The 244,113-nt window shown below is 51.2% G+C and overlaps 6 protein-coding genes across 12 annotated transcripts; 4 read left to right on the top strand and 2 right to left on the bottom strand.

Annotated features, from left to right (window-relative positions):
* Positions 1 to 1,292: 1,292 nt before the first annotated feature.
* VAV2 (vav guanine nucleotide exchange factor 2) lies at positions 1,293 to 123,971 on the top strand. Its single transcript, XM_005529215.3, has 27 exons — positions 1,293 to 1,898; positions 29,690 to 29,806; positions 76,534 to 76,592; positions 88,905 to 88,973; positions 97,200 to 97,302; positions 99,462 to 99,560; positions 100,925 to 100,993; positions 101,586 to 101,686; positions 104,778 to 104,877; positions 106,116 to 106,211; positions 107,662 to 107,730; positions 109,906 to 109,992; positions 110,797 to 110,882; positions 111,118 to 111,250; positions 112,326 to 112,435; positions 113,149 to 113,250; positions 113,347 to 113,435; positions 114,177 to 114,193; positions 114,524 to 114,545; positions 115,672 to 115,799; positions 115,977 to 116,051; positions 116,599 to 116,651; positions 117,320 to 117,436; positions 117,553 to 117,640; positions 117,730 to 117,853; positions 120,702 to 120,856; positions 121,521 to 123,971. Exons 1-27 carry the CDS (start codon positions 1,695 to 1,697, stop codon positions 121,566 to 121,568), a joined length of 2,520 nt encoding a protein of 839 aa, XP_005529272.1. The 5' UTR covers positions 1,293 to 1,694; the 3' UTR covers positions 121,569 to 123,971.
* Positions 123,972 to 126,854: 2,883 nt separating this feature from the next.
* On the top strand, positions 126,855 to 149,008 carry SARDH (sarcosine dehydrogenase). 2 transcript variants are annotated; one of them, XM_088065742.1, is made up of 22 exons: positions 126,855 to 127,037; positions 127,109 to 127,216; positions 127,862 to 128,159; positions 128,795 to 128,973; positions 129,431 to 129,610; positions 129,953 to 130,076; positions 130,263 to 130,363; positions 131,463 to 131,567; positions 131,953 to 132,082; positions 134,050 to 134,136; positions 134,252 to 134,342; positions 136,075 to 136,216; positions 137,729 to 137,812; positions 138,427 to 138,540; positions 139,050 to 139,188; positions 139,711 to 139,824; positions 141,613 to 141,760; positions 142,240 to 142,333; positions 146,457 to 146,619; positions 146,863 to 147,031; positions 147,490 to 147,625; positions 148,524 to 149,008. In XM_088065742.1, exons 3-22 carry the CDS (start codon positions 127,868 to 127,870, stop codon positions 148,647 to 148,649), a joined length of 2,718 nt encoding a protein of 905 aa, XP_087921868.1. In that variant the 5' UTR covers positions 126,855 to 127,037; positions 127,109 to 127,216; positions 127,862 to 127,867; the 3' UTR covers positions 148,650 to 149,008. The 2 variants fall into 2 exon arrangements, with proteins under 2 accessions (XP_087921868.1, XP_005529273.2); XM_005529216.3 differs by having other exon boundaries at positions 127,112 to 127,216.
* A 1,794-nt stretch (positions 149,009 to 150,802) lies between these two features.
* Positions 150,803 to 164,330, bottom strand: DBH (dopamine beta-hydroxylase). The gene is made up of 12 exons (XM_005529217.2): positions 163,899 to 164,330; positions 161,656 to 161,802; positions 160,113 to 160,370; positions 158,558 to 158,734; positions 157,872 to 157,974; positions 156,505 to 156,671; positions 155,662 to 155,805; positions 155,541 to 155,579; positions 154,726 to 154,785; positions 153,962 to 154,089; positions 153,375 to 153,534; positions 150,803 to 151,004 (listed from the first exon to the last, which is right to left on the bottom strand). Exons 1-12 carry the CDS (start codon positions 164,328 to 164,330, stop codon positions 150,870 to 150,872), a joined length of 1,950 nt encoding a protein of 649 aa, XP_005529274.2. The 3' UTR covers positions 150,803 to 150,869.
* Positions 164,331 to 176,471: 12,141 nt separating this feature from the next.
* Positions 176,472 to 198,588, top strand: FAM163B (family with sequence similarity 163 member B). 2 transcript variants are annotated; one of them, XM_014257970.2, is made up of 3 exons: positions 176,472 to 176,709; positions 195,971 to 196,086; positions 196,168 to 198,588. In XM_014257970.2, exons 2-3 carry the CDS (start codon positions 195,994 to 195,996, stop codon positions 196,735 to 196,737), a joined length of 663 nt encoding a protein of 220 aa, XP_014113445.1. In that variant the 5' UTR covers positions 176,472 to 176,709; positions 195,971 to 195,993; the 3' UTR covers positions 196,738 to 198,588. The 2 variants fall into 2 exon arrangements, with proteins under 2 accessions (XP_014113445.1, XP_087921930.1); XM_088065804.1 differs by lacking the exon at positions 176,472 to 176,709 and adding an exon at positions 180,238 to 180,359.
* Positions 198,589 to 199,182: 594 nt separating this feature from the next.
* ADAMTSL2 (ADAMTS like 2) lies at positions 199,183 to 224,921 on the bottom strand. 5 transcript variants are annotated; one of them, XM_088065911.1, is made up of 19 exons: positions 224,777 to 224,921; positions 223,129 to 223,240; positions 222,142 to 222,284; positions 221,481 to 221,553; positions 221,006 to 221,108; positions 219,279 to 219,424; positions 219,053 to 219,176; positions 218,012 to 218,092; positions 216,704 to 216,879; positions 215,456 to 215,798; positions 214,386 to 214,767; positions 210,864 to 210,964; positions 208,911 to 209,037; positions 206,072 to 206,285; positions 204,285 to 204,440; positions 202,478 to 202,648; positions 202,156 to 202,332; positions 201,155 to 201,299; positions 199,183 to 199,977 (listed from the first exon to the last, which is right to left on the bottom strand). In XM_088065911.1, the coding sequence occupies exons 2-19, from the start codon at positions 223,237 to 223,239 to the stop codon at positions 199,859 to 199,861; spliced, it is 2,892 nt and encodes a 963-aa protein (XP_087922037.1). In that variant the 5' UTR covers position 223,240; positions 224,777 to 224,921; the 3' UTR covers positions 199,183 to 199,858. The 5 variants fall into 5 exon arrangements, with proteins under 5 accessions (XP_087922037.1, XP_014113435.1, XP_014113434.1 ...); XM_014257960.2 differs by having other exon boundaries at positions 215,534 to 215,798; positions 221,481 to 221,556; XM_014257959.2 differs by having other exon boundaries at positions 221,481 to 221,556.
* An 8,432-nt stretch (positions 224,922 to 233,353) lies between these two features.
* On the top strand, positions 233,354 to 241,123 carry MYMK (myomaker, myoblast fusion factor). The gene is made up of 5 exons (XM_005529220.3): positions 233,354 to 233,488; positions 235,808 to 235,922; positions 238,865 to 239,013; positions 239,824 to 239,940; positions 240,977 to 241,123. Exons 1-5 carry the CDS (start codon positions 233,354 to 233,356, stop codon positions 241,121 to 241,123), a joined length of 663 nt encoding a protein of 220 aa, XP_005529277.1.
* The last annotated feature ends 2,990 nt before the right edge of the window (positions 241,124 to 244,113 follow it).

Genomic DNA, 244,113 nt, shown 5'->3' on the forward strand with positions numbered 1-244,113 from the left:
GAACGCTTCGAGAAGAACTAAAAGATCAAGAAAATCGTTCTGAGAAAGCTGCTCCTCAGGGTATGGGGAGTGTGGGCTGAGATGTGAATCCTCCCAGGGCAGGGCTGAGCTGCCCTGATGGTGAGACCGGAGCGTGTGGATGCTGCTCCCTCTTGGATCGCACCGTTCGTACCCTGCCCTGGCCCGGGGGCACAGCCGGGAGCTGCGGACACCCAGCACCTCGGGATGAAAGCATTTCTTCTTTTAACCCCCCACAAACTATCCTTGGAATATTAAACAATTGTTTTCTTCGCACAGATCCTCCCGGCTAGATTGAAAATGAAGGATCATGGCTATAGAGTTGCTCTTTCTCCTTTATCTCCGCTTGGTTCCATTTGGAAGAGATTAGTGTTGCATTTGTTTGACATCCAGGTTAATAGCTTCCCTTCGTCCCAGTCCCGGCTTCCGCTTTTGGCTATCTGGAAAGCCGGGCTGGAAATTAATGGGCAAACTCTGGGGAGAGGATCTCGGAAGAAAACTCGGAACAGATTTAAAAAGAGGCTGTTCTAAGCCGCGCTGATTTGGAAGGAAGCCACCGGTGAAAATTAGAGATTTTTCAAGAGTTTGCTGCCAAGGAGTTAATGCCTGAGAGTCGAGGTTTTTAATAAATACACTGGTAATTAATTATAGGAGTTGTCCTCCCGTTTGAAAGTCAAGGAACACGATCGCTTGTTTGGGTTAAACATCTCGGCTGCAGTATTTGCAGCCCAAACACGGGATGCCGAGTGGGAGCGAGCGCTCAGACAAAGCGGGGTCTGTGTGTGCGCGGCCGGGGGAGGCGGAGGAGCCCCGGCACCGCTCCTGCCGCTGTCCCCGGGGCTGGGGACACCGCGGGGACCCTGCCCAGGACACCCGCTGTGCCAGCCGGGACAGCGAAACATCAGCGGGGCTCTGGGCGGCTTTCCCGGAACAGGGAGAGGAGCGGCAGAGGAGGGAGGGAGCGAGGGATATGACAAGGGAGGGAGGGAGGGGGCGGGGGGGAGGAAGGAAAAAAATAAAAATAAAACCGGGAAAAATAAAAAAAAAGGGGAATTGGAGAGAGGAAAAAAATACTGGGGGAAAAGGAAAAAAAAAAAATGTTGGGGAAAAAGGAAAAAATACTGAGGAAAAAGAAGCGGGCTCCGAGCCAGAGCGTCGCAAAGCGCCCCCCGCCCCCGCTCCCGCAGACAAAGGGGCAGCGGGGCGGGCCGGGGGCGGGCCGGGGGCTGCTCCGCTGCCCGGGGCGGGGAGAAAACTCGCACCCACCGCGGCTCCCCGGCTCGGCCGGGCAGGTGGGGTCTCTCAGCGCTGCAAGTTTCCACAGGGCACCGCGGCGGAATTGCGCGGGGGGCGGCCCCGCCGTCCGTCTGTCCGTCCGTCTGTCCGTCGCTTTGTTCCCGGAGGATGCGGCGCGCCTAACCCCGGCCCAGGCGGTGGGGCCGCGGCGGGGGCAGGGGCAGCCCTCCGCCGGAAAACTCCGCGCCGCCCTCCTTCCTCCTCCTCCTCCTCTTCCTCCTCCTCCTCCCGCTCGCAGCCCCGGCGCGGAGCGATGCTCTCGGGGGCGGCGATGGAGCGGGGCGGCAGCGCGGAGAGCACGGCGGCCCCTCGGGCTGCCCGCGGCCCCTGAGCGCCGGCAGGAGGAAGAGGAAGGCCGGGGCAGCGAGCAGAGCGCGGCCATGGAGGAGTGGAGGCAGTGCGGCCGCTGGCTGATCGACTGCAAAGTTTTGCCCCCGAACCACCGGGTGGTCTGGCCCTCGGCCGTGGTCTTCGACCTGGCGCAGGCGCTGCGGGACGGGGTGCTGCTGTGCCAGCTGCTCCACAACCTGTCCCCCGGCTCCATCGACCTCAAGGACATCAACTTCAGGCCGCAGATGTCCCAGGTAGGACGGGAGCGAGGGATGGAGGGGTGGGGAACCCCCAGGAGCGCCTGGATGCGGCCGTGGCTCTGGCACAAGTTGGTGGGATGCGGGAATGGGATGGGGTGAGATGGAGACCGTCTGTCTCCCACCCCGCAGCTCCTCCCTGCCTTTATCCCCCCGGTTCTCGCCGGTCCAGCGCCGGGGGAGCCTCACGGGAAAGGCTCCGGGGCGGGGAGAGAACACCCCGGCAAGGAGGGAAACATCCCCCTTGTGTTTACAGTCATGGCGAAACAAAAGCAAATAACAGGGCTAAGAGGAGGAGATGGGATTATTCGGGGTTTTCATGGAGGCGCTGCTTCGTCTGAGATGTGCGGGAGGAGCGGGCGCCGGGACGAAACTTTGGCTGGGAAGACTCAAAGCAAAATAAATGAATAAATTTATGAAAACACACGAACCTCCGGTGCTCTGCGAGCCTGCCCCAAAAGCAGCCGGGCAGGGAGCGAGGCCAGGGCAGTGTCCGAGCCCCGGTGCCGCATCTGCGGGGCGGGAGGTGATGGGAGCCTCAGGTCGGGGACTCCAATTGCAGCCGGCTCCCCTTGCCTTGTCCTCTGGGACATTGTGGATCTACTACTTGGCTACTCTAAAAGGCCTCCATCCCTGGAAGTGTTTCCAGTTCCTGGTTGGTTTGGTGGAAGGACGCTTAAACAAACGGAAAAGAACAACAAAAAAAAAAAAAAAAAAAAAAGAAAGAAACAAAAAAAGAAGTAAAATCAGCTCAGGTTGTTTTGGGTCTAAGTGCTCCGCTGGTGTTTTTGCAAGCTGAGCTGTAGGTATTTGCATGGGAATCGGGAAGTGAAATCGATTAGAATCAAACGAAATGGGGGTTTGTGCCCTGCCCGCCGGCAGCCCCTGTGTCGACAAGTTCATTTTAGAGCGCCGGCTTTTATTTTAGAACAACAGGTTCTAGTGGTGGAATCAAAAGGAAACTTTCTGCGTTTAGCTCCGCTGAAGCCTTCAAGGATAAATAACCCCCACTGCCCACAAGAGCTCTGTTTCTGTGCTGAGAGAGCGAATCCCTCTCCCTTTTTCCGCTGGAGTTTCCTTCCAAGGCAATTTTTTTCCCCGGCTGTTTGTCCCCTTCACCCAGCAGGACACAACCGCGTGTGCTGGGGTGGCTGCTGTGCTTGAGGACAGCCAGGAGCCCCCAAATTTGGAGCCCCTCTTCGGGGAGCAAAGGGCACTTTGCTGTGAGGATGTCCTTGATCCTGGCAAAGCACAAGGATGGGAATTCCTGTGGTGAAACCAGCCCAGAGTAAATAACAACACGTCCTGATGCCCCTTTCCAGGCTGGAATAATGCTGTGAGATCTCCTCTTGGCTTTCCAGGCTGTGAACTGATCAAACTGTTTTCTGCTCAGGTTGATGTTTCCAAATACAAACTGCCTTGCAGGAGCTGTGGATGAGGAGGGCTGGAGCTTTCCTAGAATGTGCTGAGAATGGCACACTGGGATTTGGGTTTTGGCTTTTTTTAAGGAAATTCTGTAATCCTACAAAGCTAATTTTGGTGCTGTAGTTGTCCTGTGGGCAGCTCAGAATGGGATTAAAGATGTGGCACTTGGGGATGTGGTTTAGTGGCAGATTTAGCAGTACTGGGTTATTGGTTGGACTTGATCTTAGAGGGCTTTTCCAACCTAAACTCCGGTTCTCTGGGAGCTGTGATCCAGGGAGGATGCCAGGGTGGTTTAGAGAGGAGGCTCTTGCTGTCCTTGCTGCTGTTTGCTGGTCAGAGAGGAGAGTTTACAGCCCTGCTGTCTTTAATAAAATTGCTTTCTGCTTATCCCACCTGGCTGCTTTCACAGGCTTTAGGGGATGTGTGAGGGGACTGATTGCCATGGGTTTGGTGGCACTCTCTGAAAATCAGGTCTGGGGAGAGGGGGGACCAGCACAGAGCTGAGCCCACAGGAGCTGCAGAGCATCACCTGGCATGGGAGTGGATGCTCTGGTGAGGCTCAGCCGCTGCCTCAGCCAGGATGGGACCCAAACCACTCTGGAGCCAGCCTTCATATTTGATGTGCTCTTTTGGTCATTCCTGGGTTTGGGAATTTGGCTTCTTCCCAAATTTTGCTGTGCTGGCAGCCTGGGGAGGTGATGGGGAGGAAGGAGCTGAGCCCAACCACAGAAGGGACAAACACCCCTGGGATGCCCCAGCCCTGCTGTGGCTCTGGGGGAGCAGTTCAGTGTCTCTAGGCCAAATTTCAGAGGAATAATGTAGGAATCCATCTTTGCCAGCCAGCTGTGATGTGCTCAGACATGGGGCAGGGATGCACAAGGAACTTCAGAGGTTGTTTTTGATGATAAATTCACATTTTGCCTGGCTGGCTGGACTGGCTAGCCAGCTGTCTGCCTCACTGGAGAGCTCATGTTGTTATTAATCAGGTGAAATGCCAGGGGACAAGACACTTGTGCTAGACTTGAAACACCCAGTAACGCTCTGCCATCCACCTTTCCTGCTGAATTAAGTGGGGCTGTGCAGGTGTGTAATAAGGAACAGATTTTTGCCCAAGGTGAGCAGCATTTCAAACGCCAGAGGTGAAATCACATCTCTGCAGAGAAGCACTTTAAGATCCAGGCACTCATGTCTTATTTTTTTAATCCCTTTCCATGCTGATTTATTTTTCCTTGCAGCTGTTGGAGGTGTGCTGCAAGGTTGGAGCGTTGGCAGCCCAGGGAGGTTGCAGGGACTGATGCTCCTGCTGTGCAGAGATGGTGTCCCTGTCCTCTTAAAAGCTCCCCCAACCTCATAAAACCTCCCTGTGTTTGTTCAGCAGAGAGGCCAGAGTGGCCTTGCAGCAGTAGTTTAATACATGATGCTTAATTAAATAAATGAGGCAAATCACCCTGTTAGGTTGGGGTCTGAATTTTGCTTTGTTTCCATGTTCAGTTCCAGAGACCCAAATCTGGTGTTTGGTGGTGCCTGGGAGGATGGGATGACCCAAAGAACTTCCAGAGTGGCCAACAAAATAAACAGGAAAAACAATCTTGAATCCCAGCTCTCTTCTGAGAGTTGCTGGACGTGAGTTTTGATGAGCCTGGAGTAAAACTTCATTTCTGCTCATTGCTTTTGCTGCTGAGACTTTTTCTGGAGGGCTGAGAAGTGGCATGAGGGTGATTGCCCTCGGTGCTTATTGATCATGATGTCTGTTTCTGTGATTGGATTTCTGGGGGTGTCACTCAGGGTGATTTTCCAGCCAGCTGGGAGAGTGGGGTGTAAAGGACATTTGAATTTGCAGATGGGAGCAGGGGAGGAGCCCTCTGGTTTGCATTCCCTGAGCCATCCCCAGAACCCCACTGTTCTCCCCATTCCCCTTCCTACCTCCAGTCCTCTGTCACTGTGTGTTACAGCTGCTCTTGTGAGTGAGATTGAGATCTTTAAACTTTGCATTTTCATCAATAATCAGGTTTGAATCGTAATTTTGTTAACTCTCTGGTCAAATACAAATTAAATTACTCTTCACTCATGTTTCAGCATAAAAAAACATAAGTGCAATAAAACACCTGCATGTTTGGGTGAAGTTGATATTTGGTGCTGTGAGTTTTGTGAGGTTTTATTTTTTTTTTTTTTTTTTTTTGCATTTGTCTTAGATAAAATTAATCCTTCCTGACAGGGCCTTGGATGTGTTTGGAGGTTTCTGGGGAAGGCTGCTCCCTCTCAGGAGCAGAGACCTCGTGGGGGCTGCATCAGCTGTACCAGACACCTTTGTAAGTGTGGGATTGATCAGGGATTATCCAGGAAAACGGGGGGATCTGGGAGTTCCTTGCACTGTCCCTCCTCTGGTGGCTGAGCTCAGCTTCGTGGTGATGCTCTGAAGGGTATTTCTGCTCCCAGTCTCTGCAGCTGAAGGAAAATGGGTTAATTCAAGGGAGAACAATTGAGAAATAAGCAATAACCATCCCAAATCCTGCCCCGCTGCTCTGTCCTGGCTGTCTGAGCACCTGCTGCAATCTCTGTGGATTAAGAGAGGTGGAAATTGGTGCCTCTCACCCCTCCTCAAAGGCTAGTCTGGACACTGCCAAAAATCTTCATTATCTTCATTTTCCCTGCTCCAGAACCTCCTGGACTCTGGAGATGAAGCAACCACAGAGTGAACGTGTTGCTGCATGCACAGACGTGAAGTTAGCAGTAATGGCCAGCTCATTAAGGATTCTTATTTTGAAGCATATTGACATCTCTCCAGAGGGAATCCACCCTGCCCTGCAGTGCCTGGAGGTTTGATTTGGGCCCTGGAGGCTGATGAGAGGCAGCAAATGTAATTGGAGTGATGGCTGGGCTGCCCACTGCTCTGCTCTGCTCTTATTAAGGAACCAGGCAGACAAGTGAACCTGACTGCCAGGATTGATGGCTGCGATGCCCCACACTTGACTGAGCTGTCAGATGGCTCCATCCTGTTGTTTTTTCTTCATTTGCCATCCAAATCCTGTTTATTGATGATGTAGGTGCTGCTTTGCTGTGACAACTGGGAGCAGCTGGCTCGGAGCCTTCCCCAGGTACAGGGGAGATGGAGGCAGGCCTAGACAATTTGGTGCAGGGAATTATTCACAAGGCTTTGGGGTTTTTAACTTGCCACTTGAAGGCTTTATAGCTGCAGTGCTTGTAATTACTTCCATATGTCATGATAGTTAAGTATAATTCAGTATTATCAGAGCTGCCTAGGTGGGTGGGTTTTTTGAACAAGGTCTGTGTAGCCACTCTGATTTGCCCTGCTCAGGTCCTCTGGCTTTTTATTTACTCTGTGCTTTTTGAAACTGAGTTCTGTTCCAAAAAGGCTGTAAAAAATGGCCTTGTTACATATCCCTGTTTACTGTGTCTCACTGACTTCCCGTTTGGATGTGCTGAGCCTCTCAAAGGGAAGAAAGGTGCTCTGTGTGTCCTGCCAGGCTCGTGAGCTCCCTGCAAAACAGGAGCTGCTCCCACTCTTCCTGCCCAGCCCCGCTCTGCACGCCAAGCAGAGCCCTAAAACCTTGTGTCAGCAGAGGTGGGACCCTCTCTGTGGCTGCCTGAGGTTGAAGGATCCAACTGAACCTGCAGCTGAAGGCTCATAAATATTCTGCTGGGCCAGGAGAAGCTGAAGAGTGTTGGATGGATGCTGTGGGCTGTGCCAAGCAGCCTGAAAAGCAGTGAAAACTTTTTTTCATTCTTCCCCATGCTGTGGAATGACTGATGAGAGCTGAATACCTGCATTAAACACCTACCAGCAACATGAATCAATAGATGCCTTTAAAAACACAAAGCCAAAAAAAAAAAAAATATAAATAAATAAAAAGAAATGTAATTTTTCAAGCTGGGACTGGGCTTGGAAGCTGCCTGCTCTCCCAGCAGCTTGTTGATGAGCTGGAAAAAATGCCTGGCTGGTCCATCCTGCCCGGTGGTGATCGGGGTGCTCTGCCAGGAGCAGGGGGTGCCTCGGGGCTGGGTCCCTCCAGACAGGAACGGGAGGATTTTTGGCAGTGGCACTGCTCAGCTGCTGTGTCTGGGTCTGAGCAGGGCTCTTGGGTGAGGAATTAGGGAAATTAGGGAATTTGGGGTGGATTGTGTGGGAGGGCTGAGCATCCCCACCTCAGCCTGGTGGGATGGGACCCACCACCCCAACCTGTGGGTGTGGGAGCCCCAGATCCTTTTCCTTCAGCTCATCTGGAGCCAGAAGGGACCTGATTTTTGGCAGGGACAGAAATGTTGCTTCAGACTGACCCGAGGGCAAATTTTTGATCAGTTTCTTTGTTGTTTCTTAAAGAGACAAAGCCTTTTCCCAGCGCTGGAGCTGTTTTCCCTTCTCCACTTGACTCCCTCAAGCTGTGATGAGAAATGGATCAGATGTGCTCATCACAAAAATCCCAAGCTGGGGCTTTTTGGGCCAGAGCTGTGCTGGGAGGATCAGGGTCCCATTGCTTTAGGGTGCAGTGTGAATGGGTGGGTGCAGGGCTCTGGGGTGCCCTTTTTGGGTTGGAGAGGATTGATTTGGGGGTGGTGGAGGCTGGGAAATGCAACAAACTTGGGAAATGCAGTGGCACTGACCACTGGGAACCGAAGACTCTCTCTGCTTTGATTTTTAAAGCATGGATCCACCTTCTTTGAGCTGTGCAACACTTTTTAAGTAAATTTTTACTTCCTCGCACCACTCTCAGCATCAGTTTGCTCCTTTGGACTCCTGGTGATATTAAAACAATCTTGTGGCTGCTCCTCCAGCAGCAGCTTCTCAGAGCTCTGCTCCCACCCCAGGGTGTGCTCTGTGCCCAGCAGGGTCACCCTGTCCTGTCAATGTCCATCTGTCTGCCCAGCTGGCCCTGCAGCATCCTCACACCCCTGGGACTCGTGGCCCTGCTGCCAGCCTGCAGTGTCACCCCCAGCTCTCTCGGGTCAGGATCAGCTCCAGGGATGGAATTTGGGCTCAGGTGACCCCTGTGTCACCCAGGTTCACCTGCTGGTTCTAAAAGTGTCCTGCTGATTCTAAATCTCAATGCTCCTTTCACAGGAGGGGAAGGACCTTCCTTCTCAGGGTAACTCCACCACAGCCTGCCTTTGACAACTTCAAGCTCAGCGTTGATGAAATTACTTTTGTATCTCCCCTTCAAAAAAAGCGCCTGAAGAAAAGTCTGTTTCTAATAAAAGTGACTTTTCCTCCCTGCTTTGTGTTTTCTTTGGTTGTAGCTCAGGGCTGCAACTCTGGTGCAACCATTCTCTGCCCTGCAGCCTCTGGAGCCTCGCAGATGTCCAGGGATGGACAGGCAGGGCTGGGTTCTCCTTCCTGCTTGCTGCAGGTTGTGAGCAGAGTACAGAATTTTGTTTATAACCAATCTGTGCTGCTCTCCAGGTGTCTCAGACCTGGGGTTTGTGACTTTGCAGATGCTGAGCCCTATGAAGTGATTTTTCCCTGCACATTTTGTGCTTCTGGGAGTGTTTGTCTGGGATCCTGGACTAGCCCAGCCCTGGAGTCTAATCTGTGTTAAGGTTTAGCTAAGATGCCCTAACCTGAAAGGCTTTTTTAGGGTTTATGTCTGTGATGGGTGTTTGGACTGAGTCCCCTCCTCCTGTCTCAGAGGGTGTTTGTGCTCTACCCAAAGCCACAAGGGCTCCACTGTAGAAGGGACTGTAAAAATAACAGGTGCAGTTATGATGAATCAGTTTGCTGCCCTGTGGAGGCTCTGAAACAAGATCACTTTTCCTCAGGAAGGTTGCTGCAGAGCAGGAGTTTGGCCATCACCTTTCCCAGCCTTGGCTCACAGGTCCTGCAGAGCAAATTTCTGGGCACCTCTTTGGATCTTTTTGGATCCCTTTTGTGGAGTCCCCAGGCAGTTGTTTCCTCCTGCTGGCAGAGCTGCCAGCCCTTCCTGGCCCAGGACAAAGGATGTGCCTGCCCCTTGTCCCTGCTCTGAGGAGGGAATGTGGAATCTGTTCCTGTTTTGTAAGCCATGGGCCTGCCCTGTCTGGACAGCAGGATCCTCCTCTGCCTCCTTGGAAAGCCACCAGCCTGACTCACATCCTGGCTTGTTCCTCGTGGATCCCGTGAACTCCGCAGTCAGCGGGCTCGGTGGCATTGCCCGTGGTACAGACCCACCAATAAATCAGATTTTATTCACTGTGCTGCCTCTGGGCTTCTCAGGATTGGATTTTCCAGGCTTGCTGGGCGTGGGAAGCATCCCCCATGTCACACAGTGTCCTCTCCCAGCCCCTGCTCCGGGTGCTGGAGCTGGCTTGGCACAGGGAGATGCTGCCAGCTGCCTTTGGGTGTGCTGGGATGTGTGGGGAGGTTGGGAGGGGTTTGTGCCTCTCTGGGCTGTCCTTGGTGCTCCACCAGGGACCATGAGCCTGTGCCTGCCCCCACTGGGCCTTGCTTTGGCCCCCAAACCACCTGGATTTGGTAAATGAGGAGAGGGGGAGGTTAAAAGGTTCCCACAGAGGAAATTTGCTCTTTCTCTTCCAGCATTTGCCTTAACACTGATGGAGGGGGGAGTAAATTGGCTCTTTTGTAGCATTCATATCTTTTGTTGTGTTTTATAGTGGTTTACAGCTAAATGGAACATCTGGTATTTGAAGGGGGCCGAGGAGGGAACAGAGGAGGTTTGTGGTGGGGAGGGGGAGGAGCAGGAGGAGTGATTTGTGTTCAGCACCACAAACACTGAATTATCTGTGAAATCCACGGAACCCGGGGGCACTCAGTGCCTGGAAAACAAATGTACAGCCAGGCTGGGAGCAGGGCACTCCCTGTGCCCCATGGCAAAGCTGTGGCAGCTCCTGCATCCCTGCAGGAAAACCCCATGGCAGGACCTGTCACCGTGTCCCTGCCCAGCACCTGCCCCACAGGGAGATGTTTTCCCTGGTTTTGCTTCCCAGGATGAGCTGTTTGGCTCCTTTGGGTTTCTCATGGAGCACTCAGGTTCGTGCAGGAATCAGGTTTTTCCTAAAGAAGAGCCTTGCTCCTGAGAGGTTGGGCTTTGTGGCAGAAGCAATGAGAATGTGAGAGACATCTGTGATAATGTAAATATAAATATAAATATAAATATAAATATAAATATAAATATAAATATAAATATAAATATAAATATAAATATAAATATAAATATAAATATAAATATGAATATGAATATGAATATAAATAAGAATATAAATATAATAGAAATATAATAGAAATATAAATATAAAACAAATGTAAATATAAATATACATATACATATAAATATAAATATACATATACATATAAATATACATATAAAGGTACATATAAATATACATATAAATATCCATATAAAGGTACATATAAATGTACATATAAATACAAATATATATGTTTTAGATATAAAATATAGGGTAGAGATAGATGTGTAAAATACAGAAGTATATAATGTAAATAAAATTGTATTTCTTTAAGAGCTGGAGTGTGTTAAAGCCTGGAAATCCCAGGCTGAGTGGCATGGCCCCCGGACAGGAAATGTGCACAGCATTGGAACAGGCTTGTGTGCACATCGAGACCCTTTGTGTTTATGGGAAGCACTTTCTCATGTGAGTGATCTTCCAAGAAAATCACTGGTGAGCCTTGGAGAGGGGAGGAGACAAAATAAAAAAAAAAAAAAAAAAAAGAAAAAAAAAAGAGACATTTCCTCCCATAGCTGTGGGAGAATTGTGGCTTTAAACAGAAAATAAACCAGAAAATTTCCTAATAAACCCAGCAGAAGAGTTTATGATTTTTTTTTTTCCCCTTTTTATAGATCAACTTCTATATCTTTATTTTCCTGCTGCTGCTGCAGGGTCTGGGGCTGTTTCCTGGGAGTTTCTGCTGGAGCAGCAGCTGCTCAGCACAGTGTGGCTCTGGGCTCGGCCACTGGCCCTGGGTGGCTGAAGTGGCCCTGGGGCTCCCTTTGGTGCCCCTCTGGCAGAGGATGCTCCATCTGCAGGGTGGAAATGGCTTTGTTCTGCTGGCTGGGCAGAGCCCAGCTGATGGCAGAGCTCAGGATTTTGGGGACAGGGAGTTATTGTGGTGCTGTGGCAGCTTCCAGCTCTGGGTGATGCTTTCAGGACCGGCTGGGTGGCTGCTCCTGGGGAGATAGGGGTGTCCCATGGAAATATTTGAAGTTTTCAAGCTGCAAAATAGACCTAAAAACTTTTTATCCTAAAGGGGTTGGGGGCACAGAGCCAGCCCAGCAGGAACCATCCCAGGAGGAAAGCTGGGGGTGTGGGGCTGCCTCCAAAAAGGTGAATTCTTCAGGGTGAAGCTGCAGGACATGAAAGGTGAGGTTTGCTGACCTGTCCAGACTGGTCTGTGCTGGGAGTGGATGTTCCCAGGGAGGTGTCCCTGCCCCTTCCTGGGACGCACTGAGCATCTCCCAGCTCTTGTTTGTGGAACCCTCTGGGGTTTAAGAGTGGGTATTGCTTGAGCACAAATATTTCTACAGAAAAGTGGAGTTTTTGAAGGGCTTACTGAAATAATTAAAAGCTTAACCTGGGATCTTGCCAGATGTGAATCATCCCTGAGTGGGTTTCCAGGTCACAGGGCAGGCTCCTGTGTGGCATCACAGATTTGTCCCCTCGCTTTAACCCTTCCTCACCCATCAGTTCTGGGTTCTCCAGGGATTGGGATGTTCACACTGATGGAGAGAGGACGCTTCCAAGGGGTTTAATTGCTTTAATTGCTGCTACTCCCCGCAGCTTTGGCCACTTGAAGTGTGATGCAATCAGTGTCTTGCTGGTGAGAACTTCACCTGAGATGCAGAAAACACGGTCAGATCCCCTGAGCAGCCAAACCTGTTCCTTGGGTGAGAGGGTGAGAGGCCAGACAAACCTTTTGCTTCTCCCTGGCTGCATTTTCCACCCTCAGCGTGTTCAGGTGCACGTCACCAAGCTCTCCCCACCAGGACAACACCTAACTACTTTTATTTTCTTAGAGGTGACACAGGTTAGAAGTCAATTTTCCTGCTATTGGCAGCTGGGTTATCTCGGGGAGGGTAATGAGGAGGCTTTAATGAAGCTACAGTATCTGCTTGAGAGTGGGGTTTTAGCCAGGTTGTTGCAAGAAGCATTTCTAATTAGGAGAGATTTAATTCCAGATTTTTGTCATCCCCCCCCCCCCCCTTCCCTCTTAATTATATTTGCTAACGTGTTTAACAGCTTTCCCTTCAGAAAAGAACAATTTATTCAAAGGTCATAAATAGATTCTGGCATTAATTACTCCAGGAGCCACACTAGGCTGCTCTGGAGAAAGCAGCTCCGTGGGGAATGCTAAACCTTTCACAGTTGGATTTATCTGGGGTTGAAATGACTTTGTTTGCACACACCCCCCATCAAAGACACCTCCAAAAAAAAAAAACCCCAAATAACTGATTGTATCCACATTCCTGCCCAGCTGAAAACCCACAGGGGGATCTTGTAGCTGATTTCCCTGAGATTTCGGAACAAGAAAATCACAGCATCCCCCTTGATGTCTTTGAATTTGTTTTGTAAGATTTGGGGTTGTTTTTGTCGATTGGTTTGGGATCCCATCATTGCTGTGGATGCTGGGCTGGAGCAGGGAGAGCAAAGCCTGGCTGGGACCAGTGGCAGAAGGACAGGGCTGAGCTGTTCCCTCCTCATCACCCCCTCCCAAGCTCAGCCCAGCGTAGGTTAATAGTTTTTGTAACCTCCAGATTTTGGAGTGGCTGCAACATCTGTTCCAAGTGATAATAATGCAGTGCTGAGGGGGAATTAGCATACAGCTGCCAGGGTGGGGGAGAGCCTCTATAGAAAAATAAATGAATTTATTGATGGAAGATGAAGCCTCATTGCGTTTTCATAGTTCCTGGTAATTTTGGCAGTGTGGGCAAAATCTGTTCCTTTGCAGTGGGAAAAGGGCTGGGATGTGGGACTCTGATGTGATTTGAGGCTCGAGTATCCTTTGTTTTGTCATTTCACCCAAAGCCAAGAGTAGTTTTTGCTGGCTTCAGGTTCTTTTTGAAGGCTCAGTCTGCCAGATGAGCCCTGTTGCCTGGGTTGGGTGGGTGATGTGAATATTTAACATCTCTGGGAATAACTCTGCTGTCTCGGTGACCTGATCCAGTGGGTGGCATCCCTGCACATTGTGCTCATCAAAGTCTCTTTTTCTTGCACTTTGGCTCTTGCTGTGGTCACCAGGAGCTGCAGGTTGGTGTTGGCACTTCCATGATGTGCTGTTCCCTGTGCTGGTCCCTCTCCATCCTTCATCCTTCATCCTTCATCAGCCTCAGGGATCAGGATCCTGGGCAGGTGTCTGACCCACAGCTCTGCATCACCAGCACTGAGCTTCAATATTTCTATGCCTCTTCCTCCCCTGGTGTTTTTCCTGGGCTCCTGTGATGTGACAGGTTAATTTTTCCTTGAGGGAAGGCAGACAAACAGGCTCTGCTTTCCTTGCTTTGGGGAAGTGCAGAAGAACGTGATTGAAGTGCTCTCTGAAGCCCAGCAGACTTGAAAGCAAATTTAAAATGCCCAGGTTTTAAAATTTACAGACCCAGAATGATGACTGGTGAGATTCTGGATTCCCCTCCTTGTAAAATAATAAAAAAATTAAACTGAAGCCAACCCACATTCAGCTTTGGGCAAGAACTGAGTGCACAGAATTACCTGTTTTATGTGGGGACAAAAACGATCTTAAACACCTGATTTGTCTGGATGTGAATGAAAGGAGTGAGAGTAAAACTTCAAGGGGTGGAAAGCAGCCTCATAAATGCAGAGGGGCAGAGAGGAACTTGCCAAAGATGGGGAGGTGTGTGTGCATGGATGTTGAACCCCCTGAGCCAGGGCAGAGGGAAGAAAAACCCCCTGTAGCCACAGGATTTGCAGGGTCTCTTCACAGGAAAATCTGAGTTTCTGTGAGCAGACGTAGAACTGCTCAAATCTTGTTTTGGTATTCTTTTTTCCCCTCCCTTCTGAGTTAGAGTATTTTTTTGAGAGACAGCTCTTCTAATAACAGTGTCAGGGTGTGAGGATCCCGTGTGACACAGCCAGGAGTGTTGTGGATCCACAGAAACCCGTTATTCAGCCGAGCAGAGCTGTCATCACCTGCCTCTGGTGCTGCTGAGGCAGGAGGAGCTGCTCCCACACAGCACACAAAAAGAGATATTTAACTTGTCTGTGCTTGAGGTGCCTTAATAACTGCTTGGGTTTATCCTTGGCACGTCAGCAGCCAGGCTTTGAGCGCTGAAGGATCAATGTGGAGCTGCTTCTCCCTCCACCCACCGAGGGTTTTACTCAAAAATTGGACAAAAATCCTCCTGGCGCTGGCTGCTCATCCCACCTGCAGCTGGCTCAGGTCTTTGGGTCTCTTCATCTCTTGACATTTCCAGTGTCTGTTCAAATGAAATGGATCTTCAGCCTCTGCTCTCCTCAGCTCTGACATCCTCATGCTCCCTGGAATCCCAGGACTGGGGATGATGGAGGTCAGGGTGCTGTCCCTGGGTGTATTCCTGCTGTCTTTGAGAAAAAAAAAAACTTTTTCTGGGGGAAAAGTAAAACCCAAGCAACTGTTAGATTTTTACAGTTCTGTGAGTTTAAGGCAATGGTGAAATGCCAGCTGTGGGCTGCTTCCACACCCTGCTTCTGTAGGAATCTCCCTTAGCAGTGCATGTGAATGCTCTAAAAAGCCACTTACATGTTACTATTTGCATTACTTTGTGTTATTTGCATTACTTTTTGGATGATTTCTGCATTACTCATGGATTCCCCAGTCCAAGCTCCATTTGGTACAAGGCCCTTTGCAAACAGAGGCCTGGATCTGGGCAAAGGTTATCCAGATAATCTGGGAATGCAGAGCACCTAGATCTCATTCTGCCTGAGGACAACCATTGGGCAGAGTGATTTGTTGTCCCTCTGCCTTGCTGGGGCTTGGGGAATGACAACTGGGCTGGATTTTGTAATCAAACATTTGTTTTTGTCAAAAGGGACTCAGCTGCTGGGTTACTGCTGGGTTATATCTGTCCCTGTGTGTGTGGGGCTGCATGAAGGGGACAGAAGTGTGAGTTCTTCCTCTCCTCCTCCTCCTCCTCCTGGGATGGTGCTGAGTCCCAGGCTCAAGATATGGATCCTTTTCCAGCTCCAGGAAGCTTGGGAGAGCCATGGGACTGCTGTGTCCTCCGCAGAATTCTGTGGATGCTGTCCCTTCCCCAGGCTCCCCCGTGGGCACTCCCAAACCTCATGGCCTCTCATGAAGAGAGGTTCTGGCTGCTGGAAGGGAGCTGAGCTGGATTTCCCAGTCCTCCAAAGGGTTTGGGAGCAGATCTGGGGCTGGTCTGGGGGGTCACACTGAGCTGCTGTGGGACCTTGGAGCTCCTTGTGGAGGAAATGGGCTGGGTGAGGAATGAAGTGGTCCAGGGTAAAGCCTTGCAGCAGGTGCTGTGTGTCTGTCCCTCCTGCCTGGATGCTGACCCACAGGAGCCCTCCTGCTTTCCTGGGAACTGGGGCTGAATGGGAGTGGTGCTGCTCTCAGGCTGTGGGATCTGCCTGGCGTGGGCTGGGGAGGTGGGGAAGGAGGATTCCATCCTGGTGATTGTGTAACTGTGGAGTTCTTCCCTGAGGATTCAGAGCTGTGGTTGACCAGAGTCTGGCTGGGCACGGAGCAGCTGGGAGCTCGTTCCATGTGCTGGAGGAGGGACAAAAGTTCAAAAAGTTGAGTGTCTGAGTGAGACCAACAGCTCGATACCAGGGAAGAGCTGACATGGCTGGAAACCAAAACTGGGGCTGCATTTCAGATCATTGCATCACTTTTACTGGATGCTTCTTGGATTATCCAGTGCAATGTGAAGAAAGTTTCCTGGGATGGAAGGAGATATTTGGGAGTGAAGGAGGACTAAAACCTCCATTAAATCCCTTTGGCCACTGCTGCCAAGCTGGGGAATGATGGCTCAGAAGTGTGAGCACATCCCGGGCTGTGCAGGGCCAGGCTCACAGAGGGGTCAGCTGTGCCCAGAGAACACACTCTGATTTGGGATCTGGGAAGAGCTACCAGGGGCTGGCCTGAGCTGCTCTACCTGTGCCTAGAGGTTCCAAAGGTGGAGGTGGAAAGGCTTTCCATGTTCCTGGGAGGTTCCAACAACCATCCCCAGCAAAGGGAAATGTGCAGTGCGTGGCTCCCGCGCCTCTCCTGGGTTGGGACCCCTTTGCCAGAGCTCCATCACAGAGATGTTGGTCCCTGCTCAGGCCCTGGCCAGGGAATGCTGTTCCTGGTGGAGTGTGCTCCAGGAAAAGCCTCTGCCCCGTGAGTGTAAGCAGAAGTGACGGCTCACAATGACTTTACATGACATGTTATTTTTGCTCCCCTCCCTGAGGCACACAGCAGCTGGAGAGCCTTTCCCCCACAGAGCTGGAGGCAGCACTGCTTTGAATAAGAGCTTTTTGCATTGCAAGCTACACCTTAGGAGAGATATTTTATTTCCCTGGCTGTTTATAGCCCTGTAAAATACTGTGGAGCCTTCATTTTCCCTCTTTGCGTGGTCTCCATTGCATTATGCAGAGGAACAATTTATTCCTAACAGCTCAGCCTAATGCATGCCACAGCCATTTCCACAGGAGCCAGACCTGCCTTAATGTTTGCTGGATGGCTTTTTAAATGCTTCCTAAGCCAGGCTTTTTAATAACTCCTGCTCGGAGCTGAGTGTACATAAGTCTGACAAAAACCTTCGTGCTTGTTCTCACACCTCAGTTCTGTGCTTTAAAAATCCCTCCCCTAGTTCTAGGCTCTGTGTGTGTGTTGGTGGAGGCAGTTGCTAAGAGAATGGATTATTTAAAGCAGAAGGAAGTCATACTTGCAGCTGTACTAAAAATTAACTTCAGTTGGGTGGTACTTAGGAAATTAAAGCAGGGATGGTGGCAAAAAAAAAAAAGGGGGAAATGAAGAGTGTGTGTTTGACTGGGTGTTGATACTGTCTTAACTGTGTCAATGAAGTCACTTTAATTTGTGGGTCAGTGAGCTTTTTTAGGGCTGCTGCCTGGTTAGACTTATTGATCCTCTCCCATTAAGCTCCAAATATTGTCCTTTCCTGTCCAGACAGATCTCAGCCCACTCCAGCAGAGTGGGTGGCTTTGGAAGGAGATGGAGTGGAGCAGCTGAGAAGGAATCAGATGCTGCTGCCAGTTCCCCTCTTCACCCTTCTGGCTGAAATACAGCATTAATAGTCCAGCCCAACACCTCCCTGGGGCCTTATCCGCATCCTCAAATTGTACTAAATTAATTAGCCCGGCACAGCAAAAGCAACCCAACCTTCCCTAACGCTCTGCAAATGCAATTACCCTGGTACCAGGGTTTATTTGAGATATTCCAATTAACAGTCAGCTTTGCTTGTGCACTGTCTGCTGGAGCTGCTCCTGTCTGGCTGGTAAATACCTCATTAAATCCTGTTCCGTGGAATCCCAGACTGGTTTGGGTTGGAAGGGGCCTGGATGCTCATCCAGCTCCATCCCCTGCCCTGGGCAGGGACACCTCGTGCTGGAGCAGCTTGTTGCAGAGGAAATGATGTCCTGGGGAAATAGCTGGGTTTGACAGGACCCAAATCAGTGCAGAAATGGAGGGAAGCAGGGTTGGCTCCCAGAGACCCAACCTGGATTTTCCTATTGTCTCCCAGGGAGATTTTCCAGTGGAGTTTTCCTGCTTAACTGAGTGTAAATCAGCGCAGAATTACACAAGTGTTGGTGCTTGTGATTAATCCACACACAACTTCACATTAAATAATTTACCAAAGCCTATTTTACAAAATATAGCACCCCTCACAAAACATAAAATAATGTTCTTCCTTCTCTTGTCCTGCTTATTTTTAGCACAGAAAAAATAAAGAATTCTCTGCTTGTGTGTGCTTAGCCCCTGTTAGCCTGGCTCAGAAAAGAGGACTTGCTGTACAGAAATATGAAGCCAGATCTGGAAACTGTTCAGTCAAAGCATCCAGGAGATTTTGGGAGGATTTCTAACCCCCTCTAGCATCAAGTGCCAGCTTTGGGCACAGCCCTGATGTGTTACTGTAGTAAATAAGTGTTAGGAGCTGCCAGGAATGGGATGAGGGTGTTAAATTAGAGGGTCCTGTTACCTTGTTATCCTCCCCAAGCATTAATTTATATAAATATCCACAGCCTTGTTTCCCGTAATCGCTGGGATCTGTTCTCACTGGTGGTTTTTATGAGCTGGGGACCTGACCTTTTTAAGCAGCTTTACAAATTAAGTAGCCAGTAGATTAATTTTCTGTAGCCTGTTTTCATCATGCGGAGCAGGAACTGTTCTGCATTGCTGTGGCAGTAAATTTTACCTCTGGAGCTTGGGAAGGGAGTGAAAAAATCTTCCAGATAAGGTAAAATAGTCACATCCTCAAGGAGAGATTGAAATAAATCGGGTCAGAAATGAAGCTCCCCTTATTTTAATTCAGGGGAGGTCAGGGACAGGGAGGTTTGGAGTCTGAGGCCAAAATTTAAGCACTGCTCACTGCAGAAAGATCTTTAATTCATCGTGGTAACAAATCTCTTGATGCTTTAGGAAACTTCCCAGAACCAGACTCAGTTCTGGCTGGAGTCTCTGATTAAATTCCACCCTTGCAAAAAATAACCTGAAATGGGAAGTGATTTCCTTTTTGTTGCCTGTTTTCTTCCTGTGGTGTGGGTCAGGATAATTGAGCTGGGCACGGGCAGGGGGAGGCTCCATGTGCAAAACCACTCATGGGGCTCATTTAGGACAGCCCTGAACTCTGCTGGGGCTCAGAGGATCCTTCCCAGAATTAGGGTTTCCTTTCAAACCCAGTGCCAGGATCAAGGAGTGATGTCTCTTGTGCTTTTCACTGATGTCCCAGTGTGATTGCAGTGATGCTTGAGACTCTCTAGTAAGGAATTAAACCTCTCCCTTTTCTCTGCGAGGGCTGAAAATGCTTAATTGAAATCTTACAGATAAAATATAGCCTCTAATCTTAAAAAAAAAACCCAACCAACCAACATCACAGTAATGCCAGTGGCCTCTTCATCCTCCCCCTGATCAAAGTTCATTCTGATTTTTATCTCGTGCCTACATTAAATATGATGGTTAATCTTCAGATTTCCTGTCTCGGCCTCCCAAGCTTTGTGATACTTACAGTTACTCTTCAGTTAATTAATTTCCTTGCAGTGCTGAAAGGAGAGGAACTGATACCCTGAATGCAAATTGCCCAGGGCAGCACAAGGGCTTTAGGTAGAATGAAAAATGGGTGTTTGTGCCTGTGGTTGTTGGGTTGGTTTTCCTTTCCTGGGATACAGGGATGGATTTGGGCTTGATACATTTGGACAAGGAGGATTTTGGGATGTGCTCTGAAGCTATCTGGAGTTGGTAGAGACTCATGGGGGGCTTCTGCTGATGCCAGGGGAGTTCTGAGTACCCAGCTGTGGATTTATCATTTGAAACCCTGACATTTTCCTATTCCTGGGGTGCAGGAATTTCCTATTCCTGGTGCAGGGCAGGGGATTCATCCCAGCCTCACTTCCAATGTGGGCAATACCAAAAGCCCTTCCTGTTCCCTTCTTCCCAATACTGAAATGCAACAAAACCATTCATTATTTAAAGCTGAGGAGATGAAGAAGCCCCGAGTGACCCCAAGGGCCTCAGGGCCACCTGTCCATCCGCAGCCCCCAGGCTCAGGCAGCCTCCAGATGCTGGCACAGACACCCCAGGCTGCTCTCCCCAGCTGTGCCAGCCTCTCCTTCAGCTCCTGCTGCTGCTGAGAGCTGGAGATTCCGTGCTCAGCTCTTGCCCATCACCCAGGAAGCTCGGAGGAGCTGCTGGGCCGTGCTGCTCCCTCCCCAGGCTCGCAGGTGCTGTGGTACAGCAGAGTTTCTCATGTTGGAGGAGCAATGCCCAGGTTGGTTGGTCCATTTCTGCTGCTTTTTGGGGTGAAGAAGGTGCTGAGCTGCTGGAGCCAGCCCCACCTCTGTCCTGAGGAGGTGATGGCAGCTCACAGCCCTGGTGTGCTGCCACCAGCTCCCAGGGACCTGTTAAAAAGCACATTTTGGGTTCAATCTTGTGAAAATGCAGCTTGTATGGGGCTGCATCTGTTCTCCAGAATGTGAGAAGTGTTCTGGCTTTAATTCCTTCTCTAGGCAGGAGCTGGGGGTGTCTTTCAGCATCATTACCTGGTGCCATTAAGAGAAATGTTCTGAGAATTCATTGTCTGCTTCTAAAAATGCCATCCTGGCCCCTGGGGTGACATTTTGGGGCTGTTTCTCTCCAAACCCACTGGCCTGGTTTTCAGCAGGGCTCTGGGGGTGGCAGCAGCCCAGGAGGTGTCACCAGGAGCAGGTTGTTTCCATCTCCTGCCATGCAGAACCCCTCTGCTGCTCCAGTCATCTGGGAGCTGAACGATCCCCTCCAGCTCTTGTCCCCTGGACAAGGCTCTGCAAATCTCACCACAACAGACATCTGCAGCTTTTCCAGGCTTTTATTTCCTCTGTTACCCATCTCAAAGGTAAAATCTGCAACAAACTTGGTGTTATAAATGCTTTTCTTGGCTGAGCATTTGCTCTGCAGTGGTGATTTCCCTGTGGGTAATGAGCTTGGGCTCCGTGGGATGAATGTGGCAGGAGTTTGTTTGTTCTGCCTCCTGGCAGGTACCCTGGCACTTCTTGCACTGAGGAAAACAACACATTTAGTTGTAATTTTGGAGGCTTTGTGAAAGGGAAATGAGGCTAATTGGAAAGGAGTCACCCCACAGCGTGACTGCACGCAGAAAAATTGCATTTTACCCACGATGGATGAATAATGCCATGGCAGCTGTACAAGCTCTTCCCAGAAAAGTCTTTTGGATGTTGGAAGGTTGCATGCTGTTGGTCTGGTATCAGAAATTTCTGAAATCAGATTTCTTGCGATGTTTCAAGCAAGCAGAGTCTGCAGTGAGGCTGCTGTGTGCTGTGAAATGAAGATGCTCCTCTGTCTAATGACAGCTCAGGGGTGTTTGGGGATCAAAAAAACCACAGATTTCAAGGAAGGGACCATAAAGCTCATCTGAGCCATGGGCAGGGACACCTTCCTCTAGACAAAGTTGCTCCAAGCCCTGTCCAACATAGCCTTGAACATGTCCAGATACCAGTGAAAGGTATCACTTTCACAAAGGTATTAAAATCTACTCATCTGGGACTCCTCTATAACTCACACAGAAAGATTTTTAATTTGGCTTGCATGAGTGATTATTATTTAATTGCATGTCTTGACAATTTTGCATGAATGACACTGGAGTCTCCTGTGGCAGATACCCTCCAATCCCACCCTGCTGTTCACAAAAGTTCCAGAGCTTGGCTCTTCAACCATTTTTTCAGGGCAGCTTGCTTTAAAACTCAAAAATGAGTTGTGGGATCATCTTGAATGAGCCCAGGTTTGCAGGCTGCTGCACCGAACGCTTGACGTGACAAGGCTGCTATTGACTCATCTGAGAGCTGCACCAGAGCTTTTCCCATCACTGTCCTGTCACAAGTTCATCACAGCTCCATTCCCTGCCCCAGCCTGAGGAGCAGGAGGACAAAGGCTGCCTGGAAAGTTCCCTGGAAGCGCAGCATTGCAGTGTAACTCTAGCCGGGCTTACGCAATTCTTCCTTTTCCTCAAGAGCAGCTGAGTGGTCTGGTATAATTTGATTGTCATGGTTCAGGTCAAGTCCTGTCTCAGAGCTTTGGGTTGGCCCAAATGTTTGGAGTTTTCTCTGCAGGAGCCTTCCCACACACAGAGTTATCTCATTTCTTCATTGGCTCTCATCAGGATTTATTTTTCACATGTCCCATCTCTTATCTGTGGTCGTGTTTTCAGAGTGAAGTGTGATCCTGGGTGAGGCAAACACAGACTTCACAGCAACAGTATGAGCTAACACATCTCCTTTTTCATTTTTTTATTTTTTCTTTTTTCCTTTTCTCCCCCTTTTTTGGCTGAATTCCCCTGATGGAGCTGCATTTCTTCCAACAAGAAGAGAAAAAGGCGGGGTTTGAGGAGTGTGGAAGGGAACTCTTCATTCAGGATGCCAATTGTGGGCAGATTGAGCAATGCCTCCAAGCTCTCCTGCTCCCAGGCTTTCTGCAGCCTCAGATTTAATTGCTCAGGAAAGCCCAGCCTGGATTTGTCAGTCTGCTGTGGAGACGGCCAGATCTGGCATTCAGGAGTCTGAGATTCCTGGATTCTGTCAGAAAGCCCAAAAGAATCACCTTGGATGGATTTGGTGCTGATGAACCTTGGAAGTCTCTGAATTTCTCCTCTGGAGCAGGGTGATGATCCTTGGTGGTCGAGCTCCCTGCCTTGCCATCCATCCCCCAGGAGCTGCTGCACACCAAGGCTGTCAGAAAGGGGTGGTGCCCACCTGGTTTTGCCAGAAGCTCTTGTTATTCCTGGGATTGGCTCTTCAGCTCTCTCATAGACAGCCTAAAAGATCCATTTCTAGTGACACTGGGATTTGATTGGGGTTTTCCAGAACCTCAGTGGGAAGGGTTTGGGTCACACAAACCTCAGACCTGTGGCTGGGGGGGTTGGAGCAGTGCTGAACCTGTTGGACCTGCTGGATTTGGGGTGGTTGGGGGAATTTTGGCCCTTGTCAGCACCATGGATGAAACCCTCCCGGACATTGCAATTAAAGGCAGAAAACCTTAATGATTCTGGCTTTCCCAGTGTTTGCAGGCCTGGGAGGGCTCCACAAAGGAGGGAAGTACTGTCAGCAGCAGCATGTCCAGGGTTTTCTTCGGGAAGTTGCAGCTTCCTTCCGCTCATTTAGAGCCCCTGAGTGCCGTGGGGTGACCCTGGGATGGACAGACGGACAGAGCCTGGCATTCCCCCAGGAATGTGGGATCTGCTGGCTCCTGGCATGGGCTCTCAGAGCCTCCTCTGTCACCAGGGAGAGGTTTTGGGCTTTGAGAGGTCATCACAGCTGGTGGGAGCTCACCTCTCAGCACACAAACATCTGGGCTTGCTGTGATGTCTTTTCCCTCCTCCGGACTCACGGATGTCACCGGATCCTTGTCCCCTCCTCCTGCACTGAATTGTCTTGGACTCTCAGCTCCCTGATGGATGGGGGAGGTTTTAGCTACACTTACAGCCTTCTTTTTGCTTTTCCATTTTTTTCCATATGTAATGGGGGCAATGAACCTGGCAGTCTTCATGGGGAGTTCAAGAGTCAGGAAAACTTCCCTTGGATAAAACAGGATGAGCTCTTGGAGCCCTGGGCTTGGCAGGGTGACAGCAGCCCCCTCTGAGTGTCCTCTGCCCCTGGGGCTGAGGTTTGGGACCTCTGGGTATTTAACAGGTTACTCCAGAGTCTCTATTGTTTGTTTTTTTTACTTTAATTTTGTAGTTTTAAATGATTTTTTCATGATCCCATATATATTCTGGTTTCCAGTTCATGAGTTTTATATTGTTAACTGAGAGTCCTGTTCCCTTTGAGAGCCCACAGACCATGATGGGAATTTCCTATGGGGTAACTGGTGGATGTTTGTCCCTCTGAGCCGTGCCAGGGCAATGATCAGTGAAGGTGTGAGGATGAGCAGGACCAGAGCAGGGCTTGGCAGCCTGTCCTGCTCTGCTGCTGGACCCCTGGTGTATTTTCTTGGGCAAGGTGGAAGCTCCTGGTGAGTTTGTGCAGGAATTTTTCATCCCCCCTGAGCTCTGGCTGCTTTTCCTCCCTGGGAAGGACCTTTCCTTGCTTTCCACCAATCCTCCCAGTGCCCTGCCATGGGTGGATGCTAAAAACCATGGTTGCTTTCCCTCAGGTGCTTTCCTAGGGATAAATGGTGCTTGTGAGTGGATGTGAGAAGGAGAAGCTGTGGAGAGGTCAGCCCTCATCAGTGTTTCAGGCTCATTAATCAGCCTCCCTAAGTGGAATTTGCCCAGCCCTGGAGCACTCAGCAATGGGAATGGCTTTGAAAGGGGGTGGGGGAGAAATAATAGTGCTAAACTGTTTGAGAAATAATTTCATTCTCCACTTCTCAATAGATAAATCTGCTGTCCAACAACCTGAAATTTAATCTGTCCATCTGAAGTAATTGATGAGCTGCGACTTGAATCCAAATGTGAAGGAGAATTCTCTGCAGAGGTTTTGTGCTGCCAGAGACAATGGGGCAAAGCTGGGGAGGAACAAAGCTGGGGAGGAACAAAGCTGAGGAGGAACAAAGCCACAGGAGATTTGGTGCTGCTGTGGGGGGAATATGAGCTACACTGGTGCTTTTGAGTGGTTGCTGCTCCCAAAACTGTCCTGGGGAGCCCTGGATGTGGAGGGGAGCTGGATGGGGCAGAGCCATTCAGAGGGATCAGGTACAGGTCACGATTTCCAGTTTTAGATCAGAGAATGGTTTGGGTTTGAAGGGACCTCAAACACCACCTAATCCCAACCCTTGCCATGTGCTGGCTGCAGCCCTGCAGCTCCCACTGGGTACCCTTGGACTTGCTCTCCATTCCTGAAGTTGGAGGAAGCCAAGGGAGTTTTGATGCCCCTCTGCAATATCAGAGCAGCACAGGGGGACTCGGCATGGCTCAGAGACACATCCTTTGGCTCTCTGCAGAGGTTTGTGCCGTGGGACACCTGTTTTCCCCTTGGAAATGATGTGTTTTCTCAAGGAGAGAGCTTCCCTTGCCCGGTTGCAGGGCCTGTGACAAGCAGACACTCCCAGCTCCCCGTTGAGGACTCGCTTCTCGCCCGGTGCTTTCGAGCTGTGCCAGCAGCATTGTGAGAGGAGATCTGGCATCGTGGCCAGGAAGTGCTAAAGAAAGTCCCTTTCCTCATTCATCAGCAGAGTTATCTCCCCCAGCAGAGCTCCAGCATTCCTTGCACGCTGCAAGACACATTTCAAGCCCACGGCTTCGGCCACGCTGGGCACGTGGCCATGTGCCCGGACACCCTGTGTGCCACTGTGTGCTCCCCCACAGCCCAAACCCCTCTCCTAAAGGCCCTTCCCAAAGTGCTGTGAGCTGCTGGATATTCCTGCCCTTCCAGGCAAAATCACCCTCCTCATTTCTTTCCTTTTCTGTGTTTTATGGCATTTTTAAAGCAGTCTCTCGGAGATTCCCAAGCTTTGCATGTCCATCCCAAGTGTGAGGAGCGGGGGCTGCTTTGATGCTCCTCCAGACCCCACCTGGGACCCCTGTTTGGTTGTTGAGCAGCTGCTGATGCATTCTCCAGCTTTTTGTCTGTCTCTGCCACCACCAAGCTTCTCAAGAAAGCAACGGAGTCCCCATTCCTGTGGGATTTGATGGGGTATGGATGTGGCATTTAGGGACATGGCTCAGTGGAGGGCTTGGCAGCGCTGAGTGGATGGTCAGACTCGATCTTAGAGGTCTTTTCCAAACAAAATGGATGTGTTTTTCCATTAACAAAGCAGTTTTGGTGGGTGTCAGAAGCATGTGTGGCCTTCAAGCCTTTAGGGCTGGGACGTGTTTCCAACTCGGGCCAAGGTGCTGGGGTAGTTGGCTCTTTTCTGATGAATTTGCATTGGAAATGGCTCCTGTCTTGTCAGCACAGCTGCTACGGGTTCCCAGTCATTTGGGGACCTCAGGGAGGGGCCTGAAGTGGGGGTGTGAGGGGGAGGAAGGGGCTGAGTCCCCCACACCCTCCCAAAGATTGTTCTCCCACCCCCAGAGCTGGAGTTTCCAATTGCAGGAACATTGGACCTGCCCTTCCTGCCCTGGGGTGGCTGGGCATGTCCCTGCTGAGATCCCAGTGTCCCTGTGCAAAGTGCACTTACCCCAAGTGCCAAATTACCCTTTTTTGACATTGCCTGGAGGCACCTCACCTTTCTGAGCCTGAGTGGCACAAAAACTGGGCAGCACAGCCCTCTGTATGCACTGTGATCATCTGAGGAGTCTCTAAACTCACTGAATCCAGTAAAAGAGAGAAAATCATGAAAACTTTCTTTTAAACAGGGTGTCCCAGAAGCTGCTGAGGAGCTCCCAGCATGTGCCAGGCATTAGGGCTGTTGGCCACCCTGCGTGCAGGAGGGTGGCCCAGGGCTCCCAGTGGGAGTTCAGAGCAGTTTATTCACTTTATGACTCTGCAGAGTGGTTAAAAATAAGTAGAGCTCTTCTGAAACTGGGTGAGTGCAGGTGACGGGGCCCTTCTGCTGCCTCTCTCTAGTGCTGGTTCTTTACAGCCCTCCAAGGGCTGGGGCAGAGCTTCCCTCATCTATTACCTTCAAGGTGTTTGGTTTTACCAGACAAGTTTCTTGCTCTGTTTGGCACAATTCCATCCCAGTTCCAGTCACCTCTTCCCTCTGGCTTTAACTTCCCTCTCTAATGGGCTTTGCAGTGCCCAGGATGTTCTTCCCACCCAAGGATTTGTTCTGTGGCTGTTCCAGAGGCTGGAAATGTTGGTAGCCACAGCATTTTCTGTGGTCTCAGATCTCTACCCAGAGCTGAGCATGGTGTGTGTGCCCAGAAGCCATGGCTGGTGACTCCCAAGGGTTTTTTGGATGCACAAAGATGGAGGGTGGTGGCAGGATTGGGAATTTGTGTTATTTGTGCTCCCTTGCACCAGGGGAGATCTCAGGACCCTGCTCAGCACCAGCCTCGCTCGAAGCAGATAAATGCCACCACTGATTTTGGGCCTGACAGGTGCTGAATGAGCCCCTTGGAGAACAGTGATTTTGCTCTTTTTTTCTCCTGTGAAATGTTTGCTTGTCCAAAGGTGTGATTGACTGGTGAATAAAATGGCCTTGGCACACCCCATATTAAACTGGAGCTAATTTTAACATGTGGCTGTTGAGGTAACAGTCTTGAGCCAAGAATTCATCATCTTCCACCAACAGCGACCTCGAAAACGCCAAAGAAATAAAAAGCACGAGAGGACACTGCAGATTGGCCACAGGAAGAGTGCCAGGAGTGAGCTGTGCCACCAACACCCACTCTGGGAGTCCCCACCTGGACTTGTGGTGCTCGGAGTGAGGAGTGAGGGTGAAAGCCACCTGCAGTTGTCATCCTGAGTGGTGGCTTTTCCTGTGGGCAGCGTGGTGGCCTTGCTCTGCTGCCAGCTCCTCACTGCTGGGGCAGGACTCTGCTTAATTGTGTTCTTTGGGTTTTACCCCAGGCCTTTTTCAGCAGCTTGTTAAACAGATTATGGCTGTTTTTACCTTGATGTTTGTCACCTGCTGGCACTCAGGGCCTGGCTGCTGGTGTGGTGGCTCTTTGCTGATGTCACCTGGAGCTGCAGGAGGGCACTGCCACTGTGGCAGGTGCCTTCTCCTCATTTACCTGCTGTGGTGAGGTGGCTTCCACATCTGAATTGGATGAGCAACATCACTTTTGGCCTTTTGTTCCTTCACTGGCACAGGGTGCCCAGGGAAGCTGTGGCTGCCCCATCCCTGGAAGTGTCCGGGGACAGGGCTTGGAGCAACATGAGATAGTGGAAGGTGTCCCTGCCCATGGCAGGGGGGTGGAAATGGATAATCCTGAATATCCCTTCCCACCCAAAGCATTGTGTGATTCTGATTTGGGGTGAGCAGGGAGAGCTCAGGATGAGAGGCAGTGCTGCAGAAGGGCAGGGCGGTTCTGCAGAGGGAGTTTGCATCTTGCTGTGTGTAATTGTGGCTGTACCCTGTGCCATTAACTTTCAAAATTGGAGGCTTAAAAGGATTTGAAATAAGCACACACTGGAACTTTGTAATCAGTGGGACTGCAGTGCAGCAGCACACACAGCCCGGGGTGCAAATTCTTGCAGAGACTCAGGAGATAAAGTTATGAAATAACCTATGTCAGCAAGAGAGACTGTAAAGCAATTCCAAAAAAAAACCAAAAAAACAACAAAACCCAACCAAAAACCTCCCAGTCTAGACACTTCTATTTACTGCAGTGTTTATATGAGATAGAGGAATGCCCTAGAAAACCAGATTTGTTTTCAGTTTTTGCCTCTGGCACGTGCTTGTCTAATGAGAAGGCTGTGATGCAATGGGACTTTCCTGTGCCACCTCCTGTGCTGGCCCTGTGGCGTGGGGGAGAAGGGTAAAAGGTTATTTCTTGCTTTGTGTAGGTGAACCAGCCTGCTGTTACTGAGGTGGTTTTGCTAATCCATGGCTGGAAAACCTCGTGTCTAATCCCCAGAGCAGCGCTAACGAGCTGTGCCTCGTCTGTGGAGATACCACGGCCCCAAAGACTCTGCTTTGATTCTTTTAATTAAAAGAAAATTAAGCTATTTTCTTTTGCTTTGAACCCTGGGTGAAGTTTGCAAGCGGTGTCTTTATGTGGTGTGTGCTTGATGACAGCTTGGGGAGCCAAGATTGTGCCGTGTGACAAAACCAGGCTGAGGAAATCCACCCAAAGGCAGATTGGCTTCTCTGCCTGTTGATCACATGGGGGTGATTCACCCCCTTAATGGATTGATTTCCTCAGGAGTCCAACATATTTGTTAGGTATTTGTAAGGAATTGCCTGAAAAAAGTGAAGAGTTGCCTGAAGACACAGCGATAAATGGAAGGTGTTTTGCAGCGAGGATGCAGAAAGAAGGGAAGTTAATTGGCTGGCTCAGCAGATGAAGGATGTAGGTGATGCAGCTACAAAAATGAAAGAGATTTTTATTTTTCTCTTCTTTTGCCCCTGTGCTGCCAGGAACTAGACCCTCTGGAGTCCTCAGGCTTCAGAATCCCTGATGATTGTGGATAAACAACCTTTTATTGCTATGGCCAAAGACAGGATTTTTTTAAAGAGAAACTTGATGTTGCCTAGCCAGTCAACCTTGCTGGATGACCAGAGGTTTGGGTTGGAAGGGATATTGTAGCTCATCCAGTCTGACCCCTGGGCAAGGACACCTTCCACTATCCCAGGTTGCTCCATGCCATGTCCAGCCTGGCCTTGGACACTTCCAGGGATCCAGGGGCAGCCACAGCTGCTCTGGGCTGGGCCTCCCAACCCTCACAGGGAACAATTCCTTCCCAATATCCCATCTAACACTGCCCTCTGCCAGTTTGAAGCCATTCCCCCTTGTCCTGTTGCTGTAACTCATGACCCTTCTGTAGGGAACCAAAGGGGATCATGCAGGAAATGGTTAAATGTTCAACACTGGGCTTCTGTGGAATATCAGCTGAAGTTTATATTTGCCTTTGACCTTGAAAGAGAAACGTCCTGGCTTGAGTTTTGCGGCCCTTCTGCGACGTTACCTTGGGAGAAACTTGTTTTTCAAAGGGGCGTTGTGTTCCTGGTGTGCAGCTGAGAACACAGGAGCCCTTGCAGGGCACCCAGACACCCTCAGAAACAACAAATAAACTCCTGCCTGGCTTTGCAGTGCGAGTTTCTCAGTCCCTGCTCACTTGCCTTGCATTAAATCTCAGTTATAATTTGTGCCTGTCTCACTTTTCCCTTTCTCCTTTTTCTCCCCCAGTTTCTGTGTTTGAAGAACATCCGGACCTTCCTAAAAGTGTGTCACGACAAGTTTGGGTTAAGGAACAGTGACCTCTTTGATCCCTTTGACCTCTTTGATGTGCGGGATTTCGGGAAGGTAAGAGTTACTCCTGAGCTCCTGGGAAGGGATGAGTCTGGCACTGGGGTTTGTGCTCCAGGTTTGGGATGAAAATACAAAGGTTTTGTGGTTTCCTGAGCAGACTCTGAGAATTTGGCACCAGTTCCCTTGTGCTTGTGGTGTATTTAGGATTCTGCTGTGTCCTCAGTGTTTTTAGGGGTTGTTTTAGTATATTTGGGGGCTGATTCTGCTGTGCCCTCAGTGAAGGGTGGACCAAGCCTTCAATTTTTTGCTTTAGATTAAAAACTCTCTGGGATCAGTCTCTAAATGATGTGACCCATGTGTTTTTGAGAGGAACCAAACCTTGCACAGGCTCCACACCTCCCTCAGTCCTTCCCCATCCGCCGCCACCTCTGCAGAGTAAAGTAACTCTGCTGAATGATTTTTGTCACGTGGCCAGTGAGTGTCTGTCTGTGGGAGTTCCATGGCAGGGTGAAATGAGTGTCCTGAGCTTCTCAGAAATGTGCTGCTGTAAGTGATGGTTCCACCAAATACCGAACAAGGAAAACTCAGCCTGGCTTTGACGAGTGGCTCTTGTTGTGATCCCCTGGCTTCGACACCAGCTGCATCAGGGCTGATGGATGCAGGGCTCAGGGAAGCCATTACCCAGGACAATTGCTATATGCTTCAGCAGAAAAGGTGATAAAAGATTTATTAAAGCTCTGTATTGTTTTACCTGTTTTGAGCTGCCAGACATAAGCTGCCGGAAGGCATCTTCCCTTCTGATTATCCAAGGAGTAGATTTTCACTGCTGATGGGGATATATTATTTGATATTTATTGCCTAATTTATTTCTGGACCATTATGTGGAATGTGCAATTGCAGTGCCTTGTTTTATGAGATTTTTTTTTTTTTTTGATTTATGGAATACAAGAAGGCAGTTGTTGTTCTGGGAATATGAATGCACAGAAGGAACCTTTTGGGCTGGGGAAGGAACTGCTGCTAATTAAAATGCTGCTTCATCATCACATTGTCTCTTGCTTTGTGCAGTTTCAGATTGCCTCTGATGCCTGTTAATAGGGCCTGGTGTTAAACACTGCCAGAACACATCAGCTGATCAGCACAGTTTGCTTTCCTTCCTGGTCTGCTGAGGGAACAGCTCTTCCCTCCCCCTGTTCACTTTTTGGAGGTGCTTTGTGACTTGGGGAGCTGATTTGCCACTCCCTCTTCCCTCAGGGCAATCTGGTTTTTTTAGGAGACTTGGGAAAGAAACGTGTCATAAACTTCTAAGAGATCCAAATGTATTTTATTGCCTGCATCGTGCTTGTTTTCATGTGCATCGTCATCCTCAACCAACCACAGAAAATGTGGGAAGCGCAGACTCTCTACACGAAAACCTAATTTATTTTTTTTTTATCAGCTTGGTGGAGGTATCAGCTGTCCAGCTCTGCACCACCCTAAATCCCTCTGGAAGCCTGTCAAAACATTGCCATTGTCTTCACCACCTTTCATTCCCACATTATCCTCAGATCTGTGTTCAACAGTGGCAAAGCAAATAAACAGGGAAAAATCTGCTGTTGACCAGAGCTCCTTTTCCGCTTTGAGTCACGGCGAGAGCAGAAGGAGTCTCTAATCCACGTCCCCACTGGCCAAACACAGACTTCACTCACAAAAAATTCTTCCTGGAGCTATTCACTCCTCAGTCCAGTGGTACTTTTTTTGGTTACAGGACACTTACACCATGTAGGAGGCATTTCTGATGGGATAGAGTAACAGCCGAGCGTTTAATTGCAGGGGGGCTTTGGTGGAGTGGTGTTGGGTGTTTCCTTCCTGGATGCCACTGGGAGAATTATTCCTCTCCTCCAAACCAAAAGGCCACTGGGACAGCAATTACCAGCAGCTTTTGGGATTGCTGGAGTGTAATTAGTGAGGAGAAAGGCAGGGACTTGGTGCCAACCTCTGCGTAAAGGGCTTTGAATCTTCGGGGTTTTTTAGTGTTAGAAAACCACTGGTGTTTTAAAAGAGGATGAAAAATAAGATCCCTCAGTCTTGCCTCTCCCAGCTGTCATTTTGAGAGTGATTTCCATGTCTCCATCACTCCTTTTGGCTCCTGAGACTTCTGCAAGGAGGAGCTGCCATGGGAGCAGTGGAGCCTCTTCCAATGGGGCAGCTCTGCCTGGGGGCTCCTCAAGTCCAGGGTTACTCCTGGGTTTGCTTTTTCCTTGAGTTTTAAGCTTGGGACGGTACTTTTTGCTGTCAGCAGGGTGACAGCTGGTGAAATGGGATCGTGAACCATGTGGGCTTCTCCAGCCAGAATCCCAGTGGAGCTGGGAAGCTCCGGCTCTGTGGGATGTTGGGAATGGGCGCGCTCAGGCTCCTGCCAAATGGATGCATCACATTCCCTGTGATCTGCAGAGTCTCCCAGCTCCCCAGGGCAGCCCAAAGGCCACTTCCAATTGCTCATGGCCAGCTGGAATTGCTCACAGCCAGCCCTTTTCCCCCCAAGTCCAGTTGCTAAGCAGTCCTGCTCTGGTGGGGGCTGTGCTGTGTTTGGTGACAGAGTGATCTGAGATGCTGGTGTCTCTATTTCTACCCATGCCCTTTCAAAAAATGTACTTATATTAATTATTTTTGAAAATTTGATCCCTTTAAAGTGGCTCAGAGCTCTCCATAAATCACCAGTGACATCTGCAAAAGTGTTTTCTCCGTGGCTGCAGGATGCAGGAGTAAAACCCCAGTTAATATTGCCTCATCCCTAATTAGGGTGGGATTCTGCAGGCTTGCTGTGCCCAGTCTCTGTTAGTACAGCCTGGCTCTTCAAAAAGAAATAAAATAAAAAGCTGGTGCTCATGTAGTGTGTGTTGTTACACATTTAGTAGTGGTGATGGTATAAAATCAAACTCTTATTGGACTTGCTAATTTATTGGCACCAACTGTAATGACATAAAATGTACATAAATATGGATTAAACTCTTTATTACTCTATTAGTCAGCGTGATGGTAGCCAGGTTCATTAAAAGGAGTTACTCATTTTAAATAACTTGCAGTAATGTACAATTTTTTTTTTTTAAGAAATATAGTTCAAATATTCATAAACCTGTGGAGCGTGCCATTTATTACCCTCCCGCTCCTCTCTGCTCTCCTGACATGGATTTAATCATCCTGAATTCCTTTTGAAGTTCCTGCTCTGTTTGAAAAACCCTTTTTTTTTTTCAAGATAAGGGTCTTCCCTCCCCTGCCCCACAGATATGAAACGATGCTGATCTAAAAATGAAAAAGGGAAGCAATTCACAGGTCAGCTGAAAGAGGAGGAGACTGGTACTGAAATTAAAGTCATGTTTTCCACTCTGGCTCTGGTCCAGAGGATGGGGAGAGAGAGCTGCACCCTCCTCACAGCTGGAGCAGGGTCTGGAGCAGGGTCTGGATCGATTCTTCCTCTCAGCTGAACCCACCCAGATTTTTGCTGGTGTATGGCTGGGGCAGGGCTCAAACGAGGTTCATTTTGTGTAGCTGAAGTGCCAGGGAGGGGATGTGGGTGGTGGGGAGGTGGCCCCGAGCCTGGCACGCTCCAGTGCCTGTGCCAAGAGCTGCCTTGGAATCACTGAAATCACAGTGAAAGCCAAGAGTGTCCTTTGTAAATCTGGGGTAACTGCTTCAAGTATAAAGGTGTCCCCTTCCTCCTGCTGATGGGCTGGTGTGGAAAGCTCTGGGGAAAAGCTCCTGGAAAGCTCTGGGGGGATCCAGGCTGTCCTCACTGGATGCTGTTTGTCCCCAGCACTGTCTGGAGAGTTTTCCAAGTGCAGGATTCCCCCTTGCCATCCTTAGGGATGGGTTGGGATAGCTCTGGAGGGGCTCAGCTGCCACAGTCCCCCCATCCCTTTCTGTCACACTCCACCCTGCTGACAGAGAGTCAGAAAACTCCGTTTTTCTGCTCACTTTCAGACAGGAGGCTGGGGAGCATTGTCTGAATTATTTAAGGGATTCATAACCGAGAGTTGGTTGGTGTTTCTGTTTCTCTGCTGAGAATTCCCCTCCCTCCAGCATCTCCAACGCCATGTAGGAGCCACTAGCCCTGCAGCAGTATTTTTAAGGGTGCTTTTTAACACAGTCTGGGCAGAGAAAGGGAGAGATTTATATGAATTAATATAGAAAGGTGGAAGCTGCAAGGATTCTGAATATATGGCTGCAGTAACACAGCAAACCCAGTGCCAGCTCTGACCTGCTGCTGGTGGGAGCATCTCTTCTCTCATTTTGACTTTCAGGGGTTTTTTCTGACCTCCTGGAGCCAAGAACATATTAAAAGCAGTGTTTTCTCTCTGCATGAAGCAATATCGTCTGGGAGAGAAGAGCAGCACTTGGCAGCCCAGCTGGGTGTCCCATCCCAGCCCTGGCCCTTATTTTCACAAATCCTGGAAGGGAGTTCCCGTGTTGTGTCCTGCTGTGTCAGCTCCTCAGATGGCTCTGTGGCATTGGCTGCTTGCCCAAGGGGATCCTGTGGCAGTGGGAGCATCGCTGTGTCACCAGGGCGGGTGGGGAGGGAAGTGAGGAGAACTCTCCAAAAGAAGGGCGTGGATGTTTTATATTTTATATTTTTTATTTTTTAAATTCCCGAGGGAGCAGTAGAGTAACCGGCCTGCCATGAGATTTTTGTGTCATTGCATGGAAGAAACCCACTTAACTCCTTGCCTGCCCAGTGCTTGCTGACACTTTGTCCCCACCGAAGAAAGAGCCCCCTGTTCCCATACAAGGTTTTTCCCAGAGTCTTTGGGACTGTTCTTCCTGCCTGAGGGAGAATCCCCAGCTCTGGGAAGTGCTGGAGAACACGAGGAAGGCAGCCCTGGATGCCTGTGCAGGGCTATGACTGCAAAAGTTGATGATTAACTCCCCATTGCAGGAGCTGTGGGTGGTGTTCAATGACCTTGCTGGAGTTGTTCTGGAGGTTTGGACATTGGGATGGAAGCTCCAAGTGGCAAAATCAGACTGGAGCAGCACGGCTTGGGTTTGTTCTTCCCTCCCTTTGCCAGCTGGAGGGTTCATTTGGGCTTGGGAGCTCATGGTCTAGAATTGGGGTGCTGCAGGTGCAGTGTCTGCAGAAACCCTGATGCTGGACTTCCCCAAAACACAAGCACAGAATTACAGATTTTTTGGGCCAGTCAAGCCTGAACCAGGAATGCCTTTGGCTGTGCCAGGACTATTCTGGGGTGGTGATTGCTGTGAGGGATGTGGTGCTGCAGCCACACCTCCAGAAATGGACACTTTTAGACTCCAAATCCTGATAATTATTCCCTACTCTGAGTTTAGCCCTGGCAGAAACTGGATTTTGCCACTTGCTGGGGGCAGTTGGTGCTGATGGGGCTGTGCTGGGGTATTTTGGGGTGTTCAGGGCTTCAGAAGCAGCACCACAGCCTCAAATCCTGCTTAGGCAACACACTGTTGATTAAAGCCAGTTAATCTTTCACTGCACCCTGAGGGCAGAACCTCTGTGACGCTCCTGGGCTGTGCCCATGGAGCTGAGCCACCAACCTGTGGTGTCACCTCCAGGGCCCAACACGAGAGTGGTCATGCTGGAGCAGATGGAAATGCCACAATCCAGCAGCTGGTGGTCCTCTGGGATTCCCTGCAGGAACAGCTTTTAGTTGTAGCAAATTCTCTGCTTTTCCCCCTTCCTTTCTCCCCTGCTTAAAGCTCCAGACTGTTTATAGATGTGCAGCTTCTCAATGCAACTGGAAGAGCCAGAAATGTTCATTCTGGGAAGTTTTGCCTTTTTTTTTTTCCCTTTTTTTTTTCCCCCTCACCATTTCTTGGCTGTTTTCCCCAGTATTTTTCCAAGGGGTCACACTAAGGGATGTTATGTTTCACATCAAACAAGTGTGGGCAGGGTCTTTTGCAGCTCTCACAGTCCTGATGGGAGCACTCTGCAGTTGGGCCTGGGGCAGTGATGGAAGTGTTTTGGAATTCAAAGTATTGATCAGGACATGGATGAATGCATATCCTTAATGTGTATGAAATTGATTTCCTTGTACCTTCCTGATTTGTCTGAGTTCTCCTGTTGTTAATTTTAGACAAGATCAGGGAGAGAAGGATATTTTTTTACTTTGGAATAAAAACTGTTGAGTGTTAAAACACCTACCAGTGTGTCTCCAAAAAGTGGGGAGGAGAGATGCCTGGCTTTTATGGGGTGATCCAACAATTTCTGGCTATTGTGTGGTTTCATTTGAGCCTCCTTGATTATGTCATGGGGTTTTTGAGGCTTAATGATGCAGTGAACATCACTGTGGGTGCAAGATGCCGACAGGCAAAGCCTTTTTGTGCCTTGGTGCTGTGAGTGAACCTCTCATCACTTGAGCTTAACTGTTCAGCATCATGTGCTCTGGGAAAGGAAGGAAATCCATCCTGGCTAATATCACTTGAGGGACTCTTGGAATAAAAGGAATTTTTAATTCTGTAACAAGCTCTTCTATTTCTTCATTAAAACCCTCAGCATCTGATGATGAGACTGTCCCAAGCTCAAATAATACAAATAACAATTAACATTTCTAGAAACAAATTAACACATGGGTGTAAATGTGGTTTAGTAAAAAGTGAAATACCAGTCTGAAAGTTCTGGCGTGGCTGAACTCCACAATCCCCAGTGCTTAGAGCACAGCATCTGACCTATGAAATGGGTAGAAAAAGTGAGGGGGAAGAAGCTTCTGTAGGAAACTGTGAATTTTCTTGGGGCAGAGATGAGTTGGTGCGAGTTAATACATTGAAATATCACAGCTGAACACAAACATCCTGATGCCAGGAGGAGCCTCGGCATCCCATGCCCCGTGCCCAGGATATCCCAGGATTTGGGTGCTCTGGGGGAGATGGGCTGTGGCTGGTGAGGCTGGGCCCTGCCATGCTCCTGCCAGATCCATATTTTACCTTAGAAAATCACTCCCTGGAAGGGAAATGTTCATGTTTTGCAGTAAATAAGCAGTGCAGACACAAATGTGTTGAAACCTGTGTCAGCAGAGCGGGGGCTTGGTGAGGTTTGCTGTTTGTACCCTGAATTCTCCTCTGGGTCTCCTGTGCTGGGAGAGACTTCAGGGTGTTGAGAGCGTGCCAGGCAGGGACAGCTTTAGAAACCAGGGATGGTGGGGAGGCTCCTCAGCTCCCTCCCACACTTCTTCATGGGGGAAAGCTAAAGGGGAAAGAAAAAACCATCTTGGACTATTTTGTTCCGCTGGCTGTCAGAATGGGCTGCTTGTTTGTTCTTGGAGGGCTTCCAGATATGGGATTTTTTTTTTTTTTCCTCCTGCTTTTTCCTTCAGAAATTAAATATTTCTTCAAGAACTCCTTGTAGGTTTTGTGATTCCTCCCAGTTGCCCACTGCAGGATGGGTGTGGACACTGGGGTGCACTCACAGGAGGGGTGGAGAGGATGGTGAGGGTAGAAAGGGTGGAAAATTCCAGGAATATCCTGGAGCTGCAGGGTATTGGGGTGGTCTTTCTGTGCACATGAGGAGCCAATTGATAACACAGAATCCCAGGGCTGGTCAGGAGCAATTCACTGTGAGCAGATTTTGAAAAAGTTTCTCCCTAAACATCCCAAGGGAAGCTGGAATGAGCAAGACACCTGCAAGGGTATCTTAAATATCAATTTCCCCTTGTTTTCCAGCTTTTCCTTGCCTGGTTCCAAACCAGGGAAGTGATGCTCCTATCTGGAGCAGGACAACATCCCTGGCTCACCCTTCGTGCTCCACTTAATGAGCCTGAGATGGTGATGCTGCAGAAAATTCACTTGCACCCTCAGTGTTAATGGTGTGTGAGCCAGAGTCCCCCTCTTCCACATCATTCTCTTCCTGCTCGTTAGGGGTTAGAGCCTAATCACTGGAGCAGGACATAATGCAGCCTGGGTCAAGCTAATGATGTGGGCATTGCACTTTGTGGTGTTTGTCAGGAATTCTTATTCCTTCCTCCAGGCCTCTCTCGGTTGTAATTTTAGGAATTTCTGGGCCAGCATGGGCTTGACTGATGTTTGCAGTCACTCCTTGTAATGAGTGAGGCTTGTGTGGGAGCGGCTGAGGGAGCTGTGGTGGGGATTTCACCTCCCTGCCTGACAGATGGTGGGGATTTCACAGCCTGGGACCGAAGCTTTTGGGGAAAAAAGTGGTTAAAAATACCCTGGGAAGGAGCAATGCTCAAATGGGCTGGAAGTAGCGAGGCAGTTGGAGGCAGCGCTGAGCGTTTCCTCCTGGAGTTTCCCATCCTAATCCTGGGGCAAAACTTCATTTTCTGGGCATTATCTTGATGCCAGGCAGTGGTGAGAAGCAGTGGCAGCCCTGTGCCCTGAGCTGCTGCTATCCCACATCTCGTGGCAGCAGGGACACAGCTCCAGGGCTGCTGTGCATTCCTGGGAGATGGGGTGGATGTCACCCCCACACAAGTTCCCATGCAGGTGAACTCCCTTGATTTTGTGCATCTGATTTAAAATGTAATTTAAAATGTGCACATCTGCGCAGGGAAGGGGTAGAAAAGTGGAGCTTTATGGAGTTTCCTCAAGGAAGAAACGCAAAGAGATTTTCTTCCCCTTACACAGACTTTACACAGACCTTTCAGAGTGCACTGAGGATAGAAGTGGGAGGATTTTGAGTGCAGGCTCAGGGTGTGATCTCAGGGGTGTCCCTGTGACAAACTCTGCTCAGGGCACACATCAAAGACAAAACAAGTGGAGATGGTGCTGGGGGACTGATTGAAATAAGTGCTTGGGGAGCCAGGGTGTGAGACAGAGCTCCCCTGCCTGTACCTGAGCCTGATGGAGCACAGCAGCTCTCTGTCGGGAGAGAGAAACTCGCTCTTCCAGGCCAGTGGACTGCAAAGATTACTGAAAATAAATGGAATACGTTTCTTTCATGTGGAAATAGTGCTGCAGTCCCTGTACAGAGAGATTTATCAAAGGGACCTCTGTGCTCCAGCAGTGGGGCTGAGAACACAGCTCGCTGCAGATGTGAGTTGAACTGACTGAGTCCCACTTTCAGCAGCTCTGAGCAACCATTGTGCAGTGTCCTGAACCCCACACACCAGTCCTGCTCCCAGGCTGGCCTCACACAAGGCCAGAACTTGCACAGCAAATAAGTTTTTATTTAAAAATGAATTTTCTGGCCCCTGGAAATCCCCCAGTGAAGCTGGCTGTGTGGGCTCTGCACTGGGAACCCCAGTGTGGGATGCTGGAGGGCAAACAGAGCCATCCAGTTCCCTGGAGAGGATGCTCCAGTGGCCATGGAGGTGTTGGAGATGGATCCACCACTATCTGGGTTTGTCTGGTTTTGTTTCCTTTTTCAGCTGGGATGTTCCATCCTGTTATAACAGAGATGATTTTATGTATATTCAGATGATGCAACAGTTCGGGGTGTTGTGATTTTTGCAGATGTAGATGACAGCTCTTTTGTGAGAATCTGGTATTTTGGGACTGAGTGCTCAATGGGATTGGACTTCTGTGTCTGTTTCTTCATTAAAAGAATAGTGATTTATTCTTCATAAAAGAAATTTATTACGCACTGGGAGTGTCTGGAGCAGGACCTTGAATGTGTTTGCCTGGAACCAGAAAAACATAAAAACCCCGCTGACCTTGATGAGGTACTGAAGGCAGCTGGGTCTGGCTCATCAGCCCCATATTTGATCTCAAAATAAGAAATTTCATTAAAAAGCACTCCCACACAGAAAAATGGAGATCTGGGAAGTGGAGAAGGTCTTGGTTGAGGTCCAGCCTGCAGGGATGCTGTGAAGGACTCTTGCTTTGGGGCCTCACTTGACTCCTGGTGTTTGCTCAGCCCCTTTCCTCTGCCAGCCAAGTCCCCCTGGGAGCTCTGCTGCCTGCCCTCCCCCTCACCCTTCTTTTCTTTTTATTTATTTTTTTTTTCATAATATTGTTCTAATTACTGGAGTGTGAAGAATTGACTCTTAAAATGCCTCTTGGCAAATTCCATTTATGCATTGATGAAATGTCGAGCCTATCCTACGATCGCGACTTCCCCGCCCACCCCAGCCAAACTGGGACGCTTGTTCCACTGGCTGGGGATCCTAAAAGCCAACAGGAGATGGAAAAGGGAAAGGAAAATGAGATTTGGGGGAGGGAAAAGGGTTGACACTGGTTTGCTGGTATCCTGCTGGGCTGTGTTTTCACAGGGCTGTTTCTCCCCGGGGAGCTGCCAGATGTGATTTTTTTGGGGGGGTAAACTGGGACAGGCTGGGAAAGCTGTGGGTGCAAAGCTCTGAGAAGAAACTCAGGAAAGGGGTCTGCAGGAAAGCTGTGGGGCTGAAAACTTTGGGGATGTCCAGCCCTGAACCCTGCAGAGAACAGGGTTTTTTGTAGTAGTTTTTTGTGGACATGTCCTTTGTCTTCTCACCCTTAAGGAAGGGGCATCCTAGCTCTTCTGGACCTTCTGCTCCCTGGCTGGAGCATGGACTTGCAGAGAATTCAGGGGCTGTGGTTTAGGTACTTTCAAAGTGAATTATTTTAAAACCAGCACTATTATAAAGCTGTTTCTGGAGGTTTTGTTTTTTGGTTTTTTTTCAAGTGAGAAAGGAGCACTTGTGCAATACTTCAGGCTTTTCCTGCATTTCCAAGGGCATAAAAACTCAGTTAATGAGTAATTGCAAGGTTTGCAGGACTGAGGCTTAAAGAAAAATGCCAGGGAGGAGGTTTTGTTCATAATGTTGGAGACTGGGCAGCTTTGGACCAGGTCCTGACTCCAGAGCACTTGTGGTGGATCCACCAGGCAGCCTCATGCAGGAAAATTACAGATTGCTCCTGTCTGGGTCCCCCTCACCCCTCAGTTTGCAGGCTGGGAGCTGGAGATGGGAGCAGGGATGGGAGGGAGAGGTGCTTTTCCCTCTGGATGCACAAAGGACAGGGCTGGCCTGAAGCACAGCAGGTTTGTCTCTGTGAAATCTCCTCCTTTAGCAGGAACCCCTGTAGGAATCCTCCTTGAAGGGTGGATTGTGAACTGCAGAGGCATTTGGCTGGATCCCAGTTGATTTTGCTGGATCAATTGCTCTGGCAGGGAGCTCAAACTCATCCCCTTGACTCTGCTCTGTGTGGGACAGGGTCTAGTGGCCAGGGGAGGGGACAATTGTGTGATGCCATCCATATCCTCTGTGCCCCTCACTGGGGGCCCTGGCAGAGGGGTGCACCAGCCTCTGTCTCCCACCAGGTATGTGCTGGGGGCACCTCTCCCACCTCCCCAGCTGATTTGGGACATTAAAGGGTTTCACTGTCCCTTGCAGGAGCACTGGGCACACCCCCTGCCTTGCTCTGGTAGTGGTGGGCTTGGCAGTGCTGAGTTAATGGTTGGGCTGGATGATCTTGGAGGTCTTTTCCAAGCTCAGTGATTCCATGGACCTGTGATTTTAATGTGCCTCTCCTTGCTCAATGGCTCACAGAAGAGCAGTTATCCTTCAGAGATAACTGAACCTTCACCACCTCATCCCCCTGCTCTGGCAGCTCATCAGTTCTCACCTGGATGAGGGGGAGAGTTTAAAAAGCAAGGGAAGGTTCAGAGCAGGAGCCCTGGATGGAGGGAAGGAGAGACTGACCAGGGCAGGGATGTGGCCAGGGATGCTCAGCTTTGGGATTTGTGTTTTCACAGTGCCAGGGACCTTCAAAATGCAGGAAGAAGGCAGTGCTGGAGAACCTGGAAGCAGCTAAAATGGGATGCAGCCACTTGGGCTGGCAGGTGATGCTGGAGAAAGCTTTTTGGAAGCAGAGCTCTGTGCTGGGAGCTGTTCATTCTGTGAAGTCTCATCATCAGCTGCAACAGACACTTCTAAAAGGTCTAAAAGGGGGTAAAATGGCCCAAAACCCCTTTGACTTCAAGCACTTCACTATTCCCAGATGCTTTTCCAGTTCTGCCTTGACACAGCAAGGCTTGTGAGGAGGGAAGAGTCGATGAAAACGAATGGCAGCAAGTTCCTCGTGGTGGGAGAACAAGCAGATCTTTAGATTCTCTGTTCTATTTCTAGGTCAATCAAATCCATTTTTTACCCTGTTCTGCTCTGAAACATAAATGAGTAAATGAGGTAACAAGGGCACACTTAAGGAAAAATGAAGCATGACTATAAATACGAGTGACCCAAGTGGAAGGAAGGTCAGATAAGAGACATTACCCAGTTATGTTCATAAAGGGTGCCAGGCTGGAATTTAGAATCCTGCCTTAGGATTAGGAAAACAGTTGGAGGGCTTGTGGAGAGAGATAAGAGATGCAAGATATGGAGAGGGAAACATTTTCCTTCCCATTGTTTGCAGAAGGTGAAATGAAAGAGGGTTTTTGATACTGATGATTATCTGTGATGTGTGATTATCTTGGAATTTTGGGGAAAAAAAAAACCCAAACATTTAAGGGGGAAAGGAGGGAGCTGAACACTCATGGTGCTTCTGTTTGGGGAAGGCCAGGGCTGTTTGATTTCCTGCTCCTTGGTATGTGCTGAGCAAAGCTGGGCTGAAATGTGTGAGAGTGCATAAAGGTGTAGTTTGGATCCTGAAATTTGGATTTGGGGTGCCAATGCTGGAGCAGAACCTGCCACCCATCACTGGTGGTTTCTGCTTGAGGAATAATGAAAGGAAATGCATGGGGCTGCTTCAGAAAACAGAAATAAGTTGGAGAAAAGAGACAAACGCCCTGCTTGTGGGACTGGGAAGAAGTTTCCTGCAGAGCTGTTGGATGTGCTGGTGTTTTCCAAGGCTTTGCTGCCCTGGCCCCAGCACGTTCCTGCCTTTCACTGTCCCTGTTCCTGCCTGTTCCCCTGCCTGGAGCTCCCCACGTGTTCCTGCCAAGCCTGGAAATGCATCCAAGTGATGGCAGGGAGAAAAGGCAAGACAGAGAAATTCCTCTTTATGGCAGCAACCAAGAGAATGGGGATTTATCTTGGAGATTAACTGGCCTGCTCTTCTCAGTTTGCTTTTCCAGCCACGAAATTCAGTCCTGTGAGCTCAGAGGCTGCTCCACAGATCTGCAGAGGGTGCAGTGATAAAGCTGTTTAAATCCCCTTTTGGATTTGGGAGGGACGGTGGTAATTCCCCTGGAGATGAGGTTTATTTTTCTCCATTAGTACCTGGTTTTGAAGAGTTTCCTTTCTTCTCCTTGCTCAAGGCTGGGCTTTCAGAAAAGCCTTTTCTGGAGGAGACTTAGTGTGTGCACACACCACATGAAGTCAACAAGGGCACAACTTCAAAGTGAAGCATGTGGATAAATATTATCCTGACTTGAGGCTACTATTTATTCTTTTTCTTCCAAAACAAAACAAATTCACACATGCCTTCTCAAGGCTTGGAATTAATGTATTTTAATTTTTTTTTTACCACTGTGTATTCACTCTGCTTTGCTGGGATGATCACACCTCATCTACCTCTCTCAGGTGGGTGAGGTTTACAAACATTTCAGCAGTTTTTGAATATTGAGGGGAAGACAGTGTAGCCAGGGCCAAAAACCTCCACTTTTAGGCTCAAAATTCTCTGTTCCTGTTTGTGTGGTTTCTGTGGGTCACCAAGGTGAGATGGGAGAGCGCAGGGAGATTGGAACCTGAAATTTGGAGGATTGGGAGGTACTTGGCTCAGGGTTCAGCTGACCATGAGTTGTGCCAGTACTGAGTAGGATTTATTCCCTAGAAGTGCCTGCAACAGGCAAATCCCTGCATCCCAGGTGTCCAAAAGGAGCCACTTTCACTGAAAATCAGCCTGGTTAATTCTGCCTCAAGCCTCAGGACCAATTCCTGAGGCTCCAGATGATTCCTGGCTGTGGGATCGCCATCCCAGCTGCGTCTGCTCCAACCCCCTGTGCAGGGGAGAGCCTTCATGCATAGGAAATAATCAAATAAAACCACGCCATCAAATGTTTTATGTATGAGGAGGCATGGGGCTGTCAATAATCTTCCATGTTTTTTAATGCCAGCTCTCTCGGCGTCGCTGCTTGCGGCTGATGACACCAATTAATTTTATTGTTTGGAAATAATCTCGTGTGCCGTGCGATTTGCACGGCCTCAGCCTTATGCTTTCTAATGATTTCTCTATTAATTTCACTGCTGCCAATAAGCTGGAGATGCCTTTCAAGTGGAAAGAGAAACATGACCTAATACCATGGATAAAATATTAGCCAGAGCGAATTAAATCCCTGTTAGCAGTGGTGGGACCCTGGCCTCTAAAGACACAGGAGCTGCTGGAGCATGGCAGAGAGAAAAGAGCTGCACATGCTGCATGTGGATGCATGAGTGTGGAGCAGTGAGCTTTTGAACAGCTTTAAAATTAATGGAGAACCAGTGTTTTTTGTCCCCTCCTGCTCCAGCTGGCTTTTCCCTGGTTAAAAAAGAGCTGACATGGAGAAATTCAATGTCTCGGCCTCCCTGTGGGATGGAAACACTGGGGCTGAGCTTGCCTCTCTGGATGGCAGGTTATGCTTTGCCTTTATTCCTGTTTTTTGGTATGAATTTGGGTATGGTGAACTCCTTGGCAGTGCTGCCTTTGTCACCTCGTATCCACCTGGAAGGATCTGTGGAGGATCTCCCCAAGCTGCAGGACAGTGCCATTAATTTTCCTGGTTTTCAGCATCACAAGCCTCAAACTGTGCTCAAGCCTTGTCTTTTTGTCCACCCACCTAGCAGAAATCCCCATGAACAAGGCTTAACTACAAGATTTCCAGCACAAACTGTGTTTTTTTGACTTTGGTACTGGTTATCTGTGAGTCCTTTGCATCACCTGAGCCCTGAGAAGTGGCCTTGGAGCAACCTGAAATACCAGAAACTGTCCCTGCCCAGGGGATTGGAATGAGATGGGCTTTAAGATCCCTTCCAACCCAAACCATTCCATGATTTTATAGTGAAATTACCATCATTCAGCCTTTGGAAGAACTCTGTATTCATAGTGTTGCTGGGGCTGACTTTCTTCATCCATTTCCTTGTGAGAGGAAAAAAAATATACCTGTAATGGACAAAAACATCACCCCATCAATATTGCCTAAGCGGGGGAAAAAAATCAATTCAATTTACGGCCAAAATATTTATGTGATGATTTATATAAACACCCAGATATTTATTGCTTTAATGTTTTAGTCTCTGTGTGATTTTTTTTTTTGCTTCCTGCATAAATGAGTTGGTAATCAAGGATATGGAGGTGAGGGCTGGGGAGAGATGAGGGGTGAAAATTTGGGCAAGAGCTGGTAGTTTGCAGTGGGGAGGATGGAGCCAGGACAGCAGGATCAGAGCTTTTCTTTCACAAGTTTCTCATTAGATTAAAATCATGAGGCCTTGGGGTTCTGTGCTGGGGTAACCTGTGGGGCATTTCAGTAATTTCATATTTTCCTCCCCCCTCCCCTTATTTTTAATTGTGCAAACAGAATAAACACCAGGTTTTTACACGGGTGAATGGTTGACAGTGTGGGCAGGAAGAAAATAATACAGGAAATTCTGTGTAAAATGGTGTCAGGAGCTGAGGTGGGCCCAGTCTGTGGTGCTGCTGCTGCTCAGGAGGGATTTTTGGCACTGCTGGTTTTGCATTCCCAGTGCCCCTCAGCCACTTCCAAGGACTGGACTCCATTCCAGAGAAATCCTCGAGGCCCATCCTGCTCTGGGAGGTCTCCAGGAGGCTGCTCCATCCCTCAGGATGATAAAATGCAGGGATCAAAGTCTGAGTGTGAGATTTGTGCTGGCCTTGGCTGGCTCAGGGTTGGAGAGGGAAGTCGAGCCCCTCTGGAGGGTGACTGAGCATAAATCCATTCCAGCTCTGCCCTCACAGGGAAGCTCACTGAAACTCTGTCCCTGCCCTTCTGAGTCACAAATTAACTGAAAATTTGATTTCTTTTTTTCCTCTTTGCTCTTTTAAAAATAAAAAAAGCAAAACTGCTCAAAGAATTTGGTTGTCAGCAAAGACAAAAAAAGGAAAAAAAACCCCCACAAAACCCCCCAAAGTGGCACCCACCATCTCTACTGCCAGGGCAGACCCAAACCAGCAGAACAAGTTGGGGTGGCTTTTCCTCACTGTTGCAGGGAGCTCTGGTTCATAATTAATAGTTTTCCAGGCTGATTTGTGCAGGGAGGACAATGAGGACATTGACAGCAGATCCCTGCTGGCCTCCCGGAGCCTGAGCCCTGGGCCTGCTCCAAACCCCTCACACGGCCCAGGCCGGACCGCCCATCCCACCTGGCAAAAAACCCCTTTAGAGAGACAGGATTAAATCACAGAGTGACATTTCCCCCTCCCTGTGATGATTATCTTTGCTTTTCTCTTCCTAATGGACTCTAATCTTCTGATATTATAAGAAGTGGGGAGGAATGGAGCTCTTGGCCTTTTTAAATATGTATGAACTTCTTGGGGAGATGCGAAGCGACGGGGACAGATCGCAGCCGTGTCATTACCCAGGTGTGGGTGTCTCTTTTCCCCCTGTCCCAAGTCCTTATTCACAGGCAAACCATAATGTTTCTGCTCCTTTGCTTATGGATTATTATTATTTTTCAAGAGAAGGCTGCAGATGACAGAGAGCTGATGGTGGAGCCTCTGGCTCATCGGGGTTTTTGGCTGCTGGCAAACCAAGCTGTTTTCTTCTGCTTGGCAGGGTCAGGCTGGGTGGTGACACGGGAAAATTGAGTTTTAATCCTGTGATTTTGGTGATAAACCTGCACATTTTTATTTGTTGTGCTGGTCAGGTTTGGTTTCCGAGAGTTGGGTTTGTTTGTCCCATGCTGTCACTCAGATTTATCCCTCTAGGTGAATGTGGTGGGATTTCTCTGGGGTAAATGACTTTGTGTGTTATTCCTAAATACTGATATAACCCAGGGATATGTGGATTAGCTGTGACAGGATCCGTTCCTCATGCACTCACAACACAACAAAGGAACTTCCTTACTGTCATAGCAATGGTTACAGCAGGGCAAGGGGATTTCTCATCTTACTTAATTCTCCAGACAAACTCTTAATTGAAAAAATTGTGGCTGAAATGCAGCTGATGGTTTTGTTTAAAAAACAAATTATTTGATATTAATTTTTAAAATAATTTTTACACAGTGTGTTCTGTCTTCATTTAAAATTACATTTAATCTGGTGAGCTTTTTATTCTAAGGGCTGGGAAGTGTGTAGGGATACAGCAGGAGCAAACCTTGCTCATGTCCCATTCTCCTTCCTTCCCACTGGGCTGCTGTAGCATCCCCCAAAATGAATAATTCAGCCAGCAGGTACCACTGGGATATCTGAGAAGGTCACATAGATGAGGTGACACCCACTTTTTATCAGCCCTGAAGGTCACATGGAGGTGATGACACCCACCCTTTAACAGTCCTTGGACATCACAGCTGTGAAGGTTATTCCTGAGAGGAAGAGTTAAACCTTGGCATGAGTTTTTTGCTCCATGGGGCCTCTCCATGCAAGTGTTTTGCAAGGTTAGGGCTCCTGGAATTTGGGATGTGCACCACATCTACCAGCATGGATTTGTCACCGTAACACGCCTGGCATGAATTGATTTTTGTTTTTGCAGGACAAGGGAAGCTGATGAGGGTGGGAGAAAGAAGAAGACAGGCTGGGATGGATAGGATTTGCTTTCAGGGAAGGCTCTCCTCACCCAGAGGGTGATGGGGTGAGATGTTCCTGTTTGCACAGGGATTGTGTCTGTTACTATTTGATTTTCTTGGGTTCTTCAGGCTCTGGACCATGGAAAACATGGCAGTCATTGGCTTTCAGCCTCCTCCCCAGGGCAGGGGATCAATACAGCTCAATATGGGGTTCAGCCTGTGGTTTGTGCTTTTTCCAGAAGGACTTGGGGGAGAAAAGATGCCATTTAAAGAAAATTACTGCATTGCCTATCAACTGAAAACAAAAGTCTTTTGTCCTGTCAATCATGAGGAGGCTTTATCTTGTCAATCACGGGAAAAATGCTTTCCTTGCACTTCTGCCAGGCTTTGCACGGAGTGGGTTTTTCCTTCAGTCAAACAAGCAAGTTTTCTTGTTTGGGCACAGTAGCTTCTAATAAAAAAATACATAAAAATTACATAAAAAAGAAATCTTAATGTTTTATCAGCATTTAGACTTGAGAGCAGGTGGTGATGCAGGTCAGAGGGCAGATCTTGGGGCTGCTTCTCCAGACCCTGGGGGCTCAGGAAGGAGGGAAGGGGCTGCAATTTGATCCCAGGAGGAAACTACAGGAACACCCCAGGGTGTTTGCAGAGCCCAGATCGAGGTGCTGTCACTTGAGCAAGACTCACCCTGACTGGTCACACACTGGGCTCTGTGGCTTCTTCTGAATCATCGAGGCTTTTGTTTTGTTCATGAGAGTGAAAGACATTTTCCTTTCCCTTTCCACTTCCTTTCCTTTTTGTACGGTGGTTTTCCTCCTTGTGCTATGCTCCACAGACGGGATTTCCATGTTTTTTTTTCTGGGAATAAATGCACTTCCAGGAACCTGTCTGTCCATCCATCAGTGCACAGCCCGGGTGATGGCAGCAGGGTACCAGACACCTCATCCCTGTGTCTGGGCTTCACAGAGATGCTGCCATGCTGCTCTCTCTTCTCCTGCCACAGAAATGCTCCTGCTCAAGCTGGACACCCAGCTAAACTCCAGGAGTTCAGTTCACATCATGTTGACAGCAGAGCTGGAGCTCCCAACCCCTCTCTGCCACTCACAGGATAACCTAGGATGGAAAAGCTCTGGAGCAGTGCAGGATCCCTGATTCCTCCCCAGCCCTGGGGCTGTGGTGGAGGTCTCCCCACTCATGTCAAGGTTTCAAGAGCTTTAAACCAGTGTTGAGTGGCTGTGTCAAAGCTGGGCTGTTGTTGTGGAGCAGCCACGTGGCTGGGGGTGTGTGGGTGCCTGCCCTGGGCTGGGTGCCATCTGCTCCCTTCCTCCAGGGCTGGCAAAGGCTTTTTCCTGCAGGATAAAAACGGTGTCAGGAACTGGTATCATTGTTCTCCCATTTCCCCTTGCAGCCAGCTAAGGTATAAAGCTGCTAGGTTTGTGAAGCAGCCATGTGGAGTTTCCATCCTCTTGGTCCCTCTGTGAGCAGGACACCCAGATATTGCTGTCACTCCGTGGCAGGGCTTTGATGGGGAGGAGGCTGTGGTGCCTTTGGTGATGGTCCTTTTGAAGCCAAGCTGAAAGTCTTGGTAGACAGGGACATCTCTCTGTAGCAGGGGAGCTGAATTCTCCCTGTTGAGCTTTTACCTGCAAGCTTTTTTCTTTTTGCAGCTCAACTTTGTTTCCACAGCTCCCACTTTGGATGCTGGAGCTGCTGGTTGTGCTTTTTCAGGAGTGGCTCAGTGGGGAGGGCGAGCTCAGGGTACTCCATCCCCATCACCCAGACTGGAAGATGATGGAGCTGATGGATCCAGAGCCAGGGATGCAGTTCATGCTCTGGGAAAACACAGCATGCTGGTGTTGTCCTGCATCCTGAGGTGATGCTCACACTCTGTTCCATTTGCTTTCTCTGCTGGGAGGCTCTTTGGGGTTTTACATCAGATCTGGGTGTTTTACCCTTCTTCTGTTGCTAAAATTATTGATTTCCAGAGCATGGAGTAATCAGGGGTAGCTCCTGGGTGTGCAGGAGCAGAGAGCAGGGACCAGTGCTGGTAAGGACTCACCACCTTCTTTTAAAAAACCTGTCTCATTCCCAGAAATTCTCCAAATTCTCCAACACATCAGTATTTTATAAACCCCAACCCTGGAGAGAGCTGGAGTGTGAGGAATCACTGGGTGGTTTGGAGAGTCCTTCCCTGGCACCCACCTGCTCCCATCCAGCATCCCCCCTCCGTGGACATGGTGTGTCTGTGCCAGACAAGGACAGATGGGACCTGGCACTGCTTTTCACTCCCCTGAATGCAGGAGATCTGTCTTAGCCAGGCTTTTCTTAACAGAAGACAAATAGGAGTCACCCTGGTGGTTTTTCATACCAGTCTTTTGTTTCTTTCCCTTCTGAACTGTAACAAAAGCTTCAGTGCACTGGGACTGGAAATAAGCTTTGCTCTTATTTTCCATGTAACTCACCTCTGGAGCACATGTGTGCCAGCAGCCACATCCAGGAGAATGGCCCCGGGGCTGAATTTGCATTTTTGATACAGAAATTCAAATTACTTCCATACATCAAGTGATTCCAGTGGTCAGAGGATCACTCCTTATCAGGGGCTGTTGGGATCCTTGGCTGCCGAGCCTCACCAGCTGCAGCTGCCAAAATGTTTGGAAACTTGACAGAAATAACCCCAAATAATCCCCAGATGGGATGTCTGCCTCTGGAAGTGGCTGTGTCCTCAGCCACGGAGGGGTTTGATCCCCACATGAGGGGACGTGTGTGAAGCCTCACCTGGGCGCTGCTTTCATCCCTGATTGCACCTTCTTGTGAGTTTATTCAGTTATTGTCAGTGTTTTCTTTGAGTGAAACAATGTCTGAGCTGATTGCTGTCAGCCAGGCTTTGTGTTTGGTTTTTAATCTTTTGTAATAGTAGAAGTGGATGGTTTTACATCCCTCGCTTTTCTTCCTCTAGTATCCCAAAGCTCTTTGTGGGTGGAAATCTCCGTGAAGGAGGCAGTGCCAGGGCTTGGAGAGGCAGGGCCTTGGCACAGCCAGGAGCAAGAGCAACCCAAGCACCAGGAGATGTCTTGAGAAACACCAGGAGATGCTTTGAGGTTTGATTAACAAAGAGTTTTCTCTCTGCCCATGGAGCTGAGGTTTCCAAAGAGGAGCAGATGGCATTGAAAGCATCTTCATGGTGACAGCCAGGCCTTCTGCAGGGCTGGCTGCACACAGGAGGTCACACTTGGATGATTTTCAGGTTTTTGGGCAAGGTCTGCAAGTTGTGTTTCTCAGCTGTGTGTGCTCCTGTTGATACAGAGCACTACAGAGCTTCTTACCCACTGCCCATCCACCCTTTTTGTATTGAAACAGGAGATGTGTTGTGACATCCCCAGTGATGCTCGGTGAGGAGGTGGGTGTGGTGTTTCTCCAGCTGCACTGGGCTGGGAAATGACATTTGCCACCACCAAAGCCCAAACCTCGAGGGAGATGAGGCACTCTTGATGAGGGGAATCTTCAAACTGCAGCAACACAGGGCAGAAAGAGCCAGAGGGAAGAGAGATCCTGCAGGAGATTGCAGTTTGCTGACTGAGCCCATGATGTGTTTGGGACTGGTGGCTCATTGCAGCTGCTGTTCCTTTCCATGTCCAACCCTCTCCTGCCCTCCTGCTTTCCAAGAGCCTTTCCTGCCTCCAGTCACTGGGACACCCATTGCCCACATCCAGAATTGCTGCTCAGCTCATCCCCCTCCAACAATGAGGAGCCCCTGGGCAGCATTTGCTGAGGAGGAGAGGACTGAACATCTTCCCTGGCTTTCTTTGGAGGAGGAAGGTAAAACAGACAAAAAAAACCCCAGAAAATCAGCTCCTTGTTCAAATTCCCTGTTTCCCCTGCCTCGTAACTTGGGTTTTGGTAATTGCTTTAATCTGCACTTGGTGTTTCCTGGCAGGAGAAGGATTTTTCAGTGCCTGTCATTTCTTTGTTACTGGTTGTTTCCAAACTCATTACTCCTGGCATTTATTCACCCAGGCTGGAAGCAGCTTGCACCAGGGGCACAAAATGGGAATTGATTTACAGCGACGGTGTGTGATCTAGAAAACGTAAATTTCTTTTTTTTCCCCTCCTGAGTCTATAAATTAGTTTTGATTCCAATAAGGTTTTCTGCTGTAGTTATAAATCAGATCCCAAGGAGCTGTGTGTGAGTTGGGATATTAAAGCAGCGAAGCAGCAGCCCTGTATCCCAATATTATTGATGCCCAGAGGTTTTGTGGGATAAACTTGGGAAAGGGGCTTTCATCTGAGGAGAAGAGATGCTGAAATACAGATGTATCCTTAATAAATCAATTTAAAAATGGTGTAGGTATAAATTTTTAGGAAGAAAAATTGGTTGTGATTGAAGGAATCAAGCCCCATGCTGAGTTTTTTGGAGAATATTGATGCTTTGGCAGTTCTGAGCTAGCAGGTCCCTCAGAGGCCTTGCCTCAGGAGCTGTGAAACCACTGATGGTTTGGCAAATTTGGTGTTGTTTGGATTTCAGCACCGGTGTGTGAGCAGCTGATGCAGGGGAGAACCCTCAGGGTGCTATTGAGGGGCTGGAGGCAGGATTGGGTGGGGAAATCCACCTTTGATTGGCTTGAGCTGCTGTGAAATCAGAGCAAACTCTGGGGCAAACACCATGGTGGCTCCTCACCAGGTGCTCCCTGGCCTCTGCCAGGTCCTGCTGCGTTGTTTCTCCTTCTGGGGGTGTTCCTGGGGGAATCTCAGGTTCCCCAAAGCTTTTCCTGGCTGAGCTGCCAGCCCTGGCTGCTGGGCTGGGGCAGACAATGACCTTACAGCGAGCGACTCTCATTTCTGCTCAAGCATTCACTGGGAAAAACATTCCTGACCTGACACCAAACCTCACAGGAGGTGACAGCGTGATGTGGTGTCAACCTCATTGGATTTTCCATTTGCACAACCATTAAAAGGCCACCAGCAGCAGAGAAAAACAGCCACCAGTGCAGCTGGGGCTGTGCTGTGCCTGACCTCTGCTGTGGCATCCAGGGCTGGGTGGTCACCTCCCAAACCAGCCAGGTTGTCACCTTGCCCCTTCCTGTGCCATGCCACCCTGCTGGTTTTTATAACCTTGTGTAACTCCCTTGAGCTTCCTGGGGCCAATATTTTGAGCAGGTTGGACAGAAAGGCATTTTGTGTATGTGTGTGGATGTTTGGGTCGTTTTGGGTTCATTTAGCAAATGTTGGTGAGTTCTTTTTCTTTTTTTTTTTTTAAATTTTATTTTATTTTAATTAGGGAGATTTAAAGCTTAGAGCAAATTTGAAGCAGATGGAGCTGGTGACATCACTCTTTGTTTTACTCCTGTTAGTGCAGATTAACTACGTTGGGGTAAATCCTGCAAAAACCTTTCTAGGCTTAAACATTCCCAGTCTCTCCAGCCTTTTCCCATCCCTGCTTTGTCCTCTCTTTGTGCCCCCTTCACTCTTCCCAGGCTGTTTCCAGAGGTGTGTGTTTCCATCAGGTGCTGTTTCCAGAGAAAAATCCCGTAATTTTCCAGCTGTTCCTGGTGCTGGGATGAGCAGCCAGGCTGTGCAGGGAGCTCTGTGGGGTGGTGGCTCCCTTGGGACGAGCCCTCAGGGGTTGGTGCTGGTGCAGGAGTAGAGCCTGAGCGCTTCCAGAGCCTTCCCAAACCCACCCCACCCTGGATCCATGGGGAGTTCTGTGATTTCTGTTTCTTGCACGGGCGTTTGGTCATGGATCCATCCCAGAAGTTGGAGTATCCACACCAGGGAGCCAAGAGCTCAAGCTTGTGCTGTCCTTGCCTGTCACCGCTGTGTCCCTTGGATGCATTCCCTGCCTTCAGCCCTGACTTTCCTCTGTCTTTTCCTTCCATCATTGGCACAGGAATTCCAGGCAGCACTCAGATCTCCATGGCCGTTTCCAATGGCCCATCTGAGGTTGGATGGTTTGAGGTTGTCCCCAAAGCCGTGTCCCCCAGGGCTGGTGGCAGCAGCCCTGGCTGTGCAGGGTGGCTCCTGTGGCCCTTTTCCTGCTGTCCTGGTGCCAGCTCTGCCTCGCACCAGGCGCTGCTCAGCCCCAGCCGGCAGGAATTCCCTTTATCTCCCTGGCAGCAGATGAAAAGCCCTGGCCACAGGATGTGTTTGTGCTGGGAAGGGAGCTGAGTTGTGCTCTGCATCCTCAACTCTGTTTTTTTCTGCATTTCTTTTCCCCCCCTTCGAGTTAAAACACTTTCCATCCCCCCTTTCCCCCTTTCCTTTGGAGATTTATCCTGTTTCTCCAGCAATAACCACCCCTGGGATCCTGGCTCTTGTGCTGGGCTCGGGGTGATGGTAAAGGTTCAACTGCCCAAAGCAAATGCTCCCCAACCTCAGGGACTCAGCACCCCCACAGACCTATACATGCAATACATATGCAATAAATGAACACACTTGCATTTTCCCAGTGGGAATCTGGATGAGGGTGCAGGAGAAAATATCTTTAACCACTTGTGTGTGATTTCAACTTTTATTTTTCCCACCCGGCTTGGGGTACACAGAGCTGGCCACTCTGAAATCACTCACTGCAAACCCACAGCACTGAATATACCAAATATTCCTTAAAAGTATGGCCATGGATAACCCCCATTTCCCCTTTGCACAGAGCTGTATTGGATCTCTGCTTTTCTACCTGCTGTTCAGTGCTCTGGATATGAATACAGCTCAGTTTTTCTTGGCTGCTCCAGGCATGGCTTGGCTTCCTCCCTGCTCCAGGGCTTGTGGCATGACACGTGCAGAGCACAGCTCAGGAATCATCCTGCTGCTTTCTCTCCTGATCCTTGGTTTTGGACCTTGGGTTTTCCATTTGGAGACAGCATCGTTTGCAGGGGTTTTGTGGGGTTTTGTTAATGGCTGGAAGGATTGTGGGGATGTCAGTGCTAAAGGTGTGCAGGGTCCAGGTGGGACCTCATGTTTAGCAGGGTCCCAGAACAGTTTGGGCTGGAGGGGATCTTAAAGCTCATCCAGATCCAACCCCTCCTGCACACCTTCCACTATCCCAGGCTGCTCCAAGCTCTGCCCAGCCTGGCCTTGGACACTTCCAGGGATCCAGGGGCAGCCACAGAATCTCTGGGCACCTGTGCCAGGGGCTGCCCACCCTTCCAGGGCAGAATTTCTCACAGCTGCCAGTGTCTTACTGGTGCCTGGCTGGGAGCAGAGCAGGGGCAGCAGCTCTGGGAGCCAGGCTGGGAATCTCCAGAGGAGCTTGACTCGTTCTGAGCCAGGTAAAATCTTCTTTTCCATCCTTCTCATTGTTATTTTATCATTCCTGTTTAGTTCAGAGGGTCCCTTCTGGCAGTGCTGCTTTCATCCTGCCATCCTTTGGCTCAGGCCAGTGTCCAAGAAGAGTCCATTTATTTCCCTGTTTTACATTTATGTACAGTATAAACCATTGTGTCCCGAGCTGTTTATGGAGCACAGAGGTGCTTCCTCTTCTCATTTCTCATTTTTAATCAATGGTTTTTGCTTACTCACCACCAGCAAAGCCACAGAGGAATAATTTCTTTTCCTTTTCTCCTTTATTAAACTCAAAACCCCTGCTGGAAGTACCAAAACCCAACCAGTTTCTTGGAAAAAAGCCATGGTTTTCCTGCATGGATGCTTTGGAGACAATCAGCTGTGCCATGATTGAGACCAATTAAAATCAAATGGCAGCAGCAAATTGTGTGTCTGGTTGCTGGTGCTGGCTGTGAGCAGGGTGGGGATTGCAGCCTCTGGGTTACTTTGCAGGCAAGCTCAGCCTTGCAGCAGCAGAGCAGGATATTTTAAAATAAAAAGAGCCTTTTCTGCATCCAGCCAGGTGCTTGGAAGTGTCCAGGTGCCTTTTGATTTGGGATTTGGCTCGTGGATTGAAGGACTTTGTGAAAGATTTGCTCTTACTTAATATTGAAGCAGTTGGAGTGGGGTTGTCAGGAGGTGACACAGGGGACAGAAGAGGGTGGCAGTGACTTTATGAGCCTGGCAGGTAACTTGGCATCAGAAAAAAGCTTTGCATCAAAGCTTTTGCTGTCTGACAGTGGCTCCACCTTTGTGTCCAGGAGTTTTTGCACACACCAAGCCTGGAAGCACAGCTTGCTCCAGAGTGGTGAGGTGTTTGCTCAGGGTGGGTAATTAAGGCAATTTTTGCTGTACCTAATTGATGTCAGGAGACTTTGATCGTGCTTGGCATGGTGGCAGTCCCTGGCAGGAATGGGGACATTGCTCTGGCAGTGGATTCACTGCCCAGTGCTTTTTTGGGGGGAAATTCTGACATTTCCATGCTTATCCTGCAGCACCTGCTTGGCAATAAATAAATGAAAACTGGAGTGTTCCTGCTGCTGGTGCCAAGCAGGGCAGGGCAGAGCTGCAGGGAAGGTGCCCAGCCCCAAATCCAGGGCTCCCTGTGGGGCAGCAGAGCCAGGGAGGTGCTGCTGATGCAGCAGAGCCTCTGGTGGGAGTTGGAAGCCTGGAAGTTTCTCCTGCTCCTCACTGTGTGGCAGCTCTTTTGGAGTAGGATGATGCTTGTTGGAGATCCCAGTTCATGCTGCAATTCCCTGGAGTTTCCAGCCTGGAGCCTTCACCCCAGAGCTCTCAATTCCCCCCTCCCTTTGGCACCGGTCATTTGGGGTCACAGCTGCCATGGAGAGAGGATGCCTTTGGAAAGGATGTGGTTCTGCTGTGTTTGCTTGCAAAGTTTCCTGTTTGAGTGTGGTTTCTCTTCCTCTGCTGGTTCTACGAGCATCCAGGGACACAGCCCATTTCCTGCTCCCAGCCCTGGGGGGACACAGTGCCCTGTGGATGTCCCCAGTGTCACCAGCAGGACCTGGAGCTTCAGGATGGCTCTGAAAAATCAGCTCCACCAGTTAGGCTGGCTATTTGATGTCATCTGCTCATATTGGGGTTTAATTTATAAACTCTTCAGGGGTGATGAATCAGTGTTGGGTTTTCTGGAATAAGAACATTTCCCATCACTTCATTCCCTGGGAAAAAAGAGGAGAAAGTGTGTCTATGAATAGCTGCATGAGGAAGGCTGTGCACAATAAAGACATTATGAAAAATATTACACTCATCCATATTGATTTTTGCTTTGTTTGCTGGCTGGTTCCTTTATTACCCTGGCAGAGCCATGAGCAATGTCATCCCAGCTCAGCTAATGAGAAAACATCAGATGCTGCTGTCAGGCTGCCTTGAAAAGCCACTTCCATCATCATTTTAAAAAGAACCATTTGGGATGTCCAGCCTGCTCCAGCATGGGGAAAGGCTGAGAAGGGTCTGCTCTGATTCCTGTCCTGGTTGTGATGAGATGGATGATGTGACATGGAAAATGTGGCACATCCTGGGGACAGGGCTCAACCTGGGGCAACCTCTGCTGTCCTCCAAAATTGGTGCCTTTTGCAGGATGGCTGAGCCCATTTAAAGGGGATTTAACACAATCCTTCCCCAAATTTTGAAGGTCTTCGTTACTCAACGACCTCTCCTTAGGACCCCCAGTAAGGAAATGTTTGCCAGTGCTTCATTTATTTATTAATACATTTATCCCAACAGCCAGGATTGAGCCCCAGGATCTCTGATGGGATGAGACTGGGGCTGTCACAGAGAGTGATCTGTGTGAGGTTTGAATACCACTCATTAATTAGGATTTTCCAGCCCCTTTTCCAGGCTGGAGCAGCAACTCCATTAGCAAAGAGATAAATGCTCCCTGCAGCCAGCTTGGTGTGATCCCAGAAACCTTCCTGGCTCCTTGCTGGAGAGCACGTGCTCAGCTGGGACTGGATTTATGGTAATCATGTATTATTAATCCCAAATAATACATATTCCAACCCTGCCATTGTGCAGGGCAAGGCAGAGTGATTTGAGGGATATCTCCAACCTATAAATCTTAATATTCAAAACACTGACAGCTTTGGTGTGTGTGTTTTGGGGGGCACAAAAGGAACCCTCCTTCTTAGCAGAGAGCAAGGGATGCACCCAAAATTAAATGTTTCACAAACAGCATTTCCCTCACGTGTCCAGAATTGGTTTGTTACAGAAATTCTGGTTTGGTCTAAATATATCTGTTGGAAAAAAAGTGAAAGCTTGCAGTTTGAGAGCATCTTGTTGGATTTGAGGTCATGATATTTCCTTTAAATGATGGTTATGGCCAAGGTAGAACCTGTTACTTAATGTAGATTTCCTCATTTGTTACTGGGATTATTTCTGGCTAGGGAAGAGGAAATAATATTCCCAACCCCACTAGCATTAAATAAAAAATTATGTGTAAATATCTATTAGGAAATCCGGGCAGTGGAACTTTTTAAAGGGGGTGTGCATTGATTTATCTTAATCTTATTACAATAATTGATGTTAAAGGAAAAACCAGCAATGAAAAGCCACGTTCTTTGCCATGGTGGAAATCTTTGTATTTCTCATAATGTCGTATTTCCCCCTAGGACTAAATTACAGCTTGTGCAGCCCTTTTCTTTAACTCAGTAAATAAGATTTAGCTCCTGTGTGCTATCCACCTGTTTCTATGGAAACCAGATTGGAGTGCCAGGCGAGCGGATTCGGCACCGGCCGGAGCGAGGGCGGCTCTGAAACGCACCCCAAGGCCTGGCTGGGCTCCCACTGACACCTGGAGATGCCAAAGGAAGGGGGCACAGCTTGGTGCTGGTGATGCTGAACTTGTTCATGTGATGCCAAACTTGTCTGATCCCCTTAAAACTGATTATTTTATTTTATTTTATTTTATTTTATTTTATTTTATTTTATTTTATTTTATATTTTATTTTATTTTATTTTATTTTATTTTATTTTATTTTATATATTTTTATTTTATTTTATTTTATATTTTATTTTATTTTATATTTTATTTTATTTTATATTTTATTTTATTTTATATTTTATTTTATTTTATTTTTTATTTTATTTTATTTTATTTTTTATTTTATTTTATTTTATTTTATTTTATTTTAATTTTTTATTTTATATTTTATTTTATTTTATTTTTTTTATATTTTATTTTATTTTATTTTATTTTTATTTTATTTTATTTTATTTTATATTTTATATTTTATTTTATTTTATTTTATTTTATTTTATTTTATTTTATTTTATTTTATTTTATTTTATTTTTTGCCTGAAAGGAGGATCTCGCCTGTTTTGGAGGGGGAGAGGAGATGCTTTGTTGGCTGCACACAGGGAGTCCTGATGCTCCCTTTTTATTTTAATTAATAATGGTGTCATTTATTAATTGTCATCATGTGTGGGACATGGAAGGGTGCAGATCTTGGGGGGCTGGTCCAGGGGATATTCCCAGATGCTCCAGTGAGCCCTGGGGTTGGATCCTGGGTGAGATGAACAAGGAGGAGTGGAGCTTGGCTCAGGGTTCCCCTCCAAGAGCAAAGCAAGCCAAGAAGATTTGCTTTTTTTAGTGAAAAAATGATTAAAGCATAATTAATTTCTGAGACTTGGATAATGAAACATTTTTCTCTGCAGGCCTGAGGGCCCAAATTGGAACATTTTTAATGTTATTTTTAACGGTGCTATTTTTTACATGTCTCAACTCTCATTCTCTTCATACTCAAAATGGGAAAAGCCGGGCAGTGGGATTGGTATTAAAATCTCCAGCCTGTTTTTGCCATGTTTGAGCTTAGATAATGCAACAAATCTGAGGTCTGCCCTGGAGACAGGGGTGTGTGGAGGAAACATCAGCTAAACATCATCTGGTTAAAGCCAGATGGCCTCCCTGGTCATCTTTCTCTGATATCAAAGGCAATTTTGCATCATTTTTTAATGTTCTAATGCAAAACTGGGGTGGAAGTTGGTGTTGCCTTACTCAGGGCCTGGACATCCCATGGTCTTTCCAAGATTATTCCACAATCCTTTAGATATTTTTCACATTGTTTTCCAGGCATTTTCCCCCTCTTTTTGCTGTTCTGGGATTTGAGATGTGGGAAGCACAAGCCTGGGTGGAAAACAAACCCAATCTCGCTGGCACTGCGAGATCTTGATGATAATGAACATTAATAGCACATCACAGTGAGAAAATTGGAGCAGACCAAAGGTTTGGCAGGGAGGATCACGAAAAGATTTTTATTGGCAGCTCTTGGGGGATGAAGAGCATCAGCCACCACTTTCTGAGAGCTCAGGAACCCCCCTGCCCTGCTTGGCACTCCCAGGGAAGATGTTCCTTCCTTGTGTGCTGTAATTCCTGCCCTTGACTGGCCATGGAGCTCAAAACCCTGATTTTTTTCTGCACAATGGTGTAGCTGGAGGCTTCTGCCAGGCTCTTGCATTCTGGTTTGAGGGTTTTTGGGATGAAAGATGCTGTGTTCTTCAGCCCAAGTGCCAGCCAGCTGTGTCCAGCTGTGCCAGAGGGGTGTGTGGGGCAGGGGAGATTCTGGGCTGGCTGCAGAGCCTCTCTTTTCATCACCCTTTATTTTTTTGGCATTTCCTTCTTCATTTCCATCATCCAAGTGCCTATTCCTCAGCTAAAACCACCTGGATGAGTGCTGGACCCTCCAAGTCAGAGAACCCCCCCAGCCTGTGACCAGTTCAGATCTTGGTACTTTAATGAATGGGGCAGAAATGAAATCCTGGATCTGGAGGTTTTCCCTTTCTTTCAGCCCCAAACCCTTTTGTAATCTTAATGAAAAAAAACCAAACTTCCATCCCCATCCACCTCTGCTTTATTGGAAGTGCTAAACAGCCATCTTCAGCGACTTTTTCTAATAAAAGGATGTCTGTTAAACAGAGCCCCAGAGAGCTGAGCTGCTTTACAGGGAGCTGTTTGAACTGCTTTCTGTGATGGCTTTTTAATATAGTTTAATACAGTTCTGGCCTTTTTTCTGCATAGTTTTTCCTCATCAAAGCTTATAGTTTCCACTCTGTTGTCTGACTGTCACGCAGCTTTAGAGGGGGTTTGGGAAGGGGAATGGCACATGGAGCAGTGGAGAGCTCCATATTTTACATCCCAAATGCAGATTCACCAGTGACTCATCTGTGTCCGGGTGGGGAAATACTCTGAAGTTAAAATCCCGGTGACAACAGGCGTGGAGCACCCCAGCTGTTCACTTAACAGGTTGCACTGTGTTATTTCTTTATTTGTAATTGTATTTATTTGAAGTTTTTCCTGCAGTGAGGTATCAGTTCCAGCCTGATGGCCCCACACAGCACAGGAGCAGCTCTGGGGACAGATGTGGCCCCAGGCAAACAAAGGCAGGAGCACAGATGTGCTGATAGGGCCAGCAGCCAGAGAGGAGAGACGGGCATTTCCACAGATCTGAATCCTGCATCAGAGCTGGGAGCAGCACTGGGATCTCCAGGATCATCTGGGAGATGCTGTTGGAAACAGCAGGATGTCAGCTTGATTTCTGGGATTCATGGATGGGCCCGGCTGGGCTTCCTCTCCTAATATTTCATTTAAAATTCTCTCCTAAGCTGTGGGATGTGCATTTGTGTTTGGGATGAAACGTGCTGCTTCAAGTGACAGCAGCTGGGACCCCTTGCCAGGGTGTGGGGTGAGGTGAGAGCCCCTGGTTTGTGTTTTGGCACCTTCATCTCTCCCAGAAAAGGTGCTCTGGTTTCTTAGGAAGGGCAGAAGAAGGTTCTTGTGTGGAAAGGAGCAAACCAAAGGCAGGGAAAGGGCCAAGGGCACTTGAGAGCCCTTCTCACAAGGATCCAGAGGAGAGCTGGGACCTGCCCGTGCCCTGGAGCCCATCTGGGAGCCTCTGTCAGCGCAAAAGCTGCAGGAAACACTGTCAGGAGCAAGAGAGGGGCTGGATGTTTAATTGCTTTACATCATTTATGTCATGAAGCAATTGGCTTGACGAGGGGGCAGGGAGGTTGCTCCCAGTAGCTCTACTGGAGTCACTGAGGGGAGGTGACAATGCCATCACCCCCAGCAGGCAGCACACAGTCCCTGAGGGAAATTCCTATCAGAACATCCCGGGGGATCTGCGGGGAAGCAGCTGCAGGGCCAGGAGGGAGTGAAGACATCACTGAGCGCACTCAACAGACCCACAGAAACATTTCCAGCTCTGTGTGTGTCTGATTGCTTCAGATGTGTTCTATCTCATCCACCATGGAAGCTTTTTCTGCTGGAGCTGTGACCCCTGGCTGGGGCTGGGATGAGGAGATGAAAAGATCCTGTGTTTTATAGGAGCAGAATGCAATGCACAGCATGTGCTGGTGCCAGGGCTGGAGGAGAGGCTGCCCATACTGGGGGCAGCCTGGGAGAACTCTGGCTCAAACCAACTCCCACTGGTGTTCAGGTGTGAAGAACAGGGGTGAGAGGCAGCAAGCTGGGATTGTGTTTTTTAATGGAGGTCTTAATAAACACTGAATTATTTTGGTACAGGGCTCATCAGCTGTTATCCAGAGCTTTACAGATATCAGCGCCACCACCTCCTACCCTGCAAACATTTATTGCTGATAACAGTCCACGTCTGCAGCAGAATAAAGAGCTTGATGAAAAATACATCAGTGGAACCTCTGTTAGCAGAGGGCTGCCTCGGTATTCCTGCTGTGATAACCAGCAGGGACATTCCCCTGGGTTTTCCCTGGATGCTGCAGTGATGACAGTTCTGTCTCTCTCTCTCTCTCTTGACTCCCCCCCTCTCATATCCTGGCTCCCTGGGCTGCTGCTGGATCCCAGTGGGGTCTGGAGGCCCAGGACTGGGCAGTCTGGTCAGGAAAAGGCTCCATGCACTGGGTGTACAGTGGGAAAAGAGCAAAACATGGGAGGGGGTCCTGTGTGAATTCACTGGTTCGGTGTGGATTGGACATTTTGGAGGGTCTTTTATTTCCCTGTTGGAGACCATGTGTTCCCCTGTCCAGGATGCTGCTGCTGGGAGAGGAAACTTGGCTCTGGTGTGACTTTCAGGGTGCCCCTGAGCACAGCCAAGGCAAGCCCAGATCCCTGCTCACTTTGTAGGGCAGCACACACCACACCTGGGGTGGTTTCTCCTTTGAGGTGTGACTGGAAGTGGCGTTGGATGAGTGGTGGGAACACGGAATTCCGAGCTGGAGAAGCTGCTCCTCCTCTTTGCACACAATTCCCCAAATCCATGACTGCAGCTCCTCACTGACCAGTCCCACCACTCCAAATCCCATTTCCAGCCAGGGAAAGGGGGAGGAAATTTACTCAGCTGAAGGTTCTCCTCACGGATGTAATTTCCGCATAAATATCCATACATTGTCAAACCACCTCTTTTTTTCCCCCCCTTTTAGCCCCTCAAACATGTGATTTTTATTTCTCCAGATGTAAAGCCGAGCATGTGAATGTTAAATTGTTAAATAAGTCAAACATAATTATTCAAGTACCCGGCGTAATGCGTTTCAGAAGCGCAGGATCTGAAACCCAACACAATGCGCGCGGGCAAACGCTTTTGTGGGGATTGTACTCCTGAGGGGGATGTCATTTTGACAAGAATATATTTTCCCTCTTTCACAGCCTGTCTCGTACTGTCTTGATGCTTTGGTGCAAGTCTCATCCGAGTAGAGTTGATTTTGATGGGGAATTATTCAAACCTTTCAGATCCATCCCTGCAGACTGGTTTGCTCTGCGGGCTGATGAGATGACACTGGTGAGGAGTTGAAATAAAAGGTTTTTTTCTTCTGCAAGGCTTGGGCTGAGCTGGTTATCTCTTGGTAATGTTTTCAAATGCTCTTTTCTGCAGTCCAAGCACATCACCTACATCTGGCCAAAATATGGTCTTAATAGCAGATGGGGGTAAAAATCATTAAAACTCAATTTTCAGGAACTTTTTTCAGCTTTTTTTGGATCCAAAATTGGAAAATATTTTGTTTGTTTGTGGACATACAGGAAACATTTGCTTTTTTCAGTGGACAAAAAACGCTCCTCAGTATTGATCAGAACAGAAAGCCCTTTTTCTTTTCTCTGTCCCACTCCTCAGTTTTGAGATTTACACCAGGCTGAGCTTCTCCTCTGGGAATTCCAGACATTGCTGCAATTAAACACACGAGGTTATTTGAGTGTGGATTTCCATGCCCCACATGGGGCACCTGAGCAGGGGCTCATCCAGACGTGGGATTTTGGGGATTTTGTGCTTTGTAAAACGCCCTGTATAAAATACCTGCTGGTTGTGAAGTCAGTAACTTTATTGTGCTCTTCCTGGCAGTTAGAAAATGCCAAGAGAGCCAGTTAAGAACAAATCACAATTTCCTGTTCCCACAAGTAAATACTTGTCAGTCATTTCCAGGAGTTCCATAGGACAGAAACCAGTTTTACCAGTTTGATTACAAAATCTCTTTGTTCTGGACAAGAGCTCCAGGGAGTTTTCCCTGACCCTCTGGGGCTGACCTGCTCATACCTGAGGTGACAGCAGTTATTTCTCTGATCTCATCCTCACGTTTGCATCGCTGGCCTTTGGGATGCAGTTTTGGGTGTTGGCATTTATTGATAACTCTGCCCTGCTGGCACCAGCAATTCCTGTTCCTTTTTAAACTGTTTTTCCCTTTGTGGCTGCTGGGACCCTCATTCCCTCCTGCACAGGGCGTTGTCAAGGACTCTCATCCATCTTGATGACCTTTATCAACATTGTGTGTTCAAACCTGAGCCCTTAGAACCATCAGGGGGGTGTGGTGATGGGATCCTGTATTAACACATGGATAAATCCCACTTTTTCCCTCCCCCTACAACCCCAGGTTGACCACAGTGCAGGGCCCAGCTGTTCTTTGTCTCCAAAGTCTGGTTAAAGGGCTGGGAGAAGGAGCACGAGGTGGTTCCAGCCACGTTTCCCTTGCTCTGTGTGATGAGGTGTGAGTGTATTTTTGCCATTTTCTCTCCTGTACCAAGGCTGGCGCTTCCCAGCCCACTCAATTCGAGAGTCACGTGTTGGAATTCCTCAAAGCTTCTGCTCTCTGTGTGTTCCAGACGTGCTCAATCTGTTCCTATTAATTTTTAAACGCATTTTTAGTGGCTGATAAACAGCTGGTGACACTTTGGGAGCTGCTGTGACGCTGCACACCGAGCTGGGGGATGCGGGCACACCACCGGGAGCATCGGGACCGTGTTCCCTTGGGATGCAAACACCTTCCATGTGCTGCTTCCCTCCCCTCCCCACTGAGGATGGGCTCTCCAGCTGCCACTTTGCTTTCCCTGCTGTTTTAAACCATCCTGGCTCACTGCAGGTCCTGAGCAGAGCTGAGCTCACACTGACGGATCCAGCTGGGGAGTCTGCCTGAGCATCCTTCACAAAGCTATTTTCACCTTAAATCACTGACAGAAAACATCATGCCCGACTCCTTCTTTTTCTTGGAGACAGACAAGATCTAATCTATGATATTTTTTCCTTTTTTTTTTTTAACAGCTGTATGGATTTGTTAGGCCTGAAGGCACCCTTAGATCATCTTGTCTTTCCCTCTGTGCAGTAGTGACCGTGGAAATCCATCCAGCTTCCCTTTCCACCCTGTCATGTGTGAGCTGTGACACCCTGTCAGGGGAGCCAATATTTTGGATGTTTTTTCAGTGCAGTTCTTTTCTGGGCCTCTTTGCAGTGTGCTGGGAGTGATGTTTCAGTCATCCCCGGAGCAGTAAATGTGCTGTCTGCAGAGACAGAGAAGCGACTAAATTTAACATCCTCAGTCAAATCAAAGCACTTTGAGGGTATATTTATCCTCTGCCACAGGATGAGAGGAAGGGAGGTGGTTTCTGAGTATCTCTGGAAAATGCCTTGTAGGTTCTGCTCTCTCTGCCCCAGGCTCCTGCCTTCCTGCAGGTGGAAATGCATTAATTGATGTCATAGGATTAACAAACAGAAAAAATGTGGCAGTGTCAGAGGTCTCTGTCTGATGTGCCATTCTCTTTGGAAAGCCCAGACCAGGAATTTGCCTGCCCAGGGGTAGAAGGCTGCTCCAGACAGCGAGTTTTGTCTGGAAACCTCTTGCTTCTAGTTAATCATGGATTTGGGAAATTCAGGGCTTTCTATTTTGAGAACTGAATCAGAGAGGAAGCGAGGGTTGTTTCTGTGCTCAGGATATGACTGATGGAAAACCCTTTTCTTATTTCTGAAGCAACATTTATTTCTGGGAGGCATTTCACCAGCAAAGCAGAATCTGTAATAAAATAAAACCTAATCATTTTATCTCCTTCAGGAATGGCAGGGAAGAGGAGGAGCAGCATCCTTGCACACGGATGTCTTGGCTCTGCTGCTGCACTGCACAGTCTTGAGGGGCTTCATTTGTGTCAAACATGGAATAATTGCAAAGAGAAAAGCTTGTGGGTAGTGTTTGTTTGCCTGGTAGAGCTGTCCTTTGCCAGATTCTCCTCCTTTTGAAGCAGTTCTTGGAAAACTGGGCAGGAATTGTGCATTGAGGAAGGATAAAGCACACAAAACAGGAGCTCTGATATTCAACACCGGCCCCTGGTTGTGGCTCTTCTTACAGAATAAGAATTTAAACATTTGTAGGGGTTTTTTTTCCCTCCAAAATGATGCAAACTCACAGAAAAAGGTGACCTGACCTTGCCTAAGAAGTTGGGAATTTCTTCTCTCTGCTCTGAGCTGCTCCTCCCTACCCTCAGTCTTCTGAACATGCTGGTTTAGCTCCTGCTGGCTGCCTGTTTTTCTAGGAATTGGGAATTTAACGCAGTTGTTTCCCAGGAAACCCAGAGGTGACACTTTTGGATTGGCAGGAAGTGACTGAGGTGTCCAGCTGGGTAACACTGATGGAAGGGTCAGGCCAGCAGCAGAATCTCAGCACATCCCTCTGGTTTAGGTTCTCAAGACAGGGAAAATCCGTGGATGGAAACAGTCTGGTGAAAATATATGAGGAATTTCTCCTTACTACAGCTAAAGGTTCAACTACAGCATTCTGCAGCTTTGAATGGGTTATTTTTCTGAGTGAAGAGCAGTGAATTCCTGTGATGGCTTTACATCAATAAGCTGGATAAATTGGGCATTTGTTTCTGATATGAAATCTTCCAGACCCTCTGGACAGGAGGAGGGAGCAGTGGGAATGTTCTCCTGCCTCCATGAGTGGCAGCCTGCATCACTCCTTTCCTTTGAGAAACTTTGGAAGGGACAATTATAGCAGCTAAATTGGCAATACTGGAGGGCTGAAGTTCATGTCAGTTATTTTCCAGACTTGCTGGATGCTTGCAGACATTTGCAGAGTGGTGCAGGAGATGGTAAATGATTCCCTGATTGATTACATGTCTGAATGTGGCTTTGTGGGATTTGGGAGCCTCTTCCAGCTGGGGAGGAAGGGATGAGAATTTAAGTCATAATCTGAACTAAAGTTTCCTGGGTTTAGAAGGGAGAAGTTTGCTTCCTTGTGCCCCACACCTGAACTGGTGAAGGATGCTCAGGGTGATCTTATCAAAGTTTTTTAGTTACTCATGAAACCAGGACCTTGTATTTGCAAACAATCCAGGGTGAAGCTGGAGCTCAGTAGCACCAAGAGATGTCTCAGTTTGAAAAGCAGTTTTGAGGGTGCTGGAGCAGCTCCTGGTGATGTGTTTGTGGTGATTTGGTCGTGTGTTCAAGTGTCCCCAGTGTGTGAAAAATGGATATTTAAGGGGCATGTTAGTGCTGATCTGGGGCAAGGAGGCAGCTCAGACCTGGCTGGCTTTGGGGGAATTCTGTTTGTAATGATAATAAACCCCACAAGGTGCTTCTCCTCCCTTGGAGTCTGGGAGAGGATCAGGTCTAAGGAAATGAACTTCATCCTGCTTTCCTGTGCTTCTCTTCCTGCTGTTCTTGCTGAGTGTTTCTTCTCAATGTCACTCTGTTTTGAGGTGGGAAGGGAGTGCAGGCAGAGGGGAGCTCCAGCCCTCTCCTGGTTGTGTGTTCCCAGAGCTCACAAGCACATCGAGTTCTTCTGCACCATCCTTCTCCTCTGGGCCTTTTTCCCTCCTTTTTTTTTTTTAAACTTCAGGCTGTGAAAGTGAAGATGTTTCATCCAGGTGCGTCTGTGCCTGTTCAGGAAGCTTGGAGCAGCCCCTCCATCTGTGGAGCCAAGTGGGATTCCTGCTGCAAGCCCTGACTCTGTGTAGCTGCAGGGAAAGAAACTTCAATGGGAAAGGTCTCCCATCCCTGCAAACACAGCGGTTCCAGGTTTTGAGCAAATCAAAGTAGCAAATCCCAGGCAAATTCTAAAAGCTGCCTTTTACAGTGCACTTGAAAAACTCCTGTTTGCTTCCTGCCTCTTTTGTGTACGTTGGAATTACAGGAATTTCTTTGAGCTTAAACGAGTTTTTCTCCTGATTTGTAAAACACAGCTGGTCTCAAACAGCTTGTGATGGTTAAGCTGCTGCTGCAGAAGGGCTTTAGGAGGGACTTTGCTTCCCTGAGGCTCCTTGGGGCAGAGCTGATGCTTTGCAGGTAGGATGGGGGGAGTTAAGTAGAGCTTCAGGATGAATCCAGGGCTCAAAGCCTGAGGAATCAATGGAAAAGCTTCCTCTGCCTTCAGGGCTTGGACCACAGCAGCTCTGAAGTGTTAAGCTGCAGGTGCCTCCCTTGAAGTGGGATATTTCCATTCAGTGGGATGGTGACTCCAAATCCAAACCCCTGGGTGTGGCAGGGAGGGACAAACCTGTCCTTGGTCTGTCCATCTGCAGATGGGCTCTGCTCCTGGCCGGGGCATCTCCCATCAGTGCTGCTGCCCTGGGACTGGAAAGGATCTAAACTTCTCTGAAGAAACCTGTGCTGGAGGCTGTGGCCCTGCCAGAAACTGGGGGCTCTGCAAAATGCAGGGCAAAAAAAGCTTTTAAACCCTTTCCTTTGTGTTGTTTTTATATCTGGCTGCATTTTTTTTCCTTTAGCACCTGAGATAATGATGAAGGAAATCAGGCAAGGAGAATTTTAAGCTCTCTCTCTCTCTCTCCAATAGGTAAATTACTCTTTGTGCAAGTGGATTGGTTTCATATGGATGCTTCCAATTTCTCTTGCACATGCAAAATGTTCCTAAACCACTTTTTCTTTTTTGGTGCTCCATATGTTTTGCTCTGACCTCCCAGCTCCCTTTCGGAGCCAAGAAGAAATGGGAACCCAAAGGTATGTGAAAATCTGTGATATTTTCTGCTTACATCCCAGGCCTTGATCGAAAGGGATTAAAGTTAATACAGATTAAAGCCAGTTTCTTGGAAGCAGGTTTGGATATCCATGTTTTGCATCTGACTAGCTGTTTTTTCCATCTGTTTCGACAAATCAAATCAATACTGGGGGAGGAGGGGGGGATGTTTTTGCAGGAGAGCCTCTCCTTGCAGTGTACAAGGAGCCCTTGGAAATTCCCCTTGGCTGGAATTCACTTGGAATACGTCAAGGTAGAGCTGATGAAAGGGCTGGGATGGGGTGGCAGCTTTTTAATATTGAGTCTGGTCATGGAGTGATAAAACCAAAAATTGGTTTGGAAAGGACATTAAAACCCATCTTGTCTCACCCTTGCCATGGGACACCTTCCACTGGTCCAGGGTGCTCCAAGCCTCCTTCAACAATTCCAGGGACGGGGCAGCCCCAGCTGGGTGAGCTGTGCCAGTCCAGTGCAGAATTTCAGGTATGAGGATAGCTCAGGTGAGAGCTGAGAGCAGAGCCATGCTCCTGTCTCACCTTCTACCACCAGGAATTAACGGGAGCTCCTCCTTTTCCATGCTCTGCCTGAGCTGGTTTTTACTTAGGGTACAAATAATCCCTAAGGAACTGCCCCTAACAGGGACTTTTCCCTGGAAAAGTTTGTTAGGGTGGCTCTTTTTGAGTCACAAGGTGAGGGTTTTGCTGAAGTGCCTGACTTCAGGCACCCTGAGTTATGGGCTGGGGTCACAGGAGGATCTGGAGCCCTTTAGCATGAGGAAGGGATGGGGTTGTGGAGCAGCTGACCCACAATTTGGGGAGCAAACTTAATTAAATCTGACTGAATTCAAATGTTTAGCAGGAGCAGCTGGTTACTGGACAAAGTTTAGCCTGTCTTGGTGCTCCCTGTGGTGTAAGACAAATATTGGAGCCATTTCTGGGGTTGTCTGGCCGTCCTGTCCTTTTGAATCAGTGCTGTGGGGCCAGGAGTTCTCTGCAAGACCCTTTCCTGTGAATACTTCTGGTTGTTACCTCCATGAAAAGCACAGATATGATAATTATAACCACCCTGCTTAGCATAGTTTGAGCTCTGAGCCTTTTCTAGGCTCTCCAAAGCCTGCAGAGATCCATCCAGAGCATCATGGCCCAGATTTGGACCATGGAAGCTCAGAGGCACAATGACTTCTGCCCTGAGCTGCTGGAATGATCCTGCTGATGTCCCACACAGGGTACGAGGTGTCTCTGGCAGCTTGGTCCATGCTCAGAGCTTTGCAGACCGCCTGTGTAAGCTTATTTACCAGCATTTGAAGCTAATTAGTGGTTTTAGGGATTTTTTTTGCCTTTTTCCTCCCTTCCTGCCCCTCTTTCCGGGCCAAGTGCCCAGCACAGCTTGGTGGCTTTCAGCAGGGACTTGGTGAGGTCGGAGCCGTCAGCGCCCACGTCCTCCCACGTTTCACACCTTCCCATGCTCCAGCTCCCTCTTCTGCTGCTCAGAGCTCGGCATCCTTCCAGCTTCATTAGGGAACGGCTAATTAGGGGCAGAGGGAAGGAGCTGGACAGAGCAGAGGGGCTGTAGTGGGGTGTGGAGCTTTGTCTGGTGCTGATGGAGCTGTCACAGCCACCCTGGCTGTGCTCACCTGAGTCAAACTCCTGCTGGAGCCGCTTTGTTTGTGGTTTTCCCCCCTGTAATTTGCCAGGGTGGGGGGAAAAGCCCAGTCCCCAGCCTCATAACCCTCCTTTCCAAAAGGACACTCTCCTTTTGTAACCATCAAAAAGCTGTGCAAACGATTCCCCTCCAGTTACACGCTGGATTTTTTTTTCTTAAGAGGCAATTCTGTAATATCTTTAATCTGGAAGGAAGCAGCCAGCCCTCAGATCAGACTTGCAGTGCTCAGGCCTTTCTGGGAATCTTCCTTGTCTCTGGGAATCCACTGGGAGAATGCTGAAATCCCAGCTGCAATAAAAGTGGAGCTCTTACCAGTTTCTTCTCCCTGCTGGCTCCTTCTGCCCAAATAGATTTCATTATTGCTCTGAGCAAAAGGAAAGCTCGTCTGACTTGTGCTTCTCAGGCTTTGCTGAGTGTGTCCTGTCACTGCTGGACACAAAATGAGTCACACAGACACAGTTTGAGGTGTGGTGAAAGAAAGAGCATTCTTTATTTATTCTTTCAGTATCTATAGGTATGACCACGACCAGGGATTGGATAGTGAGGTTAACACCTTCCCAACCCCACTGGCTGTGAGAGACGTCCATCAAAAGGCCTATCTTTAATGGAATGTATAAACACCTATGTTTATAGTTTCTTTGCTGGGAAAGTGGCTAGAGCTTGTAGAAAAAACAATATTGAAGGCCTGATTCTCAGGGTGACCTGTGTCCCTCTCAACCCTCTCTCCCAGTGCCCTGAACACTTCAGCACCCATGGGTGCTGCTGAGCTCTCCCAAGGGCTGAGCTCACCGCTCCAGCTATTCCAGGGCCATCAAATCAATCTCTGTGTTCAGCTGGAGGTTCTTTCCCAGCTCATCTCTCTTGGCTTTGGTGCTGGCTCACTTGAAAAACCACTGGGATTCCCCCCTGAGGCTTTTTAAGTCCCATGGAAGCCAGCTCCTCGCTCCAGTCCCTGCTATCACATAGAGATAATAAAAGTACTGAACGAGGCAGCAGCTCAGCAGCCGTGGCAGAGGAGAGAGCCCATTAAGGAGCAGAACAGCTCTTTATTGCTGTTGTATTAGAGGAACTCAGCAGCATCAAGCAGGCACTGGAGTTTCAGAGCATTAATTCCTGCTTTTGGGAGCTGTGGGAGGCACGGGGAGCCATGGCTGGGCTGGGTTGTGGCTCTTGGTGCTGCTTTGCCTCTTCTCTTGTTGCCTTTGGATCTTCTCTGTGTCACAGGGAAGTGAGGGATCTGCCCTGCCCCTGTTTGCTGTGGGGTGGGGACAGAGGAGCACAGACACCTCTGGACACTCAGACATCGGGGTTTAGGCACGCCAAAGATGTGTGACAGTGTTCCCTTCCTTCCTCAGCTCTTCTGTGATGGGAAAAGACAAATTGGTGTCTTAAATATGGGAGATGGGCTGTGTGCATCTGGATAACTTATGATGGTGTGACAGAGTGCAGAGATTTTCTAGCAGTAGCCATAAATCCACCTGAATTGTTCTTTTCTGCTGCTTGTAAGGGAACAGTGATGGTTTTGCAGTGACTGCTCATTCTTGAAAGGCTTCATGATTTCAGACATGATGCCAGCCCCAAAGAGCCCGAAATAAACCTGTAAAAAACCTACATGAGTGCTGTTCCCACTGGAAATCAGCAGTGGCTTTTCCCAGTGATTTAATATTTGCACCCCCAGCATGTAATGTGGCCAAATCATGGGGTTTAATGCAAAATAGTGAGGGTTTAATAATGTTGTTTTTAGAAGCCCATTCAAACACACTGTATGGCTTAAAGCAGCGCTTTACAGCAAATGGGCTTCACCACCCTGTGGGGCTGGGGAAGAGGAGGAGCTGCCAGAGCTCTGGGACCAGTAATAAAGCAAATGGAAGTGCCAGTGAAGGATTCTTGGTATCTGTTGGAGGAGGGAAGAGGCTTTGCCATACCCACACTTGCCCATCTGTTGCATGGCCCTTGCAGTGAATACAGGGACAGAAGCCCGGACACACCATCACAGGAAAACTTCCCTGGCTTTGATTTGAAATCCTTATCAAATGTGTATCAGCCCAAATCTGCTCAGCTGGCACCTCTCCAGAAGCTGGATGCCAGCAAACAGCATGAGTGGCCCTGGGAGAAGTGTGGCATCCCTGGGCAGGCCAAGTGGAGCCACTGAGGAAATCATCCAGGCAGGCACTGGAAAAGCTCAAACCTGTTGTCCAAACCAATTATTACTGGACAGCCTCATCCTCAGCAGGCAGCTGGGTGGATGTGATCCGGCTTGAGAGGGTGGGTGTAGGAAAATCCGTCTGATAGATCCTTTCATGGGGCTGTGCCCACCCTTGGCATCCCAGGAAAACATTGCACATTGTCTGATTTCCTCCTGCCCAAACAGGCCTGATGCTCTTCTCCGGTACCAGCTTGTAGCAGGAGAGGGAGATTTAAGGAATTCCTCAGCAAATTCCTGGGATGCTGAAGCAGCAGCAGTTCTGTCTGCTCTGTGTCCAGGGAAAAGGGCCCTTGAAAGTTTATGCCCCAGGCAAGAGCACAAATGACTGCTCCAGAGCAAGCAGGTTGTGGTTTGTGTTCCCCTCACACTCTTCTGGTTTTCCAGGGCTGGTCCAGCCAAGGTCCAAACCATGTTGGTTTGGGACAGGGATATGCAAACAGAGAGATGGGAGGCTGGAAGCTGCTGGTGAGAGCTTGGTTTGCAAGCAGCAGGTGGTGCCCAGCCCAGGGGGGTGTGAAGGGGGGTGAAGCTGCTGGGAAGTGCCCAGGTGTGCAGGGAGAAGAGCAAACAGGAGCTGCCCAGCCACGTGCACCAGCAGGAGAAAATTCAGGATTCTCCAGCACCTCAGGCAGGAGGCAGCTGGATCAAATCCTCCTTGCTCTGAGGACTGCTTTTCTTTGAGCATTCCTGTCCCTGGGACTGTTCCCATCAGTGTTTTGGTTGTGGGATGCCGTTATCCAGCTCAGAAATGATATCTCTGTGTTCCTCCCATGCCAAGTGTTCCCCCAGCCCAGCTGGTTTGTTTTTTCAAACCTGAGAGAGTTTATTTGAGAGTTTTTCTGGTTACTCAGAGATACCATCAGTTTGTCTCTGATTTTGGGGTCAAGTTTCTGCCTGAGGCTGGGGATGTTTGGCCTGAGGATTTGTTTTGCCCTTTGTGAGTTTAGGGGCAAAGCAGAAAACGACTCCCTGTAATTCCGGGCTGTGAAAACCCCTCTGCCATGGGATGGGCAGAGGTGGCACAGAGGGGTCTCTGCCCAGAGTTATCAATGTTGGGCAGACCTCCTGATTTGCTTCCAAGCAAATCTGTTTGTTGTGGAAATGCTCAGTGCTGGCTATGAGCCCTCAGCTCATTCCCGCTCCCAGGGTCACTCCTGGAGTGCCCAGAGCTGGAAAGTTCCTCCTCTACAAAGTGTTCTCCAGCCCAGCTGGGTCAGTTTGTTTTTTGAAATAAAAAATAGTTTATTTTAGAGTTTTCTAGATGCTCAGAGATACCATCAGGCATAAACAATGCTGTAGGAAGTAGAAGAGCAGTGAGCATAGTAATTTATTTTCTATTTGGCTTTGGTTTATTTTAAAATCTGTAATTCCTAAAAGAAGGTGTTGGAAGTAAGGAAGAAAAGTGGTGAATTTTTTATGGAAGTGGTGTGGCTATTGTGTTTTTTTTTATTCTTTTCAAAAATCCCATTTCTTTACCCACTTTGTTTTTTTTTCCCAAACTGACCAGTGAGTGTGAGGAACCCACTTTGAGTCTTGATTATTTTATTTTACTTTAACTTTCTTTCTTTTTTCCCATGAAGTGCAGAACTCTGTGCCTTTTTAAACCTGAAATCACATGCAGAGCCCTCTTGCCTCGCTTCATGGTGCTGGTGTTTTGCAGCAGTGATCTCTCTGGTCAGTCAGTGATCAGCTGGGTGGTTGGATTCAACCCCCATAAATACAAGGCACACTGGAATTTCAGGAATGTGAAGGGCATCCCTCACTTGTCATGGCAAAACCACCAGGAATTTACCCACCAACCCTTTGGCAGGTCACTGCTAGAGAAAAGTGTCTGTGCCTCACCTGCATTTGGTACCTTTATATTCCTATTTATATTCCTGCCCTCTTATTGTCAGTGGGATGTTATATATAGCTTTTATGGTAATTTTGTGTGCTGAATGCAGTTTCCAGGGAGGAAATTGCATTGAGGAATGGGTGAAGAGGTAATAATAATAGCAATAATCTGCATAAGCCCCTGTTGTTAAAACCCACAGCCCTACATCTCCTGGAAGAAAAATGCAGAGATAAGAGAATAGTTTTCCAAACATCTTCTAATGACTTGGAGGGTGACTTTTGGCAAGGGATGGAGTGGCAGGACAAGGGGAAATGGCTTTAAACTGAAAGAAATTTGGGCTAGATATTGGGATATTGGGAAGGAATTCGAGGGTGGGGAGGCCCTGGCACGAGGTGCCCAGAGAAGCTGTGGCTGCCCCATCCCTGAAGTGTTCAGGGGCAGGTTGGAATGTCTGTTTTTGTTGTTTTGGTCTATCCTGGTATTCCAGAAGCAGGGAAAAGTCTCAGCTGGGATCAGGGACCCTCGTGCTGCCGTGTGGGTGTGGAACAGATCCTGACCCAACCCCAGAGCCAAAGTCAGGCCTGGGTTTGCCTGCAAATTTTACAGGGGAAAATGAGACATGGTTTAGCAAACACTTAAGGGGTGATTTACTTTTAAGAATGTTGTTTAATCCTGTTGAAATTGAGAGGACTACTTCCCTTCAAATACATGCTTAAGCTCTTCCCTGGCTGGGATCTGTGAGGAGCTGGCCTTGCACTTGGCTTGTCTTGCTCTTAGCAGGAGTTATTGGGAAAAATATTCCCTGATATTGGGACAGTCGCTGTTCAACCTTCTGGAGTCGTGTCAGGGAGGGTTTTTGTGCCTTATCTTTCACACTGGGTGGTTTGGCTTTCTCACCTGAGGGTGGATTTGGGATCCTGGCTGTGCTGGCTCCTCACTGGAAGCAGTGCCCAGGCTTTGATGTGCCAGCATGTGCAGAGCTTGGGGCTGTGCAGCAAAGGACAGAGGGAAGCTTCTTGGTGAGGGGAACCAGGAGCTTCCCTCTTAAATTTCCCTGGAAGTCAAACCCCACAATGGAACTGTCTGATTGATAAACTGGATTTTTACTTCAGAAGGCTAAGAATAGAGCATGGAAGAGACTCAGTCAGCCTAGGACTTCCCTGGCACTATTTTAAGTCCCCTGGAGCAGGGCTGGGGGTGCCAGTGGAGTCTCCAGTCTCTGTGCCCTGTCTGAGCTGGTGTCACAGGTACCAGTGGTGGTGTTTTGTGCCGTGATGAGCCCTGGAGCCTTTCAGGGATGTTCTGTTCCCTGTTTTCCGTGTGGAAATCACCCACTGAACACCAAACTCTGGCAGGTTTTTGGTTGCTGCCCTGGCTTTGGCTCCACATGTGGGACAGCAGCAGCTGACAGCCAGGCTGGAACTCATGGCAGATGAAAAGTGGGAGGGATGAAGGTTGCAAATGTGTGGAGGAAAAGGATGGACTGAGATGAGGCTCTCACTGAAGTCCTGGGATAAAAATGTGGGAGGCAGAGAGGCTCTGAGTTCATCCCAGGAGAAAACAGGGATGTGGTCCCTGGCTGGGTGGTTTGGAGGTGGCTCAGCAAACCAGGGGAGCATCCCAAAGTAAAATTCCTGAATGAAGGGATCTGAGGGGTCCCTGTGGCAGCTCCAAGCAGCATCAACCCCCAGAGGGTTGGGTTTGTCCACCTGGAGCCCACCCTTTATCCATGTCCCACCCCAGTAGATTGGAAACCAGTCCAAAAATAAGAGGTTTGTTTTAATAACTCCAGCTTTGAAATGGTGAATGTGAACAAGAGTAGAACACAGTTTAAATCTACGAGAGACTCAAACCCATTCTTTGTTCCTCTTCACTGAAAATTCCCCTTAGCAATTAAGACTTCCATCAAAAAATGGGAGTTTTTCTGAAAAACCTGGTGGTTTTATTGCTTCTGATTGCAATGCTGATGAGAATATTTTGGTGTTGAATCACTCCTGGCTGTTTTCTGCCAGAAAAGGGAGATGGTCTGCACTCACCTCTGACAAACTGATGATGCATCTTTATTGAATTGCAAGGAGTCAGAGCCATTCAGTCTTGGCAAGTTTGCCTCAATAAGATCATTTTGTGTGAGGAGAGACATGAAAGGAGTTGTAATCCTTTTGTAATAAAATACAAATGAAGAGGGTTTTGTCAGTGCTTCTTAGTGTTGCATAAAACCTGTCAGGGCAGGTCTGGGCTCACTAAATGAGTGTGGGGATGGTGTTTTCTCGGATGAAGCTGTTCAATAATATCTTTATAGCTGAGGGTTAAATGTCTTTTGTGCTCAGTGGTGGAACCTGCAGCAAGGTTTGCACTGGCAGTGTCCTCCCAGCCCTGGTGGTGACACTGTGACACTGAGGGGGGATTGAGCACATCCATTCCAGTGGGGTTCAGCTCCAAGCACCAGGCTGGGGATCCTTGGGCTCCCACCAAACCTTCCTGTGTCATCAGTAAGCACACCAACATCTTCTTCTCTCATTTCCAGGTGATCTCTGCAGTATCCAGGCTCTCCTTCCACAGTATTGCTCAAACCAAAGGAATTAGGTAAGATCCTTTCAATACGATGCTTTAAAATAACATCTCTCCACGTTCCTTGTATTTAATCACATCAGATTCATTAGAAGCTGCCCATGATAGGGTTAAACAGACACCAGGGGCGTCTTTTGGATGTAGGGAGGGTCCTTACAGCTGCTTGGGAATAATTTCAGATGAAATAGTGAAAATACAAGGAGCTGTGTACGCTGTTTGTGCCAGGAAGGGCAGCAGGGTGAGTTTCGGTGTCTCTAGCTGGAGGTTTTGCACAACTTCATGAGGGATCCCAGGAAAGTTAGCAGTGCCCAGGAGCTGTGGCATCACCCCACTGTCCCCACTGTCCCTGTGCAGGGGAGCCCAGGGACCTTTGCCCTTGACAACTGGGAAATGTCCTCCTGGCTTTGTCACAGGCACATCCTTGGTGAGGGTGGGAGGAGTGCCCTGGCACCCAAGGTGTGCTGCCTGCTCCTCCTCTGTTAGCTGAGGGAGCACTGGAGAAGGAATTAAAAGCAGCAGACAGCCCCTATTAAGCAAAGCTGTTATCCTGCTCTTTGTTCAGCTCCCTGCAAAATTGCTTTGCAATTGCTTTCCTTGTTCGAGTGCATTTGGATTATTAATCTGGGAACATCTCATTAGGACCACGGCTATAACAGGGATGAGCTTGCAGCCTAAATTACCTTTTCCTTGTTTTTTTGGGAGGGAAATGTGTGAGTTTTCACCCCCCAACTACAGAACACATTTGATTTTCTCCACAGCATGTGTCCTGCTGCTGTTCTGGGTGGGGATCTGTGGCACATCCCAGGCCAGGCACAGCCAGGATGAAGAGTTTCAGGCTGGATGAGGTCCCTGCCCCACTCCCAGCCCTGCCACCCATCCCCAGCACCCCCTGCCACCACTCCCACTGTTGGAACATATTTTCCCTGCCTTGTCTGCGCTGAGATTGCTGGAGGGGAACAGCTTTTCACGTGTAAAACCAGCTCGGAGCCTTCCCATCTGTTAAACACGAATCTGCCAGATCCCAGCAGGGCTGGGGGGAGATGCAGGGGGCGAGGGTTTGAGGAGGAAAGATTTGTTGTAAGTTAGGGACTGTTTGTTTTGATAATAGCCCTGAGTCCTGGAGGAGCCTGCAGTGATTTTTGTTTTAAGGGAAAAGAACATCCAAGGAGTTTGGAGGCCAGGAGCAGCAGGGGATTTGTGTGCACAAACTGCAGGGCCTTGGTGAGGGCTGGGTTTAAGTCCTGGGGCATCACTGGGAGGGTCCCAGGGTGTCACCCCTGGCAAAGCCTTTCCCAAGGCAGGGAGGGAGGTCCTGGATCCAGCTCAGAGGATGAAGGAGCTGCCATCCCCTGGGAATGCTTTGGTTGAGCCCCTGTTGGTTGTGTTGAGGGCTGGACATAGATGAGATCCAGGGACAAGGGAGGCTTTGCTATTCTTGTGGGTGTGTGGCTTTCTCTCATTCGTTTTACAACTGGCATTTACAGTTCCCACTAAAATCCTTTATCTTGGAAGCCTTTGGCACCATAATTACACAAGAATAGCAGAGAGCTCAGTGAGCCTTTGCTTCTAACCCTGTTTTCCTGTGAATTAACCCTGTTTCTCCTCCAGCTCTGCAGGAACAGAAAGAGCTGTCACTCCTTTAGCTGGCAAATAGAACAGACTAGAAACAAATTCTGTAATTCCAGGAAAATTTCCCTCCTGGGAATGTTCCCTCCCACCTCGCTGTCCCCTACAGCCACAGAGCCCTTCCTTTGTCCATTGCTGCATCTTCTTTCCTTTAAATTAGGTGATCTCTTTCTGCACCATCACAAACCCCTCAGTGACAGAAACTAATCTCAGATGAATTTATCTGAATTAATCTAATCTTGTGGGAACCAGCAGCAGCTCTGGCTCCCTGAAGGGACTGCTCACATCAGCCACCACTGCCTCAGCTCCTTGGGGTCCATGCTCTTCCCTCTCCCAGTGAAGATGCTTCCACTGGAAGTGGGAAAAATCTTGTTGGCTCAGGCACAGTGCTTAAAACCGTGCTAAATACAGTGAAATTCGGATTCTGGGTGGATTGTATGGTCTTCAGCCCCACGGCACAAATGTGGCTCTGCTCCAATCCCTATTTTAGGGTCTGAGAATCAGGATCACGCAAATTAAGAGTGAAATAAATCCCAAAGCCTGTTACTTGTCCTTAAATAAGTTTCATGGTGTGGAGAAAAATAAAAATCAGTCTTGTGTGCTGTTCAGTGAAAAAAATAAATAAATCACTCTTTCTGTCTTAATAATTTCTGGCTACAGGAACCTTGGCAGAGGAACCTTGTTTCCCATAGTACTGCTATCAGGATAGCTCTGTGGAGATGACAGAGTGCTTCTTCCAAGAAACAAGCAGCAAAACCAGGGCAAAAACTCGATCCTGAATGCAGTGTTTGATTTGCAATGTGCCTAATGTGCAGTAGCTGTAGCTGCAGCCCTGATGTGACCATCCTCTGCCTGCCTTGTCCCCATCCCAGGGCTGCTTCTGCCAGCCCTGCAGGAAGTGAGCTCTGTGCTTATGGGATGGGAATTTCTGCTGGGATTTTGATCCCTCTGTTGTCCCAAAGGATTGTGCACAGGGACAAAGAGCTCAGGAGAGATTTATTTAATTGGTTTTGGTTCCCATCCTTCCCTCCGTCTTTTTGGAGGACTGTCAGCACTTCCAGGGAGAAGTTCCACTGTGCTCCATCCCTGGCTGTCCCTGAACAAGGAGCCTTTATTATCCATGCCTGGATTTTCCACTGCAGCCCTAATTCCATTACCCCATTCCCACTCTGACTGGCACTTCCCAGCCAGCCTGGAGGATTCTGTAGCAGTGTGATCTTCGCACAGGGATGTTGTGCAAAGCTTCTCCTGTGCTTTGAAGCAAGAATTTTCATTCCCTTTCTGAGTTTTCTTTCCAAGTTTTCTTGAGCAAACTCAGCTCTCTGGAGGACAGCAAGACTTCTTGTTGCAGGTCCCAACAAACCAGGATTATAATTATTTTCTTAAAGCTTTTTTTTTCTGTTTTCCCTTAAGACTTCGCTGCCACAGCCACGACTGTTCCCTGCTGCCTGTGGCATCCTGGCATCCTCTGGGCTCCATCATCCACCTCGTGCTCCGGGGGCTGGAAGTGAGCTCTGAGCAGAGGAGGGGGCATGTGTTTATTCATCTCCCTGAGATCTGTGTTTGTCCTGGAAGCAGACTTCTGCAGGCAAAGCAGGAGGTTCAGGAATATTGGCCCGTGCTGCCTGCCTGCATTTTTAATGTGTGCACAGCAAAGCCCAGCTGAGAACAGGAAGAGGTTTGCATGTTCAGAGGCCTTTATGGAGGCCCTAAATCTGAGTAAATCCTTTCTATATGAACTGAACCTCTCGATGACTCTCCTCAGAAGGCACCACAGTTGATAAAAGAGCATTAAAAACATTTGCAGATGGGCAGGAAGGTGAATCCTGGTTGTCAGAGGTTTTCTCTCACAGGAGCAGTGGTGATGCTTTGGCTGGGCCATGGAGGGAAGGACACAGGGATGAGTTTTCCCCCTCTTGGGGCCAAGGCAGGACCCCTTTGTGTCACCTGGAAGGAAAACTGACCAGTCCAGATCCAGTGGAAGTGGCTGTCAGGGCTGGGTTGCCCATGGGCACCCTGTGAAATGGCCATCCTGTCTCTGTGTTTTTTGAAACAGGTTTCCCAGAGAAGCTGTGGATGCTCCATCCCTGGAAGTGTTCCAGGCCAGGCTGGATGGGGCTCTGAGCAACCTGGTTTAGTAGAAGTTGGATTAGGGAAATTGGAATGAGATGATCCTTATGGTCCCTTCCAAACCATTCCAGGATTGTGATTTTTTTCCCATCTCCACAGTGCAGACAGAGAGGGGAGAGGAGAAAAGCTCAACCCTGGGATTAGCCTGGGTCAGAGCCACCTCCAGGCACATCCAAGGCAGCCAAACGAGTACCAGCAGTGAGGATTGATCCAGAGGAGAGTTCCCTGCAGCCCCTGCCTGCTGCCAGCCCTCATCCCTGCTCCCCTTTGCCCAGGTGAAGCAAAGGGGCTCAAAATGAGGATTGCAGCATTGTCAGCCCTGGAGTTTCTGCATTTAACAGCTTGCCAGGAATATCAGGATGTGTGTGGGGGAAAGGAGGAGGGATGGGAAGGGAGAGGCAGAGCAGCATTCCTGGCAGGAGGTGCCCAGGGGGCACAGGGAACTGGACCTGCAGCCCCTGCTCTGCAAAACTTGAGTGTCTGTGATCCCAGCGTGTGTCACTGGCTGATCAGGAGATTCCTCAGTGATTCAGCCTGGAGTTCTGTCCAGGTTTCATGACTTTAACCCATTTCCCCACCTGACTGAAGCCCCACTGTGGTGTGGGCTGACCCTTCTGCTTGCAGTGGGGGTGACCCTGTAAGAAGGGTTGGGTGCAAACCCCACTGCTTGCAGAAGATGTGGTGGCACAAGCTGGAGTTGATCAGGATGTTCCCCTCGCTGCCCTGGAGGGAGGTAGGGGAAGATCTTTCACAGAATCACTGGGTTGGAAGAGACCTCCAGGATCAGAGTCCAACCCATGCCCTGACACCTCAACTAAACCATGGTACCATGACTGGAGTGCCACATCCAGTCTTTTTTTAACACATCCAGGGATGGTGACTCCACTGCTTCCCCAGGCAGGCCATTCCAGTAATTTATTATTCATTCAGTGAAAAATTTTTCACTATATCCAACCTGTATTTCCCTTGGCACAGCCTGAGATTGTGTCCTCTCGTTCTGTCAGTGGCTGCCTGGTGAAAGAGAGCAACCCCACCTGCCTACAACCACCTTTCAGGGAGTGATAAGGTCACCTCTGAGTCTCCTTCTCTCCAGGCTGAACAACCCCAGCTCCCTCAGTCGCTCCTCACAGGGGCTTTGTGTTCCAAGCCCCTCACCAGCCTCGTTGCCCTCCTCTAGACCCACTTCTATGGTCTTTGCAAGGATTCTCCAGCGTGCTGGAGGCTTCTTGCAGATCTGATTTGGTTTCTGCTCCCCCCCTGCCCCTGGGGATGGGAGGCAGATCCAGCTGGGTGTGAAAATGGCAAGCAATTAAAGATGCTAACAATTAAGTCCTCAAGTGTCTTGTGGTGAGGAGGTTGTTAGGGCACCTCTTCTCCTGAAGGTTGGTTTTACAAGGACTGTTTTATTCCCTGCCAGCGGCTCTCTGGAATTGCACTGTGCCCGTTACTCTTTTACTGCCGTTGTGTTTTTCCTTGTACACACTTTAAGGGCTGCTGTAAAATGGATGGAGAAGATTGTGGGAGGATCCGTGTCTGGAAATAGCTCCAGCTGCTGTGTAGAGCTCTCCTGGAACTGGGACCAGTCTTGGAACTGGTCACCAGCACAAGCTCAGGGAAGCTCCAAACCTCACAAGCAGGAGGTCAGGTGGAGATTGTTTTGTGTGGAGATTTCATGTGACAACACCAAACCTTCAGGAGTCACCACCAAGCTCCTCCATGTGCTGATAAGCAGAATCCTTGGCTGAAAAGCAGCTCCTTTCCCACTTAAGAAAAAAAAAACAAAAAACAAACGTTCTTAACACATTTATTTTGGCAAGTTTGTATCCTCACAGAGAGCCTGAAAAATATCCCTGACATGTTTTCCTGCAGGGCTGCTTGGTAGGCTGGGGGATGCTGAGGTCACCCCGTCAGCATCTGCTCACAAAGCAAAGGCAGCTCCTCTGTCCCCTCCCCAGCAGCAGCTTTGCATAGTGAAGACACAGCTCTGAGGAGCTCAGCTCTGGGCTCAGCTGGGGCTTGCTGGCCTTTGGGGTCACCTGTGGCAATGGTGCTTCCCTCAGGCTCCTCCTGTGTCCCTTCCCACCCTGGGGGACCTTCCCAGCACCTCTGATTGTCTTCCCAAAATGCAGTTCTTGCCCCAAGGATGTTCCAAGGATGGAGAAGGGCTCCAGGTTCAGCTGGTCCAATAGAGGGGACTGGGGGAAAGGGGCACTGCCATGGGCTGTGCCTGGAGAGGGGCACTGGGATGCTCTGGGACAGCCCAGGTCTGCACCTCACTGGGGAAGGGATTCATTGTGGCCCTCAGAATGGGCTGTTTGGAGCTGGTTTATGCTTCACAGTTGGGCCCCTCTTGGCTGGGATGTGCTGGTGGTGCTTTCCCTGCAGACAGCGGTGCTGGAATCAGGCAGAAAAAGGCAAAATTATGATCTTCATAATTATTTTATTTTTCTTGGCACACATTTCATAGGATGGCAGCTGCTCAGGTACAGCAGAAAAACTCAAGAGTGCTGAAAGATCTTGTGCTGTTTTGCTGCAAGTTAAAAATAGGGATTTCAGGATTTGTGTTTTCCAGTGTGAGGCAGTGGATGTTGTTGGATGATGGGATGCATCCCAGGTCTTTACTGGGACAATCATTCATTCCCTCATGGTTGGTTGTGCTGTTACCCCACAGGATTTGGGTCCTTTTTTTCCCTTTCTTTTCAATAAAGACATTTCTGGATTCCCTTTTTGATTTTACCCATCTGTTCTCATCAATGTGGAGCTGAAGTGAGGAGAAAATCATCCCTCTTGCTCGAGCGAGGCATTGGTACACGCGGAGCTTTTAAAAAGGCGATAATGTGTTGAAACATAAAATTATACGAGCTGTTATTTTCTTGTCTTCTCGTCTCCAGAAATGCTCAGTTCAGATTGGAGCTGAGCATAAAGCAGGGCCTGCAGCTCACCCTTGGGTGCTGTCTGAAAAATCATCATCATCATCATCATCTCTGTGTTGCTGGTGATGTAACTCGCTCTTTCCCTGCTGAATTTCCATCAGAATTCATCTTGCGAGAATTTCTGCGAGTTCCAGACCACAAATAAAAGCAAACTGTAATTTTTCAGAGGACGTGTCTAAAATTTGGTGCCACGTGAGGTGCTTCTTTCCAGAGATGAGTAATGTAACAGAAAAGTGTGATTTAAATTAAATTCAGCAGCTTTTGGTATACTCTGATGTGTCTTGTTCTGCACGGGGAGAATTGAGTCTATTCTGCTTTATATAAATGGATTTTGAGGGCATTAATAGTGTGGTTTTATCTCGCAGCACTTGACCAAGATCATTGCTTGATGCTGCTCCTGTTTCACGGATGGGAACCAAATCTTGGAGATGCTGGAATGAGGACAGGGCTGGAGAGGCAGCTCTCACCTCTGTGCTGGTCCCTGGTCAGCTCACAGCCACCTCCTGGGGAATTCCTGCTGCTTTAATCTGCCTAATTCCATGAAGCCAGTGAGGGAAGCGTTTTCAGTGGTGTGTAAAAGTCTTGGAAGAAGAAATTATTTTCTTTGGGCAGCCCCAGGAGTGCTCAGGGTGGTGGGCCCAGGATTCCAGAACTGATGGCTGACAGGGGGCACAGTCACAGGAATGGGGTGATCCCCAGTGACTCATCCTCCTGGAGAAAAAGAGGACAAAAAATGGAAAGGGGAAGGTTGGAACTACCAAAATGATGTCCTGGGAACAGCCAAAGTCTAAAATGTTGGGACTGAAGCAGCATTAAACCTCAGCAGTGGGACAGAAGGACTTTTCTGGAAGCATAGGAGCTGTGGGGCTGAGAACCCCACTCCCAAACTCCCATGGAAACACAGCCTGGAGCCCAAAACATTGGTGAAATCAGCGTCCTGTGGGTTTCTTTTGCATTGCCATGACTTTTCCTTCAAAACAGGGACATCAGGGGGATCTGGACACCCAGCCAGGGGAGCTGGAAGCCCTGCAGGGTGTAATTTCAGACTGTAGATTCCACACCACGGAAATATTTTTCTGCCAGGAGGGTTCAGCACAGCCCTGTCCATCCCAGCAGAGCTGCAGAAACTCCTTTGCACCAGCTTGAGGCTCTGGTCCTTCCCATTACGGGAGAAATCCCTCACAGAAGGGACGGCAGATGGGAGCAGCTCAGGTTTCCCGGGTGTCACACGCTCCACCTGCTTTTTTAAAACACTCAAGTGTCATCCCTGGTCTTAGGAAAACAGGGGGAGATTATCCTGTTGGTGCTGGGAGGGTGGAATCCCCCTCCAGAAAGGGATAAATCACCTCCTTTAGACTCCTGAGGGTGTTAGCACAAGGCTGGAAAACTTCCTTGCAGATCTGCCTGACAAAGCATCTCCACTGAGAGCAGCCTCAAGTGGGAACAGCTCCTTGGGATGGAGTGCCCTGAGTGGGACATTTCCTCCCTCTCTGCTTCTCACCAGGCTTGCTGTTCCCAGGACTGCTGTTTGACCCCAAGAAATCAGAGTGGAGACTGGAAAAACAGTAAATAAACCGTGCTGGGTCCTCCTTGCTCTGTCCCACGTGGATTTGAGGCCAAGATGATGGTGTACAAAATGATCAGACCGAAGCTGCCTCATCCCTGCTCTCTGCAGAGGTGAAGAGCTGCCTTCAGTTGCTAGGACAAGGCAGCCCAGATGCTGAGATATGCTCATAAATAAATAAAGCTCCCTGTTTAGTGCTGTTAGAATTGCAGCCTACCTGGCTCTTCCCTTTAAATAATTCAGAGGAAGGAGCAGCCAGGGAGCTCTGAGAGATTCCCTGTGCAGGGATGGATGGTGAGGATGTGGTGTGGGAGGGATCATGGGGCAACCTGAGAGCGAGGGAGGGTTTTTTTCTTGCATGAGATGCCTGGTGAAGTATGAACTGATTGTCCCTGTGGGTGATGGGCTGTGGCAGTGGCTGGCTCTGCCTGTGTCCCATTTGCAGGGAGCTCTGTGACATCCAGAAAGCCAAAATGTTTTGTAAATCAAGGGGGTACTTTGCATCACATGTCAAGCAGCATCATGTGCTGGAAGTCCTGCCCTCCAGAGGAGCAGCTCACTCTAAACTCCACAACAAATTGCTTGGTCTTTTCTTCCCTTTTCGGCTCTAAAACAAACACATCACATCGATCCCACTTCCCTTCCCTCCTTTGATCTCTGAAAGCGATGCTGTGGAGTGCTGTGGGGTTTGCTTGTGAAGGAATCTGCTTTGGGAGCTTTATTATCTCTTAAGAGCCTGTTGCAGCTCTGTTTGATGGCACTGGGGGCTTTTGCTTTTCATCTGGGGCTCACAGCAGCCCAGGCACGGCCCTTGAGGATGGACGGATCAGCAGGTGGTTTTACATGGTGGCCAAGGAAAAAAAGCTGGTGCTTAGCTAAAGATATGAAATAAGAGACATTTTCAAATGAATTTTAATAAACCAGGATCTCTGCAGACCTGTTGGGTTTCAGTGGAGTCAAAGTACTCCTTTACTGTTGGGCATTCCCAGCTATACTGAGCTCTTACACATGAAGTTGCAATGTGCCTGGAGGTCTTTAACACTTTTCCAGGGAATTTTTAGATCTTTTGACTGACAACATTTTTACACATTTTAATAAAAAAAAAAAAAAAATCTCAGAGAAAAAAGAAAAATATATATATTTTTTTTTTCAATCAGAGATTGGTCCCAAACCAGTTTTTTTGTTGTTGGGGAGCTCATGGCTGGGGAAGGTGCAGCACCTTCACCCACCTGGATGGAGATGCTGCTCCCTGCATGGCTGGGGCCAAGGGTGTGATACATTCTCGGTGAAACCCCTGTGCTTGTGAGAAAAACTGGGTTAAGAGATCTCCCAGTTGGCTTTTCTTTGTGCTGCCTTGATAGGGATCTGGTGGGGTGGGAGTGAGAGCAGAGCTCTCCACCACATCAAATCCATGTCTGCAGCCAGCTCAGGTGTGTTCAGTGAGAAAAAAATAACCTAAATTGATCTATAAGGGAGCTTAAGTCAAAAGTAAGGAGACATTTGAAATAGTGGCTCTTGGTAGAGCTAAGTTAAATTGTGTTGTTGCACTTAGAACTCCTGGGGAAGAGCAAAGGATGAACAAAGGAAAAACCCAAGGCTTTGTCCCAAAAGCTGCCCTTCAGCTCCAGATTTTGGATGGTTCATTTAGTAACCCTCACCCTGGTGTGACTTCTCCCTCTAATTGCATTCTGTGAGTCCTTATTTAGCCATTAGCTGCTGCTGCAGGGACACAGGTTATTAATTCCTCCCCTGCCCTGACTTTCACTCACCGGTGGTCAAGGTGAAGCTGGGAGGGCCAGGGAGCTGCATCCCCATGAAACTGATTAGAAAATATTTTTCTCCCTTTTCTGCCTCCTTGTCTTGTTGGGTTGTGTCACAAGAGCCAATTACAACTCAAGCCCAGATTTATGGCTAGAGATGTGCCCATGTGATTTTAATATTCTTTATGGCTCTTTTATTCCTTTCTCTCTGGTGTGGTGAGCGCTGGGGAAGGAAATATCCAAGATTAAGAACAGAAGATGCACGTAAAAGAAAGAGGTTGTGCCTTGTGGTGGATTTCTTTTTATTGTTGATGTAACAAGTGATGTTTAAAGTGTTTAAACCTCTGAGTTCTGCCTTCTTGCCAGAGCTTTGCATCCCTTGGCTTTCTCCCTCTCATGTTGCCACTTTGCACATGGAGGTGTGTTGGAGTCAGAGGCACAGAAAATATTACCTTATCTGTGCTGACAGGCTCTGATTGTTAAGAGAACACTGAGTTTAACTTAAAACCACGGGGAAAGCTTCTAGAACTAAGTGGAGAAACTGGGAATGTGAGTGTGTAAGTTAGATAGAATTATATTAAATCACTGGATGGGAAAGAGTTTAGGGTTTAAGCTATATTAGTGAATAAGAGACAACATGGAGGATTTAGGGCATTGTCCTTTTCTCCTTCTCCTTCTCCTTCTCCTTCTCCTTCTTCTTCTGGGGTTTTTGGGTGATATTAAGGGGTTAGATGAAAGAATCCACATTGCAGGACACAGGTGTCAGGTTATGGGGTTATTAATGAAAATAAGTTACTTGGCATTTCATTATTGGATGGGTTGACACTTAAAAGACCTTGAAGAGATACTTCTCCAGCCATTTTGTACCTTGTTACCCTAGTGTTACATAGTTCCTTGTACTCTGTAAATATATAATATAGATAAGGAAAAATAAACATCCTAAGCCCAAATACGCAAACAGCTTCTCTCTCATCAATCTTGGTCCTGGGGAAAAGATCTGAACCACCAGTGTTGCCCCAACAGACGTGGCTGGACACACCTGAGGTGCTCCTTGTTGCAAAGGCAAAGTTGAGATAGCTGGAATTGTGCTGCTCCATGGCTGGGGTCACCATAGCTCTTTCCCCTCCTGGACTCTGCCCAGGGTTTTAATTGAACTCGCTGCAGCTCTCAGCACTATTTCAAAATGCTTGGGCTAGAGCTGTTCACTGAAGGAAGGCTGAGGTGTAGCCCAGGAGAGAAAGCAAATTAATGCCAGTGAAAGGATCCAAAAATACCAAATTTGGGGGCTAAGCAGGCCACATATTAAATCTTCCAGGAGAAGCAATCTATCATGGGCAGGGAGGGCGGGAGGAAAGAGGAAGAAATTGCTCTTGAGGGCAGTTAGAGGTTCACATGGAGCCAGCTTTGCAACTCCACAGCATCCCATCCCTGTGGAGCCCCACCTGCCTTCTCCAGGATGTCCAGGAGGGATGGGCAGAGCTGTCCTGCTGCCACCTCTCCATGTCCCTGGGCTGGGGCTGGAGCAGGGCTGGCTGTGCCCGTGGGGATGCCCAGCCCCAGCAGAGCCACAGCCCAGCCTGGCCCTGTGCCACCAATAATACGTGGGGTTTAATTAAAACAGTATTTTTCATCTCCCCCATAGATTATTTGGTTATTGCTTCAGAATGAGCCAAGGAATTCTTGTATTCCCCCCAGTCCCTTCCTCACTCCTTTAATCTGCTTTCACCCCTCCTTTCTTTCTGCCCTTTTGGTGTCCTTTGCCTCTTCTCCAGGGGTTTAACTTTTTTCAGCTGTCACAGAGTTGTTCAGATGAGGAAGGCTGGGGTTCATAAGGACTCATTAATTCCAGTGGGATTGCTGGGAGGTGCCAGTGGGAAGCAGTGCAGAGTGCCCAGCCCTGCCTGGCTGAGCAGGGAAGGAGCTCACAGGTAGAAAGGCTCCATCACTGCAGGAGGAGATGTTTTTCTATCCCAACAAATCCAGCACCAGGCTGGAATTCAGATTCCTGAGTTGTTTGTGCAGTACCAGCTCAGCAGGAAGGGCTCAGCCACGGGGGCTCTGAGGGGCTGTCAGACCATGCAGCTTCTCATATTGGTGCCCAAGTGCTGCCCTGTGTGCTCAGCCAGCCTCCCCACCTGGATTCTTGTCTTGCCCTGCCAGCTCTGCCCTCGGGAAGCAGCAGAGATCGTGCCATTCCAGAACAAAAATGGATTTACAGTGAATATCTTGTGCTGCTCAGGGCTGGGCTGACTTCAGGGGCTCTGCTGTGAGGGGTGAGGCACCAACATAACCCTGTCATTCCTTTCCTTCCCAGGCCCTTCCCTTCAGAGGAGACCACGGAAAATGATGATGACGTGTACCGGAGCTTGGAGGAGCTGGCGGAGTGAGTGGCCTCACCTTCTCCTGGGAGGGGAAAAGCTGCCGTGGGTTTCCAGCAAAGGCAGATAAAGTTTGACAGCAGGGCTGGGAGAGCCAGGACAGCTGCTTTGATCCTTTGGCCAGGAGATTTTTGTGCTCTGACAAAAGTCCATCTTTTTCTCATGTAAAACCCTGGGAGGTGTCACTTCTAATCAGGTTGAGTTGATGAGTGGCTGGATGGGGGGTGAAAGGGGCCAAGCACAGGGGATCCCCTCCTCCTCCTAAATCCCAAAATCCTGGGACATAATTCATCTTCTGAGGTGATCCAAGCTGGCTCTGGGCATGAGGTGCCCATTGTGAACAGAGCTGCTTCCCCCCATGGCATTTTTTGGGATCTGGCACATGGAGCTGCATCCCCCATGTCTGATTTTGGACCATACCAGCAGGCCCTGGGGCAATCAGAGAACAGTTCGAGTTAAAAAGGACTTTAAAGACCATTTCATTCCACCCCTTTGCAATGTGCAGGGACACTTTTGACTATCCCACGTTGCTCCAAGCCCATCCAAGCTGGCCTTGGACACTTCCAGGATTCTGGCAGCCACGTCCTGCCGTGACACCCACCCTGCTTGTCCGTGGTGGGACGTGGGGTGATGCTGCTGCTGTCTCTGTCTGTGTTTATCTGGTTTTTCTGCCTGTGGTGATGATGGAAAAGGCTTTTAAAATCAACCTTGAACTACAACACACACGGTGAAGTGCAGGCACTATTGGAATTCAATGGCAGCATTCCCATCAATCCAGGGTTTTGCTTATGAAATGCAGTCTGCTACATACAGAGGGATGGACTGCATGAGTGGGTATGTGGCTTTATGCAGTTAAATATTATTGTTCCACAACATAAATAATAAGACTCCTTAATCCAATGAGTTCCTTATGGCTTCAGTTATTACACAAGTAAATCATAAATTACCAGCAGAAGGAATGGAGTACCCTGGAATTCCCTGCTTGCTGTTGGCTCCCAGCAGCTGCAGCTTAATAAAATTTTAACTAAGAAAGGGATCCTTTCAAGAATAGCATTTTTTGTGCCCCCTCTCCAAAAGTTCTCAAAATCCCTTTAGTATTGGGGTTTAAAATTCCTGTTTCTCACACACAGGTGTGGTTTTAATTGGAGAGGGGTTTGTGTGGGGGCTCTCACGAGAGTGCTGGTGAGGATGGCAGTGCTGGCCTAGGCCATCAGAAAACCTGGAGGTTTATTTCAACTGATTTCCCTGTTCCGTCCCAGATATCCAACATTTAACTTTCCCTGTTTTCCCATTCTCTGTAAAATCCTCTTTTTTACACCTGATTTAGGACTGGTGAGGGAAAGGCACGTTGAAATCAGCAGGGATTGCACAAATTCCTCCAGCCAGGCCTGCCCTCCCAGTGCACGGAAACACGGCCTACAAAACGGTGTCAGAATTCACCCATAGCTCTAAAATCCCCCAAAACACCCTGGAGAACCCCTCAGCATGAGTCCTGCTGCTTCTGCTGCCCTTCCTCCCATGGACCAGGGAATTCTGTCTGGAAATGTGCCAGTCCCAGTGGTGTGCCCCGGGCCCTGCTGCCAGGCACTGGCAGCCTGTGGCACTAATGAGAAAGCTCTTTCTTATCTCCTGCCCTCTCCAAACAGCTCAACAAGGGCAGCATTCACTGCTGGGAATGATTCAGTCCATCCAGCATCTCTGCCTTTAACATTGCTGATGATCCAGCAGCCTCGGCAAGAGGTGGCTGCAGCCAAAATGCTTTTTTGGAGGCAAGGAAGTGATTTCCACAGCAGGCAGGGAGGGAAATGACCCAGCGTGTGGAAGGAGCTGCTCCAGCCCTGCCTGTAAAACCTGCGGGGATTTGTCACCTCAAGGTGCCACTCTGCTGTCCCCACAGGCCTCAGAGGGACAAGGGTGGGTGTGGAGGGACAATCCTGGTGGGCTCTGTGCCACCAGTTCACCCTGGGAGGGAGGAATCCCTCAAAAGGAGCTTTCTTTGGGTATTGTGCTGTTGGAGAAAGAGCTCAGGATAAACACTGAGTTTTTTGGGGGCTGGTAAATGAGGTTTTTTTTGGAGACTGTCAGAATGCTTCGTTCCAACTGCAGGTACTTAAGTGGAGCAGTTTGGTGTCCCCAGGTTGAGATTTTGAATTCCTGTGCTGCAGAGCCTTTAAAATGTGAACATATTTGTGAAGGAGGTGTTGATTTCGGGGGCAGAAGGAACCAGGCTTTGTCCCTGTTGTCCCCATGATGTTCTAAAGAGTGAAAACCTTTATCCTGGGAACTCTTTCAGCACAGAGGAGCTGTGGGACAAAAACCAGTGCCAGGGCTGGACAGGGGATGCAGGAAGAAGCTGGGTGTGCAATCATGGGGTGCTGGTGTGTTTAAAGGATGTTTAAGCCTTGATGACCCCATTGTGATTTCACCTTTGGGATGTTGTAGGGATTAATTCCAGCTCCAGACAGATCCTCAGCCAGCAGATCAAGGAACATAATTGCCTGGAAACAGCTATTTAGTTCTAAAAAGGTCTCAAACAATTGGTGCTGGAAAGGGGAAGGGAAGCTAAAAGGCTATCAGGGGAGCTGGGAAGTTCTCAAATTCCCTGTTTTCAGCCCTCTGGCCCCTCGGTTTGCTGTGTCCTGGGCCAGATGGCAGCTTGCAGCCAGCCTGGGCAGATGGCAAGGGCTGCTCGCATTGCACGTGGTGCCTGATCAATGCTGTGAGGAGCAGTAAAGGCACAATTGGCCTCTGCTGCCTGATTTATTCCAGCCTGCTCCATGCCAGACCCTGGAGCAGCCGGTTTGGGGGGAGTTTGTCCATGAAATGAGCTGGGTGTTGCAGCCAGCAGCGTGTGGGTTCATCCTCTGGAGCCTGTGCCCCCATGTCAGGGGTAGATCAGTGACCCTTGTCCTGAGGATGCTCCTGCAGATCCCCAGGGACGGGAGCTGCTGCTTCCCACATGGCTGTGGCTGCTGGGAACTGATGTCAGGAGGCAATTATCCACCTTACTGCCCTGCCAACTGCTTTTCCATCCCCCTTTATGGCTCTTTCAGCTGCTCCAAACCACCCTGGTACCTCAGAGTTATACTTAACGTTTCACCTGAATTTTCTCCGCTGCCACTTGGGCTCTCTCCAGTTATTTTGTCTCATTAAATTTATAAGAGTGATTAATCCTGGCCCTCTTTATATCCCCAGAGCCTTCTTTATGATGAACCTTCTCCACTTCATGGCACTGTCCCTCTGCAGTGACACAATTAGGTAGATTACACAGGGCAGATTTTGGGTTATTTGTTGGCTATTTGAAGAGTTCAGAGTCAGGCAGAAGTTCTGTGAATGGTTTGATGTGAAACATTTAATTTGCATAACTTTTTACCTTTGTTTTCTCTTTTTTTTTTGAGGAGTTGTAGTTGCATAAAGGACCAAATAAGTGTTTTGGGCAGAGCAGGTCCCCACCAAACCCTACGCTTGGAGAGCTTTGTCTCACAGGTTGATGTCAATATCCCCTGCTCTTGTTTTGAGCTGCAGCTCACTGAGAATTTGTCCCTGACAAATTTACTGGGATAATTGTGTATTCCCAAACTTTCCCTCCTCAAAAGGGGGGAAGGAGATCTGCTAGGCCACAGTTTCTCAAGTGATGCCTCTTATGGGCTCAGTTTCTTGCTGAAGTTTCTCCTGCTTCTCTCACTACTCTGTCACCAGCATTGCCCCCCTCACATATTCCAAAATAGTGCTGTGATCAGCAGAATTTCTCAAATGCATTAATAAAAGTAACAAGCTCAGGAGCCAAGGTGAGATGATAAGTTAGCTGCCACTTTTCTCATTATTTTTGCAGTGTTGGACAAACCAGGCACAACAGCCCCTCAAATAAATGGCCCTGTGGTGCAGGTGTCTGTCCTTCTGTGTCACTCATATTGATTTTTACACATCATATTTTTGCAGTATGATTTCTAGGATCATACTGGTGGCTGTAACTGTGAGAGGCTTTTTCTTGGGATCAGAATATTCCACTCGGAATGGGGAATGTAAGACCCAAGCAGAATAGACGGGAAAAGGATTCTGCTCTTTCCAGATGAGTGTCTCCATCCAAGTCCAATCTGAGTAATTAAAACCCTGCAAGATCTCCAGTCCTGTGGCTGCACATCTTGCACTCCCTCACCCTGAAACCTAAGCCTGCCAGATGTGCTGCAAATTTAGGGTTCTGCTTGTCCTCTCTGGCAGAATGAGGGGGCTGGTTGGAGGAACTGTATTTATAGCTGTGAGTGCAGAGGGAGAATGAGAAATTGGGGATTACTGGGACAGACTGGAGCCTCACAGCTGCTGGGCAGAGACCCTGCAAATGCATCCCAGCCTGGGCCTGTGGTGGCTCTGAAATCTTCTGGCTCTTAACTCTGGTGACAGGACTGGAAATTTGAGGCTGTCTCTTAGTTGTCTTATTTTAGCTCCTTCTGTCCCCTCCTGCTCCTTCTTTTGCTGTTCCTGGCGGTTCTGGCTCTTTCCTCAGGGTGGTTTGGACAGAGTTTTGGTGTGGTGGGTTTGTCATGAGGGTTTGTCCTTGAATTCTTGAGGCTGGTACAAACTCATCAGCTTCCCACAGCAGCTTTTATGGGTGGAGAGGCTCTTCAGTGGCCCTGAAATCCATCAGAGCTTTCCCACTTACCCCCAGTGTCATTGCAAAGATGGTGTGCAGAGTTCCTTCAGCATGGTGGATCTGCTGCATGCCATTTATCAGGCATCACAGACTGTCTGTGCCCATCATCCCTTCCAAGCCCAGCCATTCTGTGATTCCATGGACTTGCTGCTTCCCTTTCCCTCGCTCCAAGGCAGCGTCCTGGCACCAGTCCCTGTGTTCTGGGAGCTGCTCCTTGGCACGGCTCCTGCCTGACCAGGTGGGTGTTAGTGCAGAGCATGGCCAGTGAGGCAGAGCTCAGCCAAAAGCATTGTTTTTGCCTGAAATTGCCTTAGATATGAAAAGCTTTATTCATTATCAGCTTTTCTGGCTTGGCAAGATGCTGCCAGCCCAAAGCTGGTGACATCCATCCCAATAACAGTAATTGCAAATGCTGGTGTTCACTCTGAAGGGCAGCTAAAATCCCTTTCCTAACCCCAGAGCTGTCAATGAATCTCCTAATCCGAGCAGTAGATCGTGGGCTCTGATACCCACGGGTAACTCACAGACTCTGCTGCTTTTATTGAAGGAGTAAATTGGTTTTCTTTGTGAGGAACGAGGTGATCTGGCTTTCCTTGCTGAAGTTGTTCCATCTGCCCATGACATGCTTGGGATGCTGAATTTATCACCTGAATTCAGTGTGTCCTGAGGTTTTCACTGGCTAAAATCATTCCAATCCCTGTTTTAAGGCAGGGAGGCTGTGTATTTTCAACAGTGTGGGGACAGGTGAGGATCAGTGTGTGCAAAGCAGAGATGTCAACATCCGTACAGCGCCATGGGAGCTTGGCTGCTCCTGGGCTGCTCCAGGAGAGGCTGATCCTCGTGGTTTACTGCTCTCCATAAAAACTGGCAGCCTCTGGTGTTCCTCAGAGATGCACTGAGAATGTGTTTGAATAAACACCAGAATGCTGGATGACAGTGATGTTGTAATACTGCCATGTAGGGTTTAAGGAGCTCTGGTGCTTCTCCCCAGAGCTCTGGAGTGGAGGTGTCTTTCTAGGTGTCCCCAGGATGTAGAAATAGTTCCTATTTTTTTTCCCCCACTCCAGAAACTGGAACAGAGAAGGGCTTGTCAGGAAGGAGTGGAGCAGTGAGGCTCAGCCCCTCATTAGAGGAATGGGAGCTGTGAGGTGCTGTCAGGATGTGGTCCCACGTGGTGGGTGCGGCGTTTGTGCCCAAGGGCTGTTGGCATTTCTGTGGGCAAATCTGCTGGGAGACATTTCTTTCCTGGTGGTCCAGGTGGGTCCAGGCCTTGGGGCATCCAACCTTCTCCAGTCTCAGCCTGAGACTGAGCAAAACCCACCTGAGGACGTGGCTTTAGGGGTGATTGTGGTGGTGCTGGGTTCAGGTTGAAGCAGATGTTCTTGAAGGCCTCTCCCAACCCTGATGATTCTGTGAAAGCCCCTTCAGCATCACGTGCTGCCACCTGGGCTTCTCCCAGTGTCTGCCCACCATGCTCCAGAGCTCGTGGCTTCTTGGAGAGGGAGAAAAGGAGAATTTGTCCAGGCTGGGAACAGCAGCACCAGGCTGGGGACAGGCCCTGCCAGGCTCTGAGCATGTGGCACCTGCTTGTGTGGGAGAGCAGTTCCAAGTGATGCTCAGGGACACTTCAGGATGCCATCTTCTCCTCTGCACGTATCCCAAAGCAGTTCCCAAGCTCTTCCAGGGATGGGGATCCCTCACTGCAAGCAGGCCCTGCTCCATCAGCATCACCCCAGCCCTCTCTTGGTCACATCAAAGCCAGCTGAGCTCCTGCTGGTGACACCAACCCAACCACACGTTCCCAAGAGCCCTCCAGCCAGGGAAATGATGTATAGAGAGACAGCCAGCAACCCAAGAGGTGTGGGCAGGGAGATTCATCAGGAGCTGGGAGTGTCTGGCTCTGGATGAGAATATAAATATTGGTGCAGATAATAACAGCGACGCCTGGGAGGGGGAAGATGGATCACCAGCTATTAGTGGGCATTATTGCAGCAGCTGCAATGCATCACCCAGGAAGAATGGGATGGATACATCATGCCAGTGTATTTATTTAAAATCACCAAACTTTTATTAAATAAATCTGTTTGTGTAAATAGACAGGGCTGTATTTAAGCAGAGAAATAAAGCCCGGTTTTGCGGGCAGATGTTCTCTGCTGCTCCCTGATATGTAATAGAGAGATGTTGAGTGTCACACTTGGAGCACAGCTTTACACCTAAATTTATTTGTATGCAATTAATACCCCACACAGCTCGTAAAATATGCAAATGCTGTTTGATATTCCAGCATTTCACACTGTCCTGATCCTGTGGGATTCACTTCAGTGGGAGCTGTTAGCAGCCAGCACCTGTAGATCTAAGCACTGGAATTATTATTGTTAATTGGTATTTAATATGGGCTGAATTTTCAAAAGTGTTCCAAGGCTGAGGAGCCCCTGGGAGGGGTGTGAAGGCTCAGATGATAATTAATTACTGAACACCATCACCTCTAGCACAACCTGGGCACCACAGCTCTGGGATGCCTTTGAATCCTGGAAGTGCAGGGGCAGCTCAAAAGTGACGGGGCTGGTCCTCAAAATGTGGCATTTTGCTGCTTAGTTTCTCTCTGCTGTAAATGTTGTTATTGGCCTCTGCCCACTGAGCTGAGTGTCTGATGAGATTGCCTTATGGTGGCCAGGAGAGCCTCCTACTCCTCTGGGAAATCCTCTGGATTAAAAATCACCCAGCTGCCCATCAGAGCAGGGATCGGGCTCTGTGGGAGTTGGTGCCTCACTCAGATAACTGGAGATGCATTTAATGCAGAGCATTTAAAGCTGGATGGAATGCCCAGGGCTGGGTCCAGGCTTTGCTGTGGGTCCTGCACAGCCCGGGGGTATTGTTTCATCAGGACTGGGATGCTTCTCCTACTGCTCAGAGACTTTGGGTGAGTGTTTAAAATCTGCTCCTGCTTTGAGTGGATCTGGGCTCCCACAGTAGTTTGCACCCCTGGCTGGGGGAAGGGGATGGGTTTTTGGCCCAAAGGAAACTTTTCAGTGAGGAAAAGCAACATCAGATCAAGAGCAAACCCTGAGCCTTAAGCAGACCAAAATCCAACCCTTAAAGTGAATTCTCTGAGCATGAGATGAAGTCACTGATGCAAGAGCTGCTCCTGGTCCTGAAGGGGAGCTGGAGGGGAGATTGTGGGCACCTTTGGAGCAGCTGGAGCTGGAGCTGTTGGCTCTGGTGGCTCAGATGGTCCCGCTGGGTGCTTGGCTGGCAGATCCATCTCAGCTGGGCCCATTAGTGCCAAGCAAGAGCTCTGCAGGGCAGGGCTGGCAGCCCAGGGTGGTGTGTAGGGCATCGTGGGCATGCCTGGCACAGGGCACAGAGCAATCCTTGGCTGTGATCCCTGCTCGTGCTGAGCAGCGTTCCACCTTTTCCAGCCTCCAGCGAGCGGAAAGAAATGCGCAGCAGGCAGTGATCCGGGAAAAACAGAGAGCATGGATTCTCACAGAATTTTCTCATTGTGATTCTCCTTCCTCCTCAGTGCCTGCTGAAGTGATGGTGAACATCCCCTCGTTATTATCCCTTCTCCTTCTCGTTGCAGTGAGCACGATCTGGGGGAGGACATCTACGACTGCGTCCCCTGTGAGGATGAGGGTGATGATATCTACGAGGATATCATCAGAGTGGAAGTTCAGCAGCCCATGGTAACAACTCAGCTGCGTTTTTCCGGCTACACCGCGGTGGGAGGGGGAGGGAGGGGATTCCAGGAAGGAAATAACTCCCTGCCACTGGTAGGTGATGCTGCAGGGAAGGGAATTGCTTCGAGTCGCTCCTCGAAACCGAGCGCTAAGAAAGAAGAAGTGCAGGGGGATGGCACCAGCCCAGAGGGGCTCTCTGAGGAGTTTCCCAGCCCAGCCTGTCATCTGCAGGAGTTTGGGGAGGAGGAAGGGGAAGGGAGACCTAATAAGCCCTAAAAGATAAGCTAAAAATAGGACTTTGCTGCTGAGGCTGTGTCACGCCTGCTCTGTCAGCCAGAGGTGCCACCGGTATTTTTAGGTCAGGGTGACAGATCTGTGTGTGAGGGATCCAGCAGCTGTCTGTGCCTGCTGCTCCTTCCTGGACAGCTCAGAGCAGGAAGATCTTTACACTGGAGCTTTCTGGGGCAGCAGGGACCTGAGTGGTGTTAGGGACAAGCAGCTATCCCTGTTTGTCACCCCTGGAAAGCTTTTGCTGATGGAGAAGCCTGGTTGTGAGGCATGGACAGCATCGTGGAGGGACTTGTGATGTCTCCAAGGGCTCTGAAGCAAGTATCACACTCCATGGATGAGCCAGGGAGGTGCTGGTGGCTCTTGCACCCCCCAAAGGCGCCCACAGCCCTACCTGTGTCCCCAGCACTGATGTAGGGCTGGAAGGGAGCTTCTCCAGACTGTGACCTTCCAAATTTTCTCCGCTGCTCCAGTATCTGCCACCCCCAGGCTTTGTTCAGACTCTAATTACTCTCCTCTAGTTCACACAGCACACACCTCCCTGGAACAAAGCAGGATCAATGGACAAGTTCAGTGATCAATTAGATCCCTGGGGCAGGACGTGGCTGAGCCTGGGGATGCAGGGCTGCATCCATGGATGGCTGTGCTCTGATTCCTCCCCTCTCCCAGCTTGGCTGGGATTGGGACAAAGATAATAAAACCCTAATTCCATCCCTTCACACCGTGTCTGCAGCTGGAGGAGCTCCCTGCACACCAAAACCCCCTCTGGATCAAGGAGTTGGGCCCAAAATATTCCTACTGATCCTGCCAAAGTGCTTGGATCTGGAGTCAGCACAGCTCATTGCCCACCAGTGGCTTTTGCCACCAGTTGCAGAAGCCACTTGGCCCAAGAACTGCCCCTGGGGAAGGTTTTGATAGGAACTTTTTGCATAAACGGGGAAAATGGGGGAAGCTCCAGCAGCCAGGTAATATAGGATTAAGGTCAGTGGAACTGGCAGTTTTTCACTGTCATCTCCACACCATTTTATGTTTTCTGCTGAGCAGTGTTGGAGTTGAGAGCTGCCCTTTCCCTTCCCTGAGCAAAAGAGTCTATTTTTAATATATCTGCCAAAAACCTGAACTTTCTGGGTAACATTTGTTGCAACAGCAAGTGTGTGATGCTAATGGCTTCTTGTATTTCTGCATGCTTCAGATTAGATACATGCAGGTAAGATGAATTGATTAAAATCTGGGGTTTCAAGCACCTGGCAGCTCCCAGCTGTGAGTTGTGAGGGGCTGGACAGAGGGGCTCTGTTCCTGTGCATGATCCATAAAACCCCATCACTGAACTCCCTCCCAAATTCAGATTCTGCCCTGCCAAGTGCAGCAGCTCCCAGCACGTGGTCCCAGCTTTACAGAGCAGAAGTGATTCCCAAGAGCTGGGGCTTTGGAAAAAGCACATTTTATCGGATTTTACTTAAAATCATCAGAACTGGCAACCCTGGCCAGGGATTTCTATAAATCTAACATATTATTTGTGACCCACTCAGAATCTGTTGTGTCATCTTAAGCAAGAGCAACAAAAAAATTTAAAAAGGGAAAAATCAGCCTTTATCTCTTATTATTATTCTTCAAGTGAGTGTCTTTGGAGGTGTGGCTGTAACAAATGCAAAAAATGCAGTGTTTCCCATGTTGAAACATATTTAATAACACAGCCAGGGTTCCTCCTTATATTTTTGGATAAAAATAGCTCCCTTTAGCATAAGGCAGTAGTGGTTCTCTCCTGGCTTTCCAAACTTGTGCTGGGTTGCTGTAAGTGAGGACTGAACTGGAGCCCCACCAGGTTGCTGGACCACCCTTAGAACCACCTGACCAGGCCTTATTTTTCCTTTCCCTAGAAAATGGGAATGACAGAAGATGACAAAAGGAATTGTTGCTTGCTAGAAATCCAAGAAACTGAGGCCAAATACTACAAAACACTTGAAGATATAGAAAAGGTGAGAACTGAGCCCTGTTTTCCCCAGCAGCGCTGGATCCCACATGAATTGTGCTGGGCTGGTTTTTGCTCCCTGGGCTGGCAGATGTGAGGAGGCAGGATGGAGGAAGACAGGAGAGGAGGGGGATCCACAAAACCCAGGCTGACAAGCACAAATGTGCAGCCTGAAAGAGCCAAAAGCAGCATCTTCTTTTTCTGATTGCTGTAGATTAGAACCAGGCTGAAAATCCTCCTGCTGTGTCCCCCTGTCCTGGGGTGAGAATCTCCCACTCCTCGCTCAGCCAGGCCGGGTTTGCTGATAAGAGCCATGTTTGCAGATATCTCTTATCACTCTGATTGCCACCGAATAATTCCTTTATTCCAAGTGCTGAAGCAATGCTGACTTGCCATTGAAGCTAATTGGATTAAAAGGAACATTCTGCTGCCTAAATTTGCGGGGTTTTAATTGGATTTGATGAATTATTGTGGTGCCTTCCTTTTGGAAACAAATAAAAGAGAACACCTCAGCGAGCCAGTGGAGTCGTGGATGGAGGCTGGAGGTGATTCCTGCTCCGAGGAAAGCAGCAGGAGGGAAGAACAATAATGAAAATCAAGCTGCCATTTCTGATCACCCTTGATGCTTTTGTTTCCTCCCCTTCTGCCATTCTTTCCCTCTGTCTGCTGAAGCTGTGAGCAAAACTGGATAAATGGAAGAATGTTTCCCATTTTCCGGGAAAATGTCCCAATATATTTGTCATTTATGTTTCCAAGGAACCCTCGTTCCTTGGAAACAGCCACAGCCCTCTGGTTCAGTAGAAAGGAAGAGTTAAATTATTGCTTTCATATCAATTAAAGCTTGCAAAGGCTTTGCAGGTCCTGGTGGTGTTGATGGGTGGGAGTTCCCCCTCTTGGGTGTGTTGTATTTGGGGTTTTTTTGGAGTCCCAAGTCAGATAGATGTTCCTGTTAATATGAATTTGTACAGAAAGGCATTGCCCATGTAATCACATTATCACTGCCTTCTCAAGGGCAAAATTCCAGGGAGATCAAGAGCTGGGAAGATGCTTCAGTGCAGCCAAAGAGAGGTGAAGGAGCTGAGTGCATTTCACCCCCCTGCAGCAGGTTTAGCAGGGGAGGGGGCTGTGGGCACCCATAGGTGGGGGTCTTGCACCTTCCCACCCCTGGAAATGCTGTGGGAGCTCAGGGATGAGGCATTCACAGGAATTCCTGCCTCCCACTTCTATCCCTGGTCATCCTCTGCATGTGCTTAAACTCATTAAAACCTGCCCAAGTAAACTCAACTGGCGAAGCAGAAAATATAAATCACTTGCACAACCTCGTTCTCTCCTCTCCAGTGCCTCAATCCCATTTCCATTTCTCTCCTGCAGAACTATATGAACCCTCTGAGACTGGTACTGACTCCCCAGGACATGGAAGCTATTTTTATCAATTTGGAGGTAACATCGTGGGCATTGTGCCTTTAATCTTTGTTCTTTTCACAGCAGCTCAGCCCTCTCCCTGCTTAGGAGGAGGTTTTCTGATTTCCTGTTAGATTTGTGCATTCACTTGGAGAGCTTCAGCCTTTCATGTGCTGTGGAGCTTAAACTAGTTTAGGAGACATTCTTTAACACTCAGTTTTAAAGGTGAGGAATATGTGAAATCTAGGTAAGAAAACAGTTCTGTCTAGTGGATGTTTCAGGGCTGGGCCTCTGGATTTTAGCTGATTTAGATGATTTGGATGATGAAGGGATTTATTTCTACTCTGGTTTGCAAGGGTCTAGGTCAAAACCTGTCATCTCCTCCACTCCTTCCATCCCATCTCCTCCTCCCTCCCCATCCTGGGCATTTCTCACAGTTTAACCTCAGATGGAACTACACCCCTGTCCTCCAGACCAGTCAGGGCTGCATCCCACTAGAACAACTTCCTTTAAAAACACCGAAAAGAGGGAAAAGCCCTGCCTGATGAAGGAGTGAAGGTGCATTTCTTTAGGCTCTGTTTGCCCACCTGCTTTGAATGTGTTTAAAATATTGACTGTTGCTTGGTTTTAGGACCTAATTAAAGTGCACTTCAGTTTCCTGAGAGCCATCGATGTCTCGATGATGTCTGGAGGGAGCAGCCTGGCAAAAGTGTTCCTGGAATTCAAAGAGAGGTAAAGGAATTCTGGGCTTCAGGCAGCTCCAGTTTCAACAGATTTGGGTTAATATTTTTGGAGATTTAAACAGAGTTTTTGTTACTCTCTGCCTTTCCACTCTCTACTACTGCCTGAAAGGAGGTTGGAGCCAGGTGGGGATCTGTCTTTTCTCCCAAATAACAACAGGAAAAGAGGAAATGGCCTCAAGTTCCACCAGGGGAGGTTTAGAATGGATATTAGTGAAAATTTCTTCACTGGAAGGGTTGTCAAGCACTGAAACAGGCTGTCCAGGGAAGTGCTGGGGTCACAGCTCCTGGAAGTGTCCAAAAATCGTGTGGCTGTGGTGCTCAGGGACATGGTTTAGTGGAAGTGCTGGGTTAATGGCTGGACTCAGAGGTCTTTTCCCACCTTAATGATTCTGTGTTTCCAGAAATGCCTTTGACAGAAGCCCAGGTTTGATTCCTCCACAGCAAAATGCTCTCAGGCAGCTGCACCATCACTCAGTGCTGACATGAAGCAGCCAAATCCAGCCACAGCTGCCAGGCCAGGCAGGGCAGGGGCTGCCTGTGACCCACCAGGCTCAGTGGGGTGGCTCCCTTGGGTCCTGGCTCCTGCAAGCCCCTGGCTGCACCTGGATTCTCCTTGAGCTCAGCTTCCCGTGGGAGACTGAATATCCAATGTGTTTGTGGGGGACACACGTGAGGGGATGAAGATGGGAACGTTTGTGTTGTGGTGAGCTGGAATGGAGTAAAGCCTCAGTGCCCTTCAGGGCTGTGATGTGGTGACTCCTGTGCAGGGGAAATTCGGCCCTGCTTAGATCAAAGTGATTCCTCACTCTCAAAGAATCTCATATTTGGCACAGAGCTCATCCTGCACCTTGTGCACGATGAATAAATGTAAAAGTTTCTTTCATAAACAGAATCAATCCTGAGTTTTGGCAGCTGCAAGCAGGAGCACCCCAGCGCACAGAGATAAGGTTGATAAAAGCCTTTAATATCCTTAGTACTAATCAAAGGGTGATTTCATTGTGGAATGGTGCCAGGCTGTTATTTCACTGTGATTAAACCAGTGTCTAGACACAGAAATGCCATTCAGAAGTCAATAACTCCAGAAATACCATCTGCATTAATAACACACCGTGAGGTCACATCTTCCATCATTCATGGGGCCTCTTGTTACAAAGGGCATTTATTTTCTGGATTAAATTAAAAAAAAAAATATTCCAAAGAAGAATGCAAATAATTTCAAAATCCTCATCAAACTCACTTAGGTGATTCTGATCTCCTAATTCCTGGCTCAGCTCCATGCATGCCAGTGCCATCCCTGGGGCAGAGCTGGGGACACAGGGAGCAGGGAGGGGACAGGGGAGGAGTTCTGAAGGTGACACTGACAGGGAGATGCTGTGGCTGTGCAGGAGCACGAGGCTTGGTTTTGAGTCATTAAATCAATGTTTTCTTCTGTTAATGTGCTGGTGGGAGCTGGCAGAATGCTTGGAGCTGGTGAGTTCCGTGCGGATGGGTGAACCAGCTGACCCCTTTCCTAAGGGAGCTTGCAAACAACTTCCCTTGGAAAGATGTGAGGGAAGGAGCCAAACCAGCTGTGAGGTGGAGATGGTGGATCTGAAGCTCTCTTCAGTCTGTGGGGATTTTGGGGACATCAGTGCTGTAGGAAACTGCTGCTCAAGGAGGGTTTTGCCTTGGAGAAGTCCCTAAAACCAGATTGTTTGGGATGAAGGGTTTGGAGCAAACTGATGTAAATAGGCAGAGTCCTTTCCTATATCAGGAATTCCACATTTTACATCAAGGGAATTCCAGTACAGGAGGAGGAGAAAGTGAACTCGCTGGGAAGACAGGGTTGCCCCACCAAGAGAGGAGCATGGACCTCCAAGAGTCCCTGCTTGGGACCTTCCTCCATCAAATCTATCCATGACAAATAATTCCTGCTTCCCTCCACAGACCTGGAGACATTCTGGCAAAATGATTCATTGCTCCTTGGCTTTGCAGGGGCCTTTTTTAAGGAAATAGTTTGTAAATCTCTTTCTCTGGAAGCCAGAGGTTTGAATTTATGCTCCTGAAGCCTTTTTGAAGCTCTCCCCGTGCTGGCAAGGTAGATATTATTGTGCCTGTGCAGAAGTTGTCAGGGGGAAAAGGTAGAAGAATAATCTCTATTGGCTGTGGCTCTGCTGGGGCTGTGGCTCTATAAATCTCTTTATTCCCTTCCCTATGGTGTGTGAATGTCCCATATTTATGGAGCAGCGCTGGGTCAGTGGTTCCCAGGTCATCTCCATCGAGAGATGAGGCCTCCAAATAATGGATGGGTTGGAGTTTGTGATGGAAGATGTGTCTTATCAGCAGCAGAATAGTTAATGGCCAGGAAGGGGGAGAAAACCCAAACCTGTCAGGCAGGATTAATGAGGGAAGTGAGGGAAGTGAGGGAAAAGGGGGAATCCATGACAAAACTGCCCTCTTTTGTCAGTGTTTAAATTTATAACCCAGGGTGTCCATACAGAGCTTCACTGTGTTTCCAAAAGCTCTGACAACATTCTTTTCCCAATTAATCTTGATCTCTAGGTCCCTGTGGCTCTTTCAAGAAGGAATGATTCTAAAATGTGACATAGATTCATCACAGAATCACTGAATGGTTCGGGTTGGAAGGGAACTTAAAATTCATCCCATTTGGCAGGGACACCTTCCACTATCTCAGGTTGCTCCAAGTCCCATCCAGCCTGGCCTTGGATACTTCCAGGGTCTGCCACAAATTCTCTGGACAACTTCTGACAGTTCCTCACCACCCTCAAAAGGAAAAATTTCATCCTGATATCTCATCTAACCCTCCAACAACAGGCTCTTCTGCTTCTGCCACCCAGCCCCTTCTGCTCATCAGGAGCTGAATCACCTCCATGTGCCCTGGAAACTTCTAAATGTTAAAATATTGAAAATTTAAATGTCAAGAAGCCACACAGTCAACGAGTGTTTATACTTTGCTAAGCAGTTAAGTGGGGGAATCGCTGTTTGCCTCGTCCTTTTGCTGTACACACATTTATATATCTTTTATAACCGCTTGTAACTGCCAGCCTTTCCAGTTAAATCTGTGATTTCCCCCTCTCCAGGCTGCTGATTTATGGCAAGTACTGCAGCCACATGGAATATGCCCAGAACACCCTGAACCACCTCCTGGCCAGCCGGGAGGACGTGCGGCAGAAGGTGGAGGTGAGCGGGCAGGGGCTGGGTGCTGCCCCCCACCCCCTTGTCACAGCTTTGGGAAGGACTTGCTGCTGCTGGGAATGGTGTCTGGGGAATGTTTGATTTAGCAGAAGAGAAGAAGGGTGTGACTGTGTCTGTGCTGCCACAGAGGGAGCAAAGCTGGAGTTGTCCTGTCCTGATCCCTTGTTTTCCCCTTATCTCCTCACCAGACCTATGCTCTGTCCTTCCTACCCGAGTTTATCCATGTTAAAACAAACCAGTGGCTTTATTTGAGTGGGACTGGCTGGGACAAGTTCTTTGAGTTGTGCAGGCCCTGAGCATCCCCAAAGCATCCCCACCTGCTTTTCCAAAGCCACCAGCAGCATTGGGGACCGTCAGAGGCAGTCCCAGGTCTCCAGGCAAACACCAGAATTCCTGCCCTGGCCTCCTCAGTGTGAATAGGGGCTGATCCAGATATTAAGGGAATCAAAGGAGCCCCGGAAGGGATGCATTGTTTGAGCTGCTGTTTTTACCCAGCTCTAATTCCTGCTCTGCTCTTGATGGTAATGGGAATTTGCCGGGCTGTCTGCACACGTTAGCTCTCCTTCCACAAACGCGCTTTGATTCCCTGTGCAAACCCAATTCAGGGATAAAACTGCACTTAGGAATTGTTTAAAATGTGCTCTCTGGGTCTCACATCAAGGCTGGAGCATCCTGTTGCTGTCTGTCCCTCCCTTGTGGCAGCCCAGGTCACACAGGGGGCTCAGCCAGCCTCACATCACTGAAATGGGTCTGGGCGAACGGAGCGCTGGCAAAACTTCCTGAGACCACAATTAGCTCATCTTAATGACTTAATGCTCATCAGCGACTCCAGAGCCACAGGCTGCGTGCTCAGAGCCAGCCCCTCACAAATCAGCTGCCTTAGCTTGGCCCAGCCAGGAGGTGGCTGAGGCAAATGGGTTTCATTTGACATTGTCCCAGCTCTGAGAGCATTCCTGCTCTAATGAGCAGCATCTCATTAGGCTGGAGCAGCTCATTTGCATGGCAGTGGCTGTAATTTAGGGTAAATTAGCCCCTGGGATTAATTCCTTGATAAACCTCTGTGGTGGGAGCCCAGCCCTGGCTGGGCAGCTGCAAGGAGCTAAGTCTGTGGGCATCAGAACTGAGTTTACAGAAGTCAAACAAACACTCTCAAGACTTTGGAGACTTCTTTTAGGTGGGAAGCTGTTCTTTTCTCACTGCTGATTTATTGATCTCCTTCCTAGGAATGCACACTGAAGGTCCAGGATGGGAAATTCAAATTGCAAGATCTGCTGGTGGTTCCAATGCAAAGAGTTTTGAAGTATCATCTCCTGCTAAAAGTAAGTTTTCCAGCACTGGCACTTCTCTCTCTGCTGTAGCATCTTTCACCTCTGTCAGTGGAGGGTGAATCATTGCCAAATGCAGAGCAAGAGTTGGGATATTTATTCCCCTTCAAATAAAATAATTACTAGAGCTACTTAATACAACATAATATTTGTGCTGTCTCCTAAAGTACGGTGACCCAGGGTAATTCTGCACTTGCCAGCCATGAGAAGCACTTAATGAATATAAAATAAGCTTGCATATAATCTGATTATGTGTGAAATTCCTCCCATCAACTCTGTGTAACAGATCTCTCAAGCACTAGCCCTTGGTGTGTTCCCTGTCCTGCAGCCACAGCTGCCTGCCCTGCCTGGGCATCCCTGCATCCCTGCATCCCTGCATCCCTGCCACCTCCCTGGCATCCCTGCATCCCTGCATCCCTGCATCCCTGCCACCTCCCTGGCATCCCTGCATCCCTGCATCCCTGCCACCTCCCTGGCATCCCTGCATCCCTGCATCCCTGCATCCCTGCCACCTCCCTGGCATCCCTGCATCCCTGCATCCCTGCCACCTCCCTGGCATCCCTGGCATCCCTGCATCCCTGCATCCCTGCCACCTCCCTGGCATCCCTGCATCCTTGCACCCCTGCCCCCTCCCTGGCATCCCTGCACCCCTGCATCCCTCCCTCCCTGCATCCCTGCATCCCTGCCACCTCCCTGGCATCCCTGCATCCCTGCATCCCTGCCACCTCCCTGGCATCCCTGCATCCCTGCATCCCTGCCACCTCCCTGGCATCCCTGCATCCCTGCATCCCTGCCACCTCCCAGGCATCCCTGCCACCTCCCTGGCATCCCTGGCATCCCTGCATCCCTGCATCCCTGCATCCCTGCCACCTCCCAGGTATCCCTGCCACCTCCCCGGTATCCCTGCCACCTCCCAGGTATCCCTGCCACCTCCCTGGCATCCCTGGCATCCCTGGCATCCCTGCATCCCTGCATCCCTGCCACCTCCCTGGCATCCCTGCATCCCTGCATCCCTGCCACCTCCCTGGCATCCCTGCATCCCTGCATCCCTGCATCCCTGCATCCCTGCCACCTCCCAGGCATCCCTGCCACCTCCCTGGCATCCCTGGCATCCCTGCATCCCTGCATCCCTGCATCCCTGCCACCTCCCAGGTATCCCTGCCACCTCCCAGGTATCCCTGCCACCTCCCTGGCATCCCTGGCATCCCTGGCATCCCTGCATCCCTGCATCCCTGCCACCTCCCAGGCATCCCTGCCACCTCCCAGGCATCCCTGCCACCTCCCTGGCATCCCTGCTGTCACCCTTGGAATGCCTGCAGCCACCCTGACATCCCTGTCACCACCCTGCCAACACTCAGGCAGACCCTGTCTAGTGCAGGCAGGGTCTGGGCATCTTTCCTAGCACATCCAGACTCTTTATTTATATTAATTTCTACTTTTTCAGGAGCTGCTCAGCCATTCCTCAGACCGGCCAGAGAAGCAGCAGCTGAAGGAGGCTCTGGAGGCGATGCAGGTACAGGAGGTTGAGAGTGGGGTGTGATGGGTTTGGGGTGCAGCAGAGCTCAGGATCCCTCTGTTCTGTGAAAAACAAAACTTTGGATGGAAAAGCCATCCAGGAACAGCCTGAGGGAAGGCAAGGTCTGCTCCTTTTGGCCATGCCTGTGTGTACTGGTTGCCATTTGGTGTGATGGCCTCACAGCAGATCCTTGTCACTGCTGTCCCCCTCCAAGGCAGCGGGGGCAGCTGGGGTTTGTTGACAAGTCACAACTTTTCCCTGATTGCTGTTGTGTGTGCAGAGGCTGTGCCAGATCTGGCTTTTGTTTTTGCTGGGAGGGATTTGGAGGCGCTCCAGAGGTATCAGCAAGTCAGGGAGGATGGCAGTGATGGGAGCCTGCGTGTGTGGAGCGTTCCCTGTGTGCTGGTAGCCAGGTGCTGGGTGGGAATCCTTTAATCCACAATTTTTATTTTGTTAAAGAGAAGATGTGTTTCGACAACTGGTGACTTTTGGCATCAACAGTTTGCTTTCCTTAAAGTTGTTTTTTTTCAGCTTTTAGCTGGAGCCCCCAGAATCTCGGGGAAACCATCAGCAACAAAAAAAAAATCAAATTGTAGAATCATCCAAATGTTTTGTGACTAGGAAATGTCTCCCCACGTACACATTCACACCACATCCAATGTCAGCAGAAGCTGATGGGAGGATGCTCATTAACTCAGGTTTTTCCTCTGGAGAGCACCTCAGGATTCAGCCCTGTGCTTGCGCTCACTTTGTTTTCCACCTCGGAGCTGCAGCTTTTGTAACGGTGCTACATTTCCAGGCACTTACATAAGTTGGGTGACCTTCCCAGCCATTATCCCTGCCAGCCCAGGCATCCAGAGCTGCTGTGTGCCTCTCTGTAGAGCTGAGGTTGTTTGAAGGATGTTGCATTCCCAGCCTGCTGCTGTGGCCTCAGATGAACGCTGGACCTGGTGACAGCAGTTAAACCCTGCTCATGGCCTCATCACCCAGCACCACTGCTGAAAAATAAATGTAGATTTGCCCTGGCTCTGCTGCAGACTCAGCATTTGCTGCAGGAAGATGTTGATAACCATCAGGGAGGTTTCTCTCTTCTACTCCCCATCACCAGGAGGGTGTGTGAGCAGTTGTGACCACACTGGGCTCGGGGGGCTTTGGGAACCATTCAGTGAGGTTTTAATTGATCTGTAAACCAAGGCTTAACTTCCAAGTGATGTCTTTCATCACAAGTCCAGCCTTTCTGTCTGCTGTGCTGGCAGGCAGCAGACATTGCTGCTGTCTGGGGCGAGAGCTGTGCAGGGGGGTGGATGGAGTGACATTCCCAAAGGGATTCAGCTCCCTTTTATTTTGCTCGAGTAGTTAGTTTTGCAAGGCAAGGGCAGGATTTGCACAAAAAAAAACAAACAAAAAAATCATTTGTGGTGGGTTTTTTTTTGGTGCAGGTACCAACCATCTGCCTGAGAATGCAGAACTGAGTTCCCAGTGATGGTGGGGGAAAGGCAGCTCCCAGTGAAATTCCACAGCCAACATTTGCACGTTGTTACTTCAAGTCTGGTTGATCCTGGGATTGTGTTCCCCTGGGATTGTGTTCCCCTGGGATTGTGTTCCCCTGGGATTGTGTTCCCCTGGGATTGTGTTCCCCTGGGATTGCGTTTCCCTCCTTCAGAAGGCTTTTGGTTGTCATTTCTCATCACCATACCTGCCATCCCTGGCTTGGTGATGTTACAAATATTGTCACGTAGATCTGTGATTTTGGGCTGTGATTAACCCTTCTTGTGCTGGGGAGCTGAGCGAGCTCTGACCCGGGGGGATGTCTTAAAAATTCCCAGTTCAGATTTAATCCAAGTTGACAAGAGCTGTTGTTGAGGTCAAGGAGGGGGCAGATAAGAAGCAAACAGGCACAGAAAATCTGCTCTAAAAGTTGTTCCAGTGGAAGGGATGGTTCCTTCTCTTTGACGGATACAAATTCGGGCTCTGGGATCACCGTGCTGCGCTGGATTCGTGCATTGCCATCTTCTGGGAAATGGAAAACATTGCAGCACCTGCCTAGCTCAGTGCTGCGAGCACCAACAGCCTCACCTGGCCCAGGCTGCTCAGATTCCTGAGGGATTCAGGGAGACATCCTGGGTAAAATACTGGTGAAATAAAAATACCTGTTCACCCTTTTTTTTTAAGGACTTGGCCATGTACATCAATGAAGTCAAGAGGGACAAAGAGACTTTGAAGAAAATAAGTGAATTTCAGAGCTCTATAGAAAACCTGGTAAGTTGGAAAATCCTCTTGAACCCAGTTTAATTTGATTGTTATTAACAGATTTGGTTTTTTTTTGGCAATTGCTACTTATTCTGATGTGCTGAAAGATCCCTGTGTGTTCAGACACTCTCATGTTTTGCTGATGGTCCAGAGGTGGATGCTTCATCACAAAGCTGCTTTGGCTGGGATGGAGGGTGTCTTCTCTTTTTGGTGTTACCCTAAAAATGTTTCTCCAGCTTTTTCTCACATTATTGGTGTGGGGAGGACACAAAAATTCCCCAAGCTGCCTATCTGGCTTCGATTTAAAAAGAGGGTTTCTTTTGCTTATGAGAGGACAGAGGTTAATTGAAAGGGGAGGAGAAAGGCTCATGTAAAAAAGGCACTGAATCCCCAAAAATCTCAGGCAGGTATTTTAAGGAAAACTCATCCTCCAAACTCCAGAGGTGTCAAACACTCGGCCCCGTTGCTGTGCAGACCTGGAGGGGTGCTGGGTCTGGGGGCTTCATTTGGAAATTATAAACTTTTAACAGAGACAGCATCCTTCATTATTGTGGAAACCTCTGAAGAATAGCTTATTGGAGGTGGGGAAGGGTTTGCAAAAGTGCTTTGACTGCTGAGCTTTGCCCTGGGGTGGCAGTGCTGGAGCTCCAGGGGTTTGGATGTCCAGGCAGGAGAGCCTCCATGCCCTTGGTGACCTTTGGCAGCTTCAGGCGGGGCTGGGGAGGTGCAATCCAGACTGCTCTGGGTTTCCAGCTGCCCAAAGCATCATTCCAGAGCTGCCTGTGTGTCTGAGCCCTGCTTTGCTTCCTGCAGCAAGTGAAGCTGGAGGAGTTTGGGAGGCCGAAGATCGACGGGGAGCTGAAGGTGCGCTCCATAGTGAACCACACCAAGCAGGACAGGTGAGTGGCAGCAGAACAGCCCCAAACTCAATGTGCCCTCCTGTAACGATTCCCCTTGAGCTCATTTATTTAATTACTGCCTGGAATTTCACTGACATAACCCAGCATCGATGTGAAATCACAGCAGAGCTCCAGCTCTGAGCAGCACTGGCTGGGGAGCTCCTCAGAACTTTCCAAATCCTTCCCCTTGGATTTTTTTTAATGGGTTGCTTGTTCATTTGCTCGCTTTGGGCAGGTATTTATTTTTATTCGATAAAGTGGTGATCGTCTGCAAGAGGAAAGGATACAATTATGAGTTGAAGGAAATTATTGAGCTGCTCTTCCACAAGATGACTGATGACCCCATGAATAACAAGGACATTAAGAAGGTAGGTAGACCAAGGATTAGCTCTGGAGAGCATTTTGGAGCTGTTTCAGAGTAGTATGTTCCCATTAGCCTTTTAAAATAGAAAAAAGCTGGAAAATAAATGCTCAGCTTTCAGGGCCGCCTTAAAGAGTGTTGGAAAATGTTTATTAATGTGGGGATGGGCTGGATCCTTGACCTGGGTCCTGGCAGAACAGCCCTGAGAAGGCTGGGATGGTTGGAATTAGGAGGGAGGAAGCTGCTCTGTGCTTTCTGGCCCAGTGTCAGGCTGCAAACATCAGATGGGCAGGAGGAGAGGGCAGGGAGGGAGGGAAGGTCCAGGATGTTCTTTCTCCCACAAGCTGCAGGGTGGAGGAGCCTGGAAAGGCAGCTTTGCACACCAGGCTGCCAAAATTGGCACTCAAAGCACTGAAGGGACATAATTTTCCTGTGGTTTGATGCTCACTCTGCAGCCATGGAGGAAAAACCTCCCAGCTCTTGTTTCAGCAGAGCCTCTTTAGCTTAACCCAGCTCCATGCCATGGGAAGAGCTGTGGTGCAGATGGGATAGGGGACACTGGAGGGAGAATAACCAGTTTTGCCACTTGGCTGCTGAGGGAATGCTGCTGGCTTTGTGTTTTAATGAAATCTATTTCCACTTTGCTCTCCTATGCTTTCTAGTCCCACGGAAAAATGGTAAGCAGAGCACCCCCTTGGCTGTGGTGTGTTTGTGTGCAGTGTGGTGAGCAGACAGGCTGAGCATATGTGCAGTGGGCAGGTCAGATGTTCCTCCTGGGCTGTCACTTGCTGTCAGCCACAGACAGAATGGCTGGGCAGGATCCAGTGGAGCAGAAGAATCTGGGTTCTCTCATCTGCCACCCTGAAATGCTGTTTGATCCAAGTGCACAGCACCAGGGGGGTTCAGGCACCATTAACTGGGGTGTGTTAGAGGAACAGGGGGCTCTCCTTCCTCCTCCCCTGCTGTTCCCTGGCCATGGTTCAGCAGAAGGGGCAGGGACAGGCACTCAGAGGGGTGGCTGGGGGGTGTGAGTGGAAGTGTGGTGTGTTCTGCTGGGAGAGCAGCTCTCTTTTCTCTTGCAGTGGTCATACGGCTTCTACCTGATCCACCTCCAGGGAAAACAGGGCTTCCAGTTCTTCTGCAAGACAGAGGAGATGAAGAGGAAGTGGATGGAGCAGTTTGAAATGGCCATGTGAGCATGAGTGGCTGCTCTAGCCCTGGGTGCAGTTGGCAGGTGTGGGTGAAAAGTGTCTTGGGCCATCAGGTCACTGAAGAGCAAACTCTGCTGGCAAAACCTGAGATGGGGGAGCTCGTGTGGGCTTGCTGGATGAGTCCCTGTGCAAAGGGAGCTTGGAACTGTTCTCTCAGCCTCCCCACCAAAGCATCTCTGAAACTGGATTTTATCTCTGAAATTGAGATAAAATCAGTTATCCTCCCTGTGAGGGTGGGCAGGCCCTGGCACGGGGTGCCCAGGGAAGCTGTGGCTGCCCCGTCCCTGGAAGTGTTCCAGGCCAGGCTGGACGGGGCTTGGAGCTACCTGAGATAGTGGAAGGTGTTTTTAAATGTCCCTTCCAACCCAACCCTTTCTGTGATTCTCTGCAAGGACATCTCACCCATGGCTGGGCCACGGGGAAGCACCAGGCTGGAGCAGGAGGAGGATGAGGAAGGAGGGTGGTGCTGCAGGACCTGGTCCTGAGCAGAGCAAGGCCTGGGATGGGGATTGACTCAGGCCAAATCCATGACTCCTATCCCAGGGGAAGGAAATGGGCAAAATCCTCTCTCCACAGCCGAGCCCTGATCTCCTTTCACACTGGATTTTGTGTCTGTCCCTGTGGTGTCCAGTGGGACTGAAATGCCAAGGGTCCTGTGGGGACAGGCTGGTAACCCCCAGGTCCTTTCCTTCAGGTCCAACATAAAGCCAGAGAAAGCCAATGCAAATCACCACAACTTCCAGATGTACACATTTGAAAAGACAACCAACTGCAAAGCCTGCAGGATGTTCCTGAGGTGAGCAGCAACCTTCCTGCTGTTCTGCAGTAAAACATGGAAAGAAAAGCTGGGGCTGGATTAGGATTTTCTGAATTTCTTTTTCTTTTGGCACAGAGGAACCTTCTACCAGGGCTATCTTTGTCCCAAATGTGGGGCAGGTGCTCACAAGGAGTGCTTGGAGATTATTCCTCCCTGCAAGATGGGTGAGTTATTTCATGAGCAGCTCATTGCTGCACGTGAGTGATCTGAGAAATTCACTCTATAAAGCAATGATGTTTGTTAACACATAAAAAAATACAAAATGCAATGCTCCCACCCATGTGCCAAGGCTGTAATTCACATTGGCTGGTGGTTTAAAATCCAAACAAAGCAGCCAAAACTCCCCAAAACAAAGAGCTGCATCCCAGGGATGGCAGAGGGTCACAGCAGCTCTGTGCAGTGGGTGGGCATTGGAGAGAGATGATCAGTTCTTCATCTTTTTAACAGTGAAAGCAGGAGAGTCTACAGCAGGGAGAACATTTCTGATGAGGAGAGGGCTCCTCTCTGGACCCCAGATGTCTCAAAGTACAGCAAAAATTTGTGTCCTTGGTCTAAACTGGGCAAAGCTGGGACTCACCTGTGCTCACCCAGGGCAGAACCCTGGTGATGCTCCAGGAGGTGTCACAGGGTGGCTTTGGAGAGGTTTTGAGCCGGGACTGGAGGGAGGAAGAAACAAAATTGCAGAATTCTGTGGCAGTGAGGAAATGCCCCTGCCTGGCTGCAGTCCCTCCCCAGATCTTGCCTTCCTGGAGCAGAGAAATTACTCAAGTGACTCAACCTGTGGGCTTCCTGCATCGAGTTCACACCCTGACACTGGTTTGTTGATACTCAGAGCATGGGGAGAAACAGAAAATGGGGTTTGTTGCCTGTTAAATTAACCACTTGTCCCACCATTTCTCATGCAGGTTCTTCAGCAGACCAGGTACGTGGTTTGGCCCTTTTCCTCACCCCCCTGTGTCCTTGTTCAGTCTGGGTGTGGGCAGCTCCTGGGAAGATCCAGCACTGGCCTCAGAAGGGGTCCCAGCAACCTGTGGGACAGGACTGGGGGCCAGTGGCCAAAAACTGGCCCAGCTGAAGCAGCACCAGAGCCCTCAGGAGGTGCCAGCACCCACCTGGGGTGAGCACCATGGGCTGGGGGGGACCAGGGAGAGTTGGGGAGAGGTTTTCTCATCCCAGTGGCATCAGGTGGGTGCTTGCAGGGAGAACTGACGCTGATGTCTCCTCACTGAGTCTTCTTCCTCTTTCTTTGCAGGATTCACTGGGTGCAGGACCTGGTAAGGGCATTGCTGTGTGACAGGAGGGCAGGGAGAGGTTGTGGCTGCAGGAATCACCAACACTGAGTGTGTGGGAGGGGGAGGCTCCTTCCAAAAGCAGGAAAGAGCTTTAGTACCTGCAGAAAGGTCCTGTGCACCCTCGTGGGCAGCAATGGGGCACTGGGGGCTCTCCTGTCCCTGCTGCCACACAATTCCTGCTGGGCCAGGAAAGCTTCTGCCCATTGCACTGGTGACCAAGGAGAGCCTGGCACAACATCCTGGTGCCAAACCAACCTTCAGGGCAGCCCAGGCATGTTCTGGCAGGGAGATTTGTTGCTGATGGGGAGCATCCTCCTGCTGGCATGTCCACTGTGCTCAGGGTCTCTGATGGGCCATCAGTCAACAAAGGTTACTGCAATAACTTTTACCTTCCTGTGTTCAAAACTTGCCTGGACAGAGCTCAGGGGCTGCCCTGCCCCTGCTCTGGCTCAAAGGAGAGGAACAATTTGTTTTTGTGCTGTTTCTGATGGAAAGAAAGCCAAGCCTGGCAAAAAGAAACCTGAATCAAATTTCGTTAAAAAAAAAAACCAAAACGCAACAAAACAAGCACAGAGCGCTCTTGCTGGGAGGGGAGAGGCAGAGGTGGGGAGGCATTTTAAGGATAAACACTGTGGGTTTGGTGCTGTGGGGGATGTTCATTTAACGTGTTGGCAAGACAAATGGACTTTGACTGAGAGCTTCAGGGGTGTTTGAGTCCCAGGTCCAGCTGATATTCAGTGGTTCACTGGTCCCTTTTGCAATTGCAGTGTCACTGCTGAGCCTGGCAGAGCTTGGTGCTGGCCAGGCATTGCCTGGCAAGAGCTCCTCTGCCTCGGGGAGTCCAGCTGCAGGGCTGGGAGCTGGAGCTTCAGCTTGGCTGGGTCCTTCCAGGGTTTATTTTTGCTCAGAGAACTCAGTCATGCATGTAACTGCAGGAGCCAAGAACATTCACTGTGGACACCATTCCTTTCTGCTTTCATGTTTCCTGCCCCTAAATCCTGCCTGCTGTGCCGTGTCAGGGGATAAGGAGTAACTTCAGGAGGGGTGGTTTTGTTTGGGTTTTTTTCAGCAGGGACAAGGTTGTGAAACTGTTTTGCCTCTCTGCCAGGTCCTAAAATGGTGGCAGTTCAGAATTACCATGGAAACCCAGCCCCTCCTGGGAAGCCAGTGCTGACCTTTCAAATTGGGGATGTGATCGAGCTGCTGAGGGGGGACCCCGACTCACCGTGGTGGGAGGTGAGAGTGATTCCTCCTGGGAGACTCCTGGAAACTTCTAAACCAGCGACTTCTGCCTTCTCCCTTTTATTTGTGGCCATTCCTGGCACAGGGGGTTGGGAGGCAGTTTGGGGCCTGTCCCCACCCCTGCACAGTGCCACCAGTGCTCCCAGTCTGATGCCCAGCTTGGCTTTGCAGGGGAGGCTACTCCAGACGAAGAAGTCGGGTTATTTCCCCAGCTCCTCAGTGAAACCCTGCCCCGTGGATGCTAGGGTAAGTGCCAGAGAGGAGATGGAGCTGGAGGTGGGTGCAGCTGGGGGGGTTGTTCCTGTCACTCTTCTCAGCCTCCTCAAGACCTCAGTCCTTCCCTGGACCTCCAGTGAGGCCTCTGCCTCACGGGGGAGGTGGATCCCTCACCCATGGGTGCAGGTGTCAGGACAGGGTGGTCCCAGCCCCATTCCCAAGGCTAGGTTGGCATGGTCAGCTCCAGCTCTGTTCCTTCTCTGCAGGGCTGCCTCGGGAGCACGGTGCAGGAAAACTGCATTTGGTTTATTTTAATTGCTTTTAGCTGCTTTCTGTAATGTTGTCAGCTGCTTCCCAATTAAAAACCACTCAGGTAAATGAACAAACACAGTCTGCTCATCCCAGCTGGGAGCTGAGAGGGAAACGCTCAGCTACAACACTGCCCTCCGCTGCCTGAGCCCAGAATCAAGGGATGGCTTGGCAGAGGGAAGGCTCCCATGGAGAGGAGCATCCCACACGGGATCCACAGCCTGAGGAGCTGCTGCTTGGTCGCTAATGAGCAATTCTCAATTTGCAGCCCCCCAACAGCCGGCCGCCCTCGCGGGAGATCGACTACACAGCGTACCCGTGGTGAGTGGGCAGGAACAGACACCAGCCTCGCCTTTTGCTTGGTACTTGCTCAGGAATCCACTCCAGTAAGGAATTCCAAATGCAGACCAGCAGTGCTCTGCATCCCAGAAATGTGGCCGTGGAGCAGCTGCCACGGTGGTGTTTGGGGGTTGAAAGCCTTGGCAGCAGCTGTGGGGATTTCTTCACTGATGGAGAGGGTCAGAGGCAAAAAGAGAGATGCTGGTTTCTCTTCCCATTTTCTGTGCCTGGAAAATGATTGTTGGAGAAAGGAGGCAACTCCTGCTTTGGCAGGAGAGGCTGTGCTTGGCTTACCTGCTGCTCCTTCTCTCCAACTCCAGCCAGGTTTACAAATTGATGGATATCAATTATCCCTGCTCTCCAGCTCTTGCTGAGGCCTCATTAACCTGGAGACTGATTCCCAATTAGTGAGTTTTTCCAGGTGTCAGGTGCTTCAAAGGGAAGAGGCCACCCTCTGTGTGGTTCAGTGGCTCAGCAGCGTCTTGTGTATCTCAGGGCACTTTCCTTCCTGCTCAGGGTATTTCTGATGTTTCTGCACCTCCAACCTTCATGCCTTTAAAAAAGATGTCTCTTTTTGTCTAAAACATGCCTGTTTAAAGATCTGAGTTTATTTTAATGAATTAAATGAACTAATTAATCTCTGGGCTCAGGTTTGCAGGGAACATGGAGAGGCATCAGACGGACAACCTGCTCAAATCTCACGTCAGCGGCACCTACCTGATCCGGGAGCGGCCGGCTGAGGCCGAGCGCTTTGCCATCAGTATTAAGTGAGTAATTCCCCATTTAGGAATTGAAGAATTCAGTATTCCTCACTCAGAGAGGATGAGCCAGGGCTGGAGCAGCTGGCTGTGGTTTTTTTGAGTGTCTTTTCTGTCGTTGGCAGGTTCAACGAGGAGGTGAAGCACATCAAGGTGGTGGAGAAGGACAACTGGATTCACATCACAGAAGCCAAGAAGTTCGAAAGCTTGCTGGTGGGTTTTTCCCCCTTGTAGCTCTCTCTCTGCAAGTTGTGCAGGGGGTGGCAGAGACAGCCAGGTGCCTCTCCTTCCTTCCTTCCCAGGAGCTGGTCGAGTACTACCAGAGCCACTCGCTGAAGGAGAGCTTCAAGCAGCTGGACACGACCCTGAAGTATCCCTACAAATCCCGGGAGCGCTCTACCTCCAGGACCTTCACCCGCTCCCCAGGTAAAACCCAGCTTGGCTGTCCTGGAAAACCTGCCCCTTCCAGCCAGCTGCAGGAGAAGTGGATGAAGGGATTTACAGCTTCACTGCAGGGCTTGAGCTCCTCAGTTTGCAGAGAAGTTCTTCAGGGCTGGTGGCATTTTCAGGCTGAGCCTCACCAGAGATCAGAGGGATCTGGCAGAGCTGGATCTGCTGCTCTCTGAAGGGACAGTTTTTGCTGGGATGGGCTGGTTCCCCTCCTGAGGTTTTTCACCCTGTGGTTTGCCCACCCTCTGGTTGGGAGCAGGGCTGTCATGTTCACTTTGTGGGATTTATCCTGTCTTTCCCATCCACGTGGGATTTTTGTGTTTTAATGGATCCGCTTCCAGTGTGACTTGTGGTGGTTTGAATCCCAGTGGGACTCCTTTAATGGAGGTGATGGGTGAAAGGGTAAGTCTGTGTCTAAAAGAAAAAAAAAAAAGGAAAAATCAAAATAAATGGGATGAAAAAGGTGCAATAATGCAAGATGTTTTGTCCAAAAGCCTGAGTGCAGAACTAACTGCTTTGTGGGGAATAATAACTTTTAAATATTTTTCTCCATGCTATATTTAGAAAAGAATACCAAAGGAAGATAGGTTTTAAAAGCTGGTTAAATATCTTTCTGCATTTAATACAACCCTAGGATGAATTTTGAGCCCCTAATGGCTGTGGGGCTGTGGCCAGACCTTATCTCAGCTGTCCCAGCTCCAAGCCCCTGCACAAGACCCTCTGCATGCTTTGCCCTGTATGCCTCCATCAGCTTTTAAAGCATTGTGCCTTATAATATTTTATTTTAATTTCCTTTTTAATGTGTGTTCTGCCTCTTTCTGTTTCTCTCTAACCTCTTTGCAGCCTCCTGCGCTTCCTACAACTTTTCTTTTCTCAGTCCTCAGGGCCTCAACTTTTCTTCTCAGAGCTCCTCCAGTCCCTTCTGGTCAGGTACCAGTGCCTCTCCCTGCTGGAGAGACCTGCCACCATCCCCAGCTTGAAAGCCATCACCAGTGGGATCTGTGGGGTCCCTCCATCCCCACAGGCAGTTCAGGGGGTGCCCAGTGCTGCCCTGGGAAATAAGTTAATTAAGTTAATTAACCGTGGCTTGGTTGGCATCAAAATGCACTCCCCCCCTCTCCCCAAGATCGAGGCAGGGAGGAGATGGACTTGTTGCTGTTTGAGAAAAGGGGCTAAAATTAACAATAATGAAAAAAAGTGGATGTAGCACTTTGGGATCTCATGATGTACTTCAAGCTTGACCCCCTTATCCCGTGTGTCTCACCCAGTGAGCATCAGCATCCCACCCTGTCCTGGTCCTCCAGGAGAACATCCCAGTGTCCTGCAGGGTTTGAGCTCTGCTGTCTGAGGCTGCTCAGAGCCCATTGCTGAGGGGACAGGGCCACACCTGTGCTGCCAGGTGTGTTTTGGGCTCAGTGTCCCTGCACAGAGTGCAGTGCTGTCCCAGCCTTTCCAGGCTCATCCTCCCTCTCGATAGGATCACAGCAAAATCCTGCCAGATTTTCTTCCCATTGAAGTTTTTAAAGTCTCTCCTTTAGGCTGGACAGAGAAAATAACCAGCAAAGCCACATGTGCCTTCCTCAGTGCCGTGTTTGGGAAGAACACTTAACTTCAAGCATAAATCTGGGATTTTGGGATTCTCTAACTGCATAGAAAGTATTGCAGGGAGTGATCTGTGTAGCAAGGGGTTCTGAGCAAGTCCTGATGAAGGAGCTCAAAGCTGCCATGATTTCTGTCCATTCTCCAGCCTGGCTGCCTGGCCAGGATGGATGAACCCTCCAGTGATCTCACATTGTGTGTCCAAACTGTCTCCATTGCCATCCTCATCTCCTTCCACCCCAAGAGCTGAAAACCTGGGCAAAGCTTTCCCTCAAACTTCGTTCAACCTTGGTTTGTACGCTTTTATAGTTGACATTAACCCTTGGAAATCCTGGCAGAAAGAGGGGAGTAAAACACAACAACCCCTCAGGGTGTTTATTTCTTTTTTGTGAACTCCAGAGAAAGTGCATTTTTCTCCTCCTCTACCCATCCCATCCCTCCACTGTTGCTCTCCAGTGTTTTTCCCCATGCCCAGACCTTGGGGCAGGAATGCTGAGTGCTGCCCCTGCCACCCCCCTCCTTGTGCTTCCCCTGAGCATCCCCTGCCTGAAGTGATGGAGATCCTCAGGGCTGGGGCTGTACTGGTGGGGTCAGCTCCCAGGATGGCTCCTGGGGTCATCTCCTCATCCCAAGGTGCTGGTTGGTGTTAGGGTTTGGTGCCATTTGGTCTCCAATGGGACCAAGTTCCCTGGCAGGGACAGGAGCAGGGAGGTTCCAGGATAGGTTCCTCCTCATGGCAAAGCACACAGGATTCACTGAACACCTCTAGGAGAATCCATTCCCAGTAACTCTGTTTTTGAAGTAGCTTAAATCCAAGTTGATTTACAGAGTGCTTCCATCAGATGCTGGGAGATGTGTGGCAGCCAGACCTGAGACTGAGAGCTGGACAGGATTTTTCCATGGTTTCTTTGTTAATGGTTGTGTATTCCTATGAAATCCTTTCTTTTACCACCTCACAAAAGTGCCCCTTCACCCCAGTGATCCCCACCAAGCCCCTGTCTAGCAGAGAGGGCCTTCCCAAGCCTGCAGAGTCCTTCAAAGCCCAGCAGGAACCCAATTTAACCCCGTGCGGGGCAGAGCAGCTCAGGTGATGCCACCCCTCCATCTGAGCACCTCCAGCTCTCAGTGCCGTGGTGGAAAACCCAGGTTGAACCTCACCAAGCTTTCCCCAGGCTTCAGCCAGCGTGGGGCTGCTCCTGACCCACTGTGCTTTGTCCCCTGGCAGTGTTCACCCCCCGGGTCATAGGCACAGCGGTGGCACGGTACAACTTTGCGGCGCGGGACATGCGAGAGCTGTCGCTGCGGGAGGGGGACGTGGTGAAGATCTACAGCAGGATTGGAGGGGACCAGGGCTGGTGGAAGGGGGAAACCAATGGAAGGGTGAGTGCATCCAGAGAAATTCCTGTCCTGTTCCTGCAGCGGGATATCCTCTCTGCTGTCAGGATGGCAAAGGGAAGGGTGTGTGTCCCACGCCCTCTCGCTCTTTCCTGGGTTCTGGGTGGGCTGTCACCTCCCCAGAACCACCCTGTGCTTTGGTGCTTTGTGACAGTGATATCCAGGGCACACAGGTGGATGGGAGCACGTGGTGGAAGGGTCTGGTCTTCCCTAAACCTGCCCGTGGGGGATGTATGCTGGCTCTGCAGGGGGAGGCTCAGCATCCTGGGAAAACCAGTATCCCACAGATTTTGTGGCACTGGAGACAGATTCTGCCTGTCCTTTCCTCTTGCAAGCAATGTGTCCAAAGTGATGTACGGGAGTTAGCTCCATCCCAAATTAGGGTGATGGCTCACACCTTCAGGATCTGGCACATCCAGGACTGGGAACAGCACTTCATGGCAGGGGAACAATCCCAGTGACGGGACAGGAGCTCTCTTATAAAATCACAGAGCTGGAAAGGCCCCACAAGGATCATGGTGTCCAGCTCCTGGCCCTGCACAGGACATCCCAACAGCCCCACCCTGTGCCTGGGTTGTCCAAATCCTTGCACTCCAAGAGGCTTTGTGGCCCTTGAGCTGCCCAGCTCACCTCTCCTGTCCCCCCACAGGTGGGCTGGTTTCCCTCGACATACGTGGAGGAGGAGGGGGTGCAGTGACCGCGGCCGTGCTTGGTGGAAGTCGTCGAGCGCCCAGAGGCAGCGGCTGCAGCCCGAGTGCACTGTCCCCGTGCTGGACACCTCCCAGGACTGCCCCTGCAGCCCCTCACCGCCCCAACCCGTCCAGGCTGCCCCCATTCCGTGTACAGAAGATGGATGGGCTGTGGGATGGCGCTGGAGGAGCAGCTGCGGGGGAGCCCCGGGAGAGCCGCGCTCTCCCTGCTTGGACAGAGCTCAGAGACTCTGGGGCGCCCACGGGGGTGTGGGTCCCACACCCCTCTTCTGTCAAGGGCTTTGAAAAGCCACTGTGGGGATGGTGGTGCAAGGGTGAGGCTGAAGGTTTTGTGCCTGGGTGAGAATTTGGGGTCTTCCAGGGGAGGGAGCCCCGAGGAGACGATGCAGACCTCCTGCCACAGGTGGTTTATCCAGGTCAGGATTTTGGCAGTGGCCCTGGCAGCCATGGGCAGCACCGTGCTGTGGCCAGGCCAAGGGGCAGGGTGGGGACACCTGGCCTGGGAGGAGGAGAGGGTTGTGACCATTTTGACCCTCAGATGTAGGCTGGAAGTGGACCTTCAGGTCAGCCAGGAGGGGAGAGAGCCATTTTGGCACCCCCAATCCCATTTTCTTTAAGGTCACCTCAGTCCCACCAGCCTTGCTGCTGGCAGGGGGGTGCCCAGGGGGATGACTGGTCCCACTGGTGAGCAGGAGGTATCACTGCATTGCAGGACTGGAGATGTGCTCCATGCAAGGTTTTCAGGGGCCACCAAGGCACCAGGTACCTGCAGAGGATATCATTGGGTCTGTCCTCTCCTTTCTGGCAGTCCTGAGCCAGGCTGATTTTCCTTGCAGCTGTGATAAATCCCACCTCATGAGCTCAGGGTGAACCCACCTGAATAAGGGCTTACAGTATCAAGTCCTGAATCCTGTCCCTGAGCTGTGAAAGCATCTCCTCTTCCCAGCTCTGTGCACTTTTGGGGGCTGGCAGCGTTGCCCCCTGCTCTTCCTCCCACAGGCTGTTCCTGCTGCTGCTGTCAAGTAAAGGTGATCCATGTATTGTGACATTTCCACTGTGTCCTGAGCACCCTCTGTCCGAGTCTGCCCTTCCCAAAGTGCAAATACAATAAAATCTATGTCTGGGAGCGTGATAGGGTACAACTCCCCTGTATCTGAGCCCCAGGAGCTTCCTCTCTGAACAGGTGGTGTTTTGAGCTGGTGCTTCCATGCCCTGACGTCGTTCCCCTGGGATTTGTGGTGGTCCTGCTGTGCAGCACCATGTCCCTGCTGTGGGATCCTGCTGCAAGTCTGGGAGATGCCAGTGCTGGGTGGGTGAGCAGAGCTGCTGCCCTGGCATGAGGTCTGCAAACAGAGCAGAAGAACCACGTTTGGGATAAGAAACGGAAGAGTTTGGATCTCTCAAGGGCAAGGAAATGATGCTAACTTGGGAATTACATGCTGGTGCTCAGTGGCCAGCCCAGAGCCACCCTGCTTTGCTCCCTGTTCCTCCTGGAGCTATGGGGGTGCCCCCACTCGGGGGGGTGCAGCAGGGAGGTGACAGGAACGTGGGGCTCAGGGCATTCCCAAGGTACTGTTTGGTGCTAACCTCTCCCAGCCAGCCCCTCCACGCTCAGCTCGAGGGGAGCAGCCAGCAGGGAGCTGACAATTCCCCGCTCCTGTGCAGAGCAGAGGGTCCCATTCCCATTCCAGAGGCTGTGCTGGGTGCGTGGGACACACAAACTCCTGCTGGCTCCTGTTCTGCCTCAGATCCTAAAGCCTTACAGCCCCTCCTGTTTAACGTGGCCAATTTTGTAAGGGCATCATCTGGGGAGAGCACAGCCCTGTCACAGGGACCAGGGCACCTCTGTCCCTTACACCCCAAAGGGACCCCCACCCTCTGCCTGCCCTGCCAAAACCCCTCCCCCAGAGAGCTCTCCCTCTTGTGTTTACTGGTGTAAGAAACTTGTTAAAAAGAGATTGTTCTGTTTGTAAGTAATTATTCAGCCATTTGCCACAAATATATCTGTGAATAAGAAAGGGAAATGTTTGGGGTTTTTTTATGATGGCGAGAAAATTGTATGTATTATTTTAATTCTTCACAGGTCATTTGGAATTGCAATGGGATACGTTGGAAAATAATATGTAAATTCCTTTGGGTTTTTCCTTTGCACTGCACTAACTGGGGTAGGGTGGAGGGAGTTTAAAGATAAAACTGTTTGTTTAATGGAATAGTTTATAGCTGGGAATTTGGAAATCATTTGGAATAGCTTGTAATGCTGGAATAGAAACTTTAGCTGCTACTTAGAAACCCTTCTGCATGTGGTTTTTCCAGGCCTTTTTAAGTTACAATTCATCAAAGTAAATTCCCCAACAGAAAAAAAAAAATAATAAAGTGTAATTTTGCTGATAGGTTTTATTTTCCCAGCCATGGTTTTTAATGTGCCAGGGGGTTCAGGGTCCTGTCAGGGTCGTTGTCACTAAAACCCCCTTGGCTGCACTGGGGCTCAGGGCTTTGCCTATCCAGGGAAGACGGGTGCTCCCAAGGACAGATCCTTCCCCATTCCTGGCATGAACAGTAAGTGTTTTTACCCCTCCTAAATTTGGAGTAGATCCCTCCTGGGGTGCCTGTCTCTCGTTCCTGGAGCAGCTGCCACTCGTGCAGTTGTCCCATCCAGGAGCTTTCCTGTGAATCCTCTCTTTTTCCAAGCTGAGCCCCTGCAGGGTGAAAGAAAGAGGCTGATTTTCCATGGCTTTTAGTCACTCCTGAATATCATATTCCAGAATCCCACCTGGCCCTGCAGGCAGCAGCATATTCCAGAGCGATAAACAAGTTGCACAGGTGCTTAAAAATCCTGAGGTGTTCAAGAGGCTTCCCCTCGAGCAGGGATGTGATGTCCTGCCATGTCATTTAATTAGGAACATTAATTTTTTTCACCCTTGGAGTCCCTAGTGCTTCACTTTTCCCAGGGTCAGCTGGAAGGGGATGCAGCAATGAGCAGAGGGGTTTTACTTGGAGAATCAGGACGTGGGCTGGGCACTAAATTTTGGATGCTGGTTTGGGAAGGTGCTGCCCAGCCAAGTGTTAAGCTTTGGTCCAGGTGCTGACCCTGCCTGGGATAAACTCTTTCCTCGTGGCTCTTTGGTCTAAGGGAATCTCTGCAACATTCACCAGGTATGGAATAGCAGGTTTTGGTGTCTGGGCCCTCCCCTGCTGGTGATGAGCATCAGCCTGGCCCTGGCACAGCTGGGCTACCAAACACAGCACTGGAGCCTGGAACCAGGAGCTGGGCACTGCAAAAATCCCTTCCCATTCTGCCCTGCCTCTGGGGACATCCCTGCCAGCCCAGGGCTGGGGACATCACTCCTGTGGGGAGTGGCTGTGGCTGGCAGGTGTGTCCCTCCTCAGTGGCTTCACTCGGCTTCCTGCCAAAATCTTCTCCTGGGGCTTGCTCCAATGCAGGGTCTGCCAGCTCAGGAATAAATGGGGCATTGATCCAGCTTGCCCAGCCATGGCCAGGTGCAGTAACCAGAGCAGGAACAGCATTCCAGGGGCATTAACAGGAGAATGATTCCAGCCAGCGCAGCTGGCTCCAGCCCTGTGCAGCCCCTGGCCTGTCCCAGGACTGGGGGGACACTCCAGGCACGGGGTCTTATTTATTACTCTGATTTTCCCCCAGCAAGGGCAGCTGCTGACAAAATCCCCCGTGAGCAAACACGGTGTGGAGTGGCTGTGTTTGCTGGCTGCCCTCTGCCAGCAGCAGCTTCTGTCCCGGTGGAACAGCCACCTCCCCTGGCCCCTTGAGCCCCGTGGCCACCAGCCAGAGTGTGGCCACCTCCCTGTGCCCCTCTGGGGGTGAGCTCACCCGGCCCAGCCTGGGGCATCACAAAAACAGGGTCCAAATGGCTGCACCATCAGCTGGGGAAACTGAGGCAGGGGGTGGCCAAGAGGAGAGCTCAGGACAGCTCTGCCCAGCAGGACTCTGAGATCTGGGTGCTTTTGGTTCAGGGTCAGGTGCTGCTGCTGGTGTTGCCCAGACTGAGGTTGTGGGGCAGACTGAGCCCACAGCTCTGATGAGGTGGCAGAGGAAATGTTGACAGTCTGCAGCACGCCTGGCTGGCTCAGCCCTGCATTAACCACGTTTGCTGTGACCTAGAAAACTCCAGCTGGTGCCTGAACCACGGCGCTGCTCAATTTTAGAATTAACTTAAAAATTACAGGGGGAGATGGAGCTGTGCACGCTCCCTCCACGCTGGACTGACCATCCCAAAAAATAACCCCCCTCATTCCTGCTCTGGAGTTACATCAGGGCTCAGAGGGGCTGCAGGAGCTGCCACTTCCCTCTCTGTCCATCCTGAGCTTGGTGAAGGACTCAGGCTGCTGAAGTGGACTTGGGCTTGTATTGTATTGTGTATTGTAGGTCTGGTCTAAGCCAAAGGTCATATTTATAATTTGGACATGCTGATGAAATGGTTCTGTCAAACAGAAACACCCCACTGCAAACAGGAGTTTAGACTTGTTTGCAGCTCTGTGGTTATTCTGAGCAATTTAGTCCATGGGGAAGCCTGAATGAATTGGGACTCTCTGTGTAAAACTGAGAAACTGGTTTTGTCTTTGGGAGAAGGAGTTAAAATGCTGCTGGAGACAGGGGATAAAGGTGGAATAAGGGAACCCCTCGGCTCCTGTTCAAACCCTTCCCAAACTGGGGGAGTTTGGATGCACACTGGGTACCACAGGGTGTCCAGCAGGCAGGAGCAGAGGGTTTGGGTACTGAGGAGCAGAAAAGAGGCACTTCCACTTAAGCTGGATGCTTAAAGGCCCCCAGAAAACCATCCCATGGCTGCTCAGAGCTCTGCAGGGGTGGGTGATGCTGTCTGGGGGACCATGATGCTGCTGGGACCCCAATCCCTCCCAGCCACCAGCCAAACCCTGACTCCACCCCGGCTTGTGCTGCTCTGAGATACCAGCACGAGGCCCTGCAGCAGAACTTCTGTATCCTGCCCAAACAGGCTCTAATTCCAGGGGTGAGCCCTGAGCTGAAGGAACAACAAACCTTCAGGTTTAGAGATCTAAATCAAGCCCTTATTTTAATACCCAACTCAAATTTAATTTTTTTTTTTAATTTTCTTTTTTGGTGTTGCCACCTTCACTTTGAGCTCTCGGGTCTGGCTTAGGAGAGGTGTAAATTTTAACTCTGTTCTCTGACTGGAGCCGATGGGAACTGCAGCAGGAGGGTCAGATGGTGCCTTTCCTCGCCGTGTTTGCTCTCTGGCATTCAGCTGACAGCTCCAGCCAGCACTGAGCCAGCCAGGGAGGCTGCGAGTCCCCCTGGCTCCAGCTGGGCTGTTTGTTCTCTGCTGGGCACCAAGCCGGGGAGAAAAGCAGCGTTTTCCTGCCTGTTTTAAATTTCTCTACTCTGCTGGACGTTTTGTCTTGCTTGGGAAGCAGCAGAGCCACGAGAAGGGTGACAAAGGGAGGTGAGTCCCTCTTTTCTATCTGCTCAGGCTGGCTCCGCTCGCCTCCAAGTGCTGGTTAATATTTTTTGCAGCAGGGGCCAAGGGGACGGAAGAGGAGGAGGAGAAGGAGAGCATCAGAGGAAGGCAGGGGGCCCCACCACATCCCAGCAGGGAAAGCCAGCCCAGAGCGAGCCTTGCTGGTGAGTGGTGCCTGGTGGGAATGTGCCATGGGCTGTCACAGGAATTCCGAGTGGGAGTCTGAAGCTTGGGGGGACAGTGAGGAGACAGTGGGGGGACACAGTGGGTGCTCTGGTGGCTGTGTGGCAGCACGCAGGGGGTCTCAGTGGGGTGATCCCCAGGGCAGACCCAGGCCGTGGTTGTGGTTTGTGTACAGGGGTCTGTGTTGGCCCCACCGCACTCCTCGTGTGCACCCAAAATCTGTTCCAGGAGCAAATCCCAAGCTGTGTCCTCAGCCAGGACCCACACAGTGTTCACAGGCAGGATCTGTCCCCGTTTCTCCCCCAGCAGCCATTACCCCACCCTCTGATAAGGAGCAGAACTGGCACCTTCTCTGTGCTCAAACAGCTCCTGTGTTTCCCCAGTGGGGGCAAAAAAGTGGGGTGAGGGTCACCGTGCCCTGGGAATTCCCAAACCCCTTTGTTAAGGGGGTGCCTCTGGAGGGTGTTTGGGAGCACACACACACATTTCCCTGCCGGACAGGGATCCCAGCAGCCCACTCAGGGATGTGCCCCAGGGCTCTCCCTCTGCGCAGCATCCAGCGATGGGCGGCGAGGCGAGCAGAGGAGCTGCCCAGGGATGCAGCGAGGCCATTTGGGGATTTGCAGGTGGAGATGTCCTACATGAGCCGTGCCTGGCGGGCAGCAGCCCCCTGGAGAAGTCCCCGGCCCTTCAGCAGCTCCTCGGGCCCCACGGCCAAGAAGAGCGTCCCGTACCAGAAGACGCTGCAGGCCGAGGGTCCCTGCGAGCCCAGCCGGCCCCCGCCAGCCTCGGCACAGGTGGTGGTGGTGGGTGGGGGCAGCCTGGGCTGCCAGACCACCTATCACCTGGCCAAAATGGGGCTCAGGGACGTGGTGCTGCTGGAGAGGGACCGCCTGACGTCGGGCACCACCTGGCACACGGCAGGTGAGCGGCAGGGCACGCTTTGGGCACTGCCCCGGGTGGCCAGAGGGATGCTGGTGGGTTGGGATGTGCTGTTGGGGATGGGTCCATTGTCCAGGCTGCATTCGGGTATGCTGGAGAGCTTGGGCTGTAAATGCTGAGAATTTCTGGTTTTCCTTCTCCCATCATTTTTTTTAGACGTCTCTCAAATTTCCTTCCCCCCCCCCGCAGGAATCATGTGCCTGCAGGAAAAGGAAACACTTTATTTCCACAGCTCCCCCCCACTTTTTAAAGCCACTTTTCTTCGGCAGGGAGGCAGGCTAGATAAACTTTTTTTTTTTCTTTCTGCTTTCGGCGGTCCATCCACTTTCCCCCATTCATTTAACACCCAAAAAGAACAGAAAACGATGGTTTGTAGCATTCCCACAAATCCACGAGATGGAGCACGAGCCCCGCAGGACACTTGGGGACACAGGACCCCCGCAGGGTGACACGGGACACTTGGGGACACAGGACCCCCGCAGGGTGACACGGGACACTTGGGGACACAGGACCCCCGCAGGGTGACACAGGACACTTGGGGACCCCCTCTGCATCCCGCTCCGGGCGATGGAGAGGTGACAGAGCATCAGTGCCACCCTGTGCGTGTCCCCCCGCAGGTCTCCTGTGGCAGCTGCGTCCCAGCGATGTGGAAGTGGAGCTGCTGGCACACACGAGGGATGTGGTCAGCCGGGATCTGCCGGCCGAGACCGGGCTGCACACGGGCTGGCTGGAGAACGGGGGGCTCTTCATCGCCTCCAACAAGCAGCGCCTGGATGAGTACAAAAGGCTCATGTCGGTAGGGAGGAGCCCTGGGGAGTGTCCCCCGGCAGGGTGGGCTGCGGGAGGGGGTGTTTTTGTGGAGCCCCCAGCTCTCTGAATGAATCCCTCGCTGCTTTCCCACCTGGAGAGCAGCAAGTGGCCCTTCCAGGGCAGCCTCCTGACTTGCATAAGGGAGCCATGATCCGTCAAACTCCTCCAAAGCTGGCCAAATTAAATCCAGCCTCAGATTTTTGACTGTTTAAATGGAGCTAGCATAGTTTTCCCCATTGTGCAGCATCATTTTTCAAGCTGCACAGGCAGCTTGAATTCGAAAATAGGGCCATATTTGCTGAAATCTGAGCATCACCCCGTGCTGGATTTGGGGTTTGGGAGATCAACGCATCCTGGGATTCTCCGGCTCCTGCTCCTTCAGCAGCAAGTGATGAACAGAGCTTTTGTTCCTTACCTGAGCTGGTTTTCCTGTGCCTTGGCAGCTGGGGAAGGTGTATGGTGTGGAGTCCCACGTGCTGACCCCGTCACAGACCAAGGACCTGTACCCTCTGATGAACATTAATGACCTCTATGGCACCCTGTACGTCCCCAAGGATGGCACCATGGACCCCGCTGGCACCTGCTCCACTCTCGCCAGAGCAGCAACTGCCAGAGGCGCTACGGTACTTCTTAATTAGTAATTTACTCATTAATGCCTGCTGGTTTCATCCTCTGCCTTCCTCACCTTCTCCTTCCCCACTGTGGAGGAGCTGCTCCTGCAGATTTGGGTCTTTCCCAAGAAGGGTGTTGTCCTCTTGGTTGGGTCACAGTGACAAAGCTGGCAGGAATCCTGAGATCCAGAGAAAACAGCGGGTGGGAAAAAAGACCTTTAGGAGCAAGACAGCACTCAGAACGCTGCCTGGGTTCATTTTTCCCAGATTTGGGGGTGGCATGTCAGGTGAGGTGGGTTTTCCCCCTGCCCTGGTGACCCTGCTGTGACTCTGCCACCCTTCCTCTGCCACCAGATCATCGAGAACTGCCCAGTCACGGGCATCCAGGTGAGAACTGATGATTTTGGGGTGAAGAAGGTGCATGCAGTGGAGACAGCCCACGGGACCATCCAGACCCCCTGTGTGGTGAACTGTGCAGGTACGGGGGACAGGGCACAGGGGAAGGCGTGGGACGAGCAGCCACAGCTCACAGGTGGCTTTGCTCCCTCCTCCTCCCAGGAGGAAATCCTGCATCAGCCCTTGTCCCTTGTGTGGCTGTCCCCTGCAGCTGTGTGGGGGTGTGGGGGATGGAGGGGAGCTCAGCACAGGTTTGTTGTCTCTGCAGGAGTGTGGGCACGAGCCCTGGGCCGGCTGGCAGGCGTGCACGTGCCGCTGGTGGCCATGCACCACGCCTATGTGGTAACCGAGCGCATCGAGGGCATCCAGGTCAGTCCTGTGCAGCTGAAACTCGGCTCCTCTGCTCTGGGGAACAAGGCTGCAGAGGCAGAAAGACCCCTGCCCCTTTCAGGGACCCCCCAGACCTGGGGGACCCTCCTCATTCCTGCCAAGCCAGGCTCTGCTCTCTGGGGCGTGCACACACCCTCAGCAGGGCTGTCAGACCACCCCGAACAGAGTCAGATTTAATATTTAACGAGGTTACAGCTGCCAGGATAATTAGTTTTTCCTCAGGATCTCTGGGTTTGGTGTCTGATAGCAGCATTCATAAAGATCCCAGCCCCTTTGTGAGCCAGCCCCAGTCCTGGCAGGCAGAGGTGGAGCTCTCCAAGCGTTTCTAAACTGCCCCAATAAATCTGTTCCTGCCATCTGGCTGTGAAGAACTGCTCAGGAGTAGAAGGAGGCATCATTCTCTCAGGCCCCAGCTCTCTGAGGGTGACACATTAATTAGTTTCCAGCCTGCTGACACAGTCTGTGCCTGACCTTTCAGCACAAGGTGCCTCGTTGTAAAAGGTGCCGTGGTCCATGATTGCATTTCTGTCCCAGTAACTGCTCTGTGCCGTTCACAGCGAGAAAACCTTCAGAGGAGAGGCTGCAGCTCGGTGCCTCCTGCTCAATCCACTTAATTCCACTTGTCAACACGGGTTGCAGTAGGCCCTACACCGATTCTTCAGTGTTATCTAAATGTTTCCCCATCCATTATTCACAAGAACAAATCCCTCATTCTTCATGCACTGCTGCCTGCGTGTCGAGCTCCTGCATCCTCCTGCAGAGGCGGGTGGCAGAGGAGTGATGATTCCTGAGCTAGGATCAACCACAGGGGCTGCTCCCTGTCCCCAGGACACCCCTGAGTGTTGCTCAGGTGTCTGTGTAAGCTGCTCTGCCCATGGTTCAGCCAGGTTAGCCAATGCTTTCCTCTTGGTGCCCAAATTTCGGTGCTGAGGGAGCACCCCTGGAGCCACTTCATGTCCCATCCTTGCCAGGTCCCTGCTGCAGGTGCCTGCCCTGGAGCTCGCTGGCTGCCCTAGGGGTGTGTCCCCATGGCTCTTGGCCTCCTCTGACCCCTGCACTCCCCCTCCCCATTTTTCAGAACATGCCAAACGTTCGTGATCACGACGCCTCGGTCTATCTCCGTCTCCAAGGCGATGCCCTTTCCGTGGGTGGATATGAGTCAAACCCCATCTTCTGGGAGGAGGTGAGTGGAGCTGGGAGGTTTTCTGGGGGAATGAGGCAGGTTTCCAGGGAAGCCACCTCAGAGGAGTGAACATTCAGCCCCCGCATTTGGCAGGTACCAACCGCTGGTGGCTGCTGGGGAAAGCAGAGGGGAGCATCTCCCCTTTGGGGCCATCTGTGGCACGGATATGCAGTGCAGAGGGAACAGGAGAGACAGAAGCTGCTGTGCCCTTCCCTCTATCCTTAATTCAGACTTCAGATTTGTCTGGGTTGTTCAAGAAAATCCCAAAATCCCAAAGATTCAATGCAGCCTCGATTTATCTTCTCCGAGGCTGCCAGAGATGAGGCGGCCTCAGACCATCAGCCATCCTCTGCTCTGTGCCCTGATTCCTGTTTCTCACCTTCAGGTATCTGAAAAATTTGCTTTTGGCCTCTTTGACCTGGACTGGGATGTTTTCATGCAGCACATCGAAGGTGCTGTCAACAGAGTGCCAGTTCTGGAGAAAACAGGAATTAAATCCACCGTCTGCGGGCCAGGTAGCGTGGCTGTGACAACTGTGGTGACCACTGTGGTGACCACTGTGGTGCCTGGGCTCTTCTGCAGATCCTGCTGGAGCCAAAGGGAAACTTTATAACCTGGGGAGAAGAAAAATTCTGAATGCAGAGACACTGCTGCTGGTCTGGCTGCAGTGATGGCATCTTCCAAGGGGTGGCATTCCAGGCCTAGCCTGGGTGGAGAAATAGAATCACACATTCAGAGGCTCACAGAATGGTTTGGCTGGGGAGGGATCTTCAAAGATTATCTAATTCCAGCTCCACTGCCATGGGCAGGGACACATTCCACTATCCCAGTCTGCTCCAATCTCCATCCAACCTGGCCTTGGACACTCCCAGGGATGGGGCAGCCACAGCTTCTCTGGGCACCCTGTGCCAGGGCCTCCTCACCCTTGTTGTAAATAACTTCTAATTTCTTACAATCTTACAGATTTCTTATAATCTCAATTATTCCTCTTTCTGTTTAAAACCATTTTCCTGGGGAGCTGATTGCCTTGGTCCAGTCTGGGAGTGAATGGATTTTCAGCTGATGTTGTGGCTGCTGGACTGGAAATTTAAGGGGCAGATTTTTTTAAGCAGTGGCTGTTATTCTACCCAGTGTTATCTTCTAAAATTATTTTTACTGCTTGCTCCTGGTCTAGTGATGTTAGATTTACCCAGATTTACATCCTAGGCTGTCTGGTGTGGAGTTAGAGCCATCCCTGCAGTGGCAGCTGGAGGTGGTGCCAGACATTGAGCCCAAGCCTTGCACATTTGGTTTGGCCTTAAAATCCACTTAAAATTCACTAAAATATCAACTGTAATTGTGCTGAGGCACTTGGAGGGAAACTCTTTGGGTTGTATGAGGGGAAAATAGAGCACAGCTCGTGCCCTGCAGCAGATCAAACATGACTTGCACGAGGTGGAGACCTTGGCCCTGGGTCCAGTGGTTTGATTGCACTGTGGTGTGAGCAGAGCAGAGCTGGCTGCTGGCAGATGAATGTCTCCTCTTTGTAGTACAAAAATGTCATTTTCCAAGGCTCAGCTCTCCTCCTTTTCTCCTTCTTAGTTGAAAGCAGCAGCCTGTGGCAGCTGAGTCATTCTGGGCTGAAGCAAATGGCAAAGGCTTTGTCCCCTCTGCTGTGGTCACTGTGCCAAGGTCCCTGGAGCCCTCATCACCTGTCCCAGGGCAAAGTCAGCCCTGCTGGCAGGGGAGCTGCTCTGGCTGTTGCTCCATTAACTCCCTGAGTTTGCAGCCTGGAATATCTGTGCAGGGATATCGGCGTGTGAGGAGCTGCTCCTGCCTTCTCTGGAGCACTGGGATCAGGGGAAACAAACTGGGCGTTGCTAAGACCACACTGAACCCAGTTTTCCCTCTCTCCTTTTACATGGATGGATGCATGGATGGATGGATGGACCACCATCAAACAGGGAGGAGGATTGCACACCTCTGTCAGGGGCTTTGCTTTCCTCCCTGGTGAGGATTTGTAGAGGGATTTCCACAGCTGATGGGCACTGGCAGCAGGAGACTTTATGAGCACAGGAGAGACATCCCCAGCCCTCCCTCAGCTGAACCAAGTGACTCGAAGTGCTGGAATTTCCCAGCAGGAATTGAGGAAGGTGGAATACACCATCGGGAAATAGGGCCCAGATGTTAAAATGGCAACAAACAGATGAGTGAAGACCCTTTAACTGGAGGGTTGGGAAGGCAAAAAGAGCCCTCCCAGTGCCTCATGCACCTTCTCTTGGGGAATTCATTTTGCTTCCCAAATTTTCAGCCTAACTCCAGAAACCTGTGCTGGGCAGTGCTTGGTGTTGGTCCAGTTCTGGCCCCACTGACCTCTCTGGCAGCAGGACGAGGTCAGGAGAGGAGGCTGCAGGAAAGCAGTTTGTAAAGTGTGTGATATGTCCCCAAAGTGTGTGATCCCCACGTCCTGGCTTTGCTGGTACATCCCCTCTCTATTTTCCAGAGTCATTCACAGCCGACCACAAACCACTCATGGGAGAAGCTCCGGAAGTCCGAGGGTTCTTCCTCGGCTGCGGCTTCAACAGCGCTGGTAAGTGAGACCTGAAGGGGTCATACCCTGCTGGCATTGGATCCCAGGCAGATCCTGGTGTTCCACAGCCAGGCTTGGCCTCCTGGCCTTGTCTGCATCCTCCCCTGCTCCCCAGGGATGATGCTGGGAGGTGGCTGCGGCAGGGAATTGGCTCACTGGATCATCCACGGCCGGCCGGAGAAGGACATGTACGGCTACGACATCAGGCAAGTCACCCTGACTGCCCCAGCTCCCTTCACGGGCATCCCTCATCCCTGGTGCTCCTTGGGGATGCTTTCAAGGCAGGGCTGGAATCGGGGATGGGTGTCCAGGCAGCGGCTGTGTCCCTCCAAGGAGCTGGAGCCAATTACACACAGTGGCTTTAATGAATGTGCGCATGGGGTTTGTCTCATTTGCCTCGTTCCACTCCCACACAAACAACTTCCATCAGACACAAGGAGATGGCCATGATGGGGAAGGACTGGGTAATTACATTTGGGTTTTGTTGTTCAATTAGTGCCATGCCTAATCCTCTAAGTTAATAATGGGGGGGATGATTTCAACAGCACAAAGATCAGCTCAGCCCACCTCTGCAGCACCACCCAGGCTGGGAGCTGTGGCTGTGCAGATGTTGGCTCAGTAATTGCTTTTGATTTGCTTGATTGGCTTTGATTGGGTTTGGGCTTTCTTACAGGGCTGTTGTGACAGCAATCACCTTTTTGGGGACAAAGCTTTGAAAATCTCATGTCACTTTAGTGGCCAAGCTGGTAAATGCCATGCTGGAGTGGGCTGTGGGAGTGAAGGGCCTGCAGAGATCGGGGGAGATCCCTCCAGCTGCCCCCTTTCCACCAGCTGGGCTGGGGATGGGGATGGAGAGATGGAGAAATGCCAGGCTGGGCACGGGGTTGGCACCAGCACAGCCCCCCTGGCCTGCACCAAGGGACCCCAGCCCTGTTCAGAGCAGCCAGGGGTTTTCCACCCAAACATCTCCCATGTCCCATGTGCCCTGTCATCAAGCTGTCAGTCCCATTCCCTCCTTTTGCTGACAATTACCAAGCTCCTCTTTAAATAACTCCCTTTTCCTCACATTTCAATATTTATCCTCTCAGAACATTTGCTTGTAAATATTTCATCTGGCAGCTGTTGCCCGCTTGCTGCTGTCAAAACTTCAGCTCACTGGTGATGGGGCAGCCAGGGCTGCTGGTGACATGCCATGTGTCACCTTCTGCCAGCAGAAGAGGCAGCTGCTCTCACAACTCTTGGGGAACATCACTTGTGTTCCTTGCAGGGCTCAGCCCCATGCCCTGCTTCTCCTCTGCACCTACCCAGCAAGGAGGGAAGCTGAAAGTATAATTTTGAAAGTCCCTAGAAATGGCATTTTGTCTTTCATGCCCTGCCTGGTTCCCTTTCTCCATCCCTGGGAAAGGTGCCACTTGTGCCCCAGGCTGGTCCCTGTGAGTTACACGTCTCTGGGATTAACAAGCTGACTGTGGGCTGAGCTGGCACATTCCTTCAAGGAGATTTTCTGTTTGAAAGATGAAAATACTTCAAGTGAATTGAAAATAATTTGGGGTTTATTTATATTTCAGCCTGGGGAGAACTGAGTGAAAAATATAAGGAATATCCAGGGCTCACTCACTCATCAGAGCTGTGTGTGCCCTGAGCCTGGTCCCCTGTTGAACTGGGGCAGAATTATCCTCAAGTTTCATTTTATTTTTCCATTTCCCCTCCTCAGCAGGGCTGTCCTCTGTTCCCAGTTGCTCTGGGGTGGGGCTGGGAGCTCAGTGGGGGCTGCAGTTCTGATGGTCAGCATGGCCAGCACTGAGCCCTGCTGGGCTCCTCCCTTCCTGGAGCACAGAGAGCAATTTTACACCAGCAGCTGCATCTACACCTGGGTCTGGTCAAGAAGGCCATGAGCTGGTGGGCTCATCCAGATGTTGCCATCTCCCTGCCTTCCAGGAGGTTCCACCACTCCCTGACCGACAACAACCGCTGGATCAAGGAGCGCAGCCACGAGTCCTACGCCAAGAACTATTCCGTCGTCTTCCCCCACGATGAGCCCCTGGCAGGACGAAATGTGAGGAAGGACCCCCTGCACGAGGTGAGGACAGGACACAGGCTGGCCTTCACAGCAGCAGAAAGGAGTTCACAAGGAGTGGCCACGGCTGTGTGTTGTTCCCCAAAACCTCTGTGCTCCCATCCATCCATCCTGGGGAGATCCCTGCCAGGTGCCAAAGCTCACTGTGAGGGTTCTGGGGTCATGGGCAGTTTAATGGTAGAAAGCCTGAGAATTCCCATGATATTTAACTCAGCAGATATGGATTGAGAACCTGGTGATGATCACTGGGCAAGGGAAAAGAGGAGATGAGAGCTCTGAGGCTGAGTCCATCCCAGGGGCAGGGGCATCCCATCTGAGAGGGCTGAGGATGCTGGATGCTCACAGGAATCTCCTGTCCCTGTTCACCATGTCCTGCTTACAATTCAGCAGCAGTTTCTCCCCAGAACAACGTCTCCCAGTGTGGAGTGAGGCTGGGGCACAAGGAGGGGTGTGGAAAGAGGGATGTGCCTCTGTGGAGGCAGTTGTGCCAGCACCTCCTAAGAGGTTTTGCTCCCTGGAGCCACCAGCCAGGGCTCCGTCCTCCTTCAGCCCCTTCTTCACTCACATATCCATGGGTGAACACCCTCAAGATGCAGCACTTGAGAGAAAACCAATTCCCAGCTGCACCAGCAGCTCAGAACCCCCCAGATTCCTCGAGACACTCAGCGTGACCCAGCACCAGAGCCTCACCCCCTGCCAGCCCCAGCCCCAGTCCTGGCAAAGCCACATTTCCCAAGCCCATTCCTGCTTCTCTGTGATTGGCATCACACCATTCCTCTTCCAACTGGAGGGCAGAGGCTCAAGCAGTAAAACAGACACCCCTGCCCACCAGCCCCCGGTGTTTGGTTGACAGCTCAGTTGTTTTCTGTCACTGAGGATGCAATTTATTTTTTAAGAGCACATCTAAAAAGCGATGCCCACTTGACTGACAGGCTGGTATTTATCCATGCATCCCCAGAACATGTGCTGTGTTTTATAAATAGGCACTGAATGATTTCTGAGATGTTCAACAAAATCTATTATTTTCCAAACTCAGGCTCCAAACAAAAATGTCTTAATGGATCACTAATTAATTGCGTGCAGAGAGATTTTCCTGAGAGCACAGAGGAGGGATGAGAAGGTTGCCATATAAATATTAAATATTGTTATGTAATTACTCTGTAAACATGGTGGGGAATCTTTCTCTCTGCATATAGCAGCTCTTGGTCAGTAATTAGGGCACCCTAGTGCAGGTTTTGCTGGGGTGCACATCCAGGCTGTGGCTCTGCCCTTTGACTACCCTTGAGGAAAATATCCTGCCTGAGGGGGACAAAAATCAGGCAATTCTTAGGTTTGACATTGTTTTAAAAGACAAACTGCAGGGCTGATTTTGGCTGTTGATAGCCAAAGCCAAGGGGTCATAAGTCTGGTCTTGAGCCCACATCTTCACTCGAGGAGGGCAGCCTGAGTGCTGCTCAAAAAGCTGTGGAAGGGCTTTTTTAGGAAAAGCTATTTGTTGCCATTTCTTCTGCGTAGGAGCTGCTGCGACAGGGCTGTGTTTTCCAGGAGAGACATGGCTGGGAGAGACCCGGCTGGTTCAGCCCTGGGGGAACAGCCCCGGTAAGAACACCCAGGGTTTGGGGAGGTCTTCAGCCTGGAGAGACCAGCTGTGGCAGGACCCATCACCATGGGCAGGGATTTTGGGGTGGGGGTCCATCACTGAGGGCTGGGATGTCAAGGTGGGGATCCATCACTGAGGGTTGGGATGTTGGGATGGGGATCCATCACTGAGGGCTGAGATATCACGGTGAGGATCCATCACTGAGAGTTGGGATGTTGGAGTGAGGCTCCACCCCTGAGGGCTGGGATGTCGGGGTGAGGATCCATCAATGAGGGCTGGGATGTCGGGGTGAGGATCCATCACTGAGGGCTGGGATGTCGGGGTGAGGATCCATCACTGAGGGCTGGGATGTCGGGGTGAGGATCCATCACTGAGGGTTGGGATGTTGGGATGGGGATCCATCACTGAGGGCTGGGATGTCAGGGTGAGGATCCATCCACATGGACAGGGATGTTGGGGTGGGACCCCATCCCAGTGCTGAGCAGGGATGCCAGGGTGGGGACCCACCACCACAGCCATCTCTCCAGGAGTGGGGTGAATATGACAAGGAGTCTTTTGGCTTCAGCCTCAGATCCTCTTCCTCCCTGTCCCCGTGCTCCCACCTCTCCCCCAGGTCCTGGATTACGATTACTACGGTGCCTACGGCCACGAGCGCCACAGGGACTACACCTACAACCGCCTGCTCGGGGACGAGTACACCTTCGACTTCCCCCCTCACCACCACATCGTGAGTGACAGCCCATCCTGCCCTGCCAAAACTCCCAGGGAGCTGGGGGACTTGGAGGCAGCAGAACCTGTGCCCTGTCACTGCTTTGGGGAGACTCAGTGATGCTCAGAGGGAGGCGAAGCTCCAAAGCAGCGAAAAATGTCCCAAAAATATTAATGGAAATGTGTAGCCCATGCTCAGGAAACCTCAGGAGAGAGGCCATGGGAGCTATAATGCTGCTTTCCTAAAGTGTTGAGACCAGCTTGGAGGAAAAAATTCAATTTGATAAAATTTGGGTGTTATTAATGATAACTGTCACTGAGTTACTGAGGTGAGGAATGGGATCAAGGGCTGGGGATGGCCTGTCAGGCTCACTCCAGAAAATACCTGATTCTTTCAGGAGCATTTTGAAGCCTTTAAAGGCACCAGGTGAGCGTCCTGGTATCATTCCCCATTACATAAATGGTTTAATTTGTGTTTCCCTTTGTGGGCTGAGAGCTCAGCCTCAGCCGTGTTTGCTTTAATTGCAGATCAGGAATGAATGTTTAACGTGCAGGAATGCCCTGGCTCTCTTCAACATGTCTTATTTTGGGAAATTCTACCTGGTTGGACCTGATGCTACAAAAGCAGCAGACTGGCTGTTCAGTGCTGATGTGAGCAAGGCTCCAGGTACAGGCTCAGCTCCTCGTTTTGCTGGAGAAGTCTCACCCCAGAACCACCCAGGGGGAACCCAGACTGGCTTTTCCTTTCAGTGCTGCCTCTGCAGAGGGTATGAGAAGTGTGTGGGAGAGGCTGCTCTCCCTGTCCTCACCACAGTCTGGATTCTGCCTCATTTACACAGGGGCTCAGTGCTCTGAGCTGGGGGATGAAGGAGGGAGGTTTCCCTCTGGCTCCAGCTGTGGCTCACATCTGGAGGTGCCATGGGTGCTGAAGTAAATCAAGCACAGCCTTGCCAGCTGCGGTTTGTTGTCCTCTTTTCCGAGGCTAAGAAGCAGCTTGTGGCATTTCTAAGGATGCAAGTTCAGCTCCTTACACAGGAAAGGGGGGAAAAAAAAATCATCGTTCCTTTCCCCCTGCTGGTGCTGTGAGCCGCAGGGTGGGTGAGGACAAAGCCAGGAGGATGATTTCATGATGACAGGGACACATTTTCCTGTGCTCCATGATGGGCAGCGGTGCCCGTGTGTCCCGCAGGCTCCACCGTGTACACCTGCATGCTGAACCAGCAGGGTGGTGTGGAGAGCGACCTGACCGTCAGCAGGATCAGCCCTGGGGCCCAGGGCTCGCCCCTGGCCCCTGCTTTTGAAGGTAAAACCCAAACCCTGGGGATGCTCTGCCTGTGTCCACCCTCCCACAGTTGAATTCCCAGGCTCTCCCGCTGCCTTTTCGGCCGTGTCAGTGCACACAAAGACTTTTCCAGTCCTGGGCAGGTTTGTTCCAGCAGCTCGGGGCTGCAGGCACAGGGCTGATTGCATTTTCCTAATGGCAGCCACCTGTCTTTTTCCACCTCTATCCTTCGGTCCCTGTAACCTGATTATGGCCCCAGTCCCCGGGGCTCAGCGCTGTTATTGGGTTTGTCCAGCCCTGGCTGGCGCCTCTGACCTCTGTCCGAGTCCTTATCAGCTGCAATGAAGGGGATTGAAAGGCAGCAGAGCAGCCCTGGGGGCAGAAATGGCATTAGGCAGCTGTGGAGGAGGAGGATGCTGAGCTCAGGCCTGGCCTGGCACTGGGTGTGCACTGGGTGTGCACTGGGTGTTCACAGAGTGTTCACTGGGTGTTCACTGGGTGTGCACAGGGTGTTCACAGGGTGTTCACCGGGTGTGCACTGGGTGTGCACTGGGTGTTCACAGGGTGTACACAGGATATGCACAGGGTGTGCACTGGGTGTGCACAGGGTGTGCACTGGGTGTTCACTGGGTGTGCACAGGGTGTTCACAGGGTGTGCACTGGGTGTTCACAGAGTGTTCACAGGGTGTTCACAGGGTGTGCACTGGGTGTGCACTGGGTGTTCACAGGGTGTGCACTGGGTGTGCACTGGGTGTCACAGGGTGTGCACTGGGTGTGTACTGGGTGTTCACAGGGTGTGTACTGGGTGTTCACAGGGTGTGCACAGGATATGCACAGGGTGTGCACAGGGTGTTCAGTGGGTGTGCACAGGGTGTTCACAGGGTGTGCACTGGGTGTTCACTGGGTGTGCACTGGGTGTGCACTGGGTGTTCACAGGGTGTTCACAGGGTGTTCACCGGGTGTACACAGGATATGCACAGGGTGTTCACAGGGTGTTCAGTGGGTGTGCACTGGGTGTCACAGGGTGTCACAGAGCCCTGGCCCCACGCTGTGTCACTCCAGCCGTGCCATGGGGCAATCTCACCATGTTCATCCTAGCAGTGTGGGGGATTTTTCCCTCCCTTGTGGGAGAATCCTTCTCCCCTCCTGTCTGGGCCACTGGCACAGGAAGCAGGGTGGAACTGGCTGGCAGAGCTGCAGGCTTTGTCGGGCGCTGGAGGAGTTTAATCACAGCAAAGTCTATTTTTCCAATTACAGTAGGTGGCTGCACTTATTATGACAGAATACCAGTGAGCAATTTCATAGTGGCAGGAAAGACAGAGGGAAGATTGATTGCATATTAATCAGCTCTCAAACACCATCCCTGGGGATTTTTCCACCCATGATTACTGAGGAGATGAAATTCTTCCTTGCATGCAGTACAATTCCCACACTGTTTATGGGCTGGTCACTGTAGCATTCTCTGCTTCCACCTGTAGCTCCTTCCACCCTTGGTCTGTTCTGTACTGGGACAAAAGTGCAGATGCTTTTGCTGCTGGTCTCAAGGAGTTTTTTCTTGTGATGCTCACAGACTTTCACTGTTAAGGGTCATTTGGTTTTCACTGTGCTGAGCCCCACAAAAAGCAGAGTGCCAAAGCCTTCCCTAATCCCACTACTCTTTAACCCATCCCCCCCACCCCTTTATTGGCAGTCCCCACCCAGGGCTGGGCAAGCTGGAGAGGCTCAGGGCTGCCCTGGAGGCTCTGCAGAGCAGAACCAGCCCAGCCCAGCACTCTCAGCTCTGAAAGGCTGCCCGGGGCTGTGTTCCAGGGGATGGATACTACCTGGCTATCGGTGGGGCTGTGGCTCAGCACAACTGGTCCCACATCACCACCGTGCTGCAGGACATGAAATTCCAGTGCAAACTCCTCGACTGCTCGGAGGAGCTGGGCATGATGAGCATCCAGGGCCCTCTGAGGTGATCAGTGTGGGCTCCTCCCTGCAACCTGACCGTGGAGAGGTGGAGGGGAGGATGCAGGGATGGAGGGAGGGATGCAGGGATGGAGGGAGGGATGCAGGGATGGAAGGAGGGATGCAGGGATGGAAGGAGAGATGTAGGGATGGAGAGAGGGATGCAGGGATGGAGGGAGGGTTGCAGGGATGGAAGGAGGGATGCAGGGATGGAGAGAGGGACTCAGGGGTGGAGGGAGGTTTGCCTCAGGTGCAGGTCCCTGTGTTGGGCAGGGGTCAGTGTGAGCCCCATGATGACAAGTGCTGATCTGGCTGGGGTATCACTCCATTTTCCATGGAACTGAAATTTCTTCTGAGGTTCCCACCTCAGCTCCTCTTTGGAGTGAGAAGTCTGTCTTGCCAGCAAGATGAGGGGGCAAGTTTTGGGAATAACCCTCAAGGCAGGCTGAGTCCCCTCACTGCTCCCATTTTGCTGTTTCCCCACAGCCGTGCTGTTCTCCAAGAAGTGCTTGACACTGACCTCAGCAACGAGGCCTTCCCCTTCTCCACACACAAGATCACCACGGCTGCAGGATGCAAGGTAGGAAGGGACCACTCCAAAATGGAGTTCTGGGCTCTGTGCACCCACCAGCCAAGCAGAGAATCCCAGACTGGTTTGGGTTGGCAGGGACCTGAAAGATCCTCTTGTTCCACCCCCTGCCATGGGCAGGGACACGTTCCACCATCGCAGGTTGCTCCAAGCCCATCCAACCTGGCTCTGGAAGCTTCCAGGAATGGGGCAGCCACAGCCACTCTGGGCAAACTGTGCCATCCCCCTCTGTTAGGAATGTGTCTGCCTCCGCTTTATTGCAGAGAGGTTTTGATGTGGTTTTTGTAGGAAAAGGCAAAAACCCAGAGTGAGAGAAGTGTGTTTCCCTCCCTGACTGCCTGCCAGGTGCCATCCTGCCCTCCCAGCCCTCCCAGCAGTGTCACACCACTGAGCTTGGGGAAGGGACAAGATGATTCATGGCTTTGCAGCGATGCTAGCGGAATGTGAGATACCTCCGTGGATTAGGGAGAGCACTGGGGGTGAGATCTACCTAACACTCCAGACACTTTCTATTTCCTCCTCCTCATAACAAAAATGGGGACAATTTAATGCCAATCTTGTCAGGTACTGGCAGTAGGGACTGGGCAGCCTGGGAGCTGCTGTGTTTGATCACAGGAGAAGCCTGACAGCCCTAAGCTTCCTATACAGGCACAGATCATCCTGCTTCTGCCCAGGCTTCAGGGCTCACACATGCCCTGAAGCTGTTGATTGAGCCTGCTTGAAACACCCTAAATAGAAGAGTCGGTGGCCATGAAGTGTCATTTTTCTCAAAGGAGAAATGTCCTGAGAAAACCTGCTGCTGGCAAGTTTGGCTATTGGGAAAAAGCTTTTGCAAGGTTTCCCAGAGAAACTCTGGTTTCTCAGTGATGTTTGTCCCATGTGAAATATTCCTATGGCTGCAAAAACACTTTGAAGAGAGGGTGGAATTTGTACCCTCTCCTTTCCATGGCAAACTTGGGCAGGCCAGAGCATCCCTCTGCTGCTGGATGAGCTGGCTGGGAGGAGGAACCGTGCCCAGAACTCACTCTGGCTCTTTGGTGCCTGGTGGGGGATGAAGGAGGTGAAGGTGAAGCAGTAAATCTCATAAAAGGCAGCAGGAGAGCCAGGAGCCTGCAGCAGGCTGGATGTTAAAGAAATCAGGTTAAGCCACGTGCAGCCACTTTTCATTCAGAATTAAAATGGCTTTAATTCGACTGCAGCTGCCTGCTGAAGGGATTGCTGCTAAATCAAATTAGAGCGTCTTGATTTGCGAGCAAGAACCTGGCCAGGCCTTAAGGTGGTTTAACTGAGACACAGACTTTGCCCAAGTCAGATTAATCTCCAATCATTGCCATCAATGCACCCTGGGCTTTGGGTGCTCAACAATTCAACCCACGGTGAGTTCAGTGTCCCTTGGAGGGGAACCACGGCCTGGGGGACTTCAAAGCCAATCCACAGGTGCAGGTTGTCCAAAGTGCTGGATTTCAGTCTCCATTAATCCTCCCCACACCCTTCCTTGTCAGCCTGTAGCAGACTGATATCATCTTGTAATAATCTGCTTATCCCCTGGGAAAGGTGTAGAAATGTTCCTGTCTCCACGGGCACGATGAGTTTATTTGCATTTCACTTCAAGTTTGTTATAAATAATCCACTCCTTCAAGGAAGATAGAGCTGGCAGAAGTTTTGTGGATTCTTTGGTGGGTAAATTCCCTGATGGACAGGGAAAAGATCTCCTGCCTGAGGGCTGTGGGCTGGGAGGGGACTCCCTGCCTGCTGCCAGGGCCACCCTTCAGGAGGTCTCCTTTCTCCCACTGGACAATGAACACCAGGGATCCCAACCCATGCTAGAATTAGAGTGGGAGGATTTCTCAGGGCAGCAGGCTGAAGCCTTTGATGATATAATCACTTTCCAGGGGGATTAAACTGAACCCAGCATCTTAAAAAAGTTATCACCAAGATTTGCCTGCATTAACTCAGTAGTTGAACAAAATCAGCTGGAGTCAAAGGAGAGTTCCAGCCGAGTTAACGACTCTGGAAATTATAGATTGGTTTGTGAGTTTATATATAGAGTCTCTCATTGTATGGAACAGCAGAGAAAGGTCCCCCTTTGAATCTCACTGCTGGAGACAGAGGAAAATTCAGGTTTTCATTGTCCACAATACCTAGAATGCTTTTGAATTGCTTCAGAAAAACCCAGAAATTGATATTTCACAGCTCCAGCTGAAAGACCTGTTCCTATGGGAATCCAGCAGAGCTGCTGGGTCCAGGCCTTAGCATTCCCCTCTGTGGTGGGATGTGAATCCTGCCTGGGCTTCACACACGTGGGGACAACCCCAACCCCTCCCTGTGCTGAGCTGGTCACTGACACCCCAGTTTTCCAGGGTTACCTGTTTTTTGTGGGGCACAGCTCTTGCTGAGATGCCCATTCCCCAGGTGCTTTGAGAGGAAGTTTTTCCCAGGAGTGCTTTTGATTGTAAAGAGCACTTTAGCTGCAGTCACAGACGGGGTTAATGAGCCAGGAAGTTGCCTGTCAATCCCTGGAGCATCTCCTGCTGCAATGAAGATGGAAGCTGGCATGCAGCAGCCTCATCTCTGCTGTTCCCTAATTAGATGACACCTTTGTGTAGAGGAAAAGGCTTCTCTGAGCCCCTTGTGCCCGTGCTCCTGGGGAAGGGGTTGCCAGCCTTGGTGCCTCGCTGCAGGGCTGTGCCAGGGACCAGGGCAGGGATGGGAGCAGCCTCAAAATAAATTCCCCATCCCAGGTGTTCCTTCCTCCTCCCCACTGCTATTGCAGAGATTAAGGCTTCTTACAAGCTGCCCTAAACTCTGCTTGAGGATGTGATTTTTGTGCTAGGGGAAGCAGGAATGGATTTGGGCTCCCGGCTGTGCCCTCTGGCCAGGCTGGCAGCACAGAGCCCAGGCAGCCCTTGGGCACTCCTGCCTGCTTTGGGCAGCAGCTGCTGGTGTCTATTTGCATTTGTCCCTGTGATTACAGAGAACAGCTGGCACCGCCTCTGCTTGGAATAAGAGCTCAGCAAATGGCAAAAGGCAGCTTCTGCCCCAACCTCACCCAGAGCCAGCATGGCCAGGCCAGCCCCAAGGCCACCAGAACCAGCCTGGAAGTGTGTTCTGAGCTGGAAGTGGCTTTGTCAACAGGACAGATCACAATCCAGAGCAAACCTCTGGAGTTCATCTCTCCCCCAAAGCGAGCTCTGTGTTTGGGGTGGATGTGTATCCAAAGGGATGAACCAGAGGGGCTTTGTGGGCGAGGAAGTGGAGAAATACTCTGGGATGAACCAGAGGGAAGGGCAGCTCAGACTCAAGGTCTGTCTCCAGGGAAGGTGTCTGAGTTGGGCTGGTCCCAGCTGGCCTGGAAAGGAATGGAGACGGTTTCAGAGGGACAGCAGGAGGCTGCAGGCAGGGCTGCCTGGGTGAGAAGCTGGGGGAACACAGGCAGGGCAGCCTGTTCCCTGGGATTGCAGCCAGGCTGCATCCTCGGGAATGAGGCTTCCCTGGAGAAGCACCGAGACCCTGGTGCTGATCTGCCCATTCCTCCTTGGAGCTTCTTGCACTTGGTGTGGAGCTAATCTGTCAGCACAGCTTTGGGACATGGTCTCCATGGGGAAACCTGAGCATTTCCTGGTGGGAGTGGGACATGGGGCAGGACACGGGGCTCAGCCCCTGCCTTTGGGTGCCTCTGCTGTGGGAGCACTGTCCAAGAAGGGAACATCCCTGTGGGAGGGACAGCAGTCATGAAGTGCCCCAAAAGCAGGCCAGTCCTGCTGGGGACCAGCTTTCCTGTCTCAATGGATCAGCAGAGGGAGACAAAAGCTTGGCTGGAGCTGGAGCACCACATTTCACCCCAGCCCTGGAGTCCATAGCCAGAGGATGCTGCCAGCAGCCACCTCTGCCCACTGGCACAAGCGGTAGCCAGGTTTGAGATGTTGTCCAGAGATGAGAAATTCACTCTGACCCTGTCTTTGTGCAGGAAAGGAGAGCACAGAACTGCCTGCCTTCCACCACAAGGTTCCCACAAGGTTCCCAGGCAAAGCTGGCTTTTCCCTGGCATGGCAGTGTGTGGCCTCTCCCAGCCTGCACAGCCCAGCTGCTCAGGGCTGTTTGTGCCCTTTTGCAGGTTCGTGCCATGAGGCTGTCGTTCGTGGGTGAGATGGGCTGGGAGCTGCACGTGCCCAGGGCTGACTGTGTCAAGGTTTACCAGGCAGTGATGCAGGCAGGAGCCCGGCACGGCATCGCCAACGCCGGCTACAGAGCCATCGACAGCCTCAGCATCGAGAAAGGTCCTGCTTCTCCTTCCAGCAGCACTCTCTGCTTTTCCTCCAGAGGGGTAACCAGGGCAAGGAGCTTTGTCTCAGCTTCAGTGTGACTGGAGGTGTGGCAGAGTCTCAGAATGCCGAGAATTCCCCTGGGGGGGCTCCTCTCGAGGGTGTTATATCCAGGGCAGAGAGAACCAAGGGTGTCAGGGGGGCAGGGATGGTGCTCTGTGCAGGGGTCACTTGGTGACCTGTGCTTGCTCCCTGCAGGCTACAGGCACTGGCACGCTGACCTGCGCCCCGATGACACCCCGCTAGAAGCAGGTCTGGCCTTCACCTGCAAGCTCAAGTCCAGCATCCCCTTCCTGGGCCGGGAGGCTGTGGAGGCTCAGAAAGCCAAGGGCATCTTCCGCCGCCTGGTGTGCTTTACCACAGAGGAGTGAGTACTGCTGGATCTGCTCTGCAGAGCTACTGCTGGATCTACATCCCAGCTGCTGGATCTGCTCCGTGCTGCAGCTCCCAGCGCCTGGAGCACCCCTGGGGCAGCACCTGCACCGAGCCCACCCAGCCCTGGGTGCTCACAGGTGCCACACCTGGACACACGTGGGACTGGGTGAGAGCCAGCTCGGTTGCCGGCTCTAATTCCATCCCTATTTTAAATCCCACTGCAAATTCCCTGTTGGATGTTCAATGGGAGCTGCAAGCAGCGTGAGGGGGTTGATCTTGTTTTGCCAGAGCAGCGGGAGGTTTTGCAAATTGGGCTGGAGGGACTTTGGCTTCAGCACGGGGAGGTGAATGAGCCTGTGGGCAGTGGGAGCCCTGGCACGTGGGCTGGCCTGGGGCAGAGCCAGAGCCCTCTGCCCCATGGAGGGGCTTTGCTCTGCCCTTGCCTTGCAGGAAGGTGCCCATGTTCGGCCTGGAGGCGGTCTGGAGGGATGGCAAGGCGGTGGGCCACATCCGCCGGGCAGATTTTGGATTTGCCATTGACAAAACCGTCGCCTACGGCTACATCCGTGACCCTGCAGGGGGCCCGGTGAGTGCAGACCCCTGGCATGGCTGTGCCTCCCTCCCTGCAGTGGCACAAAGCCCTCGCTGTCCCTGGCTGGGAGAAGGGACAGCAGCTCCCTCATGCTTGCCCTGTGCAGCCCAGAGGGGGAGGAATGTCACGGCTCGGTGGCAAAGTGTCACCTACTGTCACTGTGTGAGGTCCATGCATGGCTCAAGTGCCACCTCAGGTGTTAAGTGCAACCAAATATTTAATTGCAGCAGTAAATTAGTTAATGTTGTAGACAACAATGACCAATAGGAGCAGGGCAGGCTCTTAATTAACCCTGGGAGACTCCTGGATAATCAGTCAGGTGCCCTCATTAAGCAGTGTGCTGTGGGAACAGAGGTTGGGGTGACATCTCCAGGGTCCTTGTCTGTGCCAGCCAAGAGCCGTGTGTGCTGTAATTCCTGTTCTTGCTTGCCTTGGCTTTTCATCCTTCATCCCTGCAAGAATCCCAAGGCAAGTGGGTTTGTGGGCCAGTTGTCCCTGGGAACCCACTTTTCTCCCAGTGATGAATGTTTCTCCTCTCCCTTTTCCTTTTCCCTTTTCCCTTTTCCTTTCCCCTTTTCCTTTCCCCTTTTCCTTTCTCCTTTTCCTCTTCCCTTTTCCTCTTCCCTTTCTCCCTTTTCCCTCTCCTTTCTTTTCCCCTTTCCTTTTCCCTTTTTTCTATTGTATACCTCCACAGGGGGAAAAAAGAAACCTAAAACTTTCAAACACTGAAATTTTTTAAAAAAAAACCAGGGTGCTTTTACCAGTTCTCTTCCTCCTTTCTTGGGATGGCAGAGCCGGGTTTTCTGCAGAGAGCAGATGTGTGGAGCTTGCCCAGGGATGGAGCTGGGATGCTGGCACCTGATGGGGGTTTTTCCATGGCTCTGCCTCACAGGTTTCCCTGGATTTTGTGAAGAGTGGCAGCTACGAGCTGGAGCGGATGGGAGTGACCTTCCCAGCCCAGGCTCACACCAAGTCCCCGTTTGACCCCGACAACAAACGCGTGAAGGGCTTTTACTGAGTGGCTGCTGAGAGGGAGAGGAGCTGCTGCCTGAATTCCTGCCCCATGGGCCCAGCTGGGGTCAGCTGCCAGAGCAACTGCTCTGCCTGGAACTTGGCAAGTCAATGTGGGTCGAATTAGAGAGGAGGAAGAGATCCCAAGAAGTCCAAAGACTCTGATGCTCTATTTCCCAAGCGAAGCGGTGCCACTGCAGCAATAATTGTTTCCCATGGGTTAATTGGCCTGCAAACAGTGTTTGGTCTCACTGCATATGAAATGACTTTGCTGGAAACTCTTTCCCCCCAAATGTAGTTTTATGCTGCCTGGAAATGAATTTTTTTTAAACTAAGTCTGCTGTTAATACAGCTGGAGCCTCCAAACTTGCTGTTCCTCTGGTCCCTTGCTGCGTCTGTCCCCACTCCCATGGGTGTCACCTCGTCCTGGCTGTGCCCTGGGGACTCTGCTGGGGTGGGGGCAGAGGAGGGAAGGGGCAGGAGTTCAGGGTCATTGCCCAGGCTCACGCTGTGGGTTCTTCTCTGCTGTTCGTGATTGTGTGTCAGAATCATGGAGCGGTTTGGTTTGGAAGGGACTTTAAATCCCATCTCATTCCATGGGTTCCATGGGCAGGGACACCTTCCACTATCCCAGTTTGCTCCAATCCCCATCCAGTCTGGCCTTGGACATGTCCAGGGATGGGGCAGCCAGAGTTTTTCTGGGCTGCTGGTGGCACAGGCTGTGGTGTTTGGTGGCCAGCAGGAACACTGTCCCCACAGCCACCCTTGGCCCCATCTGCTGGCAGCTCCCTGGTCCCTTGTGGCATCTTCCCAAAGGTCACCTTGGAGGTGGCTCCTTTTAGCTCCTGACAGAGGGGGGGATGATGGCAGAGAGCTCTGCAGCCTCTGGCAGCTCAGAGTCAGCCTTGGGGGCAGCAGGGAGGGTTTGCCCTCCCACACACACAGTGTGCACTGAAGGGAAGGATCAGCAACTCCCCATCACTGTTCCTTGCTCTGGTCCCCTGGCCAGGCTCTCTGCTGAAGCTTTCACCCGCCTGAAGAAATAATCTCACTCTCTGCTCTTCCCCTTTTTTCCCCCGACTAGGTTTGCTTGGGTCAAACCCTCTTTAGAGCTGATTTCAATTCCTTGCCCTTGTGCCACGAGCGCCATGGGCAAGAGAGTGAACTCTGAAATGCTTTGGTTTTACTGAAAACATTAAAAAACAAGATTGAGATGAATTTTTCTCTTGAATAGGAGGTGACTGCCCTGCCTCTGGCAGGTGGAGGGCAGGGGAGGGGGTGACTGTGGTCCTGTTCTGAGTGAAGGAGCATTCTGCCTCCCTGCCAAGCCAGGCATCCACTCTGTGCCTGCAAGATCAGGTTTTGCTTTAAAAAACCTTTCCTGATGTGCAGTGAGTGCTCTGACCTGAGGTTTTTCTTACACCCGAGGTGGCTGGGAAGGAAACTTGGGGACCACCTGGCCTGGATCCCACCTGTCCCAGGGCAGCAAGGGCAGACACCAAGTTGAGATGGACATGGACTCTCCTGCAGCACCTCCAGCCTCTCGTTTGCTCCTCCTGAATGTTTTCCCTTCGGAGCTCAACAGCAAAAAGCAATTTATTTTACATTAGATATTTAATGGAGCAATTTTTCCTGACAAAAGATTTGTCATTCCCCCTCCCCCCCCATCCCAGAGGTACTGTTTGTTCCCAGTCATTGGCATCTGGTGGCATCGAAAGGAAAGGAGTGGGGGAAGGAGTGTGGTGGGGAGCTGCAGTCCCTGCAGGAGGGAGGGAAATGCTGGGTAGGTGTTGTGACACCCCTCCCTCCCTCCCTGCCACAGCTGCCAGCGTGGGGGAGCACCTGTGGAGCCGTCCTGAGCTACACGGGACCGTGGGGCACCGGCAAGGCTTTTATTGCTCCCACACGTCCCTTTGCCCCGTGCCTCAGTTTCCCCGCTGGCAAACAAGCTCCTTCCCCCCTCCCTGAGGCCGCACAATAGCAAACCTCACCGTTATTATTCCGGGGGTGGGAAGCAGCATTACTCAGAGCCAGCATTGCTAATAACGCACTAAATATAGCGCTTCCCATCCCAGGAGGACTTTCTGAACCGTGCCTGTTGAGCTCTGACCCCCTCCGGAGGCAGGGCCAGGGCACCGGCTGGCACCGCTGTGTGGGGCAGGATGCGGTGGGATGGAGGGATGGAGGGATGGAGGGATGGAGGGATGGATGCTCCTGCCTGCTGGTGTCAGTCCCTGCGGAGCTGGCTCAGCTGGAGGGGGACGGGGACAGCGGGCTGAGGTCCCGGGGCGGGCGGGCAGCGGGGGCCGGGCTCCCGGAGCCTCCCGGTGATGCGGGGCAGCGGCTGCTTCTCCCACTCGCCCTGCAAGAGAGGAGGTCAGCGCTGTGAGAGCACGGAGGGTGCAAACTCATTCCCCCAGAAAGGGAGGAAGGTGTTGGAGGTTCGGTGTTTGTCTGCTTGGAGAGATGACACGAGCTTTAACGTCTGAAGTGGTTTTTAGCCCAAATCAGGGTGTTTTCTCATGAGACATCACTAATTATTCCTAGTGCAGAAGCACCTACACATCCCCTGAGTGGCACAGGCGTCTGAGGTGCTCCATGTTCCACAAATGCACCCCAGCTGGGGAGTTTCCACCCCAAAAAGCGTTACCTGCCAAGTCAGGTGGAGACAGCTCAAACCAGGGACTCCCACAGTCCCACCATGCTCTGGAAAACGCTCCCTCAGCAGGTACTGGCAGGAATTTCCAGCCGTGGAGCAGGAGGGATGCAGAAGCCTGGCTGAGGTGCCACAGAGCAGAGCCAAGGAAGGGCTGTCACAGCCATCAGGGCTCCTGGTGACCACAGCCAGGACAAATCCCCCCACTCTGTGCATCCCTGGAGGCACTTTGTCCTGGGGATGCTCCCTGCAAAAAGCAACCTGCCAGGTGCAGGCGGTGTCCAGGGCTGAGCCTGCTGAGCAGGATCTAACTCAGATGTGACACTGGCCTAGCCTGGTGGCTGGTGGAGATGTGGGCAGCTCAGAGTGCCTGGGGAGGCTCAGCTCCAGGGTGGTGATGCTCTGGTTTGGCTGTCGGCTGCGTGTTCATGTGGAAATGTCAGCGAGAGGCTAAGCTGCAGGGTGAGCAGGAGGAGGGAGGTCTGGAGAGGAGAGGTAGAGCCGTGAGTCATCAGCAAGATGAAAGTGGAATTTATGTTTTCAGCTGAAATTTCTCCTGGTATGTCAAGCAAAACGGGCCAGAGCCTGCAGCAGCACCAGGAAAACCCTGCGGAATGATGGAGTGGGATGGAGGGACCTTTCCAAAGCACATGGGGAGTGAGCAGAGAGGGGACAGCATTGCAGGGGAGCACCAGCTGGAGAAACAACTCCTCTCCTGTGCCCTTATGGCTTAGAGGAGCAGTTAAGCATCCTTGGGGTGCTCCTGCTCCAGGGCTCCGCTCCAGCCCTGAGCCCATCTGCTGCAGCATCTGCCCTGCTGATACATCCCAAACCCTGAGCCTGCTTTTTGGAGAGATCAAAGGCATTGGAGTGTCGTGAGAGTTGTGTTTTTCAGTGCTTTCAAGTGGAAATCAGAACAGAGAGAGTTTACTGCAAGCCCTCAAGGGTGCAGGGGAATTTGGGGATGACACCATCCCCGCTGCTGTTCACCAGTGTTACCTTGAGATTTGGCTCGATAGGTAATAGCACTCAGTTCCTTCCAGAAATCATCAGATTTGGGATCACTGAACTGCAAGAACATGAGCTTAATTAGAAGCTGGTGCTTTTCTCTTGGCAGAAACAGTGTGGAATAAATGAGATATCTCCCAAGTTAGGCTCGCTCTGAAACCCCAGTGGGGCAGAGGCTCCTTCACCCTCATTGCAATGCTTGTGACCACTTTGTGCCAGCATTGGCTCTGGTCTCCTCAAGTCCCTTCCTGACAGCCCCCAAGACCTCTCTGAAATCAAGAGAGTTGTCTGGGTCATAAATTAAGAGGTTTAATTCTTAATTCTCCTGCTGCATAGAGGTTCTGCACCACTTCTGTCCCTGCAGCAAAGCTCTGCATGGCTGAGAGGTGCCTGGTGTCCAGTTCCAGGAAACTGGAAAGGTTTCTGCCCACTCCAGAGTGAAACTTTGCTAAAGGGAATTTACTGTGGCAGAAAGCTGATGGTCAACCCTGCAATCAGCTCAGCATCCTCCTGTGCTGCAGTGGAGAGCACTGGATCCAGGAACAAGGTATCATCCAAATTTATTACACTGATAAATGGCATTGGAAGCTGATGATCACCATCATCATCATGTCCCCATGTCTCTGGGCCTGATTTTATTTTACAGACCTCCCAGTCCTTTATCCTTCACATTTTGCTGGGTCACCACATTCGGAGGCTGCACAGATGCTGTGCGTAATGAACTCGCTCTGCTGGGACCTGGGGTGATTTGCCAAAATCCTAAAAACCACCTCATGTTTCTCCTTGGATCTGGCCCTACTTTCCCAGTCAGCAAAAGCAGCCTCCAAATCACTCTATGCAAATGCATCTCCTAACTGGATCTGGCTGGGAGCATCCATGGTGGGCTCCAGATGTACTGTCTAAGCACAGAGCAGGACTGGGCTCCATGTCCTGCATCAGCCAGGGATTTCCAGGCAGGTCCAGTCCCCTGCCCTGAGCCTACTGGGTTTCGATGTGTCCTGAGCACCTCAGACCCAACTTACACCTGGGAATTCTGTCGGGAAGCTTTGGGAGTGAGGCTGTACCTACCGGGAACCGGACTGCAGAGGATTTGTTGCAGTGCATGGAGATCGGAGCAAAGCCGTAGAGGGATTTCAGCACATCCCTGTTGAAGGTGTTCCAGGGGATGGAGTAAAACTGCTGTGGGACAGACACCTGTGGGCACATGCAGATCTCCTCATCGTTAAACCTGGGCAGGAGAAAGGCCACGCTGAAACACAGCAGTGCTGTGCCCTTCCAGAGCTGCCTGTGACCAATTCCTCCCCGCCTGAGCAGTGACCTGGAATGGCTGTGAGGGCAGCCAGCACCTGCAGGGCAGGATTTGGGACCAGCCCATGGGTAGGACACCCTGTGCAAGGTCAACATCTCCCTTCTCCTCATGGGTGGATGGCTGCAGCCTGCTCCCCTGGCACAGATCCTTGGTGTCTGCCCCGGGTTATAAGGAATATTTTGCATTTATGCACTTGGCTGCACACCGATTCTTGCTGAGAAGTCCCTCCCATGGACTTCTCCCCCTTCCTGGTGGTTCTCACTACACAATCACCCTCAAAACCCTGGCTGTGGCTTTTGTACACTGGTCCCTGTCCCCCCAGCCCTGCTGTGCTGGGGCTCTTTACCTGTTCACGAGGTTGAAGTAGCGGTGCAGGTAGCCTGGATCCACAGCGCTTTTGCACAGCTCCAGCTGGGTCTGGGGGTAGTAGTGCACGTAGTTCACACACATCTCTTCCAGGATGCCAAACCCTCCCTGTGGCACAGGCAGGAAGGTGAGGGAAGCGAGGCCTGGCTGTGCCCTGCTGGGGCTGCACAGGGGCAGGGAGGGCTGGGGAGCACAGGGTTCACATGCATCTATACCCAAGATCTCTATCTATTATCTGTATCTGGATATCTAGAGAGATAGAGATAGATATTCACACCCCTTCAGGTGCATGGCATGGGCAGCTCTCTGCTTGTCTGCCCTCTATGCAAGAACAGACTTCGAGGCTAGACTGTGTGGTTTACATTAAAATGCAGATTTCCTATAATCCCTCTGCTATATTTAGTCTTGTCCCTGTTGATGGTACCTCTGACAGGCTCTTTTATTTTCTTTTTCCCACTGCCTATGTAAGGAAATAACATGCACTGTCAAAAAGTGGCACTTCTCTTTAATTACAATTAATCCCCAGTGGAACAGTTTGTGATGGGAATTAGAGTGACACATGCTACTTCACAATTAGCACCTTCACATCCCCGCTGCAGGCAGCAGAGCCTTACGAGTTCCCTTCTTCCCACCCTCCCCTTGCTTCTGTGATTGAGCCTGGCTTCTTGCAGGTGCCCATTCTGGGGGTGCCCCCAGCCCACCCTGGGTTGCCCCCAAAGGCAGGGGAGCTGCCCCTGCACTCACCACGGTGGCTCTGCTCCGATCCTCGGTGTTGTATGTGCAGGTGGTGATGAGTTCATCGCCCTGGGGGGATCAAACACAGGAAAATTTAGGGTTTGGGGAGTGTTCCACATAGAAATCTCTGCTCCCCATATCAGGAGCCTTCAACCCCACAGGAGGCCTTGCTAAAACTGCCTCCCCCGTGGAGACTCCCTAGGGATGGTGTTTCCTGCTTTCCTCGCTTTTTAAGAATTCCTGCTGGGTTGAAAACACCTTAAAATTGCACTTAGGCAAGAGCTTGAAGTGCCAGATCTGCAGCCTCCGTGCCACAGTCAGTGCTGAGGACCATGGGGACACCCCAGGGCACAGCCCTGGGCATGGTTCCAGTGGGTGCTTTCAGCAGCCTCGTGAGGCAGAGCAGCTTCAGGAACTTCCCTCAGCTTTGCAGTCAGGTCCTTCCCCATCTGAAGAGCCCTGGGGCAATTTCCAGCCCTGTTTTCCCACCCACTCCCACTCTGATGCCGAATCTCTTCCTCTCCTTCCATCAAGCAAGGACAGAGGGCACCTCCATGGCTCATCCTCACCCCCTGAGGAGCCTCCCTCTGCCAGACGAAGCCCAGCTAAATTAGGAGCCTAATTTAGCTCCTGGCTACCCACACACCAGCTCTATGCCATATGACAGGGGGCCTGCTGTCCACAAAGCATCTGCGTGGAGATGGCAGATACCACCCAGGGACCCTCCCTCCAGCCCCCCTGGGAGTCCCCAGATGGGATGGGGTGATGGAAGGAGGCAGGGGACTCAGGGCCACGGGATCAGGACGGTTTTTGGAGCAACTCACTGGAAAAACAGCGACCACTTCCTTCAGCATGCGGATCTCCTGGGAGCGGAGGAAAGGGGACACATGAGAGCAGTGCCACAGTGGCACTGTGCCCAGGGGTGACACCCTGCAGCCCCTGTACCTGGAAGTGAGGGCTGTAGTGTCTGTCAGCATTCACAACCTGCCGCTCCCTCCCGTCCCGGGACAGCACCGTCACCACTTTCCTCCCTGCCAGGTGTGTGTGGAGCTGGGAGGCAAAGATGCGGATGCCGGCAGCGGGAAGAGCCTGGGGAAAAAAGGAGGAGAGGAAGGGCAGCTCAAGCCCCCGTGGCCAGTCCTGTCCCTCTCCCCTCCCTCACATCCCCTTGCTGTGTGCTGGGAACTTGCTGTCCCTGTTCTGGCTCTCACAAGGGGTTTAGGGGATCACTGTACCCCTGGGAAAGCATCTCAGCAAGCTCCTTGCAGAGGGACAAATCCTCATTGCTGCCAAAGCAGCGCTCCAGGGCTGAGCCAGACCGTGCTTCCTTCCCTGCCCTCCTTAGTGGTGGCACAAATGATTCCTCATGGGTAGGCCCTACAAAAACACACACTGAAACTTCCCTGAGAGGGCAAGGTGGGCCCTTTTGAACCATCTTTGAAAGAGTTCCTGGCAAGATCCCCAGGAACAGGAGCCAATTTTCCCCATCCCTGTGAGGGAAAGCACCACTGGGACACGGCCAGCTCAGTGTGTTTTTATGGGAATGGTACCCCAGGGAGCTGGAGCAGATGGCTCCCCAGGAGAGCCGCTTCCAGGAGGATTCAGCACATCCTAACCAGCTGCTCTGTTTATTGTACACAGCAGATTTTTCTTTCCAGCACTACCCCACGGCGAGTTTAAAACTTCAAACTGGGAGCCTGGAGATTGGTGCTGCCTGGAGCCAGGGAAAAGCCACGGGCACCCTTTCCTCTCTGAGGTGCAGGCAGGCTGGAGGGGACAGGCACTCACCAGCTGGGTGCATTTATCAGTGCAGTACCCTGTGAGGATGAAGTTGTCCTCTCCAGGGGGAATGGCCATCACTGGGGTGTACACCAAGCCCAGCTCCATGATTCCAGCATCATAAGGACGAAGCGTGGCCGTGTAGTACAGACGGATCCCTGAGGAGTCACGGCGACCTGGTGGGCCAGGGGACAAGGACAAGTCACTGCAGGGACAAGGTCAAAAGGTAAAACAAAGAAGGACAGGTAAAAAAACGATGCTGTGCTGCTTGGAAAGCCCCTCCTCCAGCTTCCTTCACCTGTTTGAAATTGTTTTAAATCCTACAGATTTTTGTGCAGGTCTTCACTGAGTGACCCCAGATGCACCTGGTTCCCCAGCGAGGGCACTGACCTGAGGCTGAATTGTCCCAGGACAGCAAGGTGAGGGCTGCCTTTGGAGAGCCCAGGGCAGAGGGACAGAGCATGGGGTGCTTTGGAGGACTCCCTCAGGAATGTGGCTCATTGCAGCTTCTATAATGGGTACATCCCAAAATCCCGAAAGGCCACGCAGGCAAAGGGAAAGAGCAGGGTCAGTAGGTCAGGAGGGGTTCAGGCCAGCTCTGAGCTCCCTGTCTCCAGGCTGGAGCCCACCCAGGGATAAAAATAACGGGGGAGACACTATTGGTTAACACGCAAAAGCAGATAAATGATGGAAGATGTGAACTCTGTATTTATAGCCATGTTTCTTCTCGAGTTGCCGAATGTGCTATGATTGATCCACAGTACATATGCTCTGGCCTCCTAAAAATATACTTGGGTAGTCAAGAAGCTGCTTGTTTTTATGGTAATGAAGAAACTGGGTTGTTTGGAATCCTTTTTTTTTCCACTGTGTCTCCTGACAATGTTATCGAAGCAGGAGAACAGGAAAACAACATCCACATCCCCCCCTCCCCAGGCAGCCTGGTCTCTCTGGTGACTTGGCACTGCTGTCACTCACTCTGAGCTCAGACCCAGCCCCACAACTTTTTGTGGAAACTGGAGGGACTCCTGAGACAGCTTGGCTAAACCCTGGTGTTGCCCTGGATCACATCCTTGCAGGAACTCAGTCAGGACAATTCTCTGCCTGCAGGCTCCTTTCCCAAGCCTCCTTCCCCACCTCTGGGCCACAGGCCAGCCTTCAGTGAGGATGATTGCTGAGACCAAAAAACAGCAGCATGGTGGGGATTTAATGTATTCTTCCTGCAGGGACAAATCTGGACCATCAGCCCTCCAGGAAGTTGAGAACAGGGCCATGGTTTAGGCCACAGGCCTCCCCAGAAATCCTTCCCTGGAATTTCCCCAGCTCTCCTGCCATGGTCTAACAGGTAAAGCAATGGGCAGCACCACCCAGCCCCTCACCTTTGAACACCAGGGGATTGTGGTAATGGATCTCCAGACGCAAATATCTGGAGGAGCCTGGGCCACCAAAGGCAAGACCTGCTTCTTCAGGGTAATAGAAAGCCTGGAAGCAGAAGGGAGGGTGTTAGGGCAGCAGCGAGGTGGCTTTCCTGGGAACAAGGCTGGAAAGCCTAAGGGAACGTGGGGGCATAATCCTGACCCACACCAAGGGCCAAGGGACTTGATTTGTGCCCTTGGTTGTGCTTGGAGAGCTGTCCTTGCTTCCAAAAGCTTCTCTCATCCCACATGCAGTGACACAACACCTGAGTGTTGTCACAGAATCATAAAACACCCTGAGCTGGAAGGGACCCACCAGGATCATCAACATCCAACTCCTGGCCCTGCACAGGCCAGCCCCAGGAATCCCACCATTGCCTGAGAGCGCTGTCCCAAGGCTCCTTGAGCTCCCTCAGGCTTGGAGCCACGGCCATTCCCTGGGGAGAACCCCACCCCACTGATTTATGGCACCAAAGAGGAGGAGGGCTGAGCTGAGGTAGGAAATCCAACACACCCAGGAGGGGCTGGGAAGGTCAGACGGGGCTGAAGCCAAACCCCAGCAGAGAAGAGGGCGGCCCCAAAGTGGGATGGGGATTGGGAGGCAGCAGGGCAGTTGTCACCCAGGGTGACATGTCCCTTGTCACACCCACCTGTGCTCCCATGGCCCAAGCTGCCAGCACGTGTCTGCAGTAGTTGAGGCGTTCTGGCTTCATCTTGGAGTCACAGGGCCCGTTGTAGTGGGGGAAGCTGTCGAACTCGGCCGCGCACTGGAAAACTTCCATGTGGTGGACAAGAGCCTCGTTGCCCGCCGTGACCACTGGCTCGTACTGCAAAGCAGGTCCAGGGAGGAGAGGACACACTGAGAGCCCATCCCTGGGGCCTGCAGGCTCCACGAGGAGCCAGGGCAGGGCTGTCTGGGGCCTGCTCCCAGTTTCTGACACAGGATGGGGAGGGAAGGTTGCTCTGGGCATGAGGCACCAAGGACCAAGAGCTTTCACCTCAGATTTTGGTTATGGCAGGGTTAAGCATCTGGGTACTTCAAGAGAGAAACAACTTGTTATTAGTGCCCAAGGAGCATTTAGGTCAGTTGTGGAAATATTTAATTCCTTGGCTTGCTTAGGGACCAACCCAGGGCCCACCAGAACCCACAGAGAGCCAGCTCATCCCTTCTCCAGCAACAGATGGGGATCAGCAGAAGATCTTGGTCTGTTGTGTGGTGTCCGAGTCCTTTATCAGTTTTGCAGGGCTGAGGTGGCCCTGGAGATGTTGCTTTTTCCTAAAGAGAGTCCTGGCTGTGCTGCTGCTGTAGCTCTGCCTGCAGTTCACGGGTTTTGTTTCCATCCAACGTCTGCTTGGGACATTGGGGGTGGGATTTGGGGTAGAGAGAGTGACTCAAGCCTGAGGAACATCTCTGGCTAAAAGTGCCAGCTGTAGAAGTGATCTGCAGCAGCGGGAAGGTATCAGAAGTTATGCACTTCTTACTTACACACAGATGATTCACTTCACACCATCTGTCAGAGAGAAAATCCTCCTTCTGAGCCTTCCTTTGCAGTCTCTCCCCTTGAAACCACTGAGCGCTCGCTGCAGCTCGAGTGTCTGAAGGTTTTCCTTCTCCCCATGGTGTGGTTTGACTCTGGATGTGCCAGGTCACCTCCTTAGCCACCCCCACACCTGCTGGGTGCTGTCCCAGCATCTCCTGCTTTCCTCAGGGCTGCCAGCAGGTTTATGCTTTTTTTTTTTGCAGGAGATGGCCCAAGCAACACGTCTGGCCAATGCCCACAAGTCACATTTATGTCTGTAACTCTTTTCTACCAACTATGCCTCATCTTTTAGGAGCCAGGTCCTGTCCTGGCTTGCTCTCCCAGTGCTCACCAGCCTTGTTCTCCTGTTTCCTGTGTTTTTATGCTCCTAATGGCTCTCTGTGTGCTAAAATCCTGCTGTGGGTCTGTTCCTTCTGCAGAGAACCTGCCCTGGAACCTGCTGGAAGTGCCAGGTGGGAAAACATTACCTGGTCCCCTCCTGCTAAGACTCTCTAGGAGACATGAGGACGCTACTGACTGGTGGGGAGGACTTGGAAAAGGTTTTGGGACCACATTTGGAAAGATGTCAGGGTGTGAAACCCTCCCTGTGACATGGAATTTGCAGGATGTGAACACAATGACTGATCCAGCCTGGGGACAGCAGCCCTTTTCTCCCACCTCTTACCATGATGATGTGGTGTTTGGGGAAGCCCTCTGGGAGTTCTGCCATGTAGCACCAGTAGGTCGTCTCCTGGCTGGGAATGACAACATCTGGGGCTGTTATCTCCATGGTCTTCATGTCACTGGGCAGCTCAGGGATGCTGATGTTGGGTTTTAGCAGCTGCACCCTCTGCAGCCCCCCGTGGAGGGCAGAGACGTTGATGGCTTGCAGGGAATGCACCGGTTTCTCCAGGATGCCGTAGATCAGGTGCACGGTGCCATCCTGAAGCCAGAGCAGACTGCATCAGCGGGTTTTTCATGCACAACAGGAGCTGGTGGCACCATTAGCACCGGCACTGGTGGCATGAACCCAGAAATGGGTCAGGGCCCCACTCTGACTGCACCAGTAGCTCACTCTGCTGTGCTGTCCCAGGAAAGCTCTACATTGCAGGGTGTTTCTCCAGCTGATGTGGTCGCTGAGGGTTCCCTACCAGGCAGGAGAGTCTGAAAAGTTTTTCCCATCAATTCCAAAAGGGTGACACATCCTCCAAGTCCCTCATGAGCTCCAGGCTGGGACAAGCCCATCAGTGCAGGGCTCATTCTGCCCCCCTCCAGCCCAGCAATAGCCTGGAGGGGTAACAGCAGAAACAAAACTTCTCCCTGAAGTCCTCCCTTTTCTTCCAGCTTCCTCTCAGGTGGAAGGTACCACAAGCTCTGCTGAAAGTCTACTGCAACCGAGAACACTGAGAGCTTGGGACTGGAGATGAGGGAGAAAGGAGAAGGAGAACAATCTTTTCCTAAAGTATCAGAGAATAAAGACCAGCAAGTGTTTTCATGGTTCACAGACACAGATTGCTCCCTCCAGGGCTCTCAGTGTTTTGGCAGATGGCAGACACTTCTCATCACAAGAGCTTTTGAACACCAGCAGCAAAAACTCGAGGACACTCTGTGCCCACATTGGCTCTAAAATATCCTGCCCACAAAGGCTTTCATGTGAGATGAGCCTTGCACGGATTCATGCCTGCAGCCAGGGCCTGTAGCTGAGACCCTGAGCTGTCTGACATCCCCACTGGGAAGGTTTACCCCAGATCCCAGCTCAGAGAGGAGTGGTGGATGCAGAGCCAGGGAGACACCACCGAGCCACACAGGAGCACAGAGCAGCACCTCTATTTGCTGTCCCTTTGTCCCAGCTCCTGTCACAACTCTCCTGTTTGCCTCCTGTTGATACACCCACCCCTCTTCGTAACACTCCCAACAGTTGGCTCCAGACTGCGGAGCAGAGTGATGCAGGAGGGATTTATATAGACCCAATGCATGTTCAACAGGAGCTGATGATGCAAACGAGCTAAAAGCTCCACTTGAGAGAGCTTTTGAAGGGGTTGTGAATAGATGGTGCCAAACATTACTCATGGGCCAGGGCTGACATCTGTAGCTCACTTCCTCTCTGCCTCACACAGCACCAGCACCTGATGCTGTGCTCAAACAGGCACATCCCTGCAGGACAGGTCTGGAGCTGTGCCCCAGGGCTGGGATGGGGCTGGGGCTGCCACACTGGGGTGATGCCATACCTCTATCAGGTAGTCCTTGGGGTCACAGGTGCTGAAGGCTCTTCTGAAGAGGAGGTAGAGGCCCTCAGGAGCCCTGCGAGCCCCAAGGAGCTGATAGTCCTGCTGGGAATCCATGTGGAGCTGCCCCCTGGCATCGCTCCAGGCATCCTGCAAGAGAGAGAGCAGCCTGCTCAGCCAAGAGGTACCTCCAGAGGTACCACAGGTCCTCCTGTCCACCCTCAGCATCCCAGAGGTGCAGGAAACCTGTGCTTTGGTTGCTCCATGCCCACCTCCAGCATCTCCTGGGCAGATCCATGCTGGAATGGCCTTTGCCACGGGATCTCTAATGCTCAGGCACACCTTGAAACACCTGACCCAGCACTAACAGTCTGCAGAAAGACCCTTCCAGGCTGAGATGGGAGTGGGGAGAGGTCGGGAAGGGAGGAAAGCCCCCAGGGACACCTGAAAGTGTTGCTTTGGTCTGTGCTGTATTTTGGAGGTGTTTGTTCTGGAAGGGAGTGCTGGACTCTCCAAAACCCTTGGCACAAAGCAGCCTCCCTCAGTTTAAGATCAAATCCTTGCTAGAATATAATGTCAGCTCTAGGAATTGCTGCCTCTCTGCAAAATCCTTAATTTCTTGTGGCCAGATTGTTCTGGCAGCCCAGCCCAGCCTCCCAAAACCCACTTGTTCTAGAGGATGATGAGAAAGCCACCCCAGGAAGCAAAGCAGTAGGGTATTCCAGGGTTTGAAGGTTTGGAGTATAAAGTCCTGTGATAATTTGGATTTGAACAGGGCTGTTTCTTTGATCTTTTGTTTCTCCTGTGGGTCTCCTGTTTACTCAGAGAAGACACCCAGGAAGCAGCTGGCTGTAAGTACACAAGTGGCACTGGTTCTCTTATCTTGGGAGGCAAAACCAGAAGAAAAAGGATAAAGCAACTTGGCACCATTTCAGCCAGAACTATAGAGTCATATTTCCAGAACATATTGTCCCTGGAGGGGGAGAGGGAAATCAGCTCCATGGAACTCCCATGACATTTGTTTTCATAGGAATATGGAGCGCAAGTTAATCTCACAGTACATGGGGGGCTGAGCAAATTTGGATCTTTTTAACAGCTGACACATTTATCCAGAAGAAAAGTCGCTGGGAGAGAGAAAAGCAGGGCTGGAGAAATTTATTGAGATCTCCTTGCAGGATGCTGTTCAGCGCCAAGTGAAAGAGAAAACCCGAGCGCTGCCGGGTGTTTCACTCAGTGCTGCTTGTCTTTGGGCAAGCACATGAAGGCAGATTAGAAATGATCCTTTATGTCTTCTTAACATGCTGCTGTGACATTCTGGAGCATTTGGGCCACCACAGACCCTGAAAAGCTGGTAATTAGAAGGAAAACAGCACAGATAACAAACCCTTCTTTTCATGCTTTCATTTCACCACAGATCACATTGCGGCTGATTGCAGAAGAATGTGTTTCATGGTTAATTTGAAGTAAGCAGAGAGGTAAAATTTAACTTACTGAAAAGCCTTACATGGGCAAAAGTGGGAATTGCTTTCTGCAGCCAAGCACAATCGCAGTGAGCCTGATGTGGTGGGCTGGGAACAGGGCTGGGAAAACCCCCCAGCCAGGAACCCAGCAAACAGACAGTGGCACCAGGGATGGAATTTGCAGCAGCAACAGCAAACAACACAACTGGAATCGGTCTTCCCTGCAGTCCCATTTACATATCACCCAAATATATTTACACCTTTGTTTTCTGACAGCTCTCCAGGCTGCCCTGATATCCCGTTGATCCCTATGGATGCAACTCACAGCCAAATTTTTCCTGCTGGCAGGAGCAGCCTCTCTGCCTGGTGACTTCTGCCCTTTCTCAGAGCCATTAATGGGAGCTGTGGTTAATTTTTAATGTGACTGGCAGCAGCACACGAGTGGAGCAGGGTGTCGATGCATCTTCTGTGTGTGTGTGTGTGTCTTTGCAGCTAAACACAGCAGAGACATCCAGCTCCTGGTTCCCTCAGCCTTGCTGATGTGCTGCTGTGTTTATTCTTTTCTCTTTTGGGTTAATCCCCATGCCAAACCCACCATGTGGATCTGGTCTGTGGGGTCCTCTGGGGTAGAAGCCCCCAATACCTTCTGGACCCTGAGTAGCGGGGCTGGCCCAGCGTGAGCCGTGCCCTGTACCCCACTCTACCAAACCACGAGCCAGATTCAGAGAGTTGCATTCACAGGGAGGGAACCCCAAAAACATCCTTGCAAACATTCAAGTGACTCACCCCAAAGTAGGAGTTGTGCCCGTCGCTCCAGAGCACGGCCAGGTCCGCGTTCTCAAACTCGCCCCTGTCCGACATCCCGAAGAGGAGCCCGAACTGCAGGTCCCGGATGAGGAGCTGGAAATGCACAGCTTGCTCGGGGTAGCTGACGTTCCAGGAGAGCTCCAGCAGCCCCTGGGGATCCAGGGGCACCGTGTAGGGGAAATCACTCTCGTGGGGCACCGAGCCCTGCAGAGCCACCACCAGGATGACCAGGAACGCCGCCACCATGGTGAAGTACATGGATACCATCTCCCGCAGCTTGAGGCTGGGGCAGGAGCAGGGCTTGCTCTTGGAATTCTGCATCCTGCCAGGACAGCACCTGATGCCTGGCTGTGCCCATTTATGTGCTGGTCCTCCTGGGCAAGCTGGGTAAGTGATACTCTTTAATTGCATTTATCTGTTGGGAAATTGGACTGGTGTATTGACCCCCATCAGCTCCTGGCCAAACGCTTGTCATCTGCTGTCTCCCCTTAATTGGCTCTAATTGCACATGGACATTATCAATAGCAATTGGATTTGACTGGGCTGATGTGATTCGCTCTTAAATCTTCCTTTGTGGCTGGGAAGGGCTGTTTGCTCACAGGCTGCTCTGGCTGAGCCCTCGTGGACCTGCTGTGCTGCTTGTGGTGCCTTTGGTCTGTGTGTCCACATAACCCAGCCTGGGATCACCCCAAAGGTGGCCAGAGATGAGAACAAAGGACTCTGAGCCTTGCCTGAGCTCCCAGGCATTAAATAATACTGACAGGGTTTGAAATATTTCCCCTGCAAAGCTCAGCACCAGAGGAAATGCTGATTTCCCTCAAACAACAAGAAAAGACGTGTCTTCTCTCCTCTCTCCTCTCTTTTTTTGGCCTTTGTGGGATTTAACTCTGGCCCTTTCAAGCCCAGCAAAGCCCAGCTCCTCTCCCACCCCTCTTTGTACCCATTGAAACCCCTACCTGCCCAGACCACCAGATATATTCAATATTTGTTCTTTCTTTGTAGCACCTGGGACTTTGGCTTCTGTTTAAATACACCTTTAGTCTCTCCCCCCTCCCCTTTCCCATTTGTTTAAGTCTGATGGGTTCTCTTTGGGTTATTAACTTTCCCATGTTAATTGGAATTTCCCCTCGGGTCCCCTCCGAGGCTCGGCTCTCCCTCCTGGTCCTTGCAGCAATGTCACAGCTGCAGATCCGCCTTCCCCAGCCCTGTGTAACGTGAGGAAACGGATTCAGCTCGGTGTTTTAATGAATCATCACTGTGAGCATCCCCACGTTAAAGCTGAGGAGGTTTTACTGTCCTGAGACACAACCATTACTCAGGAGCGTGTCAATTGATCCTGGCCGTCTCTCCTTGCCGGGTGACCCGCTGCTCGCAGGGTTTGCTCTCTCCTTCAGCCCCACCAGGCAAAAGGCCAAGGCAGAGGGAGGGATGGAGAGCTGAGCTCTCCCAGAGGAGCAGCCCTCAGCCCCATCCCTCCCCCAGTGACTCCAGTGCACGGCCCAGTCTCACACCAGCCCTCCCACTGCTGCTTAAAAGCCTTAAAAGCATGTCTGGATAGCAGGAGGTTGCCTGAGGTGCCTGGGAATGCTCCCAGCGTGGCATCTCTGCGGTTCTGCTCACCCAGGAGCTGTTCCTGGGCTCTGCCCGAGGAGCTGCATCTGCACCTCAACCCATCCACGGCTCTCTTCACCTTCCTGAAGGAGGATGCAGCATTTTCCCCTTTTTCTGAGGCTCCTGGGCTCGTTCCTGGACACACTGAAGGCATCAGATGGATGTCCCTCATCCCTCAGCCCTGGTGCTCCAGCACTGCAGAAGTCTGGCTGCCTTACAAAAGCCCCATAGAACAGATTTTTGTCCTTCCCTATCCCTGATCTCGTCCAAGAAGATTCACCCACTTGTCCTCCTCTCTTGGCTTCGTTTCCTCGTTGTAAAGAGAAGAAGCTGAGCTGCCAAGCACGGCAGGAAGGCAAAGTGATCCTCACCGGGGGCAGGAGGGGGTCCTCAGCTAACAAGTTCTGCCTCCCTCTATCAGAGATGAAACCCCAGGTTGCTGGCATGTGCAAGTGGAGTTCCTGAGCTCTCCTGTACAGGAGGAATTTGCAGTGGAACAGCAGAACACGGACAGGTCAGCTTGAAAACAGCTGAACTTTGCAGATAAGCACTGAAAATTTATTTGAAGAGAGAAAAAAAAATTATGTACATCTCTCTCTCTCTCTCTCCCCCCCCTCCCGCCCCCTTCAGTTTCTCTAGAGTCGTGGCTCATAAATCCAGGCAAGGAGGATCCAGCTTTCCACTCATTTCTCAGAGTGTTTATTTTAAGACTTCCAGGAGATGTAGAAGCGCCAGAGTTTCCTGACTTGGAAACTTGGCCCATTTGGGAGCAGCATTCACGAGAGGGCTGTGGGGTGGGAGCTGTGGGTCCTGCCCTTTCCGTGAAGGCAGAGGAGCCACTTTGTGCCCGTGTGGGAGCCCCTGAGGAAGGGAACACCACGGGGTTGTGCTGGTCCCTGTGCTGAGATGGGACTCGGGTGTCCCCACACGCCACATGCCCCTCTCCAGGCAGAAAAGATGCGCAGGGAATAAACACCTGGAGTGGGCTGGTAACCCCAGGGCAGGGCTGGTTTGGGCTGCCTGGGCCGTGCTGGATTCTGAATTCCCTGGCAGCAGCATTAAATCCCCACCGGGTGTTGCTGAGCCCATCTCTGCAGAGCCACGTACCCAAACCCTCCTGGGGACCAAGGACCCTGGCCTGCTATTGCCACTCGTGATGCAAAGCTGGGGAGAAGCGGAGGCTTCCAGAGCCTGGCAGTGCCGGGGAGCGGCGAGGTCTGTCCGCCTGGAACTAATCCAGGTAAGGAGTTTAAACACAATTGATGCGCCAAATTAGGGGCTGAAGCAGGCAGCACCCCTCCGAGCTATAATCCATTGCCTCGCTAACAGAAATGGAAATTCAATTTGGGCAAGGGCAGGGAGGGGAGGGAAGCTTTCTGTCTGCTCCCACGGCTGGTGCAGCTCTCCATGCCCCGGGGGCTCCGCTATCCACAGCCCTGTCAGCACCAGGATCGAATTTGCCTGGGTGCTGATGAGGTTTGGCAGTGTCTGAGTCAGGCTGGACCCAGTGTCTGGGTGTGAGGAGGTGGGCTGGCACAGAGGGGATGCTCAGGTGCGTGGGTGACCCTGCAGGGCCACAGGGACCCCTGCCCTGATCAATGTGTGCAATCCCTCTGGCCAAATCCACCCCTCAGGCCCATCAGAGCCGTGGAGCAGCCCCAGGACTCACAGGATCTGTTCCATCATACCCCAAGGTGGGAAAGGTTGTTTATCGTCCTTCCCAAAGGATCTCTTTGCCCAGTCCTGTTCCTGTAATGAATCTGAAGGGATCTGCAGGGTTTTTGTGCACCAGGAGGGCACTGGGGCTGCCAATCTGAGTTTCAATTGGACAGCAGGGGTACAGGTGAGTGCCTACCTGCCCTCCCTAAAGTAGCTTTAGTGTCCCTGTGTCACCTGGGCCACAGCGAGCTGTGAGGTTTTGCAGGGAACCTCCACGTGTGACAGCAGCCTGGGCTGCTCTAACTCACAGATGTGCCACGTGCCAGCCAGGACAGGACACTTGGAGGTGACTGTGATCCAGCAGGGATGGGTGGGAAGAGCCATCCCTTCCTCCTTGCTCTGAGTTTGTGCCTTACTGCACAAATACTGTAACATCCCCCTTGCCAAGCCTCTGCTTGTTCCAGTTTTTTGCTTTCTCCCCACCTGCTTTGCCCTCTTCAGGACCAGATTTTCTTTATTTTACACCCTGGAAGAAAACTTTTGCCTCATCCCCCACGAAATCACATCCAAAGGGGAGCCAGCCCCAGACCTCCTCCACTGAGCCACTCACCCCAAATTTGGGCCAGAACTGGACCTGAGCTGCTCTTTCTCTCAGTCTCTGTTGCTGCTCTGGCACTGAAGGTCAGGACTGGATTGCTCTGACTGAGAAACTCCATCCCTTCTGCCTCTCCTGCTGCTCCAGCCACGCACCCACAGACCTGCAGAGCCAAAGGTGGGTGTCTGGGCTAAGGCACGGTGAGCTGGTGATGGGACAGCAGGAGCAAGGCCAAAATTAGCCAAAGGAAAGCACTGTTAGCTCTTTGGGAGGTGGTGCTGCCCTGCCAGATGCTCCAGGCTGGGTGAGCAGCCAGGCACCTTCCCAGCAGAGCATCCCAGAGAAATTCCCTCCCCAGTGCTGCCGCAGCTGAGCCACCTAATGAGATCTCCTCGCCTGTGCATGCTATATTAGGGTTTCCATGGATATGGTGTCACAAACACTGGGCTGTGGCTTTGTTATATAAACAGGAGAGATTGCCACAAATACCCAAAATATCTGAAAAGGACGGGAAGAGACAAAAGCGTTCTCTGGGTGTGTTTATAAAGCATTGTGTGATCCAAGGGATAGTGCCAGTGGGAGGTGGGAGAGGTTTGAGTGAGCTTTGGGAAGTGGTGTTTATCTGAGGGGTGGTCTCCAACTCAGGAGCTCTGGACACTCACCTTGATCTTCAATGGGATGTTTTTAAATGAACAAAAAGGTGTTGCTGGCTGGGCTGTTCTTGCTCTGCTTGCGCCTGAGGGCTGGGCTGCTGCAGCTCCTGGTGTGACGGGCATCCTTATCCATCAGCAAGTTCAGCCTCACTGAGCCTCACACAGAGCTTGGTCATCCCCTGTTCCTGCCATATGCGAGGGAATCCTGCTTCCTGCAGCTGGTGGGGCCAGGACTGGTGACAGTGGTGAGGATACACAGCCATCAGCTCCCCCAGGACTGCCCACTCCTGACCCTGCTCTGCAGGACCAGCTCATTTTTTACCATCTTAAGTGCAAAAAGTCCCTTTCGTACAGTGGAAAGAATCATGTAATGTGAGGAAAAAGCTGCTCTAGAATGGAGGTGGGATGAAAGGGACACAGAGACATCAGGGTGGCTAAAATTGTATTGCACTCCCACTCCCCTGCCAATAACAACACCAGAAATAAAGTGGCTTTGCAATAACCATCTCCACGCATTGGAACACAGATTCACGTGTCCCCGCAAAAGATGCTCCAGGCAGGATCAACTCCTTGCTCCAGCCTTGCTCTACATGGGGAGCTTGCCCCAGTCCTCCCAGTGGTGATGACTCTTCCCCCAGTAAGTTCAAGTGCAACCCCAAGCATGGAGGCATCCATCAGTGCCTCCCTTTTCCCACCCTCCATGCTCACCACCTCTGGTGACATCCCCAGCCCATGGCTGTGTCAGCTCATTCCTGGCCTTCCAGATGCCTTCCACCATGGGATGAGCATCCATCCATCATCCATCCATCCATCCATCCATCCATCCATCCATCCATCATCCATCATCCATCCATCATCCATCCATCCATCCCTCATCCATCATCCATCCATCATCCATCCATCCATCCCTCATCCATCATCCATCCATCCATCCATCCATCCATCATCCATCATCCATCCATCATCCATCCATCCATCCATCCATCATCCATCCATCCATCATCCATCCATCCATCCATCATCCATCCATCATCCATCATCCATCCATCATCCATCCATCATCCATCCATCCATCCATCCATCCATCCATCCATCCATCCATCATCCATCATCCATCCATCATCCATCATCCATCATCCATCATCCATCATCCATCCATCATCCATCCATCCATCATCCATCCATCCATCCATCCATCCATCCATCCATCCATCCATCATCCATCATCCATCCATCCATCCATCCATCATCCATCCATCATCCATCCATCATCCATCCATCCATCCATCCATCCATCCATCATCCATCCATCATCCATCCATCATCCATCCATCATCCATCCATCCATCCCTCATCCATCATCCATCCATCCATCCATCCATCCATCCATCCATCCCTCATCCATCATCCATCCATCATCCATCCATCCATCCATCCATCATCCATCATCCATCCATCATCCATCCATCATGCATCCATCATCCATCCATCCATCCATCCATCCATCATCCATCCATCCATCATCCATCCATCCATCCATCCATCCATCCATCCATCATCCATCCATCCATCCATCATCCATCCATCCATCCATCCATCCATCATCCATCCATCCATCATCCATCATCCATCCATCCATCCATCCATCATCCATCCATCCATCCATCATCCATCCATCATCCATCCATCCATCATCCATCCATCCATCCATCCATCATCCATCCATCCATCATCCATCCATCCATCCATCCATCATCCATCCATCCATCATCCATCATCCATCCATCATCCATCCATCCATCCATCCATCATCCATCCATCATCCATCATCCATCATCCATCATCCATCCATCCATCCATCCATCATCCATCATCCATCCATCATCCATCCATCCATCCATCATCCATCATCCATCCATCATCCATCCATCCATCCATCATCCATCCATCCATCCATCCATCCATCCATCATCCATCCATCCATCATCCATCCATCCATCCATCCATCCATCATCCATCATCCATCCATCATCCATCCATCCATCCATCATCCATCCATCCATCCATCATCCATCCATCCATCCATCATCCATCATCCATCCATCCATCATCCATCATCCATCCATCATCCATCCATCCATCCCTCCCTCCCTCCCTGCATCCATCCACTTGTTTTCTCTCATCTCTCTCTCCCTATAAATCCAAGCTGACGTCTTTCCAAGCTTCAACACTTGACCTGTGGTGGAGATTCCCAAATTCCATAAGGAAAGATTTGTTTTATCATTTACAAACACACCAAAACTAGTTTTTCCCTCTTCAGACACAACATACCCTGCACTGCACTCCTGCATTTCCTACCATCCCTGATTTCACAGGACCTCTCTTAATTTCCCTGAAGAGTTCTGTCCCACCTCTGCATTGGCAGGGAAGAATTCTTCTCCAGCTTGGTTGGAAATCACAGCAAAAGGAGCTGGAATGTGCTGTGGGCATGGCTTCAGGGCTGCCTGCCACATGAATTTCCAGGAGGGTGGATTGGTGCTGAGCCCTCCTGCATGAAGCTCTGCTCTTTGGTGCCAACCTTTCTTGCCAACCTTTCTTGCTCTTCCTCATTTTCTGGCACTGAGGTGCTTCCTGAGGATCCCACAGCAAGCTGGATCAGCATGGAGAGGAGCAGATCCAGGAGAGGACACAGGGCCAAGAGAGCCTGAGGAGTTTGGAGATGAAGCTTTGTCAGCTTAGAAAAGAGCTGGAGCATTGGATGGCAAAGGCTGCAGGCCCTGCTGCTTGAGGTTTGTGATGGACAGCTTAGTAGAAGCACCAGTAAAGATTAGAAGTTGTGGATAAATGAGATATCCTTTGGAAAACTCAATGTGAGTTCTCTACAGGGAACGTTTGCCCTACAAACTTCTTGACAAGCTCAGGAAGCTCGAAGGGGAAGGTGTTTTCCAGGAATCTTTGGATTTCCAAGTCTGTGACAAAAAGCTCTGCCTTTTTCCCAACCTTGCCCAGATTCTCATTGAAGGATGATTCCCCCAGCACCTCCTGTATCCTGTATCCTGTATCCTGTATCCCTGTGTGCCAGCAGCCCCCCAAATCCACATCTCTGTGCAAAGGGACATGAGGGAATCCATGGTGAGCACCCTTAACCTCACCCCCCGTCTCTCCAAGCCCTTCCATGAAGCAGTGCTGCACAGGGTGACATTCCTCAGAGCCTGGTGCCTCTTGTCAGGTGCAGAGGCAGGAGCTGACGGGGTGATGTGATGGGATGTGCCAGGCAGGCCCTGCCACGGATCAGCCTGGAGACTGATGTCACTCCAGGAGCCTTGGCAGATGGAGCTGGGCATGGACTGGAGATGTCTAACAGGGCCAGGTTGGGACACTGGGTAATTCACCTGCCTGGGTTAAAAACACTGATTGAAGGAGCGGTTCCTCTCTGCTGCCTCTTTGTTAATCAGATTCATCCTTTGGCACCCTGAGGCTGTCACCTTCAAAGGCAGACACCTCTCAAGGTGGCAGATTGTCCCCAGAGCACCTTCAGCTCCTGCCTAAAGCCAAGGCAGTGGATGCAAGGGACACCAAGCAAGGTCACAGTTTGGGGAAGTTGTTGGGGCTGTGTTAAAAGCCAGGTGGTTCTGATATCGTGGGGGGCTAAAGCATGTGGAGAGAGGTGGCTGTGGAAGAGCACAAACCTTGGAATCACTGCTGTTCTCAGCAATAAAAAATCCTGCAATTAAATCCAGTGAAGGTGACTGAGATGCTGCAGAGACAGGAGGAGGCAGTGGGGACTTTTCAGGCTGCTGTCATGAATATTTGGGATCAGCTTGGAGACTGTCCAAGAGAAGGAACCTCTATAATCATGGGGAAGAGACAGAGAAAAGCACCTGGTCCCTCCATCAGGACTAGAGGGTGGCTGGCACTGTGAGCTGAGCCTCAGAGCATCCTGCTGCAGCCTCCTTCTGCAAAGCTGCACACACAGGGGTCTGTTACTGCCAGGGAGCTTAAGGTAAAAACAAACTAAAAACAAATGCCAGGGAGAAGCTGAGGAAAAGGCTCTGTCCTTAGGAATGGGAAAGGAGGGTATTTGGCAGGTGCAGGTGATGCCAAGGTTGTGTTGTCACTGTACCTGAACCCACTCCCAAGGTCTGCCAGGTGCAGGAGTTGGTTTAGAGAGCCCTAACTCTGTGTACCCTCCTGGAACAAAGCCCTGCACAAACAGTGGGATCCTTTAGCAATATTAAGAGCTCTTTTACTGCCCTATTTCAGGTGAGTGTGTATTTTATTGCATCTCTGGAGGGCCACAATCTTGGTGTGTGTCACATTCACCAACCTGAAGTTGCCAAAGGAGTTTTGAGGATAAAACCATCATCGATGGCCCCCAGGCCAGTGTGTTCCTCTGGGAATTCACACAGGGAGCTGGGCAGTGTTCCAGCAGCCCATTGCTCCCAGCAGCACCCAGATTTGGCTGTGGATTGTGCTCACGGGTCAGTCTCAGGTGGAAGATTCCTCCAGTGTCAGGAAAACCAAAGAGAAACCTGCCCTGGGCATGGAGCAAGCTGGAGGTGGAGCAAAAAAACCCTTAGAGAGCAGCCTTGGATGCTGAGTGATGGGAATACCATAAAATATTCCTGGGCAGTTTGATGCCAAGTTCTGAGTCAAAGGAGAAAAACAAGAAATTGGGGTTGCAGGAGTGGGAGTGCACACAATCACCGGAGGATTGACACTGGGAATAACCCATGGGTGGTGGTGCAGGGAAGCAGGTGAACACAACCTGAGCACTGCAAGTAAAACCCACTCATGATTTGGCTCCTGGCTGCTGCTGGGTCTGTTTATGCCACAGACTTGGCAGGCACAGGACACTTCCCAAATGTTGGGATTGATGAAAGTTGTGGCTGGCCAGCTGCCAGGTCTCGAGGCTATCAACTGGCTCCCAAACTGTGGATGTTAATTAGCACTTCCCTTCTGTAAAAATTTCTGTTGCAAAGTCTGGGAAATCAGTGTTTGTACAGCCCCTGGCACAACCAGACCACGCACACATGGAGGTCTTGTACATCAGTGCAATACAGAAATACATTATAAAAACATTTTTCTTCTTCACAAAATTCTGATCTTACCAGAATTGCACTTAGAGTAAGAAAACCTCATGTTCAAGTCCAAAAAACAAGCTCTGTGCTCACACAAGGCAGCCCAAGCATTTGCTAAGTCCTTGTTATAACATTGTTTTTCCTTGCTTCTTATCCTGGGCTCAGCTCCGTGAGAATTGCTTTGACATCTCCCTGGGAAGCGAGGAGGATGTTTATTGCAGTACCTGAGGCCAGGCATTGAAACCAAAATGAATGGGCCAAGCAGAGAACCTCCATCGTTCATATTTCTGAGCAAGGATACAGTGACAAATTGCCAGACGGTGACGTTTGACCTGCACAAGTAATAAAAAAGCTAAAATTGGTTGAGTTTTCTTTTTAAAGCACAGCTCTTCAATATCTTCTGCACGTGGTTCAAGCAACCTTGAAGAAAAACTCAACAGCAACCACAACACAGCTCAGTATTAAGTGATTTGATATAATTAAGTAACAATAGTCTTAAGCAGACCTTTTAAAGATAAACTGTGTTTTTTTCCCCTCACCTTCATTTCCTGTCATCACAGCGAGTGTTTTTCCTTTCAGATCTCTGCACAGGCTTCTGAGCTGCGTGTAAAGTGTGCTGGAATTGCTGGTGGTGATCAGTTTATTTGGGGAGCAATTAATTAAAGGCAACTGTTTCCCAGTGTATAGATTAAAGGAATGCCACCAGTGATACCATCTTGAAAAGAGCAGATGTACTGTAAAAACACTGATTATTCTCATCTCTTGAGAGGGACAGAAAAGCATCAATAGGCTGGAGCTGCTGATGAGAAAAATTAAGTTAGTTCTTGAGAAAGAGTTTCACTGCCAGGGAAATGAATGCTGCAGGACAAAAGTCACACATCCTGATGGACAGAGCCAATCCAGAGGGGTCCCTGCTGCCCGAGGGGTTTGACATCTCAGTGGCAAGAGCAAAGGATGGTGGCAGGGGATGAGGTAGAGCCTCCTGAGACACTCTGAGCATCCTCTGTGCCCCGGGAAGCTCTGCAGGGGACCAGGGACTGCAGAGCTCAGGGAGACCTGGGGCAGTCTGTGCTCCCCTGTCACACCAGCTTGAGGCTGGGGGACACCTCCATGTCTCCTGTGGTGGTGCTTCTGCAGGTTGCCCACCTGTTAGAGGAGTAATGTCCCTCCAGGATTCAGGTTTTGTCCCAAATTTTGCTTCTTTCCAGCTCTGATGGGTCATCACTACCCCAGCATGAAGGAAATCCTGTGAATCACCACTGCTGAAAATCACCACTTTGGGAAAAACTGGAGATGAGGACTCTAAGCTGAGGTTGTGCTGGAATGGGCATGGATTTGTGAAGAGAAGAGATATTCCCTATTCTGCTCATGAAACCAAAACCAGCTGAAACCTCAGCACAGCTCCTGAAAAACAAAGCAGGGAACAAACTCGTGTCACCTATAAAATGCCCTGGGGGCCGTGTGGGATCAAACAGGGAGTGCTGAGGGGTTTGCCTTGGGTTTCTCCCTGCACTGGGGATGGGGAGGGGGATTCTTTTCCTGTGCCAGCTCTGGGGTGAAGCTCTCCTGTCCAAACCAGCGCCCCTGTCTCTGTGGTGACACGGCTCTACTGTAAGGGGGTAATCCCGGTATAGAGGGGGACCCCGCTCTGTTGAGGGGTGATTGGGGTATGGAGGGGGTGACCCGGCTCTGTAGGGGGGCGGCCCGGGTCCGTAGAGGGATGACCCCTCTCTCTTTGGGGCCAACCCAGCTCTGGGGGGACTCCCCCATCTCCCAGCGCCGCTCTGCCCCTCTTGAATATCCAGAGCAGCCCCTCATCCCGGGCTGGGAGATGGGATCAGCCCCACATCCCGGGCTGGGAGATGGGATCAGCCCCTCATCCCGGGCTGGGAGGGGGGATCAGCCCCACATCCCGGGCTGGGAGGGGGGATCAGCCCCACATCCCGGGCTGGGAGATGGGATCAGCCCCTCATCCCGGGCTGGGAGGGGGGATCAGCCCCACATCCCGGGCTGGGAGGGGGGATCAGCCCCACATCCCGGGCTGGGAGATGGGATCAGCCCCTCATCCCGGGCTGGGAGATGGGATCAGCCCCACATCCCGGGCTGGGAGATGGGATCAGCCCCGCATCCCGGGCTGGGAGGGGGGATCAGCCCCACATCCCGGGCTGGGAGGGGGGATCAGCCCCTCATCCCGGGCTGGGAGATGGGATCAGCCCCTCATCCCGGGCTGGGAGATGGGATCAGCCCCACATCCCGGGCTGGGAGGGGGGATCAGCCCCTCATCCCGGGCTGGGAGGGGGGATCAGCCCCACATCCCGGGCTGGGAGGGGGATCAGCCCCACATCCCGGGCTGGGAGGGGGGATCAGCCCCACATCCCGGGCTGGGAGATGGGATCGGCCCCTCATCCCGGGCTGGGAGATGGGATCAGCCCCACATCCCGGGCTGGGAGATGGGATCAGCCCCACATCCCGGGCTGGGAGATGGGATCAGCCCCTCATCCCGGGCTGGGAGATGGGATCAGCCCCGCATCCCGCACAGCCGGGCGGGGGGCGGCGCAGCCCGTGCGGGGCCGGTTCGGGGCCGGTTCGGAGCCGGTTCGGGGCCGGTTCGGGGCCGGTGCGGGGCCGGTTCGGAGCCGGTTCGGGGCCGGTTCGGGGCCGGTTGGGGGCCGGTTCGGAGCCGGTTCGGGGCCGGTTCGGGGCCGGTGCGGGGCCCGTGCGGGGCAGGTGCGGGGCCGGTTCGGGGCCGGTTCGGAGCCGGTTCGGGGCCGGTTCGGGGCCGGTTCGGGGCCCGTGCGGGGCCGGTTCGGGGCCGGTGCGGGGCTCGGGGGCGCCGCTCGGTTCGGCCCCGCTCCCGGGCCGTCATTGGCGGCCCCGGCGGCGCTGGGAGCGGGGCGGGGGGGCGGGAGCGGCCCCCGCAGAGCCGCCGGCCCGGCCATGTGCCGACAGGGGTGGCTGCTGCCGGCTGCCTGCTCCGAGCCCGCCGCTGCAGCCCGCCTCCTCAGCCTCCTTTCTCTTTTTTAATTTGTTTGTTTGGTTTTTTTTAACCGTTATTTCATTTTTAAGAATTTTATTACTATTAATAATAATTTTTTTAATCCGTTTATTTTGGTATTGATGCTCTCCGAGCGGGAGACTCCGGGAGACGCGGTCCTCACCTGAGCGAGCCGGCCCCATTCCCCCGTTTGAAGGTAAGCGGAGCGGGAGAAGGCACCGGAGCGGGGGCTCCGCGGGACCCCCCGGCTCTGCCGGGCCCCTTCTCCGCGTCTCTGCCGGCGCTGGGGTCTCTCGCGGTGTTTTTTCCCTGTTTGCTTCGCTCCCGCCCCCGCCGCCTCTTGCCGGTGCATCCGAAACTGCCTGGGATCGGTGCTCGGGGGAGCCGGCAGCGAGCCCCGCATCCCCGGGATGCCCGCAAGGAGGGCAGCAGGTACACGATAGCCCCGGCTGCCCGGAGTGGGGCTGGGAAGGGATTTGGAGGGGGAGACGGGGTGAGGAGGGACATGGAGAACTGCACGGCATCCGCTCCCCCGTAGCCTGCCCGGAGGTATCGAGCAAGTCCCGCCGCCTCAGACCTGTGTGGAAAATACTGGGGTGCTCCAGGCTCGGTTTTCCCTCATCCCACAGCATCTTCAGAGCCTGTGAGGGATGTCGTGCAGGCACCTTTCAGGGATGGAGCGGGGAAGCTGCCCAATCCCATGCCTTTCCTGGGTGTGCAGGTCGTGTCCTTCTCTGCCCCAGGGACACCTCAACCCCCTTTGCTCACTCAGCATGGGACTGGAACTGGCTCTCTTCATTTTCTGAACATCTCACCTGGAGCCATGTGATTCACTTTGTTTCCATCTCATGTGCTGGCCCCAAAGGACATGAGAATCCCCCTCTCCATCCGATGAGTTTGTAGGACACCCCAGTCCTGGCTTAGGTAGCAAACCATCCCATTAGCTCAGACTCAGCAAAGCGGTGGCGATGGAGAGGAATGCGAGGAAGGAGGAGGCACAGTCACCTGTGGGTTGTTTTTGTCACTCTGGATCCAGCAGCCATGAAGGTCTGTGCTCTCAGAGCCACATGGATGCTGTTCAGCACATTAAAGGTAGCCTGAGGGCTCAGGGGGGCTGTGGGAGGGAGAGAGAAATCCCCCAAGGGAAGATGGCTTTTCATTCCCCCATATCGACCTCTTTCCGACAGGATTATTTATATTTGACACAACAGATCACAAAACTTGTGAGGTAGTGGGGGTGTGCTCATACTCATTAAGGTAGACCGTTTTCTGGCAGAATAAATTCAAGGTAAGAGAAGATGGCACTTTGAGGTTCAACAGATTGTCTTCCAGCCTGAAACGAGCAGCGGAATCAGCATAAAACCTAGATGGGAAAACTCAGCACTTCAGTCTGTCATGATGTATGGCTGTCATTTTAGGGAACCTGGTGAGTTATCCCAATTTTTAGTGTGCAGATGGTGCTCCTGGGCAACTTCATTTGAGCAAAAGTACCCAGTAGGATGAGATTTTCAGTCAACACATCTTGTCTTCGCAGAGGAAGCACCTAAATTATAGCGCTGTGAGGGAAAGCAGTTGACATGAATTGTGCATGAAGTGAGTGCCTGAGTTACTCACACCTGTACTGAGGCTCCTGCCCCCTTGCAATGGCTTGTGAATAACTGGAGGTTGTTTGCAGTCTCTGTGGTTGATTTTCTTCTTGCCTGAAATGAGCAGGAAGGTGCATTAGGGGCTGTCACTTGGTGAAAAGGGATTTTAAACACCTTAAAGACCATGCAGCTGTAATTAGAAGTGTAACCTCCTTCCTCTGCATGACAGGATTTCTGTGCAGGAGGATGACAGGACCTCTTAAGGAATGGTGCTGGTGTTCAGGAGAGATTAAGAACTTCAAAATCCCCTGCAAAGCTACTGATGTTGATTTATCACCGCACACTACGTCGGTTCTCGTTCAGAAAGGATGTGGGGATTTGAGGTGAAGGAAGGAAACACTGGTTCTTTTTTGGTTTATTGCCAGCAGGCACAGCTTACAAACACAAGCAGCTCTGAAATACCTGTGCCTACCTGAGCACAGCGAGTTGCAGAACATCACCAGTGATGTGGTGTCCTCGCTGTGCTCATCGCTGCTTTCCAGCAAAGCCTCGCAGATGGGTCTGGCTCTCACATCTCCTGACCCTTTCCCAATGAATCTGTGGCAGTCCCTAAACCCTTGTGGAGGTGACACAAGAGTCAAGCCTGAAGGTCTGACTGAGGGGCTTTGCCCTCTGAGGAGGATGTGTTCAGCACTGGGTAAGGGACAGGCTCGCTGTCTGTGGTTTACTGAACCAAAACCTTTCCAAATGTTTCCCACTCTGAAGCTGAAGAACACCCCTGACCCAACAGCATCCCTCAGCACCCCTCTAGGATATTTAAAAGTTTTTTCTGGGTGCCAGATTTGAAGAGATGAAGGTGCTCAATTCCCTCAGGCATTTATGTGCATCCCAGAGAGCTTCACTGCATCCTCGCAGCCTGGCAGAGTCTGTGCCAGCGACCTTTGGGATGTCAGGATGTGTCCTCAGTGCCCAGCACGTGGGGCAAGGGGTGCTTCTGCAGCTGGCCAGGCTCCAAGGGATTTGCCTGACTCAGCTTTTCCCTCTGGCTGCTCAGTGCTGGTGGAGAAGCAGGGATGGTTAGGTGCCTTGTCACTTGGCCTGTTCCAGTACCTGTGTGCCGTGTTGTCATGGATATGGATATGGATAAGGACATGGCCAGGGAAGAGGTTCTGCATGCTGGCAGGGCTCCTGCAGCCACGGCTGCTGATGCAGCTTGTGACATTGAAGAGGTGCAGGGAAGGGTTGGAGCAGAGGTGGCAGCTGTTGGGGTTGAACTTGCAGCTCATTCCCTGCCTAAATTGTGTTTTCTCCCAGGTCACTGCGTGTTATCTCCTTCTCTCCTTGTGATCTCTTAGGGTAGGAGTGGTTCCCCCTTTGCTTGAGCAAACAGCTTTTATCCCCGCAGTGCAGATGGGCAGGGGAGTGACAGGTGGGTGATGGACTCTGACCCTCTCCAGACCTTTCAGCCACATTCAGCTCACAGCCAGGACCAACCCAGACAGGACTGGGACCTCAGGAGCCTTCTAGAGCAGCCCTGGGCAGAGGGTAGCTGCAAATGTTGGGGAACAAAATTAAAGGTCAGAATAATATTTTGAAGTATCTCTGGACCTCTTTGTCCCCAGAAAGGTTAGTAACAGCCTTGACCCATTAACAGCAGTTTAGGGCAGCAGCAGGAGGACCAGGCTCCACAGAGATGTGGTTCTCAAGGTGTCAGAGACATCACTGAGGGGGGACAGGACTTGATTTAGGCCGGAACCACAGCAATGATGATTTTTGTGTCCAAGAGTACAGATTTCTCTCTGGAGCTGAGCATCAGCAGGGACAACGTTGGCTCCAGCACCTCCCTCAGCGTGAGCTCCCCTTGGCAGGACAAGGAGTGGAGACAGGACTGGAGCCAGGGGCTGGCGAGTTCTGTCACCCTCTCACTTCAGACAGAGTTTTCTCCTGCTCATTGAACAATGCCCTGTGATGGCTCAGAGCTGACATTTAACTCCACTCCCAATAATGGCACAAGACGAGCTGAGGCATCACCAGGGCAGCTCAGCCCCTGCTCACCATCTCCAGGGCTTCTCCCCCATCTCCTTCCTGCAGGACAAAAGCCACAGACCCCCCAGCGTGGATGTTTTGAGTGTGCTGAGCTTCTCTGGACAGCAACACTGATGTTCTCCTGAGCTGGAAGCTGGAAAACACGTGCCATTGTCCACCTGTCCATGAGCTGAAGGAGGGAGGGATGCAGCTCCTACACAGGGCTGAGTCAAAGGTACACACAGCTCTGCTGCCCTGGGAAATAACTCTCTGCTCCACAGCTTTTATCAAGGAGATGGAAACTTGTCATATTCTTTTTGCAAAAATATCTGACGTTATCCAAGCAATTTGCCTTTGGTGTGTTTCCAGAAATAGGCCTACGGTAGGCAGGGGTGACATCTGGATGCATTACTGTTGAGTTCAGAAACATTCAGTAAACAAGACAGGATCTATTGTTTAAAGGTTATTTCAGAAGGCTCCCAGAGACTTTTCTGGCTGTGCAATGGTGAAAGCTTTAATGGCACTGTGGTAATTGCCTTTTCTGAAGGATGTTTTGGAGGGAACTTTCCAAAAACCCAAAAGTAAGGCTCAGGCTGTCCTAGCCAGGTGAGGGACCTGATCCAACCTAAAAATGTGAGGGGGTTTACTCTTTACTTCAGTGCTGGTGGGATCAAACATGGGAAATGGCTGAAGGAAGTGCAGGCTGGGCAGCACAGATGGGAGATGCAGGGGAGCTCGCCAGCACTTCAGCAATAAAAAAAGGTCTCAGCTCAGCATAACAGGGCAGCAGGATTCACATCAGCAGGGAGGGCGAGAGAAAGAGCCCTCCCCGAGGCACTGAGGAGAAAATAAATGTCATTAGCCATGGATAAAGCAGCCTCCTCTGAGCACTTGAGGCTCTGCAGGCAGAGGGGGCTGCCAGGGGCTGCCAGGGCTCAGCGAGGCCACAGCATGAGCCGCTCGGAGCCCATGCCTGTACTCAGCATGTCCCAGAGAACTGAATAGTCTCTCTATCAAAAAAAGGAAAAGAGAATTCCTGGCAGGAGGCAAGGGTCAGCTGTCCTCCCCTCCCCTAGCCCAGGTGATGCTGCTCACGTGGAGGAAGGGACAAGCTGTGGCTCTGCTGTCACTCACTCATGTGCCCGTGCTCCTGCACGGAGCCACTGCTGGCTGCTCTCATCAGCCCCAAGGCAGGCAGAATTAATGCTCACTGATGACTTCCTGCCCCTCAGAGAGGAAATCATGTAGTGGGCTCACGTATCTTCCTGTCTCACCCGTGTTTTTCTCTGAGGGGCAGTGGGAATGAGTGAATTCCACTCAGAGGAGTCCTGGAGCCGAGCAGAGAGCTCTGCCTGCAGCAGGACCATCCTGTCCCGCTGGCTCCAGCCCTCCTGTGCCTCAGCTGCTGCTGCTGTGAGTCTGTGGCAGTGCTGCAGGGTCTCAGTGCTGGGGACAGCTGGTGGGAGCTGCTCAGCTCTCACACACCCAGCCTGCTGCCCATCCCTCCCTTTTCTGCTCACCCACTGGTGCTTCAGACCTGCCCTCCTGCTCCACAGCCCCATCCTCTTCTTCCTCCCTTTCCGAGATAACAATCACAAAATCTTCAGGTGGGGAGATAACCACGGGAAACTACCTGAAAAAGCAGGCTTTGGTGAAAAAAGCATTTTCTCCCTTTGAATTGCTACTGAAGTCCAGCTTAGGCTCTCTCAAGGCTGAGCTGGTTGGCGTCTCCTGGGGAGGGGATAAAGGAGATGATCTTGCTCGGCGGGGGATGGAGCCCTGGGCACCACCAGCTTTAGGTTTGGCTCAGAGGCCACACCGTGGCTTTGCTCTAAGTACGAGTTCACCGCAGGCTCTGAGCTGCAGAAGCTCATAAGCTCATTACATTCGGGCAGTTGCAAGTGGTGAGCAGGCTACACAGCTGGGATTTCCTCTCCTTCCTTACAATCTTAGCAAACCAGCAGGAAAAGCCCTGTGTGCATCTTTTCCTGTGCAGAGCTGTCCCTTGTTGCTGGGCTGCCTGAATGGGCTGGACCACCATGGACCAGGGTGGCCTCTTGTCCTGCCTTGTCCCCATGGAGCTGGCACCAGGCAAAGCCAGCTTCTCTCTTTACTGTGTTTGGGATTAAAGGGGGAAATCCATCAGTATAAATGCCAGAAAAGTGGCTGCCAGGGAGAGAGAAACTCCCAGATTTCTGGGCGATGGGGCTGCTTTGAAACCCTCTGGGGATCACCTCGGCCTTGTGATGGATTCCTCATCCCCCCAGCCTCTCCCCAGCTCGGATCACTTCAGCTGAACGGGATCAAAATGCCTTGAGGTTCAAAGATTCACGGGCTGTCACTGATCGCAGCAGAGGGATGTCGTGGACTTTGTTGTAGTAGAGGATACAGAGGCTCTGTCGAGGCTGGAATTTGCTGGGAGCGTGCCGGGAGCGAGGGGGATGTCACAGGGAAGCGTCAGACGAGTCCCCGGAGCGGCTGCAAAAATCACAGCTCTGCTGAGGAATCACTCACAGGCACGGCTTCCTGCGAGAAAAATAACTTACCTACAGATAGCTTTGCTCATTTCTCTTCCAAATATTCCACCTTCGCTTCTCTGGGGTGTTTGGGGTTGTGCCTGGGAAATGCTGTGGTGTTTTTCCAGGTGGCCTGCAGGGACAGTGCGGTCCCGGCTCAGAGCTCCTGTTTGGAAACCGCGTCCGCTTCCCCATTTAGGCACAGGGTGATGCTCGGGATTTGCCACGCGATTGGCATCTGGATTCCCTGCTCTCTCCGCGTGCTTTTGGCTTTAGATCCATCACGGATCTTCCTGCCTGAGCTTTGGCAAACCATTAACTCTGTCCTTTACCTGCTCCTTGCCTTCTCGGCGAGGTGACAGCGTGAGCAGGGAGGCTCTGCATCATCCCTGCAGGCAGCGATGCTCCTCCTGCCTCCCGCTTTTCCGTGCCACTCTTCACTCAACACAGCCTACAGGAGTGGCAGAGGAAAGCGGGAGGCATTTTGTGGCGATCCAAGCTGTTTCCTGGGGAGGAATTACAGCGTGGAGGCTCGGCTTGGGGGTGTCCCAGCTGAGGAGATGCACGGCCTCGCTCTCCCCATCTTCTCCCCGAGTGCAAGCAGGGATTTGCGGGCATGCTCCCGTGGAAAGGGAAGGAGGTGTCTCGGTCTGATTGGTGTTGCCTGCTGGGAAGCTAAGCCCTGGAAAGATTAGCGGTGGGATCTGGGGGAAAATAGCTCTGCTGAGAGAGTGGGAGTGGACTTGGGAGGGGAAGGATAATGAGCGCTGATTTGCGTTTGTTGTTAGGAAAATTTAGTGGGTTTATTGTTATGTTACACAAAGGAGCAACCGGGGTGATAATTCAAATTTATGGCTGTCCCATGGGCTCCTTGTGTGACTTCCTCCTTGTGCAAACAGCGACAGGCATGAGGCTGCCACTGCCTCTGCCAGGAGAGCAGAGCCATCCCCACTTCCACATCCAAATGCCTTAAAATGCTTGAAAGGTGCTTCTCAAAGCCCTCCAGGTGATGTCCCTGATCCAGCTGTCACCAAAGCCAGACTGTGCCAGAGATAAGGTCCACTCAGAGCAGGGAAAGTGCTCCTGGCTGGGGGTTGGACTTGGCGACCTTTAAAGGTCCCTTTGGTCCCACCCAAACCAGTCCGTGATTCCAAGGGCAGCTCGAGGCTCCAGCACTGGCATCGCTGAGCTCAGGCAGGAGCTCTCAGGTCTCTCCTCTTTGAAGGGAAGACCTGGTGGGCACAAGGTTGCCCAGAGGAGCTGTGGCTGCTCCTGAATCCCTGGAAGTGTCCCAAGCCAGGCTGGACAGGGCTTGGAGCAGCCTGGGACAGTGGAAGGTCCCTGCCCATGGCAGGGGATGGAACGAGAAGGACTGTAAGGTCCTTCCCAACCCAGAGCAGTCTGGGGTTCTGGGACTGTGGGATCCCCTGTGACCAGCACTGGATGGGACATCCCATGGGCAGGCCCTGCCCCCTGAGATAAAGACAAGCACAACGAGTATGAGACAGTTCCAGATGATTTTTTTTTCTGATTTGAAACACTTCAGCTTTGCTGTTTTCTTGAGAGTTATTCCTGATTCTCACAGAAGCTCGTGGGAGCAGATTCAGCCCACAGAAAGTGGAGTTTTCTTAGTTGCACCTATTTTCCCTTGTGTTTCTGGCACCACATCTTTGTTTATATTGTATTTTCAAAGAAAACAACACAGGTTACAGCAAACACAAAACAGTGATACCGATTTCGGAGAAAACAAGCGCTGATCTCACCTGGTTTCTAGGTACTGTTATAAATACTGTATATTGTTGAATGTTCAATATGACAGGCAAGGGGTTAGTCTTTAAAACACTGTCTGACTTGATGGGTAGTAAATATAAAGTGTGAAGATTACTGGGCTATGGCAGAACTGTTGACTGCAGAGGATTAGAGTTGCTCAGCCCCAGGGATGCATAAAACTGGCGCATGCTGCTGCTGATGTTTTGCTCAAAAAGTGAAGATTCCCAAAAATTAATACAGAATTGCCAGGACCTGAAATGAAAAGGGCTGTTTTGATTTGGCTGTTAACATCACCTCATTACCCAAATATCACAGGCTTGTGCAATTCCATGATAATCCCAATTCAACCAAGCAGAAGCAGCACTGAAGCATCCTGGGCTCTCAGCAGAAATTCCTGGGCTCCATTCTCTCCTCTGTCAAGCCTGGGAGCAGTGGCAGCCAGGTTAGAAGGTGTTTTTTAACCAGGCCCAGGTTTTTTAACCAGGTTTGGGACAGCAGTGAATGTGTTCCTGATTCCCAGAGGAGATTTCTGTCCTGTTGAACTCTCCAAAGGGGCATCTCCTGCAGGAACAGCTCCATCACGTTTTAAGGGGCTCTTCTGTGCCAAGGGGCACTCCCAGACACTGGGCAGGGAAGATGTTCACATTTCTACAGCTCTGGGTTTTGTAAGACCTGAACTTCAGCTCTGTGTCTGGTTTACTTTGAGGCAGGATGATAATGAAGGGCTCCATGGGGGAGGTGGCACCTGGAGAGCTCCGAAAAGAAAGCAGTGTTGTTTCAGTGAAGGTTCTGGGTTCCCAGCCCATCCCAGTTCAGCTCAGAAAATCAGCAGTTTTGCTGATTTGGTTCTGGGCTCCCAGTCCAGCACATGAACTCTGTTATTTGATATCAGAACATTCCTGCTTCCCCAGGAGTCCCAACAACCACGCTCAGGTGAAGTGAACTCACGGTGTAAGGCAAGAAAATCCGCCTGGGATTTGGGGGTGCTGTGTGAGCCTCCTTCTGCTTTCCAGGATGGATGGAAGCATTTCTGTGGGATCATCCCTGGGGGGTTCAGGGCCCTGACCCTTCCCAGGGCTGCTGTGGGTGCCTTCAGACTCTGGGTGGGATTCAGAGCATTGCTCTGAGGTTTGCTTTTCTAAGTGAAGAGCCCTGGCATTTTCTGGTCCTTTGAGGTGCTGCCAGTCAGGCACCATTCAAGCAAGGAGGGGAGAAGCTGCAGCCTGCTCAGGAAGTGCCAGCACTGAGCAGAAGCTTCTGATCACATCCATCCTTCTCACCTCACCTGCCTCAGTTTCCCACGTTTTGGTGCCTGTGGCAGCATTTCTCTGGCTGCTGGGCACGGCAAGGAGGTGGCAGATGAGGATCAGAAGCCATTGCCTCGCTCTCAAGGGCATTTCCAGCATCAAGGAGTCATTTCAAAGGCAGGGCTGGTGTTGTCCCCATGCTGACGAGGGGCAAGAAGATCCCTCACACGTGTTCTCCTTTCAGAAAGATGCTATCCCTGGGAGCAGTCGATACTTCAAACACTTGATCCCAGCAGTTCCCAGCCCACATGGGCTTGAGCAGAGCAATTTGTGTGAAGGTTTTTCTCTGTTTTTTTATTCTCCTAATGAGGGTTTTCAGCTGAGCTGGGTGAGTTCCTTTATCTTTTCCGCTTGTTCACTTAGGATTTTGTTGTGGGGTTGATGTTTTGAGTTTTTTGGGGTTTTTTTCTCTGAGTTAAATCTTTCCCTCTCTCATCTCCCAGGAAAAGCTGTAACAAAATTAAAGTGAGGAAAAAAGGGAAAATTTACTGGAACTGCTTCATGGTGAGTTACCAAGAATCTGAAAATTACCCTCTCAGACGGTCTGTATTAATTCCCTGATGCAGCAATGATAAATCCTTATTAAGGAGGATAACATAAGGAGATTTTACTGCCTGTAGAAAAACTCCAGGGTGCAAACAAGGAGGAAGTCAATCTCCCTCTTGTTCATGATCCCTGCAAGTGTCCAAGGGGAGGTTTTAAGGGGCTTGGAGCAACCAGGGACAGTGAAAGGTGTTCCCCCCATGGGAGGGGGTGGAATGAGGCAAAATTCAAAGTCCCTCCAACTCAAGCCAGTCTGGAATTTTGTGGTTCTGTGATCACTTTGCAAATGCAGGTGTGACAGTGCTGACACCAGCCCTAAGGGGGTGACATTACACTGAACAAAGGACAGGGAGGGGAAGGCAGGTGCTGTGGGCAGTGCCTCTGCCCTAAACCTCTGCCCTCCCCTGCCTGCAGCAGCTCCCCGAGTCCCTGGGGTCCAGCCCTGGGAGCACCAGGCAGACAGGAATTTAAAGGCAGCAGTTTTTTGGCTCTGCCCATGTCCAGCAGCCTGAAGATTCCTCTCGCTCACTGTGTAATGAGTGAGGGGCTCCTTCCCTCCCCACCCCAAACGCAGCTCACGCCCTGCCCCAGCACCAGGGCAGGGAACGTGTGCCAAAGCCCAGTCCTTAACATTTATGTGTTATTTCCAAGATCCCTGAGCTCCCCCTCTCTTCTCCTCTTCTTTATTCATGCACCACGCTGCCTTGCTGGGCTGGAGTGGGAAAAAACACTCTGCTTGTGCCTCATTACAGGGCTTGAGCCAGAGCGATGTAAAGCTGTAGCTATGGAAACTCCCAACCCTTTTTTCTGGTGGTTTTTTTTTGTTTGTTTGTTTTTGGGTTTTTTTTTTTGAGAGCAGCAACGTATTTCTCTTTGGAGATCCCAGTCAGGACTGCCTGCAGCACCCAGGGAGTCCCCTGGTGTCACACAGCAGCAGCAGGAGTTGGAAGCACAGAGCCAGGTCTGTGTCCCCAAGGAGAGGAGGGGGACTGAGGAGGAAAAAGTGGCTTGCATGGAGAGCCAGGGCCCAGGACAGCTCAGGGATGCTGGGGGGAACAGTGTGATGCTGATGGAGATGTCACCAGCTGCCAGACACCCACCCACAGCTGGCAGGGGTGGGCAGGGACAAGAGGGGTGCTGCTCCATGTGTTGGTGCCTGGCTGGAGGGTGTACCTGGATCTCTCAGGTTTCTGGCCTTTATTTTAAAAGAGCTCCCTGTATCCCAGCCTGGATCAATGACTCCTGAGCAAAGGGAAGCAGGATGTGCATCTTGCAAAGACTTTAATCTGCTGAGGATCTTCCTATCCCATGGAGCCATGCTCACACCCCTTGGAAATGCAGAGCTGTTGGATTTCCTTCTTGCTGGCAATGTTCACTGGACGTGCCCTTCCTCCCCAGCCTGATGGATGGCTCAGCAGCAGCTCGGGATCGATGGTCCTACACCTCCAGGGACATCTGTGGGGTCACCGGGGCAGGGGTAGGCTCATCCTCCCCAGACACTGCTGTGGGGCTTGCTGGAGCCTGGAGCTGCTCCCAGCTCGCTGCTCACCCAGTGCCTGGCCAGGTGGAAGCCACCTAATCTGGAATTGCCTGGAATTCAATGGATTTCAGGCAATCCGGCTTGAAAAGCAGAGCCATGACCGACTTCCCTGTCTGGAAAATGGGTGTTGGAGTAGCAACACTTCCCCTGATGGGCATGGCATTGCCAGAGCCAGAGAGCCAGGGGTCCTGGGGTGAGCCAGGGGTGCTGGGGTGAGGCAGGGGTGCTGGGGTGAGGCAGGGGTGCTGGGGTGAGCCAGAGGTGCTGGGGTGAGCCAGAGGTGCTGGGGTGAGGCAGGGCTGTATCCCAGCTGTGCAGGGAGGCTGAAGGTGTAGCTGGAGCTGGCTGCTGGCACACTGTGGCCAGGCAGGGCTCTGTGTGGCTTTGGCCCTGCCTGAAGCAGAAGCCAAAAGGTGCAAACGAGCTCTGGAGCATGCAGGGATTCTATTAGCACAGGCCTGGATGGCAGCAGAGGTGACTCAGTCCATGATTTCCCACAAGGATGATTCTCCAGTGATTCTCCATGCAGACACTGGCATGTCCAGAGCCACAAATCCCAGGAGCAAAAGCAGCCACTGGCAGGAGTCACAGGGAGAGCTGCTGCTTCTGCTGCTCTGCATGGCCATCAGAGGGTACCAGGACCTTGCTGTCCCTCTGTGCATTGTCCCTGGCCTGTAAATCCTTGTTCCCAGGACCATTGTGGATGGGAGTGCTGATTCCATCCCAGCTGCAGTGCTAATGCCCCCGGGAGCAGGAGGCAGCTCCAGCTCCCAGCCAGGGCTGTCATCAGCTGAGAGCTTGCCTGGTGACTCTGTGTGAGTGTTTTCCCATCCTCATGGCCCAGCAGTCCTGTCTGAGCCATGAAACCCCGTTCTTGAGGCGTTTCCTGGGAGGTGGGACAGCAGGAATGTTGGAGTGAGCCATTGGTGTCAGACACCAGCTCCCACAGAGCTCTTGGGGCAGCAGCTTCTGGTGTTCAGCGTGAGGAGCTTTCAAAATCCATGTGAATGGAGAAATTCTGGAAAGAGCCACTCTTTCAGAAGAAAAAACTTCCTTTTTTTCCACTTTTGCTGCATTGGTTCAGCAGTGTTTTCTGACAATTAAGGCTTTTTGATCTCTGTGACTGTGCCTATCTGGGGGACTGCAGCGAGCTCTGCTGTGAGATGGTGGGGAGCGAGCACTGCCTGTTCAGTGAATGCAGCAAGAAAAACTCATCAGGAGTAAGGTTTATATTTGGTTCTCAATGAGCTTTTCAGGCCAAGGAACGTTTCCAGCCTGCAAAACTGCCTTGCTGGGAGAAAACCCTGGGCTGGGCAGCGGGTGCTCCCCCTTCCCTGGCCTTTTTCCCCTCAGCAATGATTGCAGCACCTTATCTCAGTCTGCTAATTCCCAAACCTGCCCTCTCTAATGTTTTGTATCTCAAGCTGCCTAAGCCATTACTCAAGAGGTGATTAAATGATGCAGGGTGGAAAGACAGCACATCTTTATTTATGTTTATTATTATTATTATTGTTTTTTATTGTTTGAAGGAGTTTAGGCTGTTTATGTGTGTTTGGGCCTGCTTCCCAGCTGATGGATGGAAATAATTCCTGGTGCTTAAGCAGAGTGGGATTGTTTGGGCAGTGAAAGGTGGGACTGGGGAGGGTAAAACCCTCTGGAGTGGTTTGCCAGCAGCTCTGAAATCAAGACAGAGCCTGGCTGGTTGTGAGCTCCCACTGTGACAGCTCAGACCTGAGTCCATCACTGCTGCACCAGTTCCTTGGGCCTGGAGTTTTGGATTTACCTGTCCTGTACTGATGCCAGTGTACTGGTGGGCAGCTCACTGGCATCCCTCTGGAAGTCTCCAGCATCCCTGCCTTTATCACCAGCACTCAATGTCACCAGCATTCCTCTCGATGTCACCAAGGCCCCTGCAGATGCTCTCAGGATGTGGCTGTTCATTTTCACAGAGGGGCAGAGCAGGGTGGGCACTTCATCAATGCTGAGGTGTCCACAGTCACCTTCCCCAGTCACTCTGGAATGAGCAGCTCCTTCAGGATGGCATTCCCAAGGGCAGCATCCAGGTGATTGAGAGATTCCCCCATCCCTCCCCAGCAGCACAGCCTCCCTCTCTCTCCACGGAGCATCTGCAGTCATTGAAATTCCTGCCTGGCATTGTGCTTAGTAAGCCTTCACGCCACTTTGATGAGATGTGCAAATATTATTTCTGTGAGGCGTGATTTGCTTGTGCTCAATGCCATTAGTGCCTCATTACTGCAGAGCACACATTCCCTCTCTGCCTGCTGGGATGGGCAATCCCTGCATCCGAGGAAACCTGAAGTGTGCTGGAAACTCAGACTAAGAGTTTAAAAACTGGTGGGAGAGGATCCCTGATTCTGCCATGAACTTCTGCTGTTTTCAAGCTTCAGGAAACCCCACAGCTTGAAGTGGTTTTGCTGTAGGATGGATCTCCAGAATAGCCTGAGCCTCCTCTGCTGGGTTTTGTTGTCAGTGAGCTGTTGTCACACAGGAATCCAGCCTGGCTGCTCTTGGCAGGCTGTGGGGGTCACACCTGATGACCTTTAAAGCTGCCTTTGACCCAAAATACGGTGACAGGGACAGGTTACCCCTGTACCAGTGACGGTGACTTCTCTAGCTGGCTTTAAGTCAGGTAAAGGCTCTAAGGCCACCAGAAGGGGACAAGTGGATGTGGAATGTTTTGTTCTCTGTTCTGTTTGCTGTTAAAAGCCCATGACAGTGTTACAGGCATCTCCCAGCTGGTGGAGCTCTCTCTTGATGTGCCACAGGCTGACAGAATTCCTTCTTATTCCAGGGAACATCAATAGTGGTACCTTTCAGGGTAGGGACAGCCCCTCCTGAGTGCAGGAGCTGCTCTGCCAAGGGCGGTGTGAGAAGAGTCCTGTTGGATGCAGGTGGGAATATGGGACTGCTGGGATCTCTGAGCCATCTCCAGCACCCAGGAGGACCCATCTGCTCTGGATGAGCCTGGGAATTTGTGAGTAGCACTCTCTCAACAGGGCACAACAGAGAGCAAAGTTCCCTCTGCTCATAAAATATTCAAAACCCCTTGGAGCACGGAGTGCCTGGAGATGGGGTTTCCCATGGGGACAGCACTGGTGCTGGGATGGGCAAGCATGGAATGATGAGATGTGTCTCCTTGTGTTGAGGAGGCCTTGTTAAAGCCAGGGGTCTGCAGTGGCCCAGCCCCCACGTGCCCTTCCCCAGCCCAGCCTGTGTGTGTAAATCCCTGATGGAACATCAGCCCCCAGGCTGGGAATGCTGCCCTCAGGAGGGGACAGGGAGCACGCTGGACTGGTGCAGACCCTCTGCTTGAAGTGTTTTTCATCTGGAAAACCACGTTCCGGCCCGTGCTTCTGGCAGCTGCCCTGTCCGCTGGCTCCAGCAGTGCAAAGTCTTCTGCTGGCACCTTGCCCGGCACTTCCCAGAGCCCAGCTCTCATTCATTGACTGGGTAGGATTACAGGAGCTGGGGGAAATGCACGAGGAAGGCTGGATTTGCCACCAAACCGCTGCTGGCTCCTGGTTTATTTGCTGTTTTCCCACCTCCCAGGCCGGTGGCAGTGGCTTTCCTTCCCCCCGATGCTCTCTGGTGTTTACCTTTGGGCAGAGCTGTGGTGTTTATGGAGCTCCAGAGGTGTGTAAGCCAGGCTTATCCTGAACTTTACAGCATCAAGGGCTCAGATCCAGTCTGCTCTGCCCTGGACACTTTATTACAGTGGGATTTCTTGTTATTCTGATTCAAGGTCCTGAATGCTGTCTGCACCTGAGTCCAGGACAGAAAGCAGCAAGGCAAAGCAGCTGGCTTAGGGCAGTGGCATCTTGGACAGCCAGCACCGCTCACATGCTCTCCTGCTCCCCTGGCATCGTGCTGAGCTCTTTATCTTCTGGGGCAGGGCCTGATCAGCAGTGTCAGTGCCAGGATCCACATGGATGAGCTGGGAAGCGGCTGCATTGCCCAGCCAGGGCAGGACCTGCAGTGCTCCTCTCCCTGCACCACATAGAGTCACATTTGTACAGCCCCTGACACCCAATTTCCACTCAGAACTTAAATCTCCCCACCCTCATCATCGCCCCACTGAGGTCTCTCCCCTGGGTCTTTGCCCTGAGTGACCCAATGGGCTGGTCCCCTGCCACCAGCCCAGCTGGGGTCAGCCTGGGGGCTGTCCCAGGGTCAGTGTCCCCTCAGGGGCCATCCCGGGTGCTGGAGGACACCCACGCATGGCAGCGCTCGGTGCACAAACAGCTTGTCCAAGCACAGAGCGGAGCCAGGGATGTGCTGGTGCAGAGCAGAGCCAAGACAGACAGGATGGTGTCACTTCAGGACACGGCTCTGGCCTCCTCTGCTCCCTGCTGAGGGTGGGATGCATGTTTCTCCTTTTTTCTCCTTTCCTTTCTCCATCTTGGCCATTTGGACATGCCAAGACCCTGCACAAACTGTGAGCGAGGGGCAGGGTCTCATGGCAAGGTTTGAGCTGAGTGTCCCTTGAGCAGAGAGTGTTTCTGCCTGTTTTTATCCCTGTGTGTTCATTGGGGTGGGGTCTCAGCTCTTGCCTGCTCCGGTGTGGGCACAGGGTGGGATCAACCCTGCCAGCACTCACGTCTGTGCTGCCACTTGGCATTTTGTACCCAGTCTGGCTGTTTTGTCTGAATCTCCAGCTCCTGGAGACAGGTGAATAAGGGTAATTCTCACATTTTGTGTTGAACAGAAAGCTGTGCTGCCTCTGGCTGCAGAGGAAGCCGCTCCCAGGGCTGCTGGGGAATGCAGTAGCAGTACAGAGGGACAAGCTTTAGGATACAGCTCTTTGCATGTAAGACACGATCTCCTTGTGCAGGCACAGCTTCAGCAGGACCAGCATTCCCTTTTTTTAACCACTTGCCATGGCAGCACTTCCAGCTGGTACAAAACTCTTTGCAGTGACTTTGTTGCTCTGCAGATGGGAGTCGGGGTGGGATGGAACAGCTGAAAGCCTCATTTGTTTAATTGTCCTAAAGATTATTCTTAATACCTATGAACCCTTGGCTTAACTGAGTGCTTAGAGGAACCATGGAGCAGTCTTCTTTTCCATCCCCAGGTCTCCTTCTCCCCCAGCTTCAGCAGGCAGAATGAGGCCAGTCTACATGAGCCCTCCTGGACCTGGAGCTCAGCTTTGCAGAGCCGGGTATTTGCTGGAGCCTTGGGCTGGGCCCCAGCTGCTCGGAAGCCTTCCTCCTACGCAGCCCTCCCAAGAGGCAGCGGCTGCATGGAGCCAGGCGCAGCTGTGAGCAGCCTCTCCCCTCTCTGGGCACTCGTGGTGGTCCTGGGGCCGTGCTCAAGATGCTGGGGAGGTGGAAAGAGGATGATTTCTTATCCCACCCCCATTCTCTGTTGTTCATGAGAAGCTTCCCCCAGCCTCTGGGTTGGGCTGGGAAGGTCGGGCAGCTCCTCGTGGCAGTGCCCAAGGGAAGACAGGAGCAGAGGCTGAGGCAGACCCAGCCCTTAGTGAAGAGTTCAGCCTCAAAATCCACATCCTCAGCCATGGCTGGGACACACAAAAGCAGGCAGGTGGCACAGGCTTGTGTCTAAAACCAAACAGCTCCTGCAGGACCTGCATCTGGGAATTGTGAACTGCTTTTGGTTTGTAGAAGTACAACCTGTTATTTTCACTCTGAGGAAGGAGGAGTCCTGCATCGAGCCCTGCTCCCAGTAACCCCCAGGGCCTCCATCCCCTGTCACCCCATGGCACAGGGGACCACAGCAAAGGGCAGCTGGGCTGGGGGCAAACAGCCCCTTCCTGCTGTCTGGCAGGGATGAATGACGTGCTGGGGGCTGAATTTGGATGGATTCAGACATCCTTGGTTGCTGGAAGGCTCCTAACGCTGGAGGAAGGAGCCGAGGTCTCCTGGGACTGAGTCTCCTGTGCCTGCATTCCTCAGACCTGGGCTCCTGCATACCTTCTCCAAGACCACAGCGGAGTTGCAAAGCACTTCCTTTTACCGGGATATTTATTGCTAAATATATGAATCTGGGAGCCTGTGGAGCGTGAAATTAGGAACAAATGTAAAAAGGAGGTCTAGACAGGAATTGTTCAGCTTATGGGCCTCTGCTTTCCTCCCCCTTTGCACGCTGGAGGGTTTCAAGCTTCCAGGTATGCGGCTTTAATCAGAGAAGTATGTTTGGGGAGGGGAAAAGAGAGAAATGCAAAAGGTCCAGCTCCGGAGGGAGCAGTGGCTACGATGCCACGTCTGGCTGGACGGGAACCGTGCAAATTGGCTCAGCGCAAGCCTGGCTTGTGCCCCGGGGCTTTAATTAATGGGTGGGAAAGCTGGAGAGCCCTCCCTGGCAGAGATCTGCCTGCCACCTCCCATCGTGGGCCGGCAGGGAGATGCTGATGCTCTGTGATGGGTGCTCTCTTTCCCGGGAGCCTGCAGTGGCTGCCCCAGAGCCAGGGATTGCACAGGACCCAGGGATGGGCATTTCCAGCTGGCACCTTGTCCAGCCAGGCACCTCTATCCCTCTTTAAACAGCAGCCAAAGCTTCTAAATCACTAATGCATTGTTTGCAAACCCTTCCCGTGGCTGTGTTGCTCCCCCTGAGCCTCCTCAGGGCTTTTTCCCCTAGGAACGAGGGCAGGATTTGGCCCAGCTCTTGCCCTGTGTCCGCAAGGTATGAGAAGCTGTGGAGCTGTCGGGATAAATTCCCTTCCCTTCTCTGGAGCTGCTCAGCAGCAACATAAAACGTGACACTGCTTTATCCATTCACCACTCACCCAACTTTAGCAGGACATTAAGTGCCTGAAAATATGGCACGGGTTTGTTTTTTCTGGAAGCAGTTTAAATCCCTGACAGATACAGTTGCTTTTCCTCTGGTGCTGAAGTAATTTGGGGCTGGGGTGGCTGGTTTTTGGTTTAACCTGATAGCACGAGCTGGGAGCCAGCTTTGTTAAAGCACTTGTTGAGTAGGTGGTCAGGGTATAATTTCTCCCTTAATATATGTCGTTCCTCCTGTTCCCAGCCCAAACTAAAATGTTGCTGGAGCTTAATTTGTGCCAGTTTTAGTGCCACTGTCCTGTAGCTGCTGGCAGGTGTGAGCAGGCAGCTGCTCTCTCCCCAGCATCCTTCCTGGGGCAAAAAGCTGTGTCTTACCCTGGGCGGGAGAGGAATTCCAGGCCTGCCATGAGCATTCAAGGGAGGGATGCTGAGAGCAAGTCCTGTGCTGGTGTTGCAGGGCTCGTGATGTGCATGACACACAACATCTGCCCTCTGGGTGAGCCCAGCAGGGACAGGAACGGGGACAGGGACAGGGACAGGGACAAGAACAGGGACAGGGACAAGAACAGGGACAGGGACAAGAACAGGGACAGGGACAGGGACAGGGACCTTCTGGTGCTCCCAGTGCTGTGCCAGATCCCAAGGGGCATTCCAGAGAGAGAAGGGTGCTGGTGGTACCCCAAAACACAAGCATGGTGGCCAAGCTGAGCCACAGCATCTCTGGGATATCCAGTGCCCTCTCTCCCAGCCACAGCTCACCTGGGGCTGTCAAACATCATCCTGGGGTGCCCCCACAGCCCCCAGACACTGTGGCTTGGCCATGGCGAAGTGGAGGGTCCTGGTGGTGCCTCATTCGGGTCCTGGTCTCAGGCAGGGCAGCACCCACTCTCTGCAGTCATTAAAGGCTCACTTAGCAGCTCTGGTTATTCCAAATTTAAAAACCACATTGTTTTCATGGGGAAAATGGATTATAGGCTCAGAGAAAAATGAGTGCAGATCAGAAATCCTTATTGCAAGGCTCCTTCTCCCATCACTGAAGCATTCTGCCACCAGGTAGGAGCCAGGAGAATGCCCTTGGTGCCTGGTGTTACCTCCTTTGACTCGCCCTCCTGAGGGCAGAACAGGCAGATATGACCCCAGAGCTGCTTCTCACTCAATCTCTCACCCACTGCATGAAGCATTTTTAACCCCTGCACCTGTAAGGTGATATTTTTGGTATTTTTGGGGGGATGGGGACTCCCTGGTGACTTCCCACAGGTGCCCAGTGCAGGGGTCTGGCCTGATTCTGCCCTTCCGAGCCCTCCTGGCTTTTAGCCCACTTCAGGGGGGGTTGAGCAGAGAGTTTGGGGCTCTGCAGCCCAGCCCCTCACTGCATCCCCTCAACCCTGCACTCAATTTTTCAGGCTGTTAATGGAGAAGAGGGCGGATGACAGCCGGGACCGTGGTCATCACAGGTGGAATATTAGCGACTGTCATTTTACTCTGTATCATCGCCGTCCTCTGCTACTGTAGGCTCCAGGTAAGGCCGGGGCATGCTGCTGCGGGGAGGGCTGAGGGGCTGGGAGCTTTGGGGGTGCCAGCTGAGCCCCTCCCGTTTCAGTACTACTGCTGCAAGAAGGATGAATCCGAGGAGGACGAGGAGGAGCCCGACTTCGCCGTGCACTCGCACATCCCTCCGCTGCACTGCAACCGCAACGTAGTGCTGACCAACGGGCCCTCCCTCTACTCCTCATCCCCCTTCACCAAAAAATCAACCCAGAGCCGGCCCAGCTGCCCCAGCTGTGCTCCCTACGAGCCCCCCACCTCATTCCTCCAAGAGCCCCCCACCTCCTTCCTCCAGGAGTCCCCCACCTCGTTCCTCCAAGAACCCGCCACCTCTTTCCTCCAAGAATCTCCTACCTCTTTCCTCCAAGAACCCTCCGCCTCGTTCCTCCAAGAATCCCCCACCTCATTCCTCCAGGAGCCCCCCACCTCATTCCTGCAGGAGCCCCCCACCTTCTTCCTGCAGGAGCCCCCCGAGGAGCTGCACAACGGGGGTGACAGGGTGAGCTACAAGACGGTGAGCCAGGAGGATCTGGCGCTGCCGGGCCTGCAGGCCCTCAACCCCAACCGGCTCTCGGCCATGAGGGAGGCGTTCTCCCGCAGCCGCAGCATCAGCACCGACGTGTGAGCAGCCCCCTGCCCACCCAGCCCCCAGGGGCTTCGGGGAGGACAGGTTGGGATTGGTGGAGGAGTTTTGAAAAGGGGGGAAAAAAACAACACCTAAAATAAGTTGGTTTTTTTTTTTGTTTTTTTTGACGGGTTTGGGCTAGTGGAAGAGTTTTGAAAAGGGGGGGAAAAAAAACCCAACTGAAAAAAGGTTTTTTTGGAGTGGTTGGGATTCGTGGAGGAGTTTTGAAAAGTGGGGGGGGAAAAGAACCCAAAAGAACAAAAAAAAAATTGATGTGAATGTATTTCTACGGGCCGGTGGTGTAAAGGGGGAGCAGAGCAACCCCAAAAGGGGAGCACGGGGTTGCAGCTGGAACGGGAGGTTTCCCAGTGCTGCGCTGCTTGCTTTTTCCTTTTATAAAGAGGATTTTGATATTGATCATTCTTTTCTATGGAGGAGTTGCCCCTCCTCACCATTCAGCCGGGGGATGATGAGCGAATGATGGGGCTCGTGGGTGGCTGAAAATGGCTCGTGCTGCAGGTCAGCAGCCCCAGGATGCCCTGAAATATCCTCTAGCAAAGCAAGGCTGTCACTGCACAGCCCTGCACCATTCCCAGCCCACCCCTCTCCTCCAGCCAGGCTGCCAAGCACAATCCCCCCAGGGTTAGGATGGTGGCTGGGCCTGGCCCTGGAACCCCCCAGAGTGGCCTCATGGACCCCCTGAAGGAGCTGGGCTGCATTCCTTGGCTATGGGAATTCCACATGGCACTTTGGGATGCAGGAATATCCCTCTGGATAATCAGAAGCCCTGCCCCAAGTAATGCCATCCCCAGCTTCTGACTGAGGGCTCCATGGCACCGTGTGTGTGCCCACCCCTTGCATGCACATTTTTACGTACATTTATTCGTTTGGGAGGGCTTTTCTAAACAAAAAGAAAAGAAAAAAAGACACTTTCCTCCCACCCAGGATAGTGTCAAACACTTTTAAATTCAGTCAAAACCTCCAATTTGCATTTTCCATTGATCCATTTCCCATGGCCGGGCAGCCTGGCTGTGGCACCAGCTCTGTCCCATGCTGGATCCAGCAGGGAGTGCCCTGGCAGAGCAGCAGGCACAGAGCTGGTCCCTGAGCATGTCCCTCTGCACCAGATGTGCTGCACAGGAGCCCTTGGGCTTACTCAGAGATTTAGGAGAGGAACTGCAGCACTGAGGGGACTCCTGCTCTGGTTTCTCTCCGTTCCTCCCTCCGACCTCGCCAGACTCCATGTGACAGAACACCCTGTTTCTCCTGGACTGGGCATTATTCAGGTTAAAAGCATCACCTGGGGATGGCTGGTGAGGATGGACTGGCTGCACAGAGACTCTGACGGCCTCAGCGCTGTGCCCCAGGGGGATTTTCCTTTTTAAAGATGTTCTGGGAAGAAGCAGCCGTGGCTCCAGCCCCCTGGGCCCATGGACACTGCTCACAGCCCAGCTGGATATTTTACTTTGAACCACGAGAGCTTTTAATTCCACAGGAAACCTTTTGAAGTACAAGTCAGTCTTTGCAAATGAGTATCTTTGACTTTCTGGGGGGGTTCTGTTTGGGGTGGGGAGGGCTGGGGTTGGTTTCGTACGTGTTTAATATTCCAGGCTCGGTCCCTGTGGCCCAGCACAAGCCCTCTGCTCCGGAGGGATGCAGCCACTCAGACCATGCTCCCATGTACAGTTCTCACTGGGGTTTGTTTCCATGCCTTGAGTCCTTCTTTCCCCATTTTTCGTGATTTCTCCTACCAGCCTTCCTTTCCTCCTTTTTTACCTTGTTTCTTTCCCTTGTAGCTTGGAAATTCAGCAAACGGTTGGCTTTCACTAACCCTCACCTGGTGATCTGTTGTACAGGACTTTGGGAACCTCAGATTTGAGGAGGGAAAAAGTCAAAAAAGAAGAAAAAAAAAAAATAAACTACTTTGACATGGGTTTTGAGGTTTGATTTTTTTCTGGGGTTTTTTTTTTTTTTTTTTTTTTTTTTTTGCTCTTGCAAAAATTTGGGGTGGTGTTTGCAAAGCTCTCAGGAGCTCCCTGCTGCTGAAGGAGGGTTGCAGCAGCACTTGAGGTGCACACAGAAGTTTGGGGGATGCTAAAGAGCCTTTGGCTCGGTGTCTGGGGATCACTCCAGTAAAAACACAGAGCAATAACCTCTTGGGAACCCAGAAAGGCCCTTTTCTTACTGGCACCATATGAAATCTCTTTGCTCCCAAACCCCTGAGGAGCTTCAGGGCTGCAGCTTCTAAAGCCACATGAACCCCAAAGGGACCCCAAAAGTCCCAAAATCACCCCACTTTTGGGACTTTTCCCTGCATCACTGTCCAAGGAGCTGTCATTGCCCTGATCTAAAGCTGCTCTGCCTCCCCTGGGCACCAGCAAATCCCCAGCCCCAATTCCAGTGTTCCCAGCACTCCACTACAAACTGGAGAATAAAACAAAATACCACCATAAATATGACAACTTTATTAAAATATACATATGAGTACAAATTAATGATTATGTGGATAAAGTTCATTGTCTGTAAACAAATATATTAAAAAAGAGCACGTCTTTTTTGTGATATAAAGTGCAGTTATGTTTCCATATTATATACAATATGTCAGCATTGGGGGGCGGGTTTTAAGGACTATGAAACTAACATTTGATTATAAGATAAAATTCTCTGAAAAAGTATACACCTACATATTACAACAAAGGGCTTGAGTTAATTTAACGAAGGAGGATCAGCTTGCCACCACGTTAATTCATCTAACGAGAGCGTGCAGGTGTCGGGATAAATCAGGAGAGTGGCACCAAGCCCATTTTGTGAAGGGAAACTTGCACTTCCCAGAGTTCACACCTTCGCCTCGCCAACCCCAACCTTGCACCAAGGGAGGAAACCAAATGACAAGACCTTGGGTGTAGCTGGAGTCTGGGGGGAATCAAATATACACGACTTTATGTACAGCTCTGATCCCAGGGGGCTCCCAACGTCCAGCAGCGCCGTCCCTCTGCTCAGGACCAGGAGAGGAGTTCTGCTTCAGTGGGGACACAAAAGCCAGGCCAAAAGCATCCTTGTCAGCAGCGTGTGGGACGTGTGGCTGAGTGGGAGGTGGAGCCCTGGCCAAGGCAGGCCGGCCCTAGGAGTGGGGTGCGCGGCAGGAGCGGCAGCAGGCTTTGCTGTAGTACCAGTGGCTGCACAGGTTCACCTTGATGGCCAAGGCACAGTTGGTTCCTGCCTGGTCCTGGCAGCTGTCGTCTTAGGGAGGGAAAACACAAGGCATGGCAAGGGAAACGAAAAAGAAAATGAAGAGTTGTGAGGTTGTGAGCTCATTTTTCCCCCCTACACAGCTCCAAACACGATGGGATGAGCAACAACATCATCCCAGCTGTGGCTGTCACCTCCCTGACATCCCCTGGAAGACACCATGGAGCTTCTCCGTAAGTATCATTGTCAGCCTGGGCAAAGGCAGGAGCAGGCTGAGCTGTTCCTTCGCACCTGGCCAGGTTTGGGGAGTTTCATTTGGTCCCAGCCCTGAAGCTCAATGTCTTTGCTGTAAAACAGAGCTGCCCAGGGACTGCTGGAGCCACCAAGGCACTGAGTTGTCCCCAAGTCAAGGGCTTCTCCAGGCAGGGATTCACAATTTCTATCCCAAAGAGGCTATTTGAGAAAGGGAAAGGGAATCCCTTTCACATCCAGAGTTAGGAGCAAGTGAGATGCTGGAGACAGGGATGAGGCCAGAGGCTGCTTCAACACTCTCCCAACTCCTTTCAGTGCAAGATTTTGCTTCAAACCCATAGGATTTATTCTTAAATATATATGTTTGTTTGTTTTTTGTTTAAAATCCATAGGATGCATGAAACCAGGCTGCTCCCAGGGCAAGGTAGCCATGAGGCAACTCCCAAGCTCCATGCCCCATCCCAGATCCCAAGGGAACGGGCAGCCAAGCTGAGCCAGGAGCTGGCCCCAAATCTGTCTCCCATTTTCATCCTTTTCTTCCACACTGTCCTTATTCCCAAATCCTATTAAAGGATTAGAACTGCGTGTTTGCTAAAGATCACAGGGACTCAGAGCCAGCAGATGAGTCAGATAACGAGATAGTTACAAATCCCACAGGACACCTGAAGACCAAAAATCATTAAAATAATGTAACAGATGGAACTTCCTCAGCTCTACAGGAGCAGCAAGCAAATCAGCTCTCCAAAGGCCCCTTTTATCTTCAGGTCAGAGCATGATTCTTCTGAGCTCTCCTCTTAATTTATCTCCAGAAAGAGCCAGTTCACAGCCCCGCCATGACTTGGGCACAGAGGGAGAGCTGTGCCCGTACATCCTCCCTGGGATGATTATCCAAACAGGGGCAGTGGAAGGTAAGATGCTGGCGGTGCTGCTTGGAGGGATCCATGGGAAATCAAGGCCGTGGGGCAGTGGGGCTCACCTGGTGGCTCCGTGGGGCAGGGCTGGAGGTCACAGGTCTGTTTTCCCACCGGCTTCACCAGTGGGTCACAGCCCCGCACGATGTCCTTGCCTTGGTAGCACTTCACATCCCGCATCCTCACACCGATCCCACAGGTTTTTGTGCACTGGGGGACAGAGACAGGGGATGAGGCAAGACCCTGCCATCCCAGGGGACTGTGCTGAGCCGGAATCTGCTCATTGGAGAGGTTAGGGCAGGAGGAGAATGCTGCATCTCTATGCCACACAGCTGTCCCCTTGCTCTGTCTTTGCTGCCAGCACCGTCAGCTTCTGCCCAGGGGCAGGTGGATGTGGCACTGACATCCTCCCACCTCCTGCTGCCCTTCACAAGGGACCACAAACGAGCTGGCCCAGTCCAGGTGATGCTTTGTAGAACATGGGTGGCCATGGAAGCCTCAGAGCAGCAGGAGTGGGGTTGTGGAGTTTCTGCTGGGCCCAGCACTCACTGCCTGCTGCCCTTTGGATGCCTTGTGGAGCTGGGATTACAGCAGGGCTGCTTTGTCTGACTATAGGGCTTGCAAGACTAAACAAAATGAGGCTCCTGGAGCTGGGATCAGGGAGGCTGCACCCAGAAGGGCTTTCAGGAAGCCCATGCTCCCTCAGCTTGGACGCTTGCTCACTGAACCCTGCCTGGTTTTGGGTTCTGCAGGGTGATGGGGCATCATCCCATCACAGCATCCCCAAATTCTGCATCCCCAGGGCAGCCACCCCCAGTGCACCCCCAGCCACACTCCCAGGCACCAGGGGAAAAAAAAAATAAAGAAAATATAAAATAGCCACAGCTGGCTCCAAACATCCCCCCTCAGTCCTGCTCTCCCTGAGCACAGACAGCCCCAGCTGCGCCATGGCAGGGCAAGCTCTCTGCCCTCAGGGACCACGTCCTGCAGAGCCTCACCCATCTCCTGGGGACCTGTGCTGCAAAGAGATGGGGCAGCACCCCCTCGGGGCTCCCTCCCCACTCACCTCGGACCAGGGTGTCGTGTACCACTTGAAGCAGGGCCGCTCAAAGCACGTGCTCTCCTCCACGGGCTTCTTGGCCACGTCACAGTCAACGGTGTTGCGGGTCTTGATCTTGCCATTGACAATCTCCAGGCAGAGCACGATCCTCTTCTTCACGCCACGGCCACACGTGGTGTTGCACTGCAGGGTCACGAGCAGGGCCTCCTGAGAGCTGCACACCCCACCCTGACCCCTCCGAGGGCACCCCAAACCACGGGAGCTGCACACCCCAACACCCCACCCTGACCCCTCCGAGGGCACCCCAAACCACGGGAGCTGCACTTACCCGCTCCCAGTCCTGTGCCAGCCAGTGTGAGGGGCAGTTCTTGTCCCCGCAGGGGTGGATGGCCAGGGGCTTGGTGTCCAGGTTGCACTGGGACTCGGGCACCACGCGCCCGTCGCTGGTTTTGCAGTACACGTGCCGGATCATCCTGCCCTGCCCGCAGCCGCCGCTGCACTGCAACCACAGCGGGCACTCAGTGCTGGGGATCCATCCCTGACCCGGGGATCCATCCCTGACCCGGGGATCCAAACCTGACCTGGGGATCCATCCCTGACCTGGGGATCCATCCCTGACCCGGGGATCCAAACCTGACCCGGGGATCCATCCCTGACCTGGGGATCCAAACCTGACCTGGGGATCCATCCCTGACCCGGGGATCCATCCCTGACCTGGGGATCCATCCCTGACCCGGGGATCTGTCACTGACCTGGGGATCCAAACCTGACCCAGGGATCCAAACCTGACCTGGGGGTCCAAACCTGACCCGGGGATCCAAACCTGACCCGGGGATCCAAACCTGACCCGGGGGTCCAAACCTGACCCGGGGATCCAAACCTGACCCGGGGATCCATCCCTGACCCGGGGATCCATCCCTGACCCTTCCCACAACAGGGACAGAGCCCTCCCAGGGCTCGGCTGCCTCCCCACACCTGCCTTCCCCAAATTCCAGAGGGATTTTTGGGGCTCAGCTTAAAACAGCCACAGGAAAGCTCAGCGGATCCTTCCTGCGGCCAACAGAGATTCCATCAACACGGAATCACAGACTGGTTTGGGCTGGGAGGGACCTTAAAAATCATCTTGTTCCAACCCCTGCCATGGGCAGGGCCACTTTCCACTAGCCCAGCCCATCCAACCTGGCCTCGGACACTTCCAGGGATGGGATATCCACAATTTCTCTTGGCAATCTGTGGCAGGGCTCAGCCCCAACACCCAGCATCTCTCAGGGCAGGCAAAAGGGAAAGCGAGCAGGGAACCCTGGGGTGGTTCCCAAAGAGGCCAAGGCAAAGGGGAACAAGGAGGTGGCTGCAAATGTTCAGTCCCCAGTGCCCTGAGCAGCCGGTGCTCCCCGGCGCTTCCGTGGTTGCTCTTGCAGAGACTCTCAGTGTTTCCTAGCGCTGCTGCTGCCATGGAAACTACTTATTTTTAGCTGATGTGAATGTATCAAAACCGGGGTAAAAATAGCTTGGGATGGAGGGGGTCTCTGGAGCAGAACTGTGCGGGAAGGGAAAAAGCTGGGGGGGAGGAAAAAATAAAAAAAAAAAAGAAAAAGAGAATACAAAATAAGGAGGGAAGAAAATTAGGGAAAGGGAGGAAAGGATGAAAGAGAAAAGGTAAAGTGGGGAAAGGGAAAAGAGAAAGAGGGAAAGGGGAAAATAAAAAAGGGAAAAGAGTTAAAAGGTTCAATTTCTGGGCATGGAGCATCAGCATTGCCAAGGAATGCTGTGCAGCAGACAGACAAGAGGATTTTGACACCCACTAAGGCCCTCAGCCCGATCTCTCAGGGTTTAACCCCTGCTGTACCACATCCCCCACAAGGCAGGAGCCCGGGGGGAAGCAACAGGATCCACTGGGATGCTGGATCACCCCCAGTGCCCGAGCCAGGCTGACTCAGAGTGGCAATGCTGGCAGAGGTGACACGGGGAGAGCCAGAGCAGTGGAATTCCTTGGGGGTCAGCTCCCAGCACAGGCTGCCTGCAGGTTTGTTGGAGCTGGGACCTGCCAGGGATGATGAGCTCAACCCCAAAACCCTCAGCATCAGGGACAAGCCGGGCTGTGCTGGGACACGACGGCCACTCAGGCGGGGTCTCACCGGTCCCCAGTCGGACACTGTCCACTGCCGGTCACACGGTGGCCCCGTGCAGTTCTTCTCGGCCAGGGGCCGGGCGCTGGCATCACAGAGCTTCTCCTCCTCCGAGCAGCGGATGTCCCTGATGACCACGCTCCGCTCCCCGCAGCGGGCCGGGCACTGCGGCCAGGGGACAGGGACACAGCATCAGCCGGGGCTCCACGGCAGCTGCTGCCTTCAGCCTTGACATCTTCCCCCCACCCCAGATTTTAACATCAAACTCTAAAAGCACACGTTGAAAATGCACGATTGGCTTCCCCAAACCCCCTCAATGGCTTCAGCTGCATCCTGCCCAAGTGCTGTGCTCTCCAACAGGTGATGCCAGGGCAGGGAAACTCAAGGCTCCAGGAATGCCTGCTCAGAGCTGAGCAGTTTTAGCTGTCACTTGTAGACAGGGTGAGATCTCCCTCACCTCCCTCCCAGGAACAGCCAGCTCCTTTCCATCTCTTGGAGAATGTTTTTTCCCCCCTGACTGCACGACTGAGATTTTTATGCTGTGGATAAATTTGGCACCATGCAGCCCAGTGACATTATTTAGAACTGGATTTGAGTTACTACAGTCTCTCACACACATTACATTTGCTCCATGCATAACGTAAAGCAGGGAAAAGTGTCAACAGCACAGGGCCCAGACACACTGTGCCGAGATGTTAATCCTCAGAGCCCTGAAATGTGCTTTTTTTAATGCCTATTTCCCCAGCCAACTTGGCACCCCAGCTCTGATGGGATCCAAAGGAGATTAGCTTTGCTGCTGGCTAAGAACAATCTACTCCAGCACTGTCTCAAGCAATCTGTCCCTGGCAAATGCTGGAGGAGAATACAGATTTCTGTAAAATAAACCACTCCAGTTTGTTATGCTGGACAAAATAATGGTCCAGCATGTGCTCAGGGAGCTCCTCTCTACCAGCTGGGAAAGTTAAAACATCCTGCACCACAAGGGAATGCACCAGCCCCTCTGTCAGCTCCAGGGAAATGATGCACACCGGCTTGCAGGGAAATGGAGATGTTTAAATTATGACTAAGAAGAGTTTTTGGGAGCTTCCCAGGAGGAAGAGCCATATTCCTTGTGATGCAAACCATGGGGCAGGCTGGTACCCACAGAGAGCTTGGCTCAGAGCTCACCTGCTCTTGCTTAGATGAGGTCTGTGCTTGATTTGGGAAGAGGCACCCTGAGGAAGCAGCACTGGTTTGGTTGTTTCCATGAGTTCGTGTTTTTAAGGGATGTGCTGGAGCACTGTCCATGCTTGGGAAGGGATTCAGGGACACAAACCCTCTCCACAGGTTTTCCCAAGCAAAGCAGTGGAAATCTGGAGCAGGGGCAGCACTGTGCCTCCCCACACATCTGCCAGTGGCTTTGGGGACTGGCTAAAGGCACAGCTAGGGAAAGGTTTCATTCTGCATGTGATGCAGGGGAATTGGAGCTGAGGAAGGGACGTTTTTAGGGATGTAATTGATGTGTGAGTTGGGATCACCTTCCTGGCACGTTGGATGTGAAGAGGTTGCCAAGGAAATACTAATGGGGAGGTCTGAGCCATGGGCTCCTGCCCTACCTGTCAGTGACCAATGGCAGTGGCATCCCATCCTAAACTGGAGCCAGAGCTTCATTTTAGGGGCAAAAATACTGATGCACATTGATCCCCGTGCAGTGACTGCAGCCGGTGTATCCCGAGAGGCCGACGGCTGTGGCTGGCTACGGACAGGGATAAATGGGGAAAGGGGGAGAAGCCCAGGGAGGGGTGGGCAGGACTCACCTCAGACCACTCAGACATCTCCCACTGGGGCCCACAGGCCGGGTTCTTGCAGACCTTGCGCTCGTCGGGCCGGGCGATGTCGGCGGACTCGCACAGGTCGCTGTAGACGGAGCTGTCGAAGCCGGGGGAGATCATCTTCCAGCAGCGCACGATGCGGAACTGGTACCCCTCCCCGCACGTCCGCGAGCACTCGCTCCAGCTGCTCGTCTCCCACCTGGGCAGGGAACAGAGCCTGTCACCCTGCTGCAGCATCCCATGGGAAAGCCCTGCCTGCCCCTGGCTGCGCCGGGTGAGCTGTGGCTGCCCCGCCAACACACCAGAGTTTTTCCCAAGGGATGGGAAGCATCAGAATATATTGGGCTCACCCTGCAGACCCCAGCTCATGCCTGAAGGTGAAACCGGTCAGGAGGAAGGGCCTGGCCCAGTGTCCTCAGTGACAACCAGTGTTTGTCACCGTGGCTCTGCCAGCACATTTCCCCATCAGGCTTTTTGCCTGTGTTTGACCTCTCCTTTTTGCCTGCTTAGCTGAGGACACGCCACCCATCTCCCTGCAGATGCCAGCAATAATGCCACACAGAGCTGCCTGAGCCCCAGTGGGACACAGGCTCGTGTCCCACCATCAGTGTGACTCTGCTAAGCACATGTGACAGGCTGGAAGAGCCGGGATCTGCTCCAAGCACTGCCTGTCCTTCACTGCCACCCTGTCCTGAAAAGAGAAGAGCAGCTTGTAATCGAAGGAAAAAAACATAAAAGGTCAAGTTTTTTACAGTATTACTATATTACTATATCTATTATATTTTTATATATTTATTTTATATATTATATTTATATATATATTTATTTATATATTTTTATATATATGTATATATGTATATATTATATATATTATTATACAGCATTGCTATAATATTATAGCAATTAAAGAATGAGCTAAAAATCTGAATGGATCAGAATTCCCAGCTCCTCTGAGGTCCCCCCAGGTTCCCACTGCTGCTGTTCTCCAAGTGGGAGAGCCCCAGCCCTGGCTGCCCCAGCCCTCACAGCCCATATGTGGCTCCAGGTACGACAAGCAGCTGTAGGGACCTTTGGAGATGGCATTTGGAGATGTCATTTAGAGGTGTCACCTAACTTCAGAAGAGAAATGAAACAAAGGTCTTCCCCATCCAGATCACGCAAAATTAACATTTTTTTTTTTCTTTGGAAAGCTTTGCCAGCCCAAGCATCTTCCTGCCTGCCCAAGTGCTGGTGGCTACCTTATGAGCTCCCAGTGCTCCCCAGCTGAAGTCACTGTAAATCACAGAGCAGCTCTTCTCCCTCACACTGCAAGCCCCTGAAGCTGGAACAGCACAGCCATAGGGAGGGACAGCGTTAGGAAGGACTGGTGGGAGAATCTAAGCACAAAAAGTACCCTAATGCTTGTTTTACAAAATGACAACAGAGATTCCAGCCCCCATGGTGCCCTCAGGGTGGGTGCAGCAGCACCATTCACCTCCCCAGCATTTTTCTTGCCTCAGTTGCAGCCTGCCCTGGCTCTCAGCCCTAACATGAGAGTTTCCAGGAGATCTACATCATGTCCTACCTGTCCTCCTTCACAATCACCTGAGCACTCTCCAGGAGCCATCCCTGGTGATGGCATCACTGGGCTCTTGCTTTGTCCTGTTCACACCATTCCAGGGTGTGGATCTCTGGATTTACTCCTCCTTTTACTCCTCCCATACCATCACAGTCACACAATAGAGTGCCCTGAGGTGGAAGGGATCCACGGGGCTCCAGGACCTGCACAGACACCCCAACAATGCCACCATGTCCCTGAGAACCATGTCCCAACACTCCTGGAGCTCTGTCAGCCTTGGGGCTGTGCCCATTCCCTGGGGAGCCTGAGCAGTGCCCAGCACCCTCTGGGGGAAGAACCTTTCCCTGATGTCCAACCTAAATCTTCTTGACACATCTCCAGCCGTTCTGTGGGTCCTGACATTGGTCACTGGAGAGAGGAGATCAGTGCTGCCCCTCTATGACCCCTTGTCAGGAACTTGTAGGGTGTAATTAAATCTCATTCTCCTCTAGGCTGAACAAGCCAAGTGACCTCAGCTGCTCTTTGTATGGCCCCTCTACACCCTTCACCACCCTCACAGCCTTCCTTTATCCCTTTCCTTTCTGGTGGCACCCAAAACTTCACACAGGACTCGAGGAGAGGCTGCTCTAGCACAGAGCAGAGTGGGACAATCCCCTCCCTCTGCCAGGCAGGGGTCTGTCCTGCCAAACCCCCTGTGACCAGCAAACCTCCCAGCCTGCACAGCAGCACTGGGGCTGTCCAGGGCTGGGCAGTGTGGCTCTGGACAGCCTGGCTCCAGACAGCCTGGCTCCGGACTGTGGTCACTGCTTGGATTAAGAGCCACATCAGAAGGAAAACTTTCCAAAGGATTTCCAGCACAAGTTCCTCTCCACACCAGCTCTTGCCCCAACACAAGCAAACCTCAGTGATGTCTGGGATGCTGAAGGGATCACAGGGCTGGGCTTGTGGCACAGTTTGCAAGCCCAGCCCCTCCACCCAATTCACTCACACATTCTCCATGTGCCAGGCAGGGCAGGATGATCCTGCACTGCTCAAAGCTGGACTTGCTGGGAGCCCCAGGTGCCAGCTCTGCTGGGATTTATGGAAGTTTTAACCTGACAGCTCAAACTAAAGCACTCAGGAGGAAATTCTGGCTGCTTCCCAGATGGAATTAAGGGAGGAGGGATGGGAGTGCTAAGGGTCCCCTAAATCCATGGCAACCCTCCCCAAAGACATCCAGGGCAGAGAAAGCACAGAGACTCCAGGAGTGCCCTGCGCAGGAGGTACCTTGGCTGGCACTCCCTCCCAGCACAGAACTCATGGATGGGCTCGGGCCGGGTCATGGCATCACAGTAGGTATCGTCCACCTCGATCCCATCATAGCGAACACACATGGCGTAAGTGGACATCACTCCTGGGGTCAAAGAGAACACACACACACAGCTTGGTGAGCTGGACAGCCAAACTCTCTTCCTGCTGTTGTTTTTCTAATTTTAGCTGCATTTCTCAAAACTTCCTCCTGGTGGAAAGCAGTGAGTTGGACTTTCTGTTCTGTGGGATGGGAGGGAATATCACAGTGGCCACCCCACCAGTCTGAGCAGTGTGGTTGAGTTTGGCCAGCTCAGAGGAGGGCATGGCCACCCCTGCCAGGGCTTGCCACCAAAACCAATATATGACTAACATATTTTTATAGGAAATACTCAGGGCCACGAGCCTGCTCAGCAGCTCCCACCCTGCCAGGTTGGTGGGTGGAGGCAACAGCAAATGGTCCCCAACCCGCTCCATCTGCCCCCTCTCCCTGTGCTTTACACCCTCTTTGCACCAGGTGCTCCCCAGGTGCATCCAGAACTCCAGGCCAAGGCAGGGATCCTGGAGGTTTGGCAAGGAAAGCCCTGCCCTTCCTGCTCCCCCTCCAAAGGAGCAGCAGGCGGTGCTGTCAGAGCGAGACCTTTCCCCACACAGCCTCCCGTGCCAGAGTAAATGTTGGGAAGTCCATTCTGGGAGCTGGCTAGGGACCAGGAGGCTGCTCTGGCTACAGGTAATAAGAATTGCAGCTCTGGGGAACATATGGTTTACATGAAACTAAAATAAGATCTACAGCTCTTGACATGGCCTTGCCTCTGCCATACGTCAGTGAGAAAAGGCAGCGAGGATGGAGAAATTTGAGTTAAACCTCTCTTGGCTTGCTGCAAACCAGGGCAGAGCAGGCTGGCCCAGCCAAGGGGGAAATTTGTCCAGAGGGGATCAAAGAAGTCAAAAATGTCCTAGAACATGTGGGTGATGGGATCTTGGGGAAAGGGGCAGCTTGCAAAGCTCCTGCTGCCAGCATGAGGCTGCTGGACAAGAGCAAATGCTTAAAACGTAAAATCCTCGCATTTGATCTTTCAAGAGATGTCCCTGAGATTGTAAACTCCTCTCTCCCACTCCTTTCCCTCCTTTTAATTCCAGAAGCACTGCAGGTTCTGGATAATTTCAGGGCAGCACAGACAAGTGCACGACCCACACGCCTGATTCATCCCAAAGGATCAACAGGAGCCCCTCACCAAGGGGTGAGGGAGGAGATCAGGTGCCTTGAAGCTTTTCAGGGGGAAAAAAGGAGGAATTTATGCAAAAAGAGTGAATTTCTGCCCTGAAGAATAGAGGCTCAGTTTCGATATCCCTGGCATCTCTGTCACTGTTCCAGATTTACACCCTCACAGCTGAACTAAGGCTCCAGGGTAGAAGGAGTGGGAGAAACAAAACATAATCAAAAAGCCAAATGCTATTATGTTTCCTGCCAGAGCTGAACAATCTTTAAAATTTCTCTTTGCAGGGAAGCAGCTGAACTTTTCAAATGCCTTGAAACTGTCAAAAAGGTGAGGAAAGAGGGAAAAAAAGGAGGCTCAGCACAGGTTTGGGGACCCTGCTGAGCCTCGGGGAGGGAGCACAAAGTGATGGGAAGTGAAGGCAGTGCTCAGAGCTTCCCAAAGGAAGGGTGTTTGGGGGGATGATGGACACACTGGGCACCAACTCCTGGTCCTCAACACACCTGAGAGGTCAGTGGGCTTTGCATGCTCAGCCCCCAGCTCCTCTCCCCACCTTGGCACCCGGGCACAGCAGAGCTGGGGTGGTTCTAAAACAGGGCTCAGGAGATCCCCTAAACATCACCAACTCCTTCCCATCCCTAACAGACATAAAATGGACTCACACACCAGGTGATTTCAGCAGGTTGTGCAGAATTTGGCTGCTTCTTTTAACTACCTGTGGTGCATGTAGAGCTGCAGGGTTCATGGGAGGAAAGCTTCCACCTGTACATGTCAGCAGCACTCACACCTTGGCCCTTTTTTAACTTCAATCTGTTTCTAGCGATAAGCAAACAAAACAAAACAACAAAAAAAAAGAAAAAAAAAGAAAAGAAAGAAACAAAACAAAACAAAAAAAAGGCATTTACAAGGCGAGCGGTGACAGCCCACGACAGACACACACATCTGGCTGCAGTTCGGTTGGGTTTGGGTTTGGGGGGGGATGTGCTTGGTTTGGCTTTGGTTGGGTTTGGTTGTTCTGATTTTTTGGGAGGTTTGTTTGTTTGAATCAATTTTTTATTTTTTTTAGTTTCACAACATACCTGTCCTGAGCCCCAAGTAGAATCCCCAGCCTGGTTAGAGGCAGAGCTTCCACTGTCTAGAAATAGAGAGAATGGGATAAAAATACCCACAAGTAGAAACAGTTCAGAATTTAACAAAGTTTGCATTTTCTGCTCAAATACACCTGGCCCTCGGCACACAGTGACTAAAGGTGCAGTATCTCCTCCCCTGCATCTCCAGGGCTGGGCAAACCCACTCGTGCTGCTCAGAGCAGCAGAGATTTTGGCTGCTCCAATCTCCAAAAGCCAGCACAGGAGTTTCTGAGCTCTCCCCTCAAAGCCCACTGATTTTTGCCACTCTGTTTTTGGTGTGATTTATTTGGCTGGCTGTCGGGTGGGGAATTTGGATCTCTCAGTTCCACGCTGTGCTCAAACACAGAATGCCACGGGGAGAGGAGTAACAGAGTCAGCCTGGGGTGAGAAAAAACATTTATCCAAGCAAGAATTGCAGCTGCTCCCTGTGCTGGGAGGGGGAACACCTCAGGGATACTGCACCTTTACAACAAAAGGCTTCGGTTCTGTTCTCATACCTTTGTCCAAACCCTTGAAACAGCTACACTGGAATAGTGTACAAGGTTGTATCCTCACATCCAGTTGTCTCTGGCCTGGCAGGATATGCAGCTTGTATGATTTCTAGGCAGCAGAAGCTCTGAAATTGCCTTATTTAGTTGTTTGTAAGAAAAAGTTGTGGTCCATCTATCAAATCAACCTTTAAAAGGACACTGTTGAGAATCCAGCCATTTCCTTTCCAACCCACCCTCCTTACACCGCCAACACTGAGCCTCCAGAAGGATTAAAAACAACAATCTCATTTTCCCTGTTGATTTTGCCTCTGTCAGTTTGGCAAATGGTCATTTCCTGCACTTGAAATGGAAATGAAATTAATGTGACTTTTTTTTTTTTTTTTTTTTTTTTGTGGAAAAATAATAACCTCAGCTCATTATAACTAATGTTTTATCTGCCACAGCAGCTCTGCCTGGGAACCCACACCAGCTCCTGATCCCTGCCCTGTGCCACCAGCTGCCACCCAGCCAGGAGAGGGCTCACAAATGACACTTGTCATTTAAACATAGTCCACATCTGCTTTTTGTACTTTAATTTGCCTGGAAATGTTACCCATATCCTCCAGTCCATATCCTGCCCTCCAAGGCATAAAAGCAAACACCAAGTTATCCTGTGACCAGAACTCCTCTGTCTTGAAAAGGAGAATTCTTCAAAATAAGCTTTATCCCACATCTGAGGACAGTAAATCTTTCAACAGTGTGCCTTTAGTGTATGTGGTCCTAAATAAAGAGCTTCTATGCATGACAAGGTCCCAGGGACAAGATCTTTCCAGAAGAATCAGAATTTGGGCACAGGGCATCATTCAGCTCATTTCCAGCAAAGACAAAACTGCCACTTTGTTCTCCTCTAAATGCAGACAGCAGCCCATTGTCCAACAAAACTGTGGGCATTTTCTCTTTTATTTTAATTTTCCTCTTTATTATGAGCTAAATAATAAAGTCACACATTTGTTTCCCAAGCTTTCAATCTGCTTTTCAAGCAAGATACAGCACCAAAAATCAGCGCCAGTCCCTCACCCTTAACTGAGCTCTGGGCTGCCCCTTTTCCCAAAACAGTTTTCACAGCAGAGGAATAACCCTGACAAATGTACACAAACACCACAAATCAGCATCCACAGTCCCTGGCTCCCATTTCTGTGTTTTATTTCAGTTTTTGTTTCTAAGCAAAGGGGCAAACTCGTGGTGCCTGCCACAGGCTCAGCCCTGGCTGCACACTGGGATTGAGAGTGCCTGGATCTGTCCCAGCACACCCCAGGAAGGTTTTAAAGCAGCACAAGAGCCACCAACCCTCCCATCCCAGTTGGATTTGTTTCCAGAGTGGAAATAGGACACTCCACACTGGTGCAAGGTGCTCCTGTAACTGGGTACCTCCATCTACACTACAAGGCTTCAGTAAGAAATAAACTCTCTACCTTGAGCCAGCACTGTCCCACATGGACAGACTGGTTCCAGAGAGCTGAGCTTCCCTTGTTTGTTCACCAACAGGGAATGAAAATGAACAAAAAGCCACAATCCATCCCAAACTGATCTTGGGAAGGATTTGGGAGGTCTCAAGTCCAACCTCCTGCCCCAGAACTAGGCTAACATTAACAGACTGGGCCCACAGGGCCTTGTCCTTTCCCAAGGATGGGAATCCCTCACTCTGCCTCTCTCCAGAAAAAGAGATTTTCCTTGTGTCCCATCCCTGTTTCCTCCAGCACAGTTCTGGCTGTCCCCTCCAGCTCCCCCCTTCCTGGTGGGACAACTCCAGTCCCCAGAGCTCAGGGCACACCAAACCCCACATCCCACTGTCAGTATGGGCTTTATCCCACTGTGCTGGTGCCAGCAGGAGCATTCATCCTGACCTCAGGGGCTGAGCTGGAGCTCCTCATCCCCCATTCCCACCCCGGAGATGTGTTAGTGATCACCCAGGTTAGTGATCAGTGTTACAACAGCAACTGGGCTTGAGGAAATAAATGAAAAGTTGAGGGAAGTTATACATGCAGGGGAACAATCAGGCTGGGCTGACACATCCCATCCCACCCTCTGGAAGTGAGGTGCAAGCTGCTTTGCTGCCTTCTTCTCTTCCTCCCTCTTCTTTTTGTCTCCAAACAGAGGCACCCCAGCTGCCATCCCAAATGAGGAGGATCATGGGTGGAACTCAACAGGGTGGGTGAAAAGGGGCCAGGACCAACTTCTGCTGCATTGGAACTCAGAGGAAGGGGCTGGGGAATGGGAGCAGGATGTCAAGAGAAGGCAAAAGGAAGGGGCTTCCTCATGGCCATGGCTCTGGCAAGAAGCTGTGACAGCAGGGAGCAAGGCCCCAGCTGGCAAACACCAGCATGGACTTCCCGACATGCCCACCAAGGGGGACATCGAGTTTTCCTCTTGCTTAAATGCTCTCATGACTTCCTGCTCCCAAACCTCTGGCCCTTCCTTCCCAATTAACCCCCAAGAGAACATTTTCACCATCCCCCACCTCCACTTACCTCCTGCTTCCAAAGAGATGGAAACCATGCATTGAGCACTACAGAGGGCTATTACGAGTCGAGAACAGCAATAAATTGCATTTACTGTAATTAAAGGCACGTCTCCTACCTTGCTTTGTGGGTTCTGTTCCCCTGAGGGCTGCTCATGCTGACGGTGGCGTTTGAGAGCGGTGTCTCTGCAGAGGTGTTGGTGGCTTTGCCGTTGCTCAGCTCCATGAAGGTGCTGTTGACCGAGTAGGTGACGAGGCCGTCGCTGTCCTCGTAGTCCACGTAGAGGCTGTCAATGGGTGACCCCAGTGAGTTGGTTGGGTCTCCCTGGGAGAAGATGCTGTTCATGGTCATGTTGAGCAGCAGCTCCTTGGAGTCCGACGTCTTGCCCAGCAGCTTGTCCGTGATGGCGTTCTCCAAAAGGAACTCCCTGGAGCTGAGCCTGGGCTCGAGGTCTCTGTCATCATGGTCTGTCTGGTAAGTAGACCTGGTTACGTTTGAATCTAGATTGGAGCCAACACAGGGGGGAAACCACAGTGACAACCACAAAATGCATCGAGGCTGGGAGGGAAAAGCAGCCCGGAGCAGCGGGGACACGCCGGAGCCTGAGCAGCCACGGGGGGGAGAGAGGCAGGGGATGGGTTCTGGGGAGGGGGAATTCATGGGGTTCTCAAGGGTGTGCAGCTTTGGGGGGGCTTATTCCACTATGGTGTGGCCAGAGGGGAGCTCAGGACACACCAGCACTGCCCAAAGCAATAGCAGAGGTGAAAGGAAGGTGCCCTCCTGGCCCCACAGCTCATGCAGCCATGCTGGGAAGGCACCCCAGGCACTTTGGGGGTGAGATGCCCAAGGGACTCAAATGGGAAGGAGTTGCTGAGGGTTTTGGAGGGGTGGGAGGTGACGGGAGATGTTGCGATGGGGAGTTTTGTGCGCCCAGGGCTCCCTCCTGTCCTTGGCATGGGGCAAAGCACAGCAGGGCACCAGCGGGGAGATCTCACCCAGTGTCCACCCCCCACACGCCCCCACCAGAAACCAGAATCTGAAGGGCAAAGAGGATTTGTGAGCAGAGATGTTTTAAAGAACTTTCCAAGGTTTCCAAAACACAAACCAGCAGAACCACCAGAGGTAGAAACAGAGCATTTCTCAACAAGAGCTCTGAGAAGCAGAACATTGAGGCCCAAGTCTCCTTACCTTGGGGTTGTTTGCCCTTCAGTTTTGGCTCACAGTCAATTGTTTCTGCTCTTTCATAGACCTCATTGGTTTCCTGACCTTTGCTCAAGTTTAAATCTTCCTCCGTGTCCTGCCTTCCAAACACCTGGTTCTCCAAGTCTATCCTTTCCCTGGAGATTTTCCCAAAATAGGTTGCATTGTGCTGGATAAAGCCCAATGGCACGTCTCCATCTAACTCTCGGCTCTCCTCGCTCTCCGACTCAGAGAAGGTGTAGTAGATGGGCTGTAGATTTTTTGAGTGTGGCTTCCTCAGGAGAGTGTACTCAAATGTGATGGATGGGTTCTTGCCATTTTGATTCCAGACCTAGCAATGAAATCAAGTCATTAGCGGGTGCAGGGGATTTGTGGCATGCAAAGCATGGGATTCATCTTGGACCTGACAGCTGGGGAGCATCAGTTTTGATAATTCCAGTCTGTTTTTCCTTCACAGTGCCAACTTCTTCCTGCTGGAGCCCAGCACCCTTTTCCAAGGGTTATTTGGCAGTGCTGCTGTGGGGATTAACCCCAGCTCAGGAGCCACAGGTCACACTTCCTCCTCGGCCACTGAGTGACCAGAGGCTTGGGGCAGCCACTTCACAAGACAAGACAAGTGGCTTGCAAAGCCACCTTTTGTGGCTTTATGAGGAGCACACCCTCCCCTGCAGCTGGTACACCCCACTGGGGCTGGGGACTCCCAGCTGAGGCAACCTCACATGGTCTAATGCTTTTTAAGCACCCAAGCAACGCTTCCCCTTCCAGAGGAGCCTGGGGCTACCTGGAAGATGTTAGGAGTTGGGCTCTGGCTGGCTGCCCAGAAGAAAATTAATGGACTTTTCTCCAAATACCTGGTTTTACATGGTTTGCTTTCGAGAAAGAATTGGGGTTTAAGTTTTATGCACTTGTCTAAGCTCTCTGGCCCAGTCTCTTATTTTTGCTTTTCCTGCCAGGTAACTCAGCTAAAAATGCCAAGGAGCAGAAGCTAAATCCCCTCACAGTGTCTGAGGCATCTTCTCCCTGGAGAGAGGAGCTACCAAGCCCCCATTCACTGCTCACAGCCCTGCCTGAATCCAAGAGCACTGACACAAGTGAAGTAGGGCTGGGTAAGGAACTGCTCCCACTCCCCTCCTCATGTGAAACCATGGCAGGGCTCTGCTCCCAAGCTCACCCCTTCCTCAATCCAAGGTGGATTTTCTCTTTCCCATCATGAGAACATGAGAAGTGAAAGCTCACCATTATGTTCAGCCCTTGATTTGTGGGTCCCTGGGCGACAATGTACTCAATCCCGGTCTCGTAGACATCCATGGGCCGGCGGTACTTGAACACCGTGCCTGCAATGTTGAAGTTCTTTGGACTGTCCACTTTATAGTTCCCATTGAAGAAATAGTACCCAGCTTCATCAGCCACAGCTTCAAAGGAGAGAGAACAGTCAGTGCTGCCACATGCAAGGGCAAAGCTCTGGATTCTGCCCCTGCTTTGTTCAGGGGGTAAAGTCAGAGTGTCAGAGCAATAAAACAAGAGATTCTCCTTCATGGCAATGCATTGCTCATCTGTTTGTAACACACACAATGTGAGGACATGCCCAGAGTTCTGGGCCACGTGTCTCTCCACATTTCAAACCCCTGGGTTTGTGGCTCACACTCACCCCTGGCTCCTGTCACCCCTTGGCACCAGCCCAGCAGGAACACTGAACAGTCCCAGTTCTGCAGGGAGCACTGGCCAAGGGCAGGAGCTTCCTCCTTGGGAGCTGATGTCCCCTGGGCCAGCAGTGGCCCAAGACAGGTCACCCTGAGCTAGCCCAGGGACTGGTAAAGCACATGAAGCCTTTTTCATCCATAGAATCATCCTACAATGGTTTGCATTGGAAGGGACCTTGGAGCTCATCTGACTTCTGCCACTGGCAGGGACACCTTCCACTGGACCAAGCTGCTCAAAATCTCATCCAGCCTGGCCTTGAACGCTTCCAGGGATGGGACAACCACCTTACAGAAGGCACGAGCCTCTGAGACAGCAAATGTGCTTTTCTTTGGTAGGTCTGGATTTTTCCACACTGCTCCTGAGCAGCTCTGTCACCTCATGGGTGTGTGGTCACCAACACTTCAGCAAGGCCACCTGTAGGTCACATCCCCTTGGTGCTGTTGTCACTGCACATTCCCCAGGCAGGGGAATATTCAGGGGATCACAAGGGAGGTGAAGTCACATCTGTGATCCAGCACCAGGGCGTCTGCCACACCCCGCTGAAATCCCAACAATATTCACCAACATTTTCTGCTTTAAAGCAGTCAAAGCATTGACAAACATAGCCCAGGTGCTCAGACTGCAGAGAGGAGCAACACCCTGGCTCGGACAGCAGGGCTGGATCTACATTGCCTACGGATTTAACTCATGTCTGCAACAAACAGACTCGCTGATCCTTGTGGGTCCCTTCCAACTCAGGATATTCTGTGATTCTATGACAAAACTACATCCAGCTCCACATTGGAAAAAGCATTATCCAGCATAGGCATGCATCCTAGGGAAGTACCAAGAGGTTATACACACCCAGAACATCTGCAGACTTTTTCCGTTCCACTATCTGGATATCCCTGGCTCCGGCGGGAATGTGCGTTACCAGGGAATAGCCTACGGGAAACTACGGATTAATGAAAGGAACTTTGTAACCAGCGGTCTGAGCGAAGCCCTCCTCAGGCAGAGCTGCAATCTATCTAACACACAGGCCTGGACCCGTATTTTTAATGAGCTATGGATTAAAAAGCCCCAACCCTTCATGTTTTAGGCTGCAAACAGGAGCTTATTGGTAATTGAAAAGAAGAATGTGCGAGTTGTGTCCTGGTTTATGGAGGAAAAACACATCCAAGGGGGAAAGGATTAAATTCTTACATGCACAAATATCATGTTTATCTAAATTGGTGTAAGAAGGGACATCTGCAGATGGTTTTATTAGCTAGGGAGGCTGTTGTGTGGTTGAGTACTGATCCCTGCATTAACCAGTGTTCCCAAAACCCCAGCAGGAGATGGGAGCTGGTTTCTCCTCTGGCTCCCCTCTGCTTAGCACCAGACAGGAGATGGGACAGGACAAATCCTCCCACAGCACTAAAGTTCCTGCAGTTTGCTCCATCTCACAGAGCATTAATCATAATTCCTGAATTAGATTGTTATATTTAGGACATGTAGGTTCAGCTGCTTTACATCACACTGATTTTTGAAATCCTGGTCTTTCAAGATATTGTTGCTTCCTGTTATTACAAATCGTTTATTTCCAGTCTTACTGGGTCATGAGTGTCCTGTTTTTGGCTAAATGACTAAAAAAGACTAAAATAGATACCAGCCTCTTGCATAACCCTTTTGCACCACTCATCAGAGACCTCTGGTTTCTCACAAATACCACGCAAATTTCCTGTTTTGTTTTGTTTTGAAGAAGGTTTTCTCTGCCCAGAATCACAAGCGGCATTAACACACATAGAACACGTGGGAAAAACTGAAGCTGGGCAGTTGGTAAGACCTGAAAGCAATCTACTAAAAAAATGAGTCCATTCTAAAGCCAGCCCTCTCAACTCAAGCCCTCAGTCCCCAAAGCCTTACCAAGATGAGAATTTCCTTTCCGGTAACTGCCGGTTACGTGGGTGCAGCTGCTCCCATCTCCTTGGCAAACTCCACATTTATCCAAGGTGTGGGTGGAAAAAAGAATGCCATCACAGCCAATGGGCTGAAAAATGCACAGACAGAGTGCTGAGGGTCAGGCAAACGTCGCACCCATTGCGATTCTCTGAATGCTACTAACAATATTTTTGCTATAATGTTTAACAACCTCACATTTTCCAGACACGCAAACCCCTCGGAAATCCGTGTATTTGCAGGATGTTCCATCCCTGGCCTGAACCATTAACTGTCTCTGACCATCCACAGTGGTGCAATGAAGGTCACAAGGCTTGCTAGAAATGTGAACATAGTCATCTAAGGGGAAAGGATATAAAGAGAGATTCAAAAACAGCAGAAACACCACAACTTTCATCCTACCCAAGCCAGTGAATCTCTGCCAAGCTAAACAACAGCAGAACTGCAGAGCAGTGAGGGTTCAGAAGCTGCCATCTCTTGTGGACAGACAGGACATGGCACTTGGACAGTGGGACAGCCTTTGCACAGCCTGGCAGGAAGAGATGCCCCAGGGATGCCAGGGGCAGCACAGCACCAGCCCAGGGCAGGCACTGAGGCAGCAGCAGCACTGCTTTGTGCAAGGACTCATATGTTACACAAAAACGTGCATGTTCACGTAGCAACACTTACACATGAGTTAAATTTACAGATATATTGTTGGAAATGCACATGTAGGACTATATTCAAAACCATAGCAACTCAGAGCATTTTGTAATCTATAACTTTTCCATAAACATTCACCCAAAATGGACTTAATTTGCTCTTTGCTTTCTGCAGACAACAACTGGCTGGCAGCACCCACCAGCACAATAATCCCCCATTTTACAATATCCACAGGAAGCAGATGACAAACTCGTATTTGCATCAGAACACCAATGCCAAGTGTTTGTCTCCCCCAACTCCTGAGCAGTCAGAGTCCCACTGGCCTGCACACCCAAGCAAGGCGGCATCAGTGTCAAAATATTCTGCTGCAAATTCCCCAGGAGCCACAGGAATGCCTGCTTAAACACAAAACAATTCCTGCAACGTCTCTGGTGAGTCAGCTTGAACAGCAGATGTGTTAAAGGAAATTGTCACCTTCAAGGGACAAAAGCCACCAAGGAGAAATGGCTCATGGGCCAAGTTCTGCCTTGCTGACCCTGCCAAGGCTGGCAAGCCAGGGGCTTGGTACACAGGGAAATTATTTTGATAAAGATAATTGTTCTTGAGTATGTACAGAGACCCCTCAAACAAAGTTGCAGGATATCCCATCTCTATTTTTAGGTACCCAAACGTGAATCTGAAGAACCAGAGCTCAGGAGCCTCCTCAGGAGAAGGGTCCTGGCTTCCCAGTAGCTCTAAAGCTCATCCATGGCTTGTGTTTAATGCTTGATTTTGATGGGAGTTCAGTGCCTAAAAGTTCAATAAAATCTCTGTTTCAGAGTCCCAAGTTGTTTCTGCAGTTCTGGCTCACTCCAGATGACCAAAGTGACCGGCTGCATCTCAGTGACATTGGACAGAGCACCCAGAGGGCGTGGGAGAGACCAAATATCACTGAAAACAGCAGAGCCAGCAATGGCCCTGGCTCAAAGGACACTCGTCTGGGTGAGCCTGACTGTTCCTGCCACACAGCCCATCACCCCCTGCTCTCACATCCTCCTGCAGCCTCTGGTCCCTGGGAGCTGTGACCAACACAGGCTACAGACATGAATTCATGTTGCTATTTCATTTTCAAGCTACCCTGCAGCTGCCAAACAAGCCTTTGAACTCAGGAGACAGCTGATTGTGCCTCTGAAAAACCACTTTAAGACAGCAAAGGAGGAGCCTTCCTGCGGCTGTAGCATCATAACTATCAAAATATTTGGCTGAGCATTATGAAACATACAAAGAATGTCTTGTTACCAGGATATAAAGGTTTCCATTGATACGTTCTGCCATTATACACATGGGAGTTAAATGATGAGCACTGCTCCTCTCGAAAGCTCCTTCCGTTCACAGGGCACTCCTAGAATGGGATACATTAAAATCCTGAGGGAAACAAAGTGCGGGAGAGGTTTCTGGCACATCACCACCAGCTGCAAGGAGTGTTTCTATCACCTTCCCCAGCCAGGGCCACATCCTCCTCCTCCTCCTCTTCCTCCCCCCACTGCAGGAACCCCCAGGGAACTGTTGCCAGAGCCACTCTCTGGTTTTTATGGCAAAATGCCCAAAGACCAGACACTGGTGATGGGCACCAAAGAAGGGAACCCCCAGCTGCTTGGAGGGGCAGCAGGGTGACAGCTACAATCCAAAGGGTGTCCCCTCTCCAAGGGACCCAGAAATGCCACACTTGACTTTCCACACAGAGTGTTCCCAACAAGACAAAGGATATCCTTACTTGCACTTTGCAGAGCTGGTATCTCTTGGATGTTCCAGTGCAAGTTTTATTAGCCAGCCCACTCACTGACTTCCTTCTGAATAAAAAAATGGTGGTTAGACAGGGGGCATAAATCGTTTTCCCTTGTTTAAATGCATATATTCTCTGCTTCTGTAAGGTCAGTGTCCCCACAGCAGAGCCACACAGAGGTCTGTCAGTCTCCCTGGGGCTGGTAGCAAAGATCTCTTTGGTGGTCTCAAAGGTGGCTTTGTCACCTGCATCATCAACTGTTCCAGGAGGTATCATGGGATGAGGGCCTGGGGACAAGGTTGACAAACTGGCTTTTGGCAAGCACACTGTCCAGAGAGGGAAGAGCCAGGCACAAAGCAGATGGAATCAGTGGGTCCCCAACCAGCTCTGCACCAGGGGGTCCTCGCTGCTGTGCCCCAAAACCTCGAGAACAGGCTCAGTCTGTGTCTGCTGCCCCTCTGCACCAACCCCTGCTGGAGAAACTGCAGGGCCAGCACAGGAATCACTCCTGGCAGGGATAGCCAAAGCTCAGGAGATCACCTCCTGCTCAAGCAGGGCTTGCCAGACACATTTCCATCAGAGCTTTTCTCTGAGTGGTGTCCTTTCGGGTCAGCCAGCCGCAGAGCCCCTCCCCAGCCCATGGGTGCTGTACCTCTGCCTCAGGCAGTGCCTCTCCTGGGATTTGACACCTCCCCCACAGGTCCTGGTGCACGCTGTCCACTTGGTCCACTCTCCCCACCAGTAAGCAGTGACATCTGACCCCTCCTCCAGGCTGTTGGACGTCTGTGTCAGGTCCTGCTCGGAGCACGGGGGAGGGAAGAGAAGCAGGAGTCACATCCAAACTTCACAGCCTGTGTAGGGACACCGAGGGCACCCCTCCCCTCCCAGCCTGCCCCACTCAACCCAGGCATTGCCTTCTCCAGCTGAGGTCAAGCCTGAGGTTTCCATCCCTGAATTCTTGCAATTGTGTTTTCATTACAAAATTGGAATGAAGTGGCAATATTTGGGATTCCTCAGGAAAGGAAATTCTCATTGTTTCACTCAATTGGCAAAACTGAGCTCCCAAACAACCCTAAACTCTCCGAAACTTTTGGTGCTCTCTGACTCTCGCTCCACAGAGAATTCAGGGAGCTGGAGAGCCAACTGAAGCTGAAAGCTCCACTGGAAGCTTCAACAAACCCTTGCAGAAGCCGTCTGCAGCAGGAGAGGGGGTCAGGGGGTGCCAGGGGGTGCCAGCAGGGTGAAGGATCCTGTGTGGTCTCTTTGCAAGCACAGGTTTGTCACTTCAGGGGGGGTCCCTGACACCCCCACCTCCCACACCCTGTTGTGACCATGCATCAGAGGGCAAAGGAACTGCAAATATTGCATGCAAAGTAAATGAAAGCTCCAGCCACTGCAGAGAGCAAGGAGTGATGCTCACGCAAGAGCAGAGCATGGCTCCAGAGTCCTTGAAATGCTCTGTGAATGCTCTTAGCCATGGAAGGTACAACTTAGGTTGAGCCCAGACTAAAGGGCAAGTCAGAAGTCCTCACAATTTTTGGAGACCTGGTACGTGCATAGAGCAGCTCTGCAAGCACAGGGGATTCCCATCCCAGAGCAGTTTAAAGCCCAGAGACCCCCAAAAATGTGATACTCTTACCTGAGCTATGACAAAGACAATGTTGCCCACAAGAAGAAGGGCCAGGGTGCCTTTCAGCTGCAACTGAGCACTAATGGAGATGCTGCTCCACCTCCACTTGGATATCTTCATCCTAGAAAGCAACCAAACACTGCTCTAAGCACAGCTCCCACCCAGCCCCATGACCAGCAGCAGGGGCTGCTGTGCCTGGGCTCCACAGCTTTGCTGCAGCATTCCCGCTCAGCTCTGTGACACCAACCACCAGTGACTGGAGCCTGAAGTTTTAATTAATTAATAGAAGCATTGACATGGTACAGGTTTACTCCCCAGCTCAGTTTTCATCTGTTAAACCACAGCTTTGCACTGGTTTCCAGTGGCTGCACCTGACACTGCTCCAAGCCTGCCTTGGAAAAGAGCCTGGTTTACACCAAAGCAAGCGCTGCACAGTGAGTAGCCAGAAGTGTTCCTGGATCTATAAAAGCAGTGCATTTAAATATCCCCATTTACAGGACTGCTCCTGGAAGAATGAGGTGGAAGGCTTCAAAAACAAAAAAAATGCAATTAACCATTATTCCTCCTTTTTTCATTTATTCCACTCCAATTCCCCTCGGTTCCCAGGGAAGACGTCTGTTCTTATAGAAAAGACACGACCCACAATTAAAGAGCAGAAATGAAGTATCCCAAGTGTCAGCCTTTCATCTCTTTCTCCATCTGCCTCATGAAAGAGAATAACCCAGAATGGCATTTTCTTAAATAAAACCCAGCTCAAAACCACAATAGGTTTTATTGTGAACCCCCCTGCAAGAGGCAGAAAGGAGCAGGTTTCAGGAAATCATGCTTCCAGGCAATCAAAGCAGATCGTGTCTGTAAGGAAACAGAAAGAAAAAATATCCTCCCCTAAGCTAATTTCCCTTGAAAAGCAGCTAGACACTATCTTTGGGAAGCAGGGGGGTGGGAGAGGTGCTGCTCCTGGGGAGAGAGGGCAGGACTGCAGGCCTGCAATATAAAGAACTTCTTTCCTACTCATTTTTGTTGTGGTTTTTTTCCTCCTTACAAAGGTTTTTGTAGCAGTTTTGAAATCACAGAATTGCCAGCAATACCAGCCCTGCTTTGCTGTCTGGCTTAGAAAAATTACCAGAGGGCTTCCAGGTCCCCAAATCCGCTCTGCAATCTCCCCGGGGGAGAGGTCCAGCATGCTAAAGAGACTTTCCAAGAGGCAGATCCATTGATTAATGGGAGCCCAGAGCGCTTGGCCGGGGATCCCGTGGACAGGTGGCTGAGCCTTGCCTTACACTTGGTTCTCATTAAGGCTCCCAGACACTCCTGACTCGAAGCCAATACCAGAGCGCGCTCGGAGTTTATCCTACAGGCGCTCGGGGCTGCGTGGTTCAATGAAGGGAAAATTGAGAAAGGGGGGCGGGATGTCTCCGAGCAGCATCGCGGAGCCGGTTCCGGGGAAGCCCCGCACGGGCGATGCGGGATGGGGATGCGGGATGCGGAGATGCGGGATGCGGGATGCGGGGATGCGGGGCTGGGATGCGGAGCTCCATCTCCGCGGAGCGGGCAGCGGGGAAGGGTCCGGCGGGGAGCGACCCCAGCGGGGCCGGGATGGGATGGGATGGGACAGGACGGGACAGGACGGGACGGGACAGGACAGGACGGGCCGTACCTGGAGGCGGCGGGGCCGGGCAGGACGATGCTCCGGGGCCGGGCAGGAGCGGCGGCGGCGGCTCGGAGCGGAGCGGAGCAGCGGCGGCCCCAGACGCTCCCTCCTCCCTCCTTCTCCCTCTCCGACTTCAAAGGGCAGCCAAAAGCGCCGGGGCTTCCAGCGAGGAGGAGCCGCCGCAGTGGCTCCCCCCAGCCCGCGCCGGCCGCTCTTATAGCGGAGACGGGGGGGAGGCAGGGGGGAGAGCGGGCGGAATTCACACCTCTCGGCCCGGGATGCCCCCACCCCGGTTACCCCCTCGCCTCCCCCGGCGCCGGCCCGCGGCCGCCAGCCGGTTTCCTGAGGCGAGACCGGGGGGGCACAGGCGGGGGGAGCCCGCACCGCACGCATGCGTTCCCGCTGCTCCACGCATTGCCGGGCCCCCCCGGGAATCCCAGCGAGGATGCTGAGCTCCCCCCGCTCCCCGGGGACCCTCTGGAGCATGTTCTGTTTGCCCCCACCCCACGGAGGATGCTGAGCTTTCCCCCCTCCCCGGGCACTCCTTGGGAGGATGCTGCGCTCCCTCCCCGGGACCCGCTGCGCTTCCCCACCCCCGGCACCCCCCGGAGAATGCTGCTCTCCCCTCCTCGGGCCGCAGAGCTGTCCCCACCCCATCTCCAAAAAACTCCCGGTACCTTCACGGGCATTGTGCAGCCGCATCCTGCCTCTGGGATGGCAGGGGAAATGGCTGGATACAGTCTGCCAGGCTTTTAATTTCACTTGCTGCTTCAAAATGAACCAAATCCTCGAGGTCCTGAGCTTTTGGGGCCGTTTGGTACAGCTCAGTGTGAATCTTGCTGCTTGAAACAGTTTTCTGCCATGCAGAAAATAGAGTCAGAAAACCGGTTTGTGGCACATCAGGAGGCATTTTGGATGGGGACAAACCCATCCGTTTGGTGGCTCAGTGACAACCACGCACAGGTTGTGTCTGATCTGTGTTTGTGTGTCTGGGAGAAAAGCTGGTGGGGGACGAAGGCCACAGCTACACTGTGTGCAACCTACACTTGACATATGATATATCTGTCTGTGTTCTGAGGTCTGTACATGTCAAATGTGGTTGATACTCATTCCTGTGCATTCCTCAGCGCATCCCAGCAGCTCTGAGCAGTCCACCTGAACAATTCTTACATCCCAGCAGACATGCTTCAGCTCCAACCCTTCTTCCTTCCCTCCCTGCACAGGGCAAAACCAGTGCTCCCAGCAGGGCACTGCACTCAAGGCCATCACTGCAGGTTGTTCCTCCTGGACTTTGATGACAACATTCAGCCCTGTCACCATCTGCCACAGGCCAGGAGCACCCATCTGCAGGGCCCTGAGGTGTTTGTCCCCCCACCATGGGGCAGAGTTTCCCACAGAGCTCCCCGTACCCTGCAGAAATCACGGCGTTGTTAATTTGGACCCAGTCCTCCCAGAGATGTCTGTGTGACAGAGAATCTGTCCCAAAAAATTTACATGGGAAATGAAGTCTCCTTTTCTGTTTGGCTAAATGTCTGCCAGCCTGTTCTAATTTACCCAGCCAGGTTGATTTGCAACTCTCAATTTTCCATCGGTTGGCTGTGACCGGGACTCTGGGAAAATTTAGCACTTGAGTTCACCCAACTCCTGCATTTCAAAATATCCCAGCCCGAGACATGCAGGAGAAAACCCTTTCCGTTTTGGAACAACCAGGAGGGAAAAGTCTGAACACGAGAGGTTTTAAAAGCATCGAATGATTTCACATTGAAAACGCCAGAGCAGCCTGGGTCCCTGTGAGCCCCGGCATCCCCCAGCCCTGGGGTTGGGCAGGAGCAAGGAGATCCCATCCCTGGGTGACCTCGCACCCCATCCTGCTGCAGGGATGCCCTAGGCTGGAGGAGGAATGCCAGAGGATGGGAATGCTGGGGCAAGGGCTGGGGGAGACGGCAGCAGGCGAGACACATTCAGTCTGTGCTTCACCAAAAGTTCATCAAAGCCAAAGGATTTTTTTTTTTTTTAATATGCTTTTTTTTTTTTTCATCAGTTAAGATGACTCAGCGGTTTCTGACGCAATCCCCGTTTCATCGGAAAATTCCTAACCAGCTCCTAGTGGCAACTGATTGCTCCCATAAATCACAGTGTTATCCCTGGCCGCGGCAGCGCAGCCCCGTGAAATCAGCAGGAGCAATGCCATCGCCTCCATGCGAGCAGAACCAGCCCTGAGAACAAACTGCAGCAGAGAGCAGACCCAAAACATGAGTTTCACATCAGCCAAACCCCACAGCTTCAACTCCTGCCACCCCAAAATCTCCAGGGACAGCAGCGTCCCCAAAGCCCCGGGGCCGCGGGTGCAGCTGCCAGCAGGTACAACATCAACCACAGCTGGCCAGGCTCAGACAACAGCGGGTTTTATCTCCCAGCCTTTGGCAGGAGAGTTAGAAATTATTTGCAGATGTTATTTACTGCTTTTGGGCTCACTGGAAAGTGAGACAAGATGCACCTGCATGGACAGTGAGAGGCTTTCCTTCCCTGGGATGGTCACTGAGGGTTCGTGTTGGGCTTTCCCAGGGAAATTTAGGATTTGGATGGGAGTCCCTTATCCAGCTCTGCTCCCTGCATCCTGCACTTGGGTGAGGCAGCCCAGCAATCTGTGCTGGGTATTCATCTCTGACACTACCCCGGGACATGGTGGACCTGGTCCTGACAGCCACACCGAGCAGGGAGCAGCCCTGCCCCAGGCAGCTGCCAGGCTTTTCCATCCCGAACTGGAGACATGCAGAATTCAGAGTGCAAAGAAAAAAACAAAACCAAAAACAAACAAACAAACAAAAAAACCCAAAAAAACCCCCAAAAAATCAAACAAAAAAACCAAAAAACAGCGACAGACACTCCAAAATAACCTTCTCCAGTCAGGGGAGCATTGCCGGCGACTGCCTGCTGGTTTGGCTGGAGAAGTGCCTGTGGAGGAAAGGAGTTTCCTTGGCTGAAATGAGTTCAAAAGCGCTGCTGGCAGGAGCCAGGGATGCTCAGCTGAGCAGAGAAACTCGGGGTTCTGCAGGATCAGGACCAGGGAGGGCTGGGGGATCCCTTTGCTGGGCAGTTTCTCTGTGGCAGAGGGACCTCCCTCCTCAGCCTGGAGCAGTGACAGCCAGCTCTGAGCCAGGCAGGACACACTGACCTCCTCCCAGTGCTTCCCATGGCAGGACACTTTTCCATCCTGACCCAAGCACCAGCCCTTGGAGCTGCTGGAGCTTACACCCAGCACCCCTGAGCCCCAAGCACATCCCTGGAACAAGGCCTCCATGAACTCCGTACCACAGGACCTGCTCTTGGTGAGCCAGAGCCATGGATGGGGAATTCCAGCACCACATTCCCAGCCAAATCAGCCCTTTCCTGGCTCAGCCCTTGCACTGGCACAGCAGATGGGATGGCTCTGCTGTAGCCAGGCCCCCCAAAATGCCTGTCCAGGTCCAGGAGTGTGAGTGTGGTCAGGAGTCTGTTGGCCCAGGACCCCCCAGCAGCTCCATCTTCCCTCAGGGATGAGGCAACTGATTGGGTTTCTTCATTTTTTAATCCTGACTGCAGAAGTGATGCATTTGTTTGATACTTCTGCAGCTATTTCCAGGCCAGACTGGTGCAGCATGGGCAGATTAAAGCTGTTCACAGAGTGTGTGAGGTCCTTGCATGACCAGAACTTTACCAAGGGGATCAAAGCCCCCCAGAAAGCCCCAGCAGCTGTGGCCCACCATTGGGAAACTAAACCAAGAAAGAGGAGACCAAAAGAAGTGTTGTTTTGAGGCAGAAGTGCTGTTTAGAGATGGTCCCTTGCAGAGATCTGCGGTGCAGTGTTGGGCAAGGCAGCTCATCCCTGCGTGTCCCCACGCACTGGGGACGGGGCTGATTTATGTCACGATGGTGTGAGGGTTTCATCTGGGGAGATTTGGAAAATGTTGAGTCAAACTGAACCAGCCAAAGCCACTGAGCTGCTCTCACCATCAGATTCCTGTGAAAAATATCTCTGGGCAGATTGAAAGCCACGAGTGAGCGCAGTGACCCCAGGTACGGTTGTGGCTGGAGAGTTTCAATGGTTTCAAGAGCCTCTTTTTGCTGTGCAGGCTTCAATTTTACCTGTCCCCAAAGGTTACACGTTCCTGCAAGAACCTGGAGGAGCTTCCAGGCAAGTCAGGCTCAGTTTGAAATTGTAGCTATTTAAAGATTGAAGGAAAAAAGGTACAGAGGCTTTTCTTTGAATGGAATGAGTCTGACATGGAAGTTGAGCAGTATTGTGCTGAGAGCCATCGGCTATGCAGCCCTGCCAACCACAGGCATTCAAAATCTGTGAGTCAGACTCCCCAAAAACCCTAAGACTGGTTTCATTCCCTTTTTGGATTTTAAGCCTTGAAGCGTCACAGCTTCAAGCATTTCTATGCAGAAAATGACATTTTTTTGGCCAACAGGGTAAGAGCTGCGACCCTCAATGTTCTTGCTGGGCTCCAGGAGTTACGACTGTAAAAAAAACCCATTAAACACCATGAAATGAGCAATAAACCCCTGCACTGCCTCCATGAATTTGGCAGTGAGGGACCACCCCAGGACACCCCAAAGGTAGGAGTGACAGAAAACTGGTGGCAAGAAATCAAATGTCTTTATCATTAATGGTGACATGCTTGTCATGGGCCATGACAGGCCTGAGAGGAAAGGGAAGAGTGAAAAAACCCTAAGGAAAACAGCAGCAGGGATATCTGTGAGCAATATGCTTAGTAGGTTGATTCAACAGGGAGACAGGAAGGGGGATTTTTTTTAAGGGTAACTATTCACCTAAATCTGCCTCAAATGGGGCCAGGCCTTAGGGAGAATGGACATTTTAAGTGTCAATTTATTCCACTAATAAAATGAGAAGGCTGCAGGTGCTTTGGCAGGGCTGGGCCCGGGTGATCAGAGCCGAGGCTGCAGCAGCGGCCAAGCGAGGGCTCTGGCACAGCTGGTGCCTCTGCCTTATGGGGCTCCTTCCCTGGTGCCAGGGCCCATGTCTGGGTTCCAGCTGGCCAGATAGTGTTCCCCACATCAGGGATCACCTCCAGCCCTGATCACAGACAGCAGTGGGTGGGGAGGGGTGTTTTATCCTGGTGCTGCTGCCATCCCTTCTCCAGCTGGGCAGGAAAGGGCTGGTGCCCATGGGCTGCTCCACTCCTGCACCACCACTTCCAGCCCAGGAGGATTCTTGATCAAAAAAAGACAGGAAATCTCCACAAACTCAGTGGTGCCGTGCTGGTCAGATTGCTCAGGGCTCCTCAGGGCTCTGCCACATCAACCTGCTGAGACCAGGCCACCATCCAGCTTCTCAGCATCAGAGTGCACAAGCTGAAGGGTTGTGGGGATGAAAAATTAAACTCTGAAGTAATGGGAGCGGTAAAAACCACTTTGTAGCATCACAGTCCTTCAAACTGCAACCCCAGGTAGAACTGCAGCTCCACTCTCTGTTTTTGGGTCATTATCACCTGTATTTCCAGCCTAGCAGTGACTGGTGACACTCAACAGAGCAGGTTTCAATTTTTTGACCCAGTCTACACCACAGGCAGATGAAAGATCATCCCATACTTACCCCAAGGCAAAAATACTCTCAATACTCTCAGCTGGCACAGCCCCTTCCTCCCCTGTTCCAACATATGCTTTCAAACCATCACCCTCATATTAAAAATAAAACAAAACTCTCTGTGTCTCTTTCCTTCACTGCAATGTCTGAGTTGAAAGGGTAGAAGTGCTTGCAGAAAGCCATGGTTAATGTTACCCTGGAAGGATCCAGGACAGCATACCAGAACCTGGGTTTGGCATCTGGGAGCCACTTTTCAGCCATATATATCACCGTTCCTGCATGCACGCCGATCCACACAAAATTAGCCCAATGGAATGCAGATTTAAAAATTCCCTTTCCAGCAGCACTTAAACTCAGGAGCTAAAGTTTGCTCTTTCCCCATTTCCTACCTGTTTAGGAGAGAAGGAATAAAGTCCTGGCCCTTTGTTTTTTGGGTTCCTTCCTGGGAAGTTTTGCCCAACCCACGTCTGCACCACAGTGTTTGCAGCCTGAACAAAGAGCTTTTAAGCAGCAGCAGCCCCTGCCAGGAGCTCAGCACCTGCCTGCCCCTCTCCTCCCCATTTATTTTGGGGGGGCTCTTTTTCAATAATAGCTGAAACATGTGTGTGACCCGGTGGAAGCTCTTTTCCCCAGTGCCTACAGTGCTGGCTGCAACACAACTGCCAGCCATGGGTATGCAGCTGGGAGAGAAAAAAAAAAAAAAAAGAAATAGAATAAAACCCCAACAACCTGTGGAATGTTTTCTTGCTTCTGAGAGCTCCAACACTTCCCTGCCTGGGATTGCCTGCCATGGCTGGCACTCGCTGCATCCAGCAGCCGACGGGGTTTTCTTTCCCATGGGTGCCAGCTGGATTTTGGGCAAAGGCTGGGAATGAGGGGGATGTATTTAACAACTGCCTGATGGTATTTTTTACCTGATGCCATTTGCCTTGTGCACAACCACCACCCTTGCACGTCCTTGTTGCACGACTGCCGTGTCCTCACAAGTGGTGGGGGGCTGCTCTGCACCCAGACATGGTGCAGAGGTTTGGACATGGAGGTTTGCCCTCAGCAGCAGGTTCTGAGCTGTGATTTCACCTCTCTGACATCTGTCTCATGGCCACAAAGGCAGGGCAGATGATATTTTCATAGCTGGGAATCCACAGTAGTTTGTGCAATCTCTTAACCCCCAATCTGCTCAAAACCCCCCTGAAAACAAGCCCTGCTGTGCCCCACGGCACTGTCCTTGGTCCAAGCAGATCATGAACACAGAATAATGGATTCATCTGAGGATATGGCCCAAAAAAGGAGCAGGGTACTTTGGGATGTGCTGGAACTCTGCTTTCAGCTCAGGGCTGGACACCTGGGGAGCATCAGGGTATTTATGTGCTGCCTTGGAGGGATTCATTTCCACAGTAAATAGGGACACCAGAGTTTTTCAGTATTTATTGGTCAAGATTCAGTTTTGCAGAGTTTTGTGGTAAGTTTACAGCCTGCCCAGGCGGGAGGGCGGCTGGAGATGTGGTGTGGGCAGCGTCCTGTGGAGGGATGCTGCCTGCAGCCAGCCAGGGAATGTGGATGGTTCCTGCAGTATCAGCTAAAAACAGGAGCCCTACCCAGCTCATCTGAGCTGTGCCCTGGGGAAGGCTCTCGGCACAGAGTTAAAGTCAGTGCTTTAATGCTCTGTGCCATTCCCTGCACACACACACACACACACACACACACCCTCACTCCCCCTCCAGAGCCCTTTCCAACCTACTGGAGTGGTTTAAAGAGGATTTTATTTTATCCATGCGTGCCTGTCTTTTCTCCAGACCCCCTCCTGCAGGACAGACCATCCCATCCTATCAGCCCCACAAATGGTGGCTCCTATCAGAGCTCCCACCCTCCTCCCCAAAGCCGCAGCCACAAAGGCGCTTGCTCAAGCGTAGCATTCCTGCTCCCTGTGTCCCGGGAACAGCTGTGCCGAAAGGATGCCGAGAATCTCTGCGAGGCTCCAAGGAAAAGAAATTAACGCAGGGGGGGAGCAGCAGCGATATAATAAAAAGTCATAATAAAAGAGAAGCACTGAGTGGATTAGCAGCCCAAGCGCCGCTTGGCTTTTGGTTTCCTTTCCTCCGGTTTTCTGCGCCGCACGACAATCTGCTCAAATTCCTCCAGCCCTGAGACGCTCGGCTCCTGAAATTCAGACAGAACTCCTGGAGGTGGCCAGGCTGGGGGCACGGCTGGGAAATTGAGCTGCACGGAGCTCCACGGAGGGCACGTAGGCACTGGCAGCAGGCGCTGGGTGCTGGGTCACACCAGCTCCACGTGTGCCCCCGTGGGGAAATGAAAGGCAGGTTTGGAGCTTGGTGTGTATTTCTCAAGTGCACAGAGGTCGTAGGATACATCCCACTGTTTAAAGAAAAAACGCTGGTGCCTGGCAGACACCAGTTCTTCCTTCGTGGAAGTGCAGAGCTGAGAATAATAAATAATGCGAGGGATCCACAGGCGTTATCGAGTTCAGCTCTTCACCCTGCACAGGACAGTGCCAGGTCCTGTCCCTGGCCACCAGAGAGGACAGATCAGTGCCTGCCCCTCCACTTGGTGAGGAAAGAAGCTGGATTTTCCCTGCTGCACTGCTCCAGTAGCCCTGACCCAGGCTCGGCACAGGGGCAGCAGGATGTGGGAGTGGGATGTCCTCATGAGGAGCGAGCAAACCCAGAGTCCTCACCCAGCATGTACCCAAATCCAACACCCAACACAAGGACAACATTCCCTTTGACTCTTTTAGAAACACCCAGGACTACTCTGGGGGCACAGAGCATCTGCTGCCCGGAGCCACTGGCTGCGTCAAGAATTTGGGATGAGACGGGAGCGCAGGCGGCGGCTGTGGCGGTGGCAGCTGTTCCCTGCCCGCAGCCCTCCTGCCACGCAGGGCATTTAAATTTTAAAGCACGCTCCCCACGGTGCTTTCTCCACCGTTCTTGCCCAGCTCACAGAGACCTGGTTCCAGGGAGGTTCACGAGGTACCAATGGGTTCGCTGGTGGCCAAGCTCCTTCTGCCCACCCTCAGCTCCTTGGCCTTCCTCCCCACCATCAGCATCGCGGCCAAGCGGCGTTTCCACATGGAAGCCATGGTTTACTTCTTCACCATGTTCTTCGTGGCGGTAAGAAGTTCCCAATTTCCCCTCTCCCTGCATGTTTTATCCTCCCAAATGCCCCCTGTACCGCTGAGAAGCTGATTCACCCAACAGCAGCCAGCACAACCCCTAAAATATCCCTTTCCAGTTATTTCCCACCGTGTGTGGTGCTGAGCAGCTGATTCTCCAGTTTAGGATGTCCTCCAGTGTGGCCTTACAGAGATTTAGTGGTGTTTCATGACTGAGATTAGGGAGAGGGTCTGGGTGCAAAGAGCCTTGACTGATTTGCAATGCTTTGGAGCTGGCTTTTCTCTTTGTTTTACAGCTACTAAGTGGCCATGCTGAATTTGGGCTTTAAATTGCCTCCAGAATCTCTTGCTCTGCCCCTGTCATTTTAGCCAAAAGCACATAGTAGTCGAATTATTGATTTTGCAATTGCCAGCTGGGGATGGGAGCGATGCTGGAGTCAGGGGAGTTTCTGCACTGGGAAAAGAGAGACTAAAACATGCTGCTGAGCTACTAAGAAAAATAATTATTAACCCTTTGTGGGTTGAAATGTGTGTTTTACCAGGCTCTGATTCCCTTAGTGTGGAAGTAACAAGCGAAGAAATGTCTGTAAATATATAAAATATTCCTAATCCTGCTCCCAGCAGTGTGCTGCCCTGGGCTTTGTATCCCTGCTAAGTGACTCCATACAGACACCAGCTGAGCACCCCGAGCAGCACTCCCCCTGGAAAAAATCTCCTGTTTTACTACATTTCTATGATCTGCTAAAGAATATGAAGGAAACGGCTCAGCAACCCAGCCAATGTTGCATTTCCCACTAATCCCCATCCAGTTCAAGGCATCTCTTGAGGGCTGGCATGTTCCTTGTACAGAGAAACTGAGGCAGGGAGTAGATAAAGGATCTTCCCAGTGTGAAAAGCTCTTTCACAGGGCTCAGAATCAGGTTGGTCTCCTATTAAGGATCCACAGAACATCCCTGACCATGTGAGCTGATTAAAGCATGATGCAGAGGGAGAAATTCTGCCAGTTCTATAAAAACGACAGGACCAGTTAATATGAAAACATCCCTGAACCCCCAGCCCCAGCTCCCCAGGGAAGCCAGACATCCACAATTTCATTTTGCACTGGGTCTGTGTCTGCTCCACCTCCCCGAGAAATAAGTAGGAAAATTGGCATGTGTTGTGATGGGGGGTAGAACAGGTCCTCTCCAAAGAGATTGAATAAGTGAAATATCCCTGAGTGGGGAAAGGAAAGAAGGGAAAGGAGGAGAGGCAGCTGCCAGCACGGTGGGGAGGGTGTTGGAAGGGCAGCAGCTGCTGTTGTTGCATTTTTTGTAGCATCCCACTCCTCCTCCTGCAGGAGAGCTGAACAGAGCAGTGAAAGCACATGGCCGTGGCAGACAAGTGCCAGGAACACACTCTGCCTTCCACCCTTTCTTCCCCCTGGCTCCAGACTCCCTGAGCCCAATCTCAAGCAGGGAAAAGAATTACGACCGTGGTGCAATCGTTTCTAGAAGCTGCAGCCAGCCAGAGGGCTTACAGCAATTCCTATTATAAATTATATCAGCATCCCCACCGGGCCGTGACAGCGAGCAGCGTTCCAAGGGCGTGCAGCCAAGCAGAGCAGGGACTTCTTCAGGAACTCTCTGGGGCTGCCACTGCAGAACCTACAGGGATGAGGGCTAGCAGGAAAAGGAGAGAGCCAGGCAAACACTGGGAGCATTCCTCTGACTGCACTGGAGGATATGTCTTGGCGTGGTCTGCATTTATGTTGCATGACAATGGGGTTTTTTTGCAAATAACCTAATCAATGAGCTAATGGGCAGGAACTGGTGGTTTTTAAGGGAATGTACTAATGAGTGAATTCCCCAGTATTCAGAATCTGGCCATATCAACTCTGTTTAGCCTGGACAGTGACCTGGCATCCATACACATTTCATCAGGACACTCATTCTGAATTGTTTTACAAGAATCTTTTGCAATTAAAACCACAACCCCAGAGTCCTTCTGCTGGAGAGGCCTTCCCCCCGTGCCTGGCTCAAAGCAGCTTGGTCATCAGATTGCAAATCCTGGCCAAGAAGCAAATTAAACCCTGTCTTAGTTTGTACTAAGAGAGAAGAATGCTGATTCTTGGGCAATTTGCAACTGGGAACGATGACATTATCACTCAAATATATTCATTACTGCATATCTGTGAACCTGGTGTAGCTGACACTGTTCTGGCCTAGCTGGCCATCCTCTCAGCAGCTACACTATTTCAAACCAGCTGATAAGAGCCTTTACCTTACTGGTCTGTGGGTAAGAAACTGCTTTTCTAATATTTTTTTTTCTTTTTGAATAGTTTTACCATGTTTGTGACGGCCCTGGGTTATCAGTGCTGTGTTTTATGCGCTACGACATCCTGGAGTACTTCAGCATCTACGGAACAGCCCTGTCCATCTGGGTGTCCCTGATGGGTAAGAACTGGTCTATTCTGGCTCCCAAAAGCTCCAGCACTGGCAGGAAGGGCTGGATTTATCAGGATGGCTGATGGGACAGTCAGTGGGGACAGTCCCCAGAAATGCTGCTGGCTCTGAGCTCCACCTGAGCTGCCACTGAAATTGCCCTTTGTGGAAGTCAGTCTGTGCTGGTTTTGGGGTTTTTTATATCCAATTTTGCATCATTAACACCTTGGAAAGTCATTGTAATTGGTGGGGTCCAGACATGGAACTGTCCTGAGTGGTGGCTGGGGATGTTTTGCTCCTGGAGATAAAGAGCTGTGGCACCTGCTGGTGGTGTTGGTTGGGTGTTCCTCTGCCTGTCCTCTGCTTCAAATGACAATAACACACTGGCAGCCTTGTGCTGCAGTTCAAGGCAGGACAAGACTATGAGATGACTGAGTCTGAAACCTCATATACCAGGGAATTTCCCATTTCTCCTCATTTTCCCCATCCCAGGCCCATCAGCTTGTCTTGCCTCCCTTAGGGGCATTAAGAAATGCAGAATCTCCCACTTGCCTTGGTAGCATGAGAATCAAAGTGGTTTAGTCAAAACAAATATAACTTCCTGGTTTATCAAAAGCCTGGTCTGGGCTGATGGGAATATTAGATCTGCTTAGAAAAGTCAGAAATTTATTTCACTTCCTTTTTACTATAAATCCCACCCCTTGCCCCATTATTCAGTTTTCCTTTTCCCACGTTTGCTTCACTCTCTTTTTCCTCATTTTGTTCCTTATTTGCTACTGAAACAAAACATAATAGAAATGGGGGGGGAAAACCAAGTAAGACAAAAATTCAAACCTACCATTTTCCCATTTTGCCACCACGACTTTTGGAAGGGTGTGAGTATTGGTGACAGGAGAAGAGAGCAGGGTCAGGGGAGACAGATGTTCTAACAGCAAAGGTTTTGCTCAAAAATTTCAGCCATTTCTAACCAGTGCCCAGTCCAGATCGAGTTCTCATTTCTCCCCATGATGAGCTGGGGTCAGCATTCCAATGTACAGCCCCAAAATGCCCCAAAGGCTTTTCTCTCTGCCCCTCAGGGCTCCAGGGATGGTGCAGAATCTCCAGCAGGGATGGGGTTCCATGAGCAAGGGTAGAACCCCTCAGCTGGGCAGATTCATCCCGTGGGGATGCAGGAGCACCCATTTTCCAGGGCATACAATAGGATAAATTTTCCATGAAGGGAAAAATGTGGGGGAAAAATATTACCCTTAGAAATGGCTCTGTCCTGTCAAAATGTGAGTCCCAAGGGGGACTCCCTCACTGCTCAGGGCACTTCAGTGCTCTCTCTGCTCAGCTAGAAAAGGCAACAAGGCAAATCATTTCCAAAGGGCATTTTCAGTGGCTAACAGCAGTGTCAGAGTAGGTCAGAGCTGATCCAGACACTTTGGCTCCTTACAGCAAAATTCAACTTGATTGCTTCATTACCGCGTTCAAAAAACCTCACCAAAAAATACAAATCCTGGACTGTGAGGTTTAAAATATTGACCCTCTGGGAAACAACAGAGATTAACATGCGGACATTATCCCTTAGCCAAATTCCCTATAAAAGCACGATCCAAGGACATGGAAGGTGTGGTGACTGAAGCCCAGGGAAGCCTCTCACTGTGGCTTGTAAAGCCCCAGAGCACATGTGCGGACGTAGACCCTCAGGCAAACTTCCCGGAATGCAAATCCAGGACAGCCATAACACAGCTGTGCAAGCTGGAAAAGCACGGAGCCCACTGGGATCCATAACTTTTATCAGTTATTACCCCATTCTGTGCTAAACAAAAACCTCTAATAATTTACTCACACTGGTGATTTCCAGCTTACAAACCCCAGGCAGGTGCCGGCGTGGACAGGCAGCCGGGACCCCATGACACTGTTAGCGTTCAGGAACACATAATCACAGAATGATTACATGGAGGTGCTTTATTAACGAGCTCTGGGTGTCAGGGGTACACAGACCCAAATCTGACCTGACTTGGTTTTGAGCTGAACATGTTTTTATACTCTATACGACTTACATATTAATTATTAAACTTACTGTTCTATCGTATGTATTGATTTTACCCAAGAATGGATTTCTCGTGATCCCCCTCAAACCCCTAACATAGTTTCTCATGATTCTTTAAACAATAATTATATCTAATCACATCTAACAATTATACATATATATGATATATATATATCATATACTGACCACACAGGTGCAGTTTCACATGATCTTAGCAAGCATGAGGTCTAACATTTCCCAGGGCCTACTTTTAACACCTTTCCCAGGGCTTGCCAAGCCTAACTTTCTTTCTAACTCCCCGAAATTTCTATGATTTTAAAATCTTTTACTATCAACACCAGCTGGGAGTCCCACTGCACTGAGGTGATGGAGCCAGTGCCAGAGTGAGCTGGCAAGTTTGGGAAGGCTGGAAAATCAGGGTGAACCCAAGAGCTGATTGTGGGTTCACAGGGCAGGATGGTCTTTGCAATCACCTCTGAATTCTGAGTCAAGGAAAAGGGAAATCAAAGAATCATAAAGTGGTTTCAAGTGGGAAGGGATTTTAAAGACCATCTTGTTCCACCCCTGCCATGGACAGGGACACCTTCCGCTATTCCAGGTTTATCCAAGCCCTGTCCAACCTGGCCTGGAATGCTTCCAGGGAGGGGCAGCCACGGCTCCTCTGGGTAGGGAATCTCCTTCAAGCTTCCCCATGCTGAAAGAAAACCCCAACAATCATCTTCTGGACCCACCAGTCAGATGCCTCAGGATGGCTTGCCTTGCCCCATGTGCCTCAGTTTCCCCAGCAGTGTGACGTGAGAAGGGCAAACCAGACATGGATGCAACCCCAGGGCAGGTGGGAGAAACCCCAGGAAGGCTTTGGGGGAGCAGCTGAAAAAGGGGGGCTGTGAGCTGATGTTCCCTGTGCTCGGTCCCTCAGCCCTGGCAGAGTTTGACGAGCCCAAGAGATCGACCTTCATCATGTTTGGCGTCCTCACCATCGCCGTGAGGATCTACCACAACCGCTGGGGCTACGGCGTCTACTCGGGCCCCATCGGGACGGCCGTGCTGGTCATCACTGTCAGATGGGTACGTGGGGCAGGGCTCTGGGGGATGCTCCTCATGGGGAAAGGGCTGAACCCTGCATGGAACAGCCCAACCTGGGCCAGTGATTTCCTCCTCAAGATCCAGCTCTCGATTTCACGGTGATTGAGCAGCATTTCTCCTTTAACCTGAGCAGAAGGCAGACGGCAGCCTTTGTGATAAATGCCAGATTCGATCGGTCTGAGCAATCTGCCACATCTCCTGTCCCTGCATTTCTAATCTGGAGCAATGTATTTATGGGGTTTTTACAGCTGCTCAGAGGCAGAGGTAAACTGCCCCAGATCCAGAGGAGATAAAAGCACAGTGATGAAGTGGGGAGGAATCTGTCTGCAGTTCTGAATCCAGCTGGGACAGTCGGGCACAATGCTGCAGCCTGTGCCCCACTCACAGCACATGCTGGGGACCCAGCCAGGAGTGAGGTAGGGAAGCCACTGCAGAAGTGGGCAAGGAGCAATGTGATAAAAATTGCAAAAAGATGATGCCCATCATCATGGAAATACAGTGGTGCAAGTCCCAGTTATAAACTGCCACTAAGCCAGCAGCTAAAAGCAAGTGGCCACCATGGGGAGGGAATGGGCAAGGAGGAGACCAAGGCACAAGAGCACCCTGCATCCTCCAGTCTGCAGATGCTGTGCTGGGATCTGCTCTCCCACAGACTGGGTTTGTGAGGGCACACACTCCCTGAACTGGCTCTGGGGCTGAATATTAAAATATTGGTATTATTATGAGGAATAGACTGGAGCAGCCAGCTAAATCCAGGTGAATACACTTGGTGTGCTCTCTTCTTCCTCCCAGCTGCAGAAGATGAAGGAGAAGAAAGGACTCTACCCTGACAAGAGTGTCTACACCCAACAGATTGGTCCTGGCTTCTGTTTCGGGGCGCTGGCACTGATGCTGAGGTTCTTCTTTGAGGTACCTGTGTGCACACCCATCCTCCCTGACTCTACAAGGTGTAAGGGACATCACCAAGAGAGGGACATCCCCACACACACCACAGAGCTGCATCCAGCCTTGCACAAAACCCAGCTGAGGCGTGGGGCTCCAGGATTGGCATGCTGGGCTCTGGCAGCAGGGACAAGGGTCCGTCCATGCTTGTCCCCATCCCCTGATCCATTCGGTGCAGGTGTGACAGCAAGTGGCACACAGGGTGATGCTCTGTCTCTTTCTCCCCCTTCAGTGAGTGACAAGGACATGAGATGTGCTTTCCTCGGGCACACGGGGTCCTCAGAATGGCTTTGTCGAGCATGAGCAGGGTTTTTTAGAAACTGGGGGCATGGGTGACTTAAGGACACCTCACACCAATGCAGCAGGGACCAGATCTGACCCAGGCATGGCCGGATCCAGAGCTGGCTCATGCCAAAGAAAAGACTCTCAGTGACTCCCAGGGGCACTTGGTCCTTTGTTTACATCCTTTTGCTCCTGCTGCTGGCCAGTCCCCCCATCCTGCTCCAAAGGGTCCATGTGTCCCGCCGGGCAGGCAATAACTCCCCGGCACAGCTGCCGGCCGTGCCGGCACTCAGCCCCGCCGTTACGGCTGCTCTGTGCTTTGGGAGCTGCGAGATACAACCTCACAGGCATCCCCAAGGATTATTTTTCAAAGCATTTAGTAATTGCAAATTCTAGCAGAACATAAAAATGTCACTTAGCAGAAGCCGCCTCCCCACGCGCCCCGGCCTCGCTGCCGCGTCCTTCGCGGGGTAATGAAACACTTCATTCAAGAACTGGGAAATGTGCAAATTAGAACGTGTTAAATCCACTTTGCTTTAGTTTTGTTGGGTTTTTTCCACTGGAAATCCTTCCTTCTCTGACAGCAAAGGGAGGCAGAAGGTTCAGGAATCTTTTTTTATCCCCTTCTTTTTGGCTACTTGTTGAAATTTAATGTCGCACACCTCACGCGAGTCCCCAGCCCTGCTGCTCCTGCTTCTCACTGCGCTCTCCCTGCCTGCAGGAGTGGGATTACACATACGTGCACAGCTTCTACCACTGTGCCTTGGCCATGGCCCTGGTGCTGCTGCTGCCCAAGGAGAACAAGAAGGCTGGGAGCACCGGGACCCCTGCCAGGCTGGACTGCTCCACGCTCTGCTGCTGCGTCTGAGTCCCCCAGGCACGCGTGTTCCTGCTCCTGGGTGATGGAGGGCTGCAACCAAAAGGAAGATGCCTGCCTGCTGGATTTTCCTCTGGCACAGAAGAAAATTTTTTTCCAGCATCTTTTCCCACCAGCTCTGGGATTTTCTCCCCTGGGAAGTTTCTTGAGTCACCTGGTCCAGGGGAACGCGTTCCAGCCCGTGGCAGGGGGATTGAAACACGATGGGCTTTAAGGTCCCTTCCAAACCATCCTGTGATTGACCTTTACACCATCAGCCCTAGCAAAGCTTGCACTCCCAGTTTGGTACATATCCCTATTCTCCCTGGAGGAGCACTCAGCTGGGCTCTGACCTGTCCCCTGCCCCAGGAGACCCCTGCACTCTCAGGCCATGTCACCTTCTCCTGACCTGGCAGGACCCAAGTTGTCTCCTCCATGCAGGTTCACCCAGCCTGAGCACACAAAGCTTTGTTTGCAACACCCAGTTAACAGAACCTGTATTTTTTGTGAGATATTAACTATTTTATTTATGCATTCTCTTGATGTAAATAATATATACTAACAAGGACTTTGCCAGTGTGCAATGCCAGCATTTCTTCAGCGGGGTGGGAAATTTTCCAGCTCCACTCAGCTCAGTCGAGGGCAGATGCCAATTCCAAAGCAGAGCTACTCAAACCTGAAGGGACCTGTAACACTGGGCACTTTGTCCTTGCAGACCTGCAGGCACAGGCAACAGGTGCCTCATTGGTATGGAAAGTACATGGAAAATGAGAGGCAGAGAAGAGAAGCTCCTGGAGAGAGGGGGGGAGGCTGTAAGCCTATAACATCTCCTCCAACAGATTATTTGCTATAGCAGAAGTGTATGATTTATTTAGACTGTCTGGGAAAAAGGCCAAGACTATATGTCATGGACAATTAGAGCAGTATTGATATACAGAGATGTCCACAGAAAGCCCACATTAAGCCTGGGTTCCTCTGGAAGAGAAATCCATCCCAGTCATTCATCAGAGCAACTTCCTGCAAAGGGGCAACAACCAAAACTGAATGAGCTTCCAACTAAAATATAAATGAATTATGAACCCCCAAGCATCCAAGAGTCACTGGCAAGCGGTGGCACAGCTGATGCAGCTGCACACAGAGGCAGAGCAAAGAGCTTTCAAAGGGTTCCCCAGCACCTAAACCAACACAGCTCCATTCCTTCCCAGCATCCAGCCCCTGGGATGTTTACAAGATGCTCCCAGGATTCGCGTGCGAGGCTTTCCTCGTTGCTTGCATGCTACTGGAGCTCTTTGCCCTGTGAGGGCTGCTCAGGGTGGCCCCAAAAACAGGCCCAAGTGCTCTGATTTGGAATGAAAGAAGTAGCTCAGCACTGCCCACAAGAGATGCCTCTGAGGGTGCACAGCATCCTCCTGACTTGTCCCCCATGGGCACCCCACGGCCACGCCGGCTCTTCCTGGGTATTTGTCACCCCAAATGCAAATACTCAACGCTGACCCTGCCCAGGATCCTAACCAGCAGTGCCAGCAGCCTCCTTTGCTTGCTGCAGACACTGATCAGAGGCTCCTTCACCCCAGCAGCTCATTTTGGGACTGCTTGGTCCCTCCTGGGCTGCAGTGACAGGCACAGCCCTGCAGAGAGCCCTGGGGACATGGGAACCGTGGGCATGGTGAGAGCCTGGTGTGGGTGCAGTGCTGGCAGGAGGACACTGAGTGACCACGACTCGCAGCATGAGGCACCAAAGGTTGGCCAACTCCCTGTGAACAAGGAGGGCACGTTAGCTGAGGAGCAGCTGAGGAGATAAAACCTCCTGCTCCCACCTGCCATGTATTCAGCTGCAAAAAAAAACCACCAAAATTGTTTTACAAACAGCAAAATCTCAGGCAAGGTTTGCTTTGTCTCCTTCTCTCCCTGCCCCAGGGCGATGCTGCAGCTCTGCCAAGCATCCATCCCTTGGCACCCCAGTGCAGGTCCAGCCTTGGGACTGACACACACCTGGGCACAGCCACAGGGTCCCTGCCCTGATGGCAGCACCCAGCACCCTGACACAGGAGGAAGGTGCAGGGCTGGATCCACTACCCCAGGCAGGATATCCCCTACAACACCAATGCAGGGAAATATTATAAACATCTACAGCAACGTAGACAAAACAGTCTCTTGTAACCTTTTAGCGCTGCCGAGAGCTTTGCCTGTAAGAGCTCTTGAGCCCCTGCCAAAAGTTCTGGCTGTTTTCATAAGAGTAGGTGTTTTTGTCTAAGGTGCAGTCTGAGTGCTGTGACCTTTGTCATGTCTGCTACTGAAATTTCCTGCTTCTCTGTTATTCTCTTCTTTGGTAAGACAATATGAAACCCAAAACTTTTATTGCCCCTTTTAAAGTGTCTTTATAGCTCCCCGTCTACTTCATATACTGTCTTACTCTCCAATGCTGGGATATTACTTATGGGATCCAGCCTTGATGCTGCAAAAGGCATTTGGGTTTCATGAAGACCAAACCGCCTGGGCTTTTTTAAGATCAGCCAGAGATGGGGGGGGGGAAGAAAAAAAAGACAGAAAAAAAGGAATGAGAGGGGAGGGACTGTGCTTTCCGCTCCAGAGGCATCAGCAGCTGCTACCAGTGCAGTCTCCCCTGCCTCTGCCAGGCCTCCCTGGGCACAAAACCCAAAATTTGCTTTGTGTCTGGGTCAGCATGGGGTGTCTATGAACCCTGTGGGGATGGCATTGCACAGCATCTCTTCCCCTGCCTCCATCCCCTGCCAGCTGTGCCCCAGAGCTGGCAGCTCAGATGTGGCCGGACAGCACATCTGGTGCCAAACCTGGTGTGCAGCAGCTGGGACACATCTGCCCTGGAGCTGGCAGGGGGAGGCCAGCCCTGCTTGGGGGGCTCCCATGCACCCCATTTCCCAGCCCAGCTCTGGTTTTGGGAAAGACACACGAAGGATGTGTCCCTAGGGAAGGGTCGTGGGTGCCAAGGCACTGTGCTCCCAGTCCTGGCTGTGGATCATCCC

The sequence above is a fragment of the Pseudopodoces humilis genome, chromosome 22, assembly GCF_049639895.1.
Source record: "Pseudopodoces humilis isolate 2021_Gansu_Grassland_sample_001 chromosome 22, ASM4963989v1, whole genome shotgun sequence".
Lineage (NCBI taxonomy): Eukaryota > Metazoa > Chordata > Aves > Passeriformes > Paridae > Pseudopodoces > Pseudopodoces humilis.

Excerpts from the sequence above, each read along its gene's own strand:
- VAV2 (XM_005529215.3), top strand. The coding sequence starts at position 1,695 with ATGGAGGAGTGGAGGCAGTGCGGCCGCTGGCTGATCGACTGCAAAGTT. Across the intron at positions 100,994-101,585 it reads CTATTTTTATCAATTTGGAG|GACCTAATTAAAGTGCACTT; the intron begins GTAACATCGTGG and ends GCTTGGTTTTAG. Across the intron at positions 117,641-117,729 it reads AGAAGTTCGAAAGCTTGCTG|GAGCTGGTCGAGTACTACCA; the intron begins GTGGGTTTTTCC and ends CTTCCTTCCCAG.
- SARDH (XM_088065742.1), top strand. The coding sequence starts at position 127,868 with ATGTCCTACATGAGCCGTGCCTGGCGGGCAGCAGCCCCCTGGAGAAGT. Across the intron at positions 141,761-142,239 it reads AGCATCCAGGGCCCTCTGAG|CCGTGCTGTTCTCCAAGAAG; the intron begins GTGATCAGTGTG and ends GTTTCCCCACAG. Across the intron at positions 147,032-147,489 it reads GTGTGCTTTACCACAGAGGA|GAAGGTGCCCATGTTCGGCC; the intron begins GTGAGTACTGCT and ends CTTGCCTTGCAG.
- DBH (XM_005529217.2), bottom strand. The coding sequence starts at position 164,330 with ATGCAATTAAAGAGTATCACTTACCCAGCTTGCCCAGGAGGACCAGCA. Across the intron at positions 154,090-154,725 it reads ATCGGAGCAGAGCCACCGTG|GGAGGGTTTGGCATCCTGGA; the intron begins GTGAGTGCAGGG and ends CCTGTGCCACAG. Across the intron at positions 151,005-153,374 it reads CCTCTGCAGTCCGGTTCCCG|GGCGAGTGGGAGAAGCAGCC; the intron begins GTAGGTACAGCC and ends CCTCTCTTGCAG.
- FAM163B (XM_014257970.2), top strand. The coding sequence starts at position 195,994 with ATGACAGCCGGGACCGTGGTCATCACAGGTGGAATATTAGCGACTGTC. Across the intron at positions 196,087-196,167 it reads TCTGCTACTGTAGGCTCCAG|TACTACTGCTGCAAGAAGGA; the intron begins GTAAGGCCGGGG and ends CTCCCGTTTCAG.
- ADAMTSL2 (XM_014257959.2), bottom strand. The coding sequence starts at position 223,239 with ATGAAGATATCCAAGTGGAGGTGGAGCAGCATCTCCATTAGTGCTCAG. Across the intron at positions 221,557-222,141 it reads AGGCACTGCCTGAGGCAGAG|AAGGAAGTCAGTGAGTGGGC; the intron begins GTACAGCACCCA and ends TTTTTTATTCAG. Across the intron at positions 202,649-204,284 it reads CAGTGTCCGACTGGGGACCG|TGCAGCGGCGGCTGCGGGCA; the intron begins GTGAGACCCCGC and ends CTGTGGTTGCAG.
- MYMK (XM_005529220.3), top strand. The coding sequence starts at position 233,354 with ATGGGTTCGCTGGTGGCCAAGCTCCTTCTGCCCACCCTCAGCTCCTTG. Across the intron at positions 235,923-238,864 it reads CATCTGGGTGTCCCTGATGG|CCCTGGCAGAGTTTGACGAG; the intron begins GTAAGAACTGGT and ends TCGGTCCCTCAG. Across the intron at positions 239,014-239,823 it reads TGGTCATCACTGTCAGATGG|CTGCAGAAGATGAAGGAGAA; the intron begins GTACGTGGGGCA and ends TCTTCCTCCCAG.